The sequence below is a fragment of the Cavia porcellus genome, unplaced genomic scaffold, assembly GCF_034190915.1.
Source record: "Cavia porcellus strain 051 isolate PalLab524CR breed Dunkin Hartley unplaced genomic scaffold, mCavPor4.1 scaffold_17, whole genome shotgun sequence".
Lineage (NCBI taxonomy): Eukaryota > Metazoa > Chordata > Mammalia > Rodentia > Caviidae > Cavia > Cavia porcellus.
In genome coordinates, this window is record NW_026947500.1 from 3,109,896 (window position 1) to 3,398,253 (window position 288,358).

The 288,358-nt window shown below is 40.3% G+C and overlaps 3 protein-coding genes across 6 annotated transcripts; 2 read left to right on the top strand and 1 right to left on the bottom strand.

The window, feature by feature from the left end:
• The first annotated feature begins 2,713 nt into the window (after positions 1–2,713).
• Positions 2,714–29,664, top strand: Skil (SKI like proto-oncogene). 2 transcript variants are annotated; one of them, XM_063227151.1, is made up of 7 exons: positions 2,714–2,849; positions 5,407–7,150; positions 18,682–18,779; positions 20,561–20,793; positions 23,805–24,034; positions 24,328–24,552; positions 25,324–29,664. In XM_063227151.1, exons 2-7 carry the CDS (start codon positions 6,053–6,055, stop codon positions 25,480–25,482), a joined length of 2,043 nt encoding a protein of 680 aa, XP_063083221.1. In that variant the 5' UTR covers positions 2,714–2,849; positions 5,407–6,052; the 3' UTR covers positions 25,483–29,664. The 2 variants fall into 2 exon arrangements, with proteins under 2 accessions (XP_063083221.1, XP_063083220.1); XM_063227150.1 differs by lacking the exon at positions 2,714–2,849 and adding an exon at positions 3,666–3,804.
• Positions 29,665–44,108: 14,444 nt separating this feature from the next.
• On the top strand, positions 44,109–58,209 carry Cldn11 (claudin 11). Its single transcript, XM_003463530.5, has 3 exons — positions 44,109–44,528; positions 47,883–48,047; positions 56,987–58,209. The coding sequence occupies exons 1-3, from the start codon at positions 44,303–44,305 to the stop codon at positions 57,217–57,219; spliced, it is 624 nt and encodes a 207-aa protein (XP_003463578.1). The 5' UTR covers positions 44,109–44,302; the 3' UTR covers positions 57,220–58,209.
• A 23,033-nt stretch (positions 58,210–81,242) lies between these two features.
• Slc7a14 (solute carrier family 7 member 14) lies at positions 81,243–205,096 on the bottom strand. Of its 3 annotated transcripts, none has more exons than XM_063227154.1 (9): positions 204,936–205,042; positions 142,971–143,122; positions 140,634–141,086; positions 114,727–114,963; positions 113,500–113,717; positions 104,864–105,010; positions 102,197–102,405; positions 99,598–100,475; positions 81,243–88,314 (listed from the first exon to the last, which is right to left on the bottom strand). In XM_063227154.1, exons 3-9 carry the CDS (start codon positions 140,935–140,937, stop codon positions 87,992–87,994), a joined length of 2,316 nt encoding a protein of 771 aa, XP_063083224.1. In that variant the 5' UTR covers positions 140,938–141,086; positions 142,971–143,122; positions 204,936–205,042; the 3' UTR covers positions 81,243–87,991. The 3 variants fall into 3 exon arrangements, with proteins under 3 accessions (XP_063083224.1, XP_063083225.1, XP_063083223.1); XM_063227155.1 differs by lacking the exon at positions 142,971–143,122 and adding an exon at positions 183,504–183,702 and having other exon boundaries at positions 204,936–205,010; XM_063227153.1 differs by lacking the exon at positions 142,971–143,122 and having other exon boundaries at positions 204,936–205,096.
• Between the last annotated feature and the right edge of the window lie 83,262 nt (positions 205,097–288,358).

Below are 288,358 nucleotides of genomic sequence, written 5' to 3' on the forward strand. Positions count from 1 at the left end.
GCCTGGTAATTGTAAGGCTAATTATGACTTTTTTCCCTTAGACATAGACTCAAAAAGTCTGGTATGTGATAAATCAAATTTTGCCAAACTTCTAAACACACATGAAAATCCTAGAATTGGCAATGAAATAAGGGACTGGCCACAGTCACTTATTGTGACTGTTACATGACTTTACTCTTTCTTTCTCTTTTTTCAATTTACATTTCTTATACAATGTTATTCTTCCTTTCTAATTTCATAAAGCCTAAGATAAAACTGAAAAAAAGTGTTGGCACACTTCAGAGAGAGAGAGAGAGATTAGGTTTTTAAACATCTGGTTTTCATCTTTTTTAAGGTATGAAAAAATGAGACAAGGAACCTTGACGAGATTCACCACTGACTGGGCAGGACTGGGCAGGTAAGAGGAAATACTTCAGGGGAGAAAGCCTAGTCAATGAAGGGAGGCACTTTCCCTGGCAAGGACTATACTACTAAACAAATATGGGAGAGTGAAATGGAGGAGGAAAAGGGCAGGAAGGAGAAAGAGCAAAGTGCTGTGCAGAAGTTAAAGAGCATCCCATCATCATCATCATCTTATCTAACAAGTTCATAAAAAAATGAGATGGAAAGGAAATGGCTGAGAATCTTTGGTGAAGTTCAAGGACCTTTCAGCATTTGACTTGCTGCTAAAAAAAAGTCTTTCATGCAAATTCATTGGTCATTGTTGTGGAGGATGAAGGAAGAGGCTGGGACCACCAGGCTACAAGGGCTCTATTCTTCAGAAAAGAGCAGAAGTAAACAAAAACACAAACCAGTGTTTGTGTGTCAGTGAACACTTCTTCCCCATTCTTAATAACATAATTTATGTCACATTTTTCACATTTTCGTACACTTTTTCGGTTTCATATTCCTTATTTATTCTTCATATTGTTTTTAATTAAACATTGAAAGCATTTGCCTCCAAACTATCAGGTGACAGGACAGAGGTGAGCTTCACCACCTTTGTGATCTCTCAGTTCTCGGTTTCTATTATTACCAGGCAGCCATAACTACTGAAGAAAGACTTCTAAACTGAGTACCTACTAGCACCAGTTACTTCAGATTTTTCAGGAATGGGCTTACTACACCTTGCACGTAATGGAAGATCAAACGATGGGTAAACCCACTCCTCTAGTTATGTATGTGGAGATGTGCACCCTCTCACAGCCGTCTAATTCAGCTCTTACTAGTGGGCTAGTAGGCCATGTGAACTCCATTTAGTAGCTATGTACTGATCCCAATACTTAAACTGACTTTTCACCGTCAACAACATGAACTGGTATGTGTAAAACTACAACATTCATTACTTTCTAGTGCTTATTTTTCTCAGGTCTGTATTTTCCAAGACTGTTTAACTCTGTTTCGGAGATAGAAATCTATTATCATTTGCTTTTAGTATTTTTAACTTTACATTATACAATAAATTTTACTGATAGTTTCTGAAAATCCTTAAACAGCCCTAGAAAACTGGGGCGGAAGGGGCCCCTCATTTGCATTGGATATATGTAAATGCACTCTGTTCAGTTTCATTTGCGTTCAAACGTGTACCTTTGAGGCCAAGACCTCGGGAATTCAAGGGCAAAGTGAATTTTAATGTGTTGCACTTTGAACTTTGAGAATAGCTAGAAAAAAATGCCCTTAAAGCTTGAATTGTTCTAGCTAAATTTGCACGTCACTATTTCTCAAACCATTACACAGCACATACAATCACAGGCACCAAAATCTTTGCCTCAGATTCCTGCAAAAAGCAAAATCAAAAGAACAAGGAGGATAACGCATTTGATTTCTCAAAAACCTACTCTGCATCCAATTTATTTTGGTTCTTATATCCTCTGGACATGCTACCAAGTCATTTTATGGCCAATTAAATGACTACTAGACATTTATCACTGAATAGTTTTGCAATCACTCCCCAGCCCCCTTAGATCAGTCCTCTTGGTTTCTAAAAATTGTTTCTTTTTGCTAGTCATAAGAGCCAGGTGCCAAGTTTCGGTACTGTCCAGTCTTCTTCCTCAGCCTTGCAGTCCAGGCCTTGTAAATATCGTCGAGGTCAGAAGATCTAACCCCCCCAGACTCGCAGATGCTGTCTCCCTCAGCGGCCCTCCACAGAACATCATTATCTGTGCCAAGCTTCTGTCTCTATGGCAATAACAGATGGGAAGTACTGTGGAATTATTCATGTTCAGAAAAGGAGGCAGTCAAGGAGAAGGTGGGGGGCGGGAGAGGAGCGCGACCTGGGAGCATCGCGCTGGGGCGCGGGAGGAGGGGGGCACGGGATAGGGAGGCTCCTGGTGAGAAGACCGGAGAAAGCTGGGAGCACAGGATTTTTCCCAGTGGGCTGACTCTAAATGTGGACCCCCATTTGAGCAGCCCCGAGTAAAAAAAGGAGAAATTGGACAAAAAAAAAAAAAAAAAAAAAAAAAAAGGACAAAGCTCGATTCTCCTGAAGTCTGTGCAAAGCTACAGGGTGGACTATTTCAGTTCCTGATCTTGCGGTGGGGTGAAGAAAAGGGGATTTCTTGGGGTTTCGAAAGCCGACGCGGCAGCGCGGCGGAGTTCGGGGCCCTGAGCCGAGCGGCCTCCGCGCCCAGCAGCCCGAGGGAGGGTCACGGCTGCCCTCCCCGCGTCCCTCTCCGCCCTGCACCCCCGAACGCCCGGGAAGCACTGTGGAAATATGTCGTTTTCTCCGGGTCCTCGCGGAGCCGGGAGAATGGTCTGCACGCAGGCCGGGAGGCTGGGAGGCAGGCGGCGAAGCGTCCTCCCGGTCCTGCCGGAACTTCGGGCGCCTCGCCCGCGCGCCCGCTCCCGCCCGCAGCGCATGGCGGATGGAGGTCAGGCGGGGAAGGCGGCGGGCGGGGCGCCGACAGCTGGCAGCGCAGCCGCGGGCGGAGGCCCCGCGGGGGCGCGGGTGGCCGGGGCGGGAGGCCGGCGGGCGGGGACGTCTCGCGGCGGCCGCGGCTCAGGGCCAGCCCCGGGCGCGCAGAGGGCGGCCGCCGCCCAGTTACCTCCGGGGCGGGGCGCCCGGCTGCGGCCGGGGGGATCGCCCGCGCCTGACCTCGGGCGGCGGCCTGGGCGGGCGGCCCTCGCCGGCTGCTAGGGTCGCGCACAGTGCACCACGCGGCCGCCCCGCCCCCGCCCCCGCCCTGTTTCCCCTTCTCCCCGGAGCGCTGCGACCGAGCCGCCGGGGCGCCCCCGGGTCTGGCCTGTGCCCCAGAGCCGCGGGTGGGGCGAGGGCGGGGCGCGGCGGCCCCAGACAGCCGGCTGGGCGACTCGAGGAAGGAAGGAGGGAGGGAGCGAGGAGGGAGGGAAGGAGCGAGGAGGGAGGCGGCGGTGGGGGTGGGGCGGCAGGGAACATCCTGTCTGCGCCGTGCACCGCAGACAGCGTCGCGCGCCAGCCGCCCAGACGGCGCGCGGGGCCCGGCGCGCGCCTGGGGGGAGGGGCGCGTGCGTGAGGCGACAGGTCGGGGCAGCCCTGAAGAGCCACAATAGGCCAGACGGCGCGCGCTCCCGCGGGCTGGAGCGGCGAGGCGGCGGTGGCGGCGCGCGCGCGCTGCCGGGGCTGCTGGCTCGGGTCCCCTCCCCTCCTCCTCCCGCCGCCCTCGCTCTCCCCCGGCGGCCGGAGACGGCGGCGGCGTCTGCGGGAAGCCGTGTGTCTCCGCAGTGACGTGGGCGGGCCAAGGGCTCGGTGACGTCAGAGGGCTGTGTGTAGCGATGTGTGTGGGGCTGGGAGCGGCGCCGGCACAGCCGAAGGGAGCGGGCGAGCGGCGGCGGCGACGGCGGGCACAGGTGCGGCCCCAGCTCGCGGGGGGACGCGGCGGGAGGCGAGGGGACGCGGCTTCTGGGGCGCCCGGCTTCTCAGCAGGCAGTGGGGAGTTCACCAGCCGGTGGAGCTTCCCTGGGGTGCGGAGGCCGGAGCAGGGGTCCGGATGCGCCGGTCCCGGGTGGGCTTGCGGCCGGGGCGGCTTGCGGGGCGGGGGTTCCAGGGCGGCTCGCACCTCGCTGACCCCGCGCTGCGCGCGCCGGCTCGAGCGCCGCTGCACTTGACCGGAGCCGCCGGACCCCGAGACCTGGACGCCCGTCACCGCCCCCGCCCGTCTGCGCTCGGCGGGGATGACCTGGGTTGGACCTGGGCGGCCGGCGGCGCGGGGTCCGTAGTGGCGCCCGTTTGCCTGCGGTCCCCAATGGGGTCAGGCTCGGGGCTCTGGCGGGAGGAGGTGTAGACTCGGAGGGGGAGGTGTAAACTCGGGGCGCGGAGGTAGCAGCTGAGAACTTCGTGGGGAGAGGGCGCGCGGGGTTTTCCACGGCCCTCCCCGCAGCCCCCGCAGTGGGGCGGTGCTGGAGGGCGCGCTTGGTTATCCCAGGCTCCCGGGTGGTGGCTGGGGGGACTCCTCCGCCTACTTCCTTCCACCCTCTTCGCACCCCCCGGATGTCCCGGGTCCCCGGTTCGCGGTCTTCACCCTGTAGGTTAAAGATGGGTGGGTGGCTTTGCGTGGGCGGAGCGCATCGAGGTTTGGGGCTCCCCCATTCTAGGTCGTGCCTCCTGCCCTCTTCTTGCCCTGCCTAGGTTGAGGTGTCCCTGAGGTGGCGAAAGTCTGCCTCGGCTGGTGGCCTTCGCTCTTAATCCTTTAGATTTGTTTTAAGGTAAATTGTTGGGAGTTTGGAAAGCTCAAAATTATGTTTATTGTATTTTATCTGGATTTTCTCTGAAGAAGGAAGTGGAAGAAGTATCTTTTCTTTTTCTCTTCCTCCATTTGCATTCTTTGTGAGAGGGCTGTCTGCCTTGTGCTTTTTGTCCCGGATTAATCTTGTTCAAGGATGGAGATTCCCAGACATGGAGTCTTCAGCTTTTGGTTTCCTTTAAGCAAATTCGCTACCCCTTTTAAAAGGAAAGTTAATTTTTACCTACAGTCATTCCAAAAAATAGGATACATTGGCTAGACGAATTAATGCTCTTCAGATTGTAACTTAGTTACATATGATGGCTATATTAACACATTTTGGGTGGGATGGTGGTGAAACCAGACTTTCCCTTTTTTAAAATTAGGAAATGAAAAATACAGTAATGGATTACTTTTTAGTTTAAATGACACAACGTAAATCTTGTACAAATTTTGTTTAAGGAGTTCAGTGTAAGGTTCTTCATACTCTGAATTTGAGTAACCTTCTACCTTTTGAGGGATATTTTTGCTCTGTTTACCCACCTTCTGAATTGCTTTCCTATTTAAATGAAGGTTCTTGTGGTTAACTGGGGCTAGTTTTAAAGAAATCACTCAAGTGTCACCTTTGGTAAAGTGAACTCAGTGTAAGATTAAGAAATTGGTTTGAAACTGACCCTTTGGCCTCTGGAACAAATTCAAATATAATTCTCCCATCCCCCTTCTCTTCCAGATTCATTAAAAGAAGGATGAACCATAATCCTTGAAGATAACTCAGCAACTTTTCCTTAAGTATAATTTTTGATAATAAAAGTCCAAGTGGAGTCAGAGGTGCTTCTTACCGGTGTGGAGATTTGGGCACCAAGACCAACAGACCACTTTTAGAAGACATATCCCTCCCCCACCCCTTCGTAACTGTCTTTGGTGGTAGAAATTTAATTTGGCTGCATCTTTTTGACTTGTGTTTGAATCTAGGTTTTATGGCACAGTAATGGCATGAACTTTACACATGCTTTATTTTAAGAAGTCTAAACCACCATACAAAAACGTTACATAGAACTTGGACACGTTGAATTGAGAACTTAACAGCTTTATTTTACATACACCTGAAGAACTCAAGAAATAAAAGCTTCCTTAGAAGCGTGCCTCTTAAGATTATATTCTTAGTTATTAGAAGCAAAACAAGAAATTTTATCGCATTTGCAGAAAATTATACTAGGATATAAGCGCCAAAATAAAGTTGCAAAATCTGTTGAGTAAGATTTCTCTTTGGAGATTAAAATTTTCTATGTGTAACTTAGAAGTATAGTAAACATTCTTCAAAGAAGCAACTAAATAAAAATGCAAATATCATACATAATTGTTTAAGTAGTGTAGCAATGGAAAACCTTCAGACAAATCTCTCCTTGGCTCAGGGCTCCAATAAAAAACTGAATGTGATGGGAGATGATGGCAGCCCACCAGTGAAAAAAAAGATGACAGATATTCATGCACACGGAAAAACCGTTAATAAGGTGCCGACTGTAAAGAAGGAACATTTGGATGATTATGGAGAAGCACTGATGGAAACTGATGGAGAACATGTCAAAGGAACATGTACTTCCCTGCCTGAACCTTTAAATTTAAATCCCAGTTTGAAACACACGTTGGCACAATTCCATTTAAGTAGTCAGAGCTCTTTGGGTGGACCAGCAGCATTTTCCGCACGATATTCCCAGGAAAGCATGTCACCCACTGTGTTTCTGCCTCTTCCATCTCCTCAGGTTCTTCCTGGCCCACTGCTCATCCCTTCAGATAGCTCCACAGAGCTCACCCAGACTGTTTTGGAAGGGGAGGCTGTTTCTTGTTTTCAAGTTGGAGGAGAAAAGAGACTGTGTTTGCCCCAAGTCTTAAATTCTGTTCTCCGAGAATTTTCACTTCAGCAGATAAACACAGTGTGTGATGAATTATATATATATTGTTCAAGGTGTACCTCAGACCAGCTTCATATCTTGAAGGTCCTGGGAATACTTCCATTCAATGCTCCATCCTGTGGGTTGATCACATTAACTGACGCACAAAGACTGTGTAATGCTTTATTGCGGCCACGAACTTTTCTGCAAAATGGTAGCATACTTCCTGCTAAAAACTCTTTGGCCCAGTTAAAGGAAACTGGCAGTGCCTTTGAAGTGGAACATGAATGCTTGGGCAAATGTCAGGGTCTGTTTGCACCTCAGTTTTATGTGCAGCCTGATGCTCCATGTATTCAGTGTTTGGAGTGCTGTGGAATGTTTGCACCCCAGACGTTTGTGATGCATTCTCACAGATCACCCGACAAAAGAACTTGCCACTGGGGCTTTGAATCAGCCAAATGGCATTGTTATCTTCATGTGAACCAAAAATACTTAGGGACACCTGAAGAAAAGAAATTGAAGATAATTCTAGAGGAAATGAAGGAAAAGTTTAACATGAGAAATGGAAAGAGAACTCAATCCAAGGCAAGTTTTTTTTAAGTGGCAATATATAATGATAGTGGTTTACTTTGAAATCAAAATTCTGTATATGACTTACATGTTTTTAAGAAACTTCTTTTAACCAAAAGCACTGTTTAAAAGTCATGTTTGCATTTGAAGTTTAGTATTTTCCTTAATATTTCACTCATTTGTCCAAACAGCCTATGCGAGAATAATAATTCCCATTTTACAGATAAAGCAAATGAGGCCCAGAGGTAAATGGCTTTCCCAAAATTATATAGCCAAAATTGGAGGAGTTTGGACTTTAAGTTTTGATCTGTTGTCTCTTTCACACATCCTGTTTCTGTTCTTTTAGTAGAACTCAAGATAATTTACACTTTGGTGTTATAGTGCCATCTCATTGGCAAATGATACGACAGCCAAGCCATTCTTGTGGCTCTTAAGACAGCATTTTTTTAAAGGGTACATCTATGTCTTGTCATGTTTCTATACTTGATGTTTAGCTTTGATTAGTGTTGGAAACCAGTAGAAAAGATGTTTGAAGAATTGGTGATTCTAGAAACAAATTTTTTGAAGAGGCTTTTAAAAATTACGGCAGCTAGAATGAAAGTAATGTGTTAACATAACCTACCAGCAAAGAGATATTAAACTTAACTTTTTCCCACTGCATTACTGTAGGCTAAGCTAAAATTTTTCCAGTTAATATTTTGAATGATTGGTAATAGATGAGATTTGGATTTTTAAATAATCAGTTTGAACGTTAGATGCTTTTTCACTTGATTTAATTCATATATAACATCAATAGCTAATGGTAAGTGCTGAAAATGTGTCAAGCATTCCTTTTGAGCAGTTTTACATAATTTTATTTTTACAACAAAAAGTTGGCCATGTTTTAATAACTTCAACATTTTTCCTACTAATTTTGATTTCTTGAAATATCTCTGTTCTGTTTCACAGAAGAAATGACTTGAGGCCTATTAAATGACCTACCGCAGGTTGTTCCCAGCTAAGTTGGGGCTTGGATTGGAATTTAAGATTAAATGTTCTGGGCTTTAGATGTCATGGTGCTTCCAAGGTTTTGAGGGAAATGTAGTCAAGTGTAGTTTTAGGACAGAGGTTTGTTTCTGAAACTCAATGAAGACACCTTTAAACTCTCATTTAAGATAATTTGTTGTTTTCTGTTCTCCAAGAAAGAGTTTCTTAAATTTCTTGCCATTGGGAACTGTGTTCTTCAGCTTCACTTATTAATTGATTTTAAAACAATTTCAGGCCATCATGCAAAAAATATAAAACTAGGCATACAGCTGTATTTAATGTACAGGGCTGATTTTTTTGCTCAGAAGTGATCTATATTTCCACAAGGTGGAATACCCCTTTAGATACTTAGAATATCTTGGTACCAACCCCAAGCTAATAATTAGGGGCCTGAGGCTTACATGTCTGTCAGTAGCCACACTATTTACCAGATATATTGCTTGGGTCTTTGTTACTCTTGACAATAAGCACTTTTGCGATAAACTACCTTGTTAGTGTCCCTCCACTGTGGGGAAAATAAAATCCGAAAACTGGTGTGTGTGTGGGGTTGCCTAACTGAAACTGAATGTACTAAGATTTAGCTAAAATTCAAACCATCCCTAATGTAGGCTGTAGTCTCTTACTGTTCCAGAATATGCTAATTTGAATGTACTTTTGGGTTTGGGAAGGAGTGAGGTTTTTTCTTTCTTTTTGCTATGCTTTTTAATTTTTAATTTTTTAGTATTTTCTTTAGTTTTATGGTGGTGTTTTGATATTGCTCCCAATTTCATGTGAATTGAAGATAATTTAAGAACATTTCCAACAATTTAACGTTTAAGAACTATCTTTTTGGCTCATTTTGTATGTACATACTTGAGATTTTATCTTTGTACGTGCCACAGCACATCTTACCGTTTATTCCTCAAAACACCGTGAGGTAGCCCCTGCCCACACAGTACTGAGAATTGAACCCAGAATGCTAGAGTTATAGCAGTGTGCAGCCCAGCCCATAGGTAGATTTTTGAAGGTCTGTGATGAAAGTGGGTTAGAATATATATATATATTTTTTTGTCTTTTTCCTTTTTATCGGTACCGGGGATCGAACTCACAACTGCCTGCTTTCAAGGAAGGCGCTTATGCCGCTGAGCTAAATACCCAGCCCCCTGGTTTAGAGTATTTCCGTCTAATGAAAAATTTGTCCCAGATGGGTAACATGTTTGTGGTGGTATAATTGATAGATTGTGAATTGTGGGTTTAATGCAGGTCTTCTGATGTGAAGTCTAAAAATTTTCCATACTTTGCCTAGAAGCAGAAACTTCTTGATTCCACATAAACCTGCATATTTATGTATATAATATATACTCACACATATAACTATGTATCGTATATAATATGTAACATGTATATTGAGGCATTTAACTGGGAAAGGGAAAGGGAAAGGGAGGTAGTCCTTGGTTGGGGAACATTTTTCATTATCATCGGTGAATCAGTGAGTTATTTGCCACACAAACCAAATTGACCAGAGGAAGGTCATTTCAAAAAGTCAAACCAGACTTTTCCTTTTTTAAAGAAGACTATGCCAAGTCTATTAAACTGTTATGGAAAAGACGTACGTTTAGTGTGAATGTAATTTAATAAGCTTATATAGTTTGTATAGTCAGAGTACTGAAATTCAATAGGCAGTTGTTTGAAATGTGGCAACTTAATTATTTTAAAGGATGGACTTATTTACATACTTACTTGCATAGCTAATAGCTATGTTAATTTGCTTAAATAAGTGTTATATTTGGATGGGAGAAATGAGTTGTATAGGGTCAGTGTTCTGAGTGCAGAACTGAATTTATTCTTTATGGAAATTAAAGTTGTATTTTGAACTCTGACTCAGGTCATACAAAAGATACTTGGTAATAGACATGCTTTGCAGTATAGCATTATGAGATTATCCCATTTGAGTTTTTTGTGTGTTTAATTAGAGAAAAGGCTGTTTCATTTTATAGGATACAAATGTATGCAAAACTATCATATTATTGGTTCTTTTTCATGTCTGCAGTGGGTATTTCATCAAGTATTAGATAAGGTTTCTATCTGGGAAAACATTGCTAAGCAATTGATCATTTATAAGTAAAATTTGAAGGGTAATGTTTACTTAAGATTATTTTCAAGCACTTTAGTAGAGAAGCCATGTATAGTAAGTTGATAACAAAATTATAGGTGATTCTTCACTATGACATGACTGACCATCTCTATTTAAAGTTGATAAATAGTATATGCCATTAAAGTATATCAAAATTAGATTCCTAAAATTCAAATGGGACTACTCATGGGAAAATAAACTATTGTGCTTCTCATGCAAGATTTAGAGTAAATGCTGTATTTCATAGATGTCCTAGTGATAATTAGTTTAAAAAGTCTCCTGGTTGAGGGTATAGCTCAGTAGTAGATCACATTCTAAGTAGAGATGTACTCTGGGTGTAGTCTCTCAGACACAAAACAAATGAACAAAAAAATTTCCCTGAAAGCATATGAGCCATTTATTATCTTTAGGTTTGCATTTTCATTTTAATTAATGTCTTTTTTTTTTTTTTTTACTGGTACTGGGGATTGAATTTATGACCGCTTGCTTGCAAGGCAGGTGCTTGTGCCGCTGAGATAGATCTCCAGCCCTTCAATTAATTTCTTTAGAGGTCATTGGAATAATAGTACAAAAAAGACTCCCCTTTTGCAAGCTGATGTAAATTTCAGGAATGTACTTCTCAGTATTAACCTGAAGGAGACAAGAAAACACATGAGAGAATGAGTAGCTACAAAAAGAGTGGTGATGGAACAGAACTTTTATTTGTGGATTACATGGTAGCTTGTTACCTCTGGGGTATAGTTTGGTATTTTGTGATTAGCAAAAATTTTGATCAAGTGAATATAAAATCAGAGGGAAGTATCTGTACAAATATGAGGGACCAGTCAATATTGTCTAATTTTCTGAAATTAGTAACTGTTTTCCTAAGTTTAGAGACTGATGTGATCCCGTGCTCCCTTAGAACCTGGCATGTCAAAGGTGCTTGGTGAACTTTTTTTTTTTCAATCTTTTTAAAGTAATTTTTTTTCACAACTTTAAATCATGTTTTAGAGTATTTGGGTTTTTAAAACAAAATGATTAACTTTTCTTTTTGGTACCGGGGATTGAACTCATGACATCATGCTTGCCAGGTAGGCGCTTAAGCCACTAAGCTAAATCTCTGGCCCCAAAATGATTAACTTTTAAACAAATGTAGTTTGCATAAAAATTTTTACTACAACTCATAGAATCAGAATGAATGGGAAAGCATTTTGGAAGTTACTAATTTTTATACTCTAGAAATGTAGGATAGTATTTCAAATCACTACTGAAAATTTTATTAATATGTATTTGGAGATTTTTCCTTTCTCTAAACATTTTCTTAATTTCCCTAGAATTATGTGAAGATATGCCTAAAGCAAATAAGAATTGAATATTAGATTGAGATGCATTTCATGCCTAGTTGTTGGCATACAATTTGGTAGTCGGATATTAATTGTTTAAAGTATGCAAGAAAAAAGCATGAAGCAGATAGATGTATTGTAAAAAGTAACATTTCTGAGTCATTCTATTTTAGCCTTGCAATCCAAAACTTTTGATATGTTGATTTGTTCTGTTGGAAATAAGTGCCATTTCCATGTTTGAGACCACTTTTGAGATTTTAAATGATCAACCCAGACATGTTTGGATTGGGTTAGAGTTTATTTAGAGTATTTTGTAAAGATACTCTAAATAAAGTTCAGAGTAATTAAGTTTTTGGAACTTACTCTGTTAATAGTAGGATTTGTGGACTCTTTTTGTCCCTGGTTTATAACTGGAAATCTTTAGGATTTTGGTTTCTTTAAACTTGGGAAATAGTTGCATGCAACTAAGAAATACAAAATCTATTTTCATTTTTACCACTAAAAAATGGAAAAAAAATAGAAATTAATCTGTTGGTTTGATTCCTTTTTAAACTGCAATTTTTCATTCATGGAGCTTTTCTCATGCAGAGAGGTATGCCCTACATAAAATGATACAAATGATGATTTTTTTTTCAGTTTTCCCAAGAGTGGTATATAGATATACCGTTGGGGAGCTGTTAATTCATTACAAATAACAAATGCCTTGAGACATTTTTTAATTCTCTTGAGAAACCAATTGAGAAGAATCAGGACGGTCTTGAAATTAGTTTAGTGGTAGGGGCTGGGGATTTAGCTCAGCAGCATAAGCGCCTGCTTTGCAAGTAGGCAGTCATGAGTTCAATCCCCGGTACTGATAAAAAGAAATTAGTTTAGTGGGTCATTGGCATTTTTTTTTTTTTAAAACATGAAATAGAATAAAATGTAGAGTATATTATACAAATTTAAGGTGAATCTTCATTTTGATATTGCCAGTTTGCATATATTATTTGAAGGCCAAAATAATCTGGGACCATAATTTTTAAAAAATAAAAATTCACTAGGTTTCAGTATGTATTGAAATGAGATAGAAAAGTAAAGCCTGAGATTTAAGCAGGTTCAAAATTGTAACAAATATTTCCGGGAAAATCTGACTGGCATTTCCATATCATTGCAATAGTAAGTGGACTGAACATCGTAGAACTGCAGCATACATTTTTTTTAAGTCCTAGAAATTAGCAGGATTTTTATCCATTTGTTTCTTTTCCTTCAAGTAGTAGATAAGAGTGTTACATGATAGTTACACATTTATAATAAGATCTTAACCCTTTGCTTTGCCTGTGAGCATTTTTAAGCACTTCAAACCTAAAATTGGCTCTGTAAGACAGGTGGTGTGATCTTTCAGTCTGGAGGAGCAGAAGATCCCTTGATAAGTTAGTACAGATGCTTAGATCATATTGTCCCAGTTTTACATTAGATTGATTAATAGTAATGATTACAGTGAAGTAAGCTCTTTGCTGCTGTGTAACAGTATTCCATTTCAATTGAGATGCTCATTCACAACATGTTAGAAGTATGGAGGAAAGCTGATACTATGCTGAAGGATTTGGTTTTTTTCGGTAAGAGCGGCAGAGCTGTTGGCAGCTGTCTTGTAGGGTTTCTTTTGTATATATCTGAAACCATTTATTGACCCCTTGAATGTCTTAATATTGTATGTAGTAAACAGATCCTGACAGGTATATTCAGTTTAAGGACCTACTTAAGTGCCCAGTTATGTGTTTGGTAAACTTGCTAATGATTTATAGGATGAGCCCATCATATAAAGTACAAAGTAATGTACTTTCAGAATGCATTGTATTTTACTTCTTTTATAATCAAGCCATTAGGAAGATGGACTTAAATTTACCAGGCTAATTGTCTTATGAACACAAAAATTTAAAAATTAATCTTCGTAGTAGTTTTAAACTTTTTTTGTCTTTTTTATTGGTACCGGGGATTGAACTCACGACTGCCTGCTTGCAAGGCAGGCGCTTATGCCGCTGAGCTAAATCCCCAGCCCCTTTTAAACTTTTTAAAAGTAATTTTTCCATACATTTTTAAAAACCTTTACCTATGATTTTTATTGAGATTTTGGAATTTTGAGGCATTTTCTTAATTTTAGTTAATCAGTGGTATAATATTAAGACATAAAGATTATATGAATCTGATCATGTAATTAAAAACTAGGGTATCACCTAAAAGCAAAGTTTATTGTTGGCCATTAGTCTAGGATTTCTCAAAGTCTTTTTTTCCCCTTTTTTGGAGTACAAATAGGAGTATTTGTATATGGGTAGTGCTGAGTGGTTGGAATTATTGTATAAATGAAATACAGCTCTAAATTATTTGTCCTTGTGAAATTAATAAGCATTGTATTTTTAATACAATAGTTCTTTATTAGGAAGTCTTATGCAGAAATTAAAGAGAAATTTTGGGAAAATTTTTTCTAATTTTATTTACAAAAATCACCATACATTTAGAATTGTTTAAAATTTTATTTTAGGTATTACTTGAAATTTTATATCTTAGAGATTAGAATGTTTGGGATGAAATAATGTGTCTGAAATTTCACTTATGTATGTGAAATGGAGATGCCATCTGTTCATTTTGAGGCAGATAATGGTGGGGAAAATGGGAGATAAAAGCATTTAAATATGTTAAGGCTCCCTATTTAAGCTACTAAAAGATCTCTCCTTTGCCAACTTATATAATGTATTTATTTCAGTGTTTAAATACACAAGGAATGAATTATTCCCATGTTGAAAGATAAGGTAAAAGGCACTCGTATCTTGCTAATTTTTATTCCTGATCAGTAGCATTAGTGCTATACCATTTAATTGTATTGTTTCTTTTTTTTGAAAATTTAATTTGTATGGTGACACAAATGCAGAATAGATGAGAAAATCTGGCATGTCTGTGAATGTTCTGTTGTGTAATATGTGCTTTTCTTAATTGTTTTTAACATGTAGTTAGGATAATTTGTTATAAATATGTTTATGGCTCACCACAGTGTATTAGGTAAAATTAACTCACAGCATTTTATCATGGTTAGTATTATGCATTTCCCTACCATTTGGCTTGTTTAATTTGTATATCTGATAAAATACAGCCTAAGGACTGTTGAGTTTTGCTGCTTCCTGGGGTATAAGGATATCAAATATAAAAGCAATTCATCTTAAATTTCATGGTATCCAGTGACCTTGTATCCCTCCCATCCCTTTGGTGATGCTGGGGTTTAAATTCAGGGACACAAGCATGCTGGGCAGGTGCTGTACCACTGAGCTGTCCCCTAGAACCCTTGCCCACACCCTTACAAAAGGGTTCCCTGGGAATTAATGAGCTACACTGGCATTCAAAATGTACTCAATAGGGGCTGGGGATTTAGCTCAGCGGCATAAGCGCCTGCCTTGCAAGCGCGTGGTCATGAGTTCAATCCCTGGTACCGGTAAAAAAAAAAAAAAAATGTGCTCAGTAAATACTAAGTATTTATTGCATGATAGGCATGGTACTAGGTACTAAAAATACAAAAGTACTAATGTTTGTGAACTCAATCTGCTGTTGTGTCAGAGGCTAGATAACACTTATTGGCTAAGGAATAAGCCTTAGGGAATAGGGAATTCAGACATTAGACAATCCTAAGGGAGATTTCCTTAGGATCCTTGGTTTGTAATTCTATTAGTGGATTGGTGGGAGAACAGGAAATAGCAATTAAGAGGGATGAATGTTTAAAAATATGATAGTAGTTATGTAAGATGGTGTTTGAAGTTAGAGACATAGAAAGAGGTTTGAATTGTGAAGAAAAATACAACTCAAACTAGAGTTTTCAACTTAACGATTAAAATTTTTCAGACTTCAAATCATAATCTTTGACTGAAAAACCTTAGAATTTGCTTGCTGTTCTGAAGATTCAATATTCCAGTAGCATAGTAGGAAAAACTTGTAAATGCATAGAATAGTTTTAATAAACTTAATAGACAGTGAGTACATCTAGAATTGTTCTGAATTTAAGACTGGTTTATGGAGGAGTCTTGTTTTCCAAATGAATTTAGCAGGTGAATTCTAGAAAACACATTCTTGTTTAATTAAAAATGACCTTACATTTCATTTGGTTTATTAGATTGTCTTATTCATGCATATTGACACCTCTTTTATCATACAGGCTTGGAATTTAAAATATTTTGTTTAGTAAGCTACCATTTTGTAAGCACTATGGTTTTCAATAAATATTTTTAATGAATTCTAAATATTTAAAAAAATTTTGAGTCTAAGTGGTGTGCATAACATACTTTAACTATGTTGACTAATGACTTCTTCAGTACCAGTTACTACATACATTATATTCTTGGGTAGGGAGTGTAGGCCTTTAAGATAATTAAATTGTTTGCCCTGGCCTATGTCTAAGCTCTCAAATTGTCTTCCTTTTTGATGAAGTTTTTATATTCTTTTTTTTTCTTTACAGTGTCTATCGTCAGAGAACATTTATCATTTAGTATTTGTTGCTAGAGGTCAGTTCCTTTACTCATTTACGGCTAGAACTAAGTTGTAGGCTGAGACACTATGTAAAAAGTGTTTGATTTATTTTATAAATAGTTGAATTTGCCCAGTTTCTGAACATTGTATCCGAATTGCAATGCATATCTGAACATACATATACATATATATATATATACATTTTTTTTTTTGGTACCAAGAATTGAACTCAGGACCCTGTGTTTGCCAGGCAGCCACTTATGCTGTTGAGCTATATCCCTGGCCCATTTTTAAAATATTTGATCAGGAATGTGAGTTTAAAAAACAAAACAAACCTCTAAGCCAGGCATGGCAGCGCACCCTCTGATTAGCACCCTGGAGGCTGTGGTAGGAGGCTTGCTTGGAGTTCAAGGCCAGCCTAGATTTGTAGTACTATGCCCTGTTTCAAAAACAAAACAAACAACCCCCCCAAAACAACAACAAAAAACGCCAAAAAAGTAAAAACAAAAACAAAAGCCCCTCTACTCATATATAGTGAATGGGCCTTCACTGAACTCTAGTACCTCTAAAATCCTTTTCAAATACTCTCCCATGTAATTTTGTTATTAGTCTTTCAGAGTTCTTGCCTAGTAATTCTTTATAGAAATGTACATATCATATCAATACAAGTTAAGCCTACTTTTGATTTTGACTTTTGTCGTCTCCTGATTGATCAAACTGTGTGATGTGTGTTGCAAAGCTGCTTTCTTTTGTTTTCAGCCTGTTTTGTTGGTTTCTTCTCCCATGTTGGTCCTCTTGTTAATGGGATGTCTCTGATCACATCGTGGCCATTTGTGCTTTCATCGGAACTGTTTAACGTTCTTTCCTTTCCTTTTTCCTTTCTTGTCTCTAGAACCCAGACAGCTGGCAAACAGCACTCCTGTTCTGAGTGTTTGGCGACTATCACCTCTAGGTTTTTCTTTTGAGGTGCTGGGAATTGAGCTCAGAGCCTCACTCTTGCTTGGCAAGTACTCTACCACTGAACTAGACGCTTAATTCCTGGTTATTTATAGCTTAATGAAGTTGTCATTTCCCACACATCTTGCCTAGTTGCAAATGGGATTGGAGCTTCTTGGGAATAGTAGAGCCTCTTGAGAGGAAGCGTTTCAAAACCTACTGAGCTGTCCATTTGGCGTTAGCCTAGTGCCTTCTCTTACTTACTGGAGGGCATTTGTCAGTTAACTTGTTATCTTTGTTCTTCACCATAACTGTGCCATCTTTCAGTTTCTCCTTTGTTCTTCTGCTAGTAAGTCTTGCCCTTTTAAATTTATTCTTTCCCCAAAAGAGCAAGGTCATTATTATTATTATTTATTATTATTATGTTTGTTTGGACTTTTTGAGACAAGGTCACAGTTTAGACTGGCCTTGAGATCACTTTGTAGCGCAGGCTGGTCTCAACTTTGCAACAATCCTCCTGCCTCAGACTCCTAAGTGCTGGGATTATAGGCATGAGCCACCATGCCCAGTGGTCATTATCATAATGTAAAAAATGAGAAAGGAGAAAAAGAGGGCAGAACAGACTAGAAAGCAAACCAAAATAAAGAAAAAGTTGGTAACTTTACTCACTTTTAATTTCTGAATATCATTTTTTTACAAATCTGTAAATGGAGGTAATTGTTAACCTCAGTGGAGAGGTATTTGTTTTTTTTTATTATTATTATTTAAAGAGAAAAAAAAGAAAGGAAATAAAATTAAAAAAAACCAAAGCAGTAAAAGGGTACAAATAATACAGAATTTCAAGGAAAAAAATACAGTAAGATATCACTGAGAGGTATTTGTTGAATGAAACAGGATATATGAAATTTCTAGTAGGCACATGCTCACTAAGTTGCCAGCTTTTGTTTACTGGTATAGCTCCTCCTTTAGCACTAAAAGAATCCCAGCTATACAAAACTTCACATTTATGAGGAAATAAATTGTTTACTGATACTGTTAACAAACAGTAGTTTTGGGTTTAGCTTCCTAGAGTACTTAGTACTGTAGAATTTTTGTTTTGTACTGGAAATTGAACTTACGATCTTTTGCATGCTAGGCAGTCACTTAGGCCTGCTGAGCTATATCCCCTGTCCTGCTCTATAATATTATGTAGTTAATATTTACTGCTAAGTGTAGGATATAGTCTAGTTCGTCATAAGAGGAAAAATAAGACTCAGAGGTTCCCAGTGTTGTACCTTTACAGAATACAATTCTTTAAGTGTGAAACTTGATGAGGTAATTTCTGGTAATCATGATAACATACATACTGAAACTTCCTGTGATGGGATAGTTCATGTAGCAGTCCTTTGAGTTTCAAGTGACATCACATGGTACTTGAAGAAAAAACTGCCTTACTTGGAAGATGGCTCTTAAAAATGTAACTGTTCTTTACCTGGTGGTCCTATTCAGCCCTAATAAAATTAACCTTTTGGGCTGAGGGTATAGCTCAGTGGTAGAGCATTTACCTGATGTTGGTGTGGTCCTGGGTTTGATCTCTAACACTGCCAAAACAAAGCAAATCCCCAACCAAATAAACAAAATCTGTCCATTTTTTGCTTGATAAACTTATCTTCCATGTTCTTCTATAGACTGATCCACCGTCAGGACTGGAATTGCAGTCATGGTACCCTGTTATAAAGCAGGAAGGTGAACATGTTGCTCAAACACATTCGTTTTTACACCCCAGGTAAGCATTATTTATTCATTCATTCACTCATTCATTTACTAGCTGTCTGCTAAATACTACTTTTGGTACTGGGAATTTATTGTTTAGTTTTATGCCATCTTGTTAATAGATTACCTTTAAAAAATGTAAACTTTTAACACAGTAACTTCAGGATTTAGTAGCTTTTGCTTGTATTTGTCATTATGGGGAGATTGTTGGAGAATCATATGTTGCTTAATTAACTAGAAAAAAATGGGAAGAATCTAAAATGAAGTATAAATTGTATTCAATATTTGATAAAATCTTTAGTTGGTATTTCTGTGGTTTTTCTGGAAGTAAATAATTTCCTTTGTTACCCAGAAGTAACAAGTGAAAGTTTTCCTTTTATTTCCTTACTTCTGTTCAAGAGGTAAATCAGTTCTTCAAGAGTTTGGTGTGGAAAAAAAAAAAAGTTTGGTGTGTAACTTTGATAGTTAAAAAATTCTTTGAGTTTTATAATAACTACACTTTTCAAAAGCAAGTTTTCATATTTTCAATAAAAGAATATTATCGATTATAACTTTGTATTTAGATTTTTATTTGGTGCTATAAATCTAATCTCCCTCAAGCATGATGAACAATCAGTATTTACAGCTTTACAAAAATCACTGTCATACATATTAAATTGGAAATGTCTTTTGGGCATTATTAAACCTGTCAAGTTTTTTTTTAAGCTGAGTACTGAGTTTTCAGATCCAGAATTTATGAAATTGATAAAGAGGAGCAACATAGATGTCCTATACAAAGAAAAGAAGATAGGAGATCAATTATCTGATGTTAGGGGATGAAGTGTATCTTTTCACTAATGGTTACTTAGATTATAGTTAAAATGTTACTTGACTGTCTAGTTCACATTTTTTCTGTGAGCCTTGCTGATAATTTGTTGAATAATCTTTTCTCTTTTTTTTGCTACTGGGGGTCATGATCCCGTGCTTGCAAGGCAGGCGCTTATGCTACTGAGCTAAATCCTCGGTCCTGTTGAATAATCTTATGTGTGTTTTAAGCAAAGTTGGTAGTTATCCTTTCAATTTTAATTTTGCATAATTTTCTGTTGCTGTTTTGTTGAACAAGTAGAAAGTATTAAAGTATTACACTGTAATAGGATTGCTACCAGGAAAGCTGCCTGGTAGCTGCTCTGTGTTCAGAGACTGTGATCTGTGAGTTGTCTAAGGCGACCTTGGGAGCTCCTCATGGGCCTGTCACGAATCAGCCTGGAGCCAAGCAGTGGGTGACTAAAGCAGCCTCACCTAGCAAAGAGGAAGTGTTCCTTGCTCTGGAGGGTTGAAAACAGTCCTTCAAAGTAACCTCGGGCCTCTTGTGCCCCTGGAATAAGCCTTCCTGCTCAGAGCTATTACATGGTCTTACTGAGTGCTTCCTGCCTTTCCACTCACCACCATGTGGTTTTGAGGGAAGAAGAGACTCAGTTTTCTTCACAGTGTCTTTAGAAATTACTTGCAAAATAACAAAAGCTCTCATAACTTTGTGCTTAATGCCTAAAATACCGATTTTTCTAAGAAATCTGTTTTGTGACCTTATTTTCTGAGCTGTTACCTTGTCTGGTTAAAAAAAACTGAGTTCAGGGCTGAGGATTTAGCTCAGCGGCGTAAGCACCTGCCTTGCAAGCAGGCAGTTTTGAGTTCGATCCCTGATACTGATTAAAAAAAAAACCCCTTGAGTTCAACTGCAGAAATAAGTTCCATATTTTGATTTTTACTTAACATTATATGTAATATGTATCTTTCTTTGCCTTTCTTTGTTTTCAGCTATTACTTATACATGTGTGATAAAGTGGTTGCCCCAAATGTGTCACTCACTTCTGCTGTATCCCAGTCAAAAGAGATCACAAAGACAGAGGCAAGTAAGTCAGCATCAAGACACTCAGAGAAGCCTCAGAGTAGTAGTAAACATCAAAAAACAGTGTCTTATCCAGATGTCTCACTTGAAGAACAAGAGAAAATGGATTTAAAAACAAGTAGAGTATTATATAGCCGTTTAGGTAAGTATCAGAAATTACATTTTAAAAATTAAGATACTAACACATTCATTTAGTATTTTGAATGTTTTTTTATTTAAGCTAATTTTTGCATAATTGAAGTTTTTACCTTAAGAAAGTGACCTTTTAAAATTCTGGATGATTCTGTTCTTTTTTTTTTTTGGTGATGGGAATTGAACTCAGGACCTTGTGCTTGCCAGGCGGGTACTTATTACTTCACAATGCAAGTGATTTTTTTTTTTTTTTTTTTTTTGTCTTTTTCATTTTTATTGGTACCAGGGATCGAACTCACGACTGCCTGCTTGCAATGCAGGCGCTTATGCCGCTGAGCTAAATCCCCAGCCCCTACTCTCTCTCTTTTTTTTTTTTTTTGGCAAGTGATTTTTGATACTTCTTCTCTTTCCTATCTTTTGTTGCTATCACATTTCTTCGCATAGGTCCCTACTTTCCTGATTTTTCTGTGAGGTAACAAACCCATGTAACTAATAGTAAAGTATTTAAGGGGAATAGTTAAGTATAAAACTCGGGGAACTAGGGCTGGGGATTTAGCTCGGTGGCATAAGCACCTGCCTTGCAGGCAGGCAGTCTTGAGTTCGATCCCTGGTACCGATAAAAAAAACAACAGCAACAACAACAACAACAAAAAACACTCGGGGAACTGTAAATCATGGAATAAAGCAATGATTGAAAGCTTGGAGAGCCAAGCAGATGGCTTAAACGTAGAATGGTGCCTTCTCATTTGAAAGAAAAAAAGCTCCCTGTCTGCTATGTCTTTAAAAAAAATACTGATCATACAAGACACGTACAGTATACTCAGACACAGCCTGTGTTACAGACTATGCAGAAGTCCAGGTTTGTTTAATGCTTAGGCAGTGTGACAGTTATTTTTAGCTGTCCTGAAACAGTTGGAGAATAGAATCCTCTAGTTCAACTGTTTTTGTAAATAATTGAGATTCTTGAATATTTTCTGTACTTTGGAGGTTTTTAAATTCAGGTTCATCTGTATTTAAATATGGTAAGTTAAAGTAATAGTATGACACCATTGTGTCATTTGCATTGCATTTTTTCCTAAATTCTAGTGAGTTTTTGAAAATAGTTGATAAAATTCACATATAATAGTTTACCCCTTTATAAAGTGTACAGTTCAGTGGTTATTAGTGTAATCACAAAGTTGTGCAGCCGTCACAACTTTTTAATTCCAGGACACTTTCATCACTCACAAAGAAATTTGGTGATCCTTTCAGCAGTCACTCATCTTCTTTTCTCCTAACCTCTCACAACCACTAACTTGTTTTCTGTCCACATATTTACCTGTTATCTGTATTTGCCTATTTTGGACATTTAATGTAAAGAGTTAATGTGATTTTTGTGTCTCATTTCTTTCACTAATATTTTCTCAGTCTGTGTTCCTATATCAGTATTTTCTTATAGCTTAATACTCCTTTTTGTGAATATATCTCATTTTCTTTATCTGTTCATCAGTTGATTGGTATTTATACTGTGCCCACATTTTGGCTTCTCGGAATAATGCTACCATGAACACTTGTATACAAATGTAGTTTAGGCATATGTTTTCATTTCTTTAGAGTATATATTCAGGAGTGCAATTTCTGGGTCATACGGTAAGTCTGTTAATTTGAGAGACTAGCAAACCATTTTCCAAAGCAACGGTATTCGTTTTATATTCCCACTGGTAGCTTAGGAGGGTTTCGGTTTGTGTGCATGTTTGTTAACACTTGCTATTAATCTGTCTCTTGAATATTGTTATGTATTGATTGTAAAGTTCTGTCTCATTGTGTTTTTGATTTGTTGCTCCCTGATGATACTGAATATTTTTTTATGCTTTTCTGTGTGTTGCATGTTTTCTTTGGAGAACGTTGTTCATATCTTTGCCTATTTTAAATTGGATTATCTCTTTACTCTTGAGTTGTAAGAGTTATATTCAGGATACCATATTTTATCATATATGTAATATACCATTGTTAGTTGTTTACTTCTAGTGACTCTTGGAAAATACAAATTTCAATTTAAAAAAATTTTTTATTTATTTTTATTTTTTTGGTATTAGGGATCAAACTCATGACCTCATGCTTACTAGGCAAGCACTTGAGCTGCTGAGCTAAATCCCCGGCCCATAAATGTCAATTTTTTGTGAAGTCTAGTATGTCTGTTTTCTTTGGTTATTGGTTTTGGATACATTGTGTAATCCAAGATCAAGAACATTTGTATTTAAGGAGTTTAGCTCTTGCATTTAGGCTTACTGTCTTTTGTCTTTTTAAGACAGGGTCTTGCTGTGCAGTTCAGGCTAGTCTTGAGCTCACTTTGTAGCCCAGATTGGTCTCCAACTTAAAACGATCCTCCTTTCTCAGCCACGTGAGTGCTGGGATTATGCATTTGTGTTTTTGATTCATCTTGAATTTTTTTAATAAGATGTGAAGTCTAGTCTTCTTTTGCATGTGAATACAGTTGTACATTTGTTAAAAAGACTGTTCTTTCCTGATTGCATTATCTTCCCCTCCTAGTCAAAAAACGATTGACTGTAAAAGTATGGGTTTACTTATTTCTGTACTGAAAGTTCTTTTCCATTGATTTATAGCTTTGTAGTCAGTTTGGAAATTGGGAATATGAGTCCTCCAACTTCATTCTTTTATTGCTATTTTGGATTCCTTGTATTTCTGTATGAATTCTAGAATATGCTTGTTAATTTTGGAAAAAATTTGAGATGGAATTTTGATAGGAGTTGCATTGAAGAAGTTGGTCAGATAAATACTGCTTGTTTTAATATCAAGTCTTCAGTCTATGAATGGTGGGATATCTTTCCATGTATTCAGATTTTTTATTTCTTTCAGCAGTGTTTTGCAATTGTTGTATACATCTTTCACTACCGTGTTAGATTTATTTCTAAACATTTTTTATTTGATCTGTGAGTAGAATTGTCTTCTTAGTTTTATTTATGAGTTGATCTAGTGACTTTTAAGTTACATTCATATCGTGTTACTTTTTTTCCCTCAAAGATCCGTCATTCTCAAGTAATTCTACAAGTAAAAAGAAATCGGATTCTACTGCCTGTGATTCAGTAAGAGACACAAACAAGCATGCTGCTGCCCCTTCGTCTCCACTTCTTGTCAAGGATGTTGTTTGTGAGGATGACAAGGGAAAGATCATGGAAGAAGTAATGAGAACTTACATAAAACAGCAGGAAAAGCTGAACTCAATTTTGCAGAAGAAACAACAACTACAGATGGTAAAATTGTTCTCTAAACAGTAGTACTTTATAAAGAGACACTTTAGCCTATGCTGAGTAAGAAAAGATAAGCAGAAAGTGTACTTCAGGTTGTTGAGAGTTTTATACTTACAGACAATTTTAAATATTTCATATTTTTTAGAGAAAATTATTTTTCATGAAATTTGCTTTTTATAGGACTCATAGGCAAATTTCAGATATTTTCTGACCCATGTTTTCCTGAACTTAAATGTTCAGTGTGGTAGAACTAAAGTAGAAATTGTATTGTGATTTTTTTTTTTTTAATGTTACAGGAAGTGGAAATGTTGAGTAGTTCAAAAGCTATGAAGGAACTCACTGAAGAGCAACAGAATTTACAGAAGGAGCTTGAATCTTTGCAGAATGAACATGCTCAAAGAATGGAAGAATTCTATATTGAACAGAAAGACTTAGAGAAAAAATTGGAGCAGGTAATGAAGCAAAAGTGTACCTGTGACTCAAATTTAGAAAGAGACAAAGAAGCGGAATATACTGCACAGGTAAGAATCACTCAGTTTGTATAATGCTGCCCGCATGGAAAGGCAAACTGTTATCTTTTTATTAAAAGAATTAAGATTTGTCAAGCTAGATTTGAAACTAGATAATTATGTTAGGCACAAGTCTTTGCTGTATTCTCCATGATGATATTTTGACCTTTGTTCCTTTAACTTTTATTGAGTTTCTATAATTTAATTACTTAAATTGCTTTTTTTTGTTTGTTTGTCTTTTTGAGACAGGGTCTCACTATGCAGTTCAGGCTGGCCTTGAGCTCACTTTGTAGCCCAGGCTGGTCTCGAATTTGCAACAATCCTCCTGCCTCAGCCTCCCGAGTACTGGGATTACAGGTGTACGCCACCATGCCTGGCTCTCACATTGCTTTTTGAAAAATTTTTATGTTATTTTGGGCTAGGAATATAGCTGCTGGTAGATGCTTGCTTAGCATGACTGAGGTCCTGAGCTTGGTTCTCCATATCACAAAATAAATGGATACTGTTTTGATACTGTTTTAATTTAGTGTATAGTCTTCGTGCCCCAAAATTAAAACACATGAGCTGTTGTCCACAATATTCAGAAGTATGGAGGCCAAACAAGGAACTTTTGTTAGTGTAGCTCACAATTCAGAGGTGAACAAATAACTTGCATGAGCAGACTGCAGGCTATAATGAGAGGTATAGTTTGCCATAATGAAAGTGCTATAGGTTCATTTCTCTGTATCTTTCACATTAAAGAATATTCAATGAAAAACTGACATAGCCTTTTAAATCACACAGTTGGCAGAACTGAGACAGAGATTGGACCATGCTGAGGCGGATAGACAAGAACTCCAAGACGAACTGAGACAGGAACGAGAGGCAAGACAGAAGTTAGAGATGATGATAAAAGAGCTAAAGCTGCAAATTTTGAAATCATCAAAGACTACTAAAGAATAGACACTGTTAAAAGAGATTCATCTGAGTATTACAGGGTTCTTCTGTTTGTTGCTTGCTTTGGTAATTGAATCCTGAATATCTTACTTGCATGAAGATAACTACATATTCTATCTGTTTGTAGATCAGAGAAAGTGAAGAGATTATATATTAGTACATAAATTTTTACATTTTCCAAATGAATGAAACGTATGTTTCTGTGTACGTTTTCCCCTCAGTCAGCTTGGTAACAGTAATATATGGTTTCAATTAGTAGATAATTACCTATATTTCTAATGCCAATTTAATAATTGTATACCTTTTAAAAGTGCATTATGTGATAGATAATAGCTGTGGTCACTTTTGTTATCTATATTTCATATTCAATTTTAGATACAATGGTGGCATCATAATTCAAATACATAGTACAATGCTACCCAAGGAGTTAAATCTTCATTTTTCTCAACAGTCTACTTATCAATTAATATAGTATATTTATTATTATACAGAAAGTTTGCTTTTAATTTGTCCAAATGGTATAATAAATTCCCACCAGCTTTTTCCTTTTAGTGTCTCTTAAGAGAGATTTTGTTAATGAAGCTATAGCATACCCATGGACACAAAGAGGAAGTATGACATGCTTTGTTTGTTGCTGCTAGACATGAAAAGCAGTTGTAATTTGTCTTTTATTTTAAATGTGATTGTATTTAGAATATTTTGCAGTGAATTGAGAAAATTAATTTCTGAACCTTTGTTAGTGGTATTAATAGTGGTGTGAAAATATTAATGAAAATATTAAGAAAAACTGATTCCATTGATGTACATTACTTTCCATATGATTCATAATCTTCCTGTATAGTTTTTATATGTAGTTATGGGTCTTAATGAAATTTATATAATGAATTTGTTTTCCTTTAAATTATAAAATATTAAACAGCTGAAAAGGTTATTTTGGACTTTTGTATGTTATCGTACCAAATTTGCACAAATGGACCATTTTCAATTACACTTTAATGCCAAAATCAGGAATTTACAATCAATAGATGCAGTTTGATAGATTAATACAAGGCAGTTTAATTATTTGCTTCTCAACGTTTGTAGATCATTTTTAGATGGCAGAATTTCACAGTTTGGGAAAGGGCATCATCTGTACTTTTTTTTTTGCACAGAAAAGTCGTTTTAAATAGAAAATTTCACGTTAGTTAATTCTTAGCTTAAAAGTTATTAGGTAAAATTCCCAGTATGTGTTTTTTTAAAGGAAGTTTCCTGAAACCACCATTAATACTATCCTATGAATTTTGTTCTTTAGGTTCTTTCACTAGGTACTAATGAAATTCCTTAAGCTATTTTATTTTTTAAAAATTTATTAGTTTTACACTGTTTTGCAGCACAGAAGATAGATACTTTAATGATATAAATAGAACTTCAAAGCTCTCTTAGGTTATTGTGTGATTATTTTCATATTTTGTTTAATGGTACTGACATATTTAAAAAGAATTTCCCAAAATGCAATTTCTTTAAATATAGTGTAATCTAATGTGTATTTTGCATTTAAACCTTATTAACGCTAACCTAATTTGTTGATTCTTGGAGTCTCTTGAAGAATGAACAAATGTTAAAACAATGCGCTAAAGTAAATGTTTAAAATGCCATATTCTCCCACTGCCATTTATTTAGATTGGGATGAAGAAAAATCACAGATTTTTATGGTATAGTTTTATTTTGGTTGTAAGGTAATTATGTTACAAATCAACTTTTTGGGGAGACAAACTCAATCACCTATAATTTCTTTTATTTTTCTAATTTCTGCTGGTTTTATCTAGTATGGTAGGCTTACCTGGGTTTCAACTGAAAATGTCTGAAATAAATTGTTTATCTTTAAAATACTGTATTTTAGAATTCTTAACTGTTTCTTAACCACCGTTAAATTCTTTATAAACACTTGATTTAGAATTGAGTAATTTTGTTTTCTAATCCTTAGTGAAAACTTGCCATATGACATTGTGATAGTCTTCATTTTACAGAAGATACATTGACGTGCCATAGGTTTCTAATTTTCTCAAAAATAGTTTTTAGTCAGTTGTAAATATTACTGTTAAAAGTAACTGAATTAAATTGCACCGCATAGCTTGAAAACTATACTAGAGAGATTTTGTAATGCTTATAAAGTGACCTCTCCTAAAAATCTTACCCATGGGGCTGGGGATTTAGCTCAGCGGCATAAGCGCCTGCCTTGCAAGCAGGCAGTCGTGGATTTGATCCCCGGTACTGATAAAAAGGAAAAAGACCAAAAAAAAAAAAAATCTTACCCATGTAGAACTTATTCTTCTGTTCCTTGCATGCTCGATTTATGTGCTGGTGGCTAATTTAAAGTTTGTTTTGGTGCCAAGTTCACTAGATTTTTCCTCAGATTTTATAATAATTCTTTTTAGGAAAAATAAAAACATTTGCTCTAAAAAGCTGCACTAAAGGGGCAGCGTATAAAAGTTATGCTAGAGCATCTTTAAAAAAAAGAAAGAACTTTAGCTTACAAGTGATGAGTGGGTGGTCATAGTTTCAATAGTTTAAACCTTACGAGAAAAATAAACCAGATCTTTAAAGGTAGTAAATATAAAATCTGCTGTCAGTGAGGAAAGTCTTAACTACACAAATTTTACAAACGCAACCTTTAATGCTATAGGATTTTGCCAACAACCTAAGTTTGGCTTGTACTTTAATTTTGTAAAATGTGTTCTTTTGCTTGCATTTCTGAGTCTGGGAGAATTAGGATGTTTTATGCTTCTTGAATGAATTTTATAACATATTTAATATATTGCCAGTTTAGATATAAAATCATTTGTAAATATTGAATTATAAAACAGTTGTTAAAGTAGGTGAAATAAACCAAGTGCTATATTTGCAGGTTGCCCATATCTTTTAGAAGTCACAACAGAACAGCCAGTTTTTTTGCACATCTGTGGTCTGTTTCAAGGAAAATAAAGTGAAAAGGAAACTGTAATGTAAAACATGCCTATGATATTTCCCTAGAATTAATTGCAGAGTTAGCACTGAAGGTTTTTAATCAGCTTCTTAAGTTTTCTTCTCAATAAGACATGTTTTGATTATTTAGGAAAGAGTACTCATTTTTTATTTGCTCATTATGCATTTAATCCACATAACATTGAAAATTAATATAACAAAAATTGTGCTTATACTGTACATCTGTTCCTGTGCGTGGAACTACTTGTTAATAGTTTTTATTGATGCTGGCAGCAATAAAGGACATATGTATTATATGTTGTGAAATTAAATAAGCAGTTTAAAAATGTTTTCTAGTATAGGATATTAAGCATTTCCACTGTTGGGAGAAAAGCATATGGTTATTTTATATTGCATCTTATCTAAAGGACAGTTTTTTTTAATGTCTGCATTTAAATAGCTTCTAAACTATATAATGCAATTTGGAGCCTGTTTAGAAATAGACTTAAATGTCTTATGTAGTGCTACTGTTTTTTAATTAGGAGGTGATCAATTGTAATAACAAATTTAAAAATTAAGCCCAGAAAAGAAATTAGTGTTTAAAGTTAGTTTAATGTAACAAAAATTTATAAGATTTTTTTTTCTCCAATAGATACCTCACTTGAAAATAAAGCACAGCATACTTAAAGTAGTTCTAGTAGAAACATCCTATTAAAACAATTGTGAAATCTAGGACATCTTTTGGGAAATTCAAGTTTGTGAGAAGTAAAATGTACTTAGCTTTTAACTATTCTGTTAAAAGTACTTGTTTATCCTAATAATTTTAAGCCAACATAGCAGTCTTAAAAGTTTATTTCTGAATTTCTAACCTGGGAAGACAGTAATTGAATTAACTTGTTTGGTAACTGTTGAAACAAAGTGATTATATTGACCATAATTTGATTTGTAATTTTGCCAATGATGTACAGTTTTATGATTAAAATTGCTGTGGTTGGTTGCATTACATGACATACAAAACTGTCCTACCTCACGTGAAATAAATATTTTATATGGTTTTACTAAAAAATAAGACTCATCTATCTGGTCACTTAGTTTACAAATTTGAATTATATTTATTGAAACATGACATACTGTGCTCTTAGCTTATACCTCAATTGTATTTTGTGCTGTTTTCCATTTTCATGCCTTGTAAATAACTTGTATAGATTGTGGATCAAATTCCAAATAAAACTTTTAATGCCAATGAGATTTGATTGAAGCCATCTCAGTATCTTTTGTTAGTTTAATCTTTTCTCCCTTTAAAATGTTATTCATTACATATTGACTCACGTAAAAGGCCTGTTATAAAATGTGGAATCATATGTAATATTTCAGGTGATGAAAATACCAGCATTTTGTGACCATTCTCTTTCATCATACTTGAACTCTAGTTTTAACATCTTTGCCCCAGCCATGTTATAAATTACATATGAGTACGTAACAGATCATCCCCCAAATTTAGCATCTTAAGGCAAAAAAGTGTCTGAGGGTCAGAAATCTAGGAGCAGATCTATTTGGTTATTTTGGCTCAAGAGCTTTCATGAGGCTGCAGTCAGGATGTTACCTGGACCTGAAAGTCATTGGGAATTTGACTAAGCTGAAAGATCTGCTTCTGAACTGACTCTTACTTGGCTCTTGTTGGGCGTTTATTTCCTCATTGTGTGGATAAGCCCAGGAAGCTGTGGGCTTATCCACAAAGTGGCTGATTTACCCACACAAGTGATCCAAAAGAAGGAGTGATACCATAGTTTCTTTGAGGCTGAGTGATACTCACCACTTGCCTTATCCTAGTTGTTAGTTGTCACAAGTCCAACTTATCCTCAACAGACAGGGATTACTCAGGGATGGATACCATGAGGTGGGGCTCATCGGGAGCCAATGAGAAGGGCTAAAATATCCTGTACATTTTCATATTTAAATTTTCTTATAATAGTTTATACAAAATACAGAGCTGGGGATGTAGTTGAGTACCAGGGCCCTAGGTTCAATCTCCAAAATAAATTTTACCCTTTAGCCATTTTTAAGTGTATAACTTAGTTGCATTAAATGTACAACAGTGTTGCACAATTATCACGGCCATTGCCAGACCTTTTCATCATTCTTAATGCATTACTTAATGCATTCAGCTTGAGTCAGCTGGAATCACCAGTGTGCATGGGTTTCAGTCCTGTCATGAAAGTGTTAAACAGTAGTAACTCCTTTTTCCAGCTTCTAGTTTCTATTTTAGTAGTAAATACTTAATGGAATAAAAGTATTTGCCCTTTGTCTGATTTCATTTAGCATAATGTTTTCAAGTTACATCCATGTTGTCCAATATATCTGAATGTGTTGTTTCCACCTATTAGCTGTTGTAATAATGCCACTAAGGAACATCAGTTTGCAAGTATATGTAGTGTTTAAATTCCTGCTTTTGGGGGTGTATACTTAGGAGTGGAATTGGTGGATCTAACAGTAATTCTATATTTAAATTTTCTGAGGAGCTTCCACATTTTTTCCACAGGGCTACATCACTGATCTTTCCACTAAGAAGGAGGGCCCTGGTTTTTCTACATTCCTGCCAACACGTTATTTTCCATGTTACCAAACAAATCATCCCGAGGGGTGATTAGCATTATTTCATTGATTTGACTTGCATTGCCATATTGACCAATGTCAGTCATCATCTTTTCATGTGCTTATCAGTTACTTATTTTCTTTGGAGAACTATCTGTTGAAGTACTTTCTCCAGTTTTTCCCAAGTTTGTCATTGCAAATTTTTATTAGTACATATTATACAGAATAATGGATTTTGTTGTGACATTTTCAGATATGCATAGAATGTGCTTGAATTATATTCTTCCAGTTACCTCCTCCCTTTTCTCTAATAGACTCTTTAGTTTCCTGTCATCTTTCTTATCTCTACCCTTTACACCCCACATATGAGAGAAAACATGATACTTGTCTGAGTCTGGCTTATATTATTTAACACAATCTCTAGTTTGACCAATTTTTCTGCAAATGACAGTTTTGTTCTTTATGGCTGAGTAATACTTTGCTGTGTATATGCTTTTTCTTTATTCATTTGTCTATTGATGTAGGCTGATTCCCTAACCTGGCTATTATGAATGGTACTGTGATAAATGTGGTCATGCAGGTATCTTAACAGTATGTAGACTTTGATTCCTTCAGATAAATAATGGAGTGGTACAGCTGGGTCATATGACAGCTTTATTTTTAGATTGTTTAAAAGGAAACTTCATACTGATTTAATACTGGTTATACTAGTTTACATTCCTTTCCTTCCTCTTCCTTACTTATTAGTTTTTGCATTTTTGAGGTGCCATACTGAGTGAAATTTAAATGTAGCTTTGAGTTGCATTTCTCTGATGGCTAAATATGTTGAGTGTTTTGTGTTGGGGAGTACCAAGAATCAAACTCAGGACTTCAAACTTGCCAGACAGGCACAGTGCCTCTGAGTGCTGGGATTATAGGTGTATGCTACCATGCCCGGTCCATTTTGTTCTTTGTAAGGCATTGTAAATGGAATTGTTTTCTTAATGATCGTTTTGGAAAGTTTTATTTTTGGTTTTATAGAAATGCAACTGACTTTTGCATGTGGATTTGGTATCCACATTTCTGAATTCTTCATTAGCTCTGATTGTGTGTGTGTGTTGGATTTTCTACATATAAGATCATGTCATCTATGAATAGAGATTCCTTTATTCTTTCAAATTTAGATGCTTTTAATTTTTTTCTAACCTGGTCAGTCTTGCTAGAGCTTTCAATACCATGTTGAATAGAAGTGATGAGTGAGCATTCTTGTTTTGTTCCTGAGCTTGGAGTAAAAGCTTTTCAGTTTTTCACCAATGAGAATGCTGTTAGTTGTAGCTTTTCTTATATGTAACCTATTTATCCTGTTGAGGAAGTTCTTCTTATTTGTATTATGTTGAGTGTTTTTATGATGAAAAGGCGTTGAATTTGTCAGATATTTCTGCATTGAGATAATTGTGTGCCCCCCCCCCATTCTAAGGAAGAACATTTTTTTTTTTTTAGATTTTTAAAAAAAATTTTCTGTACCAGGGATCGAACTCACGACCATGCACTTGCAAGGCAGGCACTTATGCTGTGGAGCTAAATCCCCAGTCCAACCTCTCCCATTTTATTAATGTGTTACATTACTTGGTATCCATCTTTGCATTTTGGGAATACATCCTCTTTGTCAAAGTGCATAACCTTTTAAAATGATGCTGAGTTTGGTTTGCTAGGATTTTGTTAAGGATTTTTGTATTAATATTTGTAAAGGATATTTGTAATTTTTTTGTAGAGTTTTTGCTTTGGTATCAGGGTAATAATAGCTTCATAGAAAGTATTGTTTTTGATTTTTTGAAAGTTTATGAAGGATTAATATTCTTTTTAAAATGTTTGGTAGAATTTGTGAATAAAACCACCTGGTTTGGGGCTTTTCTTTGCTGGGAGCTGTTTATTTATTTATTTATAAGAACAAAGGCTTGATCTCTGGCTCTTCAGTGTGCCACACAAGTGCTTTAGCACTGAACTATACCCACAGACCTCTTATTTTAAGACACGGTCTCATGGAGTTGCCAGGTTGTAGTTCTATTCCGGCCTCCCTATTAGGGATTACTAGTTTGTACCAACACATCTGGCTTTTAGGGAGGTTTTTGATTACTGATTTAATACCTGACTAGTTTGCCTTATTCAGATATTCCAGTTCTCCATAAATTAGTTTTGGTAGATTGTGTGTTTTAAAATAATCTGTCCATTTCACCTAGGTGGTCAAATTTTGTGACTTATAATTGCTCATAATATTGAAATTTTTTGATATAAAATAGATAATATACCCAGTTTAGAAAAAGCCCAGCTCTATTTAAGTGGACTAGTGAGTTGTAGAAAAAAAACCAAAAAACCAAAACCCAACTTTTAGTTTTGTATATCTTTTGTATTCTTTCTATTGTCTTACTCATTTCTCCTCTCATCTTTATTGTTTTGTTTTATCTACTAACTTTGGGCTTACTCTTTTTTTCCCTAGTTATTTGACATTTAGCATTAAGTAGTTGTTTTGTATCTTCTTTATATGTTGGCATTTATTGTTATAAACTTCTCAGTACTATTTTTGTTTCACACTATACATTTTGGCATGTTGTGTTTCTGTTTTCGTTTGTTCCAAGATACATAAAAGAATTTCCTTTTTGTTTCTTCTTTTGACTCTTTTTCTTGCATGTTGTTTAATTTCCAGAAATTGTTGAACTTTTTCTTGCCCTCTTACACTTTAATATAATAATTTACATCTTTATTTCTTCAAATAAGCTCTTATATCTGTTACAATGTGATGCTGGTTCACCTAATAGTGCCCATAAACCCATGAGCCTGTGTTCATTTTTTTTCTCCTCCTTTGTACTTGATAATTTGAATTTTCGAATTTGATGATTTTTTGGCGGGGGGGGGGCTGGTCAAATTTGTTGATCTGTGAATTTTCATTTAATGTATTATACTTTTTTTAGCTTCATAATTCTTTGCTTCCTTTGTTTGAACCATGGTAAGCAAGTGCCTGACCTCTGAGTTATATTCTCAGACTTTTTTTTTTCCTTTTTATAACATATCTTTATTGATATTCTCATTTTGTTTATACATTATTGTTTTCATTCCCTTTGGGTCTTTGTTATGCCTTTTTCTGTAGCTCTTTATTTTATTTTGTAGTTCTTGGGAAACAGGGCTTCACACTTTCTAAGCAAAGGGTTCTCCTGCTGGACTATTTACTCTAGCCCTTTGTGTTTGAAATAATCGTTCTGTAATATTTGCCCTATAGGTCACACATCTGGATTTCTTTAGGGATGGTTGTTGTCAATTCTTCTTTTGAATGGGTAGTGTTTTCTGATTTCTTTGTATGCCTCCTTGTGATTTTTTAAAAAATTGAGCACATGACATTTATCGTGGGGTTATTGGTGGAAATCAGATTCTACCTCTTCCTCAGGATCTGGTTTCATTTATTTGGTTTTTTGCTGTTTTAACACTTTACTATTTTTTTCAAGGACTTTTTATTGTGGGTTGTCAGATCTCTGTTCATTTAGCTTATGCTCAACTAATGTTTTGGTGGGTTTTCTTGAATGATACGAGCCAAGCAAACAGTCCAAAAAATAATCTGTGTGCAGTGATGCACCCGTGTAATCCAAGCACTTTGGGAGGCTGAGGCAAGAGGACAGCAAGCAAGTCCCACCTGGGTAACCTAGCAAAGCTCTGTCCCAAAATTAAAAAAATTTCAGATGAGTTAAAGATGTAGTTTAGTGAAAAGGTTTTGGATTCAACACCTAGTATGACAAAAAGTCTAAAAGATCAAAAAGAAAAGCTGAAAACAGGCTTTGCAGCTGAACTCTGCCTTGGCACGCCTATCTGCAATGGCAAGCAGAAACACTGAAATGACATCCAGGATTTGGAGACTTATTTGTCAATGGGCACTGTTATGGGTTGTGTCTAGGTGACCCTCCAAGCCTCATGCAGGCTTGGAGGCAGCTCAATCTAGCATTTGTGATTGGTTCATTGTCTAGTGCTGGGATTGGTGATTTGAGTGCCACATCCACCCAGTGGCCAAACTGGCATACAATATAAAGGAGGCAAAGAGGCATGTGTTCTTTTCTTTTGCCCTGTTTGCTCTTCCCATCTGAGGCTGCCATGAATGGCTGCCCCTCAGCCATGCCACCCTGCCTTGGAGCCAATGGAGTATGGAGTGAAACTTCTAAAAAACTGTAAGATAAATAAACCTTTCTTTCCCTAATTTTGGGTATCAGGTGTTTTTTCCCAGCAGTGAGAGAAAAGTAACCAAGACAGGCACAGATCAGGATAATTCCCAGAATATCAGGCTCTGATCTCTGGTGTTCTAGGGCTTATATGAGACAAGCAAGCAGGAAGTATAGGGACAGGATGGCTTGTCAATTGGGGATTGGTTTATATATGGGCATCATGGTGACCAACCATTTCTAAGAGATACAAGCAACCAGAACTGGGGCAGGAATTATTACCTGAGCATCTAACCAACTGCAGTATATTGGCTGGGGCCAGGGTGGTTTCTACTATACTTCAACACTGTTTGGGCTTGGTCTGATGGTAGGAAACAGCATGAGGTTAATTTAGTCCCAGGAATCAGCCCAACAAGAATGCTTAAGGCTTTCTCAAGTTTTTTCTAAGCATGCGTTTTGTGTGTGGCTTTCTAAATTCTGCCACCTGCAAGCTTCTTCTGAATGTCCTGTTGGCCAAATGAATCTCACCCAACTTGTCTTCTAGGCTTTAGGCCATCTATTAATTGCCTCCTCCTATACTGATTTGCCTCAGGCATCTGTGAGTCTGTCCCTGTCTTGACTATTTCCTGAAGTGTCCAATACTTTTTTTAGCTTAACCTGAGGCTCAAATTAGGCAAAAGTGGAGATTAGATTTTTTTTTTTTTTGGGGTCTTTTTCCTTTTTTTTATCGGTACCGGGGATCGAACTCACAACCGCCTGCTTGCAAGGCAGGTGCTTATGCTGCTAAGCTAAATCCCCAGCCCTGGAGATTAGATTTTTGAATTGGGATCTTGAAGTGTTTCCACAGAGAGGTTACAGCAGGTGTGTGTAGTAATTTCAGTTTTGGGGAGGAGGTTATTTATTTATATGAACGAGGTCTCTGTATTGTAGGTTGGTCTTGAATTCACTATGTAGCACATGTTCAAACTCATGGGAATCCTCTTGCCTCAGCCTCCCAAGGGCTGGATTATAGATGTGTGCCAGCTTAAATGCAGTAATTTTAAAATAAAGTCTGCTCTTTTCTCTCTAGAGGTTAGAAAATGGTAACTTGAGTGCTCTTGCTCTATGCTCAAGACTGCTGGCATGTGGGGGAGAGGATTAGGCTACGACAAGTACAAACTCCACATAACTTTCCTATAAGTTGGAAGATGACTTTTAAAAAAACTTCTTGATTGCCTTTGCTTGGTTGCTTGATTGTTGTTTACATGGCACCGAAAATTGAATCGAGAGCCTCATGTTTGCTAGATAAGTGTTCTATAGCTGAGCTGTATCCAAGTTCTGCTATAAATGTTTCACTATTTTATATAGTACCAAATTTTTTCGTCTTTCTTTTCACTATGTCTGTGCAACAACCAGGGCTTAGAGCATCTTAATTCACCACTACATTCCTACTTAGCTACAGACTTTTAAAAAACAGTTATCACAAGTGTTACAATACTTTTGTCAAATGCTATTGGTTTAACCCTGGGACAGTGTGGGAGGGCACTGGACTGTAGTGTGAGTAACAGCAGATAGCACATCACTAGAGGGTCATTTTAGAAGTTGCACAAGGATATACCTGAAATCCTCTTTCCCCAGATCTTTGTAGGCACCAAAGAATTTTATCCATGCAAGTTAGAGCTTTCAGTTGGAAAGACTTAAGGGCAGTTTAGCTCAGATAACAGTAATTGCTGTTTGCACTGGCTTGACAGTGAAACTGGACTACACGCTGGACTTCCAAAAATGAATCAGACATGGCTTCTGCCTCTGAGGCATTTTTATACATTGGAATAGATGGGATGGACAAATGGCTAAGTTCAACAGTAGAGTTCTATACAGTAGCTAACATGAGGGGTACACTTAGCTCAACCTGGAGGATGATTACCCGACTAGCACTTTGAAATATGTGAGTTGAGGAGGAGGAGAGGACGCTGAGAGTGTTGGGGAGCATTCAAAGCAGGAGCCACATGAGGACAGAATGGAGGCTGTTAACAGTCACAGTGTGATCTTACTGAGGAAACAATTGACAGTCACATCTCAAACTAAAAGTTCTGTTATGAAGAATTTATATTTGATAAAACCTGCACAAGGTGCTTTTGGGCCCCTTTGGGACTCCACAGGAAGACGCAGGGAAAGTCCTGTTGCAGCAGGTTCTTGGGCTAATGAAAGCTTTTGCATGAACAGAAAGTACTGAGTGGAGGACGAGTGTAGAAGACGGGAGAGCACGGGGCTGCAGAGTTCAGCGTGAGCGCAGTAGACGTTGGTAGGAGGAGGGGCTGCGCCACGGAAGGGTGCTCCGGGGCTGTGCCACTAAGAGCTGTGTGGGTTTATCCACTGAACTGTGTGAACCATATCGTAACGCCGGGGAGGACTGCGAATGAGGTAGTGACAGCCTCCAGGAGGCTGCAGAGTGGAGGGGCACGAGCGCTCTGCAGACTCACATACACAGCATAGAGCTAAAAACCACATGTCTCAACGTTTAAAAAACTTTCTTAACGAAACAAGCCATATTTGTAATGGAAAACTGGAAATGTATAAACAAATTAGAGAATAAAATCTCCCAATTTCATTACCACCAAGAAATTGTTAATATTTCAACGTATGTTTTACATATTTTTAAAAATATCCAACTATTCACATATTTTGAAATGGAATTTAGTAATTTCTACTTTGAAAACCATATTTCATGATGTGTCATCTATTTAATTAAACACTTAGTTGAGTTGTAGATCACTTAATTGAACAATTTCATAGTTTCTTATATATTTTAGAAGCTGGATCAAAAAATATATATATTTTAAGTTGTTTTGCTGTGCATTGTGAAATTCTTTGGCCAAGGGGTGTATTTTGTAATGTTCATTGTCTGGTTATTTTTATTAAAACACATTTATCTGGTATTAAAGAGAGACTTTGAGTGCCCTCCAGTGGTCAAGCCAATTTTGGCAAAAATCTATGGAATTGAAATGAAATCATATCTAGTTGTTAAATCTTCATGGTGAAGACACAAGTGGCTAGAATAAGCTCTAAAAAGGTTTTACCTTGTAGTTGGGAGCACAGAGACATCATTTGTTTTTCTTTCAAGTTGTTGCTGTTATGCTACTAGCTCATGAAATGTTTTGAATTTCAGTGCTGTTATATGAAGAGTGATTTGTTTACAAGCAGCTTTTCAGCCAACCAATTAACTATTTTTGGCATAGAAGCTATTATTTATTGAATACTTACTATCTGCTAGGAACAGATCCAAGAATTTTACATATAGCAACACCCTTTATTCTCACGTTGCTATGAAATATTTACTATTGCAAATGCTATTTTACAGGCGGGGCATAAAATATTAGCTGCCTCGGTAGCTAAATGAAAATTCTTGTTCTTAGTCAACTAGAGAATTTAACAATGTAGTTTTCTAGTTAGATAATTTTTCATTTTTCCATTCAGTATTCACGTTCTTTATTAGTATTATTCAATTTTTAGAAAATGTGATTTCCAATTTGGGCTTGAAATAAGGACTTTTAGTGTCCCTCAGGAAATATAATCTCATAGACTGAATTAGACATGGTATCATAAAATGGGTTTTGAGACTTCCAGTAGGGAAGTAAATAGACAGAATTGGCCGTTTGAGACAGAAGACAGGACTCAAACCTAAGACTCCAGGTGTTTCATTATTTGGGTTACCAATAAGCTGAAGGAAGGCAAATCTGAGATAAAATGGTTTCTGGCAGAATAGTACAATTGGGGTGATCAAGGCTAGGAAATGACACTCTGAAAAGGCAATTCTTTTTCTATTGTAGCTGATTTTTTTTTTTTTTCTTTTGAGATGGGATTTCACTATGCTATCCATGCTGCTCTTGAACTCCTGGGCTTAAGGGATCCTCCTGTCTCAGCTTTCTGAGTAGCTTAGATGATAGGGATGTGTTGCCACACCTATCATAATATTTAAGCTTGATGTTCTAGATGGAAGTAATGCACAAATGTGTCGCTCTTCCCTGACAGAGACATACTGCTTCATTGTGGTATCTCTAGGCAGAAACATTTTTGATTGAGAGATGGGCAGTAAATATCTCTCCTATTGGAGAAGGCTCCGTTTCCCTGGGGACAGCAGGGAGCTAACTGAGCTTGACAAAAGCTGTACTCTGTCTCTCGCTCCTTCCTGGACCAGTCTACTTCTGCCTGATTCCTTCTGCATTGTCTTTAGATTATTGTCCTAGAACAACTTGGAGGACTTCAGCTCTTTTCCTCTCCTTCTCTCTCCCTCCTTCCCTTTCTCCCTCCGCAACCTCCCTTCAATTCAGCTCCATTCAGTTGGTAAGTACTTGTAGTCAGGGGCTGTGCAGAGAACAATTAGAATCAGGACATGGGATTTATAATATTATTTTTATAATGACCACCAGGAATTAACACAAGAAAATGCAGGAAATCTATCTGCAACACCAAAAACGGACTATTTAGTCAAGGCCTAAATCCCACAGCAATGTCCCACATGAGTCCAAATGAAGACCCAGAACTCATGACAACACCTCCCACGAGTCCAACTGGAGGTCCAGAGCCCACAGGCAGGACTCACACCAATCTCTTTTACAGATCCAAGCTGGGAAGGCCCAAAGGTCAGCGGTGGAAACCAGAGAGTCTATGCCAGCAGGATGAAGGAGCTGTGCTGGTGGGATGAGGGCTCTACGCTGCAGCCAAGAAGCCACACTCACAACAAAGACCAGGGCTGTCCTGAAAGGAACCACAGCCATCCTCAGAGACACAGAGGCCCCGAGCTCCTTCAATGACAAGCACCGTCGGATACATGCCAGGAAGCCAGCGTGACGAGTTCATCCTGGAGACCAAGCGGCACACATCTTCCTCTCCGGAGCCAGGAAGCAATGCTCGATGTGAGGACCAGAGCTTCTCCAGGAGAACCAGCAGCTCAGACAGCAACTCATAGGAGAACCCACAATGCCTCAATGCAACAGTTTCTCTTCCACTTCTCTATTTATGCTGGCAACTTTCCTCAGGTGGGACATCTACGCTCAGTGCCATGCTGATGTAATCCAGCTGGCGTTAAGTTGACCACCAGTTCTTAATCCATAACAGTACTGAATGCTTCCATATGTGCCAGGCACTATACTGCATCCTTGGGTTTCAATGACTAAAAACTAAACAAATCCCTGAAATTCACAGGGCATTTTACTTCTTGAAAACCTGTTTGTGGCCAGGAGTGAAGGCTCCTGCTTGTAATTCTGGCACTCTGGCAGCCTGAGATAATAGGATTGCCCAGGAAGCCCTGGGTAACTTTGTAACATAGTGACACATTCCCAGCATCCTCCACTGTCCACAAAGCCTGTTTGACACACTTGTTTACACTATAAATTTGTACTATAGTATTTCTAAAAATAGATATATGTGTATTTTCTATGAGAGGAATTTATCTTTTTTTTTGAATTTATCTTTTAAAAGGAGGTCCTATTAAAAGTACTTGATTTTAAAATCAATAATCTTATATAAATACTTTCATATACATTCCAGGTTTTCAAATCCTGAAGAGTTACATCTGCTTCAATATATGAAGAAGGCCGTCACAGAGAAATACACCTTCTATTTAAGTCTAGTTATCCTTCAGTTGGCATGGTGAAGTTGAGGGGAATCACATTTGTCCGCAAATCAGCTCCCTTCACAAAGCAAATGTTCTTTACCAGCCATGCAGAGAAACAAGGTGACCACTAGTAGTCGCTGAGGGTCCACTGCTATGCCCTGGGCTTCGCTCTCCCTGTGTGCCTTTGATGCTTGTTTGCACATGTGCGCTGCCATGCAGGCAAGCACTCTATCCGCATTTAGTGCCAGCTTGATTGACTGTTTTTAGGTGTAAATGGAAGGAGAACCATTAACTCAGCTGCTTGCTGTGTGCGTCTGGGCTTTAGGGCATTGACTGGTCCTCAGATTCTCCTTTCCAATATTTTAGAATAAGATCAATCTTTTGCTCCAAGTCCCAGGAAAGACTCTTGTTACGTTTTTCATAATGAGTTGGAAGGTTTTTCTAGTGCTGCTGTGTCAAGGGATGACACCATGGAGTTCTGAGGGAAAATTAATTGAGAAGGTATTGGGTGGTCTGGAAGTTGACATCTAGGATTGGACAATGAAGACACTCTCTCAACGGCAAAGATACTTACCAGCGTACAGGACTTGGAGAGCTAGCTTCTTAACTTGTGCTGTGTGGGAGTCTGATCCTAATTTCAAGGAGAGTTTGAGGAGTAGTCACAGCACAGGGAGGGTGGACGATTTTCGCAGAAGACCCTCAGCTAAGACAGCTTGAAGGACCGACTGCATTCTCAGTGTCTGGGCCACGGGACTCTCCTGAAGATAGTAAAGGCTTTTTGCTGCCTTTGCTACCTTCTGCTCCCAATTCTCTGTGCTTTCCATGGCTGGCAACTTCCTTTCAAATGAGCATGCCTTCTTCTTTCCTAATATGGCTAATTAATTCAAATACAGTATAATCTGGCCTCCTGCATGTGGCTTTTTGTAAATCTAGGCTGGATCATTTACACACTAATCTTAAGATTTTTCTCATTAAATAACAGTAATGATCTATTTAGATTTCATCTTTACCACAGGCAACTCATGTTTCTGATTTTATATGCCTATAGATAACTACAAACAACTAATGTTAATGTGCGTGCGTTAGTGCTGGGCGCCGGGTTAGCACTTTGTGTCAGCGCCTCTAGACTGTACACTGCTGTTTTTGTTGTACAGTGCAGGGCCTGAGATCACATGGCTTCATTTGCCCAAGTGCTGAAGACAGAATGTGAACCCAGCAGGTTCTCTCCAACAGTTTCTCAACTCTTTTTATCACTTGGCATCTGAGTTTTGAAATCTGTCTTTATGAACACCTTTGTGTGTGACCCGAGGCTGGTATGGGCATCACTGAAATTTGATAGGTTGAATTTTTTTTTTGTCTTTTTCTTTTTTATTGGTACCGGGGATCAAACTCACAACTGCCTGCTTGCAAGGCAGGCGCTTATGCCGATGAGCTAAATCCCCAGCCCCGATAGGTTGAATTTTCATGGGTAACTTGTCAACTATTAGTGGAGTAACAAGAGTTCAGATTTTGGGGCTGGGGATTTAGCTCAGCGGCATAAGCACCTGCCTTGCAAGCAGCTGGTGGTGAGTTTGATCCCTGGTAGTGATTAAAAAAAAGTTCAAATTTCATAATGACTTCTACAATGAATTCATGTTGCTTGTCCTTTATATTTATTTATTTTGTAATCAGTTGAAAAGTTGTATTTGATGGGTATAAGGAAATACCTTAAAAACATTCAAATTCATAGATCCTAGCAATGAAATACTCCCTGAACACAACAGTTCTTTTAAAAAGCAGACATATTCGTATAATTCCCATGAATCAAACTCACATGAAGGCATGGGAAATACACACAAGTGCAGAAACAAGGGTTCTGAAGCATGATATTGTAATACTAGTGGCCCAGGCTTATGCAGACTTATTTTATATCGGACATTAAGCTCTACATGGATATTAACTTACGTAATCACCAAGAAACCTTCAAAGTAGGCAAGATTTTAATCTTTGTTTTACAAATGAGAAAAGAAAAGCAAGAAAGGAAAGCAGTTTGGTGCCACAGCTATTGGAAGCAGCAGTCAGGATTTGAACTCAGCACCCTGACCTGTGTTTGCAATACCTGTGCTTCACAGGGAATCACTGTGGCTCTTGCTCTCAGTGTTGATTACAGAGCCATTTTTCTTTTTTCTTTCTTTCTTTCTTTTTTTTTTTTTTTTTTTTTTTGTCTTTTTCCTTTTCATCGGTACCAGGGATCGAACTCAGGACTGCCTGCTTGCAAGGCAGACGCTTATGCCGCTGAGCTAAATCCCCAGCCCCTTGACACTGCAGTAGAAAAGGATATGGAGTGCTCAATACCTACAGGTTATGACTTGTATCTGAGATTTTACAGTGCTGAGTAGAAAGTCCTTTACACCTCAGAGGTCCTTTAAAATTGCATGATTGGAGAGGAGGCGGGTCCAAATGAATAGATCAAGAGATGTAATAATCAAATATTTCAGAGAGAGTTTAAATTGTTTAAGGTAAACAGTCTCAGGAGGACTTTGTTACAGGAGAAGGGATGCAGAGATGGTGGCACGTTTGAATGCATGGACAGAATGTGGCTGAATGGTGTTGCTGGTGGTGATGATGATGATAATTTAAACTTACCCCTCACTGCTGGCTAAGCAGTTTTCTCAGTGTAATGCAGATTTATCAACGTCATAGTCAGCTAACAGTTGATCTAGTTTTTAATGTATCCAAAATGGGACACTTGAGCCCGTTAGAAATTTCCAGAAACCGGCAACCAGGACATCATCTCAGGAATGGTTATTGAGGAGGGTGAGGTGGGCCCATGGAAATTTCCCCGTACTCTGTCGCCTTTTCTTGCCTATTACTGTATAATCAGCAAGTGTTCCTACCCCAAAGGTTGTGAGAATTAAATGTAACGCACGCATACACAGTAAGGAAGAGGCATGAATGGCTATCGCCGCTGCCACCTCTCTTGCGGCCATGGCTGCCTGTGGTGGTTTCCAACCACGGGAAAAAGATCATTTTTTCCACCAGTGACCACTGTTACTAGCGGAAGGCTTTGCCTCTGTCCATTAGGGCGGTTAAGCCTCAGAAGCCTGACCGCTGGAGAAGCGCTCAAGGCGGGAAGAAGGGCCAGCGGGGGACGCTGAGGAGGAGGGGGCGCAGGGGACCCGGCGGGGGCCGACGGCAGAACAGCGCAGCGCTCTGCTGACTCCTGAGGTCCCCCCAACTCCCTTTCCACACCCCGCTCCGGGCCCGGCCGGCGATTGGCCCGCCGTCCTCGCGGCTGTCGCCGATTGGTGCCGGCCCGCCGGGGCCACCCGGTTTAAAGGGGGGCGGGGGCGGGGGCGCCCAGCAGCCCGGTCCCGGCCGCGCCGTCCTGCCCCGCCGAGCTCCCGCCGCCCGCCGTCCCATCTGGGCTCGCAGCCCCTCGCGGCCTCCAGTGTCCGGCCCCGCGAGGTCCAGGGCAGGCGCTGTCCAGCCCGCGGCTCGGGCACAGCGGCGAGGGGCGAAGCGCGTGGACGTCGGGGTGGCCACCATGGTGGCCACGTGTCTGCAGGTGGTGGGCTTCGTTACGAGCTTCGTGGGCTGGATCGGCATCATCGTCACCACGTCCACCAATGACTGGGTGGTGACCTGCGGCTACACCATCCCCACCTGCCGCAAGCTGGACGAGCTGGGCTCCAAGGGGCTGTGGGCCGACTGCGTCATGGCCACCGGGCTGTACCACTGCAAGCCGCTGGTGGACATCCTCATCCTGCCGGGTAAGACCCCGCTCCCGAGCCGCACTCTCCGCCGAGACCGGGGAGGCGGGATGTTCACGTTCACGGAAACGTTTGGGGCTCTTATTTTACATCTCCAGCCCTGCCGCGTTGTGAACAGTTAGGCAGCCCCAAACTTCTCCCTTTTGGCCTCAGTTTTCTTATTCGGAATTTGGAATAATAATAGCAATTCGTCCAGCGCTGCCGCAGGCGCTGTGAGGATTTAACGAACCGAGACGCAGGCAGCTGTAGGAACTCCTCTCCTGTGCATTCCCACCGTCCCACCTGCCGCCTGCACCGAGGTCCGGGACCAGAACCTCCTCCACCGCCCTGGCCCAGCCCCTCTCGTGGGCGCCCCGCTTCCCCTGAGTGGGCAGATGGAGGGGCATCGGAGAGCCGCACCGGAGCGGTCCACGCGGGCACAGCCGTCCTCGTGGACGCGGGGCCCGGCGGGGTCAGCGCGCTCCCAGCCACCCCAGGTTGCCTCGGGCTGCTCCGCTGAGCAGACTCCAGGCTGGCCTCGCAGTCCCCAGCCTGTCCGGTCTCCTGCATCCCCACCCGTCCCTGCTGTGGGGCCGCGGAGGCGTCCTGCCCTGCTCGGCTTGCTCCAGTGGGGATGAGAAAAGCGGGGCTCCTGGGGCGCAAGGTTGCTGAAATCCTGGGCTCCAGCCGAGTCCCCCGCTGCGGGGAGGGGCCTGGAGGGCAGGACTGACAGCCCCCCAGCGCCGGCCTGGGCTCCATCTTCCTTTGCCTGTGGGAAAATTCTGGGCAACAGTTTCCATTCTGATGTAAACCCCAGCCAGCTGGATGAAGAGGAAGGCTCAGGATTTCTGCTGGGAATCTGCCCTGCCTGGTTGGCTTATGCTCCCTCCAGCCCATGCCCGGTGGCCTTCTGTCCCTCTAGGTTTTCACGATGAAGAGGCCCACCAGCTTCCTTCAGATGGGAAGAAGCCGGCCCCTGAAGCCGCCAGCGTGGGAGGCATTCACTTGGTGCCTTCTGGAAGAGTCTCTTCCAGAGGCTCTGCACCCCTGTTAAGTGCTTCCAAATGCTTCCCAGTTCTATGCCTGGCAATTGGAATCACTCTTCCTTGCTGCGCACAAAACTTGATCTCATCCCTATGACAACTTATTTTTCTTTTTTTAAAAGAATTGTTTCTGGGTTAAATTCTACACCATTTAAAATACCTTGAAGACACAGATGGCGTCCTCTCCTGGTGCCCACACTGCCTCAGGTGCACAGTGGGCACACACAGTACGTCCATCAGGCTGCCTTCTGTTATCCTCTTCTCTGTTTTGAACTCTCACAAGGATGGAAACTGGGCCCCTACATCTGGATCCTACATCTGGATCCAGTTTCAGCTGAAGCTGCCCTTGGGGAGTCTACACCAGACCCCTGAGATGCAGCACTTACAATCCAGGTGACTTAGGATACATTGTTGGCTTCAGTGAACCTCAGCTGTCCTCTTTTAAAAAGTGAAACTGAGCTGAGTGCTGTCTTTCAGGACTGTCCTGGAGATGAAATGAGACAAGAAATGCAAACCTCCTTTCGTGCAGTAGATGCTCCATAAATGGTTTAAAATTAAAGCTGGGCCTGAAATTGGTGGGGAGTTTGAAAGAGACAGACATTTGCTGTCCATTTCTACTGGAGTTAATTTTACTAAGCATTTAGTGCCATGTCATTTGTTTTCAGAGAATATTCCCACAGGACATTTTTGGGGGGAGGAGGCTAATCCTTTCTGCTGACCCTCCCTTAGGCTTTGAGTGGGGGCAGAGTCTGTCCTCCCTGTCCATCTTTCTACTTCCTGATATGACCTTGGCCTCCTAGCATGTGAACAGCCTGTGCCATGAACTTCAGAGCTGAAGGTGCTGGTTGACTGCATCCTTTGTGTCAGCTCTGGCTCTCCTACAAGTTGCCGGAGCAGGGAGGGGTGCGGTCTGAGTCTTCTCCCGTTTCTCTGGTGGGGGTGTCTCCAATACTTGCTTGATTGTCTTTAATTCTGAAGAAACTGATATGAGATATGCAGTGTTAGCAAAAGAGCTTTGTGGAATCTGGATGTTGGCAAAACATACCTTGCTAAGAGACTGTTCAAGTTGGGTCTTGGTGCCCAGCAAAATCTGGCTGGATTTAAAATGAGAGTCCTAGTATGTGAGGCAGAACTAGGGCTACTTTTTTGGCTTCGCTGTTAACTCTGCCTCCCTGAGACCACTGGCTCTAACTCTGCCTGAGCAAAAAAAGGGAGGATAATAAAATACAATTTTTCTTGATAAAGGAGAGTGTTCTGATGAGAAACAATAAATTTAAAAGTGAAACACCAAGTTAAATATATAAAATTCTTCTAGTACTTTGTCAGATGTATTCTGCATGAATATAGTACATAATATAATCTGCTTTTTAATAAAGTAACAGCATTTTATTTAACAGCGTAAACTTTGGATGGCTTTGCTCTACTCTTTTATTATCCAATTCACCTGTTCTTTCATTTGTAATTGCTTGTTTGTATCATCTTTTGTGGGCAAATGAAAACCTAGCAGGTATCTACCTTCCCAGATCTTCAGGGCTGGTGAAGTAACTTTTAGACCATGATGGACAGGAGGAGAAACATGCTGGGCACAGCAGGTGAGGCAGGAGATGGAGCCTTGAGCATCTTTGGGGGCAAGTTTCACGAGAACAGCAGTCTCTGCGGACAACAGAGAGAGGAAGCTAGAGTTTTAATGTACATTTTAGCTGATTTCAAGGCTATGCTTTGCTCATCTCCATGTGAATTAAGCGTACATGGTTCGAGAGAGAAGTCGCAGCTTCGGCAGATACATCTGCAGATAAAAGCACTGTATTGATGCAGTAGTAACACCAACCATGTCAGCTAACCTTGTTCCAATACTCAGCATAGTAACTGTTCTAGGAACTGTGAGAAAGAATGACTTTGCTCTTCAGTAGAATTCTGTCAGACAGATGTGGGTATTATTATTTTTACACCATGGTTGAGTCAAATAAAGTCATGTATAGAGCAAATCAACAGCAGACTGGAACCAGCATACATCATCACCGTTCATTTTCTTTATAGATTTGAATTTTCATTGGAATCTTTTATGAGGTAATATAATGCTATAGGCTCCTAGCTCCTTTAGTCTCGAAGCTCACCAAGTAGCATAAATGTGGGATTGCCATTCCAATTCTCTAGCTCCCCTTTTTGTTGCTGACTTGCTCTGGAGGTGTGCGGTGATTTTGGATGACGTTAAGCACATTTGAGAAGTCTTGGGAAGGAGTGAGAAGAAAAGGCAGTGCTGAATTCCTGGGACAGCACTCAGGACCTGAGAGGGCCCAGGGTCTAACCTGCCCTCTTCTCTTTCTCCTCCCAGGCTATGTGCAGGCTTGCAGGGCCCTAATGATTGCGGCTTCTGTTCTGGGCCTGCCGGCCATCTTGCTGCTGCTGACCGTCCTCCCCTGCATCCGGATGGGCCATGAGCCTGGTGTGGCCAAGTACAGGCGGGCCCAGCTGGCTGGCGTTATGCTCATTCTACTGGGTAAGCATTCTCTGGGGCACCTCCACTCTGAGGGAATCCGATCAGTCTCAAAGCCTAGGGTTGCTGCTTCCTCCAGTTCAAGAGAAACGTGACGGGAAGCCAAGAGAATCCACTGAGCGACACCTGAATCCTCAGGGTTTGTTTATATTTTATGAGAAATTTAAACAAAAGGGTAAGGGATGTCTTGGGGCACACTGAATATGAAAATGAGTTAAGAAAAATAAAGAGAAATTTTTGATGGTAGGAAATATCAGAGAGAGAGAGAGACCAGAAGACAGGAGAATGTTACATGGTGGTCCTCTACCCAGCTCACAGAAGGGATTCCCTTTTTGAACACTTACATCTGGTTTCTACAGAGGAATTTTCTGGGGACTGGGTCTGGGAAATACGTTTCTTTCAAAGCTCCTGAGATGATCCTCAGCACAACCAAGACTGAGAGCCTCTGTTAATCTATAAAGACTAGAGAAAGGGGAGGGCGAGTCAAGGGGTTGAGGCTGGTAGACCAGTAGATGATGACTCACTACTTTTGTCAGGAAGTGTTCATTAAGCATGTGTCCCAGGGACTAGGGATGATAGAGAGAAGCAGCTTCTGCTCTGAGTGGATACAGACATCTTGATAGCTTGTGGCAGGTACATACCTAAAAAGGCTCATAGGCTATGCAGGAAGGCTCCTGATATGACTGGAGGAGTTTCCCAAAATCAAGGAACCTAGTGTCGCATTTTGAGAGTGAAGATGGTCTGGCCATGGATTGGTAAGGGCCAGGCCAAGGAAATGGCATGTGCTTACTCAGTTTTGCTGCTTACACTTGCACACAAAAGCTTGACACAACCAGTGGAGGGTCCTCTTAGCTCTGTTCTCTTTGATGATTTAAGTTCTATTTTTTTCCTTGGATGCTCATTCCATTAACATGTCTAAATTCCTACAGAGGAAATGAATTTTAAGAATAGAAGTTCCTGTTAAAATGCACATATGAGTAAATGAGAAACTGGTTTGGCTGTAGTTTACTTAGAGTTATTTTCTGTTGGGACAAGGAAGTCCCAGCTCTAAACTGGCATACTAGCGCAGGTCCTTGAGGGATGGGGGAAGGTGTCAGGATTCTGTATGTGTGGGTGCCACTTAGTGATGGTCACCTCCCACCGGAGGCTTCTTGCCCTCAGTGATGCCAATGAGGTGAGGAGAGGAAAGAGGGGGGTCTCATTGCTCGTGATTGCAAAGTGTGAGGGTTTGTGAAACTGTGGAGAACTCAGTAGAAGTGTAAATGTGTGTGTGTTCTAACAGAAGTGAAAAAGAAAAACACCGTTATAATTTCCTACAAGAATCTGAGCGTGGAAATTTTGATTCTTGTCACAGTCTGTGTGTGAGTGCATGAGGAGCACGGATCAGCCACTGTGCTCTGCTTTGTAGCGATCCCTTCTCGTTGTGCTTCCCGAGGTTCAGAGATCCAATTCTCTTTCCAGTGGGAAGCTTAGTGCCTCACAGGCAGACTATGCTGTGGGATCCAGATGATTGCTCCTTCTCCTAGGCACTTGCTGCTTGCTCCTTTCCTCACAGTGAGAGAATGTATTCAAACAATGTGAGCAAACCCTGTGGAAAATGGAGGGAGGAAAGCACAGTATACAGAGACAAATTGGCTTTCAAAAGTCTATATAAGGGGCTGGGGATTTAGCTCAGCGGCATAAGCGCCTGCCTTGCAAGCAGGCAGTTGTGAGTTTGATCCCTGGTACCGATACAAACAAACAAACAAAAAACTCTATATAAACTAATTTTCTAGCTTGAATAACCAGAGTTCTGGGGAGTGGGGAGCAACCAGAGGCTTGTTAACTGCATTAATTTTTTTTATCTTTCAAAGATTAGTGCAGAGAGGGCAGTGGGACAAGGGAAGCAAAGGGATGCCAGCTGTCCTTCAGTTCCTATTCGCCTGTCTGGAGATGGCACCGTGGGGAGTTGGGGGACTGAGTGATCCAACCTCCAAGGAGGCTGTACCTTTCCAGCTGCTTAGCACTCGAATGGGCTGAGGGCCACTCACCCACCATTTCCAGCACTGTGTATTGGGGATTGTCCACCTTTTCTGCCCTCCAGCCCAGATTTATTTCTCAGCGGGTCCCTGCTTTCCAGGCGGATGCTGTTCTGATCCAACGAGCTAGCTCTGGAAATGTAAAGCTCATTGTCTCAAGAGTGGCACCTGCTGATCTCCTCTAGGTCTGCTCACCCGGAGCCTTGTTTTCCACCCTTGGCTGAGCAGAGGGAGGAGCAGGAAAGAGTGAAGGGCCTCTTTGTGTAGCTTTGGACTGGTTTCTGTCACACTCTTGGAGAAGCTGGGGCTGGACCTGTGCTGGGTGCTAGGGGTCACCAGATGGTACTCCGGCTGAGGTCTGGTTCCGGACCAAAGGGAATGGAGGGGCCACACTGGGGATCATGCTAGGAAACTGTTAACACAACTAAACTCAGTTCTTCTTCTTTTTTTTTTTTTGTCTTTTTCCTTTTTATCGGTACCGGGGATCGAACTCATGACTGCCTGCCTGCAAGGCAGGTGCTTATGCCACTGAGCTAAATCCCCAGCCCCCTGAACTCAGTTCTTTCTGGTGTTGGGTATCTGCAACTATCTTTCTGAAAGCTTAAAAATCTTGTACCTGTCTTACAACTCTTTCTTCTCAGCAGGCTTAGTTTGAGGATGTGGCGATTTGGTTCCTGCTGTGGGCAGGAGCAGGAGCCTGGTGCCACTGGCTTCTTAACTGGTTGAGCAGTTCCAGGAGCAGCAGACACCTCACATCTGAGCTGGATCTGAGGCAAATTTTATTTATTTGCAGCTTTTCTAGAGGCCCTGTCAAGGCTGGGTTTTATCAGTTGGAATCAGATGCAATTGTACTGAATCTGGAATCTACTGTTTTCTAGCTGTGTGAACTGGGACAGTTATTTAATGTATCTGAGTCTTCCTTTAAAATGGGAAAAACAATGCCCACTTCTCAGGTTGGTAAGAAGTGTGAAATGATATACAAATTACTTAGTGTGGTATCTAGCACATGGTAACTGCTCAGTAAACGATTACTGTTGTTGTCTTAGAGGAAATAGAGAGTTAACCCAGAAGGTAATTGAATCTTCTTCCAATCAAGTCTAATTTTTCGCAGTCATCTCCACACTTGGAAGTGGTGAAGAGAAATAATCTGTTTCTAGAAATACTACCTGTATTCTGGTCTCATGGAAATATTTCCTTTATTGACTGTAAAAACCAGAATATGAGATTAATAATTGGAGATTTTTGCTTATTCTGTTGTGAAAAATCACAGTAACCCACCTTACTGAAAACTGTGAACCTGAGTTCTGTTGTAGTCTAATTGTTACATTGCTGTGAGTTTCATTTGAGTTTTTTTAGGGAACAGGGTAAGGAATAGAAGAAATGCAAATATACTTTGCTTTTTATATGGAATCTTTTTATTGTCTCTTTTTCTTTTTAAAAAATCTGGTACCAATAGCCTTATTTATAGTGGAAAAGTTGTTTAAATTTGGAAATTTCAGGAGAAATTATGGTAGGATAGATTGTGGCAAGCGTGAGACAAATCTTGTCAGACATGCAGGAAAACAGAATCCTTGGGTATGGAATATGTAACGATACTCTTAATCCAAGATGGTTAGGAGAATGGTTAGAAAAACCTTCCTCCAATCTCAGTGACTTTACACCAACAAATTCCTGATCTAAATAATATTTCATGTGGGTAGTGGAAAGGATGTGGCCCTTGAGTATGACTGTGGTTTACAGTGACCTTATCAGTAAATTTAGAGGCACTAACTGCTTCATGTACTCTCCCTAGGTTTAAATTTTGTGCCTAAAAAAAAATAAACAAAGGACTATGACAGTGGCTCCGTAGTATTTTCCTAACATAAGCAAAGCCTTAAGTTTAATCTCTAGTATTGCAACAAACAAACCCAAAAGCTGGAAACTTAAAACCAAAAAACTACTTAAAAAACTATAGGGGGAAAAAAAAGATTCATGGAAAAAATATAAAGGGAAAAATTTTGAAAGTAAGCCAGGAAAATAATGAACCCAAATATTCCACTGCTTTGCTAGTATTATAAATATTAATTTTTCCTAAAAGTTACTAGTATAGGAGGTGCACGTCCCCTGGCAGCCATGTCAGTGTTTACTGAGAAGGACAGATGGGAAGAACAAGAATGGTTACTAACTGTGTCTCCAGCCTTTGGCTTATATTAGACATTTCATTTATTGTCTCCTAAACTTATTTCTTTGTGAGAAGCTAAAATAAATTGCTACGTAGTTCATATGCTATAATAGTACTGGTTGTAGAATATAATGTTCAGTGTCTTGTGAAATGTTAGATGGAGGTGGATTTTAAAAAAGTTTTTATTGTGAAAAGTTTCAAATGTACACAGAAATAGACAGAATGGTTTAATGAATCCCTTTGAACCCAACCTCTCTCTATAATGAGGAACTCATGGATTATTTGTTTACTTCTCCACTTCTTCATTTCTTTCAGGACACAGATCTCAGCATATTAAGGAAAAATTTCCCTTCATTATCACAGAATAGTCACAGTGATTTAAGTAATTTTAATGAAAATATTACCTTGCACTACAGTCACTGCTTTCAAAAGTCCTTTCAGTGCCTAACACTGAACGTGACAAAGGCTGGAAAAGAAGTGTTCACTAGGAGAGGGAAGAGATGTCAGTATCTGAGCTGGGTTTGCCGTGCCTCTTTGTCCTTGGCTATGCCTTATTACCTCTAGAATCAGACACATCCATATCAGTTTTACTCCTAATCACATTTGCTTTTCCTTTCTACAAGTAAAATTTTAATTGCACCTAATTACCACACATATTTATGAAGAAGTATGCATCACATTTATTTAACTCCCTAATATTACCGTGTGTTATTTAATCTCTTAAAAGATTGAAAGCTACATTAAAATTTTATTGCTTTAAAATTGCCATGCCAAGTAATTTCTGCTTGGTTAAGTCAAATCATCATTAATTTTTAACAAGGTGATGTTCTATCAATTAAAGAATACATTATGTTAACATTATTTGAAATTGGTTCCCAAAAGAAGTAATCAATTTTATTCTTTGATGAGCAAGATTCTACTTCTGAAAGGATCAAGCTCAGATGAATCTATTTTTGCCTAGTGACACTATTTTGTTCTTCTCTATTCTTTTATATTCTTACATTCTTTAAGAATATCTATGATTTTGCCTTCTATTTATTTCCTGGAACCAACAGCAGTTTGCTCCCTCCAACTTTGTATCTTTGGAAAGCAAAAGAGACTGAAAAGTCAGCATTAACATTCTTGCCTTGTTTTTAGAGACTTAATTTAAAAGTAAAACCTGATGAAATGAAATGAAAAAGTGAAAAGTCCTTCTGTATTTCTTCAGTTTTCTTTAGCTTGATGGTAACTGACATTTTAGCAAAGCATCTTCTCTATATATCAGAACATTGTAAGATTATTTTTGGTCAACAATTAGAAATAAATCTACCAAGCCCTAAGAAAACCAGACTAGGTGTGGTGGTGCATGCCTTTAACACTGGTGCTCTGGGATTATAAACTGGAGCCAACCTGAATAAGCTGGTGATTTAGCAAACACTTTCTAAAAAACACAAACAGAAGCAGAAAAGAGCTCTATGAATGCAGTTGAGTGCAAATGTCCTGCCTAGGTTTAATTCCTAATACTGTACACACACATGGGCGTGCACACACATATATACACGTGCGCGAGCACCAAATTAATGACAGTTTTATTAATATTTCATAGTCTTTTAGTTAAGCAGTTATTTCATTTACATTTTTAGCTTTATTTACCAAAACATATCCATTTTTCCCCCAAGCCACTGCTGCAATTTAATAAATTCTCTTTTTTTAAAATTCTAACCATTTTCATTTGGAGTTCAATTGAAGGTCGTTGTTTCTAGTGTGCCTCTCATTTCCCTTCATTTCATGTGGTGGCCTGTCATTTCTCAGTGGTTTTGATGTGGTTCATCTCTGAGAGCCACAGGAATTCCACCCAGAGCTCATTTACCTACCAGGAAATGAAGAGCCTGCTGGTACTCATTTGCCGTGTTTTGGGTGGATTATGGGGAGAAGGAGGCGTTTAGTGAGGTAAATTATGAGCTTGTGAGTCAGTTTTGGTATGTATAAAAGGCAAAGTAGAATCAAAATGGAATTATCTCTCGCCTACTTACCCATTCATCTGTCTAGCCTCTGTTGACCCACTTATTTACCCAACCCGAAGAGGTTCATTTTATAATATTTAGATCCCATTCTTGTTTTTCTTTTATTAATAAATTAGTTACAATAGAATCTAATGATATCTCTAAGATACTTAAAATCAACCGATGGTTACTTAAGGAATATCAAGCCTAATTCTTTACCTGTCTAAATAACACCGTATTTTGGTACTTTGCCTAAAAAGTGGGAAAGAATTAGATGAATTTATAGGTAACTTTTTGTTTTATTCTGTAAGATCTAAACCAAATCTTAGTACCAAGAAGCAAAACAAAACAAAACAAAACAAAAAATTACTTATGGGGAAAGACTTATTGGATTGAACCAAATGAGTTGCTTAGGAATTAAATCTTTTTCCTATATAATTTTCATTGCCCTCTGTACACAAACCTGAGGTTTGGAAGCCCTTGCTAGACTGGGGTCTCTGGGTGTGTGGGGATTGTGTATTGCTCTGGGGAATCTACAGCAGTTCTCTCAGGCTGAAACACTCAGGAAGAGAATTTCTGTCTCCTGGTCTCATAGAGAAAAAACTTTTCTCTATACTTGGCTAGATGAAATTCTCCAAGAGTGTTTAATTTGAAATCTGTAGCTAGAGGAAGAGAAAGAAAAGGACTTTCCTATGCGGAGGTTTTCAAAGCCTTGAGGCAGAAAGGGAAAACTCAAACACTGGTCTTCTTGAATGTTCTTCGCAGAAAAAACACATCTTATCATCTAAAAAGCATTATGGAAGTGGATGTGATTTTATCTACTGTGATTTTATGCTAAAGGAGGCTATTAGCATGTATCATTTTAGCCTCTTAGATAATCTGTATAAATTCAATGCAAACTTAATTGTGTAGATTAGTTCACAATTAATGGGGTGAATTTAGGCTGGCAGAAAACCCACCTGGACTGGCCCGGTGGCACATGCGTGTAATCCTAGCATTCTGGAGATAAGCTAGTAAGAGTCCCATGAGTTTGAGGTCAGCTTGTCAGTTTAAGGTCAGTTCAGGTTTACAAACCAAGACACTGTCTCAAAAAAACCAAAAACCAAAAACCAAGATCAGCTAAACTACAAACCAAAAAACCAAAAAAAAAAAAAATCAAAAAACAAAGTAAGTCAATCTGGGCAACTCAAACCTCCTCTCTTCCTTTTAACTTACACGTGGGGCTACGGATTTTTAGGAGAGGAATCCTGGTGATTTATGTGTATCTATACTTAGTTTGTGGGAGTGAGTTTATTCTGTTGCCACCAAAAACCTTGTCATAAACTACTTAAGTACAATGAGGAAACTTTATTTTCTTCAGTTTAGAATGAATGTACTGGCTGTTATATTTAAGTGATTACGTTGAAGAAAAATTATATTTCTTCTCTTTGGGCATAAAAGTTGAGTTAGAAAAATCACTCAGAATGAATGAAAATCAGGAAGAAAAGCTTGCTGGGTTGAAAGTAAAAAGGGTACTCACAGTAGCAAGTGTAGACCGAGAACAACACTCTGTGTTGAGTTTGTTGATGGCTTTTACAGTTAGCAAATGCAACCTCCTTATTGTTAGTTTCCCGTTTGCCAAATTTGATGTGTCACCTCAACTTGCAATTTTAACTAAAATCTCTGTCCTGCTTGTCATGAGAAATTAGATGACACCAAAGGAAGTCACTGAGTTGGCTTTGTTGGAAGCTGTGTTGTCTCAGTAGCCCTAGCCACCTGTGGCCATTAGGATGAAAATTAGCTAAAATTCCAAATTCAGTTTTCAGTCCCATGAGCCTCTTTGCAGCCGGTCAATGGCTCCATGTAGCTGTAGCTACCAGATTGGTAATTCTGGTCTAAATACTTCTAAACGGAATCTTTATAAGCTCTTGCTTGCTTTTATCATTTTTCTTAGGAGGAAAAGAACTGAGATAGAAGCTGTTTCTTAATCTATAAACTCTAAACCAAACCTGATTAGATTGATTGATGCGAGAGCATAAATAAAGCTCTAACATTATGACTTACTTTAACAAATAGCATGAAATCTGTGAATAAGTGAGTTCTTTTAGATTTCTTCATTTGTGTGTTGGGATTTTGTGTTCGTGGATAGCAAAACAATAACTCAAACCATTAGCTGATACTCCACTTATATCTGGCAGGCAATATTTACTACAGCAAGAGAATTACATAACTTCTTTAGGTCATTGTAACAGAATTGACCAAATGGACGAGGTGGAGTGGAGAGCTGTGATAGATGCCATCTTGCTTCCCATCTCTGGGTGGCTGAGTTATTTGAGTGTATGCTACACACACGATATGACTGATACTGAGCTAAACACGAATGCTGAGGTATAAATAAGACATGACCCCCATCTTCAAGGAACTCAGAGCCTTGCTACATAAAGAGATAATTATAATGTGACCAAGACAATGAAAGAAACATAGAATTGTAACTCTACATGTAAAGGCACGATATATAAGTAAAAACAAACTTTTTGGTCTTAAATGATTTACTTCTTGGTTTTTACATGACAGTTCTTTCCTTAGCCACCTGTTGTAAGAAGTCAGTTGGGCACAGGCTGTTAGTTTATTCTGTGGCTGCAAACTTTCAGGTTTCAGTTGCCGTGTTGCTGATGAAATTCTCTAGTTCTCTGGGAGCTGGCTGGAAGTGTGGGTCTGGGAACTGGGCGCCCATTGCACCGGGCGTGGGGTGTGGGCCGTGGGACGGGCATGCCGCTGTCACACCTCTCTCTGTCTCCCCAGCTCTCTGCGCCATGGTGGCCACCATCTGGTTCCCCGTGTGCGCTCACCGCGAGACCACCATTGTGAGCTTTGGCTACTCCCTGTACGCGGGCTGGATCGGCGCTGTGCTGTGCCTGGTGGGCGGCTGTGTCATTGTCTGCTGTGCTGGAGACGCCCAGGCCTTTGGTGAAAACCGTTTCTACTACTCTTCGGGCTCCAGCTCGCCAACTCATGCCAAGAGTGCCCACGTATAAGCCAGCTGCCAGGCTGCCCGTGGGGTGCTGCAGGTGCTGGGCCCCGGGCCCCAGGTTTGCTTGACGCAGTGGGAGCGGGGAGCCCACTTCTCTGCCAGGCACCAAAGCCAAAGTCTAGAAAGCAGCCCACCTGGCGTTTAGTAGTTTTAACACCTCTCTGCCCCACTGCCTTCTGGTTCCCTTAAAAGATAATGCCCATGTAGTTTTCTCATGGCAATACCCACTATTAGCTTTTTTTCTTGGGATTCCTTTGCTGTTTGTTTAAAAAATGCAATTTTGTTTCTCTCTACATCTTAAATGTTTCACAAACATTGCTGAGTTGGGTTTGGGTGGGGCAGAGAAATAAAAGACACTTTTCAAACTGTTACAGATGACAATAGCAGTGTCATACAGATGCCTCTGTGTCCGCCTCCCCTCAGTTCCAAGGCCGCTTACTCAGAGGAGATACTGGAAGACAGATTGGGGATGTGGGTGGGGAGGGGAGCTGCGGGACTTCTCCTCGCCGGAGAGTTTCCCTTTTCTAAGTTGAGGGCAAGGGGCAGGGTATTTTTCAGTTTATGATTTTACATTTATCTGTACATAATTTTTCAAGATTGATCATTTTTATAACCATGGTTTTCCTGAAATTTTCCATTCATTGGTATGAAGGAAATGAACCAAACAGACTTTAATTATGCAATAAATAACAGTAAAAGTGAGTGTAACTTTAACTGATGTCCACAAAACAGTTTTGATTTCCCGATCTGTATGATGTAGTCCTGCATATGCTTTGAATTAACACGGTTTTAGCCCCCCCTTCTCTCTCCATTTTTATTCTGGCACCCATCTTGCAGTGATGTGGGTTAACATAAACTGTACTGTTGGATCTGGCTTTACGGGTGTGAACACTGATGGTATATCAGTATCTGAGACCCCAGACTCTCCAAACATTGATGGTGCATTTTGTTCATTAAGAGAAATCTGTGCAATAAATAACAAACTGTCTGCAAACCTGGTTTTCAATTTTTTGTTGTATGCAGAGGGATCATCCACTGATCTAAAAACATCTCAGTCATCTCTACTGGTAATTTTAAGGGAACGCAATCAGTGAGGTAGGAGCAGGCATTCTGCGTTGTCTTGAGTAATTGAAAGCTTTTATTTTAGTCACTGTATTTGTTGGTAATGTATGGTCATGAAAATGTACAATAAATGTTCTGTAGGTTAATCAAGTGAAGTGATTTGATGGCCTCAAGTCACAGGTAAGTGCAGCAGAGTCCAAGTTCCAAACATTACACAAACTCATTTAGTTATACTGAATATTTAGTAAAGAAATTAGCTGAGTATAAAGAGATAAATAAACCCATTACTGAATCTTTAGTTGCAGTGGTTAGACGTACAGTATTTTGTTCAGACAGAAACAGATAGATATTTACAAATTTAGTACAAAGACACACCCAGTTGACTTTTATTTGTTTTCTAGTCCAGATATTGTCATGTTATGGGCCCGCTCAGAGAAAACAGATCACAGTCTATTTTGGCAGGCTTTTTCCAAATAAAATACTAATTTCATCTGTTGATTGTACAATGACTGGCTAACATTCCTCTTGGGAAATATCTACTTGGGAGTTATCCTTTATTGATTTATTTTTGTACAGAAATTTGTGTACATTAGGATATTATTACCAGGTAGAAAGTATTTTTAAATGAGCTATCAGAAAGGACAATGCTTGTGTTGACAAAAGTATTTGCTTAGTTATGACACAATTTGCGTAAGAGTCTGAGTCATGTAATTCCAGTGGAAGACCCTCCCCACCTCGTTCAGACTTGTTAGTGTAAGATGATTATGGACATGGAGGGGGCCGAGGGCACATCAAGGGAACAGACAGGCAAGGCTTTGGGTCTTCTGATTCCTACTTTCAGGACTGACTAGAAGCATCACCAGGTCCTGTACCATAGTTCCCTGAAGGACTTGCTGTTTTTGCTCACTCCAGTCCTTGCCTGAGGCTTCTGCTTGCTTCCTCAGAAAGGGAGAAGACTGCCTGAGCCTCACTGTCCCCTGTGCGGGAGCAGGGGCCCACAAAGCTCTTCTGGCTGATTGCCCGACTCCTTAGGGAATCCCATTTTGTAGGTTGTAACTGCAGGGTTAGGGTTTATTTTCAGCTTGAGGGAGGAGGGCAGATATTTTTCTAGGATGGCACTGTGCAATAGGAATGTGCGAGCCCATCTGCAATTTAAAATTTTCTAGTTGACCAAAAAAAGAGCGAAGTTAACTTTAATATATTTTATTTGACGAGTGTATCCAATTTATGCCATTTCAATATGAAATTGATTGATGTGACGTTTTACACCTTTTTGGGGCACAGTACTAGAGACTGAACAAAAGGAGAAAGCACCAAGTTACACCCTAGCCCGACTCATTTTTAAGTATTTTGAGACAGGATCTTGCTAAGTTTCCCAGGCTAGTTTTGAATTTGCAGTCCTTCTGCCTTAGCTTCTCAGATAATTGGGATTATAGGTAGATGACCCCACTCCTGGCCTTACATTCTTGATTTTGTATTAAGCTTTTGGAGTCTAAATTATGCTTATAACATGTCTCAGTTTGTACTAGCCATAAATGGCCTCAGGATTTTGGATTGGACAGCAAGCTGTAGAATGATAGACTCTGTTTCATTCAGTAAGGGATTCAATCTCATTTTATCTGCTGTCTTTAGAGTTCCATTAGAACTTGGAAATTATGATTTATTGAGCGGTTACAATAAATCCTCATTCTGGTGCAGTGACCCTGACTGTGTGTGAAAATGGCAGACCTAACGTATTCTACCCAAACAACAGGGTGAGGGGAATTCATGCTGTGACTGTCAGGAACTTCACGCATCCAATCCACCCCCTTGATCCCCATTGGAAGGATAAGGAAAAGAAATGCAGACTCTGGGTTTTGTCAAGGTCCCAAGAGCCACTATATGTAAGTGGAAGGGGCTTGAGTTTATTTAAACCAAAGCTCCCCGCCCCCATTCTCCAATTTAATAGTTACTCCAGGGAGTTAGGTAAAATGCAGATTCATTTTCCTTTTTCACCCCTCAAGACGGACTCAGTAGATCTCAGACTAGACAAAAGAAACTGCAGATCGAAGTGACACCACATTTTGAGAAACGGTAAACAGAAAGGTTTCTTCCTTAGGCGTTTCTGCAGCTGAAGTCATCATCTCTTGTTCTCTTTTTGGTGATCACTAGGGGTTAGATGATTTTGAGAGTTGGGCCAACCTTTCTTGCTCTCTGCGGCCTGTTCTGAAGAGACTGCAGGCTGGGGTCTTTCAGTTAAGAATGACCCAGTACTGTGCCTGCTTTCCAAGAATATGATGGAAACCAAAGTAGAGAAAAAACATTTCAAGAGAATTTCTAAATCTAGGGATGTTAGTTACAATGACAGCAATAAAAAGAGAAGATTGTACAGTTACAGAATACAAGTTACATATTTGTGCTGAACTGGTGGTTTGATGTAACAATAGAACAAGGTTTGGCTGTATCTTGCTCTGTGCTTTTTTTTTTAATTAAAAAAATCTGCGTGTTACTGTTTCTCTATACAATGTACACAATGTGAACTGCAACATCTTAAATGTTTGGCAGGACATTCATGCTCATGACATCACATGCTGGGAGGACAGGGAGGCCACTGTGGGGCTGGCCCCCGGGAGAGGCTGCATCAGTGCTGCCATTGAGATGGACCCACAAAAGAGTGTGTGACGGCCAGATGTGCAGCTTAATGAGGACTGAACCAGGATTGTGGGAGGAACATTGGCACATGCTGCTGATGGCTTGAATAGCAGCTCTTGAGGAATCTATATTTCTCTACCTCATGAAGAACCTCAGAGCTTGGGCTTTGTGGCCCTGTGAGTGGGGAAGGGAGTGGAGACAGGAGGAGTTGTCACTGCTCCATGCCCTATTGTTGAGATGAAAAATGTGGAAATGTAAGCTTTGCTTAGAGACTTGTGAAAGGCAGGAATTGCTTGTCCTTAATTACATCCAAATTACCTTTCAAATAGCAAAGAGAGCTTGGTTTTCACAGTTGGGGCTTCCTTTAATTAAGATAGCTATTCTCTTTCTCATATGTTGGGTTACACACAGGCATGACTTTCAAGCATGAATATACACACAGATTGCTTGAGGATCTTGTTATAAAGGAGATTGTGATTCAGCAGATAGGTGGCCCCGAGGTTCTGCATCTCTAGCAAGCTCTTGTAGGATGCTAATGCTGCTGATCCTGGACTCCTACCTTGAGTAACCAAAGTCTGGAGTCTGCATCCTGCTGAAACATAAGCTGTCACCATATAGATACATAGTATCTATGTGAAAGATATTGAGAGATCTTTGCCTTTCAAGACAATTCTGGAGTTTTGCTAGCATTACAATGATTCTGGCAGAGTCATTCATTTGGCTGCAGGTTTTGTGTCTCCTTAGAATATGAACGCCCATTGTAATGCTGGAGCCAGCTACACTAGTGAGCCAACTAGGAAGGCTTGTGAAAGCCAATTATCAAATATTCAGGAATTTTGTGAGCCAAGTGATGTCATGTTGTTAATTTGATAACAACTATGGTGGGGTATTTATATCATAGAAGTCACCAAGCACTATGAATTAGGTGTTGTTCTCTGCTGGCTCCCAACCTCCAGCTGGCTAGTCTTTAAACCTTTCCTAGTCAGCTGCTCAGCTCTCGGGGAACCATACGTGATGCTCTGTCAGCCTTTGTGACAGACTGAATCCCTCTTCCCCTGCGAAATAAAGATGATGGGGAAAGGGGGGGAGAACTGCGACTGTCTGGGGTAAGTGAGGGAAGGGTGATATGCTGGCCACAGACTCTTGCAATCGTGTGTCCCTGGTTTTTGTGTCCTGAGTCTAAGGACCTTGGTGGCCTGGGCAGAGGAGGGGCTGCTGCCACACATACCTGGATCCTACAGGTTTAGAGAGCAGGTGGTAAACTTACTTATACATCCACTACCATGCTACCAGGTTGGCTCCCAGGCATAATTCTGATCTTTTTTGAGCTCATCAAAGGTATTTATTGGCCTCACTAGTCTGGCTTCTGAAAGTTTCCTGGTAGATATTGCTTTTTGATGACTTATTCTTGCAATTTTAGCACTCTGGGAAGCTGCATGTTTAAGCCAGGCTGGGCAATGTAGTGACTTAGCAAAGAAAAAAAGTTATATTTCCCCGCTTCATGTAAAAGTAATAATAGTAAAAACATCCTTCATTTAACAACCAACTGAGGTAACTTCCTGGGACTAAACCGTTTAAGTGAATTAGTTGCTAAATGAGGAAATGTATATAGTATGTACATTACAATATTGGGAACAAACAAATGGTCAAAGGAATTTCAGCTTGGTTGAAATTTTTATTTGCATACCTCTTACATGCAGTACTATAAAATATAACAGAACAAAACCTGCAGTACTGTATTGAACAGTAAAATCAGAAAAAATGACCACACTGTACAAACAAGATGAAGTGCAAGCACACGATAAAAGACATTGAGCTCTATTAACAAGATGTACAGAACCATATACACACAAAAAGATGAGTTCTAACCCTGAGCAGCAAGTCATAAGCCTGAAGGGTCAATCGGTCGGTCGTTAATATCTGCAAAGTATTAACTTGCTTGGATGCACCATAATTTATTCAATGAAATCCCAAGAAAATGCTGGCTATTTTGCTTTTTTTTCCTAATGCCTTAATTTTCCATGAATGTCTGTATAAGTGAGTCTGCACACACACATGATGACCTTTTGAAGATTAATTTCTAGGAGGGAATTGCTGTGCCATCATGTATTCCAGATAGTGTTTTAAGATAGATTTTTTTAGTAGAAAGTTGTTGAATTTCCCTTAGTACTTATCATACAACATAGCATATCAATTTACTATGCTGTTCTTTTAAAATTACTTGAATTCTTTAGTTTTTTTCAGTCATGTTGGTATGGAGTTACCTAAGAAACATTTGCAATACATGGGGCTGTAAAAACTTCAGAAGTATTTACAGTAGCAGAAAAGGCAGAACCTACAGCTCTGCCTTCCCTGTGTCACAGTTCTGCTTCAGTGGATTTAAGTCCACAGAAAAAGGAGCCTGTAGCCTCCTGAGACTCCGTGTGCGTGTGTGTGTGTGTGTGTGTGTGTGTGTGTGTGTGTGTGTGGTGAGGGGACAGACTCCCATAGCCTGAGGGGGGGAGGGGAAGCACTGGGAGTATTGTTAGCCACTATTTTATTTTACTGCTCTGACCATAATGTACTAAGCATAATATTTTGAGACAAAAACCAAAGCAGGTCAAATGAATCACTTGCCCTTTTCCCAGGCCTTCTAGACATTTAATCCTGTATGATGCTAGAACTTGGGACCTTTACCACCTGGGTTTGTTTATTATTTTAACAAAAAGTCAGAAAAAAATGCACATCTAGTCTTGACAAGGCCTGGGACTATTGGGGATGTGAGTGAGTGGGCAGCCGAGTGCCTCTTGGCTCTGCTTTGGTCTCTGAATACAGCAGAGCCTCCCACCACTTAGTTAAAAATCTCTTTCATCGCAGCCCACCTTGCTCTGTCTCTTCACTTCCAGATTTTGCCCTCCTTGGCCTTTCTCCAAATACAAAAGATCTCAGGTTACCTCAGTCATGGAGCGTCTAAGCAAGGATATCAAACCATTCTACCATTGTTTCTAAAGGATGGTGAGGGGATTGTCAGTGTATAACTCATTCAGTAAAATGGAGACTGACTCTGTGATCCCATGCTAAATCTATGGAGACAGCATCTGGGAACAGAGCCTGAAAATCTGCATTCTAAACAATGTGCAGGGTTATTCTGATGTATCCAAACATTTGGGAACCATGGAAAAAAGTCCAATGAATGCAGGCAGAAGTGGTTTGCTCAAGGCCATGTTGCCAAGGAATCATTTTCCATGGCCATAGGATCACGGACTGAGGAAATCACTCCTTTTTTGAATGAGCCATTCCCTAGAGCTAGAGCTGTCCTTGTTCTATTTGCTCTTTCTTCCTGGTCTTGAGGCAAGCACCTAGTTGAAGCTGGACCATCCTGGTACTTCACTTCCCTTCGATGGCCAAGATTGGCCAAGGAGGCAAGCATTCATCTAAATAGGACCAGCCGGAGCCCATTCTTTAGTGGAGTGTGTACCAGAACACATTCTTTCCTGATAGCAAAACTGGTACGATATGAGCCTGGAAGCTCTCAGCCTCTGTCATTCTAGACATATGAAAAAACTGAATTTTGGAAAATGAGGTCAAAGTGCAGGAGGAAGTAGAAACCTAAGAACAGAGCAGTGTGTAGCACATGGAGCTGATTCTATGGTTTCTAAACCAGCTTCACAAATGCCCATTGGTTATAGAGACCAGTGACTCCCTTAACCTGTTTGATTTCCCTACTCATGTTTGGGTCAGTTGCAATCCAGAGCATTCTGATGCAACCGACTCTCGGTATAGATGGTCATATAATGACCATATCGGTTTTTCTGCTCTGCCTTTGGAGCATCACATTTTTCCTTTCACCCACCGTGTGGTCTGAATGTGGCCCCAACCCTTCTCTATTCCCGTGTGAGGTTCACACAGTGATGTTTGGCCTGAGTTAGGTGAATCAAGTTCTGTCCTGGAATTTCTCATACTGAGGTTGAAGAGACCTGTCTTGTCCAGTTAGGAGGGCACCCAGTATTCATGGCATCCATCATCTGACTGAAGAAGCCTGATTATGGGGAAGGAAGGAAGCAGGAATGAGACCTGAAGAATAGAGAGCCCAACAACGTCAAGTTTCTAGTGCTAGGTGATGCTGGAACCAGCACATCACTTTTTTGGTCAAAACTAGCATAAGATGAGTCATTGTCACTTTCAACCGAAACGTGCTCCCTGGCAGAGGACTTCCTGGACTGAACCACTGGGGTTGGACCTCAGCATGAGGAGGATTCATATTTGAAGAGAACAGGGAGAGGCCTCACTACCGATGTTCATCCTCCCTGAAACCCACAGACATCCTCCCCACTCTGCCCCTCAGTCTTGGGTCATATGCTCCATAACATTTCTTTCCCTGAGAGGAATGGTTTAAAAACTCACTCTCAAGGTATCAGAGCTCAGCTTTTATTGTGACAGGTGTGAAGAAAACATAGCTAAGTCGGCTAGCGTTAGCATGCACATAAAAGGCATGGCCAGGTGCACTTAGCAGAGAAGAGTGAGGACTGGAGACAATGTTCACCGTGTCACCCTGGGTACTGCAGACGATGTAGGCATGATGAACTGTCCCAAAGAAGCAATATGAGGAACAGTTGCTTTTCACAGTGGATTTAAAAACCAACCAAACCACAAACAGTACCAATATACATGTGGGTAATTATTGATGAATAAAGGATCACAGCATTGCCTGAATCATTCCATGAAGTCTATTTTACAAATTGGGAAAGTCTATCAATCCACCATCCAGGCCTAGTCTGGTGGTGTTCCTCAGGGTCTCTAATTCCCTCCCTCCAGCTCACTGCTTTGCTAACTCTGAGAGGCAGTTTTTGAACTTGTAGTCCAAGATGCAGTTCAAGACACACTGCAATGGAAAAGGTCAAAGAAAAGCACCAATATTTCCTGAACGGTCCCTGACACTATAGTAGGTAAGTCACATGACCACAGTTGGCTGTGAGAAAGGCACAGGAGCTGCATAATTTGAGGTGTTCGTGCAAAATAAAAATGTGTGGTTCTTTTTATAAAAGGTAAAATAGGGGCTGGAGATTTAGCTCAGTGGCATAAGTGCCTGCCTTGCAAGCAGGCAGTCGTGAGTTCGATCCCCGGTACCGATAAAAACGAAAAACACACAAAAAAGATAAATATATACATACATACATGGAGATGTTAAAATACTAAAATATAAAGCCTTTTAAGATGAAGAAGCAAGGTGCAATCTCAGACCTCCAGCCTACCCAGAAAAGTCCAAAAGACATACGCACAAGATAAATTAGAAGTCACATGCCTGAAATTTCTGAAACGATAACAACTTAAGTAAAGACAACTTAGTGCTTAAAAAATCTTTTTTTTTTCTGTACTCTTTCTTGACATAGAATTGTGCTTTCACTATTTAATATTGAAAAACTAAGAATTTAAATCACTAGCATGAATTTTGGCACCCAATTTTTATATTGTGCAGTGTCAATTTTAATTCAAACATAAGATCATTTGACTTTTATGCACAAATACCAGAATCCCCCAGTGTGCATCTGCTAATGCAGATGCATGCTTGTAATTTGCTCTTACTAGAACAGTGAGAAAGTGGACACAACTAACTCAGTTGTTCTTTTTCACTACTGATGTGCACACATTCTGCCAACTCTCTCAACTTTCAGTTTCCTGATGAACAAGGAAGGACTGATTGAAAAGGAGTTGTGGATTGCCCCATGTTTTCCTTCCCTCCAATGTCATCTTTTCTCAATGGAAAGGATTTTGACTGATACAACGAATTAACAGAAGTGAAGAGGACACGATAGGGTTCCTTAATCATTTGTCTTTCTTAGAGCTCCATTGCTTCCTTTCTGTTTTTGAAGCAAGCTCTGGTTTCAGTGGTAAGGGTGGCCCCTCGGCACCATCAGTGTCCCCGTTTGGTTATAGTGTAACACACGCTTCGCTTTGAATTTGTTTTGAAACTTGCTGCCCTTCCACATTTCATGGTTTCCCCAGATTCTGTGCTTATAGGACACTGTGAGTGCTCCATGCAAGTAGAGTGACAAGAAGGAATGAATGTTAAGGATTACGTTTTTTCTGCTCCCGCTCATATGCCACTGTCCCGTTAGGCTTCACTTACAAAGCACAAGTTCAACGATCAGATTTTTGGCAATTTCCAAGATGCTGACAGCAGGGTTTTAAACCAAGTGCAGGCCCCTTTTGCCCCTGGGACCTGTGAAGCTGCTCTGGCCTTTTCCTGCTTGGCTAGATGCCCAGCTAAATTTTTGACCAAGTCTGAAAGAGGAAGAGAATATATTTTGCAGGAAGTTGTGGTCTATACCATACCATCTGACAGTTCTCTGATGAAGGACTGTCTCTCTTCCAAGTGAGGAAACTGAGACTCTTGGAGATGAAATAAGGAGTCAGGGTTACAGAGCCACGGCCAAGATTGGAACCCTGTATTCTAACATTCAGGCCAGTTCTCATGCTGCTGTAGTGTCCTTGGAGTTTACAAAATAAATCTAAATTATGTTTAGCAAAATACATGAAATGAGAGTATAAAGATATGGCTCTCTCTCTTAAGATATTAAAGGGAAATAATTTCATTTACAAATGATAAGGCAGAGAGCCAGGTGTGGTGGCTCACGTCTGTAATTCCAGCTCTCGGGAGGCTGAGGCAGGAGGATTGTTTCGAGTGCAAGACTAGCCTGGGCTACAAAGTGAGCTCAAGGCCAGCCTGAACTGCATAGCGAGACCCTGTCTCAAAAAGACAAAAAAGAAAAAAAAAAAAAGGCAGAATGTACTATACATGTAGTTATTTATTTAGTATTTCCATTATTCCCAAAAGTTAAGAGTTATCAGCATAATTAAAATGCTAGCAATACAGACAGGTTAGGTGAATTGCCTACGGTTGCATAGCCAGGAATTGAACCCTTGTATTCTGACTGTAAAACCTCATGTTTACTTACTGCTGCTCTATGTTGCTCTAACTTTCAAGTGGAATTCATTTCTTAAGGAGATAGAGTGAATTAGATGAAAAGTTATTTAATGAAAAGTTAACACAAATATTGCTCCAATCAAAAATATTAGTTTGAAGGCATAGAATTAAATTCTGGACCTGTTCCTTTATCTGTAGTCAAATGGAGCTAAAGAGAACACAAGCTTTCCCATAGCATGAGACTACGAGATGCTGTGTCCCTGGGAAGAGGAGATAAACACTCATATTCTCCACCATACCACAAACAGTGTCAGGAAATAAGGGAAATTAGCTACCCTAAGGTGACTCTCTTATTGTCAGCAGGGTCCTAATTAATGACAGGGATCATAATCTGTATGAAAAGGTAGAATCATAAGGGAACACCTTTTGCTAGACACGGTCCACTGTGCCCACCAGTTCCTGATAATTCCCAGCGTTGTTAGGCAAGGGACATACAAGGTGGATGTGATTTGCAAACAAAATGCCAAAGTGAGCAAGCACACTTTTTCAGCAAAGAAATCACTGAGCTGGAAAACCCTGTGCATATCAATCACTTTAGGAAAACAATGTTATGATTTTTGCACAGAGCCCTTTTGAAGTTAACCCATGTGGCCTTAAAACTTGAAGAGAACACACTAGGTCAGGAGGTCTTTCTAAGTTCTCAGTCCTGGAAAACCTGTAGAGGGGAAAGAAGGCCTTGGTTTTGTTTTAAGAAACTGGCTTTGGGACAGGAAGGATGAAAGCCAGGTTCGGATGGCTTAGTCATGTACTCTCCCTCCGGGCCACGGAGAGTGGGTTGCGCCAAGTCTTTGATAGCCTCCTTCTGGGAATTAGGGTTCCAAATTTGTTTCTGATGTCGTTTTAAGAACAAAAGGATCTCAGGCTGTGTCAGGCCAAGGTAGCTGCAGCGGGGCTCCTGGTGGGCAGAAAGATGGGTAAATGTCCTTCCTGAGAGCCTTCTCCAAAGCCTGCAGGGTCCCTGGAGCAAATGCAGCTTTCGCTTCATAGCCCATTAGAGAGTTAGTGTCTAACTCTCTAATGAATCCATCTGAACCCTCCTTGAACCCTGGAAGCTGCAGCCAGCACTGCCACTGAAGCTAACAAGTTCCACATGTTTACCACCCACGGAGAAAGTGCTCTTTCCTGTGTCTGTTCTCACATTGTCTCCTGTAGGGTGGTTACTTTATCCTGTCGGTGGCTCTTTTGGTTGCTGGCAAGTTTCCTCATCTCATTTCCTTAGGTCATTATGCTGATCCCAGTACCTGAGAAGAGCAGTTTATGACATGCAAATTTTGCAGAGCAAGGTTTGGAAAACATGTTGCAGGCTGTATCAGAGATCTGGCCACTGCAACAAGTGAATTAACTTCAAATACATCCATTTTCTAATCTATTAAGTGGAAACAAAAGCACCACAGAATTTGAAAGGAAAACAAAACAAAGTATGTTTCACTCTCACTTCCAAAGCATTAAATTGCTATATAATGATAAGTGATAAAAATGCCTCTAATTTCCTCTCTATCTTTTTCCCTAAATGACAGAACTTTTTTTTTTTTTTGGTCAAAGAATTTCATCATGCTCAATAAATTCAAATTAATGTATTCTTAGGATAGATGTTAGAATGTGCTTTTGTTTGGTCAAGTGAATTTATTTTACAATCAAATCTTTGGGGTTTGCTGGAAAATGTCCCTTAACATCAAGATAAAATTTTATTATATTTTCTTATATAGATTGGTTCAATTTAACATTAGTATTTTATTCTATGGTGCATTTTAAGTTCCAGGCTGCCAAAACGGCAGAGGAAGTTTACCTTTGATTATTATGAAGTAAACAGACCCTGGAAAACCTAGGGCTGTTTTTTCTCCTCGCCCATCTTCTGGGTCTTCTTTCACATCCTATTTAAAGAAATCATGGCACTTCTTAAAAATATATGTAAAACTTGTAAGGAGATTTTCATCGTCTTCACAGGATAAAACTATATTATTATAACTATTCTCTCTAGTTATAAATGTACATATGCATATTTATTTAATTATTTATAGAGGTACAACTGTATGAATGTAATATGTGTGGTACAAATATGCACCGATGGGAAAAGATAGAATAACGGTGTCACTTTATTTCATATTTTTTAATGATAAAAATTTTTCTTTTAATAATAATAAGATTTGAGAGCAACAAGTTTGAATATAATATTTGGCATAAAACAGTCAAACTGTTATTACTTGGTTTTTAAACCACTTTGGATTGATTCTGGAGTCCTGCATGTGCTAAGCACATGGTCCACCACTGAGCTTCAGCCATGCGCCTTGACCGTGTCTTTACTGAAAACCAATCTACATCACATGAATACCTAAGGATCATATTGAAGAGATACATTATGAAATCCTTTTAATCTTATATCAACTTCTTCCATCGGTTTTACAAAGGTATTAAAAAATAAAGATTTGTTAAAATTTTAACTGTTAAAATCCTGGGACACACAACTTGAAGAAGAACATTTAATTTAGGTCATGATTTCAAGAGATTCAAGCTGAGGCTGGAGGACCCACAAGTTCAAGGGCAGCCTGGGCAACGCAGTGAGTTCAAGGCTGCTCTGAATTGTATGGTGACACTGACACAAAGAAACCAGCAGCAGCAACAGCAGCAGCAACAACAACAACAACAACAGAGCTGAGGACGTAGCTCAGGGGCCAGCGAGCTCCAAGGCAGAAGCCTCACGGTGGAAGGGGAGGGCTGGTGAACAAAGTGGCTTAGTTCATGCAGTTGGAGAGGAGAGAGCAGCCAGAGAGGAATGGACAAGGGACCGAATAAAGTTTCCAAAGTTGCACCCCACGACCCACCCAGGAACATGCAGTACTCATCTGCAAAGCATCCCTAACTCATCCAAGTTTGCGAATCAGGATTGATAGTCATCAGATAATGTAATCTATGCATCCCTTCAAATAGATGTTTGTAATCTACAAAGTATCCTATATTGAATCATCCCATTGTATCCCATAAATTTGTACAATGATTGTGTCAATTTAAATGGCTTAAACATTGTTTTTGGAATGAAACAGTGAGAATGGTGTTACACATCCCTCCTCAATGATGAGGATCCTGTGCTCTCTAGACCTCTTGTTACTGAACCCATGAAAGGCTGGTCTGATGAGCATATGCCTCCGTGTAGAATCCATAACAAGCTCCACAGTATAATACAATGCAATGCAGCACAAATTAAGCCTTAAAGACTGAATATGAGGCTTAATTAAAAATTAGATTAAAAGAATTTTAGAAAAACAGAAGCTCTGATCTATGTACTTTTCATATTTTCTAGAAGCTTCTGGTCTAAAGGAGAGCCATATAAACAAGCAACTGTATTGATTATGTAAAATGTTATACACATAAAAAATGCTGTGAGAGCACATGATTGGAGAGGGAGAAGGAGGGACAGAGAGTAAATTCCAGAAACTCAAAGAGAGAAAGTAAACTTGAGAAGAACTTGAAGGATAAATGGGAGTTTGCTAAATGGATAAAGAGGACATTCAATTCACAGGGAAGAGACAACACTTACTGCAGTCTGTGGGGTCACAATATAGGACACCAAGGGGAAGGTCAGCTGGGAGACTGAAGAAATGGGATAGATGCAGACTGTGAAGGGCTTTGCACTATTCGGGACTCACTGAAGATTTTAAGTAAAGAAATGCCTTAGTGATAATATAATTCTAAATATATAATTTCTAGAGCATATGATATGCATCTTTTGAAAATAATTGCTTTTTTTTTTTTTTGGTACCAAGGATCGAACTCATGAGTGTGTGCTTGCAAAGCAGGTGCTTATGCCACTAAGCTAAATCCCTGGCCCCAATAATTACGTTTTTGGCAGGCTGTTAGGAGGTGGGGTCTGATCATGAGAGGTGGGTCACTGAGGGATAATACAATAGTTTATGTCTAGATGTTCCCCCAAAGTCTCATGTGCTCATAAGGGGCTTTTGGGGGTGATTAAATCATGGGGGTAATTGTCCACTGATGAGTTTCCAGTTAAATGTGATCTTGGCAGAAAGTTGGTCACTGGACACATGGCCTGGAAGAGTGTACATCCCTTTTTCTTCCTTTAATCACCCACCGTCTGCCTCCTCTTTCCCATGAGCTGTTCCTCCTCTGCAGTGTTCCTCTTTACCCTGTCCTTGCTTGGCACTGGCTGACTATGGACCGAAACCTCTACGAACTATGAGTCAAATTAAGTCTTTCCACTTAGAGTGGTGGACATCATGTTTGTCTCAGTGAGGAGAAAGTAACTACGACAGGGCATGGCCTGGAAGAACATATCTTCTTTCCTGGCTCCCCTCTCCTCTCTCTGATCTTCTGGACACAAGCAGCTTTCCTCCAGCAGACCCTCCCATCAGGCTCTGCCTGCCTTGGAGCCAGCTGACTGTGGACTGAACCCTCCGAAAACTATGAGCCAAAAACGGTCTCCTTTTAAACTTGTGGGTGTCAAGTATGTGTCTTAGCAATGAGGGAAGAGACCAAGAACCCCAACGCCTTTTTCTATTAGGGAACACACACAGACACAGACACACACAGACACACACACACACACACACACACACACATATAATTAAATGATATATATATGAGCCAAGCATCGAAGCCAGTTAACTCTACAGGAGCATGGATTCCTTCAGCCAGAGGAGTAGAAAAAAACTAAACTGTCATGCGCCAAAGCGGAGAGCAGCCTGAGGAAGGTGTGACCTGGACAGCACAGCTTTGGGTCCTTGTGTCACTGCCTGGGGAAAGGTGTCAGGATGCCCTGGTTGGCCATCTAGCACATGGCAAATATTTGGAAATAAAGATTAACTTCTAATCTTTTATTAACTTCTATAATCAGAAGTAAAATATACTTTGAGGAAGATCAAGACAAAAGAGAAAAATAAAGAAGAAAATGCAAAACCACTCCAAACTTCCCAGTGGTAGCCATTGTTTGATATCTTACATAATTTTTGTGTTTTTCATGCTTTATAAAGTACTCAATATAAGACATTATATATAACTGTTGCATCCTACTTTTAGAATTTACTTTAGAGTTGAAGATTTCTCTGTTATCAAACATTCCTAGGACATGAGTTTTTATTTTTTATTTTTTAAAATTTTATTTAAGGAGAAAAAGAAAAAATACGGAAAAAGGGTACAAGTACTACAAAATTTAAAAAATAAACAGTAAGAAATCATTAGTTAATAGATTACATATTCTCATCTTAGAAATAGTTGTTCAAGTTACAAAATTAAAGTATATAAAGTGGACTTTCAAACAGTGAGACTGCAAACTGTTTTGTTCAATGATCCAACAAAACTCAGTAATATGGTTATCTATCTTATACACTTAAACATATATGCAGTTATAACCTTTAGACCACTTTCTTTTCTTTTGTTTTGTACAATGACAATTGTACATTTTGGGTTTTATTACTCCCACAGTTCTTATTACTTTTTTTGAAGAGAGTAAAACCAAATAAGACATATCAGAACAGAGTCAGTCAAATCAAAAGGGTGGACATAATAGATAATGTAAAAACAAAATACTAGGTGATCAACAATAGTTACCATAATGCCTCTTGCTATGTTAAGAAGAATTGCCTATATCATCAGTTATAATAAAATTGAACAAAACAGTAAAGAATAAAACCAAAACATTGGAGACATTACAGGGCTTTAAAAGAAGATAATAGTCAACCAGAATGGACATCATAATGAATCTTATTTTCTTCACAGTTGTTGCCTATACTTTTGAACTTGGTACTATCAAGCTAAGCAAAATAGAGGAAAATCAGTCAAAACAAGATGGTGAGGGCAATACAGGGTTTCAAATTAAGTTAATAGGAAATCAAAGTGGGTTACTATAATGTATCCTGCTATTTTTTATTTATTTTTCCCTTAATTAAAAAGATAAAAATAAAAAAGTAAATAATTAAAAAAGGAGATTGAGATAAAAGAGGGCATAACAACAAAACAGCACAGGTCAAAACATAACCATTTAAGGAAAATAGTGTTTCACCACAAGATATCCTGACATAAAAGTAGTTACCATAGTGTCTCTTCCCTTGAAATCTTTGAGTATAACTTCGTATACTGTAGCACCAAACATATCCAGACAGTGTAAAACCATTCAAGAGAATGACATTATTACAGGGTATTTAGAGCCAACTAACAGAAAATGAACAATGGTTTCTGTATGCCTTGTCTATAAAAGTTTTTGCTTATGTTATCACATATAATAAAATCCAATAAGATACAACCTGTTAAGACTGATGGAGACAGAAGAATAAAAGCTTGATGGGACTTCAAAACAAGATGATACTAAATCAGCACTAGCTATTATGATGTCTTGTTTTCTCCAAAATAGCTGTTCCTACCATCCAATCTTCTCTGCCTCATTTCTGTTGAGCTCTTTTTCTGTCATTTGTTGTCCATTTGTCTTCTTCATTTCTCTTTCTGCTCCATTCATTGTGGCCTCTCTGCCACTGTTTCTGGAATCTTGGTATTTTCCTTTTTTAGAATATACTGCAGTATTCTCTGTAGAGTTGAATTGGTGGTTGCAAATTCCCCTAGTTCCTCTTTATCCTGGAAGCACCTTGTTTTTCCAGGCTTTTCTAGGGACAGTTGTGCAGGATATATCAATCTTGGCTGGAGGTTATTATCTTTCAAAGCTTGATTTCTCCCCACACTCTTCGTGATTTGATGGTTTGTGCCGAGAAGTCTGCTGTAATTCTGATGGGTGTTCCCTTATAAGTGATCTGTTTCTTGTCTCTGATGGCTTTTAATATTCTGTTCTTATATTGGATTTCTGGAATTTTGATTATTATATGCCTGGGTGTAGGTCTGTTTGAGTTGTAGGTGGCTGGGGTCCTGTATGCCTCATACATCTGAGTATCTTTACCTTTTGCTAAATTAGGGAAATTCTCTTGGATTATTTCTGTGAATAGCTTTTGTAGTCCATTTGTTTGTGTCCCTACTTCTTCTTTTATGTTCTTAATTCTTAAGTTATAGATCTTCTTATCATCTTCTAGTCTTTGTATTATTGCTTTTTGTTTTCTTGTTATTTTTAAGAAGTTTTTCATTTCATACTCCCACATTACAAATCTGCTCTCCAGTTCAGATAATCTATCCTTAGTTTCTTTCAAGCTGTTATGCTAGCTTTGAATAGAATTTTTAGTTTCCTGGTAATCTCTTTGAACCTGCTTCATGTATTCTATGTTTTCTCTATTTTTTCCATCAAACAATTCTCCCCTTTTTTCCTGTTCTTCCATCCCACCATCTGTTTTTTCTTGGGTGGTGCTTAGCATTTCTCTAACTATTCTACTTATATCTTGCTTTAGGTCATTAATAAGTTCATTTTTGAATTGGTCTATGAGGCTCTGGAGATACCACTTTATGTCTATTGGTGCCATTTTGATATTGCATGTTCTCAGGATTGGGGGCCGAGGACTCTTTCTTGTTGCTCCCTCTTCCCATATTTTTTGTTCCTGCTATACAAGCGTATATAGGAGGCCCAGTTTCTTTCTTTGTTGGTTACAGTTTGTTTGAATTGCGCCGGCTAGGTGTTCCCACCCACTGCAGTGTACTAGGTAGCCTCTGCTGAGCCTGCCCTTCCAGGTCAACCTATGGAAGGCTTCACTGCTAGGGTGTACCTCCAGGCACCGGGACCTGGTTTGGGCTAGCCTACTGGGTCTTAAGTCAGTGGCAACACTCAGGCCAGGCACTCCCCACCAATCCTGCTTGAGAGGGGAATATGCGACTAAGGACACTGCAGCGTCCTGTTCGGGCTAGTCTGCCTGGTCCCAGTAGGACATGTGTTTTTAGATAGCTGTTTGGTACAATTGGCTCTCTGTATCTGCAGGTTATGTTCCTGATTTCAATTAACTGTGGATCAAAAGCATTGGGGACAAATTCACCTGTACTGAACATACTGAGACTTATTTTCTTGTTACTTTCCTCAAAAAATAGAGCATAACAACTCTTTACACAGCATTTACATTTTATTAAGAGTCACACTTAATCTAGAGATGATTTAAAGTACACAGAAGGGTGTATGTGGTTGTACGCAAGTACCAAACCTCTTTACAGAAGTGATTTGAACCTCTGACTTTTGGTGTCATTAGGAGGAGACTTGTAGACAGTCTTCTGTAGTTCTCAAGAGATGATTACATTGAGGCTTTTAAAATAATGTACTGTTATTGATTGAAACAGCTTCCACTTTGAGGCATTAGGTTAATTTCAAGATTTTCAGTAATTTTTTTCTGTAATTATAAATGTATCACTTGGCATAAACCTTTGACCACATATCTGATTCTTTCTTCTTCTTCTTTTTTTTTTTTGTGGTACTGGGGATTAAACTCATGACCTCATGCTTGCCAGGCAGGCGCTTATGCCACTGAGCTAAATCCCCAGCCCCTGACTCTTTATTTTCTTAGGATCAACTTCTAAAAGTGAGTCAGAGGATCTGCCATCTGACAGAGAAGTGAACTGTTGAGTGTTAAAGTAGTGATTGAAATTGTTCTTAATTTAGCAAAGACACAGTAAAGGCCTCCAGATGATGAAGGAAAACTTCTATTCATTTGTCCCTTCAAGAAATATTTACTGAATACCTTTTGCATGCTAAATTATGGCCCAGATTCTGCGATTCAGGGGTAACCTAGAGGCATATGTACACTGTCCGTCTCGTAGTGACCTGGGAAGTTAGAAACCGTGGGCCAACTTCTTCCCTAGGGCTGGGGAAACAGGAGAATGGTCTTGCTTTTGTTTAGCCAAGAATGGAGGTCCGAGTCCAGTCTTCCACAGTGCAAGGTTCTATGCATCCACCAGCTACTTCTCCCCTGAGAAGGGCCCTTGGGGACTTCATGTCCAAGCAGGTATACGGTGTCCTCCAGTCCTTAATCTGTTTAGATCTAGATCCGGCCAAGGGTAGAAAGCAAATGAATCCAAGAGTGTGACAGTACTCCGGCCTCTGCTTTTCACACCCTTCCTCTCTCTGGATTCATTCCCCTACCGCTGAGGTACCCAGGGACCTCATAATCTTTTTCTTTCTTGTTCTTTTCAACTTGTATTTTTTATTCATACATGTTTACAGTACCTGATGATTACATTCCTTGTGGAGAGTCGGTACAGGTATGTAACATGTCTTTACTTTTTTTTTTAAATCCCATTCTCCTCTCCACCCTCTTTTCCCTCTCCTATCTTTCAGTCTCTTTCCTATTTGCCAAAGATCTAGCTCCCTATTTCTTGTTTCTCATCTTCTATTTTGCTCTTTATTTATATTTATGGTTTGTCAAAAAGAGATGTTTAAGCTTGTGTGTTTGATTTACTTCACTTAACATGGTGGTCTGAAGGTGCTTATGGCTTAGGAGGCATATGTTCTCAGACGAGCTATGGCATCCCTTGTTCACATCCTGCTAGAGGTGAGTTTAGACTCTGGGTTTGTTCCTCCAAGGGGAGTTCGCTGTTAAGGCATTTGAAGGTTTTCTTATTGAGGAGCTCCAAACTTTGTTTGCAATAGAGTAAGCACTCAGAGGCGAGAGACCAGGTAAGGCAAAGGCACTTTGCTCTGCTGGGCCTCAGGCTCTCGGCTTGCTGTGTAATGATCCCTTTCCAAAGCTGGTTAGCGCCACTTCCATCTTCTTATAGACAAGGTTTGGCGAGGAAGTAGGAAACACGGTTGAATCCCAGTCCACTAGAGGCGATATTTTGGAAACAAAGTTTCGTATAACAGGGAAACCCCGCTGCCAGGAAACCCTCTGCGTTCCCCCCACCCCATCCTGGGAGGAGTGTCCGTGATTGAAGGAAACGCAATCACAGTCTCCCAGCCACCAGAATTGAATTTGGAAGGGCTGTTTCCTTTGTGGATTCTGTTCCAAATTGCATTCCTGTTTCTGTGTTTGAAGTTAATTAGAGTCACAAATCATTTGTACTTCCCTTCTCTGAAAGAAAGCCTACCACAGAACTTATTGAATTAATTGACCAACAGAAGGTTCATTTCTTCCTGAAATTACTCAAAATGGCTGTGATGGATAAGTAGTGGGCTTGCACTTTAGGGATAGTGTCTCAGGCCATAACTCAAAATTATTTTAAAATTGAAATATTCCATGAGAAATGTAAAGGATTCTTATATCCCAAATGTTAAATTGGCAACTTTGCCACGCAGACATATATAAATCATATACAAATCATATATAATATATATACATATATATATGTTTAGAGAGTGTGAATTTTCAGGTCTTAGAAATGGGGCCATGAAGCTTCTTCCTCTGAGCTGCTCCGTCCAGTGCTGTGCTGCCTTGGACTGACCGGGAATGGAAGGACCGGTCCACTGGAGTGGGAAGCAGGGCGTGTGGCCAGGGAAAACGGGAGTTTGGTACAGGAATGAGTGTTTGCTAGCCGGTGAGCTGTTGGTAGTTGGGAAGAAATGTGGAAAAGTTGCCAATTTAATGTTTGGGATGTAGGAATCCTTTAAATTGCTGGCAGAATATTTAATTTTTAAAGTAATTTTGGGTTATGGCCTGAGAAGATGCCTGTAAAGCAAGTTGATATGCTAAACAAACTTTTAGTTTTTTCTCCATTTTTAGAAACTGTGTAAAGTGCACATAGCCTTACCATCTTGCCATTTTTAGATGCAGAGGTCAGCGGTGTAAAATACACTGCCACTATTTTGTGACTGTTGCTACCATTGTCTTATGAGCTCTTCATCTTGCAAAAGTGAAACTCTGTGCCACTTATACAATAAACCCTCAGTTCCCCTCCCATAATCTTTGACAACCACATTCTATTTATTTGTCTCCAGATTTTTGACTAAGTACCACCCATTCGTAGAATCACATGGCATTGTCTTTAGTCACTGGTTTATTTTACACAGTGTAATGCCCTGAAAGGTTACTGTGCTGCCCAAGCCTCCTTCCTTTTTAATTTGGAATATTCCATTATATGTGTTTAACACTGTTTGCCTGCCCATTTGTCTAGTGATGAGCACTTGGCCTGTGTCCATGTTTAGCTATTATAGATAATGCTGCTGCGGCATGGGTGTGCAAATATGTCTCTGAGACCCTGCTTTTAATTCTTTTGGATATATACAAAGAATGCTTTGATGATATGGTAATTCTATTTTGAATTTTTTAGTTACTATTATATTATTTTCCATGACATCTGTATCATTTTATAGTCTCATCACACAGTGGAGAAAGGATTCAGTTTCTTCATATACTCTCTTAATACTTAGTTCTGAATAATCTTAATTGTAAAACCCATGGAATCAGGTAATATTTTGAAACATTAATACAATTATTATTATTTTTTGTGGATTTGCACCAGGACCTAGTGCACACCAGGTAAGTACTCTATCACTAAGCTACATTCTCAGCATTTTTTTTTTTTAATTGAGATGGTTTGGTAAATTGCCCAGTCTGGTCTCTGACTTTTGATCCTCCTGCCTCAGCTTCCCAAGAAGCTGAACTTACAGAGTTTTGGCACTGTATCTAACTAATTCAATGAATTTTGATATTGGTATACCTAGTGTCAGGTCATTCTGTGACTCATATTGAATACTATTTGTAGTTTCTTCATTGATAAAAAATGGGCAGCCCTTCTACCACTTATGAAGCTCATCATCCCCAAAGAGGACAACATGTAGAGGGGAGCCTTTGTACTGGAAAAAGAGTAAAAACCTAGTACCTGCTGGTTTTACTGCATGGTGGATGGTGGGAGAGTGGTGGTTAGAGCACGGGGAAACACTTGTTCACGTTCCCTTCTTTGTGGGTAGAGTGAAAAGCCTGAACACATTGGATGGGTTAATGATGACTGAGTTGGAAACAGTGGTGTGCTGCAAAATGTTATAGCTAGGAGTTTGTAGAAAAGAAAATTTAAATCATGGTAAAATGCACATAAGATTTACCAGCTTAGCCATTTTAAGTGTACAGGTCAGGGGCATTGAGTACATTAGCTTGTTTTGTGACCATTACTACTATCTTCTTCCTAAATCTTCACCCTTCTGTCTTTACCGAGTTCCCTGTTGTAGATACTCCCGCCATGGCTAATTTACGGCTACCTGTATGAAGCCCCTGCACATGGAGATGGGAAGAGATTCGCAATAGCTTCTCAGTACTGAATGTTTCCTCTGTGTAGGTCAAATAGTTATGGAAACCCTCAGGAATTTAAATAACAAGATATAATAGAATGCTTAGAGTATTTATTATCTCTCCGATATAATTAACTTAATTGTAAGTTTCAATAATAGTTGTATTTACTAATTGAAAAGTCCTGAAAATATTACAACTATTTGCACGAGCAGGCTATAGGACACTAGTGGCTCTCAGCTTCCATGAACAGAGAGAAGGCAATGGCTGGATATTTGAACCACAGGTGCTCCTGGCTCCTCAAATCTCAGGACAACCTGTGATGGACACTGAAGGACATCTGCAGACCTACAGTCTGAAGGCAGAGGCACCCATATGCAGAACTTTATGACTGAGGTCAGTGCCAGACCTGGGGACACTGATGTGGCATATGATCGTGAAGGTCACAGAACTAGAGGAGCCAGTCCTCCTGCTTGGGTCTGCTTTCCAGGGAGCAATCTAAGGAGCATTTGGTAAGGATCCAGAGCTTCTGGTTCTCATCTGCACTCCAAGTTTCCTCCCCTCCTGTGAGATCAGATAAGCTCCATTACAGACGCCATTTTGTCATGAAGCAGGAGTGGGGGAAGGGAACCCAAGGGATTGCACGTTTATCCTGAAAGTCTCGATCATCTCAGACGCTAAACTGGAAATTAGCTGTGATTCTGTAAATTAAGGGGTTTAAGCTTGTTTTCTCTCCCCGGTTACTGAGGCAGGTGGATCTTTACAAGAGCGACCAGTGAGTTGTAGGAAATCAAGATGTGGCAAATTCTTTGCATCTTCTGTAGAATAGGAAAAACACGTGACCCTGATACCCCACCTGTGCTGTCAAAGTATCAAATAAATCAGGCCTCCACTAATCCTGTGGTAACTGGAGTTGGGGCTGTAGTCTAGTAATGTTTTCTAATTTGTCATTAAAATAAATGGGAGCAAAAAATTGAATATTCCACACTAAATGTAAGAATTAAATGTTCTGCATTAACTATAAGAAGGTGCCAAAGGTGGAGCGGGCCTGGGGCTTGCACAGAAGTGGGCACTGAAGATGGGTAATTAGGGAGGTCATGTAAAGATTAGAGGCCAACAAGAGCTGCTCCTGTACCCTTGTTAGAAAAAACTGGCCAGAGGGAGAGGAAGCCACTTCTGGCTCTCCTGAGAGTCCGCTAAAGTAGAATGTCTGTGCTCTCCTCTCAGAAGTAAAGTAAATTTAAAAAGGTTGAATGGCACTTTTTCAAATGTAAGTATTATTAGTCGATTAGCTGTAATTTAAAAAATATTTTTATTTTGAAAATGCGATTACTTTCAAAATGAACTCATTTATCTAACTTCTAAAAAGGACAATTTAAACACTTAAGCAAAATTCACTTATTCATCTCCATTTTAAAATGGAAGAAAAGTAACAGACTTCAGGTACGAGTCAAGGTTAATATACTATGGGAAACACCTTGATCTTTTTTCTTCTCTTTTCTGTAGTCTCCTGTGTAAAAGCTTTACATTACTGTGGATATTTTATAGTAAGACATTTTTGTTTCTGACCTTTATAAACTCATCTTTAAATTTAAAGGCACACAATAAAGCTTTATGCATTTATTAAAATATACAGATTCTGGTAAATTTAGAATTTTTCCTTAGTACTTTTGATAAATCAATATATTGTTAACACCACAGTCATTTGAAAATAAAATACACTTCATAATACATCTGAATATTATTTCTTTCTTCATAATACATTACAATACCCCATTGTACAGTGCACCAATGGGAATTAAAAACCACAAAGCAGACAAACTTTAACAAATACAGCAAGTTCATACAAAACAAAATAGCAGAACAACACCAGCAATTACCATCTGCAAAATGCAAGTTGTACTTCTCAAGGACCAAAACAAAAGGGAAACAAGTTAGTGAAAGTTATGAGCTGTTATTTATAACTTTGGATGTGAATGCAACAGTAACATTTCTTTTCCACAGTGAGAAAAACTAGAGCGTTGGTTGAGTCCTGTTGTCAGATGGTATGACTCCATGGGATGAGGACTGTCACTGCTCTCTGAAAAGTCTTTCAGCCCCTTCTCTCAGCCCGACACTTGAGGTATTTAGGCGCCGTGTAACATAGACAGTGTCTCTGCTTTGGAAAGTGGGGGTTCATGAATTCCAGGGTAATTCTCAACTTCAGAACTGTGAGAAAGGTATATCAGCAACTGCCAAGGTCAATCAGTAAGTGTGCACAGAATAGTTTCCTCATCCCAATATCAGAATGAACAATCCTTGGAAATCTGCGCTTCTCAAGAAATTCACATGAACCACAATTTCTTTTAGCCAGTGTCATCAGTGTCAGTGCCAGGAAAGCTTAATAGAAAAAAAGAACTAACCAACCAACAAAAAGTGCAAAGGAAGTCCTCAATAGAAAAAACAAGGCGGCCCTTGTTTTCCAGTTCTAATATAAAGCCATTTAAGTCTTTCCTGGTGTATACCAACATGCACTAAATGTTCTCAAAGAGTAAGAAATTAGAGCTACCTGCTATCTGGAAAATTCAAGCCCCAGCCAACTTTATGCAAGTCCTGTGTGGGTTGTGTAATTCCATGCATGTGGTACGCTGTTTTATGATTTCTGATGCTATTTTAGTTGATACTGCAAAATACATATTCACTTTTGATGGGTTTCAAAACTTCCACTGATCCATTTTGGGCTTTAAGTCCTTAAAAAAAGAAGACATTCTGTATTTTGTAGAGAAGTAATTTTGGCAAAAGGCAACTGCCTCAGTGTTTCAGAAGGGCGCATGTGTTAAGAAGAACAAGACAAGATGAGAAAAGCATTTCCAAAAGGAAGCTTTCCTGAGGAGGGGGAACACCAATTCAACAGCTTCTCCTCTAAAATCTTAGAGAAAAGCAAAGTGGACACAGAACTAACAACTCTGTCCACAAAAGGGACTTTGTACCACCTGTCACATTCCAACTGAGGAACGCAAAGATGACCCTCGGGAGGCAGCATCTGGCCCCTGCTCCTGCGGGGGACTGTGGTTTGGGATGCTATGCCCGTGCTCATGGGTTGCGTAAGTACAAATCCTTGCTCTTTCATGGCCAGGCCACCACTGGTTACCTGCTGGGGCTTCACTCTTAAGGTCTCCAAACGGTCTCAGCAAACAAATCCTCAAAGCTAGAGCAGTACATCTGAGGTGGGGGAGCCGAAGTACCATGAAACCATGCTTCCCCTGACCCCCATCAAGCCTTGTCGCGAACATCATGTTGCATGGCCCAAGTAGTGAAGTTTGGGATGCATTTGCTCTGCTTTCTTCCCTTCTCCCTTCCTATAGAAAATTAAGGGTCTCTGGACTGCCCAGTAACCTGAGGCTTTAATCCAAGAGTGGACCATTCGCTTCCCCCAGATGAGCAGACTCAAGCTCTGGCCTCAGACACAGTTCCTCATGCCTGACTTCTGTACACAGTCTGAGACACAAAAGTATGCACTCCTGTGGCTAACTTACAGACTTTGCAGGGACATCTCAGCTCTCTTGGTAAAACCTGATGGCAGGGGGAATGGTGATTTCCTCCAGCCTTCTATGTGATTCTCAACCTGGTGTAGGTTCTGTTTACCATGTAGAGAAGAGGCAGGCTCTCCAAAGCACGGTTTCAAGGATGTCCAATTGTCAGCTCTTTTCAGCAGAACAGAGGAAAGACCTTTGCATTTTGTTCTCTAATAATTAGTGAATTTGTATCTGGACTGATTCATACATTCTAGGGGACAGATTGTTAAATTCAGCAGCTCCCTTCCCTCCTCACAATCCCTCCTTTTATTTAAATTTTAAACCGTGAGTCATCCTGACTATGATTCAGACATTTGATTTGAAGCAGAACTGAATTTTTCACCTAGCTGTGTTTTTCAGTTTCTGTCACTACTTTAAAGTGGTCTAGCAGTGAAGCCTAGTAAAGCTGGAAACTGAGGTTTTACTGTTTAGAGAGATACAAGCAATTTTGTTGTTGAAACTTTCTATTAAACTTTTAAAAGTAGCTGTAAATGACTCTGTGATGTGTGTCCATATATTAAGACTGTTTTTCCTTGGTTAGTGATGAAATCAGATATAGGATTCAAAAAGAATCACATATTTGCTTTTACGTATGAATACTTTTTCCTTTGCTATGTTAAATCAACTTGGAGTGTGCATGTGAGCTGTTAGTACCATGTACAGACAATGAAAGCCACCTTTTTTCAAGTCCAGCCTTCTCTAATCCACTTCCATCAGGTCCCTAGTGTCTTCCCACCCAAGCAAAGCGAGCCAGTTTGATGTGCAACTAGCCATCATCCTAGCACGATTTCCTACTGTTCCATGCATACATCGGGTATAAACTATCTCCTTGTTTCCCCTCCAAGCAAGCACAGTACAGATTAGTCAGAGAACAGCTGCCACCCACAGTTCGCACCTGACGCATCCTTTGGTCGGTATACCTTTCTCTCATTTCTGCTTAGTAAGGATCTGCTCGTTCCACAGACTCACGCAGATGAACAGAACTCTGTCCTTTGCAGGCTTTACAGCCGAAGGAAGTCTTCTCCATATTTGCGCCTCTGTAGTACGCCATCTCTTATCTCACCCACACTATTTGCATTTTGTTTATATATCCTACTTCCCTTTATTTCTTAAGAGCTGGAGTTCTATTTTACTTATTGTTATATAAAAATATGCCATAGCACGTAGTAGGCACTCTGAATAACTGGTGAACAAATGCTTCATTTTCTTCCCAATTCATTCATTCATCCATTCATCCATCCAATCATTAGATAGTCATTGAATACCCACTATATATGAGGCGCATGTAGCTACTAAAATATAGATTTGAGGCTTATCTTCAATATCTGTGCTATTTCAGTCTTCTGCTCTTATGGGAAAAGGTTCATTTGCATCATGCAGCAGTATTTTTTTGTCACTACTGCTGATTTCATTATTTTTAAGGTGCCCCCTCATTGACAGATTTAGCAAAGCATATTAAACTTTTGCATTTCTGCACTAACCAGACTTCCAGCTTTGCCTTATCCTATTTCTATTTTTATTGAAATTTTCATTTAATTTTTTTGGATCATATATAACTTAATGGTTACCTCAGATCTTTTTAAATTGATGCAGAGAATCAATAAGTAAATAGAATAAAAATTTAAAAACTCAGTTGGTTCTAAGCCACCAATTTCACACACTGAAATTTTAAGAAAAGTTATTGCCCTACAGAAGAATTCAATAAAATGTAGATCTTTCTTGGGCTTCATTAAGGGGGTTAAATTTCTAAGACATGTGTAGAAACTTAAGAATTAAGTTCACAAACTTAATTATTTCCAAGATTCTGGTCACAAACCAAACTGGGTGAGAACCAAATCAAATTCAATGGGTAGATTCAATGCTGACCTTATGGGGAAACTTGATTTGATTTTCATCCAATTCGGTTTGTGACCAGAATTGTGGCACGAATTAAGTTTCTGAATTGAGGCACCACTGTAATTACTTATGTACAGATCTATTTTTAATGCAGTCCCGCAAACATAATATTTAGAAATCTGTTCGAATCACTCTAATATAATTATCCCAATTATTGACAGTATTTGAAAACTCCATGGTGAAATCTGTAACTATTTTTCAAAATGAGAAATATGAGAAAAAATATGTCAATGTGTTGTGAAAAACTTGGCCTGCAATGTTGACTTTTTTAAAACCCAAGGTTGCTAGGGAGATGACCCATCACCTTTAAAAAATAAAGAGGAAAGCTTAAAAATACATAAAGATACTGTTTGGGACAAAATGGTTTTCAAAATGAGAGTGGCTCATAGGACCCACACAAGAACAACACCAGTGGTGTTAGCTAAAGCATGTGTTCTTCCTCCTATAGAAACACACAACCTGCCATCAGACTAGCAACTTTAAGACCAAAACCTCATAGTTAAAAGGAAACTCCTTTACCCATGTTGTTTTTGTTATTTTGCATTCATGTTTTTCTTCAACATGTTTAATGTTTAATATAATTCCACCCCATCTATCTAGATTGTGTGGTAAGCTTAGCAGATTGTATTGGGTCAGATTTCTTCAGTCTTAAAAACAGTTTAAAACTTTGTTTCCCAAAGATTACTAATAATTATCTTAGAGTTAATCCTCAAGGACACATGTCACAGACCAGGCCCTGTATCTGTACGGTTACATTTAGGGAAGAGAAATCACAGCATCATCAAACATAACACAAAAATGACAAAATGTACTCACAAAGCCAGTTAATAAACAGTTAATATGGAGGGATACAAAATATCTTTAAAATGATAGTTGTTTGAATTTAATGGTAGACATTGGTTGTGGGCATGATACACAATTTATTTAAAGGCATATTTTTAAAAAACCTACTTTCAATTGATTTTTACGTGCTGTGTTGAAGCCCAGTCATGAGGACGTGTCAAGTTTGGTTGTTTTAGGTTTGTTTCACAGGCTCTGGGGTTTTTCCTCCTGGAATAGTGGACTAGAAAGGCAGACATATTTCTTCTCATGCCCTTCCGTTACTAGGCCTGCTTACTAGTAATTGAATGAAAAAATGAACTTTATTTCTTCTGCCAAGGCCTCAGCCCCAAGTTTTAAGAAAAAATAGGTTCAGAGGTGATATATTTTGGACAAGTTTTGGCAGGACGATAAATTGAGGAGAGGGAAGGCAAGAAATTTGCTGTTTGTCCCCTTCCAGAATATTTTCCCAAAGATCTTAGCTTGATTAAAATCACTGTTTTCACATGCATGCCAGTGGGAATCCTTGAAATCCAACAGTAGAATTTATAGCCCATGTGTTTTTCCCTGTTTATCCTATTTCAGAGAAAATTCTTTTAAGAATCCTTCTTATGGCCCCAATTTAGACCTTATCAGGCAGATATTTCTCTAGGCTTCAGTGAAACTGCTTTGGGAAATAACAGAGGAAAAGATTCTTAAAAACGTAAGCTATGCTAAAGGCATAAGGTTCAGAGGTGAAATGTGATCTCATGGAATGTAATTACCTAAGTAGCAGGGCTTCAACATTTTTTTTTTTCAAGGTAGGACCCGCCAATCAAGTGGTTGCATGTCTTTAAAAAAAAAAAAAGCCTGCAGAATTTATAATTTTAGAAATATGAAGTAGAATTTGCAATGTGATCTGAGTGACTGGGTCACTTTTCCTTGCAAAGATTTTTATCTGATTATAAAAACAAATGACTGACTTCTTCAAGGCATATTAGTGTCATGAAATCATGCTCCACCTCTGCCCTCTGTCATCCTATCAGCAGGAGCTCAGAGTCTGGTATAAGGGAAGATCTGACAGGTAGTTAATTTCTGCCAATGCCCTTCCAGCCTTCGTGGTAAGAGATGGCTATTTAATTTTTTCTGAGCAGTTAAGTAGAGCCTTGATGGTGTTCTTACCGTGTTATTGGGTTTGGATTTGAAACTTTTGGGGAAGTAGTCGGAGGGTCCTTGCTTTTGCTGGACCCTAAAACACTGGAAACTGAGAGAACATGGGTGAAAAAAGGAAGCATGTCCACTCTATGGTGTTTTGGGGGTGAGTGAGTCTGTTTACGGAGCAGGCACTGACCCCTGCCTGCTCACTCTGACCTGGGAGGGGCGCTCACCTGACGCGCCTCTGTGCTCTCAGGTGACTGAAACACTGCCCACACCCACCTGCTCTGTTGCACTCCAAAGGAGCTGCAGCCTCTGTGGGGCGGAGAAGCTTGCCCCTTGCTTCTTGGGGTCACAGTAAGAAGCAAGAGAATTCAACTAACAAAGCAAATTTGCTACCTTCAGCCTCACTGGTTGCCCCTTAGATGGAATTCGTGTATCCTGTTTATTCTTTTCATAAAGGGACCAGTTAGGAGCCCTGGATTAACCCTTCTTTACAACCATTCTGACAAGCAAAAATAGCAAGTGATAGGCTATGACTGAGGATTGACTTTGGGGAAATGAGTGAAAAAATGTGTCCACCTTCTAGCCCACAAGTGAAGTTGCTGAAAACCAATCACCATTTCTGCGATTTTATGATTACTCTGGAGAATAATCTAACTCATCATTTGCAATCAGGGCCTCTGAATTCTGTTTGTGTTTGCTTTTGCTCTTCGCTTTGCTACTTGTCCGGCTGTTTGCCTTCGCATCTGACATCTGCTGGTAATAGAAGCCTTTGTCTTCAGCTGGCCCGCCCCAGTTCTCCTGGCTCTCACCCTCCGTGGCGTAGGAGAAACCCTCCTCCACCGAGAAGGGGTCGTCCACGTCGTAGCGCTGGTACGTGCTCTGGTGCAGGGCCTCCTCCCGGGCGCTGATCTCCAGGGTGCTGTTCCAGATGCCGTACCCAAAGTAAATGAGCACACCTGTGGGGGAAGGCACGGTGAACACGCAGCTCTGAGCACACCTGTGGGGGAAGGCACGGTGAACACGCAGCTCTGCGGGACCTGGGGACTGCGCGAGGTCACCTTGGACGGTCAGACTACAGTGGGTGCCACGTGTATTCCGTGACCCACATAGTGTTCGGAAAAGGCTTGAATTAGATGGCATTTTAAAAATTTCTATCTATTGTGAAATAGATAAAAAATGTTCAAATGGGAAAAGGAAATAGGGGTGGGGGAGGGGGAAGGAAGGAAGAGGAAAGAAAAAAATCATGAGAAAAAAAGGGAAAAATGGAAACAAAAGGAAAGAACAACTTGGAATGGGGAAAGGAGAAAAGAAAGGAGGGAAAAGATTGTATATACATACGTCTACATATGTGTGTATGCAAATATATATAAAATAGATACTATACTACTAAACTCTGTTCATCAAAAAGAATAGTGTTTTCATTGTCTGACTGCTGATCATTTTTTCATGCCTAAGTCTTGTAATCTGAACGATAGTTTCAAGATAGCAATATACAATATATTAACTAGTGTTAATTTCCTATTTTTTGTTTTTCAAATTTTGTATTATTTTTATCCTTTTTTGTTTGTTTTTAAAATAAAAAATCTAAAAAAAAATCACAAAATGAAATTTAAAGAAAGAAAAAATAAATTAGAAGGAGAAGTAGGGTTGAAGGGGGGATAGGTGAATGGAAAAAAAAAAAGAATCAAGTTGTATCAATATCAGGCACAAATTTCCTAAGATGAATGTGACCATTATGTATGCCTAAGATGTACCAATAAATGCAATTAATTTAAAAAAGGAAACTGCAAAGAAGAAGAAGGAGGAGAAGGAGGAGGATGAGCAAGAGGAACAGGAGGAGAAGGAGAAGGAGAAGAAAAATGCCCTACAAGGAGAGATCTTGCATTAAGCAACCTGTATTTATAGCTTCCCCTAAAGCTGAAGAGCCTAACAACCTTGTACCCGCATTGCTGTGTGGGAATTTCTCACCAGATGTGAGAATCTGCTGCTTCTTTAGACAGGACTCAGGCCTTCTGGGTCATGAGAGCCCCTACCTTCCCTGCTGACATGTAATTCATGACTCTTCTATAGCTGCCAGCCAGGAATTTGGATTTTCTGCCTTGGGTTAAATATTTATGGATCAGCAACTGTATATTTCTACTTTCTCATAACACTTTATTGTCACCTGCCTCCACTGAGGCTCATTGTGTTCCATTTTTTGTACTGTGGAAAACTAGTGCTTAGTGTCTGTTAAATGAACTGTTGATGAGCCTGAAATTTCCAGGGCAAATTCTTTTTTGTTTTCTGGAACCAGTAATCAAACTCAGGGTCTCGAGCTCGCCAGGCAGGTATTAGACCACTGAGCTACGTCCCCAGCCCACAAGGGCAAATTCTTTCCGCTGCTGTCATTCCATCTAAAGGAAAGACATCCTCCCAGTAATGTGTAGCATTCATAGGGGCTAGTGTCTCATCTCCACAATTTTTTTTTTTGGAATAATGTACAAAAATCATATAAGGCCTTCATTCTCACTTTGAAAAAACCCATGAAATTCAGGCCCTGGAAAGCCGAGAAGCAAAGACTTGGTGACCACAGGGCACAATGAATGAGTGCGGGCTCTGGGTTCCAATCTCACCTCTAGCTGTGGTACTCTGGCCCCATTAGCCTCCCAGATTTTTATTCTGTAAACCTAGGACAGTTAGCTCAACCCTATAATGTTGGGCTGCTTGAGGTTGAAATGAAATAAGTGGTGATTCTAAATCTTGGCTGTCATACCCGTGCCTCACCCACGGCTGGAGATTCTGATTTGATTGGTTTTCTGTGCAGCCCAAGGACAGGTGTGTTTATAAGGCTTTTCAGGTTATTCAGTCGAGACTGAGAAGCCTAGATAAACTAAGCCTGCTGCATATTCTGCATTGTACACTCGGGCCGTGCTGTGCCCTGGATGCTGGGGTCCACTCGATTATGGAACCTCCTTCAGGCCTGAACAGCCTCTTCTGATTGGCACTGGCTCCTCTGACTTTGGTGCACTGTGACATCCACTTGGCTGTTTGCTTAGAACCACACATCAAGCCTGCTTCCTAACTCTGGCACTCGAGATACTTGCTCTTTTCGATTCTGAAGTATGTAGCCTGGATTTCGTCCTCTTTGTCTCAAATGACTTTTTCCCAATTTCTTCCTGACCCCCCAATGAAATCAACTTTCCAGGAGCCAAAGTAAGCAAGATTTGTAGTTCTAATTGGTAATAAATCCTAGAGTTAAGCATTAGCAGTTGTAGCTGTTACTGCTTAAATAGCGACTTCATGTTTTTGAACGTGAGTCTTTACTCCTTCTTTTCTGGGGGTGGGGTAGTCATGGAGGATAGCTGTTATCCTGGCGTAAAGCACAAGTCACATCAGGGCTCTTCTTGGATAAAGTCGTGTTTGAAGCATGCCTGGGATGACCTGAGAATGGATTCAAGTGACCGCCTTTACCCGATTTTGCTCTTTTGCCTTTCTTCTAGACATCTTGGCAGGTGCCAAATCTTGCTTCTGACTGCTGCTTAGATCTATCATGTCAGTCCTTTTACTTTGGATCCCCTTCCCTGACCCTATTTACATTTCCCGGCTGAATTTAATGCCCCTTTTTTCCTTTCCCCCCAACTACTCTGCTCTGCTACGACACAGGCCACAACATACCTTAATCACTGACTTGACCTCTATTCTACAGATCTTCTCTTGCTCCCCCTGAGTATTTGAGCATTGGGTAGATTCACTGGAGAATTCTTTAAGGCATGGTATGTTTTACTATAGGTATTTGAGATGGCAAAGCTCTAATGAAAATCCATGTATTCTAATGATTTCCCTTTCCTGAAGAAGAGACAGATGCTCATAGCACTAGGCAGCTTGCCCAGGTCACAGAGGGCAGAACTAGCCTTGCATATGGATCAAGTTCCTCACGTATCTCAGCCTCACACTTTCCTTGCTCAGCAGGTTTATAGACCATGCTCAGTGCAGCAAATGGGACTTTGAGAGTGGCCAAGCCTAGAAGGAACATGTGTGTGTATGCACATACGCTTGTATGCATGCACGTGTGTGTCTGTGCTGTTTCTTCAGAGAAGGCAACCCGTGCAGACCAGGAATGCAGCATATGTATGGATATTTCAATGTTTGCACCAATTCCCTACATGTTGTCTTCAAATACACATCCGAAGTGGACACCACCACGTGCAGGCAGCCAGCTATGGCAAACCCAGTCTCGTCAGTGTTGGTTTGCTGTCTGTTTTCATCCTTTTTGCTGGCTCTTGAGTCAGTTCAGAAAAGTGGTAGGAGGCAGAGGAGGATGAGAGAAAAGGAGAATTGGAGAGGAACAAAGAAACAGAGGGGAACAAATGAAGGGAAAGAGGGAGGAGGGAGATGAGAAGCGTGTAGGATCATCTGTCACACACAAACAAGGGCTTTGTGTGAGGACTCAGTGGCACTGCTAAAAGCCTCCCATGTGGCAGGCAGCGGGGTGTTTGTTTTCAGCTGGTGTGGAGAACTATGAGTGAGGTAGTTTCTGAAAGTACAGCGGGGACTCTTGGACTCCTGAGCCATCTGAACTGAACGTCACACAACACTCTGTGCAAGCTCTGTGACAACAGCAGCGATGTCGCACCTTTCTTCCCAGGACCTCACAGTGTTACAACAACATGCTGTTATGTTTAGACACTGTCTAGCTTGTTTGGGAAGGGGTGTGTGTGTGTGTGTGTGTGTGTGTGTGTGTGTGTGTGTGTGTACGTGCTGAGGGAGCTGCTGATTATGTACAACTCAGGCAGAAAACAAAGCAGAAGTAAGGGACCGTCCACAGCAACCTCTTAGACTGTGAATCCTTCTAGGTCTGCTCATGCCCTAACCTAAGAAGCTCTCAGATTTCTTGCATTTACTAGGGGAGGCCAGGAGGTATAGATTGATGGGAAACAAGTTTGCACTTTCTACATTAAAGACTTTCAAATATTTGCAGAGATCAGTGAATACAGCCGTTAGTCCTATCACCAGTCCCCAGCTCCCTTTTCCTCTTCTCTTTAGATTGTTTTTGAAACAAATAAATCATAAGTTTCATCTGTAAATCTCTCAGGGTTTATCTCTAAAATGAGCTCCTTCACAGCATAACTTAGAATCATATCACATCTAAAAATTAATAAACATTTATGTTATCAGCAGTATTGAAATTTCCCTGAATTTTTATACACATAGGGGAAAACATTCCACCTCCCTTGTGATATACACTTATCACAATGATGCCATTGTTACTTGAAATCATTTTTGAGTTGGGGATACAGCTCAGTGGCATAAGTACCTGCCTGGCAAATGCAGGGTCCTGAGTTTGATTTCTGGTACAAAAATAAATTTATATGAAATCATTTTTGGGAACTGTTGTTTAAAACTGCCATTGGAACTGGCACCATATTTTTTCTAAACCCTTAGAGACAGCAAAGTTTTATCCTTTGGGGGTAGATTTGATGATTGGTGTAGGCCAAAGTGCTACGGAGCTTCAAGAATAAGGTAATTAATTAATAAACGATTAATTATTCTGCTTGAATACTTAATCCATCCTTTTCCTAAAAGGCAGAGCTGCTTTGCAGTTGTGCATCTTTATAATGTGTTATTCAAAGGCAGGTGTGATGGTAAACATCAGAAGGAAGCCATTCTTTTCCTTGCAGTGGTGTCTGGAGACTTCCTGCTGGGTAGGAATTATTTTCTTAGTTGATGGGTCATGCAGGGCTGCTGGGTGTGTCAGGTGGTTAGCTGCAGGCACAAAAGTGTATCTACATTTTAACACAAATGTGGCTGTACCAGGGCAGATGGTGAATGCCAGCCCTGCTCAAAGTAATGACAATGAATTCTGTGAAAGGCCGAAGCTTTGGTTTCTTTTCTGGACAGAACTCTTGATGGAGAATGTGTCCATGAGAGGATCAAGCTGAACAGAATCAGGAATCATGCCTGCAGCGGTTTAATGGGCTTTTTTTTTATGCAGTAAAATACGTTGTGATCTTAAAGCTGTTTGTAAGTAAGAACTGTATCAGCTGTTATCCCAGAGAAGTTGAGAACTCCACAACAATCAGCCACTAAAATATCCTTAGAACTCGTATCCTTCTAGGTAGAGGGCTGTTCCTGTTCCATTCAGGCACCTCTAGGGAAGGTTTAGGGAAGGTTAGGATCATCATGCCTGTCTTCAGATGCCAGGGCACCTGGTTGTCACCTACTTGTGCTGATTCCCTCTTTGCAAGTTAAGCAAATGACCCCAACCCTATAAGCTTAGGGTGGGGGAAGCTTGATCATATGAGAGAAAGTCTAGAAAAAAAACTCATCTCTGAAAACAGACTGAGTGACATAAGTAATATGAGCAGATTTCTAACTCTGCAGGTACAAACTAAGGTGTAAGAGTAGGTCCCTGATCTCTGGAACATTTGGGACCTTCTTGCCCTCTACATGCAGCTCTGTGCTTAGGGCCAAGGTAGGAGGTGGCCTGACCCCAGGCTGGGTGGGGCTGTCTCTTCCTTGGGTGCACTTTCCAGCAGGAAGCTCTGCCTGCTGCAGATGGCTGAAGCCCTCTGTTATGCCCAGGCCTTTTTATTTTGACTACTTTCCAAAACAGACATTTGCCAATGCTGAAATGGAGACTGGATGGTAATGAGAAGGTATCCTCCCCATCCGCTGCAATCCCCATCAACTCCTACTCTTGTTTATTATTTTTAAAAAATACCACCCTGAGTCCTATTGATTACAATAACAGCCAGGTTTGTTTAATGTGGTGCGGCCAGGAAGAGCAGGCTTTGGATGCAGGGAAGGGAGGAGGACATTCTGTCCCTGGCCAGGCAACTGATCTAATATAAAGTCATGTGACTGGATACTCAGTTTTGCATCTGAAAAATGGAATTAAGGATCCTTATTTTATTTGAGACATATAAGGGCCATGGCAAGTAATACAACTTTCTTAAAAGAATGCAAAAAAGGGGCTGGGGATTTAGCTCAGCGGCATAAGTGCCTGCCTTGCAAGCAGGCAGTCGTGAGTTCGATCCTCGGTACCGATAAAAAGGAAAAAGACAAAAAAAAAAAAAAAAAAAAAAAAAAAATGCAAAAAAAATCCAGTTATATGAGCCAGCAACCCACTTCTAACTCAATAGATATTCAAGAGAAATGTATCCATGTGTCTCCCAACAACAGGTACAAGAATGTTCACAGCAGCGCTGTTCTTTACAGTCCAAATTGGAAATAGTTTAAGTCATTTAGAGAATGGAGAGATGCACTCCCTCCTTGGACTCCACCCTCAGTCTGGCCGTCCTTGTTATTCTTGTTCTTCTGATCATGATTTTGATGCTGAAAGTGCCAACCATTTTACCTTCTGCCACCAAGAAGAATTTCAGACTTACGTATGAGAAATATTGTCATGACTTTGGCGCTCTTTCAAGTCCCAATTCGTGGACTTTCTCCTTCCTTCTTCTTGTATTCCTCACGGTGGCTATTTCTGGTCATTTCCAGAAGGATTTCAGATGATAGATCAAAAAGGTCATAAGGACTTGTATTCTCTTTAAGATATTTATGTTTTGGTGTAGGCTTCTGAATCACACACAAGTCTGGAGTGCGCTCCATATCTATAGACAAGAATTTGCTTTCCTCAGAGAGACTGGAAAACCTCCAGCTGGAAACGTGGCAGCTCTCAGGGCAAGGGTGCCCACGAGCTAGGCCACTAGATGGTTATTTCATGATGAAGGCCCACAGGGAGGGTTGGTCTGAGAGAAGGGTACAGTTCTCTCTGGGTCCCTGCTAGCTTCTATTCGCCGAGACTCTGCCCAGCGCCTTGAGGAGTCCTTTGCAAATCCTCACTAGCTAAGAAAAAAGGAAAACGAAGGCTGCTTTGTGCTCACTTTGTTGGGATTAATAACGTTCACTGTGTATTATTTAAATTGTCTCAAGGAAAAGAAACATGTGTTGGGCGAGCTTGTCGGAGATCATGATTCACTCCAAGTTATGTTCTTCTGAAGGTCAAAAGCTTAGCAATATATTGTTATAAAATGCTGTAATTAAGACTCATTTAGATGACACTGGATAAAAATGTGTCTAAGATGATTATCAAGTTATGGCTCAGCCTAACCAAGGAAATCTTTTAAATCTTGTTTCATAAGAAGCTCCATTTAAAATTATCTTTACTGTTCTTCCCAAGAAAGTTCTACCATGCATAGAAAGATTAAAAAGAAAGATCTGATGTTATGCAAGCTTAGAAGTTTAAAAGTGGGATATTTATTCTAAAAGATCATTAAAGATTTTATAAGCCAATTTGAAGTGTCTAATGGATATATTTTTACATGCAAAAATTTGATTTTATAAAATAGTTATTGTGATTAAATTATCTGCCCTGCTTGATTTCTTCTTCTGATCTCTAAAGCAGTGACTCTCATCTTTTGGCATGCATTAGAATCATTTGGAAAGCTTGTTATGCCTTAAGTCAGTGATGGTGAATCCTAAGTGCCAAACTGCAACCCAAAATCTACTTATCACAAAATGCCAGTACTGTAATTAAACCTGAATACTGAAGTTTTCGTTTAGAAAAACACAGTTTACATATTAACATCTTTTGTCCTAAAAGAAAAACACAATAATACACATGCTGTGGGTTTGTCACCATTGCCTTAAATTGTCCTCAGAGATTCTGAGTTTGCATGTCTGGGAGGGAGTCCAAAATTGCACTTCTTAACTAACTCTCCAGGGATATTGATGCCACTGGCCTGGGACAACACTTTGAGAACTGTTGTAAACCTGGCTGAATTACTTGGAGGGTCTCTAAAAGTACCCAACATTTGACCACACAAGGCCAATTGAAGCAGAAAAATCTCTGTATGTCTGGGGTGGGAAGGACAGTTTGGGCTTAGAATGTTTCAGAAGAAACCCAGAGTATTAGTGATGTGCGGCCAGATCGATAATCTCTATTCTGGGTTGAGTTTTGTCATATGGATGCCTTCAAAAATCATGTTATCAAAGCAGTTTGCAGCAGTTGTCCAGAAATACTAGAAATCTTTTCCAAATGTGGCTGGTGGGCTGCCCATCATGATCAGCTGGGCATGCATTGAACTACAGGTGCCTGTCCCAGTGTCTAGCCAGCCAACTCTGCAGGGTGACATCCGCCTGCGTCAGTGGAGAGCAGCTTCTGGGAGAGGTTGGAGTCTGTGCTATCTGCAAGATTACGAAAGGCACGCAGGGAGTTTTTTCCTGCCTGATAGAAGGTCAGTGGGAGTCTGCACGGGTCCACATTGTGTTCTAACATGTGACAGCTAGTCTGATCACATTGGTGAACAATGAAACATTTGAGATTTTAAAAGAAAGTGAGGGAACGTTTCTGTTGCTTTCCTAACATTTTCTCATTGGAGCGCCTCCAAAAGTCAGTTCTAGGATGATAGAACAATCTGCAGTTTTACAGATAAGTAAATAGAGGCTCCAAGAAGTTAGATGTATTTCCCAAAGTCACAAGACAAGGTATAGCAGAGCTGTGATTTGAACTTGGTGATCGCAGGCCTACTGGATTCTAGTAACAGCCCTTCAGATGAAGTCTTGTGACCATCACATATCATCTTTTTGGAGCTTCCATTTATGCCTCTGTGAAATCAAGAGGCGGACGGGTGGGGAGCTGGCTGAGCACATTCATGTCCCCCCAATTCTCCTTATTTTTATGCTATCTTTTTAATGTATTGGCCATTGACTCTGCCCCCCTCTGCATCCCAAGTTCTAATCTTGACTGCTAGATTCTGGCCGCCTGTCCTTGGGCAAGTACCTCAGTTTCTTTATCATTAAAGTGGAGATTGTTGTGAGGATTAAATAAATGAAATAAACCCCTCAGAATGATGGCTGGTATAGGTGCTACTTTAGTGTTAGCTGTTATTATGAATCATGTGGCACCTGTAGAGATATTTTAAAAAACTACTCACTTTGTAAATGAAAAAAAATTTATAGTTTCTTCCTGAGCACAAATTTTTGTGAAATCACCAGATTCATATGTGTATATATAAAAATACATGAATACATACAATTTTTCTACTACATTTGAAAATGTATGACTGTAAAGTATTCTAGAAAGTTCATTCAAATTTTCTTTAAATCCATCTGGAATATTACTAGTGGAATGGACACCATGCCAGGAGAGACACTGTAATAGATGTGAAAGCCCCTCCAGCTTTAATCCTTTGAATAACCAATCAGTCCATGTGTATTGGTGTTTATAGCTTCATTCTCTTCACAAGCTCATGACTAAAATATTTCTACCTGCTCCAGCCACTTCTGCCCAGAATAGAATCTTTCCAATGGTGTCAACCATGGAAAAGTGTTTCAATTGGCATGAGAGACCGTGAATAAATTGTATAAATGGTGAAAATCTCAGAGTTAATGAAGTCCTCCCAAAAAACCTCCCTAAAGTCTAACAAAAGATGACACAATGGTGGAGGATTGGGACATGATGTTGACAGAAAGGCAAGAGTGACCCACAGAGGCAAGAAATCTGCTGGGAACACTGTGTTTCCTAGACTGTGATGTATTTTTCTGCTTTCCTCCATCTAGATCTTACCTTAAAGGCCCCATCCAGATTCTACATCCTTGGAGGTCTTTCTGGTTGTTTGACTGCATTTCTTTTTTCTCCTTTTAAAAATATTTCATCACATTTAAGAAGTGATTCTTGAGCGCATAGCATAGGCATAGAGAACACACCCTGAACACCCACTTCTCTGGTCTCAAGTGGTGGATAGACTGCTCATCAAGTCTCTGTCCTCTTGCTCAGGCCAGTTGAGTCATGAGTAGTTGTCTTTCCTCTCCTTTAGGCAGGGGATACTTAATCCATTACTAGCCTACTTCTCAAATTACTTAGGGGTCCTCCTTAGCTAAGTAATTCTTATCAGAGATCCTGGGATTACCAAATTGTGTAAGGGACATAAAACTAATGGTCTAGGCCTGGGGACGGTGGTGCATGCCTGTAATCTCAGCATTTAGGAGGCTGAGGCAGGAGGATGGCTGCAAGCTTGAGGCCAGCCTGGGCTACACAGTGAGTTCAAGGCCAGTTTGAACTGCATAGTGAGACCTTATCTCAAAAACAAACAAACAAACAAACAAACAAACAAGCAAACGAAAAATAGTGACTTGGGAACTTTAAAGTTAGTTGTGGCTTAGACATTGATTTCAAGTTATCACTGTGTCAATGCCCAGCCATCTCATAAACATCAGTGATGGTCAGAGATGGTAAACGAGTGATGCAAATATAATATAAATTGATCACAAAGTTAAATTATAAATCTTGGAAAAGATACAGGGCTTCTTGAAATCAACACGAGCGAGTTCAGACAACAATCTGGATCCCACACAGAAAATTATAAACCACTGAGGATCAGGAAGCCACACAGTTAATACGAGCAGAGTAGAGAAAATTAGCAGGAGTGATAGTATGATGGGATTTTCCAAGAGGAAGATTGGATACCAGAGAGCGAAGAGAGGACCTGGGGAAAAAGTGCAAAACCCTTGGATGCTTTATAAAAGTCAGTATGCGCTAAGGGGAAACTGAACAAGGCTGTGATACAGTTGTCAGAAAAACCCACAATTCATACCCTGCTCATCTAAAAATTAGAGCATGATGACCTTTGAAGTTTTATCATTTATATGAGATAAATGAATTGTTTCACAGTTTTTAGTTTCCAGGACAGAATTCCACTCTTTATCTGAACAATATATTTATGTTTCTTTTTAATATGTGCATACACTTTAGATGGGCTTTTCTAAGAAGAAGAAATTTCAATAATGTAGTATTCAGTAAAATGATGGATTTTATCAACATCACTCTATCAGAATCAATGGCCAAGGACATAACAAGCAGAAAGGGGACAACTGACTTCATTGATTCTAATGCAAAGAAAGGTCCATAGAGCCAGTAATTTTCTTAAGAATGGAGATGTATAGGGTAATTAGAAGTAAATGTTTGGATAATTTTGTTCAGCTGAATACAGTGGTATACACCTATATCCCAGCTACCTGGAGCTAAGGCAGAAGGATTGCAAATTTGGGCCCAACCTAGCAACTTAGTGAGACTTTGTTTCAAAATAAAAACAAAAAGGACCAGGGATGTATCTCAGTGGCAAAATGCCCAGGGTTCCATTCCCAGGCCCGGGGGGAGGGGGGACAAGGGAGGGAGAGGTGGATGGGGAGGAGACAGGAAGAGGGAGAGGAGAGAGGGAGAGACACAGAGGCTTTTAAGGGCCCAAAAGGAAGTTGCTTACCCACAAAGCACCAGACTGCAAACCGGATCCATGTGATGGTGGAGAGCTTTAGCATGAGATAGATATTCACCAGCATGGCAAAGGCAGGCACAAAGGGGAGGCAGGGGGCCATGTAGGGCAGCTTCTTGGGGTTCTCTGGTTGCTGCAGAATCACAAACACCAGGATGCTAATCAGCAGCACCATTAGAACAACCAAAAGGATGGCCCACCAGCTCTGCCCTGAGATGTAGTCAGAACCGAAGATGATGAAGGAGCAGAAGATGAACATGAGGATGAAGAGCAGCATCACGCAGATGGTCACTGTGTGCCCTGTTGCTGCTGTGGGCCGGTCCATTTTGCTTGGAAGGCCTAGCCGGATTCTCATGGTGTAGTAACGGGGCCCAATCAGCTTCTTCAACTTGATGAGATAAATGTTCTCAGATTCATCCGCTTCTATGCCCGTGGTCATGTCCACCGTGCCGTAGTTGGGGTGGTTGACATTGTAGGTCGACTTGTCAGATTTCCCGATGAGCATCTCATTGTCCCCCAAGGATGGCAGGTTCTTGGCCCCACAAGTGTTGGTGGCGGGGCCAGAAAACTCTTCCCCTTCACTCACAGGAGAACAAGCTTCCTTCTCACAGTCAGCTAGAATGCCTTCCTTCTTCTTGGTGTGCTCCTGAGACAGGAACTTGACAAAACCATCAATGTCACTCTCAGGTTGGTATCGAAGAAGCAGGACGCAGACAGAGACCAAGGTGTAGGCCAGGAGTGTGCCGATGGACATCATCTCTATCAGGTCTCTCAGGCTAACCAACAGTGAGAGGAGAGAAGCCAGGAAGCCTGACACGATGCAGGCCACCACGGGAGTCTCTGTGTAGGAGCTTACGTGAGCCAGGAACCTGGAGGGCGGTGTAAGTAGAGAGTTAGTGGAGTGTCATGGATGGTGACCGATTCTAAGATGGCCCAGGTAGGTGACCAAGTGTCGATAGGTTGGTGTATTTAGCGCTTTCTGTTCCTGTCCCTCCAATTTATCTTGGCACACTGCTTTAACTGGCTGCTATTCCTACCCCAGAGTTTGGCTCCTAGAATATAATTTATGATTCACTTACATTCCCTGCTTTAGGGCAAGCTTCCTTATTAAAATTCCTACTCATTATGTGATAGGAGGAGTGGCGTGGCTCGAGGAGATCTATTAGAGATCTAAGTTGGGGTCCAACCCTCGCTGTGAAAAGGGATGATGGGAGGAAGTCATGGTCTGCTCGGGACCCTTTGAACCTGTGAATCTGGGATCTACTACATCAGGACCTCTGGGAGTGGTGCCCAGCATTAAAATGTCTCCAGAGCTTCCAAAAACTGCCATGCTACAGTGCATATCAAGTTAAAAGTATAAGTTTAAAGTCATCTCTTTACCATCTGAGGAAGAAAAGATGAACAAATGTGATTAAGTTGCAGACATTTAGCTATTCCTGACGCCTCCGTCCTTCCTTCCTCTCCTGCTCCACCGCCATCCTCTTTCATCCCTCCTTCCTGCATTTCTGTGACTCACAAAGAACTGTAAATTTGCTTGAAGCCTCAGCATCTTTCCTCTTTGTGTTTTTTTTTTTTTGACAGCAGAGAAACCTTTGGATGTGTGAAGCTGTCACACTTCTGACACTGTACCGCTTTCTGGATGTGTTCAGCAGCACAGATGCGGCAGCTTGGACCTGGTGAAGACTGCAAGGGCTGTGCAAAGGAAACGAAGGAGATGCTGGCAGCTGATGCCAGGGTTATGTCTCTGCTCCAGCTCCCTCTGTACCCTTGCGAGTTCCTTTGTTTTCCAGGGAACGTACTGGGAACCAAGAGGTGGGGCCACATCCCACTTATGGGCAAGCGACCAGGTGAGGTGATCAAGAAAGGTCTGCGGTGGTGGAGATGTAACAGCTGTTCACCCTGATACTGGCGTGGCCAATGGTAGGGTGTTAGAACTGTCCATATACTGGGATGGTTAAAAGTCTGTTTTGAAGTTAGATAGCTTTGGTTTCAAACCCTGGCCTGTCATTCAGCAGTTGAAGAACATAGGGCAAGATATTTTTACCACTCTAATTTCTGATATACTCATTGCAAAATAGAGTTATTGTGAGGACTAAATGGGATACTGTACACAAAGCATCCAGGATACACAAATGTTCAATAAATGGTAGCCATTGTTGCTATAATTACTTCATTCCATTCAAAGGGTCTTTTCTCTTTCTGACTATTATTTTCTTTTCAACTTCAGAGGTGCTGTGGAGAGTCGGGCAGGTACCAGGGCTCATGGGATTGGAGGCATAAAATACCCCTGCAACAGATTTTTTCTTCTTCCCCTGTGCAAAAATTTGGCACCCACCATTTTCAAGCAAAACATAATGCTACAGGAGGAAGAAGGGCAATGGAAGGAACACATCAGTTGGTATTGGATTGTGGGACCCAGAGGCAAGACGAGGGGCTATTTCAGGGCGTGGCTCTTTTCGCTCAAACTTTCCTAGGATGTATGACAAGCTCTGCAATTGATGTGAAAGGCACTCATCAAAATTAGTACTAGACTGAAGGGGGAGACAATCATCCTTGATAGGTGCAGTAGAGTGGAACTCACTTCTCTTACCTGAAAAGCAGCCCATCACCGGCCATGGCATAAATGACCCTTGGCATTGGGAAGAGGGAGCCAAGCAAGCTGACTGTCAATCCTGCAACTGACCCAATGGCCACTACGAATTTTGCAGCATAGAAGCCATGAGCAACAAACATCTCCATAAGTGGGGATTCAGTGTCAATGGCATAATATGGTACCATCAGAGTTAGGATCACGCTCACCTGTTAAAACAAGAGAAGACACAACTGCAGGTAGAGGAGAAGAGCAGACATGAGTACAGGCGAAGGGGACAGATTACATGCACAGATGGCTGCAGGAGAGGTAAGTGCTCTGCCCTTGGTGGCATGTGGCCTTATTAGACTAGCCATCTGGCTTTGGAACTCTTGACCTCCATGTTTTCTCTTCACATTGGACTTTAGTGGACTACTCAAGGTGGTCTCTAAAGACTGCATATGGTCATTTCGGGGCTGAAGAATAAATAAGCCTGCAGGTACTTCAGTCCCGTGGAAACAGAGCTGCCCTGGCAGTGCAGTGGGAGCTGACATTAACAGATGGGGAGAGCTGCTGCCCAGAAGTGACCACGGACATCCTGTCCATAAAGACAAGATTCTCATTTCTTTTATTCCTTCAGGGTCAGGGACTTATCTGTACTGTCTCTTACTCCAAACACCAGACATTAGAACTTGCAAGGTAGATATTTAGGAGGTCCACAGTTGGTCAGCTGATGGGGCCCCAATCGGGGTTCACATTTTTACTTCTCTCTAGCTTAATCCTGAGGGTCATACAGGCTGACAAACACATTATGGCATCAGGGTGGAACCCACTCCCACTCTAAGGCTGTAAGATCACCAACGCTTTGCTGAACCAGGGAACTCTTGACTTGGGCCCTTCAGGACCTGTCTTGCTTCATAGACCTTTAACATTCACCTCTCCAGAGTTAGCTCAGAAAGTGGAGCAACCAGTGATGTGAACTTTCCCAGGCCTGTGAAGACCAATCCTGGCATAAAGGAGAGAGTTAAAACTCTGACAAGAAAAGGGAGGTCATATGTAAACCACTTCTTTGCCTGTGCTTTGGGAGCTAAGGTTCCCCCAGGGAAACCCTAGGCCCCTAGGGAAGATAGCAGTGTTTACCATAGCAACCCAGCAATTTGGTTCTTTTCACTGGGTTACGGTGATTTACTGATGAGCAGGACAAGACCAAACAGTTCCTGAGGCACAGTTAAGGTTCATGTAGTCCAAAAGAGACCATTTCCCAGGTACAAAGCACCTGTGACATCTCCTCTAGGGGTGGGATGGGCTAGCCTGGAGGAGAGTGTGACTGATGACTCCAGTAAACCACAGTGAGTCTGCTGCCAGCCAGACCAGGTCGCATAAAAAGTTGGTAGACAAGAGTTCACTGTAGTCTCAAAAGTACTCCTCTAAGGAAGGCCTTAGATGATGATGAGGACAGCCTTCATTTCTTTTGTGTGTGTACACGCGCTTGCACATGCATGCACGCGCTGCAAAGCCCTCCTCTGTGGGAAGGGGAGGAGAGAGAAATGCAGAGCCCTGCCGCTGCTGCTCCTCCTGCCCTGCCATCCTTCCCTCCACACTCCACCGGCAGGGGAATCAGGACAGAGACAGGATATGAAGCCCGTGCATGTGTGCGCACATAGAGGTGATAATTGGCCCCACCATAAAATGTGTGGGTGTGCAACTGAGTTTCTATCAATCACTGCTGAGGTTATTCTCTGGTGTTTTTGTTTTGTTTCCAGAACAATTCTGCTTTGCAGCTTCCCTGAATGATAGTTGGTCTGACTTCCATAGTTAACTGCTGAGGAAGATTGTTTGGGGAAGAGGAATGGCAGGGCGGCATGCTGTTAGCTCTTTCTAATTGTGGCGACCCAAGTGGGTAGGGCCTTTCAGACCTATGTGTGTGTGTGCACGCACGCGTGTACTCGTCATCTGGTTCTCTGTATTGCCAGGGGCTGATTTGGTGTTGGATGTGGCTGAGCTATTTCTACCGTAGAAATTCTGGCATGGGAGCTGAGCAACGAAGCATCAAAGGTGTGTGGAGCAGCATCTCAGGGGATCCTGAGGAGAAAAAGCTGAAGGCTTCATTCTGAGGGCTGCCTGAGGCAGGGAAACCCCAGTGATGAGTTTGTGCTGGTGTGAAAAGTCAGAGCAACGTGGAAAGAAAGTGCATTTGCCCCGAGATTTTAAGGGAAAAGAGAGTCTCCGGATGACAATGTATTCCCTCTGTGCACTCTGGGAGCCTCGCCTCTTCACTGCTGGGAAGCTCCCCGAAGACAGAGGAGCATTGAGGGCTGTGTGCAGAGGCCACAATGCCTCTGCTTGCAGGCCACCCGTTACTGCCAGCCTATGACCTGAGCTCCTTGGACCAGAGCCCATCCCTGTTCACCATCCCCTGAGGCAGCAGCCCACAGCCAGAGTCTGGGCACAGGGAGAGGCAAGGATGGAGATTCAGAACTTGAGATTGAATTTCCAGTTCGGAGTTATGTGTTTCTCTTATCATTGATGGGTGGGGCTACTGGGGACCAGATGCAATCGTACAGAAACTAAAAAGGCACAAGAAAAGTCCTGCTTCCCCTCCGAGGAGGAGACACAGTCCTAGAACCATATTTTAAGATCAGATATAGAAAGAATATGGGAAGAGCCCCTTCAACATATGGTACTTACAGATACATATGCTGTCAGGCAGATGACCAGCGAGGCGGTGATAGCATATGGTATGGACGTGTTAGGATTCTTGGCTTCTTCCCCGGTGGTGGCAATGATATCAAAGCCAATGAAAGCGTAGAAACATGTAGCTGCTCCTTGCAGCACCTGCATGGATGATGGCACTTATCAGGCTCAGAAGGCCAGAGCAGCACAGGGCCTTCGGTGTGACACCATGACTGCTCATTGCCCGTGGACATTGAGTGGCAGAAGGGATAGAGCGGCAGAATTAGTGCTCAACACCCAAGGGCTCATCACTACTTTCCAGCTGTGTGAGCCTGGGCAATTGCCTCTTGTGTGAAATGGAGATAAGAAATTTTATGACCAAATAAAAACTGGGTCATTCAACACATTCATCTCTCTCTCTCTTGAAATAGTTGGAGTATAAACAAACCAATAGTTGGCCATCTCTGTCTTAGGGAACTCATGAACCTTCTTGCACTTTGTTTTCACCCAACACAACCTCAAGCTTTCTCAAACACAACCACAGACTTTATGACTTGCTTAAGGGAAACTTGGAAAAGTGTGGAGATACTTTTGACTGCCATGGAGACACAGCCTGGAGCTCCTGGTATTTAGATGCATCTGCTTAAAGAAGAATAGTTCTGCCAAAGTTTATGTTAGTGCCTCTGAGAGATCACCTCTGTGGTACCTTCCAGATCTGAAATGAGAGAAAATATTTCAGATCTTTAGATACGTTATTTCCTTTGGAAGACAGACAGAGTAGAGACAGAGTTAGGGGCTTTGCTCCTTTTAAGGTTTGGAATGACCCCGTGGAGCATGAGGCAGACATCGAGAGTAAAGCTGGAGAGGTGGCACCCAGTAACATCTGCTGAATGTGTGTCTGCCGGGAGCCTGTGTGGCTCCTAGGGGGTTGGGTCTTCATGTCCAGATGACAGTGAAAATCTCTCACTGTGTAGTGTGGGGATTTCTTCTGAAGAATCTATTGAAGTTCAACTGAGTCTTCACTTTGGTATTGTCATGAACTGAAAGCAAAATGTGTCTCTTTAAATGCGTGGGGATGTCTTTGTAAGAAAGGACACTGTGTACTGGGTAGAGGACTATAAGCTCTCTAGGAGCCCAGGACGTAAGGGCCATTGTAGGTATTTCCCCCCTTTACCCTATAGTCACTTTATAAGTAAGTGTGTTCAAAGCTTGTGCCAAGCAGATACTTGTCCAAAAATTTCAGTTGTACTTTCCCCACTGATTTCTCCACAAAGAAATCTCAAAATACTATACTCTAGAACCTACAAGATGTATCACAAACTGAAGATCTTACCAAATCTTCAAGCAGCAACATTTGCTCATCTGTAAAATGAATTGGTCGCCTGTAAGGTCCCTCCTGGCTGAGATTCTGATGTTTCAGTCCCCTAACCTGGGGTTTCTTATCCTGGGTCAATAGCATTGAGGGGGGCATGTCTGTGACTTTTTCTGGAAAATAATTACATTTTTATTTTCAGTAATGTCTAATGGAAAGTTAGCAGTTCTTTTCATTATTAATACCACTACTTCAAAATCATCACAGTTACTAGACATAGATAACGATAAAGTACTAATACAGAACTACATTATTATGTCACAGGGCCATGAGGGATCTGTAAGCTTCATCAGGTTGGAGAGGAGTCGGTGGCACAAACAGATTAAGCCTCAGGTGGAAAGAGCTTCTCTAACATGAGCAGCTCCACCTCCTAAGGGCTACTTTCTGGGGGAACAGTGGGGCCCCTACTTCCCTTCTGGGAAAGCCCTTTGTATCCAGCTGTGGAAAGTGTCTTTGGCATCCAGAGAAGGAAAGAAAACAGACCTCACTTTGTCATAGAAAGAGATTCATAGGCTTAGAAATGTGCTTGTTTTACTCGTCAGTGATCTTCAAAGAGGAGCAGATGCTGGGATTCCAAGATCACTGAGCTCCATTTAGGACCTGACATGTATGAATTACATGCTGCCTTGTGGCAGGCTGATCAAGGGCGGTCTGGCTCTAAGGCACTTCCAGAAAGCAAACCTGTGTTCTCAGCCTTTACTATTTCTCTTCTCTACCACACAGACACAGCCCCCCGCCTCACACCCATACCCCATATCATGGAGTGACCTGGTAAAACGAACAGGCAGATTGGGGGAAAATCTATTTTTGAAAAGGGTGAGATGTCTGTGATCCATATGATGTGAGGAATAATAGGTGACCCGAGGTAATCTAATCTGAAGAGCAGAAGACTCAGCTGAAGGTACCTTCAAATGTCTGAAGTACTGGGAGGGTCATGGGGCAGAGGTGATCCTGGCATCATCCATCCTTTGTAGACAGTCAAAAACTGGGGCTCGTTCTGCCATGTATTAGCTTGGTAAGCTAGAACAAGTTCCTAATCTCTTAGAGCTTAGGTTTCTTTATCACTAAGATGGAGATAATAATAGCACTTGGCTCATGGAGTTGTTAAAAGGATTAAGTGAGATGATATAGTAAACTGCAATCCCTGAATGCAATAGATGCTCGACAAATATTAGCTTTAACCTGTATTTTATAATGGCTATTAATACATTTTCTAGAGGAGATGAAACCCAAGGTACAAACTCCTTCTCCTCCCCATGCTCTACTTATTTTTCCTCTTCCTGTGCTCTTCTGCCTTTCATTTAGAGCTTGACACATAAATATTACTTTGCAGGCATTGTACTTTGTCATGGGGAGACAGTCATGAACAGCAAAGCACTCTGAGTTTGACCTTGTGGGGCTTAGAGTTTGGAAAAATACTACAAGACCCCAAGTGCAGCACTGACTATGGTAACAAACTGAACCAAATTTATAGGTAGAGTATCTACATCATTTGCAAGGCACAAGTGTTTCTGTTTTCCAAATAAATGAAACAAAGGATTGATAATTATTGATAATAAATAGATACCAGAAAATTAACTATGATCAAGCTGGCAAAAGGAGCACTAAGTTTGTAAAAAGGATTCATGCTAGCCTGAATTTGCATATGCAGAACCAGGAAGCAACTATCTTTGAAGGAAGACTGCATAGTCACAGATAGGACATCCAGAGGTCCTGTTGCACAGGCAATGAACAGCATTTAACTCAGATGATTCAAATGAAATGAGGTCCATGAGGGGTCTATAGACAGGTATCAGCCAGTGTATTAGCAGGGTGAGGGAGTCAACTGGGATGCTGAGACAGTGACAAATCGATGTCATCTTTCTGCCAAGGAGCTGGGGCAGAATGGTGATCTTGGGGTCCAGCAAGAGCTGCAGAGATGGAGCAGAGATGCCCTGTAGGAGCAATGACCAGTGTAGTGCCAGGACTGGCAGAGAGGAAGGGAGAAGTCGTCCAGCTTTGCTACTTCTCATCTTCTGACTGCCTGAGCAGGATTTCCATTGGCTACACCCAACCAGAAGCAACAGCAGCCCAGAGCATTGGAGCTGGATGGAGAAGACAGTGGGGACAGAAGACCACCTACCAACCGCAAGCACATCCCAGACTGACAAGAGAAGGCAAAGTTAGCAAGAGAGAGAACCTTTGTGCCTGGGTTAATTCGAATGAATTTTATTCCTTACTGTAACAAATAGTAAATGCAGAAGAATCATGGACAGGAACTGTATTTGTCCTACTCAAATAAGCGCTCACTGTCTTCCATCTTCCACGCCACTGTCTCCAGGTCTCAGATCTGTTACTAGTATTTAGGGTTAGGATTCTGTTACATGTATTAAAGGGTGTGTATAGTTCTTAGAGATGAGTATCTGTGAGTCAAATTGAAAGGTAAGATGTGTGTGCCTGTGTGTGTATGTATGCGTGCTTGTGTGTACCCATATGTGCTTATATGGAGATGTGTGCATGTTCTGGGTTTACTGGTAAGCTAGCCTAACTCTTTCTTTTGTCATTTTACATACTTAAAATAGTACTGAGTTTTAAATATGATAGCAATGCTAACATCATTCCCTAAAGTAAACATTGTGTTACAGAAAGGTCTGTCCCGCTAAAAGTTTTATGGAAGAACAGATCATGCCTCAGTTACTGGAGGGCTGCTGGATACTTACTTGTCAAAAGTAGTGCCATTAGTGGCCTGCTAATCAGTGTGTGTGGTCTCTAAATAGTGGCTCCAGGGCCTTGCTGATATTTGAGAAGCATTAGGGTGAGGCAGCCCTCCTGCATTCTCACTTGGCCAGCCTGCCAGATGCCTCGGAGATAATTAGGTACTTTTACATAATTCAATTCCAAGTTAAAAAGACAAATCTCCAACTTTAACAGCATTTGCAAACTACCCTGTTACTCCATCTCTATTAGCAGCCTGTCCACAGCGACAGTGGAATGTGCTAATCGGTTCCAACAAATGGAGTCAGATGCGAGGAACATGAAAAACAACTTTTCCTTTGCTTGGAGATTGTCAGAATTTTCAAAAATGCTTGTTTGGATTGTTTTCCTGGGAGCTATTTGCGCACTAGAGTGTCTTAATTTGGTTAAAGAAGAACCCTAAGATAGCATCAAGAACAAATAACATAAAGGGCACACACATCCAACAGTGCTCAGGGGCTGAGGAGTCACAGATGGAAGCAGGGGTTCAGCCGAGGGCCGCAGTTACTTGATATCGGGGGAAATGTTTGTTGTTCTTAAGCTCTTCAAGACTAAAGAAGCATTTGACCCAGAACCTGTAAGTGAGTAAACCATTCTTTAAGCTATTTTCTTTGGAAAGAAATGGCTGGAGCAGGGGAAAGAGTAGATTTGTGAGGGCTCCATTGCTGGAAGACTGTTCATTAACCATTTTGAAGTCCTGCAGTTGAGAATTATGCTTAGCATTATATAAAGGCATCCTTATAAACAATGCCCTACACTATGGCTTTCCATATCCTGTCCTATCTTAAGTGATTGGAAAACAGATTGGATTGGAACCTATCCTAGTCCCTTAGTCAGCAGTAGGGGTCAGAGTTTCCCTAAGGAGTGAAGAAGTCCATGCAGCTGCCAAGCAGGAGCATGCTTTTGTTGACATTTGTTAGGTAAAAGTGGGAAATGCGTTTATTGCCCCAGTAATGCTCATGAGACTTTAAAAAACAGGATTTAAATCCACAATGGCCTTGCTGGACTGGAAAAGTGACCTGGAACCAAAGCTGAGAAAGAAGAGGTCTTTCTCTGGAGGTGCTTTCTCTGGAGGAAATACGTTATGCAGAAATCCAAGGCCAGGCAGAGAGCAGGAGGATGAATCAGCATCACACGGGGCTGTCCTTGGTTCTCAGAGTATACTTTCCATCACAGCCACCAGGACACACAGTTGAGTTTCTTTCAGAATAATGGATTTTACTGGAAATCCAAAATCTTAGCCATGTTTGTTTCATAGGCAAGGACAAAAATCACTCATGATAGATGGGGTTTGGAGTGAGACCAGAGGCCAAAGGTGCAAAAACAAACAAATAAACAAGCAAGCAAACAAGCAGACAAACAATTGATAACTGGTCCCTCGGGTTCAAATGTGAGGGGTAAAGGGGGTAAACACAAATTCTGGGTCATCAGGGTCAGGATCAAATTTTAGTTGTTGCTTTCCATCTAGAGCTGTGATCTTAAATTTTTTTAAACATCAATAACAAGGGGTGATAAAACTATATAGTGAATGCTAAAATTTCAAAAAATTTATTACAGTAAAAGACACATTGTCATCAATCTCCCTCAAAAACACTCTCTTTCTTCAAATAACCCATCATTCATAAGGGTGTGACTTAAAAAAATATATTGATACAGTGATATACACCGTGTGCTATTCAATAAGAAATCAAGCCCATAAAAATATTACAGTGTGCTTTTATCCACCTTATTGACCAGATCTGGCATGATGCAACTTCTGCATCTTCCCCAAAGTCAGAATGACGCAAAAGTTGAACTTGTATTTCAGTGTAAAAGTAAAGATCTTTGTACTTACTTTGCAGGGTTCTTGTGTAGATGAATAAAAATGTATATGAAAGAGTCTATCACAAGAAAATGTTAAAATGTTTTCTTTTTTATGGTTGAATTCTAATCTTTCATTCCAAAGTTAGTGGGAATCCAGCATGCATAAATGGCCAGCCGCTAAGGCTGGCTTGGCTACTCTTTCCTTGCTGGTTGAGAAAGGAGGAGCAAACTTCCTGAGAAAATAAAGACCCCCAAAACACACCAGGTGAAAGACAAGCCCAATGGCTTGTTCATCCTCTTCAGACTTTGGGAAAGGCATTTATCCAGAAGATGCTAACTTTTTCTAGTCCTTTTGGGAACTAAATTATAGGCGGAGCCATTAGGAGGATTTTGAAGGTTAAATATGAACAGGATAAATTCACAAATAATTAAATAATTGCTCTGACAAGATGTCTCCATAAGCAGCTCAGCCTGGGTTGGTTTAATCAGAAGATGAGAAAAGACCTATATTATCTTTTAATGTTCTTCCTAGCTTTACAGTCTAAGATTTTGTGAAAGTTTAAAGGAAACATAACATGTTAAATGAACTACGTATGTTTAAGAAGGCTTAAAAGGAAGGGGTCATCAGATCGTACAAGAAATGCTGAATAAAGGAGCAAGGGTATTGGTGTCCCAAGATCTTCAGTCACAGCATTGACTGGCTATGCGAGGTCTGGAGGTTACCCAGCCTCTCTGACCCCTGCAGTCTCTATTTTTACGCCAGGGACAACATCATCTACTTTAAAGGTCTGCTTTAAAAGTGGGATAATATGCAGAGAGACCTACTAGCCCCTTCTTGACGTTGTAACTATGCTAACTCCAACAATGTGCACATAAAACAGCCAAGGTTTTGTGGGTTTTTTGGGCAAACATTTTGTGCAGTTTGCTTCCCCACTTAATAGATGGAAAAGCCTGAAAGATGGAAATCAACTGATGCCCAAAGTCTTACAGTAAGTCCATGACCCAATAATTTCTTACACTGTTGAGAAAACACTGAGAATATTTTCATGTGCTACAATAAAAATGCAGTTGAGTTCCAAGGAAACATTCTTTCTTCTCACTCCTATAATTTGTTGCTTCTCTTATGTGATAGGGAAGGAACAATTTGTATCCTAAGAGGATGTAGATATGGGGATCCAGAATGGGACCAACAGTGCTTCTTTGTCTCTTCTGCCTCTAACCAGTTTCAGTACATACTCATTTTGGAGGACAGGAATGAACTTTGTGGGTCTTTGGAATTCTTTTGGGTGAGCAAAAAAGGCGAGAATTTTAGCTTCTTTGCTTATTTCTTTACATTGACATGGCTCAGAATAAGCATGTTATTTTGAGTGTTCTCCAAGAGAGATTTCTGATCTGTGGATATCTTGGAGGAAAATCAGTCTAAGCAAAAACCACAAAAGCAAAACAAGCAGAGTCCTTTGTTTCCCTTCCGCCCCAGTGTTAGGCCTCTGGCGATTCACTCATTTGTTGAAGGAGAGGACAGGACCAGGGACCTCTCAGATCCCTGCCAGCTGAAAATTCTCTAAGTTATGCAGTACTGTCACAAAAAAGGGCTGGTGATTTTTACTGATAAACCCATAAAGTAAGCATTTTTACTCATAGCAGAGAAATAAACCAGGCACGACTTTGAGCCACTTGTAAATATGAAGAATTTGCCTCTCTGACCTGCCCCTTCTTCTTGCTCTCTGTGGTGCCGAGGACTGAACCCAGGGCTCGTTTGTGCTGGGTCTGTGCTTCTACCGTGAACTGTGTATGCCCCTGGCTCTCTCACCCCACTCCAACTTTATCTTGAGACAAGTCTCCGTTGGTTAGGATGACCTCAAACATGTGATCCTCCTGCCTCTGCCTCTGCCTCTGCCTCTGCCTCTGCCTCCTAGCTTTACAGGCCTGTACCTTCATGCCTGGCACCCTTTTGCATTAGCATAATCCATAATCCATACCACCAGATGACAGGGATAAGATCTGAAAACGTTCTTTAGCTCCAGGACACTCTCTTGCCAAGTGCCAGACTGAATTAAGCAGCCTTGTGTGCTGTGAAAGAGGCCTGGAATAGATAACCATCACTCAGTCAGTCTGCTCAGCTGCCCTCAGACCCCTGCTAGATTCTCCTCCTAAGGTTAAATGCACCGATTTAAAAACCGCTTCTCCTCTGGTTTCATACCCCTCCTCTCGCTGGCTCCTCCCTCCTCCCTCCTGCACTGCTTTGTCTATTTATGTACATGCCAGATTCTCCATAGAGTACAAAGAAATTCCGTGAAATCGAGCTGTTCTTGTATGGGTTTTGGAATGCAACAGATTTGGCTTTGGATCCCTATCCTGCCACTTACAGTTCGTGCTTAATGGTAACTCATTTGACCTTTCCGAATTTGAGTTTTTTCATCTTTAAGAAATAAATGTAAATATTTTTCTCCTAAGATAATTCATATTGAGTTATTTAGATTTTATGTGTAAAGTGCGAGATACTGCAAGGGGTTACAACATGGAATCAATTACTATTTCAGATAAAATAAGATTTCAACAAATGCTTGGGAAACAAGTAAATTAAAAAAATGAGAACCTTTTCTTCAGTTAAATCCAGATTCAAATGGTCAAGAGGGGCCATGAAGATTATGAAACAGAGCAGGCACCTAAAACTTGGTGTCCAGTGGTGGCAGGGTGGAAGACACAGTGGTGACAGGTATACCAGGCTTTAAGAGGCACTCACCCCGGACCAGCCATGGGGCAAGAACTGGCCTTCAGCCCAGTATTTCCCATTGATGAAGAAGAGGCCTGCAATCATGATGAACACCCACACTGCCAGGTTCAGCACGTTGAGGACGTTGTTGAAACCCACAGAGTTCTTCACCCCCAGAGCAACGATGACAGTTACAATGATCGCAATCAGCAGAGCCAGAAGGTCTGGGTATGATTCTTCACCTTTCCCTAGAGGAAGAGGACACGGTTTAGTACTGTTCAGTGGGAAGAGAGGGCAGGCAAACTCCTGATTCTATCTCAGTATATCTGCTCTCAGTCTCAGATCGACCCTTAGAGCAGTGGTCAATCTGTCAGACAGGTCACAAAACTCTGTGCATGCGTGCGTGCCTGTGTGTGTGTCTGTACATGCCTATGCATACACACATTTGCAAACAGGTGGTTTGGTCAATAAGTAAAAGGATTTGGTATTCTGGGCCAAACACTGAGATATATAATGTGACAGTTACAACAGCATCTATGGGAACTCGGTACACAGCATTTGAAGACTGGACTATTCTGGGCTCTTCAGGGTATATACATAGGTCCAACATGTTCTGGTTTTACCTTCAATATTGTTAATTTCATGGTTTGTAAAACTTCCATTAAATTCCAAAAAGTTTCATTTTTACCGATTGTAAAATGTATGTCTTTGAAAACCGTTGTAAGAGGGATTTTCTCTTCATTTTTGTGCATGTGGATGCCCTTAGTAAATGACTGGTGAGCAGGTCCTGCTTGCTTGGTCTTGCCCCTTGGTCAGTGGAATCCTGCCCTCTATAGGGTGGAAAAGGCATTGCCACATCCGTCAAGGGAAACTGAATTTCTGCTGTACTTTTCCCCATAGCCAGCAGGGTGGCTTTCGATATGTTTCCTCGTGGCTTTGGATTTTATCTGTAAAGTTAAGGTGATGGACACCTAATTGGGGGCCATTTTATGAAATCGGTATACTGAATAGGGGTGGTTTTCATACTTTTCATACTGTCCCAGGATTTGGGTTAAATAAGGTTGTGTTGAGTGTGTGGTGAATAACATTTGTGTGATGCTTCTGTGGAAATTAGAATAATTTCCTCAGGATGAAAAATTACATTGCAAAGACCAAAAAGCATCACTCAAGGTTCTTGGCATTTTGGAGTTTTTCAGGTGAGCCCATTTATTTGGCTCAGTGAGTTTGCATGGAGAGGAGAGGGTGTAGCAGTCTCACCCAGGCCATTGAGGGTCCCCACGCTGTCCACCATCCAGCGGCTGATGGTGTGGTTTGCCAGTGAGTCAAACATGCTGCTCAGAGCACTGGCCCCAGCTGCAGTGCCAATCAGGTACTCCAGGATCAGGTTCCAGCCGATGAAAAATGCCACAAATTCCCCAACAGTGACATAGCTGTAGGTGTAGGCAGATCCTGTGGTCTTGGGGACTCGGACTCCAAACTCTGCATAGCACACTCCTGCAGGGGACAAACACACATAAATGGTGGATTATAAGAGATTCTTGGTAAGTAACAGTCTTAGGAAGAAAATATTGGATATTTCTGAGCTCTTAGAGTAAATACACAAAGATTATTATTTTTTATCTTTTGGTGTCAGAAATCAAACTCAGGACCTTGTGCTTGCCAGGCAGATGGTTGTGCCATTGGGCTGTATCCTTGGCACTAAGCATGCAGAGTTTTACATACAGTCACATGTCATTTAACGATGGAATTGCACTCTGAGAAACATGTTGAACATTTTTGTCACTGTGTGAGCATTAAAGAGTGTACTGCACACACCTAGAAGGAATAGCCGCTACACAGCTGAGCTGTATTTGACACAGCCTCTTGCTCCCAGGCTCATGATGAACAAAACAAACACAAGGGAAAGTGACTTAAGCAAGAAATGCAGCCAGACATAAACCTGAGGTGGACGTGGCTGGTGCCAACCCAACTATTTCACAGCAGCCTTTTTTTTTAATAAGCAGAAGGAGCGCATTCTAAAATACCTACAACTGGTATAGCATGATAAATACATAAGCTGGTGACACAATTTGTTATCCCTATAGATGATTATGTACTGTGTATAATCCTTTGTGCTGTGTATTTATACTAATGGGAGTGCAGCTGGTGTATTTATATCAGCATTGCTGCAAACGTCCGAGTAACATGCTATACTCTAAACACAACCACATTAGGCACTGGTATGTTGGAATATTTAGCTCCATTATAGTATTAAGGAACCGTGGTCACATATTTGTCATCTCACTGAACAAAAACATCATTATGTGGCATGTGACTATACATGAATCAACTCAAACCTAACTCCAATCACTTCCAACTGTATTTCCCCAAAGCCTTTTAATCTTAATGCTGGGAAGGCAATCAGAGCTAGTTTTCCTGAACTACAAGAACTTGAGCTTTATTTAGAAAAGTTCTCATTTGTTGTGTGGAATCTGTTGGGTGGTTGTGGATATCCTGAGCACACATGGGCCTGATTCTGTGTGACCTCCGCTGTGGCCCAGGGTCATACTGTGAAGCAACATTCTTCTATTTCTGTTTTTACAGGTTATAGAAGATGCTCTTCAATTTGAGAGTGATGGTTGTAGCAAGCTGTGAAGATTCTTTCTTGTTTCAAGTAGGTAGGTAAAGATGCAGACATAAGTTATTAATAAGTAAACTTAGCATATGCAAAAGATAATTTAATAAGCACTTTTGGAGTGTGTGACAGAGCGCTAAATGCTGGGAACAGGATAAGACACGTGACGCATGTCTCTACCTTTAAGAGAGCTATGCCAGGGGATCCGCACACGTGGGAGGCCTGATAAGCTTAACCCTGCAAGAGCTATGGGAATAATGAGAAAGAGATGTGAGACATGCCCCCAGCTGGTTTTGAGGGACACAGAAGAATTAATTGGATAAAGAAGGTAGAGCATGAAGCAAAGACATGGAGGGAAGACAGGATGAAATATTGGGGTGGAGGAGATATGTTCATGGGGTCTCAGGAGGAGACCAGGTTGAACAGTTAAGAAAAAAGTGTTTTTGAAGATAGGGCTTGGGGTCCATTTCTGCTAGAATCATCCGCTGAATTCTAATTTCTGGGGAAACGTATTTTAACAAGCTCTCCAGGTAATGCTTGTGCTTGCTTATATTAAAAAAAAAAACCATGAGAATATTGCTTCATTATTTGATAGGATTAGAGATCAAATTAGAAAGCTTGAGATTACACCAAAATTCTGGGAGTTGGCAGTTTTTTATTATGGCTGGGATCTCTGCGGTGGGGCCAGTGGTTGGGGCAGCCTGCTGGAGACCGACATAAGCGCCTGCAGGAAATACACCAGGAGTGGGTGCAGGAGGATTAGGAGGAACTCACAGTAAACTTTACCTTCGGTCACAGTTTTGTTAAGGGCCAACTCTGAGGTTCTCTCATCACAAACCAGGAAACAATAGTTCACTCTTTAGTGAATAAAGAGAACAGATTTCTTTTCCTTTAGAAAGGAGTGATATCAATGCAAACAAGCAAAAACAGAGACATCAAAAGCAGTGGCCCAGTAAGTGTGGTGGTTCCTCACAGTTGCTCCAGTTGTGAAGATGTCTCTGTAAGGAGCCCTGCACCTGTTAGGCTGCGCTCCTGTCTCAGAACACCGCTTCATATTCAGTTTCCTTAGTCGTAAATATAAGTGCTCCCTTAAGGATCTCCTAACTCTTGTGCTCCTAGGATTCTGTTAGATTGAATCACACTTTTGTATGATTCAACTCTTCTTTCATATCATTCACTACGTTGTCTGGTGTTATGGAGATGCTCTTGGAGATAATGAAAGCCTTTATCCACATTAAATGGCCCAGGCTGCTATTTTAATTTTCATTTCAGCCCTCCTTCCCAAATTTTGTAAAATATTTTTCTGTCCTGTCCTTGATGTTAGGCAGGCAGTTGCTACTTGTTTTCATGGTCCTTACCTTGAATGGTCAGACCATCTCTTTTCTAAATTGCTGCTTCCAACACTGGATGTTTATACCATCAGAGTGAGTCTAAAATTAAGAGGAAACGGTCTCTGCAGGAAGACCGGGAGAAGTCGCCCACGAGGAGAGTACAGAGCGGGCACACATTAAAGTTTGAGGACCTGGTGATATTTTTATGGAGGGCTTTCATGTTTGCTTTGGAGTTCTTGAGAGTTTAATCTGCATTTAGTTAGCTACTGAGAGGAAGGGATTAGGAAATAACTAATTGCTCTTGGCTGTAGGATCCACAGGTTTATCCAATAATTCCTGAATCTCATAAGCTTATTTTATACACAAATTTGTATACCTTGATAATATGCAAGGATTATAAATAGAATTTTCCCAAGCAGTGCATTTGAAACAGGCATCAATTTGACTCCAAATTTAATTTGGAGAGCTTGTGAGTGTTGTGGAGTTTGTACAATCAAACGTTCTTTACAGAATATCTGATCTTCCCAATTAAATGCAAAACTAACTAATTCACTACTAGAACCTGCTTGCCAGGTGTAATTAGTGACAAGTCAAGTCTTTATTAGGGCTGTGAAGCAACCAGCCCCTGCTGTTTTGAGCCAAAGGAAGAGGCCCTGGCTAATCATGGCCTCAGGAGTCTTTGGAATTTCAGTCATTCATTTCCTAAGGTCCTGCTGGTATCCTGATGACTGTAGTTTGTGGAAAACAGTGAGAAAATCAATCAGCCAGTAACCATTTAAGAGAAATTTCTGTTCTGCTAAACCATTCTTTTGGATACACTGCAAGAGATCTTCTAGTATTTTTAAAAAAATCTTTCTGATTTATTCAAATTCAGGAATCCAGGCATTTTGTGAACATTAGAGATTATCTAACTTGGCAATCACACAGTGGTGAAAAGTAAGTGTTTACAAGCCAGAATATTCTGGAAAAAAACTGAAATATTTTGTCAATTATTCTAGTATTTCAAATTATCTAATATTTCAATCATCCAAGTATTTCAAAATATCTGGTATGCAAGAGAGGTACATTTCCTCATTTTCAGTAAGAAAAGCTATGGGAAGGGCAACCTTGGTTTTTATCTTAGTAACTGAATACCCATGGTTAGGTATTTACCCTCACATGGGTCAACTGAAGTGGTCAACTAGATAAGCTTTAAGTTCCTCTATTGTATCTTTGGTTTCACAACAAGAATCAACTCTTAATTATCTCAGTCAATGAGGGAAGCCCTCTAAAAAGCATTGCAAACTGGTGGTGCTCAGCAAAGGCAGTACTTCCACCTAAGAAAAGGTTGGAAATTTGTGGGAACATCTGTGATTCTGTGCCTGATGAATGCAGGCACCTATGGCATTATAGGCAGGGACCTGGTCTCTTAGACCGTCTGTCATGTGTGGAACCATGCCTTCAAATGGAACACTGTCTTGCATTCCACTTGATTCTGAAGGTTCCAATGGATCATTGTATCAGCACAAATCTGTTTATAACTTCTGAAGTGAATGTATCTCCATTTTACATATAAATACATTTGCTTTGCATGGTTTTAAAAGTACAATTTCTAGGGATACAATAACTGGGTATATTGAGGGAGAGATGTAATTGTTTTGTTTAGAGCTTACTAAGAGTTGGTTGTCATCTTGGAAAACCACGTCAATAACAGCTACATTATTCAGGGTCTTTGAGCATCACACACAACACACCTATGTGGGTGTGCACTTGGGACGATTCCATTCTGAGTGGTTCCACAAATGACTGAAAACCTCCAGCAACTTCATTATGTCTCCTAAGATATACTCCAGCATTCACGCAGAGAAATCAATATTATTTTCATTAAACATTCCTTTAGTTTATCTTTTATACTCAGGGCATATCAATTTTTGTTTTGGAAAAAGTTAAAAGTGTAAGAAGGTAGCATTATCTGTAGTTTTCATTCCAGAATAGTAAAGGAAGCACTACAAAGTATTTATTACCAGAAATTGTTTTGCATATACTAGGGTAGAGAATTACTCTTCTAAATGAGAGATTAATGTATAGCTAATCTTTACTTAACTTGATAATTCACCAAACAGTTCTTGCCCTGAGTTACCACCTTAATAGTTGCCTTACGCTATTACCAAAGTGATTTTAGATTTCTTAGTTACCCATTAAGTGACTGGGAAGGGAGAGACATTTATTCCCAGAGTATCACCATGTACTGAGAGATCAGTATAGTATACAATGGTGGCGTGCAAGGGGGCCAACATGCCAACCACATGATGGTAATGTTTCCATTAAAGTTGTTCTGAGATAGGACATCCACATCCTTGAGAGACAGGAAGGATTCATTTCTGCAGGCTCTTGGAATTAGGAGTGGTTCCTCACAGCCTGCATCTCTGTACCCTTCTCAATCACCCCTGTTTTTAATATATTGTAAACATTATCACATTTTACATTTTTAAAAAGTCCATACTGTTTTGTTTTATTTCTGTACGCAAAATTATTTATGATTAACTTGAGAAATCACGAGCCTAAAAGAAGTCAAACATAGAGAGGACTTACACACTGAAAAGAGAGGTAGAACAGAGTACCAGGAGAGTTCCGTTTCAGTAGTCTCTATGAACCCCTTTTTCTGTATCCCTGATGATGTGTGCTTTGGGGTTCAGAAAAAATATGGTGTTTTCAATGTGAATTTCTTTCCAAGTCAGTCTTTGGCTCTATTGTATATAGGAAGAGAGGACCTGCATATGATACTGAACTTCCAGACTGTGCCTCAGTATGGTGCTGACCATTGGTGGAGATAATCACCCTGTGTTTCTCCCCTCTAACATCATCATGTCGTTCACAGCCAGGCTTGACTTTCTAGGACCCTCTTAGAACCAAGGGAAAAGCATCTCTCATCCTCAGAGAGGTTGAAAGAGAAAGACCCAGCAGGGAATAGACAAAGGAGAGAAGGCTTCTCCACTTAGGAAATCTATTTCCCTCCACATTCCACAAAAGAAAGTTGTTAGAAAAGTAAGTACTTCTAAGTAGGTGCACATTCTTCTGGAAGGGGTAAATCTTGTGCTTATTCACACTTGAATGCCAGTTATTCCACACTATTCCATTAGCATATAGTTAGCTTGTTTTGACTAGTCCCCTAACTGACCTACTCACTTAGCCTTTTCCTAAATAACTTCTGACTTACAAATTTTCTTTCTTTATGAGACATGGATGGTTAAGTATCTACTCAATCAGACACTGAAGTGAATCCCCAAGTCACAAACTGGAAGTATGGCAGATTTCCAGACATTGAAGCTTGTATATTCTAATTTAATTTAATAAATAGTTGACTCCATACAGCTAGTGTTTAACATCATAGAGTATCTGGGAAGTGCTCCTGTGGTCAAGTTGGGTGAGCATGGCTCTTTCAGGCATATGTTCTTTGGTTGCAAGAGAAGAGAGGAGCTGTAAGGTAGAGTTGGGCTTCTGAGATGCATCTTAAAGAGTGAGCTGGGGGGCTGGTGATTTAACTCAGCGGCATAAGCACCTGCCTTGCAAGCAGGCGGTCGTGAGTTCGATTCCCAGTACTGATAAAAAGTTAAAAAAAAAAAAAAAAAGAATGAGCTGGGATTTGCCTCAGTCAGAAAAAAAAGTAGAGGCAAGGGTCCACTGGAATGCAACAGATAGATGATTCTGGGAACTGCAGAAGGTCAGCTGCAGAGGTGAACCAAGTGAGTGGGAGGCAAGATCTTTTTAACAGAGTGGTAGAATATAGTGGCAAGAAGGCCATACAGTTCACTTACTTATATAGTTTAAAACAATTCTGTCACTCAAAGTCTTATTTGGGGGCCTAACACAAAAATAAGCAAAAGCAAAGGACCTGCCCAGAGCCCAGCCACACTAGGGTGCGCTTGGCAGGTTTCACGCCTGCCCAGGACATGCCCAGTGACCTTCTCCCAAATCAGGAAACTGAGTGGCAGTGGAGGTAAATTTGCATGACCCAGAGCCCCGAGAGACTTTAAGATCATCTCTTCTGGAGCTTAAGGACCAGTCCAGAGCCCAGGCACACTAGACTAGCCTTGGGAGGTTTTGTGGACCAACTATATTATGCTCAGTGACCTTCTTCAATTGCAGGATTTGAGAGTAGGTGAAATGAGTTCCAGGGTATTGGTCTTCGCCTGGGGAGAGCTTCAACCCACCATCCACAGTGGGTAGGTGCCTGCCCAGCTACCTGAAACACTAAAGGTTGCACGGGAGGGCCTGAGGGCCTAACTGGACCAGGCTCAGCAACTTCCATTCAGTCTCAGGAGCTTAGGGCATGGGAGATGATTTCCAACACATCCAGGGGAAGCCTTGGAACAACACTTGAAGCATAGAAATATAGGAAAATGACAAAGCAAAAGACCAAAATGCAATCTCAAACCTCCAGCCCATCCCAAGAAACCTTAGGAGCTATGTACATAGAAGAAAATATATGCCATACACCTGAAATATTTGAGATGATAGCAACTGAAATAAAGAAGCAACTCCAGGAAGCTTTAAAGGAATTCAAACTACAAATAATCTCCCAGGTAAAAGAAGAAATGACAAAAGTAATGAAAGAGATCCTGAACATATCTAAAGAAGTCACAGTTAAAAAATTGGAGGAACTAAACAAAAAGGTACAATCCCTGGATGAACAATATAAGAAACAAACAGAATACATAAAGCAGATGCAAAGAGATATGCAGGAAATCAAAAATTCTATTGAAAGTTGTAAAAAACTGCCTCAAGGAAAGTGAAGATACAATTTCAGACCTTAAGGACAGGATTACAGCTAGTGAACAGGAAAGGCAAGATCTTTTAAATATAACAAGGAATCAGGAAATAACAATTCAACAGCTGCAAGGTGATGCAAAGAAAAACAACATACTATTGATACAGATAAATGAAAAAGAAGGGGACAACATAAAAGATGTCAAGAGGCTATTTAGAGAAATAATAGCTGAAAATTTCCCAAACATGAGAATGGAAACTGACATCAGGATCAATGAAGCATATAGAACTCCAAATAGTCATAACCAAAATAAAACTACAACCAGACATATAATAATCACCATCCCAGAAATCCAACATAATAATAGAATATTAAAAGCTGTTAGAGAGAAAAGATAGATCACCTATAAAGGAAAACCTATCAGAATCACAGCAGACTTCTCAGCACAAACAATAAAGTCAAGAAGAGCATGGAGTGTAGTATTTCAGATCCTAAAGGAAAATGATTTCCAACCTAGACTGATGTGCCCTGAAAAACTGTCCTTCAAAATGGATGGAGAAATAAGATACTTCCATGACAAAGAACAGCTGAAGAAGTTCATGATTACCAAGCCAATCCTGCAAAGAATACTGAAAGACAGTTTAGATACACTTAGGAAAAAACCACTAAACAAAGCAGTCAATTAAAGAGAACGGAAAGATAAAGATTCAACAGCAGAAAGATAATGAGTCAATGATAAACCAACATATAACAGTTATAACCATTAATGTAAATGGTCTCAATGCACCAATTAAAAGAAACAGACTGGCAGAATGGATCAAGAAACAACATCCAACCATATGCTGTCTACAAGAAACCCATCTAACCCAAAAGGATACTCACAGACTGAAAGTCAAAGGATGGAAAACAATGCTTCGTGCAACAGGAACCCCCCCAAAAAAGTGGGGGTAGCTATTCTGTTTGCAGAGAATGTGAACTTCAAGCCAATAATGACCAGAAGAGATAAAGAAGGTCAATATATACTGGTTAGGGGAAAACTTCAAGAGGAAGAGATAACAATCTTAAATATATATGCACCAAATTCCAGAGCACCCAGTTATATAAAGCAAGTATTAACAGAAATGAAAAACCAAATTAGCAGTAACACAATTATAACAGGAGACCTTAACACACCATTGACACCAAGGGATAGATCAACCAGACAGAAAATCAGCAAAGAAATAACAGAACTGAATCACACATGTGAACAAATGGACTTGATAGATATATACAGAGTGTTCCACTCAACAACATCAGAATACACATTCTTCTCCGCAGTACATGGGACATTCTCTAAAATAGATCATCTATTAGCCCACAACATATTTAAATAAGTGTAAAAGAGTTGAAATTATCTCATGTATGTTATCGGATCACAGCGCCATGAAATTAGAAATTAATAAAAGAAGATACGGCAAAAATCACACAAACACATGGAAACTGAATAAGACACTCTTGAATAATCAGTGGGTTACAGGGCAAATTAAAGAAGGAATTAAGCAATACCTACAAGCAAACAAAAATACAAATATAACTTACCGGAATCTGTGGGATGCAATGAAAGCTGTCCTGAGAGGGAAATTTATTGCACTGAGTTCCCACATCAGGAAAACAGAACAAATACAAATAAATAACCTGATGCTACACCTCAAAATCTAGAAAAAGAAGAGCAAGTCAAGCCCAAAGCCAAAAGAAGGGAACAAATTATAAAAAGCAGAGCAGAAATTAATGCAATAGAGACTCAGAAAACAATCCAAAGAATCAATGAATCAAAGAGTTGGTTCTTTGAAAGAATAAATAAAATTGATAAGTCCTAAGCCAACCTTATTTAAAAAAAAGGAAGAAAAAGCTCAAATTCATACAATAAGAAATGAAAAAGGCAAAATCACTACAAAATCTGTAGAAATACAGAAGATCATCAGCACTTATTTTGAAAACCTCTACTCTCATAGGTTTGATAACACAGAAGAAATAGACCCCTAGAAACATATGAAGTACCAAAGCTAGGTCAAGAAGATGTAAAACTGCTGAACAACCCAATATCTATTAATGCAATTGATAATGTAATTAAGTCATTACCTATAAAGAAGAGCCCAGGCCCAGAGGGATTCACTGCGGAATTCTACAAGAAATACAAAGAAGACCTAATGCCGACATTCCTCAACCTCTTCAGTGAAATCGAAAGGGAAGCAATCCTTCCTAAGTCATTCCTGGAAGCAAATATTACTCTAGTACCAAAACCTGAAAAAGATTCAACTAAAAAAGAGAACTACAGGCCAGTCTCCCTAATGAACACAGATGCAAAAATCCTCAATAAAATACTGGCAAATAGGATGCAGCAAATCATCAAGAAGATTATACACCATGACCAAGTGGGATTCATCCCAGGCATGCAGGGATGGTTCAACATATGCAAATCAATAAAGGTAATCCACCATATCAATAAAGCCAAAAGTAAGAATCACATGATCATTTCTATAGATGCAGAAAAAGCTTTTGATAAAGTCCAACACTCATTTATGATAAGAACCTTACAGAAAATTAGAATAGATGGTCTTTACCTCAATATAATAAAGGCCATGTATGACAACAGCCAGTATCATACTAAATGGCCAAAAGTTGAAGGCCTTTACCTTAAAATCAGGCACAGGACAAGGATGTCCCTTATCACCACTCCTATTTAATATAGTACTGGAAATACTAGCCAGAGCAATTAGACAAGAGAGAGAAATAAAAGGGGTAAAGATAGGAAGAGAAGAAGTTAAATTATCATTATTTGTGGATGACATGATACTTTACATAGAAGACCCCCAAATCTCCATTGAAAGACTCCTAGATACAATAAATAAATTCAGCAATGTAGCTGGATACAAAATCAGTACTCAAAAATCAATAACATTTCTATATACTGACAACAAAATCAAAGAGAGAGAAATAAGAGAAGCCACACCTTTCACGCTAGCATCCAAAAAAATGAAATATTTAGGAATTATTCTCATGAAAGAAGTGAAAGACCTATATAGGGAAAATTATAATACACTGAAAAAAGAAATTGAAGAGGATCTCAGAAAATGGAAAGACATCCCTTGCTCATGGATAGGAAGTATAAATATTGTGAAAATGGCCATTCTCCCAAAACTCCTATACAATTCAATGCAATCCCAATAAAAATACCACCAACATACCTTATGGATCTAGAGAAATCACTCCTCAAATTCATCTGGAACCAGAAGAGACCTAGAATAGCAAAGACTGTTCTAAACAGCAAAGGCAAGGCAGGAGGCATCACAATCCCTGACTTGAAGTTATACTACAAAGCAACTGTAGTAAAATCAAGATAGTATTGGAATAAAAACAGAGCCAAAGATGAATGGAATAGATTAGAAGATACAACTACAACTACAAACACACTCAACCACCTTATCTTCGATAAAGGGGCCAAACATGTGCACTGGAAGAACAACAGCATCTTTAATAAATGGTGTTGGAAAACCTGGCTTTCCACATGCTGAAAACTAAAACTAGACCCATGCCTGTCACCATATACTAAATTAAAATCTAAATGGATCAAAGATCTGAATATTAAAACAGAAACACTAAATCTATTGGAAGACAAATTGGGTAAAAACCTTGAAGACATAGGAGTAGGTAGAGAATTCATGAACAGGACTCAAACCGCACAGGAAATCCCAGAATCAATAACCGGGATCACCTCTTAATAAAAAGTTTCTGCACGTCAAAAGAAATCTCCAGCATAGTGAAAAGAAAACCCACAAACTGGGAAAAAATCTTAGTGAACTCTCCCTCAGACAAAGGACTTCTGTCTAAAACATATAAAGAATTAAAAAAAATCAGACCCCCAAAATTCAAAGATCCAATTCAAAAATGGGCATCCGAGATGAATACGCACTTCTCAGATGAAGAAATACAAATGGCAAATAAATCCTTGAAAAATTGTTCATCATCGTTACTCATTAGAGAAATGCAAATTAAAACCACACTGAGATTCCATCTCACTCCTGAAAGAATGGCCAGGATCAAGAAAACTACCAAGAACAAATGCTGGAGAGGCTGTGGGGAAAAAGGAACTCTCCTGCACTATTGGTGGGAGTGTAGATTGGTGCAACCATTGTGGAGGTCAGTCTGGAGATTTCTCAAAAAGGTAGGATTGGAAGTCCCATTTGTTCCAGCTATTCCACTTATAGTCATATTCCCAGAAAAACTGAAAGCATCATACCACAGTGATATATGTGCACCCATGTTTATAGCATCACAATTTGTAATAGCCAGATCTTGGAAACAACCTAAGTGCCCATCAACTGAGGAATAGATAAAAAAGTTGTATTTTTATACAATGGAGTACTACTCAGCTATAAAGAATGATCAATTGAGATATTTATAAATAAATGGGCGCAGCTTGAGACCATACTCATAAGCAAATAAATCAAACTCACATGTATACATGCCAAATAGTTTTCCCTAGTGTAAGAAATGGTAAGAATATATAAAAGTATGTGGTAAACATGATTCCCCATTATATTGCTTTGAATCCTCATAGTGTTTTCATTAATTGGAATGGTTCTATTCTGGGTTGTTTGATTTTACTGTCTGTGATGGTATGAATAGTTATTTTGAAGAAAAGACAATATAATAACTAGTGCTGATTTAATATCACCTTGTTTTGAAGTCCCATGAAGCTTTTGTTTTTCTGTCCCTATTGGTTTATCATGCTGTATCTTATTGGATTTTATTATATGTGTTAGTATAAACAAAATTTTTTATAGACAAATAGATAATATAGAAACCATTGTTCGTTTTCTGTTAGTTGGCTTTAAATACCCTGTAATACTTTCATCCTCTTGAATGGTTTTACACTGTCATGTTGTGTTTGATGGTATAATATATGAAGTTATACTCAAATATTTCAAGGAAAGAGACATTATGGTAGCTACCGTTATGTTGGGTTATTTTGTGGTGAAACACTATGTTGCTTAAATTGTTCTGTTCTGACCTGTGTTATTATGTTGTTATGTTCTCTTTTTTCTTAATCTCCTTCTTTCTTTTAATTTTTTTAATAAATGTGCTCCTTGCATAGTAAACAAACAAACAAAAAAAAGGAAGCAAAAGCAGTGTGGTGTGTTTGAGGGCACAGGAGGCCGGAGACGGTTTGTCAGGATCTATTTCATCCGCACCTTCCTAGGGCCCTGGAGCCCTCTCTGTGGACCCATGAGCTGGCTGAGCTTGGGCAAGAGTGGTGTCAATTGACCTTCAGGACGGTTTCTTTATTTTATAAACAGTGCGACTGAGCCACAAGCTTGAAGTCGCATATTCATTCAGGGACAGGGCTGCAGCTAGAACGTAGGGGTCAGAAGTGACATGCAGTTCTAGTATTTTTCTAATTAATTAGTTAATTAACTCACATATGCATGCATTTGTCAGGCATTTGTTAGATTTGAGGGACTGGAAGGTGAGCAGGAAGAATGCAGTTCCTTTTTGTGAGTCTTCCAGTGTACTTGAAAAAACAGACCAGAAAACCAGACAATCAGAGGACTATCCCAAGGGAAATAGACAGGACAGGAGAGCAAGTGGAGGGGGTTACTCAAGAAAACAATTTGTCAACTCTGGGTTTTGTTCAGGCTTCTGGGAAGTGGGCTAGTCTGACTGCTTTTGAGTGATGGTCTGGAAGACACAGCTGTTAGACCTGACTGATTATTTTGAACTTTGTGTATTGAGAATACTTCATATTGGGGAGGAAGGAAGGTTGGGTGGGCTGATCTGGCAAATGGATGAGGTCAGCAGTTCCTGGTTTTTGAGATTACTTCTTCTCAAGTGCCAAATATCAGCCATCTGCCAGATGCAAAATGGAGTCCACCACTAGACTACACTGGTGAGAGTCACCCGAACATCTCTTTAGGAACACCTCTGTGAGAACTTGTACCAAGCAAGCAAGCAAACAGACAAATACAAAAAAAGAACTTGAGGATGTCGGGATATAGCTCAGCACACACACACACACACACACACACACACACACACACACTCCTCACCAGTATAGAGTTTTGCTGAGATGATCATTAGCCATTTTCTTAATTTTCATGACAACTTTGTTTGTTTTACAAATTCACAGCAGAGCCAAGGCGTCACACACATTGGTTTAGTTGCTAGTCCTGCCAACTGGGAATGGGACATGAGGAGAAATCACGGGACCTCAGAGAGAGACGAGGTGTGAATTCTTTTGGAAATGCTTTCCTTAGTGACACTGAATTCCAGGTGGCAGGTAGTGAAGTGTCTCTGCCACTGCTGTCTCCCTCGAGAAGCAAGTTGCTGTATTCTGAGAAACACCTGTCAGTCCCCGAGTCATGCGGGCTGGACGCAGACAGCCTGCCCTGTGTCCTCTCCCAGACACTCCGGGGTTCTTTTTCAGGAAGTGATCAGCCAGGCTGTCCCTTCTCCTCCGTCGCTGCCTCTGTATCTTCTACCTGAGCAAACTCTGCTGCTCTCTTGCTGCCAAGAAGGCTGAGGCGATTTTTACAAATGTGTCTGGAAGAAAAGCAATTTGTCTGGGAATGCTTGTGTTTCTTTGTGTCCAAGAAAAGGCTTATGATTTCGCTGCCAAATCAAGACTCAGGTAGACAGAAGAGTCTGTACTCAGGGAAGTGTCATCGATCAGCAAGGGTGCGATGCTGTTAGTTATGGAGCCTGATGGGGCTTCAATTAAAGTTTGGCAGGGAATGGAGAGCGCCTGGGTCCCCCAAATCACAGCACCAATGTGTCAAAATAAAACAAGAAGGACAGAAGCTGTCCTTATAGTTAGAAAAATGACCCCTAAAGCAGATTAATAATTTGCTGATTAAATGTGTGACTAGTCAGTCTGTTTATTCTCTTTTCTAGATCTCCTTCTATGAAAATATTTCAGAGATTATTGGGGATAGTTTCCACAAACTAACAAATTCAAGTTTTTTTTCCCCTGGTCATATTATTCTGAGTAATTATCATTGATGTAGTGGTCTTGTCATTGCATCCAACAAAAGGACCCGTAAGTAAGCTGTTCTCCGAACTAACCTTCAAGCCCAGATTGCTCCAGCATCTAGCCTTAGTTTCCTATGGAAAACCATGATGGTGATACCCGCTCAGAGGTTGTTTTGTGTCTTCAAAGCATGCATAGACAGGTCCTGGTGTAAGGAAGGCATTCCTTCTGTGGGAGCTGTGGTTACTGTTTGCAGATGAGGAGCATTTGCTTTGTAAGTGGGATAAACGAAATCAGAAAAACAAGTACTGTTGGTTGATGGAGTTTTAGCCTTGGCTATGGCTGGATTTCTGTATATCTGTTATTACTTTTTTTTCCTTAGTACTGTGAATTGAACTCACAACCTCGCACTTACCAGGCAAGCACTTGAGCCACTGAGCTCAATCCCCAGCCTTGGATTTCTGTATATCATCTAGAGTAGCGATGGCAAGTCTTTTAGAGACGAAGTGCCCAAAGTGTAGCTGAAAACTCACTTATTTATTGCAAAGTGTCAACATTACAATGAATCCTGAATCCTGAGGCTTTGGTTTAGAAAGAGCAGCTGTTATCTGATGTGTGGCTCGAGTGCTGATAGAGGGCACTTTGGTACCATAGGGGCCACCACTGATCTAGAGTCTAGACCAGGCCTTATGTATCTGCACTTCTGAAACAGAATGTAGAAAAATCTCTTCATATGCTTTAAACATTTAATCTAGAAACTTCTCATTCTGCTCCGTGATTTCAATTAGAAATCGTGAGAGTGAAGAGAAATTTTCCCGTGTGTGTGTGTGTGTTTGTGTGTGTGTGTGTGTGTGTGTGTGTGTGTGTTTGTGTGTGTGGCTCTTGCTATGTAGTCCAGCCTGGCCTCCAGCTTTTCTTACCAACCTCTCTTTATGAGACCTGCTGCCTCTTGTCCAGGTGACTCTGATAACTGAACTGAAAAGGCTTTGTGCAGAAAGGACAAGGAGAGTAGGCGCCGAGGTGACAACTAGCAATTCTCTCTCATCTAGGTATTTTCCAGCTCCTCCCTCTCACTGAGCAGGCAGTACTGATTTCTAAAGCAGATGAAGGTGGCACTACAGTGATGGCAGACCTCAGAAGCTCTGGTACAGAGACAGCACCATCACCTCTGCTCTGAGATGTGCACAGGGTTAAAGGTAAATGCCTGAAATCAACATGTTCATTTTAACATTAAATTCATGTATACATTATTGTGTTCATTTATGGATGATGAATCCAACATCTAGACAAGCCATCAGGACTGCCTAATGTTTCCCAGGGTACTGTTTCCCAGTTCATGTAGGAAAGGGTAACATTTATGTGGATATGAGAAGGAAGTGATGTGTGAAAGGGTAAGGCTGCTCACAGGTGGTGACCACCTTGGCCCTCTGCTGCACCCTTGTTGCCCTGAGGGCTGAGGGGACAATACCTTGGCATGTCTGTAACTTTCAACCAGTTTGTGAAGCTTTAGGCTAAGTACATTTGGCAGGTCATGAGAAGAGTAAGTGGCAGAGCAGGTCTTGGCATGAGGCAGTTAGGCTACAGGTACGAATCGCAGCCAGCTTCCAGATGATGGGTGGGAGTGAGCGTGCACGAGGTGAGATGATAGATCTTTCTTTACAAATCTTTTCCCTCCTTGAGCTCTATTTTAATTAACTCATGCTATGCACACATAACTCAAGCTCTTCATTTTGTGGAGGAGGGAGCAGAGCTGCAAGATGTAGATGAATAGCTGGGGGCCCAAGCTGCGGAGTAGCAGGGCTGGGAAAAGGGCTTGGTCTTCTAGCTTTGGATCCATGCCTGATTCTCTCAGCAGGGCTCACAGGTGTCTCATGGCTGCTTGACTTGTTTCTTTGCAAGGATGTTAAGTTCTTTGTTTCACAGTTCTTTTTTTTTTTTTTTTTGGTACCAGGGTTCGAACTCATGACCTTGCACTTGCCAGGCAGACACTTATGCCGCTGAGCTAAATCCCTAGCCTGCCTCAGAGTTCTTGTGTTTGGTAGCAACTCCTGCCTTGCTGAGCCCAGAGCAGGTGGTCATCTCTTCCCACAGCCACAGTAGGTGCTTTTGGTATGCAGTGTCCTCTCTACCAGGTACTGCAGAAGACGGAAAAGGAGCCAAGCTTTCCTGGGTGGGATGGAGGGAACTTATTCTCACCGTTAGCAATCTGAGAAATTTGCAAATTTCTATTGCAGTGTACTTGCCCTCTTTGAACTGATAACTGACATCCTTCCTACAGGGCTGTCAATCAAACCTTATGCATAAGAGATCTGTGAACTTCACAGCTCCTTCTTCCTCGTGGCTGGCGGGTGAAAAGAAGACACAGAGCTTGGAAGACACTTTTGTGACCTCGCTTATAGAAATTTTGATCTAGAAAACTTCTGTAATCAATAGCACAGAGTGAAATATGGGCTCTTTTGACATTCCTCCCACCAAACACTGAAGGTCTCTTCAATTCTTAGATTGTCATTGTTGAGTTCTTCAGTTTGGGGGTGTGGGTCTTCACAAAGTGCTTTGTGGGTTACTGTCTGGAGTCAGGCAAAATGGAAATTTAGGCTCACTTTTCGCTGGTGACCACCCTGTGCTCCTGGCCCTGAAGTGTCTGTGCTTCAGTTTTATGTCTTGCAAAATTAGTATCATAATGGTCTTTATTTTGTAGGATTTGTTGGAAGAATTAAGCAATCGATGCCCAACTAGCATCACGCACTACTCCTAGGGAGTTCAGCTGTTATGATGAGACATAAAACGAGGACAGTAGTATCTACCTGGCAGCTAGGCTGAAAGGATTAAATGAAGTAATGTGAGCACAGTGTCTGTTACATAACATTTGTCTAATAATAAAAATCACAGGCCTAACATTTATAAGTGTTTGCTAAGTTATATCTTTTACTTTATAAGCATCAGACATAGCTGCTATTCTTAGTAAGAGTTCAATAAATCGCTGTGCATTTGGGTAATATTTTGGGGAGCTGGTCATCCCTAGGTTTGAATCTTCTCTCCACCCTCTTAATATTTCTACCCCTACTCCATGAAGAATAGTTTTCAGAAGTGTGGGGGGGGCGGGGGTGCAAAGAAAAGCAAATTTGTGAAATGAGTGAGCGACCTTTAGATCACTGAGAAGGCTTGCAAAGCTCCACCCCCTCATTCTCCCAGAGTCTGACTTCAATTTCAGGAGGGAAACTGATTTGTTATTGTGAGAACTATACGGGGATGCATCAGACTATCTATGTAATCTGTATAGACTCTGACTCTTTAGCCATCTTACCTGGGTCATGAAAACCCAAGCTGAGATGAACCAGAATGGACACGATGAGCTTTGGGAGGATTCAGAAGCGGCCAGGGCAGGAGCTGGCAGCCTCACCTGTGCAGAGGCAACCACTCAGCAAGCTCCACTCCCCTTATCCGGACCAGGGTCCCGCACCACTGCTTCACCCAGTGATGGGTCCCAAGTTGCTGAAGGGCAAATGAGGATGGAGGAAGCACAGATTACAAACCCTGGCACTGAACCGTAAACTGAGTCCAAGGAAAGCATTGCTTGGTCTGATGGCCCTTCGCTGACTTTCAGATATAATCAATGAGAACTGGCCACAGTTTATCTGTCCACATTAAAAGAGAAAGACTTTCCGGCTTTAGGAGTCTCATAAACAATCTCCTGGGATACAAGGATGTAGGTCTGGGGTTCTACTGTCTTAGCCCTGAGTTCTGCCTCTGCTAAAAACAGTTGTGAGATTTCTAAGAAGTTCCTCTAAACTCTGGCTGGGATTCCCTTGGGTGGGCTGAAACTGAGGCCCCCTCCCTCCCTCCTTGGGTGGGAGAGGACAGCAGAGGGGCCCTGTGCAGGGCCGCTGCCGCGGGCTGCACACACAGATGTGCCCCGTCTCTCCAGCTATGGTCTGCGGGGCCCCTTGGCTAGAGTTTCCTGTTTCTGCTTTCACTTCCTGTTACCAGAGCTGCATCATAAAATCCATTATTCTGATGTGATGGTTTCAAACAGATTCTTATTCACTATGTGCCTTTTTGTGGACAGAAAAAATATTTCCTCCTTTTCCTCATTATATCCATATCCAAATCTATTCCATACGAAGCTTCATTTTGACCCCCACTGTGGGTGCCCCTAATCGTGTGCCTATTTTGTATAAAATGAGCAACCCCATTTTCCACCTGTATTCTTTCTCCATTTATGTTACTAAAACATCTGGCTGTGCCACTGAGTTTCTCAATGCCTGTAGCACGATGTTTTACCTTCCAGGTTTGACAAATTTAGGGCTAGGAAGTGGAGGGCGCGGTTGGAGGAGGAAGGCTTCTCTTAGTGTGGCAGGGGTGAGAGCCAAGAAGAGAGGGTTGGCAGTGAGGGAGACCTGGAGGGTCCCAGATCCAGGTGTAAACCGCTGTCTGCTGTGGTATTGTGTCTTTGACTTGTGGCTCAGCCTTTGCAGAGGTCCACTGAGCACACAGCATTGTGTCACTTGTACTTGGGAGAGTGGGTCAGGAGGCGTCCACTTCGATGGTAAAGAAAAGAGGAAGTAGGGGCGAGGTGACCTAGGGGTTCAGGCCTGTAGAACTCAGAGAAGGGTGAGCCTCACAGCTCCGTAGGGTTATTTAGCTTTTCCAGTTTATACTGGGAACTAGAGCCAATTTTATTGGAATTTATTAGAACCAATCAACCTCAAAAAGCTGGAGGTCTTAGGGGTTATGGGTCCGTTATACATCCTGCGGTGACAGCCGTTTTCCCTTTCTGTCCCATCAAGAGAACCTCAGTGTCCTGGCTGGGCAGCACACCAAGCTGGAAGGTGGCATTTCCCACACTCTTGGCTGTTGCCAGGGTCCAGTGTAAGTAGAAGTAATGGGGAGAATTATGAGCAGATCGGGGCGAAGGCAGCGGACACAGGGGCAGAATGCTTGTGATGTGGGCCGCAATGGCTGTCTCTTCCCAGATTTCTTTCATAAGAGAGCAATGAAATTTTCTCACTTTTTATTTTCCTATTATGTGGAGTTGAACTTAACCTCAATTTGCTAATGCAACAGCACAACTGCAAAGTGATTAAGAAATGAGTTCTGGAGTCAGAGTGCTTTTACTTCATTTTTTTCTGTGTCATTTTTTCTTTTTTTCTTTGTGGTATTAGGGACTGAACTACATCTCCGGCTCTTTATATTTTAAGACAAGCTCTCACTTCATCACAGAATTGCTAAGACTATATTCAAATTTGGCAACCCTCCTGTCTCAGCCTCCCCGTGTGATGGGATCACGGACATGGACCAGCAGGCCTTAGTGCTCTTTCACCGTAAGCAGGAGCCTCAAGCAAGTCAAACTAAGCATTCCACAAGCCTCAGCTTTCTGGTCTGTGAGGTGTGATAAGTGTAAGGCCACTTATCATGTAGGATTTGCTGTGCAGATAAGTGAAATAGTGTTTTAGGGATTTAGAATTCTTGGCACAAAAGCAGATGGGCAATGAATGGTGGCTGCCGCTGAAGCTGCTGTTAGCATTAGGCCTGCCACAGTTACTTCGCGGGTTTGGTGTTCATTTCCATGAATAAGCAGTGGGTCTTTTGTGATACAGAAAATTTCTTTTCTGTTGTTGGTGCTGCCCCCAGACTGGTATGGGGTAGGAACCCAGTAGATTTCCACTGAATCATGTTTTATTAGGTGTTTGCCAACCACTTCTACAGGTAGATGGTAGAAATTACTGTTACTGTGTACCTGGCAGGGGACGGATGCTGTGTCTGCAGGCTGTTGTTTAATTCCTTCCAAAATAATTCGAGACATGTGTTGAAGGGTAATTATAGAACGTATACAAGTTTGGGAGTCAATTTATGTTTTTGGTTCAGTTTTAATAATATTAAAGGAGAACTGGATGTAAAACTAGGAGGGGAAAAATCAAACCCACTTCTCTTCCATCATTCGAGTTCATAGGGGCCCCTTGGGGCTACGCATGGCCAGATGTTGCCGGCACGATGGCTTTGTTTTGTTTCATCCTCTGCCAACTAAATTAGAGAAACTCTGCAAACCATCCTCCCTCCACCCTTCAGTCTCCCCACAAAGCTTTAGGTGTGAACCAGGAAGAAGAAATGATTTCCTTTTTCCAGTTTACACAATATATACTATATACAAATGGGGTTTGCAGCTTGGTATGGGCTCAGGTCTGGCCATGGTCTATTGAAGTGCCAAAGAGTAAATATGCCCATTTGGGCAGAGGGGAAGAGGTGCAGGCCGGCTGCGTCCTCTGATAAGCGCCCTCCGCCTGTGGTCAGCCTCTGGTGGAGCAGAGTGGGAAGAGGAAGAGCCAGGAGGTTGCTGAAACTTGGGGCACTGTGACATTGTAAAGAAAGTAACTTCTCTCTCAGAGGCAGGTTTGCTTCATGTTAGGCTCACTTGCAAAGCACTAGGGTGAGGTCCCGTGGCCAAGAAAATCTCCTACGATTTTATGGGCCAAATAGATTCCCACATCTGTGTCCTGTCTGTGTGGGTCATGCTGCAGCAGAGGGTAGGTGCCAGGGCCTGTCACACAGTAGGTCTCATCTCTAGCTCTATTGGACATCCCCGGAGTCCTGAGGAAAATTTCAGGTCCTCGTGCATACCTTCACCCGAGCAATTAGAAATTCAGGCAGTGGAGTGTGTGCATTCATATTCTTAAAAAGAAATGAACGCAAATGAAGAGAAAAGCCACAAAATAAGAAGAAGCATTTGCACCAATGTGAGGTCTAATGGAATAGTATGGTGAATGTTTAAAGTAAAAACTTTAATTGCCCCCAATCCCTCCGGAGCACTCCTCCTTGTTTTGAACACACTCGGTCTGTCATTCTCGCCCCTTGCTGAGCAGTTCTGGAGGTCCCGTCGGGAGTTTCTTTAGTTGTGTTACTGCCTTGATATCTCCAGTCAACTCAAAACTTTCCCCTTTCATGCCTGCTTTGGCTTTGGGGAGGAGCTGACGTTGTGCAGGACAGATCTGGTGAGTGAAGGGGAGGCGGACTCATCACAGTGTTTCTGAGTCTGCCTTTTTGTTGGGTGACACTCAGCAGCCACATCGACCATGTTTCTGATTCTGACTCTGAAATACATTCACAAAAAGGACTCCCAGAACTGCTTCAGTAAGCGGCTGTGCTCAAAGGAAAGAGAAGTATGTAGCGGGGGATTAATGGCCATGTGCCTTTTACTGCATGCATTTAAAAAATTTAAATGTGCAGTATGTTTGTTAGCCTTTGTATATGCCTGATAAATAACTGTTATGCAGAATATATGAAGAAGTTTTAAAAGTTAATAATGTCTTATGTACATATAACAACTGCCCACAATAAATATAATCTTTATACATTGTAAAGATGTATTAATAAAAAATGAAATTCCCTATGATGAATGTGATCATTATGTATACCTCCAATGTACTAATAAACATAATTTTTAAAAAATGTCTTATGTTCTAATAAAAATGGCAATGAAAGTTAATAAGAAAACAAAAAACCCAATTTGGAAATGGGCAAAAGATTTATGTAGAAACTCCATCCAGAATCCATTATTCTAGAGAAAAAAGCTCTTGGGTGTCTAAAATTCATAGCCAGGCTGTACGTATTGCTGGCGCAGCAGACTTGCATCCAGGGTCCATCATTAACACTTCACTCGCCTCATACATACATTTGGAGACAGCGAAACCTACTGCTGTGGTGTGGATATGGTTTGCCCCAGGTACGTGTGTTAATGACTTAGTCCTCAGCGCGGTGCTGTCAGAGGCGGTGGACTTGAGGAGTCAGGGCCCGGTGGGGAGTGGTTAGGTCTTCAGAGGAGCTTCTTTCCCACAGAACTAAGGTGGGGCCCTGCCTTTGAGAGTGAGCTGCTACAAAAAGAAAGACTGGCCCCTCCTACTGTTGGCTTTTGGTCACTATGTGATCTTTCTCTACCACAGTGCACACCATGATGCCACTGGCCACGTGTGATGCAGCAAGGAGAGGGTGCACACGAGAGCTGGCACTTGCCCTCGAACCACAGCATCTATGAGCTAAATAAATCTCTTTTCTTTATACATTACCAGACCTGAGTATTTTGTTGTAGCAGTGGAAAACACACTAAGAAACAACCTTGATGCGATAGTATGAGTTTTAAATATTATACTGTATAGCCAACACTTCACATTTGGCACAAATAATCACCACTTCTTTAGTGCTATGTGCTAGACCTCGCACTTTATTATATCCCATTTAGTCTTCACTAAAACTCTATGAAGTAGATATTTTAACTTTCAAAGTAGAGAAACTCAGGCATAGAGAAGTTTAGAAACTTGCTTAAGGTCTCACAGAGGTCAGTGGCTGAGCCAGATTCCAAGTCTAACTAAAATTTATTACTTACTGTGTCACTTCAGAGCCTGGATTCAAACATATTGCTCTCTGACACTACTTCCTAATCTTGTATCTTACTTTCAAAGTATTTGTATTCCGATGATTTCTTGACCTCATTGAACATTCCAGTTTTTCCTAATCCTACAACTTTTCATGAATCCTTAACACTCCAGTGTTTTCACTTCTGTCCTTACTCAGCCCACATTATACGGCTCAGCACAGTTTACTTTGTTTTGCCGATACCTTAACCTCATTGCTCTTTTGTCCCTCTACTTGGAAAAGGCTGAATCTAGCTATTCTAACCTTTCCTTACTTTTTCCTGCAACCAAGCAGCAATGATTGCCAAATGTAATTGCACGGCTATGGAGACTGGACCACCTTTCAGGTTTTCATTAATGCCAGGGGGAGAAAAGGACCATGCATCAACAAGGGTGAAAGTGTAGGGAAATTTGATTGTTGTGCTATGGAGAAGCAGCAGGAAGTTTGGTCATGGGGAGGCAGTCTGCGGATGTGACACAACAGTGGGAGGAAGACACTAGGTGAAGAGGGAACTTTAGTGTCCAAGGATCACAGGACGGAGAGACCTGCTCTCAACATGCCAACTTGGCCCAGGTTATTTATGAATCCTGGCCTTGGCTGGGGGCTCAAAGAGGATTCTGGCTGTCCTCAGCACATAGATGGGTCAGTCATGAAGCATAGAACAGGGTTATGGATGGGGCCATATGTACAGAGGGTGGATCCTGTTTGGAGAGAGGCACAGCCTTTTTCTCCTGGTGGCTGGTGCAGTGGTGGAGGCACCAGCTACTTGGCAGCTCCAGGGACTGTGGTAGAGCGGGGCTAGTGATGTGCTGGTGAACAGCCAGCTTCCTGAGAAACAGTTTCAACAGTGAGCGTTTAGTCCTGTCATAGCTGACTTGAGGGACAGCACTGATTGTAGAGCAGGAAAGAGCTCCTGTACCACACTGGGTTGGCCAACCTCATGTGAGCGGAGGGAAGTGGAAAATTACACCTGCAGTGCCTGTGAGCACTGAGGCAGAGAGCAGGTTCCCGGGGTGCAACAAGACCTTAATTCTCCTTTCTCGATGTTTCATAGCCCTGTGGGATTGAGACCCTGGTAGCTCATTCACAGGAATCATCATGGTCTGGGCACTGAGTAAAAATGGGATAGGGTCTAGAGAAAATTGTACAGTCTTCATTTAGTGAGCAAGACATTTGTCCTGAGTCCCCTAGTTACATGTCTTTGTCTTTTTATTCTACCATGTCTAATCTGTTCTATATGATAACAATTTTTCTTTTCGCAGTAATGTGGATTGAACTCTGAGGTTCATGCACGCTATGCAAGTGTTCTACCACTAAATTATTCTCCTAGCTCTTTAACTGCTTTTCTTTGGGGGAACAAGGCCTCACTGAGTTGCCAGGCTAGCCTCAAATTGCAATTCTCCTGCCTCAGGGTTCAAAGTAGCTGAAACTATGTATAGGCATGTGCTGCTGTGTTTGGTTATGATAATACTTTCAGATGTATGAATCCATGTCAAGAAAGCTTGGAAATCTAATCGCATTAATAGAATTTCAAATATATACAAAGTTCATTCATTGTGAATCATTTATTTTCATCTATAAAGGAGAAAGATCTTTTATTCTGCAGAAACCTCAATTATTAGACTATTCATGCATATGAAAGGTTGACTTCTGGGAGAAAGGTTAGTGGTAAAACTAATACAGAAGACTAGACATCATAGATCTTTTCTTTGTCAAATTAAAATGATATCATCTGGGGATGGTGGCACACATGTGTAATCTCAGCATTCTGGGAGGCTGAGACAGGAGGATTGTAAGTTTGAGTCCAACCTGGGCAACTTAACAATTTAGTAACACTTTGTCTCAAAAAAAACAAAAAACAAAACAAAAAAACCAATCAAGCAAACAAAAAAATCAGTTGGAGATGTAGCTCAGTGGAAGGCTTTGGGTTCAGTTCCCAATACCACGCACTTACACACACACACACACACACACACACACACACACACACACACACACATAGACGCACACATATGCATACATGCACACACGAAGATGTCAACTATGGACCAGCATACTTTTCGGTTGCATGTTTGTAGACTGTCTTGGCATCATGTATGAATGAAGACTACGTACTACAGATGAATGGAATTAGAGTAGTGGTTTGCTTGGGATGGTACCTACAGTGTTCATATTCAGAGTTCCTGATAAAATAGAATTTGCCTGAAACATTTCTAGGAACCAAACCCACTGCCAGAGCACAAGTGGATCATCGTGATCTGCCAGCCTCACACTCAGCAAGACCTCGTGCTTTTGCACCATAACCATCAAGGAACAGAGTGTTCTCTTCCTACATGTTAAAGTCGTCCGTTTACCTCCTCCTCCTCCTCCTCCTCCAGGCAAGTGCTGAGGACTCAGCTCAAGGGAAAAGCAGGAAGAGGTTCAATCCATGGGAAAGCCACTTTGCAGGTTGTCAGTGTGTAAGTCCTAGCACCTTATTTTTAAAAAGTGAGTTTCATGACACTCTTTAAAGGGGAGAGAAGGCGCTAACGATCTACCCCTGTGGATGATCAGCCTGCTGAGATAGTCGTGGCAGATGGCAATTTGTGATTCTCACAATGTCTTTAAATCTCCTGGCTTGGCATCCATCTCCTTGTGAGGCACAGTGCCAGTCTGAAGCTTATCAAATCCTGATGTCATCAGCATTACTGACTTGTCATTTTGTCACTCTGCCTATTCTTCTTTACTATTTGTATCCTCACCATATCATCTATCCTTCCCCCTGAGGGTTTGACCTTCTTTCAATGAAGTCATTAAAATTTAACAGGCAGTGAGAAGTTGGGAGACATCTGGGGCACCAAATAAATATTTGTATTGAAAAAAATGAAAGAAAAGGAAGCTACTACAATCGAGTAAAAAATCTGTCCTTGATCTTCCTGGAAGCAAAGGCACAAGGAGAGGACAGGAAGCCACTTCTCTGCTGCTTCACACATCCCATCACTAAAGAGTCTAGGAAAGTTGGACAGGCAGCAACCAGGCCCGTGGGCCCCCTTCCCCAGGACTTCGCTTCCCTGAGACACTCACCTGATAAAATAGATGCAACTGCAGCGATGATGAAGGACACGATGACACCAGGCCCCGCCATTTCCTTGGCTACCAGGCCAGACACCACATACATGCCAGTGCCCACACAGCTGCCAACTCCAAGAGATATGAGGTCTACAGTGGTGAGCACCTGGGCCAGTTTGGTGCCATGTGCCGTGGTGGCCCCAGTGCCCTCCAGCATGGACTCCACTGGTTTGGTGCGTAGGATCCTGGAGTGCATGGCATACCAGGCGGCCCCCCACTGTACCCGTCGGGGATCCAGTGAGGCCAGGAAGCCACTCATCTTGAGTGGTGGCTTGTGTGAAGCTCAGCTGATGGAAGAGGGCTCCGGAAGCCTTAGTGGGTAGTTCTGGAAGTCATCTAGTGAATGGGGGTCTCCTGTTAGGAAAGGTCCGGAGGGACCCACAGCGGCCTTCTCCTGGGCATGAATATCTGCAGGAAAAGCACAAGAAAAGAGAAGATGAGACCAAATGGGAAACAAAACATGACTTGAAGGTTAACATCCTGAGCTGGTAGAAACAGCTCCATCTTTTCTGCTCATGATATGAGAAGGTTCCTTTTCCAATTGGTGTTTCTCCTCCAGTCTGAAATGGCAGTGTGAAGCCTGCACCATGCTGCATAGTCATTCTCAAGAGGCAGGTCCACCACTTAGTGTTCTATGATCCAGGCTAAGCTATTTCATTGCTTACATTCCAGGATGGAAGTACCCAGTGTGTCCAAATGAAGTTATCAGACACTTGCACTGTACAAAAAATCACTGCAAATACACAGTTTCCAAATGACATCCTGGACTATGTTGGACATGAGTAAGTTAACTATGAATTTCATTTCAGGATACTGAAGAGTGGCTTGACAAAATAGTCACTATAAAAAAGTTTGTTGGGTTGGATACAGTTGAGAACTATGGTGTTAGTTAAGTGATCTCTCAAGGTTTGTAAAATTAGAAAATGAAAATATTTTGAGACTACTTTCTTGGGAAGCCAGAAGCTTTGTTAGGTCTAAAAAGAAGTTTTGAAATATAGCCAAACATTTTTTTCAAGTACTGTCCTCATAAGCCTATGACATTCATGTGTATAATAGGTACCCCTACATAATTTACATTAGTAAATTATTAATTAATACTACTTAGCACTTAATATGGCACTTGTCTCTTTCTGAAGGCTTTGCAAGCACTAACTAGTTAGGAGAATCAGATGGAATCTGACAGTTTGGTTCGCGGGGATTGGGTGACAAGTATTCTGGTTTTATTTCCTCCTGGAGCCTAGAGTATCTGCATTCCTCTCCCTTCTCTTCGTTCTCTTCCCCTCCTGTCTCCCTCTTGCTCCACCTCTTCTGTTTCCCTCTGTATCTCCTTCTTATTCTTTTCAAAGCTTGAGACTATGACATTTTTGGGCGGAGGCTGCTGGAGCAGTTGCGTGGCTGCATCCCATAGGGGAATGAGCGCACCTATCTCTTGGGTTCCCTCCAGCCATCTACTGAGCATCTGTTGTGTGCCAAGCAGAGAACAGGCCCAGAACTACACCGATGAGGGCTGGCGGGAACCTGGATCATGTCACAAGGGAAAGGATTTATTCTGAAAAGTTTGTCTCTTAGTATTTTAGCTTAGCATGTCTGTTTCAGAAAATTAGACAATATAAATAATAAAAAACCACGTGAATAAATAGAATATTACTACCTAGCAACAACCCATTTCATTTGTATTCTTTCAGACTCTTTTCTAAAAATCATGTACACATGTCTATTAGAATGTATATATGTATATTTTTTAACCAGAGGAGATTTACCATTTATGTAATTTGAAATTTCCTTGTTTTACTTAACAATATATTTGAGTTTCCCTATATAATAGTTATGGGAATATTGTTTTTAATCATTGAAGGGTCACTTCACTTTTATAACTTCAATATTTTTTCTTTTTATATGGAAAGTTGGCTTGTTGATTTAGTTTTGATTCGTTCATTCAAGAAAATATTCCCAAAATCTTTTCTGTAACAGCCCAGCTTTCAGGGCTGCTGTGGTAAAGGTGACATCCAAGGTCCTGCTCTCCTGGTGCTGATGTCCGGCAACGAGAGACAACACAGCACACAAGTCACTCAGGAGGGGTGAGGATTATGTTAGGGCTGAGCTGTGTGCCTCCAAATTCACATGTGGAAGTCCTGACCCCTAGTAACCTCAGAAGATAACCTTGTTTGGAAATAGCATCACTGCAGACGTAACTAGTTAAGTTGCATCTTTGGAAGTGAGTGTGACAGGCACAGGCTGAAGGGGAGGCTTTGTGTGTCTTGGCCACTCATCTAATCTTCACAACAAATTCACCTTTTCAGAGGAGGTGGTGGAGGTGAGAAGAAGTCTAGCCACTTGCTCAAGGTCTTCAGGGGCAGAGCCAGAAGTTGGCTTTGTGCATCTACTTGCAGAGCGCTGGATGTCCAGGAGTCTTCTGTTAAGGGGCTGGAACGCCGAGATGAGAACTAAGAGCAGAAAATCAGATACGACCATTTCCACTGGGGACCACGAGTTTAACAGGTGCGTCCTGCTTCCTGTTGCTTTCTGGGCTGGTGGCAGGGTCTGTTGTTCCCTCTATTCTCCAGGCAGTGTCTATAGAGCCTGCTGTGTCTGGAGACAACCCTCTAGGACACTTGCCCTGGCCAGCCCTCCCTCATAAAGTGTCACACGAAGAAACACCCAGGCTTACTAGGGAGGCAACAGCTTCTGTTTACATTTCATATCCCTAGAATTGGAAACTGTGGTGAAAATGTGGGTAATTCACTAGAACAAAGGTTAGAATTCCTTTCTGGCTTAATGCCCCTTATACAGTTCCTCTGAGTTCTTGCTTTATTGATGCAAACAGGGACTTTAGGCATTTCCTTTCTTGATAGGAAATTTACTGGTGACAACAAAATGCACAAAAGAAAACATGCTTCTAGGTGACTATTGACAATATCCATATTCATGACACCCAGATTATGTTAATCAAAGACTGTTTTGGAAGCGCATTGCTGTTATCTTTCCAAGATGAGCAATAAATGTGTGTTGTGCTTTCTCTAGCACTTTAATTCAAGTTTCTTTACTTCACAGTGATAAGTAAGGAAGGCTTACAGGGCCTCCAGGAGGAGAGAGAGCCACCTTGGTGGTGTTGCTGGCATGCTTGAGGCTCCTCAGTGTAAGGATCGTGAAAGCAGGTTTATTTCAGGATGGAAATGATTATGGTTCAGAGTTTACTAAATAGGTGGGATCATAGAATTAGGTCAGAGCCTACCTTTGGAGGTGAGGAGAGGAAAGAAATGAAGGGTAACAAAACAGTGAACAGCTAAAACTCGTCCCTGCCTGATTTTGCAAATACGCTAAGGGATTATATAAATCCCTTCGCGACTTTTCCCGGTGAATAGTAGTACAGCCTTTGCTGGACTCTCTGGGGCACAGGGAACATGGACAGCCCCTTCACATGGTTGTGCAGTTATGATTTCTACAAACTGATCAACATCCCCAGGCAAAATGAGGTTACAATTTAGAGTGAAAGTTTCCTGGTTTGAAAACTCCACCAGCTGACTGCAGGGTCTGAAATTCTCTGCAGAGGCCCCTCTCACTCCTGTAGGGGGCAGGTCTTTGGATAAAGCCCTGCGGGGGTCAGTGGGCAACACAAGGGCTGGATTCCCAATGTTTACACTCTGGCTCTGCCCTGAGTGACCTTGGAATGAGCCTCCCTACACTTCAGTGGAGAGGGGTGAAGAAGCCAATGCTTCTTCTGTGAGGTTTTCAGTGAAGTGGCTGGCATAGGATAGCCGGGAAGTGTTGCCCAGAATCACCCTGCTCTGATCCCCAATTTTGTCCTCTGCTGCTGACCTTTCTCCACCTCCACCTGCCCAAGCAGTGCTCTGAGAGAACTTCAGCCTGCTATTAAGTCCCTATCCTGAAAGTTTTCTGCTGAAACCTTTCAGGGTTTTTCCTGGATATATAACCTGGAAGGATGAAAGGATTCATAGTTCCTTCTTTAAAGTTTGTAGAGACTGGTTTTCTTCTCTCTCCTGTTTCCTTTACTAAAGGGGCTCCTCTCCAAATTTTCTTGGGCCTTTGGGTACTACATCTTTCATTCTTCTCTGTGCCTGACTCATTTCTCCATATTACACACACACACACACACACACACACACACACACACACACACACACGCACCCTGTGGACATGGCGGTCCACCTGCAGACACTACGCTATCCCTGAAATCATGATCCCCTTCTGAGCTTATGCCTGGGGCTATGTAGCCCACTCAACACTAAGCATCTTTGATGGTGGATTCTTTTCTTTTCTTTTTGAGACAGTTTCACCATGCAGTTCAGGCTGTCTTCGAGCTCACTTTGTAGTCCAGGATGGCTTTTTATTCACAGCAATCCTCCTGAGTGCTGGGAATACAGGTGAGCACCACCACCAGGCCTTGGTGGTGGATACTCTTGTGAGATCCTTCTGTCTGCAGCTGTGCGCTTCCTTCCCAGCTTGCCAGATTGTGGTCTGGAACCTAATTGCAAATGTGCTTGCCTGTCTGCTACTGTAATGGCTGATACATTGTGTTAACTTGAAAAGTTTAGAAGTTTAATTAAAGGACTCAGCAGGGGCCAAGGTCCTTATTTTGTAAACATCCTGTGCAAGAAGACTTGGAGATGGAAGGCAGCACCTACCCTGGGATGGTGGGGGTGGGTAGGCTGTTAGTCTGCATACCATGTAAGAGAGAAAAGAGGATTGTCTCCCTTCCCCTTTTGCTCTTTCTGCTTTTGCTGTCTTCTGCTGCTTGGAAGTTTTACCCCTGTGCCATGCCATCCTGCCTTTGGATCTAGCTGATTATGTACTGAAACCTCCACAAACTGTGAGCTAAATAAACCTTTCCTTCCTTAATTTTGATTATTGAGTATTTTGTCTCAGCAATGAGTGATAAGTAACCAATACAGTGATGACACAGGCCAGCTGCATATAAATCTCAGAGTTTGCTCAGCCCTAACAGAACACCCTAGTAAACTGGATTGAGTTGTGTATCCTAGTAGCACTTCTGTTGTTTGCAGTTTTGTTCTCAGTAACTATACAAATTAGTCTAATCTACTTATGGAATAAATCTTCAAGTTTTTAAAAGCAACTAGCATTTTTCTCAGAGTCTTATCTTCTCTAAGGCTAAACATCTTTAATTTCTTCTGTTGTAAACAGGGCTGCCCTTGTTACAACTTGTAGATTAACCGTATTCTGATTTGTACCCTTGGGCAGGCTGCAGTTTATTATGGGTAAATAAGAGAGGTGTTTTTGACCTGTCTGGCTGTATGTGTGCACATAACTGCACACATGTGTGTTCACATGCTTAGTGTGAGCACATTGCTCCTAAGTCAGTGATGGCACCTGACAGATTCACTCAGATGTGTAATTGGCTTTAAAACTAGCATTCTTGATTTGCTGATTGCTAGTGTTCCTAATTCCATCTTTGCTAAGTGTTTGACTGATCAAATTCACTTCAAATATTTTTTGACTATTTACCATATTACTTAACAATGCATATGAATTGTATTTGGATTGTATATGAAAGACAGACATGGTTTTCTTTTGCTTGAAATGTTTTGAAGGGGAGTTGGAGTCTGTACTGATTATATATGGTAGTGATGCAGAAGAGGCACTGGTTCAGCTTCCTTTTCAAAGCTTTGTTTCATTTTGTGTTTCTAAATCGATTACTGAGTACACGAAACAGCTTTGCAGCAGTAACAAACAACTCGGCAACAGCAGTGTCTGCTCCAGGCTTTGTATTGGTTTTAGATCTTTTTCTAAATCTGGTCTGTATGTCTCATCCACATGTCTGCTCAATCTGAGATTCGGGCTGAAGGAGGAATCCCTATCTGGCACCCACAGCTCTCTCTTGGGACTGAGCTGTATTGAAGGACCAGGAGAACTGTGAAGTGCTCTTCTGCTTCTAGTGGGAGCTGGCATTTCCACCGACTGTGATTGCTGAAGTAAGTCAGATGACCAAACAGGAAGTTAGTGGGATCGAGGCAGATGAGTCACGTGGCAAAGGGTGAGGTTGCGTATTATTCTCATAAAGGAAGATTTGAATAATTGTGATGCTCATATCGCACTGAGTCTCTCCTGTATATTAGGTAAAGCAACTGTGTATTTCTTTTGAGGCTTTTTATTTTTTCTGAATGAGCAAAAGCCTGTAAATCTGAGTTAAAAGCTTAAAGAGATGCTTATGTGTTCATCTCTGCATGTCCAATACTAATTCTTAAAGATATGAATATTCTTTAATGACCAATTTCAATTAAAAAATTCATCTGCTCCTGACTACAAGTAGAACAAAACAAAGATATCACTTTAGCTTTGCTTGAAATAAACAATTTTTTTAAAAAAATTAAAGCTTATGAGGATAATAGATCTTTATCGGGTCTAGGATAATATTGCTACTTAAAAATATTCTTTCTTCTGCTCCTCTGTTTATCAATACCGAAGGGGTTGAGCATATTACCTGCATGTACATTTGGTGGGAGCTATTGTGAAAATGCTCTCGAAAACGTCTGGCATCGACTTAGAGAAGCAATGGGAACCTTATTTAGAGTTCAGGATCTCCAGCACTGAGATGATACCACGGTTCTCCTGCAAATCTCCAGGCAGGCAAGGACCACAATCGGACATCACCTCCTACTCTTCTCTCCCATGGACCCCAGGCCCAGGTCCTTAGGTCTCTGCTGGGATCATGCATCCCTGTGTGTTTGACCATAGAATGACACCGCCTTCCGCTCTCATTGATTCTTGGTCCAGGGTATCAGGACTTGTTTGAATTGTGTTTCACGTATTGCACATCTAGAACATTAACATGGTTTTCTCATGGTTTTTGTCCCTTCTAAAAGACAGGATTCCCAGTGAATTCTGATTAATGGAGACTTTTTTTTTTTTTTTTTAAATTTCCAGGCTTTGGCACTGTCCATGTTGCATCCCATAGATGTTCTGGGTATAGACCTGATTTGGCATCTGCAGGTGGAGGCTGGGATTGGTCTTTTGTATACAGAGTTCTCCAGAATCCAACTGATGTCTCCTTGCTGATGCTTCAGACACTTGTATGTTACTGGTCTCACTGATTTCTTCACCTTCCAGAGGTGTGTATGTGTGTGTGTGTGTGTGTGTGTGTGTGTCTGTGCATTGGGCTGTTGTTCTGGGCCTTGAGATTTCCATCAGTCTTATACTCTTCCAGCTGGCCCACCCTCTGGGATGCAGTGGATGAGGCCTTGATCCCTGTCTGGGATGTGATGGGGGACACAGAGCATGGACTTACTCCCTTCCAGCTGGCTTACTCTCTGTGATGTAATTGAAGGGCACAGAGCACAGATTCGCTGTCCTCCCAGGGCCTAACTTTAAATATAAAATTCATTTCTGTTTTATATACCTTTTACACATAGGTTGAAGGTCATTTTGTACAATCTTTTAAATGCACCTGTGTACTGACTGTGACATGAAGTCATGTGGAACTTTCACTTGTGGTGAAAATTTTCTCAGCTAAATTAGTCCTTGGGTAGAGAACAACTAGACTACATAAACAGTGAAAAAAAAAATAGGTCCCCTCCAAATAAATGATCCAATCAAAAATAGGCAACTGATTATCTTGCACACTTAAACATACATACAATTATATCCTTTATGCTTTGATTTTGTAACTTAAACAACTACTTCTAACATAACAATATGTAATTTATTAACTAGTGATTTCTTACTGTTATTTTTTGAAACTCTGCATCATTTTTATCCTTTTTTTGTTTTGCTTTTTTTCTCTAAATAAAAAGATAGGCAACTGAAATGAATAGACATTTCTTATAAGAAGATATACAAATGACCAATAAATACATGAAAAAATTAAACATCTCTGGGCATTAGAAAAATGCAAATTAAAACAACACTGAGATTCTGTGTTACTCCAGAAATAGTGGGGATTATCAACAAATCAAATAATAAATGCTGGTGGGGCTGTGAGGTAGAAAGGAATCCTTCTCTATTGTTTAATATAAAATGGTACAACTACTATGGAAATAAATATGGAGACTCCTCAAAGAGATAAAACTAGAAATTCCATTTGATCCAGTTATTCTTTTCGTAGGTGTCTTCCTGAAAGAGTTAAAAATGTCTTATTACAATGATACATGCATACCTATGTTGACAGCACAATTTATAATCTTGGAAATGGCCTACATATCCATCAACAGATAAATGAGTAAAAGAAATATGGTATTTATGCACAATGGAATACTATGCTATTACAAAGAAGGATAAAATTTAAGTCATTTGTGGAAAAATGGATGGACCTTGACACCATAATTTTAAGTCAAATAGTATGTTTTCTCTTACACTAAACATACATTGCATTACAAACAAACATACATTACATCTCTTACATTTCTCTTACATGAGAAACTCATTGTGTAAATAAATTAAACAGCAGATTAGGGGTGTTGAACCTATAAGAATCCTTGCAGGACTGTCATGTCATTTAATAAGATACCAGTTGCTAGTGTGATTCAGACTATAATGCAACCTATAATTGAAGGCATTTAAAAGGTGACCAGTGTCCCAAAAGATAGCTTAAAAACAGGAAGAGATTTGGTAATTCAAAAAGCAAACCAAAATCATTTGCAAGACTCCTCTTACTAAAGTAAGTGTGCAAATCACTGAAATTTAGAAAACTTCTGAATAGAAGATTATATAACAATAGTTTTTCTAGCTCATGTTTGTTAGAAAGGTTAAGTGGCTAGAACGTACTTCCCAGCAATCCAGTTATTAGGGGTTTTAACTGCTTGGGAACAGTACTGTGGGGTCCCACCACCCCACACTTCTCTGCCACCCTGAGAACCTTGGATTAGAGGAATGTGGGTGCCTAGCCCAATCCCCTAGCAGGATGGACAGCCAATGCAGGAATTACTTGGGACTCATCATATGGCTGATTTGCAGGAGCACAGGAAAATGTCAAGATGAAGGAGCAAAATGCAATCTCAGACTTTCAGCTCCCCAGAACAAGTCCAGGAGACATAGACACAGAAGAAATTAGAAGTCACATAACTGAAATTCTGAAATGATAGCAACTGAAGTAAAGGAACTACTTAGTGTCTATATTGTTTGATTAATTTTGCATGCCTGTGTCTCACCCAGGACAAGTCCAGGAGACATAGATACAAAATAAAGTAGAAGTCACATACCTGAAATTTCTGAAACAATAGGATATGATGTAAAGAAACTACTTAGTGCTTATATTGTTTGACTAACTTTGCATGTCTATCTCTGGAAGTCTGATCAACTATTTCGAGGATAATAATGTGCAATATTGTAACTATTTTTGGTTTCCTACTGTCTTGTTTTGAAATTCAATATCATTCTCATTATTTTGTTTTTATGGTTTTGCTTTACTCTCTTCAAGACAAAAAAAAAGTTACTGGGAAAGACGATAAGTTCATCCATGTATCATTTCTAGAATACATGCCAATTATTGAAGTTAACTAGGAGAGGTGAAAATGTCTTATTAAATAACGAGCACAAAACTGTGGAATGAGACACCTGAGGTTTCTCCCAGGCCTGGGGGACAAACTGTGGAGGAGACCTTGAACAGGCTATAGCTTGCATTCTTCTGTTTTTTCATTTAAAAATCATTATAATGACTTTTCTTTTTACTGCAACCCTATAAGTTGCAAGTTATTTTAATATGTTTTATCTAAGTTGGATTTTTGCAAAAAAAATTCTGATCTCATCCTAAATGTGATTTTAGAAGTGATTTTGAAATGATGCTTGTGTTAAGGATCGTCCAGCTTGACACTTTCATGCCATGTGTCATCTCAGTGTTCCTGAGTCTCCGAAAGCGCACATGGGCTACATTCCCATCTCAGCGTGTCCTCACAGCCAGGACAGAAACACCAGCAGGACTCCTAACACACTGAAAGGAAAGCATATTTTACTGAAAGCTTCCAGATGAACTAGAGAAATACTATCTCATAAAACTCTCTCCTGAGTTAGATCCTGATGGCTGCTGGAACAAATAGCCACACACCTAATGGCTTAAAAAACATAAATTTGTCATTTTTACTGTTCTGAGTCTTCAAGACTATTTACTTTTTGAAAGCTCTAGAGGCCTACATTTTCTTGGCTTTGCAACCATCTGGTATTTAGAGGCCACCTATTTTCCTTGGCTAACGGTCCCTTCTCCCATTTTCAAAGCCAATAGCATATCAATTTCTCTCCTCTTCAACTTCCTGTCTCTTTCTTATAAGGGCCTTATGACTGATTATATTAGACAGTCATTTGATCAGCCATCTCAAAGACTGTGGTTCTAGGTTAGATCTAAAATGTCCTTCCAATTTCTTACATGTGTGGAAGGTGATGGACTCACAGGGATCAGCGCCATGCTCATCAGTGGACCCATCCATTGTGAGCTCAGTAGCAAAGCGCGCTGCCAGGAGGTGAGGCGGGCTGGTGCTGAGTCACTGAAGGAGTGACCTGCAGGAGTATACTCTTGTCCCAGAGTCCTTTCTTCTCTCTGTGCTTCCTAGCTGCCCTGAACTGAGCACCCACTCTCCATTTCCTTAACTATGCTATGTCTGCCCTGGAGCCAGCTGTCCAGGGATTGAAACTCTGAGTCAAAAGTAAACCTCTTTTTCAAATCATGGGTAGGTATCGTGTGTCACCAAGGAGAAAATGAAAAGAATGATTGCTAAGTTAATCACCCCTGCAAAGTCCCCTTTAGAATGTAAGGTAACACAGTCACAAGTTCCTAAAATTAAGATGTGGACATCACTGAGAAGACACTATACAACCTATACACCTAAGGACCATTTTTACCTTAGCCATATCCATCTTCATGTTTCCATAGTAAAGGGAAAAATGTCATGTCTCTTCTGTTTTCTTGAAAAGCAGAAATTTCCCCATATTTCTCTCTAAAGCTCTGTATCTAATTAAAACAGCACTTAACTGAAACCACATTTACTCGGCTACTTTGGGAGGGGCAGGTCTGGAGCTAAGCTCCAAAGAGACTCATCCAAAGCCAGGCACCAGGTCATAGCAGGTCTTCTGGTGTCCAAGTCAGTACTTTCCCCTCTGCTCCATATTTAAGAAGGTGAGTGAAGCCACCTATATTTTCTTGTATACTTATCTCCAGATGAGATCAGCAATTTGCCAGTTTGTTCCTTTTACATACATTTTTTTTCCTTGTAGGAGCTGAAGAAAGACAGAAAGGTGGTCTAATATTCCTCGACACTCTTTGTAGGGATTTGGCTTCTATGAAATTTTCCTCATCCCAATGTAGAGAAGTTCAGCTCTAATAGAAGTCTTCTAAATGTGTTTGCTTGTGTTAGTAACCAACCTCCTTCCAGAGTGTTGCTCAGGATAACCCTCAAGTAGATGTAACCTTGCAGCTTCTCCCCCTGGATGTGCTAACCCATGAGTTGCCCATGAGAGAAGATTCCAACCCATAACTGCAATTTGGGTAACTGGCTTTGTGCTTCTGAGTTTGGAGCTCATACTAGAAACTACTTTTGTTTTCTCTTTTCTCTATTAACCCAACCCCTGCCTCTTTTGTACTTTAGCTTCAGTGAGATTCCTTCTCTTGCTCTCAAAAAGTCTTAATATTCTAGAAATATTCTTTAAGCTAGATAATTTCAGTAAGACAGATCCTTCAAGATTTGAGAATGGCTATTTTACATGATATAACAATGAACAGGCAAATGGAACCTTGAATTGCTGATGTAGATATTACCTATGCTCCATGAACTTTCGGTTCTCAGTGAAGGCTGGTCCAGCATATCTACCCTCATTCTGCTCTTGTCTCTTCCTGTTCTCCATACACGCCATTTATCTTACTGATTTCAGTAGATTTCCTTGAATATTTTTGGAGTACCTTGTAGTTATCTGGGACTGTGTATGAAAGACACAGAGACAGAATGAGGAAACAGGTGGCTGCTGTCCGCCAGGTTCTTCCAGGCTGGCTGGGGAGGACTGCAAAGTGACCATCTAGTGTGACACTAGCAGGTCTCCTCACAGACTCTGGTGCTTTCTTTGCCTTTTCAGCTTTCTCTTCCTGTCCCCCTGAAACTATCCACACTTCCACATTCTTTTGAGACTCAGCTCATATCCCATTTGTCACTAAATGTTAAACACTTGAATCTCTGAATTCCTATGGAAACTTCAACTCAATATGTATTCTTAAATTGCTTTGTGACAAAGTGCATTTGTGTGAGACTGTTAACCACGTGAGGGCTAAAATTTCTTCTTAAAATCCTCCATTGTTTTTGCATTGCAGACCGAATGAAACCTGAAGTCCTTGTCATGGGCTCCAGGGCCCTGCAGAGTTTGGTGTCTGTTTTATCTGAGTTTATTTCCTGCAATCATTTTCCCTTTTGGTTCTGCCACACTGACTTCCTTTCTGTTTCGGAAATATACTGCGTTCTTGGTCATCTCAGACGCTTTGGACTTGTTTATTTTCTCTTGAAATCTCTTGCCCAGATCATTGTATGGTGCCCTCTTCAGGGTTCCATTTTGCACTGAAATGTCACATTGCAGACATTTGCCATCTCCTTGAGCTAAAAGTGGCCCTGGCTTCTCAGTCTCTCATATTTACCCTCCTTCTATAGTTCATCTATCTATATCTATCTATCTATCTATCTATCTATCTATCTATCTATCTATCTATCTGTGTCTGTCTGTCTCTTTCTCTCTATCTATCTACCCATTGTTGTCTGTCCATCCATCCATTATCCATCCATCACATCTTTGAGTTATTTATCTGCTTTGACACGTTTAAGTGACAGTGTCTTTGTATCTGTCTCTTCCCTCTGTAAATTCCTTCAGGATAAGGTTTTGTCCATATTATTCTTTGCTCAGTCTCTTAGAACAGGTATTGACACAAAGCAGATAATCACTAAATATTTGTAGAATATTCTTTCATGCTACTTAAAAATTGTTGAGCACAAAGTATTTCTTTCTAATAAGATATCATTTTTAATCCACAATATTTTGAGACATCTATTGCAATGTAAGATGGCTTTTTTTTCACTACTCTATGCATAAAATTACAGAAAATAAAACCTTAGAAAACACCTGTTCCATGCTCCAGATTTTATAAATGAGAAAATTCTCTTTTCACTGAATATTACCACAAATTCTTTCAGGTAACCAAATTACATAGAAATAATTGCATTTAATGAGTAGTAAATTATTTCTATATGATTTTGATTTTTTATATTTATTAAAGAGAAGTCTGGATTAAAAATCTACATTCTTACATTATTAAAATCTTTTAATATTAAAACTTAACTTTAGAGTTATACTTTTTGATATAGAATTCCCATGTAATTCTTGGGGTTTTCAGACTTCTACCTGATCAGTGCAGTAAAAACTTTGTAAATCGTAGAATTTACATGATAGAAGAGTAAGTATATTCTTTAATTTTTAGTATGCTTCATTTTTTTTTTTTATTCAGGAGGAAAATAGGCTTGGAATTTAAAGTATTTTTGAAATTTGGAGATTTGCATTGCCCTGGAGATGCAAGCTCATTTCCAGCTTCTGGACACTACTCTGAGGAGGGCTTTTTACCTGTACAAGACCCTCAGGGTTCACATTGGATCTAGAGCCTGAAATTTCTCTCTGGAGACAGTTTCTTTTCTCGGTTATGATTCGGTCTTCCCTCTAGGAAAACTAAAGCTAAGAGGCCATCTTTCACTGTTGACTGCGCTATCTCACAGGCAAATGCCAGACTTTATTTGGCGATTTGTAAATAAATTTCCAACACAACGAGCTATTCAACTGTGAAATACTTGCTTGCAGGCTGTTGAGTTAAAATTTTTATAGACTAGTTCCTGTGGGTCCAGTAAGTCCAGCGGAGGCGTGGAACTCTCTTCTTCCCCTGGGGGCCAAGCTCCGACTCCCTGTTAGTCCAGTAAGACCAGCAGAGGCAGGGAACCCCGCCCTAGGCTGTGAACTGTTTTCTTTGCCTGGGGCCCAGGATCCGGCTTCCTGTCAAAATCAGTCAGTAAGGAGGGGGCAGGGAATTCTGTCCCAGCCTGGCTGACCTCTCTACCTCACTTGGAGCAAAACTTGAAGCTCAAAAATATAGGAAAATGACAAAACAAAAGACCAAAATGCAGTCTCAAACATCCAGCCCATCCCAAGAAAGCCTAGGAGCCATGTGCATAGAAGAAAATATATGCCACATACCTGAAATGATAGTAACTGAAATAAAGAAGCAACTCTGGGAAGCCTTAAAGGAAATCAAACTAGAAATAATCTCTCAGGTAAAAGAAGAAATGATAAAAGAAATGAAAGAGATGCTGAATCTATCTAAAGAAGACACAGTTAAAAAATTTGAGGAGATAAACAAAAAGATAGAATCCCTGGATGAACAATATAAGAAACAAACAGAATATATAAAGCAGATGCAAAGAGATACACAGGAAATCAAAAACTCCATCGAAAGTTGTAAAAACCGCCTGAATGAATGTGAAGATAGAATTTCAGACCTTGAAGACAAGATTACAGCCAGTGAACAGGAGAGGAAAGATCTTTTAAAAATAACAAGAAATCAGGAAATAACAATTCAACACCTGCAAGATGACGCAAAGAGGAACAACATAAGGTTAATAGGGATAAATGAAAAAGAAGGGAACAACATAAAGGATGCCAACAGGATATTTAGAGAAGTAATAGCTGAAAATTTCCCAAACATTAGATTGGAAACCGATATCAAGATAAATGAAGCATATAGAACTCCAAATAGCCATAAGCAAAATAAAACTACACCCAGACACATAGTAATGGCCATCCCAGAAACTGAACAAAAGAATAGAATATTAAAAGCTGTAAGAGAGAAAAGACAGATCACCTATAAAGGAAAACCTATCAGAATCACAGCAGTCTTCTCAGCACAAACAATAAAGTCAAGAAGAGCATGGAGCGAAGTATTTCAGACTCTAAAGAAAAATGATTTCCAACCTAGGCTGACGTATCCTGCAAAACTGTCCTTCAAAATGGATGGAGAAATAAGACACTTCCATGACAAAGAACAGCTGAAAAACTACATGATCACCAAGCCAACCCTGCAAAGAATACTGAAAGACAGCCTAGATGCATCTAGGAAAAAAACCACTAAACAAAGCAGACAATTAAACAGAACTGAAAGACAAAGATGCAACAGCAGAAAGATAACATGTCAACAATAAACCAATATATAACAGTTATAACCATTAATGTAAATGGTCTCAATGCACCAATTAAAAGAAACAGACTGGCAGAATGGATCAAGAAACAAAATCCAACCATATGTTGTCTACAAGAAACCCATCTAACCCAAAAGGATATCCACAGACTGAAAGTCAAAGGATGGAAAACAATACTTCATGCAACAGGAACCCAAAAAAAAGCAGGGGTGGCAATTCTGTTTGCAGACAATGTGAACTTCAAGCCAATAATGATCAGAAGGGATAAAGAAGGTCACTACATACTGGTCAGGGGAAAACTCCAAGAGGAAGAGGTAACTATCTTAAATATATATGCACCATATTCCAGAGCACCCAGTTATATAAAGTACTAACAGAAACGAAAAACCAAGTTAACAGTGACACAATTCTAACAGGAGATCTTAACACACCATTGACACCAATGGACAGATCAACCAGACAGAAAATCAGCAAAGAAATAAAAGAACTGAATCACACCTGTGAACAAATGGACTTAATAGACATATACAGAGTATTCCACCTGAACAACAACAGAATACACATTCTTCTCAGCAGTGCATGGGTCATTTTCTAAAATAGACCATATATTAATTCACAAAACATATCTAAATAAACGCAAAAGGATTGAAATTATCCCTTGCATGCTATCGGACCATAGCACTATTAAATTAGAAATTAATGATAAAAGATACTATAAAATTCCCACAAACACATGGAAACTGAATAAGACACTCTTGAGTAATCAGTGGGTCACAGAGGAAATCAAAGAAGAAATTAAACAATACCTACAAGAAAGTGAAAACACAAATACAACTTACCGGAATCTGTGGGATGCAATGAAAGCTGTCCTCAGAGGAAAATTTATTGCACTGAGTTCCCACGTCAGGAAAACAGAACAAATACAAATAAATAACCTGATGTTACACCTCAAACATCTAGAAAAAGAAGAGCAAGTCAAGCCCAAAGCTAAAAGAAGAGAAGAAATTATAAAAATCAGAGCAGAAATCAATGCAATAGAGACTAAAAAAAAAAAAATCAATGAATCAAAGAGTTGCTTCTTTGAAAGAATAAATAAAATTGATAAGCCCCTAGCCAACTTTATTAAAAAAAGGGAAGAAAAAGCTCAAATTCATGCAATAAGGAATGAAAGAGGAGAAATCACTATGGACCCTATAGAAATACAGAAAATCATCAACACCTATTTTGAAAACCTTTACTCTCAAAGGTTTGATAACACAGAGGAAATGGACAGATTCCTAGAAGCATATGAAGTACCAAAGCTAGGTCATGAAGATGTAAAACTACTGAATAACCCAATTTCTATTAATTAAATAAAAAACGTAATTAAATCCTTACATACAAAGAAGAGCCCAGGCCCAGACGGATTCACTGCAGAGTTCTACAAGAAATACAAAGAAGACCTAATGCAAACACTCCTCAAACTCTAAAATGAAATTGAAAGGGAAGCAATCCTTCCTAAGTCATTCCTGGAAGCAAATATTACTCTAGTACCAAAACCTGAGAGAGACCCAACTAAAAAAGAGAACTACAGGCCAATCTCCCTAATGAACACAGATGCAAAAATCCTCAATAAAATATTGGCAAATAGGATGCAGGAAATCATCAAGAAGATCATATACCATGACCAAGTGGGATTCATCCCAGGCATGCAGGGATGGTTCAATATACATAAATCAATAAATGTAATACACCATATCAATAGAGCCAAAAGTAAAAACCACATGATCATTTCTATAGATGCAGAAAAAGCTTTTGATAAGATCCAACATTCATTCATGATAAGAACCTTGCAGAAAATTGGAATAGATGGTCTTTACCTCAATATAATAAAGGCCATCTATGACAAACCAACAGCCAATATCATACTAAATGGCCAAAAATTGAAGGCCTTTACTTTAAAATCAGGCACAAGACAAGGATGTCCCTTATCACTGCTCCTATTTAATATAGTACTGGAAATATTAGCCAGACCAATTAGACAAGAGAGAGAAATAAAAGGCATAAAGATAGGAAAAGAAGAAGTTAAGCTATCATTATTTGCAGATGACATGATACTCTATATAGAAGATCCCCAAAACTCCATTGAAAGACTGCTAGATATAACAAATAAATTTAGTAATGTAGCTGGTATAAAATCAATACTCAACAATCAATAGCATTCCTATACACTAAGAACAAAGTCACAGAAAGAGAAATAGAGAAGCCACACCCTTCACACTAGCAACCAAAAAAAAAAAAAAAAAAAAAAAGAAATATCTAGGAATTACTCTCATGAAAGAAGTGAAAGACCTGTACAGGGAAAATTATAATACACTGAAAAATGAAATTGAAGATGATCTCAGAAAATGGAAAGACATCCCTTGCTCATGGATAGGAAGTATAAATATTGTGAAAATGGCCATTCTCCCAAAGGTTTTATACAGATTCAATGCAATCCGGATAAAAATACCATCAACATACCTCATAGAACTCGAGAAATCACTCCTAAACTTTATCTAGAGTGAGAAGAGACCTAGAATAGCAAGGACAGTTCTAAGCAGCAAAGGCAAGGCAGGAGGTATCACAATCCGTGATTTGAAATTATACTACAAAGCAACCGTAGTAAAATCAACATGGTACTGGAACCAAAACAGAGCTGAAGATCAGTGGAATCGATTAGAAGATACAACCACAAGTACAAACACACTCAACCACCTTATCTTCAATAATGGGGCCAAACATGTTCACTGAGAGAATGACAGTCTCTTTAATAAATGGTGCTGGAAAAACTGGCTCTCCATATGTCGAAAACTAAAACCAGACCCATGCCTATCACCATGTACTAAAATAAAATCTAAATGGATCAAAGATCTAAATATTAAAACAGAAACACTAAATCTATTGGAAGGCAAATTGGGTAAAAACCTTGAAGATATAGGAGTAGGTAGAGAATTCATGAACAGGACTCAAACTGCACGGGAAATACTTCCCAGAATCAATAACTGGGATCACCTTTATTATATTGAGGTAAAGACCATCTATTCCAATTTTCTGCAGGGTTCTTATCATGAATGAATGTTGGACCTTATCAAAAGCTTTTTCTGCATCTATAGAAATGATCATGTGGTTTTTACTTTTGGCTCTATTGATATGGTGTATTACATTTATTGATTTACGAAAATTGAACCATCCCTTCATGCCTGGACTGAATCCCACTTGGTCATGGTGTATTATCTTCTTGATGATTATTTTTGATGTGTTTCTGCACGTCAAAAGAAGTCTCTAGCATGGTGAGAAGAAAACCCATAAACTGGGAAAAAATCTTAGTAAACTCTCCCTCAGACAAAGGACTTCTGTCTAAAACATATAAAGAATTAAAAAAAATCAGACCCCCCAAATTCAAAGACCCAATCCAAAAATGGGCATCTGAGGTGAATAAACAATTCTCAGATGAAGAAATACAAATGGCAAATAAATATATGAAAAAATGTTAATCATCATTGGTCATTAGAGAAATGCAAATCAAACCACACTGAGATTTCATCTCACTCCTGAAAGAATGGCCAGGATCTAGAAAACCAACAACAACAAATGCTGGAGAGGCTGTGGGGAAAAAGGAACTCTCCTGCACTGTTGGTGGGAGTGTAGACTGGTACAACCATTGTGGAGGTCAGTCTGGAGATTTCTCAGAAAACTAGGACTGGAAGCCCCATATGACCCAGCTATACCACTTCTAGGCATATTCCCAGAAGAACTGAAAGCATTATACCACAGTGATATATGTGCACCCATGTGTATAGCAGCACAATTTGTAATAGCAGATCTTGGAAACAACCTAAATATCCATCGACTGAAGAATGGATAAAAAAGTTGTGGTATTTTTATACAATGAAGTACTACTCAGCTATAAAGAATGACTGCATTGAGACATTTATAAATAAATGGATGCAGCTTGAGACCATACTCATAAGTGAAATAAATCAAATTCACATGTATAAATACTGAATAGTTCCCCTAGTATAAGAAATTATAAGAATACATAGAAGTATGTGGTAATCATGATTCCCAATTATGTTGGTTTGAAGCCATATAATGTTTTCACTCATTAACCGCAATGTTGTTCGATTTTAGTACATATGATAGTACGAATAGCTATTTTGAAGAAAGCAACACAACATAAAAGCTAGTGCTGATTTAATATCATCTTGTTTTGAAGTCCCATCAAGCTGTAGTACATCTGTTTCCACTGTTTTTAACATGTTGTATCTTACTATATTTCACTATATGCTGTAGTATAAACAAAATTCTTTATAGGCAAAGAGATAATATAGAAACCATTGTTCGTTTTCTATTAGCAGGTTCTAAATACCCTGTAATTCTTGCATTCTCTTGAAAGGCTTCACACTGTCTAGATATGCTTGATATTATAGAATGTGAAGTTACACTCAAATAATTTAAGGAAAGAGGCACTATGGCGACTACTATTATGTTAGATTATCTGGTGGTGAAACACAGTGATGCTTGAATTGCTCGGTTCTGCCCTGCATTGTTCTATTACAATGTCCTCTCTTATCTCAATCTCCCCCCCCCTTTTTTAAAATTAATCTATTTTCTCTCATTTTTTTAATTAAGGGAAAACTAAATTAAAAATAACGGGACGTATTATAGTAACTTTTTTGTTGTCCTATTAACCTGACTTGAACCCCAGTATTGCTCTCCCCATCTTGTTCAGTCTGATTATTATATATTGTATTTTGTTTGATAGTATCAAGTTTGAGGGTATAGGCAATCACTTTGAAGGCAATAAGATATACTATGATGCCCAATATGGATTGGCTATTATCCTTTTTTTGAAGTCCTGTAAGGTCCTCAGTGTAGGTTTTATTGGTTTTGTTCTGTACTCTTTTGATCAATTCTATTATACCTGATGATATAGACAACTCAATTTAAAAATAGCAAGAGGCACAATGGTAACCACTTTTATTTTTGCATCATGTGCTATGCCCACCCTTCTGTTCTGACTCTGTTTTGCTTAGTCACATTTGGTTTTATTCTCTTCAAAAAAGTAATAAGAACTGTGAGAGTAATAAATCCTAAAAGTCTGACTGTTACTGTAAAAAAGAGAGGAAAGTAAGGTGGACTAAGGGATATAACCACAGGTATGTTTGAGTGTGTAGGATGGAAAACCATATAACTGAATGTCATGGTTTATGTTTGTGTCCCCCAGGCCTCATGAGTTTGCATTGTTCATTTGTGATGGTTCATTGTATAGTGCTTGGATTGATGGTGTCAGTGCTCTACCCACATAGGGGTGGAGCCAGGATGTGATGTAATGGCAGGAAGAAGGTGTGTTTTTCTCTTTGCTGGTTTGAGTTTGCTGCTGGCAGCCGCCATGAACTGCAGCCCAGCCATGCCTGCCTGTCTTGGAGACAACTGAGTGTGGACTGAAACCTCCAAAAACTGTAAGAAATAAACCTTTCCTTTCCCAACTTTGGGCTTCAGGTATTTTGTCTCAGCGACGAGTCAAAAGTAACTAAGACAGAATTTGGTACCGAGGAGTGGGGTCGTTTGCTGTGACTATACCTGGCCATGTTTTTCAAGAGGCTTTGGAAATGGCTTTTAGGTGGAGTTTGGAAAGGTTTGGACATGTCACCTGGATGCATAGAGCTGGAGCAGCTTAGGCTGTTCTGTAGAGGAGATTCTGGGCAGAGCTCAAGAGACCAGAAAGCTGATAGCCTGATGGTAAAGACCAGGCTTGGGAGGTTTCTGCTGGAAAGGACTGCATTGGTTGTTGGACTCCACATGATGTGTGTTATGGCTTGGCAGAAAGTTTGTCTGCATTTTGCTCCTGCCCAGAGACTTTGCCTGAGACTGACACAAAGGGCAATGGACTGATTAATCTTGAAAAAGAAATTAAAAAGCAATCGAACATTGAGGCTGTGGCATGGCTATTGTTGGGGGCTTTTAGCCAGCTTTATGTTTCAAGTCAGGAGCAAAGAGCCCAGCAGGATAATTTCCAATACTGTGAGTTTGGCCTGAAGGAAGATTCCAGAAGGGGTGTGGATTGTAAAGACAGAGTTGAGATTTTGATTCCTGAGGAGAAACAGAGCCATAAGAAAGACGGCCCCGGGGCATCCCAGGAAGCAGGTCCCCACCCTGTGCAGCCTCATAGCAAAGATGAAGAGTGCCATGCTCCGGAATGGCGACAGAGGCCACGTGAGTTTCCAGAATGGCGACAACACAGAAGCTTTTCATCACAATCAGGTAAACTGACCCCTACAGCCAAGAGAGAGAAAAGCCTGGCTACTGCTTCAGCTAACAGCAAACCTTGGCGGCATCCACAAGGTGCTAATTTTAGGTGCAAGGAAAATGCACGAATTCTGAGGGTAAGACGGCTTCCACCTAGATTGCAAAGGGTCTGGGAGGCCAAGCAGTGTGCCCCTGAGAGGGCAATTTGTGAAGATGTAAGGGTGAAGCCGAAGGTGCAGTGGAGACCCCAGAAGTTTGGAAGAGCCAGGAATGTGGATGATCCAAGGGAAGCTGCAAAAGCAAGCAGAGAGGATTTAAGAAAAAAGCTGTGGGAGTTAAAATCACTGGAAGTGCCATGGGGGTGGAATCACCAAGCCTTTTGGAGCTTGCAACCAGATTGCTTAAGATGCTGAGCATGGAACTCTAGGACTTAATGTTTGTCCTACTGAATGTTGGAATTGCTTTGTTTCCAATGCTTTATATTACCCTGTTTGTAACTTTTGGAATGGTAATGTTTACCTTGTGCCTTTGCATTTCAGGAATGTTTAACCTTGTTTCATTTGTACAGGGGTTACAGTTAAGAATTTGCCATAGATCTTGGAGGAGACTTGGGACTTGGACTTTTCAGCAATGTTGAAGCTGTTAGGACTTTGGCAACTCTTGGAGGTGGACTAAATGTCTTTTGTATAAAGGATGTACATGAGTCCTGGGGGCCAGGGGTGGAATGTCATGGTTTATGTTTGTGTCCCCCAGGCCTCATGAGTTTGCATTGTTCATTTGTGATGGTTCATTGTATAGTGCTTGGATTGATGGTGTCAGTGCTCTACCCACATAGGGGTGGAGCCAGGATGTGATGTAATGGCAGGAAGAAGATGTGTTTCTCTCTTTGCTGGTTTGAGTTTGCTGCTGTCGGCCGCCATGAACTGCAGCCCAGCCATGCCTGCCTGTCTTGGAGACAACTGAGTGTGGACTGAAACCTCCAAAAACTGTAAGAAATAAACCTTTCCTTTCCCAACTTTGGGCTTCAGGTATTTTGTCTCAGCGACGAGTAAAAAGTAACTAAGACACTGAGCTTTTGTTGGATCACTGAACGGAACTGTCTCCAATTTCACTGTATGAATGTCCACTTTATATGCTTTAATTTAGTGATATGAACAACTGTTTCTGGAAAGATAATATGTAACCTATTAACTGGTGATTTCGTGATTTTTTTCTTGAAATACTGTATTATTTGTACCCTTTTACTGCATTGTTTTTTATGTCCTTTTTTTTCTTCTCTCTTTAAATAAAAAAAAATTTTTATAGACTACAATTTCTTAAATTTGAGTGTATTCCACAAAGAGCACAGTAAAGAGTAACTGTTAATATGTAAATATTCAGTAATATGTAAAAAATATGCTATCACTAATATTAAAAGAAATACCAAATAAAAAGATATTTTCAACTTATAACTATAATTATAATACTTTCAAATATAATAATTTCAATGTATAATATTTAAAAAATAAAGATACTCATTGCTGCCAAAGAGTCAAAATATTTTTTTATATGTTGATGGTGGGAATATAAACTGATATAAATGTTTTTGGAAAATACCTGTATCTTACAGATGTAATTAGATGCAGGAAAAAGATTCTTTTCCAAGGTCATCCATTGCATTATTATTTTGGTAAAAGTTGGAGACAACCCAAATGTCCAAAAATAGCAGCACAGTTAAATGAATATGAAGCATTAAGAGAATGAAACATTAAGTAACTATTAGAATATTATTTTAAAGTACTGTTTAGTGGCACTGTAAGCAGGATGGCAAAATGATTTTTAAAAGTTAGAATTTTTCCTTTTAGAGATAAACTGATTCTGTAAGCTTCCTCGTGCTTACAGGTGGGGGGTGTAAACCGCCCTACCTCCTTTCTTCAGCACAGAAAAAACAAAAACAAAATATGCAGAAGATGGCCCCAGGAGGGGCCATCTACAGGGGAGGAAGAGTCAGGAGGAAGAAACCCAGAATGGCGGTGTGTGAATGTGTGCGCTTGTGCGTGCGTGCGTGTGTGTGTGTTTGTGAAACAGCATGAAAATTTCGTGGCCTGTTGTCTCATCATATCCACCTTCTCCTCTTACTATAAAAGCACTTGCACACCTGAACATGATAAGAGGTCAATTTGGGGTCATAAGAGGACCTTCCATCTCCTCCAAGTAATCTCCTCTGATTACAGGCTTTTCCCTTTCTCAGCAGTCTCTTGTGTTTTTGGAAAATGGCCTTTGGTGGGGACCAACTGACTGGCAGCAATAGGGAAAGTCAGGATGTATGGCATGAAAATAACTTCAACAATGGCCACAGAACTGGGTGTAGAGGATGGTTGACGTTCACTCTCTATGAAGGTAAAACACTGAAACTTTACAGGTAGAGCCCTCTGAGTGGAGGGCTTAGGAGTGATTTCTGTCTCCATCTTTTTGTTGCTAGCATGTATTCTTTTAAAGACAAAAATTGCACTCTCACCACTGGTGGTTTGACTGAAAACATGAGAAGAACTCAGTTGAAACTGTACTTTGCACTTTGGAACTTGATTATTTCCCAGGCTTGTGGGAGGCAGGATGCTCCTACTTGGGTTTCTGGGCAGTGGCAGAAGCAGTGAGCCACAGCTGCCAGTCCGTCTGCCAGCAGCCACATGGTCACATGGTAAGCGACCGGTAACTACAGGTGCCGTGTTGGTGCCCGACACTGCTCAGCAGGTGAGGTGCACTACGTGTGCTGTTGACTTCGGATATTTCCAACTTTCGGGGTGTTTACTGTATGTAACTCGATAGTAAGCTGAGGATTAGTTAAATAACGAAGCGCAGCAGCTCTTAGAATAATGAGCTTTCTCTTAGTGCTGGCCATGAAGAAACACCCTCTGGTTTGTAGTTATGTTTCTATGATTCTCCATTATGGAAAACACTTAGGATCTGTTTTCCCCACTGAGTTAGATACAGCAACATTATTTTTATTGTTCTTTTACACATTGGAGATATAACTTTTAGGCCTAGAGGGCTCTCTGAGTTGGTTACAGAATCACCAGACGCTTGAAGGTAGCATTCTCCTGTTTCTTCACGACACACAGACCAACATCTTTACAAGAAAGAATTTTCCTTTGAAGGAAATGCACTAGTTCTATGACTTTGGTTTCTCAAAGCTGCTTTTCTCTCTCTCTCTCTCTCTCTCTCTGTTGACTCTTCCAAAGGTAATTAATTCTGGTATTTTCACGGACTGTTTGTTCTAACAGTTCTAATTATACTCAGCAGGTCCACCTTACAAAGCAAAGACGTAAGACTGCATCCCATGAATGCAGTAACGCTGCACTAGCTACTGTCCCCCCTCTGGCTGGTCTCTTCTCACGTTATTGGCCAGCCCTGTCCGCCTGACCTTCCCAAACTCCCCTATCCCAAGTCCTTTCGCTGAGGGCAAAGTGGCTTCCATTTTTGCTAAAGGCGATGAATATGTTTCTAGGCATCATCTCTCTTCCTTGACCTCTCAGAGCATTCAACCCAGTTATTCAAATCCTCTTCTCAAATGTTTTCATTTCTTGACTAAGAGATTTGAATTTTGTCTTAGGGCTGAGAGTGCTGTGGGTTATGTGTGCATGGAAGCTTGATGTTGGCCTCAAACCATTCTTTCAGGAATCACTTATTGTGATCCCTTTTTTTTCAGTATAATAGGATTTTAAATTATCTTAGGGAGACTACCTCCCCCAGAAAATCCTTACTGTTGGGCATTTCAGGCCTTAAGGTAGTGTTTGCTACTAGACAGAATACATGAGTAAGCATCGGATGCTGTGATCTGACATTAAGAAACCATTTTGCCATGATTCCTGGTATATCTTTGCTGAAAGAGTAACCTAGAAGGGGGAAAAAGAATATTTAAATGGGTATAATTTAAATAACCACACATGACCAGTGACTATTATACTGCTATTATATTAAGTACAGCTATAACCTGTGCTTAATAACTTCAGCAATAGCATCAGACACATAGATGTATCCCTAACAAGGGGATGCTGAGCATCAGGGCAGCTGAGGATTGGTCCAAGGCTCTGAAGCTTGACTGCAGAAAAGCCAGGACGCCAGCCTCTACTGCCACATACTTGGCCACCAGTCATTCCTGTCTGGTGCAGTCTTTCTGTCTGAAATGTACTCTCTCAGATCTTCATCTATTCCCAAAGAGGGTCTGAAAGCATATCTTCCCCCCTTTGCCTTTTTCCACAGTCTCCTTTTCCCTTTCTCTATTATTAATGTAGTAACAATAGAACAGCGCCTTGTGATAGAAACTTGTGCTGTGTGGGCCCAAGGGATGGTGCTGTTGGATGGGTAAACTGAAGCAGCCCACTTAGTGTTAAATGATGAACTCATCTTAACATTTGAAGCACTTATCCCAAAGTATTATTTTGTGTCTCTTTTTTCTTAATTATTATTTCCTCCATTCTACTCCAATTCTACCTTCACTGGTAATAAATATGCAGGATGTAAACAAAATAGCCATCTTGAACAAACTAACTTCACATTAATCCACAGTGATGAAGGTGAATGTCTTGTACCCAATAGCCTCACCACGACTGTTAACATTTAATTAACTTGCCTTTCTCTGTCTGTAGTGACTTAGGACTTACCTCGGTAGGAAAGCTTACTTCAACCACTGGAAATAAACAGAGAAACTAGAACTCTGTTAAATCAAGGAAAAATAAGTTCAAATGCTTGGTACACCCAGGTCTAAAGCATATAGACAATCCTTTTGGCAACGGAAAAGAAGAAATTCTGTTACTTTGTTAGCTGCTAGCTGGGCCATCTAATCACAGTGTTATCTTGGTCTTAGCCGGAGACAAAGACGCACGGGGCTCCCAAACAGGCCAAGCAGAATCTCATGTTACTTGGTGGCCAGGATTTCCAGTGACCTGGAAAGTGGAGCCTGTTGGAAAGTAGTTGGAGAAAGTGACTGAAGAGGATTCCCTTTTAGGAGTGCAAACACATGGGGAAGAAAGGGTTCCTTGATGCTTCCCAGTCCTGGGTGCCATATCTTGGGCTTAGTGGGTCTCAGAGGAAGAGTGATCTGTATCTGTGCAGCCAACCTGCTAGTGCTTCAAACATCTAGACTAGTGGTGAAACTATAGCACCAACAGAAGATGTTAGTGTATGAGTTGTTTTTCTAAGCTAAAACCTCAGTGTTCAGGTTGAATTGCAGTGTCGGCACTTCATAGTAAATAAGTGTGCTTTGGGTTGCAGTTTGAGCACTTGCCTCTGAAAGGTTCATCGCCGCTGATCTAGATTCTTAATATCAATTAGTGCTCCAATTTCTACTGACTTATTTAAAGGGGACCAGTTCATTGAACAGCACGAACAAAAAGAAGAAAGAGATGACATCATAGCATCTCAAAATGTAACATTCCCTCTGCCTTTCCCTCTCTTTCTCTCTCCCTCTCCCTCCATCTCCCTCCTTCTCTCTGAGACAGTTCTCATGATGTCACCCAGGCTATCCTCACTTTTGCAACCATTCTGCCTTAGCCTCTTAGTTTGCTAAGATTACAAGTGTGTGCTACCTCCAAGCAAAAATTTCTTTACGCAAAATTTCTTTCTGGTTCCCAAACAATCAGACTTCAAGTCACTTCCTGGAGCTATCTGAACAAACCACGGTAATTCTTGCCAGGTGCTCCCACAATACAAGGGGAGGTCCCCTTACATGGATGGACAGTTGGCTGTAGGTTATTTGGGTGGCTGTCATCCCAGTCACTGTATCCTCCCTGATGGCTGAACTTGACCTGCTAACGTTAGTGGGAGCTGGAGCACTAAGAGCAAGGTCACAGGCAGATAGATGACGGACATTTCTCCTTAGCTTGTCAAGCCAACTCGCTAGGGTTCACAGCCCTGCACACGTTAGGATCACCTGGGAGCTTTTAGAATAACAGTAGCTAGAGTGACTACTCGGAGATTTGTATTTAATTGTTCTGAGCTGGAATTTGGAGTGAGTGATGTCAGTGATTGCAGTGTGAATCCGGGGTTGAGACCACCTGGACAGAGGTACAAGATCAGCAGGACCTAGTCTCTCACCTGGTCTTCATCTCCTCTCTATTTCTGTCTTTGTTTTCCTCCTCTGTCCCCAATCCTGCTGTCTTCTGCAGACACCAAGAGCCAAATACAATATGTTCTGAAGTGGAAGGGTTTTTAAAAAAATGAACATAAAGATAATTTCCATCTCTTGTAAATAAAACAATATATATCAATTGTAAATAATTTTGAGAGATCTAAAAAAGAAAGTAGTAGAGTTACTGGTGCATGCCTATAATCCCAGCACTGTGGGAGACCGAGGCAGGAGGATTGCAAGTTAGAGTCAGGCGGGGCACCTCATGACTTAGTGGACCTTTATCAGAAGAAAAGTAACAAAGACTGGGAATGTATTAGTGGAAAGACCTTCAGTGCTCAGTGCCATGAAAGAAAGAAAGAAAGAAAGAGTTAAAATTATTCAGAACCTTCTAGAAGAATAAAGAACTGTTAATATTTTGGCATTTGGCTTTTTAAATAACATCTTGTAGAGTATCTATTTATCTATGTATGTATCACAAAGTCTATATTTGATAATTTTCCAACTTAATATATCAGAAATGTTGTATATTCAAGACAGTTTATGTACACCATCATCACTTTAAAGAGCTGCAGGGTTGCCAATTTTAAGTAAATTCAATAATGTTTTAAATCTCTTCTTACTGGAAATTATTCTCATTATTTTTCTCTTCTAAATAAGATTACAGTGGACATGTACTGTACTTGAAGGCCTGTCCATAGAATTCCCTGGGCTAAGTTTCCAGTAATGAAGTGACCAGGTGAGTGGGTATGTGTCTTTCATGTTCCTGTGTCTTTTGTTAGATTACCCTTACAAAAATTGTACAATTTTACATTCTATTGTGCCTTTGTCCATTTCTCTAGGAAAAGGGATCAACTTTTCATCAATCTTGGAAGGCGCTGAATTTAACGTAAAAAATTTGCATTTGTGCAGTTTGATTCAAGCTGTATTTGTGAAATGCCAAAGCAGGTACTGGAAGCTAAGGAAATCATGACCTGTAAACCAGGGATGTCCCTTCAAGGAGGTTTTAATTCTCCTACCCAGTGCTTTTCAGTATTTGAATATGCATAAAAAAATAATCTGAAGATTTTGTTAAAATTTAGTTTCTATCTCCTTAGGTCTAGGATGAGCCTGAGATTCTGCATTTCTACAAAGCTTCCAGAGATGCTTCTGCTGGGCAGTTGATTTACATCTAGCAGGAAGGACATGTTCCTCCTCTGGGCCTTCAGAGCAGCTATTCCTGTCACTGTTTTGCTCTCCCCCAACTCTTTGCCATGCTCAATTATTCCTACGTCTGGTGGCATCTGAGAGTCATCTGGGAACCTTAAAAAAACAAAAGCATACACATAGCTCCTGAGATTCTTTCATGGGACTTTTGAATCTGCATCTTTGGGACTTGGATTCAAAAATCAGTATTTGAAAGAAAAACCACTCAACCTGCATCTTGCAGTAGGTGTTTAGTCAGCTCACGTGAACCCTTGGAGCCTCACTTAAAATACCACTTCTGACTGACAAGTGAGTTCTTATTGTACTATTATTAAACTCTTCAGCATCTCATATTTTTCCTTTGCAACACTTCATGTGATGTTAATTAATTGCATCGTTATTAGTGTTTGTGTCTCCTTTTGTCTCTGGATTCCATGAGAGCCAAACTGTGTCCCGGGGCCAAGCCAGGGTCTTCTAGAAAATAAGTAGCATACAGGACACAGGGATGAGTAAGTGAATAGATGAACAGACATAGCTGATAACAAATACCATAAAGATTTTCACATTCAGTGATTGTAAACCTATCAAACAGAAAGCGTAGACATCAATATCTCCACCTTACAGATACAGAACAGAGAGGTTTGAACAGAGTGACTCATTCAGGGATGGCATGGCATGAGTCCAGACTTAAACACACTCTGTGAACACAGATTTGTGTTCTCTGTCATTCCAGGATGCCCTTCTATGGCTCTTACGTTGAACCCAAGTAGTGGAAATTTGCTTAATTGCCCCAGTGTGACACTTGTTATGACCTCAAAAATTAAAAATGCTAATAACTATCCCCACCTGTTGTTCTGGGGAGAAGCACTTAGCTTGAGCAGTGACAAGAAGATTGCATCCTTTGACAATAAACAGTGGTTATCCTGGTCACCTCCACTTTTGACCTTTTTTTTTTAACATGAGCAAAGTGAACTTAGTCTATGAGCTAATAACCAGTTTCCCTCAGACACAGGGAGGTATGGGCTGAACGAGAGCAAGGACCAGAAAACACCTGAAGCTCTTCGCAAGGAGTCTGTGTCATTTAAGGGGCACAGACTGGATCGGCAGTTCAGTCAGGGGAATTCAAAATCTGAGACTGCTGTGGTTTTACTGACCTGTGATTTATGTGCAGCAGAGAAGAGAGGAACACTTTGGGCTATAATTAAAAGATGCCTGTGAATGGGCATATGTATATAGTGAAGACTGATCTGCAAACTAGTCAATTGTCAGCCCTATTAGCCTGGATGCTTCCCTTTGGTCATACACACTATATCACAAACGTGTGGGCCATCACATCCATTTCAGTTCTGAAGTCTAATTCATAGATAACAGAACCAATCCACAAGCGTTATTTAAGGAGAATCAGTAGAGTGGACTCACTGTAGTATGATGAACTAGAAGGCAATCAATCAATTTATAATAAAATCATCCTTTGAGGTGTAGATGCTCATGCACAGTGCAATGAGGCAGTTAAACTTGCATCTGTGTAAGGGTCATTGAGCTCTCAATAGCCACAAATGATTAAGTGGTGGCATGCTGGTGTTAAACACTGCTGGCAAAGGCTGTGGGTGAAGCTATTTTTCTGAAATGGTGGACAACGGTGAGACTTCCAAACTAACCCTAATACTATCTTTCCTTCATGTATATGTTAATTATCTTTCTGAAAAATTTATCACATGTAAAATTTTCCAGTTCAGGCATAATTGGCACATTATAAAAGCCACCTTTTAAGAGTGTTCAATTCATATTTTTTTCAGTATATTCACAGTTATGTGACTATCACAGTGATCTAATTTCAGAGCATTTGTATTCCCTCAACAGAAAACTACACTCATGATCAGGTACTCCTCACTGCTCTCCCCCAACTCCTGGAAACCACTGATCTTCTTTCTGGCTGTGTGTGTGTGTGTGTGTGTGTGTGTGTGTGTGTGTGTGTGTGTGACATATAAAATGCATATGTTTATTTTGAACATTTCATTATAAATGCAATAATACAATATGTACTTCAGATCTGACTTCTTTCATTTACCATAATGTCAAAGTCATCTACACTGAATTATGTATTAAAATCTCATTTATTTTCATGGCTGAATTCCCTTCTATAGAGATAGCATATTTTGTTCATTCATTCAGCAGTTCATACCACTTGTGTCATTTTTACTTTTTGAATGTTATCAATAATGTTGCTGTGAACATTTGGTGCAGATCTTTCTGTGGATAATATTTTAAGGTTGCTTGCATATATCCTAGGAGTGGCATAGTGGGTCACATGGCAACTCTGTGTTTAACATTTTGAAGAATTGTTAAACTGTGTTCCGAGACAACAATATCATTTTACATTCCTGTCAGTAATACATGAAGGCCCCGATTTTTCTACATCTTCCTCCATATTTTGTGTTGTCTTTTAAAAATTAGAACCACTGCAGTGAATGTGAAGTGCTGTCTTACTGTGGTTTTGATTTTCATTTCCCTAGTGACTAAGGATCCTGAGTATTTTTTCATGTGCTTGCCAGGCATTTGTACATCTCTTTGGGAAAACATCTATTCAAATCCATTTTAAAGTTAGGTCATCTTTCTGTTGTAGACTTGTAGGAGTTTATTATACATTCTGGATACCAGATTCTTCTTAGATACATGATTTGCAAATATCTACTTTCATTCTGTGGTTTATCTTTTTATTTTCTTGATGGTTTCACTTACAATGCAAACTTTTTATTTTGAGGTACTTTAATTTGTCTATTTTCTTTTATTGTTTAATAAACTTGCTTTCCTAATGCTAGGTCAAGATTTATAGTTATGCTTATTTCTAAGAGTTTTTAAGAGTTAGGGCTTATATTTAAGTCTTTGATCTATTTTGAATTAATTTGTGTGTATATGTGTGTGTGTGTGTGTGTAACACATGAAATGCCTATGTCTTTGAGGTGATAGGCATTCTGTATGTGTAATTTCAAGGAATAAGGGAAAGATTTTCCAGGTCAAGACATCCTCACAGCAACAACAGAAAGTCTTCCAACCAGCAGAAATTGTCTAGTGGGGCAAATCCTTTTGTTCCATAATAAAAGAGGCAACTTAAAAGTTCAAATGAGATACTTAAGATACCCACGAGATACTTAAGAATAGTAGTATTGTTCAGAGGAAGATAAGCAGAGACTACAGAGACACAAGCTCTAAGAGTTTAAAGAAAAAAAAAAAAAAAAAAAAAACCATGATGCAGGGGCCTTTGAAATGAGACCAGGAAGGAGAATAAAGTTATTGAGTGGCAGCTGCTGTGTTTGAGTACTGTAATCAACCATGGTTATCAATCCTGCTGTCATGGCTCTGGGGCCCAAGACACTGTTAATGTTTTTGCATGGTTTGATATCTTAAAGCTACTGTTTTTTTCTTTAGAAAGTTGATAGATGGTAACTGGGAAATATTAAATATGGCTAAATGAAGAGAAGCCCTATTCATCAGCATGAATTCCATTGCCTACAGATGGCACTGTGAATATCTTCTTGTTTATGCTTCTAGCAAGTTTTTCTCTCCAGTATTTTTAACCCCTCCTTGGTGTGACTCTGACAGTAGGCTGTTAGGAAAACTGCAAATTGCAGAGCTATAAAAGAAAACAACAGGCAAGAGCAGGAAGAGAGGAAAACAAGAAATACTGAAAAGTTTGCCAGCTTGCTTTTACTAACCAGGGATGGTGTTGGGCATATCTAGGAGTGATTATACAGTTGATTTGATCATGTCTTGCATTGCACAGTTATGACGTCAGTAATACAATTCCAAATGGCCAAATGAAATAAACCATGAGTCGATGGCAGCTCCTGGCTTCTTTAGCCAAGGATAAAGTTTTTGTAGGGAGCTTGTTAATTCAACATTTCCTTTTCCTTCTTGGAGGCTTCTTCAGCGCCACAAACAGCTCACACTAGGACTTTGCAATGTTGCCATGTAACTCTCCTACTTGCTTCCCAGAGTATTCGCCCGTTTCAGCCTTCACGAGCCACCAGCTGCCCTGATCACTGCAGTCACAACCTACTCTCAGTCTTATTCCCCTAATTCCCTGCACCATGGCTTCTCCTGCAGCATAGACCCAGTTACCCTTTGCTCAGGAATCTTTACCAATGCCATCATGCAAAAAGAACGAAGTGTATACCCTTATCAGGACTTTGTCCCAGTCTACCTTTCCAATGTTATTCCTTTACTTGAAGATGACTAAAGTGGAAAGTAATCGCTGAAGAGGTTGCCAAGAAATTTGCAAAAAAAAAATTCCTTGTTTAGCTAATTAGAAAATGTGTTCATGCTCATCATAGGAAGTTTGGAAAATATAAATCACATAAAGAAGAAAATAAGACTTATCCATAGCTCAGTGCTCAGAATTAGCCATTGTTAATATATTGGTACCAAATGATTCAAAATTATGTCAGATTGTACATAAAATATAGTATTCTTCTGTTTTTACTTCTTATAGATGTTCATTTATGTCATTAACAAATCCTTATGAAATATGATTCAAATTGACAATAAATGTTCAATTACATAATTAGGTAATAATTGATCTTATGGGCATTGTTAGACATTTGGGTCTATATCACATTTTTGTTATTATAAATGTTACAAGGAATTTACTTGCATATAAATCTTTGATAATGTTTTTGATGTTGCTTAGGAGAGTTTTCAGAAATGGCTCCTTACAGTTCTCCTGCCTTTATTTTAATAATTGATCTGCTCATTTTATTTACCCTACTCAGTGTGTATCTACCTTGTTTAGACTGGCACAAGCTTCTACCACAGTGGGTGTTGGCTGGACTAAGACAGCTTGCTCGGTTTCTTCATATGTAAGAGAAGGGTTTGAACTATGTCAACTTTTAGAAGTGATATTCTCTGTTTTTATAACTTCAGACCTTGTATAATGAAGATGTTATTCACAAATAGTTTTGATAAAAGCCCACGTATTAAATGTAAAGCTAATTTTCTATGGGGCTCAGGATGACCCGGAGTTTGTACAAGCAATGATGTCAGAGGCAACATGGTGAGGTGAGAAGCCTTAGGTTTGGAAGTCTCTTACCCCTGGCTTCAGTTTCCACTCTGTGAATTTGAGCAAGTTCCGCAGCTGTTCTGAATTTCGGATCTTACTCTGTAAACAGTATTAACCTGGTGTGTGCTCAGAATTGGTGGATGACTAAATACAATGCAATGTATGTATGTAGGGCTCCTTGTAAGAGGAGGGTTGCAAAGGTCAGCGCTATAATAGTAATGTAAACCACACAGGGATCAGGTGCCTTGAGTGAACACAAAATAGGTGGCTATGTCACAGTTATTGGGCATTCATCCTCTTTCTCAATATCAGCACAGCAAATGTGGTGAGCCATCATATAAGCCTAGTTTCTGCATGTGTGTTTGAATAGCAAAATTTAGATAGATACAGAGTCTAACAGGCACCCTTAAGAAATCTGCAGGAATTAGGGACTGATTTTCTCTCCTTTTGAGAGACAGATAGACAGAGTGAAGGAAGCCAAGTCACTGATTTTTCAGGTGAATTATTTCAAGATCAATATTATCCCACTGAAATACAGTATACTGGGCTCTTTCCATTCCTATCACAATCTTTGTACTAAAAGGAGTAATAAATGAATAAATAGGAGATGCATTTAAAAAATAATTTTCATGACATCATTTAGTTCTCTTTAGAATTCTTCTCCCGCACCTATTTTTGAATTCTGGTCAGTTAGAGGGCTGTCCAGGCTTTGTATGAGTCTTCCTTGTTGTCTAATCTTTCCTGTAGTTTCCCCAGGTGGATTGTGGAGCACCATTCTCTGTGGTAATTTCCTAAATTTTTGGGGGGGGCGGGGGGAGATGAAGTGCCTGGTCCTTTTCTTGGGTATGGGCCATTCTGATCTTTCTAATGAGATGTACTGTGGAGATCATGTGAGGTCATCCTTCGCAATTAAAGGTCATTTTTTCCAGAAGCTGCTTACCCAGTTGAGCCTGGGTCTTCAGGGAGCCAGATGAAGGGGTATAGATAGCAGAAGCAGAGCTGAGCTCAGTGGAGGATAGTTGGGGGAGGAAAGTTCCTCAGTGGAGGAGAGGCTGAGGGGGAGTAAGTAAGGTGTGTGTGTGCCTCTCGGGTGTTGCCTAGATCCTTGCTGGGACTGCATCTCAGAGGAAAGGGTAGACCATGTTCTGCCCAACACCGAGATTTAGTCCCTGCTAACATTTTGGTGTAGAACGGCCCCAAATTATGATCCAACTGTATATATAATATTATATTCTGTTGTTTTTGCTCATCATTTTATAGACATTTGCTTATATCATTAACAAATCCTTACAAAATGTGATTTGAAAGAATGTTAAATGTTCCATTATATAGTTGTGCCACAATTGATGTAATCATTCATTTATTGTGCATGTTGTTAGATATTTAGGTTTCTATCACATTTCAGTTATTCTAAATAACGTGGGCAGCTATAAGAAACAATGTATGTGAAATGCTTTTACTATTCATGCAGATTTGAAGTGCTAAAACACAGACCAACACAAAACACCAAACCAAGTTTCTAAAAATCATGACTTCTAGGAAATCCTGGCTTCAGGAAGTTATCAGTTGGTCTCATTTGTAATGAGGACTGAGTCATGTAATTTCACAGCGATCCTAAGAAAAAAGAGTAGTGTCACCGGGATTGTCCAACCGTGTTATGTAGAGGAGTTCATTGCCATCACCGAACTCTTAGAAGATGCTGATTCTCTGTCAAGCATTCTCTGGCTGCTGGGACAGGACAGGAAAGGGATGAGGTCTTTGCCTTTAGATATCTCATAGTCAGTTGCTTGGGGTCTCAGCAGTGAAAATGTCATTAAGTTGGGAAGCACGGGCTGGAAATAATAGTAGTAGATAAGGGTGGAGACCTGGCACCTGACTATCTCTCTTCAACTCTCAGTTCTGTTACCAACCAGTTTTGTGGCCTTCTCCATGAACTCACCACATCTCAGATTTTTTCTCTTTTATAAAATTGGGATAATAGGATCTTCCCCTCAAGTATTATTGTAAGAATTAAATGAGGTGATCCTTAAAATGTGCTTAGAAATTGAGGGCACACAGTAAGTTATTATTATTGAGAGACAAGGGCCTATGGCCTTCTAGTCTTATGTTCACCACTGAATCATTTTGAAATCTTGAGAAAGACTCTGAAGGAGGTGGCTGTATTGCTAGGCTGCCTGGTCCTGGTTATTGGGAGTGGAGGGAATTGAGTTACACATCCTGGGGCGAGGAGGCTTCCCGAGTGTGTCTCAGTGCCACCACTTCCGGTGGTTGAACTCAATGGAAGACTACACTAGTAGTCTACTTTAGTTTAGAACTAGTTTAGTTTAATTAGAACTAGTTTAGTTCACGAGGACTGCTCTGAACCTTACAGGCTCAACTTAGAAAATTAAAGGGAAAGGAAGGAAGGGTTGACTACTCATACTCCCTTCAGAGTCACAATTGTTAAGTTCTAAATCCCTTTCTACTTCTACTTGTTGTGTTTTGTTTACTAAGGTGTCTAGGAAAATAACCAGGTTTATTTTCAGATCATCACAGTAGATGATCTGAAGTAGTGAGTAATTCAGTAATAAGACAGTGTGGCTGAAATTCAAATAGGCAACACACCCACTTCATATGCAAAATGTCAAATGACAGAGTTAAACATGATGTTTTTCCTACAATGTCATTCTGAATGGAGAATTACAAAGTTTGCTTTCAATGACTGGGCTTTTTTATGGCTATAAATATAAGGTTACAGTATGAAAATGGCTTGTTTAAGCTTTGCTTACACCTAAGCAGAAAGGGTGGTAATTCCTTCTTGTTATAACAGTGCTTGGTCCTGGTATAAATAGTTCTCCCTGTGTGTGGCCCTGCTCCCTTGAAAGATGTGAACCGCAGATTTCCACGTTAATAACTGCCTGGCCTAGTGACGATCTTGGGATGTTTACATAGCAAACCAACTGCATGAAAGTTCACTTCATAAAACCCACAAGTGACAGCACTTTTAAAATTTGTATCCTACAGAATTAACAGTTTCTATGTTTCTAATAATTGCCAATATTTATACTGACAAAAGACTTATTTGAATAGTACCTTAACGGCCTCGAAAGGTTGTTTCAGTTGTTAGATTAATGCATTGCAGGAGAAAATACAGAATGTAATTCTTTTCTGTTTCAGAAAGGTAGATCGTTACTGAATTAAAACCAGTTTCTTAAGTGAGAGTAAGATTGCCTTCTAAGTACCAGAAAACATGTGTTTTTAGCATCTAATAGAACTAATTGGTTTCAAAAATACAGTTCCCCCTTTCCCTAAACTTTTGTTACCATAAAGGTAATAGCTGTCATTGTAAAAAAAATTACTAAATGGGAAAAAGAATTATAATCTTTCACTTTATTTATTTATTTATTTTTGGTACTGGGGATCGAAATCATGACTATGCGTTTACAAGGCAGGTGCTTATGCTGCTGGGCTAAAACCCAAGCTTTTAACTTTTTTTTTGATCTTTCAGTTTAATGTCATTACAGCCACTTTAAAATTATTTGTATGTAACAGATGTAGCATTCACAGAATAATTTTTAATTCATTTCTTTTCCTGTGACAAATTTATTGTCACCCTGAGTACTCATTAGTTTGCATTATTCAAGAAAAGTATGATGATTCATCCATGTTCTAATTAAAGGCTATAGTTTTTTTAAACATTACTAATCTCAGTGTGGGTACTTGGGTTTAAAAACAAGTGAATAAATTCAGCTCTCATTTTTCTTGAGGTGGGTTGTGTTTATTAAGTACGAGTTTTTGTCTCACCCAATGTGTAGTTAGCAACCAAACTGACCAAACACTTTCAGCTCACTGGCGTTTCTGAGGCAGGAAAGACTGGTCCAGCCTTTCCCTCCTCCCTGGGTCAGATGAAGTAATCTCCAGTCAAGTGAGTTCTTCTCATGTAAAAGTATTACAATTATTTTGGAAGGGATATCAATATTGAATAAAGAAAATATCTGTCTCTCTGTCTCTCCCTTCTGTTAAACTTTTTATCATCATTAGTGCCATTTGCAATGAATAGTTTAAAGCATTACTCCAACTAAATTTCCTTTTGGAACAAAGTTTAGCTATCGTGGATGAAAATAAATAGCACAAGAGATCTACATTTGCCTCTATAATTTTAGCATCTTTAATGTAATATTCTGTAAAACCTGTCTTCATGGGAAAGACAGATTGTTTTCTAAGGACTCTGTTATGGGTTACATGTAGATGTCTCCCCAAAGTCTCCTATGGTCATAGGTGGGGCATTTTGGCGGTGGCTGGATCTAGGGTGCACGCTGCTGGGATTGAGGATGCGATGCTGGGATTGATTCATGCTACTGTGCTAGGACTAAGGCTGCCCCTTGTGTAAGAGTGTTACTCAGTCTAAGGGAAGGCAGCCTGGATAGGAGATAATGGATAGGAAGAGAGTTGATGCTTGTCACTTGCCTTTTGCCTTCTGCCTGCCATGAACCATTTCTTTCCTGTGATGCCCCGGTGCCATGCCACCCTGCCTGGGAGTCAGTCAACTATGCACTGAAACCTCTATAAACTGTGAGCCTTTCCACCTTCAACTTTGGGTTAAAGGTACTTGAACAAGAAAAGTAACTATGACAGATTCATTCTTTTCAAGATTTTCTCTGGGAGGCTGCTGAGACAGGAAGATTGAAAGTTCAAGCTCAATCTGGGCAATTTAAGTGGCTTAGCAAAACAAAGCAAAGCAAAACAAAACAAAACAATAAAAAATGATTAGGGATTGTAGCTCAGTGCAAAGTCCCTGTTTAAAAAGAAATTAGAGGGTCCGGGGATTTAGCTCAGTGGCATAAGTGCCTGCCTTGCAAGCACGTGGTCATGAGTTTGATTCCCGCTTCCAACAAAAAGACAAAGAAATTAGAATTATCTCAGCAGGATGGTAAGTGCAAATAATTGTAAATCTTCTTGGTACCATCATAAACTAAACTGAAAAACGTGACAGTGGGGCTGAGAATTTAGCTTAGTGGCTCAACCATTTGCCTGGCAAGTGTAAGGTCTTGAGTTCGGTCCCGCAGTACCCAAAAATAAAATAAAATAGAATAAAATAAAATAAAATAGAATAAAATAAAATAAAATAAAATAAAATGTTAAAAACTGCGATAAAGGGGAAATATAGAAAGAAAATCTATGGACCTAAAGAAGGTACATTTAATACATGTAACTAAAATGGGTTATTATAAATCACATGCATTTTAAAATTTCTACAGGCATAGAAGGAGAAAAAGTTAAACAACATAATGAAAAATGGCAACTGGTAGAAGAAGCAATTCACAGGGAAGAAAATCCGTGTGCTCAAAAACCATGAGAAAACCACATGACGAGACTTTATGAGTAATGAGACAAAAATTAACACTACCTGAAACTCTTCTAAACACACTACTTAACGACTCTTAAATCTTCTAGGGTGGGGTGCTGGTGGGGAGCTGCAGGAGGCACAGCCTCTGCAGGGGTCCTGGTGTTCCATTCACAATGGTCCAGGAGCAGAAAGCGCCCTGTACCTGCAACTCCCTTCAACAACAGTGGAAAATTCTAAGAATAACAGGCAGTGGTTTTCACTTTTAACAAAGCATTGTACTCAATCTGTTTGATTTACATTCAGGCTGTAAACTGAAATTTTTTCATATATAATCACTTTTACCAAGAGTCTGGAACTTAAAACAGTATTTAACAACAACAACAAAAAGATGCATCCCATACACACCCAGAGACCTTTTCCTGGTCTCAATCCCCATCTTCCCTCATCCTCTTCTCAGTAACAATTGCTCATTTCTTTCTTGTTTTACTTCATCCTCTGGGCTTCATGGCCTGAGGCCGGACAATCCAGGTCCCACAGCTGTCAGCACTGTCTTTTTCAGGGCTAGTGTAGAACCTATTAATCTTCTTTCAACTAGTATTTGCTCAATGATTCTCAGACTCAGCAGTCTGGGAAACTTCTGTGATATATCTTCACAGATAATGTGTAAGCTGTTTTCTGCTCAAACCACTTTGATTGGCACACCTCAAACCCTGATTCACTGAGATATCAAGGTGACCACTGGACTGAGTCAGAAGTCCAAACCAGGTGTGGTGGCACACTCTGGTAATCCCAGCACTCAGGAGACTGAGGTAGGAGGATCACTGTGAGTTTGAAGCTAGCCTGGGCTACACACTGAGTTCAAGGTCAGCTTGAACTGGATAGTGAGATGCTGTCTCTAAACAACAACAAAAGTTCAACATTTTAGGTTAATAGCATAAAGAAAAATTTCAGTCTTTAAAGTCTTTGACAAATTGTTTTAACTTCTGAACCTCAGTTTCTTTGTTTATAAAATGAAGATGGTATATCAGCGCTGATTAGGGATCATGACAAGGATTTAATGAGAAATACCATGTGGAAAAGTGGTCAAAATTTTAAAAGACGCCCAGTGTTGTGCTATATGCCTGTAATTTCAGCACTCTGAGAAGCTAATGTAAAAGGACTGAGTTTGAGCCCAATGTGGGCCATTTAGCAACTCCTTGAGACACTGTCTTAAAATAAAAAATTAAGAAAAAGGCTTGAGATTTAGCTTAATGTGAAGGTTCTCAATTCAATTCCCAGTCCTACAATAACAAAATCAACCAACCAGCCAAACAAACAAAACCCCCAAATGAACACAAAATAAAACAAAAAAATGAAACAAAAACAAATTTTAAAAGCATATCCATGGGGTACTATTGATAATATGCTCTTTATGGACGGAACATGGCAAGCCAGGGGCAGTGACAAGATTTCCAGTTCTTCCTAGGAAGCATTCTTCATTCTGACAATGTCTGTCTTTATTATAAGAAGTAATTTCCATTGATCAAACTCCCTTCAGTGGTTAGCATGCTGATCAAAAGAGTTCTATTAATTTTCTCTTTACAATTCATTTTTCAACTGATATAGAACATTGAAAAATTGTACTTGGTTGTTGGGCACTGTTATGATTTATATCTAGATATGCTCCCAAAGCCTCAAGCACTCAGAGGCAGGAATTTTGGGAGGTGACTGGGTCATGGGATGCTACACTTAGGGGTGGATTAGTCCACTAATGAATTCATAGCTGAATGTGCTGTTCGGAGCTGGGACCTGGTCAGAAGCAGTGAGTCACTGGAGATGTGATCTGAAGGGTGCATTTCCTTCCTTGGCTCCTTCCTTCCCTCTCTGCTTCCTGGTGGCCATGAGCTGAGCAGCTTTCCTCTGCCCAGGGCTTCCGTCATGCCTTACAGCCTTGGAGCAGTCAATGCAGACACCAAAACCTCTAAAACATTAGGCACAGTAAACCTCGCTTCTTTTAAGGGTTGGTTATTGGCTGTTTTGCCCCAGTGATACAGAAAATGACCAAGACACACACTGTGCTACATTTCAGTACATGTATACATGTGTATCACGTTTACATCACAATGAATGTGTAAATATTTATAATTTCTTTACAGTGAAAACGTTCAAGATCCTTTCTTCTAGTTTTTTGAGACACACAGTATCGATAGCTACCTTCTGGTGGTACAATAGCTCGCCAGAACTTCTTACTGCTTCTAACTCCATCTTGGCATGTGTTTATCAATCTCGCCTCACCTTCTCCTCAATATGCTCAGACTCTGGTGATCATCCTTGGAGTCTCAACTTCTTTGAGATCAGCTTTTTCAGGTTTCACATGACATATATTACATGGTATTTGTCTTTCTGTGCCTGGCTTGTTTCACTTAACATAACAACCTCTACTCCCATGCTTCCTCGAACAACAGAATTTAATTCTTTTTTAATGGCTGAGTCATATTCCACTGTGTGTGTATGTAAGCCGTATTTTCTTTCGAAAGGTAATGGAGTTTGATCCATATTGTGGCTTTTGTGACTAGTGCCACAGGGAACATGGGAGTGCAGATGTCTTCTTAACATACAATTTCATGTTCTGCTGATATTCTAGATGGTTTGGCAGAAGCTCTTTTATTTTGGTTATGTAACTTGAAGAATTACGTCAAATGGCATCCTTTCATCTATTAGCACCTAGTAACAAGTCAGTAGAGTATTTTTACCATGCCTCTTTTCTAAGCTTATCCTCACATCTTCCCTCCACCTCTCCCTCTTTGACTAATACACACTTTGCTCCACTGTAAAGATTCATTTCCATGGGTGTTATGCCATAAAAAATATGTGCTCACACATCTTTTTTTCTTTTTGTCTTTTTCATTTTTATCGGTATCAGGGATCGAACTCACGACTGCCTGCTTGCAAGGCAGGCGTTTATGTCGCTGAGCTAAATCCCCAGCCCCTGCTCACACATCTTTGTTTCAATAAAAAGTGATCCCAAAGATTATGTCCAAAGCAAATCTGCAAACAGAGTATTATGTTAACATATTAAATAGCACATACTCCTGTAGTTTTGAACTGCATCTGTCAGCATTTATTCCAATTACATTAGATTTGGCATTTATCCATCATATTAGCCTTTGATGGATTGTAAACACGTGATTGGTAGGAATCTTGGTGATTCCTTTTATTAAATGAAGAATCCTTACCACTGAGTCATTCTAGTCCCATCTATCATTAGCATGTTCTCTTTTAAAATTTATTTTAAAGAAAAAAATTTCAAAATGAGATAGAGAATAACAATGGTTAATACATTGAAAATTGTTATCTTTAAATTAGTTACTCAGAGTACAATATATCTGCATTTAATTGTCCAAACAACATTAGCACAAATATTTTGCTTTCAATGAACTAACAGAAATTAGTAGTATAACCATCTTAACTATTATATATTATATTAAGAAATTATGTATATAATTTATATATAATATTACATATTATATATAAATTATATATATAATTATAAGAAATTATATATATATATATATTTTCAGTTCTTACACTAGGGAGACAATATGATCATTAACATGTTCTTGAAATGGGTTTTTATAAAGGACATGTGTGGGTGTATAATATTTTTCTCCCCCCATTTCACTTTTGAGTCACTACCCCTTTAAACACACAAGTGATAAGCAGTGAACACTCGTCCCACCTCTAACGTCATCAGAGGGGTCTCTGGAGCGGAAGGAGGATGAAGAGCAGCGGGTTATCTAAGTCAGACCCAGCCAGTGGGCCATCACAGTCATATGAGTTACGGTTTCTCTCTGGAGAGCAGAATTATTCTGTGAGTCATTTCCAGAGCTTCTGAAGTGGCACTTCCTGTTAGAATCTATTGTGCTGAGGTTAAGCCCCTGTGGAGGAGACATGCGGGGATTAGAGAGCACGCTTCCAGGTGTGGGAGCCGGAAGGAATAATTGATCTGACATTCTTATTTCATAGACAGGAAATTGAACTCAGAAAGATGTGCCCGGGGTCAGATCCAACACTCCTACTTCATGGACAAGGAAAGTGAAACCTGAAAGATGTACTTAGGGTCATACTCCTAGTTAGAGGCAGCACTCTTAGGGTGCAGAAGTCTCTTATTCACTGATTAGATCTTGTTTAATGAATTTTTAGTCTGTGTAGTCTGTGAAATCAGTCAGATCTTTGTCCCACCTGTTTATGAGTTTATAGTTTTTCTTATCTAAAAATGGGATAATCTTTACTTTCACAGCATTATTGAAGTAATTCATGTTAATGTATAAAAGTGCCTACCAGTAGATGAAAACATTATTGGTATTATTCTAAGTGATTAGAGTGGAAAAAGTGCCAACTCTAATTTTAATGTAACTTGCACTTTCTAAAGCACTGATTTGACAATTAAATTTGTGTGTGTGTGTGTGTGTGCCTGTGTGTTTGAGACAGAGTCTTGCTATCAAGTTCAGGTTGATTTTCAATTCACCTTGTAGCCCAGGCTGGCCTCGAACTCACAGCCTCAGCCTCCTGCGTGCTAGGATTACAGGCATGCACCACCATGTCTGGCTGGCAAATCTTTCCTCATCTGGTTGGCTTTGGGCTATTTGTAGATTCAGGCCTACCGTGGTAGTTAAGTGGAATATTATTTTAAAGCTTTTCTAGTTATCCAATAATAAGGTTGTGCTTGGGAGTTCTGAATCACTCTAATCTCCTTCGGGTATGAGGACTAGAAGAAATAGATTCTATGCTCTTAACTTAGTAGTTCAAGAGCAACTTCAGCTGTCTGCCTAGAGAGAGCCAGGCTGGCACGGGAGAGGACTGAGGGGTCTAAGCACTGGGGGAAGGTGAAGCAGGACAGAAGGTGGAGGAGAGCCTGCCTCAGCGCCCTTCCAATGGAGATGAGTCAGGAGATGATGATTCGCAAATACAATAATCACTCAGGGGAATTAAAGATCAGTGGCTCCTCGGGGTCTGGTCCTTTGTTTGAGAGAGAAGCTGCCATGGTCCTGCTGATCTGCTGGACCTCAGTAGCAGAGGATGAATAGGGTCATTACAGACAGGAGGCTGGGCACTGCGTGTGTGTGCACACACATGTACACATGGTGGTTAGCTTCAAACTAAGAGCAAGACTTGTTCAAATCATCTCTCTCTTTAATATTTTTCCTGGGAAAGGAGTGACAAGTGTCACCTTGCTGGTTTGTAGGCAGTGAGGAAGAAGTATGTGTGGAACACCCGAAAGCCTGCAGCTTGGCAGAGAAAGGAGTAATAAAAAGTAAGTCAGAAGAGAGACTGAGTTCAGCTTCCTTTCCCTGCTGGTGCAGGGTTGAAGGTCACCAGCTGAAGAGCGTGGAAAAGGGCTGGCTGGCTGGGCCTTGGCTCCTGCTCAGCTCATCGACAAACAGATGACCTCAGCTTCCTGACTTACTGAAGTAGCCCTTTCCCTGCTATTGGTAGAAGACGAGAAAAAACAAAGAAGACAGGAAAAACACTGCATGAGAAAATGAAATGAAGCAAAACAAAACAAAACAGATAAAGAGTAGAAAACAAAAATGAGGAAAGCAAGCGCTTAAGAGTTCTAGCATTTTGTTCAGTGGTCCATCCTGTTGAGTATGATCCACATGCGGCCCAATGTATCTTTACATTAATATATTATAGAACCATGACAATCATCCAAGGTTGCCTGTTTATGGATGAGGAATCTCAGGTCCAAAGAGGCAGACATCTGCACGAGGTGAGGCTTACTCAGCTGGAGGAGGGCTGAGCTGAAGCCACCACCCCGTCTACCCCTTCGAGGCTCTCCTTGGCATGCAGAAGTCACATGGTGCTTGTCCTTCTCTGCCCGTCTGTTCACTCCCTTACAAGTGGAGTGGCTCATGCCAGCCAGAGAGAAGGAAGACTACAGAAGGCAGAAGTGAAACCGAGGATAGGAGGGATGCTCGCTCTTCTCAGTCTTGGAATTGGGCTCTCAAACAAGGTTTGAGTGACATGGTCCAACACAACCAGCCTAGCAACAGTGGCCCCTGACTCTAGGAGCTGTGATTTGCTTTTCCTAACAGTTTCCAGTTTGTCTTTTGAATTGACTGTCTCCAGTTTCTCTGTATGTTTCTCTCTCTCCCTCTCCACTTCCTTTTCCTTCTCATCCTATTTACTATATTCAGAACCTTCTGTTCCTCTTTCGGTCACAACCAGCTTGGTGGTTCCTATGTCTACAGTTGAAAGCCCATTCTCCTTACTGTGCATCCAACGTCCAGGAGAGGTGAGATTATTCATTTTATAGCCATTAGGATTGCATTGAAATGCTTCTCTAAAACACTGCAAGCAGCTGAACTCAAAACAGCTCTGCTGATGATTATGGTACACTTTATTTAAAAAGAACCCTGAATCTTTTTCTTTTCTTTCTTTCTTTCTTTCTTTCTTTCTTTCTTTCTTTCTTTCTTTCTTTCTTTCTTTTTTTTTTTTTTTTTGAGACTGAGTCTTGCTGTGTAGCCCAGGCTGGCTTCAACTCACAGCAGTCTGCTTGCTTCAGCCTCCCTAGTAATGTTGGGATCACAGATGTGTACTGTTAAGGCCAGCTGTCTTAACTATTTAAGCAGAGTTGAAATGCAGCATCCTCAGAGATGTGGTGTAGGTATGTCATGAGTTACACTTTGAACACTCCACTTACAGTAGTGATTAGCCTATTTTTTTTTTTTTTTTTTGTCTTTTTCGTTTTTATCGGTACCAGGGATCGAACTCACGACTGCCTGCTTACAAGGCAGGCGCTTATGCCACTGAGCTAAATCCCCAGCCCCGATTAGCCTACTTTTTGACTAAAGTCCTGTATATAAGCTGGGCTTTGATAAGTATTTTACTTCTTTTTTTTTTTTTTTTTAGTATTTTACTTCTTAATTTATTCATTTCCATTTACTCTCCCACCCCATCCCCGATTGTACTAGGAAAGACTTGATATCCCTGCTGTGAAGAGGGGAAAATCACCTTAAAGTTCAAATGTGACCCCCTGGATACAAATTAGGCCTGTGGGATTGGTGCAGGTATGATCTATTGGTTAATGACTTTGTGATTATGCCTCTTGCAACCAGTTTCTGGAAACTGGGCACAAATCAAACAACTTAGAACTGAGAAATAGTCAGCTACTTATGTGTATTTTTCTTTGTTTCTTTGGTGGCACTGGAAATTTTACCCAGGGCTTTGCACCGAGCTACATTGCTGCCTCCACCCCCTTTTTATTATGAGACAGGATATCACTGAGCTGCTGAGGATATCACTGAGCTGCTGGACCTAAATTGCAGCCCTGCCTTAACCTTCGAGAGTGCTGGAACTAGAAGCATGTGCCAGCACGCCCAGCTTTATGTGCACTTTTTAGTCCCAGATCCTGGACTCCAGTGACTAGACTCTCAACTGGGGAAATGAGCTGTGCCTTAACTTCTCATTTCCCAGCATACACCCCAGCACCGTGAACTCTTTGTCTTTAAGAGAATTATTTTTAAGAGAACAGTTCTCTCTCTCTCTCTCTCTCTCTCTCTCTCTCTCTCTCTCTCAGCTGTTGATGTGATTTTCTTCGCTCTCTCACTCAACAGTTCCTTAATGCACTCCAGTCCATCAGCAAGATTAACTTTAGAAATCTGAACAAAATGGGCTTTCAAATTATTTGCCTTTCTTCCAAATCCCCACTCTGTTTTGTTTCCTAAATATCGCTTCTGCCATCAGTTTTTGCATTAAGCTCATTGGTCTTCCTGCACTTTTTGCTTTGGGGCAATAAACAATCCTAGCCTTCACTGAAAGAAATAAATTCCTGGCACATGGAAATGTATCTTGAGTTTCTAGAATATTAATTTTGTTTTGAGTCTAGAGATGCATTGTGCATTGCTGACACTTTAGGGAAGAAGTTTTCTGTACCACTCACAGGAACCCTGAAGGTCCAGGTTTCTGTGTATCTAAGTAGTACTACATTACATTGGGTGGTTGAGCCTGTAATTCTGTTTTCTTGACAGTTACATGAAAAAAAAATTCAAGCTGTTTTAAGAAAATGAATGCAAACTACCAATCTTGACTATAATCCTCTAGGCAATTGGAATTTTTTATTGCTTTTATTTTAGGACTGGGGCTCCTATTTTTTTTTTTTTTTTTTGAGAGTGCCAGTTTTCTTTTCCTCCATGGCAGCATCAAGCTTTAGACTACTTGTTGAATGAATGAATAAAGAACCATTATTTCTCTCTTTCATGGACAGAATTACTGAATGCTAGAAAAGGTATGACTTACTCCAAGCCCCACACCAAATCTGTGTACCCGCGGGTCTGAATATGTGTTATAACAATGATGGGCCTGCGAGGTGTCTCACTGTTCTCACACTCACATGGCACATGCTAAGGTTTTCTATTGCAGAGGATTTAAAAATTGTGACTGGGCAGCATAGACAGGGAGAACAGTCATGTCATAAGTCATGTCATTTCTGACCTTAACCCTCATTGGCTATGAACTTGGGTAAGTTGCTTGAATTCTCTAATCTTCTCTGAAATGAAAACAAAAATACTGACTTCATGTGATTAACATGAGTATTAATGAATAAATGTGGACAACTGCTGATATCAGAAATATGATAGCACTGCTACCTAATTATTCTTGACTTTAAGAATTCTTGACTCAATAACTTGCCATATTGGAGTCACAGGTGTAAAGAGATGACGTTTACTGCTCCAGTGACCAGTGACCCCCTAGATTCCCAGTATACTGTGATGGTGCCATAGTATTTATCTATAACTGAAGGTTTGCAGATGAGAGGACAAGCACAGGCTGTTTGCTAAGATAGTACTGAAGCAAGAAAGTCTTGCTCCTGTTTTGACAGTTAAACCCTATAGTGGCATATTTTAGTTGTCTATATTAGGAATTTATTTCTGGCATGACAGCTTATACTCATTCAGATATTTTCTTCCCTTGCTCTCTGATGTTGGAGTAAAAACTGTGTCAAAATCTTTGTGACTAGGACAGCATTTAAAATCAATCTCGAAGTGTCTGTGTAGTTTGTTCCTGCTTCGAATAAGGATCACCAGTCAGCTCAAGGGGAAAATAAAAATAGCGAAATCATAGTTTGATCTTTTAGCAGTAACAATGCTGTCAGATTAAAAAAAATCCTTCTGATGTATAATTCCTTCTACGTGCTGAAGATGAGTCACAGGCATCCCATGACTGTTTTCTCTATGAGTGATGCACAGATATAGTTTCAAGTGTCAGGGTCTACACAGAGATTACTGACAAGGATAAATCAGACCCAGGTGCACTTAGAGCAAGACCAGACTGTAGCATTCCATGGTATGGAATAAACAGAATCAGCACAAAGCACAAGGATTTGTCCCTTGCAGAAATAACTCAGCCGCTTGGTTGGCTTACTTGTGATTGGAAGAGAAGCTGCAAGATCTACCCAATTCCCCTAAAGTGGACTCTCATGTAACTAATTAACATGGCCTGTGAGTTAAGTAGTTATAACGTGTTCAGAGTAATATCCTAACAGATGTTAGGGACTGCACAGACTAGATAATGCTATTTTTTTAACAAAAAGAATTTGTCTTTTCCTTTATCAGTAGAGAAACAGAATGAACAAAACCCTTTATTTGGAGGGCACAATTATTCTAATAACATGATGGGAGTTCTTGCATGGAATCCAAGTGAATTCTGTTATCTTTCTGATTGGTATATTTCATGAGATTTTCTGTTGAACTCCATTAATCTTAATGTACCCGCAGGTTATCTCTGATCAGTCATTTTGTTTGCTTACTCTCCTAATATTAGAGAAAGAATAAACTGGGTAGCATTCCTGACGGCCTCCCATTGCATGTGGGTATCCTGGCATCTGATACACAAATAAGTCATTTGGGATTTGCAGAGTTGGCTTGGTTCTGCAGACCGAGGTCACTCTTGACAGAACTGGCAAAATAAGTTTCTGTATTTCATAAGCTCAGTCAGCCTGTGAGACAATCATGACCCTAAAAACCCTTCCCAGAGAAGCTAGTTCTTAGGTTTCTCTTCCTGTTCCTTTCTCTCCTCTTTTTAATATAATCTTTATTGAAACAACCTATTTTTGACTTAATGTAATTTCTCAGTAATAATTTAAGTGGAAAATTTGAGCACTACTGACTTAAAAAAATCCTGTCTGATTGTAAACTTAATACTAAATGAAATGCATTGTGCTAATGAGTTCAGACAAAGCAGCTTGCCCTGAAGCAGAAATGGTTTGGGAATTTTCTTTCTTGGCCATTATCAATTTTTCTTAAATCAACCCAATAACCCAGTTTTTGATATCTAGGATTATAAGTCTAATAACCTAACATTCTCAGCGAGCTTTGGGTAGACTTTATGCTATTCTCAAGTAACGGGGGCCACAGATCCTGTCTTCTTTCTTTTGGGCACACTGCTTTTTGTGGAGATCATTACTTGCATGATGGCCATGATATATAAGTGTCCTCCAGACCAGAAATATATTAAATGGCTCCCTGACCAGCTTCTTAATGTGATGGATGGACAGCTACAGCATAGGGATAATGAAGTATTATTCTAAACAAAGCCCTGGAATGATCCTCTGAATTCAGCACATGGTCATTTCCATCCAGCTTCATAGGGTTGTGAGATGTGAGTGCAGGAATTTGAGAGTAAGAAAATGCTATTATTTTCCTTAGGCAACAGTAGTTTGTTGTGAAGGGAAATGCACTGGACTGAGGCTCTGGGAATCTGTTCATAATACTGCCTTTAGCTGTACAAACTTGGGCAAATGGCTTTGCCTCTCTGGATCTTGGTTTCTGCTCTCTTAAATTGAGTGAATGTATTTGATGTATTTGTATTTGACATAGGCTGGAGGAGAGACAGCCAGAGAGAAAGAGAAGTAAGAAACAATCATTCTCAGAAACTTGAATATGACAGACTAACCTCATTATGTGATGAAATTAAAGACCACTAGCTTAAAATATTAGAAGCATGCAGATGAGTAAAAAATTTAGCCCTGTGACAAACAAGGCCAGAGCTCTGGAGTCTGGAATCCTGTCTCTGATGTGTTTTATGCACAGGCTGCTTCATCTTTCTGAAGGCTCCCTCATGTAGAAAATGGAGAGGCTGTGATCATTTATACGCAAGCATGAGCAGCATATTATTTACAGAACCACCAGAGATTAAGATGCCTTCTGTTCGGCCTGTGCTCCTATAATCTCTGGCAGTTTGAAATGAGGAGGAAAGGGAGGAGGTGTGAGGTGGGGGAAGAATGCCGTGCCCATGTTAGGTATCGTGTTTGCATTTCTGAAGAGAATACTGCCATGTACAGGCAGCCCAGGTTATTATCTATCACTTGATTGTAATGAAGGAACTGTGCTTTAACAGTAACAAAAATAGCAATGAAAAACTTAAACTTCATACAAAATCACATTGTGTGTTTCACTGGATTACACTCAAATGATGAATAAAATCTCTCAGGGCAGCACAGGCTGGGACAGAATGCTATGAACTGAGAGGATGGACTAGGTTCCAGTCCTTATATTGCTGCTACTACGTGGTGAGAGTATCTGTGTAACTCGGTTAATCCTGATGCTGTGCCCACAGGTCATTTGTGATCATTCATTTGCTTTGCTACTATCCTAATACTAGAAAAAGAATAAACTGGGCCACAATCTTGGGCAAGTTATTTAAGGTTTCTGAATTTTAATTAGTTTAGTTTTAAAACACAAAGAGAGGCTAAGATGATTTTTTTCCCACCAATTGTTTGATTAGATTCCTTGGTCATGGTGTCATCAATGAAGTAATCTCAGATGCAATAGTCTTCCTAAAATACTCATAAAACTCTGTTCAAAGGCTAAACGCCAGGGTAAATGAATGTACTCACCTAGTTGCCTTGAAGTCTCTTCAGAGTCCTTCCAATATGACCTATAGGTCAAAGCCAGCTAAACACATCAGCCTGTATCTCTGTCACTGCTGTTCACATCACCATTACTTGCCTATGCTGTTCCTATCCCTCAACAGCCTTCTCTCTCATTTACCATCTGAGAAAATATTACATAGCCCCAGAGTTCAGCTGTAATTTTCACTGTGAGGATGAACTTTTCTCCAGTATCTCCTTGGAGACTCCTTCAGGTCGTAGCATGTGTCCTGTTGTATACATAATTAATGGAGTGTCTTTCTTCTGCCACGTGACTTATGGGTGGAGACCATATGTCCAGTGCTAAGCTAGACCTATGTGTATGATAAGGAAATGGCATAATTCAGTGTGTCTTCAAAGAACTGCAAAGAAGGTGGTTTTGGATGCATAACGGAGTGATTTTGGGTCCCCAGTCAAAACCTCACATGATAGGCACATTGATCTACTGGGATTCCATGCCCCTGCTGAAGTTAGAGTGGACTTCTTATAGAAGCTTCCAAGAGCTGATTTTAAGATCACTAATGTCCAATTTCATTTTTTCCCCTCTCAAAACACTTGGAAGCTGGGAAATTCCTCTGATCTCTTTTAAACTTCATATGGATGGATTTCATCTGGAGGAGGAGACAAAAAGTAAATTCTCTTTGTCTGCATCAATTGGAGAATTGGGTATCTTGCTCATTACTTTGAGAAATATGTCTCAGTTCAAGGGGGATGCTATTGGTGTTTGGAGTGTAACATTTTCTTAATTTTGTAGGATTGTCCAATTTAGTGCAGTGTATTTCATATTCCTTGTCCCAATCCACAAAACTCCAGTAGTCACCCCTTCTATGGCAGTGAAAATATTCCTTAGTGGCAGGGTGTCGTACTACATTGAGACTCATTATTTTGAGAAGCTAAGAGGCTATACATATTTTAAGTACCACTTTTCTGGACTTAAAGATTTAGATTCAAGACTTTCTTAATCCTAGAGATAAAAATTTTTCTGTCATCTATAGTTCAGGGTTGTATGTCAGCAACTTGAGAGCTGTTTTTGACTAAGAAGGGCTGAAAATTTATCCTTTACTTTGGTACAGACTTCACAGTTTACAGGTAACTGTAATGCCATCTCACTGGTCTTTCTGTGATGAGAGGAAGATTCTTTTCTCCCTATTTTAAGATAAGGAAACTAAATCTTGAAGAAGTTGGATGGTGCTAGCTCATATTTCACAGTCAGTACATTTCAAAGCTGAGATTAGAGAACAAGTCTTCTGAATTCTAGACCATTTCACTGCTCAACAAATGTCTAGTATACCACAAAGATGGAAGTTGAGTTATGTACTCTATAATTGTCTCTGGAGTAGGATATGTGACTAGGACATGTGACTAGCTTCCTGAGCTGGAAACTAGAGCTAAGGATGTATATATGTATATATATATATATGCTACTGTCACCCTTTTCTGCTAATAATAAATGCCCATTAGCAAATTTAGCACACAATAAAATCCACAGTGACAAAGATAAGTCCTGTGGCATATTGAATTTGTGACTGATTTGGCAACATAGGTTTAATGAGAAGGAAAAGTGTTTCACAACATGATTTTGAAAGCTTTAGTCTTACTCTTCCTTCAACCCAGCTCCAGGAACTGGCCTTCTAGGATTTCTCTCTCTCTCTGTCTGACTTAACAGCTCTTTATATTATTAGATTATTTCTCTCTGCTTTAAACACTACATCAAAACCCTGCAGGCAGAAACCAGAAGACTCCAGTGAACAAGGAAGATGTGGTGGGATGACTTCTTTAGTTTTTCAGGGTGCTGGATCCTGCATCAACATTCATACATTTCTGGTGAAATTTTCTAGGAAAAGATAGCATAGTGGCCCACATTGCGTACAGCATCCTACAGACCACCAGTATCCAATGCTGAATTGCTGGAACAAATGGTCAATGGCATTCAACAACTAGAATAATTGACTGACCTTTTTGTAAGTCAACTCCAAGGACAGGAACCATCTGGCTGAAAAACATATCCTTATATAGCATAATTAGAACCATGAATCCAAGTTCTAGTCACCTTCTTCATTGCTCTCGCAGACATAAAAGGGAAGTAAAATAGGAATTCCATAGAAATAGGACTTGTGTGTATGTGGCCTGTAAGTGACACATTGTTAGAGAGACTCCTGGACTCATAGAGGCAGTGTAGCATGGGGGTTAGAAGCACAAAATTATTAGCTATATGAATTTGGACAGGTTATTTAACTACATTTGAATATAGGTTTCTTATTTGTAAAATTGGGATAATAATCTTACACTGGTCATTTTAAATGTAAATAAGTATGAGCTATCACTGGGATTATTTTTGTTGTTACCAGATGACATATTAGCATGAATATCAGAGCTTCCAATAAGTAACTATATAGAAATAGGAACTTTGTTTTTGTTTTGATTATATAATCTCATTGAGGCAAGAGTACAGACTATTCAAGCCCCTGATCATATTTCATATAATTATAGAGTATTACAGCTTCTATGACCTAGAACCCCATTCAATTTGAATGTCCTGTTTTAGAGGTAAAGATGCAGAGGGTAAGAGGAGATAAAATCTTGCCCAGATTCTTGTAGTATTCTGATGTTCTATACTTTTATTTTTTCTGATTCATGTTCCTCCCATGAAATTTCTACCTGTTACTTTTTCTTGATCACTAGTTCTTTCATCTGAATGTGCAAAGAGAAATGATCTAAAATCTAAATACTTCCACTTTTTACTCACAAGAACTCATAGGAATTGTTACTAAACATTTTTACTAATGTTTGGCTGAAGAAGCTAAAGCAACAGCTGAACACATTTTCATGACTAATGAAAAGACAATGATGTGAAAAAATGCACAAGAGCAGGGATGAGAGGGGACACTGCAGCTTTCCTTCTGCTTCTGTCACTAACTTGTGTGATGTTCTTGCTCTCAGTTTATCTGGTTGAAATGTGAGTGTTGACTTATATGGTCATTACAAAATATCAACCTAATAATATAGATGTATTTTGTATAGACATAGTCTCTAGTGAACAATTAATGAAGACAAATGATAAAGACTATTTTGTCAGCAGAATGTTCAAACACTTGGGTGCAACTGGTTTTTACTTACTGATTATTTTAAGAACAATTCAAAGAGTGAAGAGGCTATAGAAACTAGTTTGCTTATTTGTAAGTCAGTTTATTGGGTTGGAATATTTTGCACTGGGCAAATAAGAATCATTAATTCTGAGCATTTGTTTTTGCATGGTAGAATAGAATGATTATTTTTTAATTTTTGCCAGTAATCACAAGATGGAACTTCTGAAAAAGGGGCTTATTTATTCCTAGAAAAGGGTAATATTCTGTGACCTATCAGATTTTCTTTAGCCCTGTATGTGTTTTCAACCTAATGTATACCTTTTTTCCCCGTGAATTAGGAACAATAGCAATTCCTGCCACTAACATAAAAGCTGATCAAATATCCAACCAAGGAAATGCCAAGTATGTTTTTAAAGTAATAGCAAAGGAGAAGACACAAAGACCTTTAATCTCTGAGTTTGTAAGGCTGCCTCATCACAGTAAAATTTGAGATCTTGGGACTGAATGGTCTCTTCTTGTCTGAAGGAAATAGCAAGACATAATTATCAGGAGCAATCTGTCTTGGACATCACGACTTATGTCTCAAGAGAGGCTAAGGGTGTGGAATGGAGAGAAAAAGATGGTGGATAGATAACAGCAGCTAAAGAGGCTCTCTGAGATAGCCACTTAGATTCCAAAAATAATACAGTGTGGGGAGTCACAAACAGAGGGAGATACACCCTGCCGACCCAGGAACAAACTAAGCTGAGAGAAACCAATTAAAAATACAGTCCTGGTGCTACAATTGGAACAGCTACAGTCTCGGTGCTGCTGCTTGAACTTGAGGATTGAACTCGCTGCCTCTGTCGCCCTGAATTGGCTCAGCCAGGAGAGCCCGCTAATTTTAAACTCACTGGAGACACGAACACTTTGAGAGCAGGAGTTGGCAAACCAAATTGAGAGCAGAGTTAGTGGGGAACCCTGCATCGACCTGTGGTGAGTGAGGGGAATAAAACCCTTCCATAGACAAAGAGGCTCCAACAGATGACATTCTGGGACCAGGCAGAGTGGCTGGAGCAGGGCACTGCAGTGACTTCAGTCAGCTGCTCCCTTCTCAAGTGGGATTGGTGGAGAGTACTTGATCTGGGTGATGCCCGGACTGAGGCCCAATAGGTTAGCCCAAACCAAGTTCCTACACCTGACAGTGCACCCTAAAGCATGAAACCTTCAGTAGGTTGACTTGGAGGGGCGGGCCCAACATAGGCCTGGGTCTGTACCTCCTAGTACACTGCAGTGGGCAGGAGCACCTAGTCAGTGTGCTTCAGACAAACTGAAACCAATAAAGAAAGAAACTGGGCCTCCTATATACGCCTCTATAGAAGGAACAAAAAATATGAGAAGAGGAGGCAACAAGAAAGGGTCCTCAGTCCTCAATCCTGAGAACACTGATCCAGGAAAGGTAAATGCAAAGGAGACTGAGGGCAGTAAACATGCAATATCAGGCACGGCACCAATAGACTTAAAGTGATATTTTTGGACCCTCATAGACGAGTTCAAAAGTGAAGTATTTAACCAAGTAAAGCAAGATATAAATAAAATAATTAAAGAAATGCTAAGCACCTCCCAAGAAAAAACAGATGGTAGAATGGAAGAACAAAAAAAGAGGAAAATTGTTTGATGGAAAAAATAGAGAAAACATAGAATACATGAAGCAGGTTCAAAGAGATTACCAGGAAATTAAAAACTCCATTTAAAGCTGGCAAAACTGCTTCAAAGAAACTAAGGATAGATTATCTGAACTGGAGGACAGGTTTGCAATGTGGGAACATGAAAGGAAAAATTTCTTAAAAATAACAAGGAAACAAGTAGTAACAATTCAAAGGCTACAAGATGACAAAAGGATCTATAACTTAAGAATAAAGAATATGAATGAAGAAGCAGGGGTACAAACAAAGGAACTGCAAAGGATATTCACAGAAATAATTAAGAAAAACTTCCCAAACATAGGAAAAGGAAAAGATACTCAGATGTATGAGGCACACAGAACTCCAGCCACCTACAACCAAAACAGAACTACACCCAGGCATATAATAATCAAGATTTTAGAAATCCAATATAAGAACAGAATATTAAAAGCTGTCAGAGACAAGAAGCAGATCACTTACAAGGGAAAATCCATCAGAATTATGGCAGACTTTTCAACACACACCATCAAATCTAGAAGAGCATGGGCAAAATAATCTAAGCCTTGAAAGAAAATAATCTTCAGCCAACATTTATGTATCCTGAACAATTGTCCCTAGAAATTAATGGAGAAACAATATGCTTCCAAGATAAAGAGGAACTGGAGGAATTCGCAGCCACCAATCCAACTCTACAGAGAGTACTACAGGACATTCTAAAGAGAGAGAAAAGCGCCAGGATTTCAGGAACAGTGGCAGAGAGACCCCAATGAATGGAACAAAAAGCGAAATGAAGAAGACAAACAGACAACTAATGATGGAAAAAGAGAACAACAGAAATGAAGCAGAGAAGGTTGGGTATAATTTCTAATATAGATGGCCTAGATACACTAACTTAAGGGAAAAAAGAGAGAATCATAGGCAGGGTGGATCAAGAGGTAGGGTCCACCAAGATGCTCTTTATAGGGAATATAATTAACCTGAAGAAGAGTATATGGACCAAAATCAAATATGAGAAAACAGAACTCGATGTGATAGGGAACTAGAGAGTAACGGTCAAACAGACCAGTACTTATGGATAGGTTGAAAAGACAGGCTTTAATAAGTGAAGAAATACAACTAGAGATCAAGTCCAGGAGTGAGAAAGTTCAGAAACACTTAGGTAAATAGCAGGTTGCCCCCTAATATAAAACTGAGAGTGTTGGGGAGACCCAAAAATACAAGTACATCCTGGGGGAGTGAAAGGGGGGAGGAATAGTCTTTAGAAAAAGACAGCAGAACATATTGTTAATAGTGTATCAGGAATTAAAACCCATATTACTCACACTACTCTGCTTGGATTTAACTTGTTCTGTCCCAGTTTGTATTTAAAGCACTGGATCTGAGGGCACAGACAGCTGTCCTGAAGATATCAGGATAGAGCACAGTGGTCATCTTTAAATTTCCTATTAACTCAATCCAGATCCCTGTATGACTTATACTGTTGTACCATGACTGATCTTAGTTAAATCTAACCTGTTTGATTGCTTCTTATTATTGACAGATTTTATTCAAAACTGTTAGGTTGCTGGTATCAAGTTGAGGACTATAGACAACTATATTGAAAATGACAATGATTCACTATGATATCCATTCTGATTTGATTACTACCTGTTTTTGTAGCTCTAAACTATCTACAAAGTTGTATTTCTATTAATTCTGTTATGTACTGATATATTTAATTGTACTTTATCTGATGATATAGCCAATTCTGTTGATGATAACAAGAGACAGCCCAGTGACCATGGTAGAACTCCTTATACAGCAGTTTTATGTCTTTTTAGTTTTATGTGTCTATAGGAATATGTTTAGTTCTGTCCTGCTTTGTTCTGTTTCTCCCTCTAAAATAGAAAGGATAGAAATATATGTTAAGACTCATGCTTGCGTAAAACTTATAAACAGTTTATGAGAACTGATCTTATGACACATGATGAAATGAACAAATACTTTGAAGGAAAAAAAAGGGGCACTGCAGTACCAAGTGCTGATTCCAGAATGTTATGATGTGAAATCCAGCAATATTATTAATCTTTGTTCAGAATGATTTTAATCTACTAAGTTTTGTTAGGTCTCAACATAAATGAAGATATGGATAAATGCATATATGTCTAAGTGTATAGGATTGATAGCCATATTACTTAGTTTTGGTTGGATAATTGAACAGAACTGTTTGCAGTCTCCCTGGTTGACTTCCCATTTATATGTTCCACTTTTGTATCTTGAAAAACTATTTGTGGGGGAACAATATGTATAGATCAACTGGTGATTTACTACTGTTTATTTCTTTTCTTTGAAAGTATGTACTATTTCTGTCCATTTTCTGTTTTGTTTTGTCTTTCTTTAAATAAAATTAAAAAAATAAATAAGTACTAATAAAAAAAGAGAGGCCTAAGAATGTGCTTGTCAGCAAAAGATTTAATGCTATGTGTTTGTCTACTATTGTATTTGTTACTGGAAAGCATCATGAGAAACACTCATTCCTTGGGAGAGTTGGCTAGATGAGTGTATGACATGAACTGATCTGGACCAATGATCTGAATTCAATAAATATTTATTGAACACCCACATGGCGGGCTATCAGAGTACCAATAAAAGACAAGTTCTGTACCAATAAAAGACAAGTTGCAATGACATTATTGATTAAATGGATGATTGCATGCTACAACGATGGGTGTCAAAGCTACATTAGCAATTCTTTTTGTTTCCTGGGATATAAAATCAGACAAATATTTTAAGCCACAAGACAGAGATACCGAACTCTTTAACTCTCTGAAGCAATGGCTTTTCCCTTTTTCCAAAATCCATGTCTTTCTGTGAAATAAAAAAGTTACAAGTGAATGAACCATGATTCCCAACAAAAGATGTTTATTATTAAAGCTAGCTTGACCTACTAGAGGCCATAGTTGACAGTCTCACTAGTTTTTCCTTCAGGAATATAATATGTAACATAATATAATATGTAACATAGGACTGAGAATGGCATACTGGACCTGAATCAGAATGAAGTGCAATTTCGGCTAAAGAGTTATCATCAATGTCTTTGTGGAGACTTAAACTCTTAAGAATGAATATGACTTTCTAGTGATTCTGGAGCCAGAGAGAATCTCTGGTCATACTCAGATGCTTTGCCAATGAATATCAATAGATGTACACACATACATGCATGCATGACACTTGGGTTTTTAAGATGAATAACTGCAATAAATAACAATTGAGAGTCATATGATGGAATAGGTTCATTTCTAAACATTTTCTACAGTGTTTCTATATTGTTTGCTTTTATTCTATCAGAAAAAAAATCCACGTGTCAAGTGGTGAGCCACTGAGTAAGCTATGACTGCATTTGAAAAGCCCGCCTACTTGAGGCATAACAGCATGGAGTAAGATGTAGGAGTAGGCACCAGGCACCAGGTTTGGGAGCAAATGTTAGCAAGGCACACAATTATTCCTGACTCTAGAGTTTACTTAGCAAGCAGATGATATAAAAACTCCTGTGTATAGCCAGAATTCTTAATGCAACATTGATAACTCAGTTGAATTATAAATTTCACTTTTATTTTGGTTTAATCAATACATTAAATAAAATATTTTATTTACATTAATTTATTAGGTGGATAGAAGCTCATTTCACTTAGTAATTAGTAGAAATTTTTCTTTGAAATCACACCTTTTACCCACCCTTACTGAGAAATATCCATAATACATTTTTCTATTTTTTCTGAACTTCTGCTATCATGAAAGGATAATTATTGCAAATTAAAACTATTTGTTAAAAGGTACAAACTATTTCTACTCATAAGATGTCATAGCCTTTTGAGAAGGAATTGTTCAAGGTTAAATAACTGAAACCACAAATTATGCAGTATTTTTAATTAATAGAACTTAACTAAATAGAAATCTCAACAATAAAAAATTTTAATTCAACGTTCCACTTTTCTTTTGGGTATGGTGGTATACACCTATAATTCCAGCAATCAGGGAGACTAGGAAGGAGAATTGCAAGTTGGGGCCCAGTCTGGATAATTTTGGAATTTAGTGAAAGCCTGTCTCAAAATTAAAAGTAAAAAGGGCTGGGGATGTAACTCAGGGTAAAGCCTCTTGGTTCAATGGCCAATATCTTCCTCTCCAAAAATTCACTTTTTAATGAAATAAAGATAAAACACATTCATATCAAAGATCAAAAACAATCAGAAAGACATTTGATTGAAATTACCTTACTTTTAGTTAGATTATAAGAAATAACCAATAACTGCAGGTTTCATCATGCCTCTTATGATGTGCTATATGCCTAAACTTTGAGTCTCACAATAGCTTTTCAAGATAGTTATAATAATTCTCTTATCTTATCTAGTATCTTACAGGTACAGGAATGGGAGCTCTAAGGACTTTTTAATGTGATTGTTATAAGCAGTAAACTTACTACTGACCACGATTCTTGTATTGTCTTTATATTATCATACTCTGTTTACTCATGATACACACACATGGGTGCACACACACACGGATGCATACACAGGTACAAGCAAACACATATATTACTATGTGATATATGAACTTTAATTCTGGGCAAGAACTTTCAGATCATTCCCAAGTTGAAATTTGGGAAACCAGCACACCCCATTTAGGAAACATTGTACTATATGGTAAAGTGGAATCCATACACAACCCAGGCTACCAGCTCATTGAGCAAGATATGTGTTTTTCTTGCTATCTAAATCAACGTTGGCATATTTAGTTGTTGGCATTACCAGGTACAAGCGACCTTTTCTTCTTTCTTTGTAGAAGTTTCAAAGCAAGGTCTCAGGTCCTTAAATTTTTCTCAATACTTGGTTCTTGGTTGATGTACAAATGTTTTTAGTATGTCCAATAGAACTTTCTGTGATGGTGGAAATAGGTCTGAAATAACCAATAAGTAGCCACTAGCCCATATGGTTGTTGAGCACTTGAAATATAGTATGTCAAAGGTATTAAAATTTTAAAATCTTAACTAATCTAAGTTTTTAAATTTTCAACTAATTTGAATTTAAACAGCTATATGTGACTAGTAGTTACTATATTGGATAGAGTAGTTCTAGCTAGTTTAAAATTCTGGTGCACATGGGGCTGGGGATTTAGCTCAGTAGCATAAGTGCCTGCCTTGCAAGCACGCAGTCATGAATTCGATCCCCAGTACTGATAAAAAAAAATTCTGGTGCATAGGGCACAGAGCACCCCAGCAACAGTATCTTTGTAGATCACCTAGTGAGGATACTATAGAAGTTATATAATTAATAATAAGCTTTAATTTATTTGGTTCCAGAGAAGGGTTGAAGTAGAATATTGGTATTATTAATAAGAAGGCATATGGAAATTATTGAGGAAGAACAAATGGAAAAATTATGTCGTGGCAAATACTAAGACAAAGAGCTAGACAGTGACATCTGAATTTTTAAGCCTCATGTATTGGAGCAGTATAGAACTATCAATTCAATATAAAACATCACCTTTACCAATGCAATTACTAAGGCTACAGAAATCCAATTAATGCAGATGAAATTTTGCCATAAGCTGGAAATAAAACTAAATGCATAGTACATCAGATTCTACTGTATGTTAGAGTGGCCATCTCCAATTAAGTTACCAACTTGAAAGAATCAGGAAGATTCCATGAACTGAAGGAAGGATATTAATATAGTGTCTAACATCAATAAGCATTTTATCAATATTAGCACTTAGAATGATCCTTATTTCTGGCTACATCTTTTAGTCACTATGAGTGTATGGGAAGACACTTAATCAATGTTTGGAAAGTTATTTTTAGAAATAATTCATAGAAGAGAAATGATAGACAACATAAGGATAAGTTGAGAAATGTCACAATAGTGTCCTTATTTGTGAATTGTTGTCATTGAGAAACTTATTGAGGAAGATGGTCATATCTATCAGATATGTTGAATCAGACAACACTAGAATGATGGAACCAGAGACAAAGGATCAGAAAGAAAAAGTGCCTAGGAGCACTGCTCATGTGTTTGTTTGTGGTATGTGACAAATATAGGTAATTGATTCTGACATTTTTGTCAAAGATAATGACAGAAGGCATCCCAGAAGAGTATTTCAGCCATGGTGGAGTAGTGATAGGAGCACTGGCTCTGGAGTCAAGTTAACAGGGTTAAATACTGCCTTTTCTTTCACTCATGTGGCTTAGACCAATGATCATCTTTGGGTTTCCAAGTTCTCTTTTTTGTTACATAATGGAGAGGAACAGGACTTTAATGTTATTAGAACAGCTAGAGCTCAAAACTCAATAATATAATTCTAGATAGGAAAGCATATATAAACTCGCCTTCTGGACTAACTAAAACCATTTTTTTTTCTTTCATGAAAGCATGTTGGTTTAGTCCCCTAACTTGTTTCTGTAATCCCAGAGCTCAAGTTGTCTGAATGGTAGTATTACAAACAGCATCCCTCAAAATATTTAGAAGGATGGCAGTGAATGATGGTGGATGAAGAGATTAAAGAGGAAAGGGTTGGAAGAGAGAGTAGTGTTTGTGAAAGAAAAAGCAGAGTTCTTTATTCTTTTGTTATATTCTCTTGTAAGCTATTTAAAGATAAATACCAAAATGATGGGATGAAAATGGCTTGGGCTTGGAGGAAAGCAGACTTGAGTTTGAATTCAGCCTTTGGATCCAAGATTCCTAATTTCCTTATATGTGTGATACATATGTATGCAATATTGTGAAATTTAAAAGAGACAATAATTCCTAACAGCTAGTACTTGTTTAATAAATATTCTCTTAACTTGGTCTCCCCAAATTGGCTTACTCGTTTTCCCATCTTAGAGACTGGTTAAAAAGACAAATGCACAGAGCTGCTTAAAAATCTGTGTCTAGAGGATGTAAACAACGTGTGGTGGGGAGAGAAGAGAAAAAAAGCCACAACCTGTGACAGAAAATCCTGGTAATCTGAAGCATCTCCCCCACCCCACCCCCTTTTTTGTTACCTTACAATTCTCCAGTTTCTGGAACCCACAGAAATGTTTATCAAAACAGCATCCTTAACTGCGTTTACAGCACTTTGCCGACAGGCAGACTCAGACACAGGCAGAAAAACAAAACAAAACAAAACAAAACAAAACAAAACAAAACACCCCCCAAAACAACGAGACAACACCGAAGTTAGCAAGCCAAGATCCTCCTTGCTTTTGCACCCTTCTGGCCTCCCAAGCAGAGTACAGGGGAAGGCACAAAACCCGAAAATCAGAGAACCTGTACGTTGTTTTCTAGTTAAACACCAATCTGTCTGTCCGTGATTGTAACAGTTTTCCCTTGCGGAGAATGCTGGCGGTTGACGGGCCATCAATTCTCCGGAGGTATTAGCTCTTAACCTTAGACAACTTTCAGCACCACGGACAGCGCCCGCCACTGGGTTTTGCCTGGACTCCCCCGGGGTCCCTCGGATTCCGGGTCCCCAGGGAGCCAGGTCATCCGGTGGCGCTCGGCCAACTCCAGTCGCAGCCTGCGCTCGCCGCTTTGGCGAGAAGTCGTTCCCCAAAACTGGTTCAAGAACTCAATGAACCGAGCTTCGCACAGGTAGGGGGGTGAGGAGTGCAGCTGAGAAAACCCTGCTATGCCAGCTTCGGTCTCCCTCTTCCATCGCAATATAAAATGCGATGGGGTGACTCAGAAAAGAGAAAGGGGTTGGGACCAGGCTGCGCCATCCCAACCTTTCGTATTCGGGGCAACTGATGTGCTTTGGGGCGCGGGGGGGGGGGCGGCAAGAACCTGGAGGGGCGAAGTAGTACGGGAGAAAGTCGTCGCCGCAGGCTGCCCTCTGGGCTCTGGGCGGGCAGCCTCCCGGATCCTCCTCCCGTCACGTCCTCCTCGCCGCCCCCGGCTTCTCACGCTCTCGGGGGACAGATGCCCACGCGGCGCACCGCCTCGCCCGGGCGCCAGGCCGGCAGAAGTCAGTCCTTCCGCAGAGTTTGCTCTCAGGTGAAAGAGCGGAGGTTGCATGCATCCCCTCTCTTGGGCTGCGGCCGGAAAAGCGTCCCTACAGTCTCGGGTCCGGGCCGGGAACCGAGCGGCCGAGCAGGCTGCGCGCCCGGGCAGGAAGGAAAGGACGGGCCCGGCCTCTCCAAGCCCCGGGCGGCCCAGACGCTGCCCCAGCTCGCCCCGCTCCGCTGCCCCAGCTGCACTCGCCCCCACCCCTCGGGCAGCTCCCGCGCACGGATCCGGCGTCCGCACCCCACTAACGCTAACCGGCCCAGCTCACGGCCAGCAGGAGACCCCCCCCCCCCAGCTCCATCCTCCTCCCGGGAACCCCCTTCCCTGAGGGCGCCCTCAGCCTCCGCGCCATGTTCCCGCTCCCCCCTCCCTCTGGCTCCAGCTCTCTGGTTCATCCCAGTCTCGGGGACCCAGCAGAGGCGCGGGGTCCTGCAGGGGGACCGACAGTGACATGGGGCCGTCACTCACCAGAGCGCCGGAGCAGATGCACGAGCTGCCAGAGCTGGTGGCCGGCGGCCCGCTGTCGGAGCAGGGCTGTCTCTCCGGCGGTGATGCGGGGGGGGGGGGGGGGGGAGGCAGGTGGGTGACGGCGAGGAGAGCAGGAGGCAGCCGCTGCTGCTGAACAGCTCCTCAATTATTCAGACCGACCCCCCCCCCGTGCCCCTCCCGCGCCTGCCTGCCAGTCCTCCCTCCAGCCCGCCTGTCTCCGCCTTCTTGGAGTCACGTGACTGATCCGGTCCCTTACGTTACCAAGTCCAAGCCTTGCACCAGACCGCACTTTCCTACTCCACCGTCTGTCACGCTTAGCTCCCTGGCCTTCTGAGATTCCAGTCGGGCCCTGGGAGTGTGCAGAGCCAAAGAGGCCAGGAAAGAGGGCAAGTCTCCGCCCTGAAAAGCAGGGCCGGGCAGGACTGTGCAGTCGGTATGTGAGGGAGACATCTGTCAGCAGCTCCATCTCTGCTGGACTCTGTCACCAAGCCCCCGGTCTGCCCTCTCCTGTAACTGCTCTTGAACTTCTTTCACCTGCACTAAGGCAAAGAAAAGATGGGAAGGTTGATTTCTTCTCTACTCCCAAAGAAAAGACCCAAGGCTCAAGTAGGCCAGGTTTATCTTGGGTTCACATCATTTAATGGGTTTAAAGACCATGGGTTTAGGGTTTGAAGATCCACCAGCAATTTCAGTCTGGATGACTTTTCCTCTCTCATTTGTGAACTAATCACCTCAAAGAACTGTTATGAGAAATAGATATCGTTGTACTTTTGAAATCGCTGAGCCTACTTCTAGACACATATTTGGAGATTAGTAAATGAGGGTCCTTCTTCCCTTGCTTCTCTTAAAATAAATGTCAGAAAACAAAAATAATCTGCTGTGTCAGTAGAATGAAGGTATCTTTTTAGACTTGGAAGGAGTTCTGTGTGAGGACAGAGTAGAGGAATAATAAGCCTAAATGGGGAGAAGAGAGGCACAGGCCTAAGTTTTACACTGGTTTCTTATGGTGAATGTCATAGAGGCATCCTGTGTCTCAAAAGGTATGGTCTGGATACGACCAATTCAAGCATGATTGGCTTCATCATTGACTAGATTATTTAACAAGCATTGAATCTACTAGTTTGGATGGGACTTATCTATATGAATTCTTGCACTTTTGCCCAAGCCCTCAAAATATATAGGACTAATGAAATAGAACTCCTTGCTTTTAAAGACTATTTCAATGAACTTGCATTTGGGAAGAATACTGAATGATAGCTGCTCTTTAAGGTGGAACAGTACAAATTTAATTCTAGATTATTGGCCTTCTCCGGACCTCATGGATCTTGGGTTTTTCTCAGAAAGATGACAAATCATGGCCTGGACAATCTTGCTAAATCCACTTAGTTCAAGCTCATTAGTACTTTGAACCAGCATCCAGGCCTGAAGTCCTGAGACATCTCCCTGAGTCAAACTTTTGAGCTGTCCTGTATAGTGTATCACATCTCCTGAGATCCTTACAAAGTTCTGAAACAATGTAGAAAAAAGACAAAGTTAAATAAGCAGGAATTTGGTACTAGCGCAGGCTCTGTCAGTTACTTTTATAACCTTTGGTAAATCATTTAAACAGAGTCTTATCTTTAAAGACCGAAAAATTGTGCCCATCTTCCTTCTGTATAAAAGAACTGAGATGCTCAGATGGGGTAATGCATGAGAAGCTACTGTAAAAGGTATTCAGAAAACAAATGCAAGTTATTAATATTATGTACTGAGGAAAACCTCGAGTCTATTCTAGTTCAGATGCATTAAAAGGTCAAGGAGATGGGAAGATGGGATTTGTTCCAAAACAGCCAGCCACTAAAAACTGTGGCTCTGAGAGTTTGCAAATGTATAATACCTGGAAGTCAAGGACTATAGCGCTTTAAGACAGTTTCATCAGAAAATTCTCTAGGACTCTGAATAATTGTTTCAAACCAGTTTTAAATGCCCCCAAGTCAACTTTACCCAGTAAAGGGCAGAACGAGGAGTAGAGCACAGATCTTGCATAGGTTGCAATACAATGTTACACCTTAACAAGATTTCTTGATTTCTTGATAAGCTTTCTCTTGGGTCCTTTCTCGCTTACAACCTTTTATCTTTTGTGTGCTGACAGTCGATTTTATCATAAGCCACTGAAAACAATTTCTTGCTATAGGTAGCACATTAATGAACTAATAAATAGAAATGCAGTGAACAAAAAACAAAAATATAGTCAAGAATTAAAGCCAGATAGAGCAGCAACAATTGGCCACAAATCTCAGTTCCAAAGTTAAATAATGATATTATAGAATGACTGCTAATTAACTCTTGAAAGGTACATTCTGGTTTTCTTTTCTAAAAAGTGGAATACGAAAGCATTGATTGATTTATTAAACATATCCAAGACACTGAAAATACGTATTTGAACAATTTAGAAGCCCCTGGAAAAGGCAGTGAGCTTGCAGTCTGGGGGAGGGAGTCAGACCATAGAGAAGTAAACAAAGCAGTGACATAACTACCACAATAGAAAATGAAACAGCAATCTTATATGTAAAAGAGCATCCCCTTGTTAAGTGACGGAGAACCAACATAAGCATATGTGGGGTCCTAGGCACAAAACTGTTACTCTCCAAAGAAGGACAGTGCTTTTACTCAGAACCTTTTGGAAAAACTGTTCACTATGAAGGAAATCACTAAACTCTCTCATGGTTAGTCTCCTTAGGTAGAGGTGATTAGACCATGAGCAAATTTGCCGGATGCTTTAATAACAATTGCCCATTTCTATCCAATGATTTACAATGATGATTACATGATGCTTTCTTCCAGAAGGACTCCAGGCTCATCAGTGCCCTTGACTCCCTTGCCTCTGCACAGATTCAAAATCTGAGAACTGAAGACACTGCCTGACCAGATAAAGGTGGTCTGGATCCCTCCAAAGACAGTAGTAATTTTAGGCCACATGAAGACAAAAAGAAAGGATATAGCCAGAACTTAGCATACCATAGACACACATTAACGATATATTAAACAAATAATCTGCTGCTAGGACTCTACCAATTGGACCGGAAGTTTAATATTTATTCTTGAGTAAAATTTCTTCTAGGTGTCTAAATTCAAAAAAGAAGAAAGCGTTGCTGACCCAAGTGTGCCCATTTCATTCCTCAGTTTTCAAACAGATGTGGCTCCCTCTCCATGCCTACCCCAAGCGGAGTGAATAAAGTTGCTTACTGAGCACTGCTGTGTGAGAAATTAAGGTCAGAAATGTCAGATTCTGAAAGAAGATGTTAAAATGAACATTTCTTCCCATTTGTTATGTGTTTTAACACGTTCACTTTTCTAAATTAATTTATTCTATAGAGATTTCTATTATAACTTGGATATAAAACTGGCATCACTTGCCATAAATACAAGACAACCATTTAAACACAATGAGATAAAACAGTGTTATTGTAATCAGGCTAAATACTTTTGTCTTCCCAACAAGTCGGAGTTTGCTTTTCCTTGTTAAAAGGGAAACTAACAGCTATTAATAAGGTGTTAAAGACAGTGGTATCAAACTGAGATTTTATTTACAAAGTAGTCAGCAAGATTGAAAGACACATAGAAAAAGACCAACTTCTCACTCTTAATTATGGGTCATTTACTGTCAAGTGTAACTACCTTCAAAATCAATATTTCTCTACTTTTTAAATAATTTTATTTTAAAGAGAAAAACAGATAAATAATGAAAACTAGTTTCAAAATAGAGTAGTAGAACATTTACAACACCTGATACACTGCACATAGGTATCTTGTAGAAGTTATTCAGAGTGCAGGACACAGGCATGCTGTCGTGAGTGTCTAGGGCACTCTGAACTCCGGGAAAGGTAAACACGCAAACATGCCTGATCGGGACATGGGGGGTACAATGCTCGGAAAAGAAGACAGGAGAGACATGGCACCTTTACTGCCTGCACCGCGTTACACTGCACTGCACGCACAATCTTTATTTTAAGATTCATATATAGTAAACCGGATCAGTTCACAGAGCCCAGATAATTAAGTAGTGAAAAGGCATTCTTTGTGGCAAGCTACAACATGACAGACTACAATGTTTATTTTAAACTATTTAAGTGAAGTAAATAACCACAACCAGTTTTCCTAACTTCTCTAGCCCAGGAAGAAATTCATTAGCTCAACAATGTTGTTAATTTGTCTGCTGTTAGTGTCACAAAGGGTGGCCAGCCACTTCCTCAAGACTTCTGCAAAACAAAGCCAGCTCACAGTATGGATTCCAGAGGGTGAGAGATCTCACTGAGAACAGGCATTCCTATTCTACCTCGGTCTCGCATACCAGGTGGGCTATTGTAAATTGCAAGTTAGAGGGGGTTGGGCCTGCAAAGTGACACCTCATCCCCCACAGCATGCTATCTGTGCAATATTGGTACAAAACATTCTTTTCAAGGAGCAAACAGAAGTTAGTTGTATAACTACCTTACCAATCTTGTATATGCATACATTTTTCTCTTTTACCCGTTCTTCCTTTCCACTATCACAGTTTGTCTTTTCTTTTGAACAGTTTCTTCCCAATTCACAATATCTATTTTTTTTTTAAACCAGGGATCAAACTCAGGACTTTGTGCTTGCCAAGCAGGCGCTTATGCCACTGAGCTAAACCTCCAGCCCCACAATATCTATTGTACATTTTTTATTTTAAACAGAAAAATAAAGATCCAAACAAACCAAAAAAGCAACAACAAAAGCAAAATGACAACAACTACAACAAAAACAACAATAACTATATGGGTTTTCAAAACAAGATGATAGGAATTCAGCAGTGGTTGTTACACTGCCTATTGTTATCTTCAAAATAGTTTTTCAGGTTACTAGGTACAGGAATAAAACAGAACAGTAAAATGAACCAAACATTGGATTTCCAAAACAAGGCAGAAGGAAATCCCCCACAGTTGCCACAATGTACACTGTCATCCTGGGAACAGATGTCCAGACCACCAGCCCCAGGCCTGCAAAGTCAGTGGAACAACACAAGCTTTTCCTTTCACCTCAGTTGCTATTGTCTCACCCTGAGTCCTCTGAATCAGTCAGTTTCTTGGAAGGTTAAGGCTCACTCTTCTGCTCTCCCAGTCTGCACACCGGCTGGCTCAGGGGAAGACGTGCTTTGTCTTCTTGCTGAGTCTCCTCCTGATCCCCATGGTGGAACCTCTCTACTTTTCATGTACATAGAAATTATCTGGAGGACCTTGTTACCATGCAGAAATGGATTCAGTAGGTCTGGGTGAGACCCAAGGACCTACATTTCTCACAATATCTCCATGATGCTGTTACTACTGATTCTTGGACCATTCTTACTAGCAAGGATTTAATGTTTCAGTGAAGGTATATGTCTGACATTGGGGAAAATGCTCTTATTATATTGGTCAGAACAGTGAGGCTTCAGGGTGTGACTAACCTTAGATCCTATAGTTAGTTGATAGAAAATCTAGAACTAAATATCACATTTCAAAGGTCTCTTGTCTCATAGTCCAGTGCTCTATCTTGAAAGGTTTGTAAGGTTACAATTTGCTTATTTGCATAAAACAACACTGATGAACAACAAGCGTGAGGAAAAAATACCTTTTCATAAGATTTGTAACATTAAAGTCAAGATTTGTAATGCCGTACTCTATAGGCTATTCTGTGGTAACAACATACCTAAACTCTCTGTAGCTTGAGAAACCACATTTCACATAGTGTATGTACTGGGTTCTATGTATTCTATCTCTTCTAAAATCTAACGTGGTGATTCTATGATGCTCTAACAGGACACTTCAGAACTATCATAGTGATCAAGACCCAGGCAGAGAATCTTGCACCAAAAAGTAAATTCTCTGTCCTGGAAGTGATACTTATCTCTGCTGCCTGCTGATAGCCAGGAACTGCTCATAGGGCCCCATTCAACGGCAGTCAGAGGAGAAGAGGAATAATACTTTTATCTGCCTGGGGTGGGAATAGAGTCAGAGACAGTGACTAGAAAAGTGTTCTATCATATAGATAATTTCTCTATAGCTATCCAGCCTGGACTCTATCTCCTTGATCTTATTCTTCTCCTCAAATCCTTCTCTTGCCAAGTTCTTTAGACCAGCAAGGTTGCCATTTGTCTAAATACTTTTCTCTTTGTTGAGACAAAAATACCTGACATCCAAAGGTAAAGTGGGAAAGACATTTAGATCACAGTTTGTAGAGGTTTCAGTCCATAATCAACTGGCTCCAATGGAGGGTGCTTGGCAGAGGGGCACTGCAGAGGAGAAACAGTTCATGGCAGGCAGGAGGCAGCAAAAGCAAGCAAGCAAGGGATTTTAACAGCATCTTTCTACCTGTTTTACATATTGTAGCAAGGCTAATGGGATCAGGATGGTGCAAAACCAGTCAGTGAACCAATTTAGTAATCACACACTCCCACCCCAGCATCACACACTCTGGATCCAGCCACCTCTGAAAAAGTTCTATCTATGACCTCATTGAGGCTTTGTGGGCACAGCTAGACACCAGCCATGTACTTTTCCCCTTGGCCTTCTTGTCACTTAGGGGAAAGCAGTATGATGCCAAAGGAAATATAGGACCACAGGAAACTTTGATGACAGCAGGAACTTCAAAAGAGAGAGACTGATGAGGAAATGTGATCAAGATGACTGAGAAGGGGAAGCAGTCAGAGAAAAAGCAAAGGCAGGCAAAGGAAGAGGAACTGTCATTTTGTCAGTCATTGTGTTTGGTGTTTGGCTCTATATTAGAACATTTAAATAATTTTGTCCTCAGACTGTTCTTTTCAGGTTTTTAGCATCCTGATTTGCACACAAAGAAACAGAAGTTCAAAGGTCTTATCTAACTTGTCTAGGTCAACATAGAAAGTAAACCAGGATCAATGCCAGATTGTAAATCTAGTCTCTCCAAGGAGACACACAGTCCTGATGAATGGACCCTTGTTCAAACCAACTTTAGAATTCCTGAGACTCGGTTTTGCCATATGAGGCATGTGAAGACAAACAGCTGAAACATCCTGATCTCACAGAGGCTCCTGCATGGGTTGCTGTTATCTTCTAGGAAGCCATGCTTTCCTGGAGCCACTGAATGAAGATGCATTTTTGAGTCCCCATTACCCCAAAGGCTAATCTTCCTTGTCATTCTCTTCTGTCACTTGAAAGCATATCTCTCTCTACAATACTATGCAATGCAATAAGAGCAATAGATGAAATACAAAGTCTAAGGATATGCTAGAACACAATTTCTGAGTTCATATGAAAAATTTATAATACACATTATTTATAATAAAGATCAGTAATAAAATTTATAATAACCAATTTGCAAAATATTAAGGGCCATTTTTCACAGTTTAGAAGGAGACAAATGCCGGGTTGTAGAGGATATGATAAGCAAGATTGGTGGGTATTGGATGGGTCTTTCTCAGAAGCCTGACCGTGAACAGTCAAGAATTGCCCCATGTGCTGCTAAGGTCCTCAAGTACATCCTAATGATGTGGTGCTTGGTAACTTATTTTCTAGGACTTAGTATTCTAATTTGTGAAAAGGGATAATAATTCCTTACTTCGGAACTGTGGTGGAGATTCGGATAATATTCACAAAGTTTCTGGTATATATTATTGCCCAGTACTGATGATCATTCTTAATGTTATTATAATAATAAAATGGACACAAAGGTAGTTAACAAGGCTCAGCCTCTGTCTACTTAAGTGAACTCTGCCATGGTAGTTCCTTGTTCTGAGCCTCCATTCATTCTTCAGAAAAATGAAGGAATGAGGAGAGTTTCTTCTAAGAGCAATTCCTTAGGTTCAAGTCTCTGAGCTGGGAGCTATGTGACTGTCCTAAGGTGGGCTAGGGAACAGCTAAACCCACTGTATGAGAAGGATAACAGCCCATGTTGAAAGAGGGATATCTGGGTCCATAGGCAGTTCCTGAGCCTCAGGAAATATCAGACTTCATTTTCCAGCCATTGTTACCAGTCATGGACCTGCTACAATCATAGGCAAAGAGGAATGACCACAGGGCAAGGGACAATTTTTAAAGTCACCTTTGCCTGTAAGAAGGGTCATGTTGACAAGGAAGCAGTTTCAGCACCAGGTTTGAATACAAACAAGAATGTCAGTAAGCACAGAAGAGAACTAGAAAGAGAGAAATGACCATCACTCTAATTATGGCCACAGCAGATTCCCTTCATGAGATGGACAGGCAAATCACTACCCTCTGAGTAAGCATCCGTCACAGTAAACGGTGATTATTTTATTGTTAGCCCTTTAAAGAGATATATTCACCTGCTGGGTATAAGCTTTCTCCTGCTTAATTCAATGACTTTTAGAAAATGAGAGTTTTTCATTCCATTTACTCATTTCTTAAAGCTCTTAAGAAGGCCAAAATCTGTGTAAAGAGTTCCAGCACATTAAATGAAAGTGATGAGACAATTTAGAAAAGGGGATGAAATTCTAATCTTCAGGTCCCAGCTCTAGAAGGCCTAAGTCATCCACCAAGATGTCTGTTTTCAGAATCCCCAGGGAGACAGAGTTTGCAACCTGGCTGCTCTCTTCCGCCTCCTTCCAAAAGACGTTGTAGTGTTTAATCATCCTTGCCTGAAGGTTTGCTGTGTCTCACTGCCTCATGTACCAGGAATACCTTTAAATGATTGAAGGCAAAACCCACTGTGTTCTGCTGAAATGATTCATTTGATCTGACTCTGTTCAGTCTCTGTGAGTGCTGGTCTTTGGCTCTGTAGCTGGTCCTCAGCTTGAGTTGGGACATTTTCCTTAGGTGACCTGAGGCTGCTTCTAGCAAATTTTCAGATTTAGATACATGATTTGGCCTCTGGGTTCAAGTCCTGAGCCAGATACCAGACCACTGTTTTTCAGGTGTAAGCTTGCGGTTCTCATTTTTAATTTTTTTTTTGTAAAGGAGACATATTGAATTTTTTCATGTTTTGATCTATGTTTACATATCAGTATTCAGAAAAGGCTTGATCTTCTGTTAAAACAGTGCTCAATTTGGAGGGCCCCTGTTTCATGGATGAGTCTATTCTAAGAAATAAGAATGGCTCTCCTTACCTTTAGTTTCTTTTAATAAACAATTGCTTGCTTCACTCATGAGGTCTGTTTCCAGGCTTGTGCTTCTCCACGTTTACTCTGGGACTTCTGCCTTCTGATATGATGCCATGATGATGAAGACAGTGATGACAACACATGACGCTCCCTCCACCCCCAGCCCCTTACCCTAGCTGAATCAGCTGCTTCTCTAGGATTTGTCTTGGAAATATTTGCACCAATTAATGTATCATCAGAAGCACTTTAAGCTGTAATGGGAAATGAGGCAAATTTAATCCCAACTCACAATAAAGACTATAATTGTTTTGTCCAGAACAGATGTTGACAACAGCTGGTTTAACAAGCAAGTACCCATCTCCTTTAAATTCTGCAAACAGCTTTAACATTTTTTATTCTTTACTGAATGAACTCTCCATAAAACTTGGGCCATCTCACTCATGCTAATGTGGGTAGCTAGTTAGGAATCCTCTTAAAGGAGAAACGATGACAACATGAAAGAGAGCAACAGGAGAGCACTGGCCCTCCGAGGAAAGATGATGCGACCTCTGGCTTTGAGAGGTATTGGATCTAGTTGGAGGAGCAGCAGTGAATATTTTGAGAATTATGCTTTTTTCTCATATCTGATGAGCGAATTCAAGATAAAGGAATCCTAGATTGCATGTGCCATGTTTATGTGGGGGTCAGTCGGAGGGATGATTGTAAAAGAGCTTACAGTGACATGAGGTAATGGGAATAGTTGCTCTGGTCTGAGGTTTCTCCTAATGGTGATGGCTTTTGTTGTTGTTTTTTGACCAGGAATCAAACTCACAACCTTGCACTAGCCAGGCATAGTGCCACTGAGCTATATCCTTGGCCCCAGATGAGGACTTTTGAAGGAGGAGAAGTGTACCTCAATGAACTAGAGAAGATGGAAATAGAAATTTTCTTCTGTGTGTGTGACTTCAGTTTGATGTGGAAGGCCAGAAGACTTTTTCTTTACATTTTTTTCAGGTGAAATACACATAAAGTTTACTCTTCATCACTGTCATCTGATGGCATTAAATACATTCACACTGTCGCACAACCATCATCACTATCCATCCTCAGAGCTCCATCCCAGACTGACACTCTGTGTCCATCAAACAGCAACTTTCTATTTTCTCCACCCTTTGTCCCAGGTAACTACTGTTTTATTTCCTTTTTTTGTCTTTTATGAATAGCTTATTTCACCCATCATAATGCTTTAAGGTTCGTGCATGTTTGTAATGTGTGTTAGAATGCCCTTCTTTTTAAAGCAGACTAACAGCCTAATATTCATATATTCCACATTTTGCCCATCCATTTATTCAACAGTGGATATTTAGGATGTTTCCATATTTTGGCTATTGTCAATAATATGTATTAGAATATTGATGTACAAATATATATTTGCTTTCAATTTTTAGACATATATATAGGATATGTCTAAAACTTTTAGGCATTTATGTAGGATATGTAGGGTATATCATATAGTAATTCTATGGCTAATATTTTGGGAAACTATGACACTGTTTTCTGTAATGGTTCCACCAATTTTTATTCTGCCTGTAATGCCTAAGAGTTTCAATTTCTGTGCATTTTTACCAACACTTGTTTTTTTAGTTGTTGTTCAGAATTAAAAAAAATAAGAGTCATTCAAACAAGTATGAACCCAAAGGACTTTTAAAAATAAAACGATAATGGCTAACACTTATGGGGTGCTGACTAGGCGACAGATACTATGTAGGTCATAGACAGATTTCAGTCAGTTGTTAACTTAGTCAACATGTACTCTGAGTGCTCAAATTAAAGACAGGATCTGATGAACTTCTCTGAGTTCTTAGGGGAGAAATTCTGAACATTAGTCCAGTGGAAAATTTTTCCAATGAATATCAAACAAATATTTCCAGAAAGCCCATGTGATCATGTTGAGGTTGGGTCTTTGAGGGAAAAGAAAGTAGAGGAAGAACAGAATTACCTAAAACTCCAAGTTGCTGACTAGAACTGAGAGATTATCCTGTGGTGTGTGCCTGGCACGGAGCGTAGGAATGACAGTTTTGTAAAGCTCTAAGAGGCAGCTTGCGTGCTATAGTTTGCCAGTCTTGCCACACTCCCTAATTGAGTGGGTAGTGTGGTGTGATTGTTACCTGACCTCTTTGGTCTTCTTTGTGAATGGACTTCTAAATAGAAGTCACATGTAACTGAATATCCAAGGCCTTCAGACACTTCTAGGTCAAGGCGCTAAAAGAGCCCCATTAAATGTTTAATTTTTTTCTGAATTATCTTCATTTTTAGCCAAACTCACTCATCACTGGCTCTAGGTTTAATTACAAACAAGCAAATCCCAGACTAACAAACGTGATGACAGGAGAGTACTTTTTCCCCCAACAGTTACAGCCCAAGTTCTAGGGTTCATTGTATTGGTTGGTATAATTTCCTGATTCCTTTACCAGTCACTAGGTTCAGGGAAATGGAATGACTGGCTGGCTTATACTCTGTGCTCTTCATAGTTCTGAGAGGTGGGGTTGGCGCCACATAAATCACATAGGTTAGGAGTGGGGTTGGGATATTGTCACTTGAAGAAAAAGAAAGTTTCATGCATGGGAAAAAATGGAACACTTTCTAAACTTAATTGAACATAGCATTCTTTGCCTTGAGATTACTATGTAGAAAAATGTATTTTTAGGTGATCTAATCCCAAAATGATTTCCTAGAATGATCTTGGTCTTGTGCTTAGATTTTTATTTGACTTTTAAAAAATTTGTTTGCAAATAAGAATGAAAGATGCATTGCCTGATTTTTTTACACTCCTAGGAACTACCATATTAACAAAATAGTGAATAAATATCTTCCTAATAGACCATTTTACATCTGCTAGTACTTTATACTCTATCATTTTCTTCCTTATGCCATTTCTTTAGCTCTTAATGCCACCATTTGACATAAATTATACAATGATCATAGGAACCAAAAATCAGTCTTCTTTTCATTAGTGTCAAAATATCTTACCTGATTTTCACCTCCTCTTAGCTCAAAAGCTAGATTCAAATACTCTTAATAAAGATGTTAAATGTGCTAATTAACTTTGTCTTGATAGAAATGTTTTATTTTAGTACCATAAAGGAGTAGTACAGGAAAGGCTTGCTTGAAAAAATAAGACTAGAAGTATTTCTGAGTTGTCAATCTAAAGTGACAGAAAGAGATGGATCAGATCTGAACGTTTTTATATTGAAGAGCAATGGGGATCAGATAGCTGAGTGGGAGCTACCACTAAGCCATGGAAAATTGACTTTTACCCCCAAACTTATAAATGTATGCTTGCATGTATCAATGAAATTAAGTTTACTTAAAAGTAAAAGAAAACTCACTAACCTGTCTTAAAAGCAGAGATTAACTGATTTTTATAATCCTATATCTGTCTTACATCGAATTTACACAAATATATGTGTGTGTGTATATATATATATATATATATATATACATATAAACTTTGAATGTATATATCTTTGGATACACACACACACATATATATATATATATATATATATATATATATTCAAAAAGAGCTACTTTGCTACTTTTCATGGAGTCAGAATGATCATCAAAAGAGTTACTTGTCATGGTGTCAGGATGATCATCAGAAAGAGCTACTTTCCATAGTGTCAGAATGGTTACACTGGATACAGGCTTCCCATCTGTATACCACCTAGTATTTTTTTTTCTCCTGAGCACCCAGCAAGCATTTTCTCCAGTCTCATCTACCTGGATTTAGTCACATCCCCTTTCCTGATCAAAAGCTTCAACTAGATTTTTGGGTTGTGCTGAATAATAGTCTACTCTTGAAGCTAGGCTTGTTATTTGTTTCTCCTCAAATTATGGGGACTCAGTGAAATGGGTGATTATCAAGCAATGGGAATTGGATATGCATGTGGCAATGAATTGATGTCAGTGGGCTTCTATCATTACATTCTTCCTATTTCTCTCATACGATGCATATCATAAAATAGTAAGTATTATTTTCTCTACTTCAAAATTTTATATAGACATGGGCAGTTTACAGGAGAAGTCTAGGGATAACAGAAAGAGCATCGGATTTGGAATTCCATGCTGAAAGTATGACTGTGCCATATCCCATCTGTATGACCTTGAAGCAGTCTTTTATTTCAGATAGAGAGCTCAGTCTCTGTCTAAATGAAAGGGGATAGTATTTACCCTATGTAATTTGCAAAATTGTTAGGATAAAAAATGACAACTTTAGTAGCATTTTCTAGTTTACAATAAATCACTACTCTCATTTTTTTCACATCTGGCATCGTTTAATGAGGAATAACAATTTCAGAATAATCACCTAGGGCAGAAGATTTGCTTTGGAAAATGTTTCATCCAAAATCTCCAGTTGCAGAAAAAAAAGCAGCACCAGTAGTTTTTAGAGATACGGGGTTGAGAACAGGAAATAATGACTTTAGAAGAGCTGGAGAAGGACCAGATGGACGCCTCCATGACCAAAGGAGTTATTTTTAGAAACATTTTCAGTATCCCAGGACAATGTCATGTGGGGACAAATTATGCTCTGCAGTATGAAGTATTGTACCGGTTATTCCTTTTGTAACATTCAGAGGTAAAAAGCACAGATTTGGAGCAGGCAGTCACAACTTGCCACGTAAGTTTCGGGCAATTATTAACCTCTTTAAGCTTCAGGTTTCTCATATGACACAAACATAATAACACAGATTTCATAACACTTGGGGAATGGTTATATAAGTTGATGTCTATACAGTGCCAAATGATGCCTGACAGACAGCATCTGCTTACTAAGTGGTGACTTCACGGGCTGTCTTCAGTAACTCCAAAATTTATAAGTGGCCAAATAATGGAAAGACTTTATCTCAGAAACTTTTTTCTCTAAACCTCAGATATCCATAAACATTTTGAATAGAATCTGTTATATTCTTAATCCTAAGGAATATAGTTGACACTAAGATACTTAAAATCATACAGTGATTTCTGAACCTCTTCAAGTATCTTTGTGTGTTTGGGTCTGTTTTCAAATTGACTTCTATTATTAGAATGATTTGGATATAAAATACACACAAATATTCATTTGTGTGTATGCTGTTGCAATAAATGTTAATCATCTGACTAAAATTCATGAATAATCCTCTCATCAATATTTGCACATTTGTTGACATAAATTCTTAAGTCCTCTATAATGGTCTGTTATTTAATGTAAATATTAATCATAAAAATATCTAGAACATCAAAAGAGCTTTAAAGTGTTCTATTATGATAAGCATTGGGATCAACAAACATTGTGGATGTGTAAACAGCCATCAGTAAAGATGGCATGTGTACTGTTCTAAAAAGCCTGTCACTGATAGCTGTTAACCTGCTGGTGGACTTTGGTCACGGAATGCTCACTCAAGTTATAATACTATGTGTGATGGAAACTCCCCTAGGAGAAAATGTAGCAGCATGCATTTTAACTGACTAGATTGCTACTTTAAATATGTACCATAAAGTAACAATTTGAGGAGACAGCTGACATGCTGCTGGATCCAGAGATTAGAAACAGTGAGGAATATATTCAGACTGAGGCAAGGGGAAGTCAAGGGATGCCTGATCGTGTCAAGCAGCAAAGTTGACATGATCGCCGAGGTAGATAAGACATGGTGTAACCCTTTCCATCATATCACTTTGGTAGAGAAAGAAAGTATGACTTTCTGTAAAAGCACAAAGCACAAAGGTAGCTTAAATTATAGTTTCTGTGCTGAATAGCCATACATGGAAATATTCTTCAGACTAACCCAAATTCAAATAAGCAATTGTTACTACTATATGGTATTTATGTGTTATTTTCTAAGCGCTATCAAGTCCTAGGATGCTAATAGCGTGGTTTATATTATAGTAAGGAATTTTCAGGATGGGAGAGGTGAACAAACAGGGTGTTTGACAAATTAGAAATATCAAGGATCACCAAAGTTAAATCAGCTTAAGGAACAGGGAGATCTACCTGGAATCCAGAGGCAGAGAAACTCACTATGTTAGGCAATCCATTTACTCCATCTTTGCTTTCAGTAATTTCTTGGATCTTTTCTTCTGGTTTCATGCTAGTATTGAGAGGTGGCTTTAGAATTAGAAGTCATCTTTGCTAAGATTAAGTATTGATTCTGGTGGCTACTTCCAACAACATGAAGGAATAACTCTTTTAGAAGCCATGGAAAAGCTTCCTCCAATATCCAGTTACCTCAGTTGTCATAGTGTGACTGGTCTGGAACCAAATACATTAGAGTACAAGATGGGAAAGATGCCTTTAAATGAGTCAGCCTACCTTGGGAGCTAGATGCATGGATATCTTCTGATTGTACAAGAACTCTGTGTGTGGAGGAGTGAATGCCTGAAAAATTAGAAATTCAGTTAGGAGGACAGTAAAGACAAGGAAATAGGTGCTCACAACAGTGGGCTGGAACCCATCTTAACCAGTTGCAGGAGGCTGGACAGCCAATTTACCAGTTTGAGCTTTGTTTATCCAAATAATGGAGTCTATTCACAAGCTTGATATCTATTTTTCTCTAACAACATCTTTTTGTTTTGGAAAAGTGTCATCTGAAATCTATACATATTAGTCTTCAGGGATTTTGGAAAATATCCTTAAGAATGAACTGACAACTATGTTCCTTTTTGTCTTTGTTTTATTTTCTATCTTGAATTTGGATGTGGTCATTAGAACTGTCATCTACCTTAGAGGAGAATGTGATCTTGAGGATGGAGGCCTTGTTCCACTGACAATAGAGCAGAAGGATAGAAAGAATTTGAGTGTCTCGTGACTGCTGAGTTTTTAATCTAGCCCTAGACTTCCCCTTGGAGGCCTTATTTTATGTGAGAGAAAAATTAACTAATTACTCCTGTAAGCTACTCTTATTTTAATGTTTTACTAGCAGTAGAACATGTTACTCGAATGGTTATTTCCACTCATCGCTGTCTGATAATTTTTTAGGAAAGATAATAAGACTATGGCAAGCCATGGTCACTCAAAATAATTACCTCTCTGAGCTTCTGTTTGTTCATGCAATAAAATTTTCTTTTTCAATGGGGACTTCTAATGAAATAAGTTCCTCACCCAAAAACACTATCACATTTTTTATTCATTTACTGATAAGTAGTTGAAAAGTAAGAGCATGCAGGAGAGATTGTGAATTTGAAAAAGAGGAAAGGGAGGGGCTCTTTCTCTCCATTTAGTTTCACTCTGCTACAGCGCATCAAAGTTTAAGAATTATTTTCTAGTTCGGCACCAAATTTTTCATGAAATAGTGCATCACTTTGGAGTAAAACACCTACATCTTTTAAAACTAAGCAAAGTGTTCTTAAATTATCTTGAGCCCCTTTGCATTTGAAACATTGTTACAGTATGTCTGCCACTATCAGTGAGGGCAAATGAGCCAGTGCTTTGACTAGAAATTGCTGATGTGTATACCATCAATTCCCTATGAAAATATTTTCTGGAAAAGTTACAAGATATTTGTATTTTGTTTCTCTTAGATTATCTTGATAGATGGCATTTACAAATGGGGTCCAATTTGTACCCTCCCTTGTGACTCTGTGTTTTAAAAAATGACATTCACTTATGCTAGCCCTGGCTGTCTTCTTGCTAAGCTTGAATCTCTAATCTACACCCTGACTTCAACACACACCTGTGGCCCCCTAGGCTTTGGGCCATCTCCTGGCATTTTTCACCTAGCAAACTTACACACTCACACTTTTCTTTTGCTTTCTGTGATTTCTTTCTGGGCTCCAGTAGTTACTATTGCCTGGTGTGATGTCATCTACTTTTAACTCTGGCTGATAAAGTTTCCTTTTTTCCATCTCTTCAGATATGCTTAACTCCTAGATCATATTTTAGGACACATAGAAAGGATTATTTTATGATTCTTTCACTTTAAAAAATGATGGTTTTCAAGTGGAATGGGGCAGAGAAGGGTCAGAGTTGGGGAGGAAGTCAACAAAAGACTGGGTAAGTAATACCAGGATTTAGCTTTTAATTTAATTTTGAGACTTTGTGTGTCCTCTAAGTTTTTATTTAGACTCATCATCAAGCTCCAGTTGTCATTCACTTATACAGCCATTTATAGACTCTTTATATGTCCAGGGCCATGCTAGTTACCAGGAATGAACAGCTACAAATGCAACTTCTGCCTTTCAGGAAGTTATTATCTAGTGGAGGAGGCAGAAAAATAAACCTAAAATTGTAGCTTACTATGGTAGGTGGTATTGGAACAGACATTAGTGCTCATGGGTTTCATTTCATGAGCTGGGCTGGAAACAGAACAAGAGTTGGTCAGTTTGGCAGGAATAATCAGAAAGTATCCAGAAAATATTTACGATCTTCTTTTACCTGCTGAAGACATGTTCTTTACACATGATGTGCTGTTGGAGTGGTAAGAGTCCTTCACGCATACACGTAGGCATCATGGGGCTCTGTCCTGGGTGCTGAAACTCATTTCCTGGCAGAAGACTAGATCCAGTAGAGCACTAGCTTCTAACATTTTATGGGGATGGAAGATGACATTTATCTAGCAATTAGGCAAGAAGAAGGGTGGGCAGCTGCCGCTTTGACAAACAGAGATGGAAATGTTGGTGAGCAGTCAGCACAGACAGACAGAGAACAGGTCTTCCATGACTTAATTCCTGCTATGATTCACTGGCTCCAGGGAGGCTCTGCGTACTAGTGTGGAGGCAGCACAATGAGTGGAGGTGCTCTCTGCCCCCATGTCCTGATGTGGCAAATGCCATGGCTATGTGTAGGCGGCTGAGGGTGGGTGTCTGGAAACACGCAGTACAGCAGCTGCTCTTGGTCCCTTTCCCCAGTAGCTTCAGTCAGGGTTGTGGCCACAATCATCTTTATAAATGCACCAGTTCGAGGAACATGATTTTAAAATAATCTTTATGCCTAGAATGCTTTCCATTCCCTATCCACATGATGTCAAGATTTTTCTCTCCCCAAGGTGTCATATCTACTTCTTTTCCTAAGACAGTGTGAAGGCTGCAAAGTGTAGTAGAAAGATAGACATAGCTGGAACTCACTTCCAGACAGACTTGGAGATTCAGTTTGTTTGTCAAATAGAAGATTTGGGGAAATTACATGAGCAATGGTTTATTAATGTAGTATATAAAATTAGATGAGAAGTTTAACTTGAATAATTGCAGTAAGGATTTACTGGCAAACACTAGGTACACCATCAATCAAAGTTAATAAATTTATATAATACTATTGCCAGCAATTCTTGTTTTCCTTTTAGGGCTGGGTGTGTGGGCAGAGAAACAGAAGGCATTAAACTTTGGAGGAGCCATATGATCTTATGGGAGAAGCAAAACACATTTATTTTTCTTTTATTCTTGCTGGTAAAGCAGCTGGCTGCCAGGTATATGGTTTGGGTCAGGCACTGAGCTGGGGATTTAGCTCAGTGGTGTAAGTGCCTACCTGGGTCAGGCATTGAGCCTTCAAGAATTTTGAAGGCTTTTTATATTAAAGGCACTCTACAAATGGACTTCCATTCTTCTTAAATTTCCTTCCCTTTTTTTTCACTCTGAGATGCGTGGTCTAATATATCATACCTACTTCTACTCTGTGCCTCACTCTCATCATTGGTTTGTTGAAACTGATTCCTTTTGTCAATATGATATTTCATTATTTGCTTCCTTCTAATCCAAACTGGCTCTCTTTCATCACCTTAAGTCACCTATTCTCATTTATTTTATGGTTGTGTTTGTGTTTCATGTTTATCTGTTTACTTACACACTTGCATAACAGTGAAAACCCATAACATTATTGTGCAATTGTTTCAAATGTCAGAAATGGTATTTTGTCAGAAATCTCACTTTGTTTTATTTATTTTAAAGCTCAGATTGTTATTATTATTTGCAATTATTATTATCATTTATTGCAATGTGTAAATCTAGTTCATCCTACCAGATGTCTATATCAGCTTCCCTCTTATACACTGCATTCTACTTATGAAACATCTTGGTGGTTATTTTTTTACTGTTTCAAACTGCACTAAATTATTACTCATGTAATGTTTCCTTGCGTACTTATATGAAGTTTCCCTATCTGATTCGTGTATCTAAGGTGGATATAGAGTTTTGGGGTACAAGCTCTGAAGGTGTGCTTGCTTCCAAAACAACTGTTTTGCACTTCCTCCAGCAATGCAAAAGGGTCCCCGTTTCCATACATCCTTATCAACACTTGGTTTTATCTGCTTTCCTGTGTTTTACCAATTGGATGTGAGTAAGTGATACATTTCCATTGTTTATGTGAATTTTTATGGTTAGAGGTAGAGCTGGCATTTCTTTATGTAGTTATTAACTAATTATGTTTCCTTTACTGTGAACTGCTATTATTTTTGACCACTCTTATGCTTCCTTACATTTTTTGTATCATGTATAATATCTGCACATTTCAGATATTAGTTTATCATTAGTCATGGATACTATAAATATCTCTTAGATAATTTGCCAATCTGTTAATTTTGTCTCTGATGTCTTTCCAATGAGCAAAAATCTTTTGAATTACAAAACTGATTTTAGCACAATTTTCAGGCTGATTTCTTATGAAATATACCATGGATATGAATTTTACACAAATCACTGAAGATTTATCATGATGTGAATGATCATTATGTGTTAACCCTGCAGGAAAAGAAACAGAACATTATGAGTACCTGTCTCCCTTGTGTTTACCTTTATTTGTGAAATTCCCTTTTATTAAAATTAAGAATTATCTGTTATCTATTTCTCCTTAACAAAGTACCGTATCTCAAACTTAGTAGCTTAAAATAACAAACATCTCAGTTTCTGAGTGGCAGGGAGCACACACCTGGGTAGTCTGGGTTCAAAGTCTCTCATAAGACTGCAGTCGGAATGGTGGCTCAGGCTACTGTCACCTGAAAGTTTGACTACAGCTAGAGGATTTGCTTTCAAGAAGGTTCTCTCATGGGGCTGTTGGCTGGGATCCTCTGGAATCCTCAGTTCCACTCCCCTCAGTCTCTCACCATGAGGGTCTTTTCCTGGGGCTGCTCACAAAGGGTAACTAACCTTTCTGGATTGAGGGAACAGAGGGCTAGATGGACAGATAGACAGGTGATAGATAGTGCTACAGTGACTTTTTTGTATCTAAGGGTCTAAATTTGCACAGTGTTCTCTTCTTTTTATTCTATTTATTGATTTATTTATTCTAGTAATGTGTCTAAGTCTAGACCAAAGGGAGTAGAATTAGACTCTACATTTGTCTCATTCGTACATATTAGTTGTGACATTTTCATACATACATATAAAATACTTTGCTCATATTACTCTCTTTTGGCTACTTTTACTTTTCTCTTGTTGCGGTGACAAAATACTTGACACCCAAAATGAAGAAAGGAAAGGTTTATTTATCGTACAGTTTTTGGAGGCTTCAGTCCATAATCAGCTGGTTCCAAGGCAGGGTGGTGGCATGGTACTGGGGCAACACTTCAAGGCAGCAGCCAGAGCAAAAAAGAGGAGAAAACAAGGATTTTATCCTCCATATAGTGCATTCAGGCCACTCCCCACATCCAGGTTCAGTGTAGCATTCACAAAATCTCCTTGCCTTCCTTTGCACAGGATGAGGATATTTACAAAGTAAGAACCCTGGATCCCTGCTGAGTCTTTTGTAAACTTCTCACGGTGACACAATGTATATCAACTATAACACCCCCACTGCCCTCTGTTACCCTTTGTGCCCCTCTCTCTTTGCTCCCCTTTTCTTCTCTAATGACACTGAACCTCTTGAACGTCAAGGAGTTTGTGGATGTGTTTTTAAAAACTACCAACCATCTCTTAGTTTTGCTTTGTGAACCTAATATAAATAAAATTATAATGTTTATTCTTTTGGTTTTTAAAAAATATGAAAAGAGATTATTATAGTCAGTGATTACAAGGGAACATATGTAACACAGGACACACAAATTATAGGATTAGTTTATAATAGTCACCCAAAACATCAAATGCAGACGAGTGCAAGTGATCTGTCCATGCACTAGAGACCCAAAGAATACAGCTGAGGGCCTGGGACCCCATGGCAGTGTCCTCCATGAGTCCAGCTGGAGGCCTAGAGCCCATGACAATGTCTCATGCAAGTCTGTATCAAGGATCTGAATGGCAAGGCCCAAAGGCCAGTGGTGGGAACTAGAAAGTCTGCACCAGCAGGATGAAGGACCTACGCCAGCAGGCTGAGGGGTCTGCACTGAAGCCAGGAAGCAATGCTCAAAGTATGGACCAGAGCTCCTCCAAAAAGAACTACAGCCATCCTCAGTGACAGTGAGGACCCAAGCTTCTCCTCCTCTGATGAGAACAGTGGAATTCCCCGGAAAACCCGCAAGACAGGCTTCACCAGGAGATCCAATAGCATGCCATCTTCTGACAGTTCTTTTTATTCTGTTGGCAGCAATACTCAGACAGGCCTTCCACACCCAGCATCATGCTGATTCAGTTCAGCAGGGTGTTACAAGTTGACCATTGGTTAATCTACCACAGAGGTTGAGAGCCCACTGAGATTTTCCTGCATGTTGATTTCCTTCAGTATTATTGTCTAGATAGTACACTTGTATACTATTGATTTGGCTTGTCACTGATTATCTACCAAATGAGAAATAATTACTCACATCACTGTGGGGATGATAACTCTGGCAGGGAATGGCCAGATGTTTGGTGTTTTTGAAAGTTCTTTATGGCTTAATTCTCAACACAATCTTATTAATCAGATACAGAAAAGCATGCACACGCTCTAGACATCGCACAGGACAATGAGAGTTCCTAGCTGCTTTTCTTGGCCTAGGAGTACGTCATTCTCATCACAGATGTCCTTTATGAGGAAGGAAAGCAGTTCTGTGCAAGTTTTCTTGACGCTAAGGGTGAAGATAATGACAGATGGCCTCTCGGCAATTTCATATGAAGCTGCTCAAATAGCATCTGGCCTGTTGGCAAAGGCAGCAGGGAAGTGTGTACCTGTGCTCTCAGATTCCTCCAAAAGGAAGTTAAGTTCTCTTCTGGTACTGAAAACTTTCTTAAAAATCATAAATAAATGTTGAGCTTTATTAAGTATTTTTTATCCATCTACTGAGAAAATTGTGTGGGTTTTCTCACGTGGTAAAATAATGTGATACACAATATATAATTTTAATATTTATTATATCCCTGTTTAAGCCCTATTCATGCCTGATGCTATATACAAGGTGTGATAAAATACAATGAATATTTAAATTTTAAAAATTATTACAGCAAAAGACACATTGCTATTAGTCTCCTTCAAAACATTCTTCCTTGCTTACAACACAGTTATTCCATCTTCTTGACACTTTCTGGAGCATTTCTAGACTTCTGTTCCATGAATGTCCTTAGTCTTTAGTGATGTCATAGCACCTTCAGAGAAAAGAAAGAGAAAGAAAGAAAGGGTCTCCATCTGGAATATTGTTTCTCAGAAAAACCACACAGCATTCTCCCTCACTTCACTCCAATATATTTATATATATTTCCATTGTTTATTCTCTCTCTCTCTCTCTCCCCCACTAAACTGAGCTGAGCAGTTTTTCTGTTTCTTCCCTGAGATATTTCAACAGTGAAGCAGAATGCTGCCTGACACACTATGGTGCTTGGCTCCTGCTGACTGGCTGAATTAGTGAAGAAATGCCTTTGCCCCTCGAGTTAGGGTCAGGGCTGTCTCTGCAGGGCAGTCTGAGGGTCTGGGTCCTGCTGGTCCCCGGTGCTGCAGTGTACCTTCTGAGATTTGGTCCTTTGCTCTCCTGCCCTGGAAGGCAGAGCCACACTGGGAAATCGGAGGTAGTTTGAGCTACTCTGCTGACTCTTCCTCTTCTGGAAAATCCTGCTTGGAGTAAGAAGAAACTGTTATTTTGGCTGTGAGACACATATTCTTTGGGGCTACTTTTGGCACAAGAGAGATTGGAAGGCAGAATTATAATTGGGTAGTTTTACTAATGTTTACCAGCTCATATTTCCTGAATTAATGCTCACCAGTTAAACGAAACAGAGCCTGATTTTAACTCCACCCTTGAAATTACAAAACTGGCCTCAATCAGGCAAATGCAAACAGGTGATGACTCAGAAACAGGTCTAACAATATACTGAGGAGATTTAACTCGGTGGAGTAGAACGGTCTTATTTTTTCCCAATTACCACTTTGAACTATGCTTTGATAAATCCTCCATTTCCTGTTTCTTAACAGCATATTCAGCAGATAACGTCCCTGTCGCTTTTGCTAATTAAGACTCAGTTCAATTTCAGAGTCTATTAAAGCTCATTCTCTCCCTCCCTGCAGCACAGGCCCAGACAGTAACCTTTGCATTCTGGAAGCTGAGGAGAGGAGATGCACACATCTGCCCTATTCTCCTCTCATAGGTCTCTAAGGTGGGATTAAAGAAACAGGAAGTGGAGATGGGGCAGGAGGCGTCTTACACAACCATATGTGTGTGGTAGGGAACCCTCCCAGGCCAAGCTCAGTTTGGATTGGCTCTGGTTGATGCTGCTGGCCTTTGCTGATTGGGTGGCATTGCATAGATACACTGATGGTTTCCTGGAGGAGGGTGCCAGATCTTACCTGCTACCCACTTAGCCTTGGTGCAGAGGACCCCTAAGAGAGAAACCATTGGTTTTCTGTTTTGGTTTCATCTGGTTTATGGTTACTCAGGTGTCCTTACATCTCCTCCCTCTCCAGGGCTTCTATCTTCTTTGCATTGTTCTATCAGGTCCCCTGGGGCATGCTGCATAACTTCTGAGAGCCGTGGGGGGCTTGGGATGAGTATATCTCAAGACATATTTTCATATATGACTTAACGCATTATAGTTATTTTTTGTTCTTCCAGCTTTTCTTTAGAATATAGGTGAGAATCAAGTGTTAGTCTCTAGATTATCTTTTCTACCCATCAGTGGATCCACATTAAGAAGGTCTAAGATCTCTGTCACTGCAGTCTGTCCCTCCCTAAGAGGCAGTATCAAAGTGAGACAGTGTAGGAAGGTATTGACCTTTAGTTCCTGCTATATTTTCAGTTTTTAATGCATATTTTATTTAATCATCTTATTATATCTTAGAATTCACACTACTATCCTCACAGTAATTTGTCAAAGGACAGAGCTAGTAAGTGGTTATGGCGAGTTGCGTTATTGTTAAATATATTGTTCAATTTTCTGTTCTGTCTTCTTTGGTGGCATCAGTGTTTTGGTCAATAAAACATGATTGGGGTGATGTGAGAGAAAACTTTATACCCAACACATGCCTCCACTCTTTTCTCCCTTCCACAGAATTAGTTGCCTTGGCAGAGATTTGGCTGGGTCCCAAGTCAAAGTCTCTATGAGACAGAGCTGTGGCTGACCTACAATCAGTATGTAACCTGAGTGACAAGTAAACTTAGCTATTGCATGCGGTGAGATTTGAGGCTATTTGTTATTGCAGCACACATCAGCTCAAGCTGATTAATACAGAGAGAGAGAGAGACAGGTTCTGACTCCAAACTCCATGGGATTTACCTCCCAATGCACTACCCAATAGGGACGCAAAGGCTTAACATACAGGTAGTACGTGGCACCTCTTCCTCCCTCCTTTTGTGTATGTGGAGGGAAAGCTTGGAAAGTTTTGCGAAACCATAGCCAGTGCCTGAGGAACCCTGCCTATCAAAGACTGCACCATAAACTGCTCAGTGTCAGTGTCAACCTCCTCGTCATGGGTGCGCTGAGGTAGGAGAGGAAGTGCAGAGGTGACAGTGAGGAGTCGCTGTGCTTTGCAGTTTCTCTCTCGGGCTCAGCTGCTGTGATTGGTAGACAGGTGTACAGACTTAGCAATGGGTTGGGCTTCTTATTCTAGCTCCTTCCCATTCTGGAGTCACTGGGAAGTCCCTCATCTCACACTGGAAATGGTCACTCCCTTATAGGAGGGGAAAAGTTACCAAGGACTCATTAAAAAATCTCAGTCACACATTTTATAAAAATCAGGGTAGGCCTCTAGATTAAAGAGAACCTTCATATTTAGCTTGACTGGATAAATTTGGATAAACAAACAAGCAAACAAGCAAACCAACAAAGGATCTTAATTTCTCTAAAAATGGGCTAATATGGTTTTGTTTGGTTGTTGTTAAAACACACACACACACACACACACACACACACACACACACATTTACAAACACACCACACACATGCACACGCATTAATGGCATTTTTTCCTCTATGGAGTTAAGCTAAGAATGTGGAATTAATAACCTCTTTGTTTGACTTACCCAACTCGCAGGATTCTGTGTTGCCTGGCCCAAAGACTTAAAGAGCTGTCCTTGAGACTCAAACCCCTGGCATTTGTGGCAGGGCTTAGTCAGTCCAACAGCAGTTGTAACTGCCTGGGGCAGAGAACAGAGCTGACGGTTCCACAGCTGTAACCTGACTATGGCTTTCATTCTCAGAAACAGGGACCTGGAGGTAAGTAGGTCCACCATTTGTTTGCTTTTAAACTAACTGAACCACGTATCATCTGCCCCAAGTGGACATGTCATATTCTTGGCTCTATTTTTGTGTTCCTGGAATTCAGAGCACTACCTTGTTCTGTTCTAGGATGTCTCCTTTTGAGAAGTCTTTAGGACAGTGAAAAACCTAAGAGTCAACACTAAGAATGGTCCATAAAAACAGGAAGAGAAGACTTCTGTTCCAGTGCATATATTTTCTCCTGATACATTTCTTTATAAGTTATATTTCTGTATTTTCCTGATATGTCTCCTCTTTTCACTTTTAGGGGGGAACAAAAGCATCTTCTTTATTTTAACAGGATAACTGAGGTTATAGTGGACTTGATCAACTGACCAGTTCCAATGGACCTGTTTTTCTCTCACCTCTCCATTTTGTTTAATTCTCCATGAAGTTATCGTAATAGCGAGTGTTTGAATAGAGATTCACTACTCCAAAATGCTTTGATGTGCACTGCAAAACAGTCCTCACAATTTCTGCAGAGTAAGTTGAAGAGAGTATTATTAGGAGTCTCTGTATATTGTAGGTTACTGAATGGTTCCACTGTGGATTTAGCAGATTAGGAACTGAGTCAGTGTAGTGTGGTTTTGTTTTTTTGAACTTTTTTTTTTCTTTTTTCCGGTACCAGGGATCGAACTCATGACCGCCTGCTTGCAAGGCAGGTGCTTATGCCGCTGAGCTAAATCCCCAGCCCCTGTAGTGTGGTTTTGGATCACACATTCTTGTTACTTGCAAAAATGGTACAAAAAATGGTACAAAAGTGAGGTAAGAAAAGAGGAACAACAGGAGAGAAGTAAGCTGGAAAGAAGACAGATCTCTATGTTAAAATAGCAGGTGAAACATTTAACTAACTGAGAGGCCCTGCTGCCTGAACCGAGTCCACAGAAGGGGGGAGCCTCTTTTTTGATGTACCTCGAGCCCCCAAATGGTCCAAGCACACCGTAGGTGCCTTCAATTCTATATCTGATGCATGAATGAATTAACAGGCATGATTAATATTGCCTCGCCCCTGAAGGAAGAATTTTTGTATTTTTATGTATCAAAGTCTCTCCCGCCTGACTTTATCATAAAATCAATGTGACAAAACATTCTAGCAATCCTTCTTTTGCCTAGACCATTTCAGGCATAGTAGTTTTCTACCAAATTGGTTAAATTAATGAGTTGCTTTGCCATCATGTCTAAAATACTGTAATTTGGTGAACTTTGTTCACCAGACCATTGTTCTTCCAGAAATTGTTCTTCCAGACCAAAAGCAGTCAGACTTTTGCCCGACTCATAGTGTCCATGAGAAGGACTGATCTGTAGTTTCATCCTTGTGTGCTTCTCATTTTTACTTTTTTATGGGAGACTTATCTAAGAAATTGCAACTGCCCTAAAATGTCTCAGTTTTTGTTTCTGTGTTGTTATTCTCTTTGACATTTGTTTGATGCCTTTAGCATTGCTTTTTCTTTTCTTTGTTTCCCCTGAAACACATGGCTTAGATATTCCACTAAACAAAAATTCAAGAACAGAGTTGTGGAATGCATTGTTTTCCTGGTATTCATATGTTGAAGACCTAGCCCCTAGAAGTGAGGATGTAACTAAATTTGGAGGTAGAGCCTTTAGCGAAACAATCAAGTTACAACAAGGCCATAAGAGTGGGTGCGAATTCAATCTACCTTTATAAGAAAAGTGGACACACAGAGAGCAATGGGGGCCAGGCCTGCACAGAGGAAAGACCACGTGAGGTCGTAGTGAAAGGAGGCCACGTGCAAGCTCAGCAGAGAGATCTCAGGAGAAATCAAACCTACCAGCTTCTTTGTCTTGAGTTTTCAGCCTCTAGAACTGTAAAACAATAAATTTCTGGGTCAAATGTGGTGGCACACTCTTGGAATCTCAGCATTTAGGTGGAGGCAGGAAGATCACTGTGAATTCAAAGTCAGCCTAAACGACATAGTGAGACCCTGTCCTAAAAACAAAATGACAACAACAATAAAAAATGTATTACTGGGTTTTGTTTGTTTGTTTGTTTTTGCTATTTAACTCATTCAGTTTCTGATAGTTTGTTTTGACAGCCATATATAGCAAACTCATACACAAATGCATCCTACGCTACTCTGATACATCTTTGCTCCTCATAAAGTGTGCCTCATAAAGTGCTGAGCACACAATGTACACAGCACTTGATAAGTTATATTTATTTTATTTGTACCTTCATGTTTTTAAAAAATCTATTCATGAAACACATTTAATGTAATCCACTTCATTATGCATTTATTTTGGTTTCCTGGTAACAAGTTCTATCTTTTTTTTATTTAAAGAGAAAAAAGAAAGGAAATAAAAAGACAAAGCAGTAACAGGGTACAAACAATACAGAATTTCAAGAAAAAAATATACAGTAAGAAATCACTAGTTAATAGGTTACATACTGCCATCTTAGAAACAGTTGTCCAAATTATAAAATTAAAGCATATAAAGTGGACATTCAATCAATGAGATTGCAGACAGTTCCATTCAGTGATCCAACAAAAGCTCAGTAATATGGTTTTCCATCCTACACACTCAAACATACATGCAGTTGTATCCCTTAGACCACCTTCCTTTCCTCTCTTTTTTACAGTAACAACCACACTTTTTGAGTTTTTTTACTCCCACAGTTCTCATTATTTTTTTTGAAGAGAATAAAACCTAACATGACTAAACAAAACAGAGTCGGTTAGAACAGAAGGATGAGCACAGTACATGATGCAAAAACAGAATATCAGGTGATCAAAAATGGGTAGGGGCTGGGGATTTAGCTCAGCGGCATAAGTGCCTGCCTTGCAAGCAGGCAGTCTTGAGTTCGATCCCCGGTACCAATAAAAAGGAAAAAAGAAAAAAAAAAAAAAGACTACCATTGTGCCTCTTGCTATTTTTAAAAAGAGTTGCCTATATCATCAGGTATAATAGAATTGATCAAAACAGTACAGAACAAGACCAACAAAACCTACACTGGAGACATTACAGGACTTCAAAAGAAGACAATAGTCAAACCATAATGGGCATCACAGTAAATCCCATTGCCTCCAAAGTGGTTGTCTATATCCTCAAACTTGACACCATCAAACAAAATAGAACATAGCAAAATCAGACAGAACAAAATGGAGAGAGCAACACTGGGGTTCAAATCAGGTCAATAGGAAAACAAAAAAGTTACTACAATATATCCCACTATTCCCCAATTTCCCTTAATTGAAAAAAATTAATTTAAAAAAATTAATTTAAAAAAGGGTAGAGATTGAGATAAAAGAGGACATTGTAACAGAACAACACAAGTCAGAGCTGAACAATTTAAGCATCATCATGTGTCACCTCCAGATAATCTAACATAATAGTAGTCACCATAGTGCCTCTTTCCTTGAATTATTTGAGTATAACTTCGAATACTATAGCATCAAGCATATCAAGACAGTGTGAAGCCATGCAAGAGAATTAAAGAATTACAGGATATTTAGAACCAGTTAACAGAAAATGAACAACGATTTCTATATTATCTCTTGCCTATAAAAAATTTTGTTTCTACTATCGCATATAGTAAAATATAGTAAGATACGACATGTTAAAACTAGCGGAAACAGATGTACAACAGCTTGATGGGACTTCAAAACAAGATGATATGAAATCAGCACTAGCTTTTATGATGTGTTGTTTTCTTCAAAATAGCTATTTGTCCTATCACCGATACTAAAATCGAACAACCTAGGTTAAAACCTTTGCAATTAATAAGTGAAAACATTATATGGCTTCAAACCAATATGATTGGGAATCATGATTACCACATACTTTTATGTATTCTTATCATTTCTTACACTAGGGGAAACTATTCGGTATTTATACATGTGAGTTTGATTTATTTCACTTATGAGTATGGTCTCAAGCTGCGTCCATTTATTTATAAATATCTCAATGTGATCATTATTTATAGCTGAGTAGTACTCCATGGTATAAAAATAACACAACTTTTTATCCATTCCTCAGTTGATGGACATGTAGGTTGTTTCCAGGATCTGGCTATTACAAATTGTGCTGCTATAAACATGGGTGCACATATATCACTGTGGTATGATACTTTCATTTCTTCTGGAAATATACCTAGAAGTGGGATAGCTGGGTCAAATGGGGCTTCCAGTCCCAGCTTTCTGAGAAATCTCCAGACTGACCTCCATAATGGTTGTACCAGTCTACACTCCCACCAACGGTGCAGGAGAGTTCCTTTTTCCCCACAGCCTCTCCAGCAATTTTGGTGGTGGTTTTATGTTTATCTTTTTTTATTTAAGGAGAAAAAGAAAAAAACAGAAAAAGGGTACAAGTAATACAAAATTTAAAAAATAAACAGTAAGAAATCACTAGTTAATAGATTATATATTCTCATCTTAGAAATAGTTGTTCAGGGGCTGGGGATTTAGCTCAGCGGCATAAGTGCCTGCCTTATAAGCAGGCAGTTGTGAGTTCGATCCCTGGTACCAATAAAAACGAAAAAGACAAAAAAAAAAAAAAAAAGAAATAGTTGTTCAAGTTACAAAATTGAAGCATATAAAGTGGACTTTCAAACAGTGAGAGTACAAACGGTTTTGTTCAATGATCCAAAAAAACTCAGTAATACTGTTATCCATCTTACACCCTTAAACATATATGCAGTTATAGCCTTTAGAGTATTTTCTTTTCTTTTCTTTTGTACAATGACAATTACACATTTTGGGTTTTATTACTCCCACAGTTCTTATTACTTTTTTTTGAAGAGAGTAAAACCAAATGCGACATATCAGAACAGAGTCAGTCAAATCAAAAGGATGGACATAATAGATAATGTAAAAACAAAATACAAGGTGATCAACAATGGTTACCATACTGCCTCTTGCTATTTTAAGAAGAATTGCCAGTTATAATAAAATTGAACAAAACAGTAAAGAATAAAACCAAAGCATTGGAGACATTACAGGACTTTAAAAGAAGATAATAGTCAACCGGAATGGGCGTCATAATGAATCTCATTGTCTTCACAGTTTTGCCTATACTTTCAAACTTGATACTATCAAGCAAAGCAGAATAGGGGAAAATCAGTCAAAACAAAATGGTGAGGGCAATACAGGGTTTCAAATCAAGTTAATAAGAAATCAAAGTAGGTTACTATAATGTATCCTGCTATTTTTTATTTATTTCCCCTTAATTAAAAAGATAAAAATAAAAAAGTAAATAATTAAAAAAAGGGAGGATTGAGATAAAAGAGGGCATAACAACAGAACAGTGCAGGTCAAAACATAACCATTTAAGCAAAACAGTGTTTCACCACAAGATATCCTGACATAAAAATAGTTACCATAGTGTCTCTTTCCTTGAAATCTTTGAGTATAACTTCATATACTGTAGCACCAAACATATCAAGACAATATAAAATCATTCAAGAGAATGACATTATTACAGGGTATTTAGAACCAATTAGCAAAAAATGAACAACGGTTTCTGTATAATCTCCTTGTCTATAAAAGCTTTTACTTATATTATCATATATAACAAAATCCAATAAGATACAACCTTTTAAGACTGATGGAGACAGAAGAATACAAGTTTGATGGGACTAAAAACAAGATGATACTAAGTCAGCACTAGCTATTATGATGTCTTGTTTTCTCCAAAATAGCTGTTCCTACCATCCAATCTTCTCTGCCTCATTTCTGTTGAGCTCTTTTTCTGTCGTTTGTTGTCAGTTTGTCTTCTTCATTTTGCTTTCTGCTCCATTCATTGTGGCATCCCTGCCACTATTTCTGGAATCTTGGTATTTTCTTTTTTTAGAATATCCTGCAATATTCTCTGTAAAGCTGAATTGGTGGTTGCAAATTCCCCTACTTCCTCTTTATCCTGGAAGCACCTTGTTTTTCCATCAATTTCTAGGGACAGTTGTGCAGGATAGATCAATCTTGGCTGGAGGTTATTATCTTTCAAAGCTTGAATTATTTCCCCCCACGTTCTTCTTGATTTGGTGGTTTGTGCCGAGAAGTCTGCTGTAAATCTGATGGGTGTTCCCTTGTAAGTGATCTGTTTCTTGTCTCTGACGGCTTTTAATATTCTGTTCTTATATTGGACTTCTGGAATTTTGATTATTATATGCCAGGGGGTAGCTCTGTTTGGGTTATAGGTGGCTGGGGTCCTGTATGCCTCATACATCTGAGTATCTTTACCTTTTGCTAAATTAGGGAAATTCACTTGGATTATTTCTGTGAATAGCTTTTGTAGTCCATTTGTTTGTGTCCCTACTTCTTCTTTTATGTTCTTAATTCTTAAGTTATAGATCCTCTTATCATCTTCTAGCCTTTGTATTGTTGCTGTTTGTTTTTTTGTTATTTTTAAGAAGTTTTTCATTTCATGCTCCCATATTACAAATCTGCCCTCCAGTTCAGATAATCTATCCTTAGTTTCTTTCAAGCTGTTATGCCAGCTTTCAATGAGTTTTTAGTTTCCTGGTAATCTCTTTGAACCTGTTTCATGTATTCTATATTTTCTCTATTTTCTCCATCAAACAATTTCCCCCCTTTTTTTCTGTTCTTCAATTCCACCATCTGTTTCTTCTTGGGCAGTGCTTAGCATTTATCTAACTATTCTACTTATATCTTGCTTCAGGTCATTAATAACTTCATTCCTGAACTCGTATATGAGGCTCTGGAGATATCGCTTTATGTCTATTGGTGCCGTGTCTTGATATTGCATGTTTCTCAGGATTGGGGGCCGAGGACCCTTTCTTGTTGCTCCCTCTTCCCATATTTTTTTGTTCCTTTTATACAAGCGAATATAGGAGGCCCAGTTTCTTTCTTTCTTGGGTACACTTTCTTTGAATCATGCTGGCTAGGTGTTCCCACCCACTGCAGTGTACTAGGGAGACAGAGACCTGGGCAGCCTATGCTGGGCCCACCCCTCCAGGTCAACCTACTGAAGGCTTCACTGCTAGGGTGCACCTCCAGGTGCTGGGACCTGGTTTGGGCTAGCTTACTGGGTCTTAGTCAGTAGCGTCATGCAGGCCAGGCACTGCCCACCAATCCTGCTTGAGAGGGGAATATGTGACTGAAGTCACTGCAACAACCTGTCCTGGCCAGTCTGCCCAGTTCCAGTATGTCCTTTGCTGAAGCCTCCTACTCTATGGAAGGGTCCTCGATATGCTCATTCACCGCAGGTTGATGCAGGGCTCCTGTCCAGTCCTGCTCTCAACTCCATTCACTGCTTCCTACTCTCAGGGTTTTTGTGCCTCACTCCTTGCCGTGCCAACTGGGATGCAGCAGTGGCTGCAGGGAATTGAAATTGCAGCTTCCAGTGGCACGGGGTCCAGCTTCCGCGCTGAGACCTTTTCTGTTCCTGTTATATCACCGGGATTGTGTTTCCAGTTGGTTTCTCTTATTTTAATTTGTTCCTGCATCGGCTAAGTGTATCTCCCCTTGCTTAGGATTTCTCACCCGGCACCACTCCTGGATTTTAAGTGCAGTTTCTCAGAGAGCCTCCAAAGCTGCTGCTATCTATCGGCCATGTTTTCCTGGAAATCCCTTGGTGGTTTTCTTGATCTTGGCCATTCTTTCAGGAGTGAGATGAAATCTCAGTGTGGTTTTAATTTGCATTTCTCTAATGACCAGTGATGGTGAACATTTTTTCATGTATTTATTTGCCGTTTGTATTTCTTCATCTGAAAATTGATTATTCATCTCAGATGCCCATTTTTGGATTGGTCTTTGAATTTTGGGGGTCTGATTTTTTTTAATTCTTTATATGTTTTAGACAGAAGTCCTTTGTCTGAAGGGCAGTTCACTAAGATTTTTTTCCCAGTTTGTGGGTTTTCTTTTCACTATGCTGGAGATTTCTTTTGACGTGTAGAAATTTTTTAATAAGAGGTGATCCCAGTTATTGATTCTGGGAAGTATTTCCCGTGCAGTTTGAGTCCTGTTCATGAATTCTCTACCTACCCCTATGTCTTCAAGGTTTTTACCCAATTTGTCTTCCAATAGATTTAGTGTTTCTGTTTTAATATTTAGATCTTTGATCCATTTAGATTTTATTTTAGTACATGATGATAGGCATGGGTCTAGTTTTAGTTTTTGGCATGTGGCGAGCCAGTTTTTCCAACACCATTTATTAAAGAGACTGTTGTTCTTCCAGTGAAAATGTTTGGCCCCTTTATCAAAGATAAGGTAGTTGAGTGTGTTTGTAGTTGTGGTTGTATCTTCTAATCTATTTCACTGATCTTCGGCTCTGTTTTGGTTCCAGTACCATGTTGATCTTACCACAGTTGCTTTGTAGTATAACTTCAAGTCTGGGATTGTGATGCGTCCTGCCTTGCCTTTGCTGCTTAGAACTGTCCTTGCTATTCTCGGTCTCTTCTCACTCTAGATGAATTTTAAGAGTGATTTCTCTGTTTCGTTGTTCTGCCCTCTTTTATCTCAATCTCCACTCCATTATTTACTTTTTTATCTTTATCCTTTTAATTAAAGGAAAAAAAAATAGCAGGATATATTATAGTAACCCACTTTGACTTTTCATTACCTTGATTTAAAGCCCTGTATTACTCTTACCATCTGGTTTTTAACTGATGTTCCCCTATTCTGTTTTGCTGGATAGTATCAGGTTCGAAAGTTTAGGCATCAGCTGAGAAGATAATGAGATTCATTATAACGCCCATTCTCATTGACTTTTATCTACTTTTGAAAACCTACAATGTCTCCAATGTTTTGGTTTTGTCAGTTTTATTCTTTACTGTTTCGTTCAATTGTATTATAACTAACGATATAGGCAATTCTATTAGAGATAGCGGGAGGCATTATGGTAACCATTGTTGATCACCTTGTATTATGTTTTTACATTATCTATTATGTCCACCCTTTTGACTTGACCGATTCTGTTCTGTTATGTCACATTTGGTTTTACTCTCTTCCAAAAAAATAATAAGAACCATGGGAGCAATGAAACCCAAAATGTGTAATAGTCATGGTACAAAAGAGAGGAAAAGAAAGTGCTCCAAACTATATAACTGCATGTATATTTAAGTGTATAAGATAGAAAATGATATCACAGAGTTTTATTGGATCAATGAACAGAACTGCTTACAGTATCATTGATGGGATGTCCACTTTACAAGCTTTAATTTTGTGACTTGAACAATTATTTCTAAGATGACAATATGTAGTGATTTCCTACTGTTCATTTTTTTCTGTAAATCTGTATAACTTGTACCCTTTCCCTGCTTTTTTTTCTTTTCTCCTTAAATAAAATTAAAAAGAAAATAAAAAAAAAGAGTGATTTCTCAAGTTCTATGAGGTATGTGGATGGTATTTTTATCGGGATTGCTTTGAATCTGTATAAAAGTTTTGGGAGAATGGCCATTTTCACAATATTTATTCTTCCTATCCATGAGCAAGGGATGTCTTTCCATTTTCTGAGATCTTCTTTAATTTCATTTTTAAGTGTATTATAATTTTCCCTGTATAGGTCTTTCACTTCTGTTGTGAGAGTAATACCTAAATATCTCATTTTTTTGGTTGCTAGTGTGAAGGGTGTGGCCTCTCTTACTTCTCTCTCTGTGACTTTGTTGTTAGTGAATACAAATGCTATTGATTTTTGAGTATTGATTCTGTATCCAGCTGCATTACTGAATTTATTTATTATGTCTAGCAGTCTTTCAATGGAGTTTTGGGGATCTTCTGTATAGAGTATCATGTCATCTGCAAATAATGATAATTTAACTTCTTTTTTTCCTATCTTTACACCTTTTATTTCTCTCTCTTGTCTAATTGTTCTAGCCAGTATTTCCAGGACAATATTAAATAGGAGAAGTGGTAAGGGACATCCTTGTCTTGTGTCTGATTTTAAAGTAAAGGCCTTCAATTTTTGGCCATTTAGTATGATATTGGCTGTTGTTTTGTCATAGATGGCCTTAATTATATTGAGGTAAAGATCATCTATTCCAATTTTCTGCAAGGTTCTTAATCATAAATGAATGTTGGACCTTATCAAAAGCTTTTTCTGCATCTATAGAAATGATATGTGATTCTTATATTTGGCTCTATTGATACGGTGTATTACATTTATTGATTGACATATATTGAACCATCCCTGCATGTCTGGGATGAATCCTACTTGGTCATGGTGTATGATCTTCTTCATGATTTGCTGCATCCTATTTGCCAATATTTTATTGAGGATTTTTGCATCTGTGTTCATTAGGGAGATTGGTCTGTAGTTCTCTTTTCCAGTTGGGTCCTTCTCTGGTTTTGGTACTAGAATAATATTTGCTTCTAGGAATGATTTAGGAAGGATTATTTCCCTTTCAATTTCATTGAAGATTTTGAGGAGTGTTGGCATTAGGTCTTCTTTGTATTTCTTGTAGAATTCTGCAGTGAATCTGTCTGGGCCTGGACTCTTTTTTGTAGGTAAAGATTTAATTACATTTTCAATTTCATTAATAGAAATTGTGTTATTCAGTAGTTTTACATCTTATGACCTAGCTTTGGTACTTCGTATGCTTCTAGGAATCTCTCTATTTCCTCTGTGTTATCAAACATTTGAGAGTAGAGGTTTTCAAAATAGGTGTTGATGATCTTCTGTATTTCTATAGGGTCTGTAGTAATTTCTCCTCTTTCATTCCTTATTGCATGAATTTGAGCTTTTTCTTCCCTTTTTAAAATAAGGTTGGCTAGGGGCTTGTCGATTTTATTTATTTTGTCAAAGAATCAACTCTTTGATTCGTTGATTTTTTGGATTTTTTAAAGTCCCTATTGCATTGATTTCTGCTCTGATTTTTATAATTTCTTCTCTGCCTTTGGCTTTGGTCTTGATTTGATCTTCTTTTTCTAGATGTTTGAGGTTATTTATTTGTATTCATTCTGTTTTCCTGATGTGGGAATTCAGTGCCATAAATTTTCCTCTGAGGGCAGCTTTCATTGCATCCCACAGATTCCGGTAAGTTGTATTTGTGTTTTCATTTGTTTGCAGGTATTGTTTAATTTCTTCTTTAATTTCCTCTGTGACCCACTGATTACTCAAGAGTGTGTTATTCAGTTTCCATGTGTTTGTGGGATTTTTGCAGTATCTTTTATCATTAATTTCTAATTTCATAGTGCTATAGCCCGATAGCATGCAAGGGATAATTTCAACTCTTTTGCATGTATTTAAATATATTCTGTGAATTAATATATGGTCTATTTTAGAGAATGACCCATGTACTGCTGAGAAGAATGTGTATTCTGTTGTTGTTGGGTGGAATACTCTGTATATGTCTATTAAGTCCATTTGTTCACAGGTGTGATTCAGTTCTGTTATTTCTTTGCTGATTTTCTGTCTGGTTGATCTGTCCATTGGTGTCAATGGTGTGTTAACATCTCCTGTTATAATTGTGTTACTGCTAACTTGGTTTTTCATTTCTGTTAGTACTTGTCTTATATAACTGGGTGCTCTGGAGTTTGGTGCATATATATTTAAGATTGTTATCTCTTCCTCTTTGAGTTTTCCCCCAACCAGTGTGTAGTGACCTTCTTTATCCCTTCTGATAATTATTGGCTTGAAGTTCACATTGTGTGCAAACAGAATAGCTACCCTTGCTTTTTTTTGGGTTCCTGTTGCATGAAGTATTGTTTTCCATCCTTTGACTTTCAGTCTGTGAGCAACCTTTTGGGTTAGATGGGTTTCTTGTAGACAGCCTATGGTTGGATTTTGTTTCTTGATCCATTCTGCCAGTCTGTTTCTTTTAATTGGTGCATTGAGACCATTTACATTAATGGTTATAACTGTTATATGTTGGTTTATCATTGACATGTTATCTTTCTGCTGCTGTATCTTTATATTTCTGCTCTGTTTAATTGTCTGCTTTGTTTAGTGGTTTTTTCCTAAATGTATCTAGGCTGTCTTTCAGTATTCTTTGCAGGGTTGGCTTAGTGATCATGAAGTTTTTCAGCTGTTCTTTGTCGTGGAAGTATCTTATTTCTTAATCGATTTTGAAGGACAGTTTTTCAGGATACATCAGCCTAGGTTGGAAATCATTTTCCTTTAGGATCTGAAATACATCGTTCCATGCTCTTCTAGACTTTATTGTTTGTGCTGAGAAGACTGCTGTGATTCTGATAGGTTTTCCTTTATAGGTGATCTGTCTTTTCTCTCTGACAGCTTTTAATATTCTATTCTTTTGTTTAATTTCTGGAATCATCATTATTATATGTCTGGGTGTAGTTTTATTTTGGTTGTGGCTATTTGGAGTTATATATGCTTCATTGATCTTGATATCAGTTTCCAATCTCGTGTTTGGGAAATTTTTAGCTATTACTTCTCTAAATATCCTCTTGACATCCTTTATGTTGTCCCTTTCTTTTTTATTTATCCCTATCAACCTTATGTTGTTCCTCTTTGTGTTGTCTTGCATGTGTTGAATTGTTATTTCCTCATTTCTTGTTATTTTTAAAAGGTCTTTCCTTTCCTGTTCACTGGCTGCAATCTTGTCTTTGAGATCTGGGATTCTATCTTCACATTCATTGAGGTGGTTTTTACAACTTTCAATGGAGTTTTTGATTTCCTGTATATCTCTTTGCATCTGCTTTATATATTCTGTTTGTTTCTTATAGTGTTCATTCAGGGATTCTATCTTTTTGTTTAGTTCCTCCAATTTTTTAACTGTGTCTTCTTTAGATATGTTCAGGATCTCCATTTCTTTTATCATTTCTTATTTTACCTGAGAGATTATTTCTAGTTTGAATTCCTTTAAGGCTTCCCAGAGTTGCTTCTTTATTTCAGTTACTATTATTTCAGGTATTTCAGGTACGTGGCATGTATTTTCTTCTATGCACATGGCTCCTAGGCTTTCCTTGGATGGGCTGGATATTTGACATTGCATTTTGGTCTTTCATTTTGTCATTTTCCTATATTTTCGAGCTTCAAGTGTTGTTCCAAGTGAGAGAGAGAGGACCACCTGGCTGGGATGGGGTTCTGCACGGGGTTCCGTGGCTCAGCCGGACTCACTGTTCCTGGCAGGAAGCCGAGGCCTGGCCCCCAGGCAAGGGAGATAGTTCCGCCAGGCTGGTACAGGATTCTGCATCTTGTCCCCACTCACTGGTCCTGGCAGGGAACCGTGGCCTGGCTTCCAAGTGAGGAAGAAAGTTCCACCACACTGGGATGGGATTCTGCCCATAGTTCCCACTCACTGGTCCTGGCAGAAAACTGCGGGCTGGTCCCCAGGCAACTAGTTCTATCTTTAATAGCAATGATTTAATCATTTCATGGAATAGATAATACATGCCTAAATATTTTAAACAGTATAAAAGATTGCATGGTGAAAAGTAAATCTCACTCACTCCTCTATCCCCAAGCCCTGAGTTTTCTTCCCTGGAAGCAACTATTATTACCAGCGCATTTTCTAATTTTCAAGGTGTCTCCTCTCTTAAAACCAAATATGCATGTGTGTGTGCATGTGTATTACTAGTGTGTTGCATATATTTACTATATGCAAATCTTTTCTATATAGATATAAACATGTATATAAATATATATCAGTATCTGATTTTCTTGTTTAATTTTATTTTTTAAAAAGTATGATATGCACATTTTGATTTATTAGAGATTTAATAGAATAATGTATTAAACGTAGGACATGCAAATCCACCTTAATCTCTGTATTTTATTTTAAGTGCACTGTCCTCCCTGCTTTCTCTACCCTAACCCACACACCTTTGTATAGATACTCATGTGGAGAACAAATAGGAAATATAATATTTAAAATGATTATACCTCTGGGCTGTTTCTGGGTGGAAATAGTTGAGTGACAGGTATAATCAGGGGATGAAGCCAGAGACAGTAAACACAGGGCTGTTTCTAGACCATCCACACAACGAGGATCTTACAGTGAGACTCCCGAGACTGACCCTGCATGCTTCCAGTCACTGTCACAGCTGCAGGTTCACACAGCAGTCAGGGTGACGTCCCTAGCCCTCTTCAAGCATATTGTACAATTAACACTGTATACAGAAAGGAAAACAACTTTAAAAAGAATCAAAATAAACTCAACATACTAAAAAGTCAAAGTTTTTCTTGCTCTGTGTTGTTACTGCTCAATTGTGTACACATTCAGTTTTAGTTGCAAATCAGTAATTTCATATTTTGCTTCTGTCTTTTACAGTAAATCATAAACATTTCTGTTTGTTACTGTTCACATAACAATGTTTTTATGGCTGCATTATAACTCATCTGTGTGACACACTGTTGCCTCTCATTATGGAAAAGGACCACTGTACTCCCTGAGATATAGTTTGAAAAAAAAAGTACAAGAGAATCAGTGGCACATATTTAATGATATACACAAATATTACTGAGCTACAAGGTAATTGACCATAAAACAGAGAGTAGCTCACATAAATGACTGTAATGAGTATTCTCTTATTCTAAGATAAAGTCCTCCAGAAGAGATAGCATAGAAGAAGAAATTGCCCAGTTTCCTCCTGAAAAGGGAGTAGAGATTCCTACTCCTTTAAGAACTGGCTTTAGTTCTTTTTCCCTTTCCTGCAGCTGGAACTCTATAGACGCGGAAAAGCAAAATAGTATACCTGAATCAGATTAGGCTAATCAGACTGATCTCCTCACAACTACTTTTTAAATTAATTTATTATATAGACAAATATTTATTAAGTATATATTACTTGCAGGTGGTGAATAGGGAGGAAATGAGAAGGACTTCTTTGGAGTTTAATATCAGGACCAGAGATGGGAAGTACTCAAATCAACACTAAATAAAACAATTACATGTTTTAGTAAGTGCAAGGAGGAAGCAAATAGACATCAGTACATACGGAAATCAAGTCAGTAATTCTCTACATACATGAAGAGAGGCTATTTCTCTAAGTCAGTTGGCGTGAAAGTCAAAGGAGGATTTTCAGGCACACAGAGATCAGGGGATAGCAGAGGAAAAGCTCTGAGGTGTCCTGGAAACCAGCACGTTGAGATGACACTGGGATTGCAGCACATGGCAAGGGGAAAGTGGCCCTGAAGGGGGTGCCTAGGAAATCATGAGCCCCATGGCCTCACACAGCATGCTAGGAGCCTGGGTTTCTTTTAAAGTACAACACTAAGTCAGACAGAAGCAGATGAATGACAGAATTCAAGTCAGATTTAAGAATTTGGGTAGCTGTGTGGAAAACAGACTGGAGGAGGTAAGCGGAGAAGCCAAGGGTAGACAGGAAGTCACCAGTGCGACCCATGAGGGGGACAAGGCTGGAACCTCAGTGGTGGCAGTAGAGATGGAGTCCAATGGACAGGGATCATCTCAGTGAGAAGGTAGAGTGACCAGCTGCAGTGACCGGGAAGGATAAGGGAAAGGAAGATGTTAACCACAACTCCTGTATTTTGGGGGGTACCAAATTTAGAATTGGGAGGAAGGAAGCCATGAGGTCCCTTGTGGGTGTTTAAGTCGACCATCCTGTACGAGGCTTACACATGGCTGGCAGCCTGACATTATGAAGCATCAGCCTGTGATGTTGCTGGTACTCCCGGTGACACCCTCCCTCAGGGCAGGAGGAGACTGTGTTTGGGGAGGAGAACAGTGCCCAGCCCTTGAGCTGTCCCTTCCCAGAGATTCTCAGTTGTGACCAGAAGCAAATGCTTAACTAGTGCATCACAGCTCTGTGGATGTACAGTGTACATTTCCACTAGTGCCAACCCCATAGTGACCAGGGAAGTTAAACAGAGAATGTTTTCTCATTCAGATCTCACAGTCCTCCTGCCTACCTCTCCTAACTCTGCTATCCCCTCAGTTCTAGCAACCCTCCTACAGAAAGAAGAAAGGGAAATGCCGTGGGTGGTCCCCTTAAGCAGGCTACGTAGGAGCTCTGCACAGCTGCCGGTGTGTTTGCCACTGCGACTGTCTTTTCAGCAACTCTTGCGGGTCTCACCTGAGGGCAGCTTTTGCCTCTGCATCTTCCAGTGGCTGGTGGGTCAGTGTAAGATACTGTATAGAGCTGGAAGGAGCCTTTAAACCTCAGGTATTACTATTTATAAAGCCAAGTCTCTTGGTTTGTTGGTTTGCTTGTTTGAGACAGGGTCTCACTATGTAGTTCAGGCTGGCCTTGAAGTCACTATATAGCTTACAGCAGTTCTCCTGCCTCAGCCTCCTGAGTGCTGGGTTCACAGACGTGGCACCACACGCAATTCCAAGTCTCCTGTTTGACAAATGAGGGAAGTGACTCTTTCATAGCTACCCATGGAACAAAATGGATTTCAGTTTCATTTCACCAACCCCTCCCTCATGTTCAAGGGAAACCCACCAGGCCTCATTTAATCCATTTATTTTACATGTTTGCTTTGAGCCTTATAAAAAAAGACTGGTCTAATGTATAAATCATATTTAATTGGGAAAAGAAATTGAAAATAATTCTAGGCCCTAGCATGCATATGCCAAGAAATGCCTCACTAATTTGGCATTTTCTTCCAGCCCATGGAAATTAGGTAGAGTCTGTTTTCCAGGGTCATGTTTAGTGTGAAACCTTGTCATCTGTAAAGCTCAGACCAGTTACATCGTGAGCAAGTGTGGAAAAGGCAGAAGGGGTATAAATTAGAGACACAGGTCTTTTATTGGCTCAGGAACTTCAGATTCTACATGTAAGATACCATGTTCCTGAATACCAATAGGTTGACATACATGGTGTATAATTGATAAAGCTTCTTCTCCCATAAAGATTGCTTTGAAAAACAAGAACCAGAAGATGTTACAAATTCAGGATGGAAAGACACTGTTTAATCTTTTCTGAGAAATGCCTGATGAGACAAGTTGTCTTATTTTCTGAGTGTGTCTCTTCCAGCCTGACATTTTGCACCTGATTTATGTGAAGGGTCTCGATGCCCGTTTATGATTTCAGTGAATTGAGACGTGTGCTTTTCTTCAGGATTCACAGATCTTGGAGCCAGAAAGAGCTTTAGAAAACATCTAGAGCATCTGTCTTATTTTCTTAAAATGAAACTAGAGAAATAAAGGGCTTGGCTGAAATTGCAGCATGGTAAGAGGTAAGCCAACCATCCAGGCCTTAGTGCCAACACGGCTGATTTTCCTGATGTTTTAGTTCAAGCCCGTGGAAAACTGCTAATAATATGCCACGGGTAGGATTTTGTTTAACTTTCCACTTTATACAAGTTTCACTTTTCATTCTAAAAAAAAAATCAATCACTGAAAAATTTGGAAACCTAAGAAGAAAAATACTACCCATGTGATCACATCTAACATTTTAATTAGTTCCCCCTCAGGGTTTCATGTGCATTTATAAAATAATAGCTATTTATTGTATATAGAATTTTCATTTTCAGTTAATATATCAGAAGCACTTCAAATGGATGCAGAATATTCAGGCAAAAAATATGCTGTAATTCACTGAACCTTCCTATGGTTGTTGAACATTTAGGATTAGAATCCAATCTTTTTCTATTATAGCTAATATATGCCATATAAACATTTTATGGCATATAAGCTTTCCAGAATATTATACCCTTGATATGGAACTTCATGAGATTAGAGAACCATGGTTATTATTGCTTGAATTGCCAGTCCAATTCATTATTGTTTATAACATTAGAAATTATTTAAAATGCTTGCTAATTGCCTCGTTGGAAATGGCACTTGTTAGGCTTCTCAACTTCTTGGTTGTTGCGGAGTCTCTTGTGGCCGTTTCTAACCTTCCTCACCCCAGCACCTAACCTTCCTCAGTCCCTCATTGCCCCTGAGCAGAACATCTTCTTCCATGTATCTCATTTGCAGGTCTCTCTTGCTAAAAGGGAAACCCATGAAAACGAGGTCTGTGCTTTATTCATCAGTATACTGTGCAGCACCAGGCACACAGTGGGTGCTCAATAAATGTTTAACAGCTACACGAATGGATAAGTTGGGGAATGAGAAAATGAGGTCGAACACTGCCCCCCCCCCCGTGTCTGCTCTGTAAATGTGATTCTAGATACAATTGTCTGGTTTATTTCCTTTGTCCATTTACTTACTTGTGTCAGAACTTTATTGCTTGGTATTTATTTTTGAATATGAGAGGATGTTACACTTAACCTGTCACACTGGGCTAACTGCTCTTCTAAGCTGTAGGTTTAATACTAAAGAGGAAGAATGGAGGGTAGAATTGCGCCACAGATGTGTCATCTCTCGGTGTATTTTTTTTATCTAAAAAGTGCTCGAAAGGTAGAGTGGGAGTGGGCAAAAAAAGAGAAAGAGAGAGAGAGAGGAGAGATGAGTTCTATGCAAAGCTAGACAATCTGGTTACTCTATGTAAACAGGTTGCATGAGATCATTCATGTGAAAACAGAAAATGAACATTTCAGGCCCTCTGAAGCTAAAAGGTCAACCAGCCTCTGCGTGCAGTGGAAAACAAATTCAGCCCAGCCATACAGAGAAGTAGGTTTCAATTAAAAGCCACACAGAACAGCTGAGTAATCTCTTAATGTATTCCATTTGTAAATGAAGAGTGAAAACACTCATTAGTAATTCTTGAATCCTTGATGAATCAGCACCATCCACAGAAAACAAACATCTACTACCTTGCTTACATTGAAAAGAGGGAAAAGAAAGACTGGTGACCACTTAGCTTTTTTTTGTTTGCTTTTTTTCCAGATGTGCTTTTAAAATATATGTAAAATTGTATTCTGTATTGTCCCTCTGGGCCTGTTGCTATATTTATGAACATTAGTAATTTTCTGGTTAATTTTTTATAAAGCAGACGCTCATAAGATGCAAATTGTGCAGAGCCTTTGGGATAATATCAGCTCTCTTGTCACATAAGTGGAGGCATAAGCTACATGGCTGGAAATATCTCCTTTTGCAAGATTATTGGACCTCTTCTTTGGAAGAGGAGATTGCTGATTTATGGGAACCGATAAGCACCCCCAATTCAGGTTAGCCATCCAAAATGGGAGTGTCAATGCCTCCCCAGGATCTGGCCCATGTAGGTGGCAGCTCTAAACACTTTTGAAAGATGAATAAATAACCTGGGTTGACCCTCCTTGGGCAGGGAGCTGCACATTCCCCAGTGTGCCCCCAGATTCATGCTTCACCCTCGGCCTGATGCTCTCTGCCTCAGGAAGCTGAGCCCATAGCCTCTATTAAAGAGATCCCTGGACTCTGGGCTTTCTGAGTGATTTCAGTCAATTAAGAATCCCAGAAAGAACTTGAAGGAAAAGAAGGAAGTAAGGCTAGGGAATTTATTCCCTTGACCTTCTGAACCTATGCAGTTGCCTCTGGTTGACCATTTCCTAGTGGTTACAGCTTCTGTAAGATGACCCTCTGATGCTTTGTTCGCTCAACGCTTCAGCCTAGAGGAACTGTTTCATCCTAAACCATCCCATGGCTTGATAAATACCCCTCTTGATAAAGTTTCCTGAATATGCCATTGATTTCCTGCTTGAACATGACAGACAGAGACAATGACAGGAATGTGCAGGTTGGTATAGTGGCTGTACCCTAAAATTCAACCTGCTCACCAAGCTTTGCACGCTGAGGAAGGAGGTGCTTTTCCCTAGTGCATAGGTCAGCAGGAAGACTGATGCCAGTGCCACCTTGGACTAAATGTATTTAGTTATTTGATACCGGGGATTGAACCCAGGGCCTCACACTATGCTATATTCTCAGCTCTTTTTATTCATTCATTTTAAAATTTTGAGACAGGGTCTTACAAGTTGCCCAAGCTGGCTTCAAATTCATGATCCTCTGGCCTCTGCCTCCCAAGTAGTTGAGATTACAGATGGGCAGTGCTGCACCCAGCCTCAGCTTATTATTTTTTTAGTTTGTAGATTGGTTTATTTTCTTTGTTTTCCCCTCCTGCCTTATTTTGCGTGTGGTACCTCCGCTTGCAGCCTGAGCGAGGATCCTCTATCTGTAGTTGTGACCACAGAAGCAGCAGTGAGGGAGGCTCCAGCTGCTGTCTAGGGTTGCCCACTTTGGCTTTTCCTGTAGAAACAGAAAGACCACAAGCCAAAATCCCAGTCCCTCTCGTCATTTGGGGTTTTGAGGTCCAAACAGCCATGGAAGGGTGTTTTGATTGCTCCTTCTATTCTGTCTGTGTGCAGACTTCTCTCAACTCACAGGAGGCATTGTGGGATGCAGGATTCCAGCACATCAGCAGAACATGCCTTCATTGCTATCTTTAGCCTGGACAATAGAAACAAATCTAAAGGATGGGGGATTGCTTGGTGCAGGGCACTGTCTCATCCTCCTTCCTGAGGATATGAGACTGTACTGTGAGTGTGAGACTCCCAGCTCTTCTAGTGTTCAAGGTTTTTTTTTCCGATTATGGCTGATGATTTAATTGACTATCTTCTGCCTCAGATCTCAGATCTCTCCAAGGAGGATACTGTGAACTGCATGTCAAAAATGCAATGTGTCTTTCCTTTTCGATTCTTGTCTTCAGTGACTAAGAGTGTGCTGGGTCTGGTGAGAGTAGGGGGCATTTTTCTCCTTATTCACACAAAGGAACTGACAGTTGCCTGGATTACTAGACCAGGGTAAGGCTTGCAAGTCTGATTTGATTGTTTGGCTGAGTACTGCTCTCCATTTTTCTCTTCCCTGTCTATTTTCTCATCTGACTTGGTGACAATTCAGCTCATTGTGCAGCATGGACAATGCTAAACTTAAACTGATTTTAGATCAGAGACCAACAGATCTTTTCAGCACACTCCAAGACATGATATCTCTCTCTGCAGCTGTTCTTGCTGCTGAAAGAGACTGGCTAGATTTGAGCAGCAATAATTATTAAAAAATTTTTTTCTCTCCAGGGCTATGCATCCACTAATTATTTTCATGGCAAATTAAATTTGCTCTGCAGCATCTTTCAGCCCCACCTTGCACTAAGCAGTTTAACATGAAGTTGCTGACCCGTAATTGCTGCATCCAACCATAGAGTCCTAGTCCTTTTGCAATTTAGTTACATCATCTTTGAGGTGCAACCGAATTTTCCATCAGTGTAATCATAATTTTCTTTCTTTTTTACCTGTAACAAGCAGCAGTATTACTGTAGTGCACAGTAGAGCGTCAGCTACTCACTGAAAATTACAGAATATCAATTGCCAACTTCCAAGCTGTGGGTGGGTGGCAGCATAATAGAAAATGGAACTATAGGTCATTTGGGGAAAATATTGCAATGAAATCCATCAATCTACTTCATATGCTGAATCTTAAACCAGGAAGAAAGCCAAACCAAAGGAAAAGCAGGTTATTTTTCTCTTTAAAGAACCGTGTTAAATAACAACCCAGCACCCTAGAGGGTGCCCCGCAGGGACCACCGTCAGAACTGCTGATCAGGTCACTTGGTTTCCTGCCCTCAGTGAGGGGCTTCTTTCCTTTCCTGCTCTCATTCACGTGCTGCAGTGATGGGGCTGTTGGTCTTTTGTTTGTTCCTGTGTGTGAGGGAAACAAGGGAGCGTGCAGGAAAGGCTGTGTTCAGGAGCCCACAGTCCAGCAGGGAAGGAGATGCTCACATGGAGAGAATGTTCTTGATTCTCTGCCAGAACCTGCGACTTTTACGCAGAGTTTCTGTCCCAGGAAGGCTGCAGTTCCCAGAAAGGGCAGGGAAGAGCTTACTTCTGGCTAGACTCCAGTGTTCTGGGCCCAGGGGGAATCTTGTTCCCAGGAGGCATTTTTGCTTGCCACAAGTAGGGATGGGTGGGTGCCAGCATCAAAACTGAAGTCACACTATAGGAAAAAGAAGGCAACCAAGCATTTAATCCCCTCCCTAGTCACCTTTTCCTTGTCTCTCTCTCTGCAAATGATACCATCACTCAAGGTGCAGAACGAAGAGGGCCTCTCCTCACCCATCTCCTCTATGTCAGTATTCCCCAACTTGTCTGTAGTCCTCCATTTCTCAACTCACCACTGCTGATCCAAAAGCCTGGCCAGCTCTCTGTTGTGGGAAGTAGAAGGGAATCTTGCATGTTGTGGAGTTCTTGACATCCTCCTTGAGCCCTGAAAATCACTCACTCTCAACATTGCAACTTTGGTTTTCTCATCTACTGAATCAGTTCATTAGCCAGACAACAGCGATGTACTGAAATTACTATTTTTCGGGGAGCTGTTCTAGGCATTGAGGAAACCGCAGTCAGCAAGAAACCCTTTTTCCTGTATAGAGCTGATATGGGGATACAAACAAAGAGAGCAAATAGAAAATTGACACATTACCAAGCAGAGAAAAAGGACTCTGAATACCAATAAAGCCAGGAAGAGAAGGAGAGTGGCAGGAACTGCTCTGGGAGCAGGAGCACCAGTGAGGGCCACTCTGAGAGGGTGACATCTCAACATGCGTACATGAAGAAATCATGTGACAGATTTCTTCAGTTTTGAGGGTCATTGGCTTGCTCAGGCTGTGCCACTTACTCCTTCCCTTGTCTCCAGTTTTTACTAACTTTGGTTCCCTAATAAGAAAGGCACCTAGCTTTGATCCTCTGCTCTTTTTTGACCTCTGATCCCTCTTTCTTGGACCATCCTACTAATAAGCATCCCCAGCCTTTACAGAGATTTCCATATAGCTTCTTGTCCTGAATCCTTAGATCAGATTTGCAAGTGAGGGGTGCTTAAAAATCATTTGAGCTTAGTGGTTAATAGGCTGTTCATGATGAAGAGGGCTCTGTATAGTTTGTGGTCATCATGTGAGTCAATTCATCATTATGTGCACACGGACACAAAATGCACACATACACAGTTTGTGCATTTGTTAACAAACGAGTGGCAAATACTAGGAGCTGTTGCCATCATTCAGTTACTTTTCTCATACCTGTTGCAAGATAAGATATCCATAATTGATGATCACTATTGTCTTACCAGCCAATGGTAACTGCCATGTAAGAAGAAATGAAATGCTGGCTCAAGGTACCACGGATTACCTTAAAGAGCAGCTTGCAATAGGCACATGCTGGAAAAGTGGCCAAGTAGGAGTGGAGACACTCCCCAGCTGCAGTCAGAGAAGCAACCCCCAGCCTTCAGCTTGTCCCATTCATAGTTTCAAGTGAGTTGATTGCTCAGTCCATGGTGGTAATCACAAGTTTCTGACAAGCTATTAACAGGATGACAGCCATTCTTCAAGATTGATCTTGCAACTCTGGGACTGGATGTGGAGAAAGCATGTTGGGCAGGTGAGGGCATATGTGGTCTTGGAGGAGCCTCCAGGGCATGTCGGCCCAGACTTTCTGCTTTTGTGCCAGCTAAGCAGTGACACTGAGCAAAGAGGTGTCTTGTCCCAAAGGTTCTGAATCCTGCCATCTTAGCAAAAATTCAATCACCACAGACGTGGTAGGAGGAGCCAGTACTGTTTCTTCTCCTGGGCAAGGAGTATATAGCTGCCTTTATGAACAGCACCATCAAGCTCATGTGTCAATTATGGCTGGGAGTAGGGCACCCCAGACTACGGAAGCCAGGCCATGAAGACCTCAGACTCTGGACACAATCTAGGAGCTGACCTCTAGGAGGGAAGGGTTCTGAGTTTCTTGTGTTTGTAGAAACTCATCTAAACAGGCTCAAAGGGAAAGTAGTTTCTGTTCCTTACAAATGAGAAAAAGGAAGCCTGAAGGCGCATGGGACGGCCTTGGCAGTGTTGGGCCTGTGCGTTAGCTGCACAACTCCACTGTTCTACTGCTTAGCAGGTCACAGCTGATGAGAGAAAAATGCCTAAGATGGTGTCCTGGCCCAGAAGCCTCTTAACCAAGAGGGACACATTTAGAAGTGGAAAAGAGCCCACGACTGTCTTTGCCCTGCCCTGGGGCCAGACTGGCACAGTCTGGGCTGCCCCATCAGCACCCCAAGTTGTCATCAGATCTTGGCTGCAGGAACAAAGTGCCATATGACACGAGGGTGCTCCTTTCTCATCAGGCTGGAGAGATTGCTGCAGAGCTCCCTTGGGTAAAGCTGTGGAGCTGGAGGAGCTCATGCCGTGGTGAGGCACAGTCACCCTAGGAGGGCTCATTCTGTGGGTCTGAGCTGAGGCAGTGGATGTGGTGCACAGGAAGGATGCAATCTAGAGGGTCCATGGAGCAGAACCGAGCAGCCTCCGCCCTTTCCTGACACACTGCCTGTTGCCACTTAGCCAAAGAGCCTTGGCCACAGCACACATTGAATTGGGACCATCTCTGGTCTGTGAGGGACAGGGCTCCAAATCCGCCACCATCATTAAGGCCCTGTCTCCTGCCCTGTCAACCCTCTTCCCTTTTTGCCTCCCTTTCACTCTCCTCTGGTCCCCAGTTCCAGCCCATCTATGACTAGTATTGTAAAATCTTTCTTCTCTTCTGAACAAATTGCTTCTTTCTTTTTATATTCTTTAAGAAGTTTTTGGAAAATGAATGCACCTTGAGGTTATAATGTTAAGCATGATAAATCAGACACACAAGCTTAAATACCACATGTTTTCACTTGTATGAGAAACTGAAATTTTAGACAAAGAACAAAATAATCGATAGATAATAGGATATAGGGAGACAAGTCTTTCTTAAAAGCGAAGGAAATCAAGAAATGGAGGGAAGGATGTGGGAATGGAGGGAGAGGGAATGAAAAAAGGAATTACGATCTGTTACCTACATACACCAGCTCCTACAAGGAATATAAACATTATATACTGAAAACATGTACTAATGAAAGAGAAGGGCTTGGAAGACTGTTTTTGTGTGTGCTGTTGAGAACAAGGAGGTCTGTGGCTCTGTAATCTAGCAGTTTTATCACCTTGGACAAACTACCTGGTATCTGGTCTACCACATGGCTGTTCCACTTTGTTAAGCTTTTGAATAAATAATAATATTGTTCTAAATGTTCAGTGAAAACTCTACCTCTCACTGCAAGCTATGTGGTTCATCTTTACACAAGCAAACAAAGACTCAGTATGACCTCTCACACACATACATGCACATGAGGGTGGGATCTTTCTCTACATTCTTAAAACAGCAGCACAATAAATCCAGTACTTTGTTATTTAACCTAATGTGGCTTTGGAACTGTTCATGTCAGTGTGCCAAGGGTGGCCTCATTCTCTCTCACAGGCACTTACTGCCCATTAAACTCAGCTGATGGGTATTTAGACGGTTTCCCATCTTTGACTACACTGTAGTGCTGCCCTGAGCAACCCTGCTTATCCACTGTCACGTGTGTGTCAGCAGGTCTCTAGTGTAAAGTGCAGAGTGGAATTCTCAAGTCAGAGAGAATGGAAAGATGACATAGGCAAGCACATCTTGATTCAGTCTATGACCTTGGAGAAAACATTTGATATTTCTGAACCTCATTTTCTTATTTGTACAATGGAAGAGCTTCTCAGGGTGACCAGCATTCCTTTCTTCTTTGGGAGTCCATGGGATTGGGAACCTCTCAACTGCAAGGACTCTAACAGAGTCCTTGAGATCTGCCCACAAACACAGTGTCTCTGGGCTTAGGCTGCCACAGCCAGCTGGGAACCAAATTCATTCTGTGCCCAGCTAATGGAGCAGAACTGGAAGAGACAGGTCCAAGGGCTGGCCATGACCTCATTTCTTGTGCTGTGGCATCCTTCTGTTTTGACCTCTTTAAATGTAGCTACTTTTGCAGGCTCTGTGGAAATCAGAGGGACCGTGGAGGCATTTTGCCTCAATTTACAAAACTGGTAACAAAAGGGCTAAATATTCTTAATATGAACATAGGTGAAGCACCAGTCAGAATGCTGGGAGATACAAAGACATTAAATGGATACTTAGAAGATTAAATTGTTTTGGCAATACAGTTGACCAATAAGTACATGCTCTGTTGGTACACTGACTACACAACAAGCCTGTCTGATGGTTTTGCCCTCATTGAATGTTGAGATTATGTGGCTATTAGGTTAAGTCTTAGGGCAACTACTGCTACAGTAAGGACTTTCTGCCTCAGTCTTTATGCATGAGTACAACATCGATCGGATTTGAGAACCATATTTGACCTGAAAGATGATCCCAGGGACATTCCAGTGTCTTATTGCAAATTGAAATCAGCAACAGGAAAGAGCACTAATGCTACATAAAGCATAAGAGAAAGAGCCCTAGAAGCAGACCCAACCACTGGATGGTGCCTGTGAATTGATGGACAGTGGGGTGTGCCTTATGGCAGGTAAAGTATCTTAGAAGGCCCGGCAACAGGTCCACATATCCTGATGGCACAGCCAGTATATCTGAGGGGCTTAGCAACCCATAGGTGGATATTTAAGCCCAGGGTTATCAGAATTAGTAGGTACAGACATAAGGCTTCAGGAGTTGCTGGTGAAGGGAGAAAGCTAGAGAGAGTTCCAATCTCAGAAGGCCTGTTGTACCTCTCGGCAGTTTGCTAAGACATGGACAAGGATCTGCATTCCAGGTAAGGGTGTGCATCCCAGAACTGAGGCAACCCGTGAGGACAGAGAAGAGCGCAGCTGTCAGATAGGGACCATGTAAGGGCAACTTGATTTCAAGCAGCAGCTCCTTTGTCACACAATTGTGGTGCATGTTTGGATCTATTCGCTTGGACAGGAAGCTTATAGCTGGGAGTACGCTAGGTCAGGCTCCAATCCCCTGACAGTTCTGATTACCTCTGAGGTAGATTCCCCTCAGGTTCTTCCCTTTTCCCTCCCCAGCCCCACCACTGCCCTTGTTTAAAATGCCACATTCTTCTCTGGGACTAATGCAATAGTCTAAATTGGGTCATGGTCTCCATCATTTTCTCCTCAGCCTGTTCTCTACGTGGTAGTCAGATCTGACCATCCCACAACTTTCCAAGTGGTATACGAAGGTTAGTCACTTGGCTTCTCCTCCTTTTCCAGTCTGTCGCCTGCATCTTTGTGCTTCTAGAATGCTAGACACATCAGGCACTTTCCAGCCTCTACACTTACGTTCATGTTTTTGCCTCTGCTTGGAACTTTCCTCTTCATTTAACTACCCTAGGGCAATGTTTACATAATTTCAAAATTTGTTTTGACCTTTACCTCCTTCAGAAAGCTTTGTCTCCTTCCTAAGACAGCCTGGTCCCAATAGTTTCTCTTTCTCAAGGCTCTCAAGTTTGGCTGTGTGTTCAAATGGAGAATTTTAAAAATGACTCTTTCCAGGGCCATATTCCAAACCAATTAAATCAATAGGTCTTGTCCAGTTCATGCTGATGTATTTAGCTGAGGACATGATGTCCGCCTCTTATTTTCCAATGGTTCAGAAAAATGTCTGTGCATGCATATATATATATATATGTATAACTGATCTACTGATATGTTAATAATGTGTATATAAATATTTATTGTACACTCCTCTCACCTTTTCTGTATATTTGAAATTTTTCTAAATAAAAAATTGAGAAAATGTGATTAATACTTCCCAGATTAGCTAAACCATCTGTCATTTTTCAAAGCTCCCATGTGGACTTCTACCCAGAGCTGGGAGACAGTGAGTGATGCTTATCGTTTTCCAGACAATTCTGAGTCTCTTTGTTGTGACTCTGATTCTCCTCGGAGACTGCTGGATCATGAGGTCTGAGGCCTCATGTGTTCTATATCTTTGTGTCCCTCTTACTTCCAAGCCTCAGCATGTGTCTGGAATGAAGTGCACATTTGATTCAAGTGTGGTGAGCATAACCAAGACAAAGTTATATCCAAGATAGATAGATTATTTTGTATTTGTTAATCTTTTGTTCAATTAATCTCTCATCACTTATTGAGTACCTATTGTTTCATGCATGTGTTAAGTACAGTGGGTCACAGAATGATCTATAGCAGAGTTTTTCACTCCTAACATGATTGACATTTTGGACCTGTGTAGGGAGCAGTGTGACCGCCCCGCTGCTGTCTCCCTGCCTTTCCCTCATATGGGCACATAATGTGCCTACATTAACCATAATCCTCTCCTACTTATGTCATGTACATGGACGTGATGATGACCCATCAGAGATCACCCCATAGCCTCTTCCTGTCCCACCGGCCCACCCCTGCCCTATAAAAACAGCGACCACTTTCTCAATAAATGAGGCTTGATCGGATTTTCTCAACTTGTCTCCGTCTCTCTGTCTCTGGCTCTGTCTGTGTTAATCCCCATTCCTTCTCTAGAAAACTGCCCCACGGATCCGGATTGACCTGAGGGCTATGTCAGACCTGTGCATTGTAGGATGTTTAGCAGTATCCTTGATGTTATGCACTTGATGCTAGTAGCTTACCTTCTTCCTCCACCTGTTAAGACAGTCAAAAATACCTCTAGATACTGCCCAATATTTGGCAGGGAACCTGTCATCTTCCATCCAGGACTGTTGGTCTACAAGACAGTTTACCTTTAAGAATGAAAGAAATGAACGCACACTTGCAATGAATGACAAGTTTCATAGAATGGTATGGAAGCATAGAAAAGGAAAATTATTCCATCTAGGAAAAGTGATGGCAAAACTTTTCGAGCTTTCAAGGATACAAACAGCCTGCTGTGGCACACTTGCCCTAAGGTCACCACAACTGATTTGGGTATTTGAGAAGATACTATATGAAGGAATTGAGCTTGGATTTTAATGCTGGTACAGTTGGAAGTTCTTTCAATGCCATTTTCTTTCTTGAGCTTCTGCCACCTTGCATTTGAACCTTCTGTGGTCACCTACGTCACGGTTCACACATAGACCCTGGAACCAGGCTTCCTAGGTTTGAATCCTTGCTCTACCACTGTCCAATCCCGAGTCTGGGGTTGTTATTTAACTTCCCCACAGCTCTTGCCACACCCATATACTCCCTTGGAAAATGGAGGTAATTGTTGCATCTCATATGGTTGCTATGAGAAGTTTACATGGGTCTTCTGCCTAGAACAGAGCCTTGCCTATTAAAAATATGACAGAATCATTTGCTACTTACCTACTTCTTGCTACTTGACCGGGAAGAAATCAGCAATGGCTCAAGTAGCATCCTTGAAAAAAAGCAGTTCCCACGGTGCCCTCTATCTAAACTTTATTGACCGATACAAGTAGCATGTGTTATGGCTTGTATCTAAACATCCCCCCAAAGCCTCATGTGCTTTTAGGAAGCTCTTCCCATAGGTGGCTATTTTAGAGTATGCGAACAAGGATTAAGAGTGTGTAATAATTAAACTAGCACACTAATGAGTTTAGTATAGTTCTGAGTGCGGGGAATGGGAAGGCCCACCCTGATTGTGGGTGGCACCAACCAATAGGCTTGTAGCCTGGGTGGGATAAAGGAGAAAGGGAGATCCACTGCTTTCTACTTCCCGCTTCCTGACGGCCATGCCATGAATTGTGTCTCTGCTATGCCTCCTTGCCTTGGAGCTGGTCGACTATGGACTGAAACCTCTGCAAGCTGTGAGCTAAAATAAAATTTTCTTCCTTTAACTTGTGAGTGTCAGGTATTTTGTCCTAGCAATGAGGAAGTAACTAAGGCATTGCATAAGTTATGTTTGTAGTGATAGTCAAAATCAAAACAAAAGGTGGAATTAATTTTAATAATATATTTTATTTGGTTTAATATATCCCAAGTATTAGCAGGTAATATGTAATCAATAAAAATCACTAATGAGAAATTTATACATTTTTTCTAAGTGTAGGCAATCCAGGCTATCTCTATATAGCTCAACTTGACAAGCTCCATTTCAAGTAGTCAGTGGTCAAGTGTGCCTTGTGGACATTACAGATATTCTAAACCTTTCAAAGTGCTTTAAAACAATTTTGGGTGCTCATACTACTTCACTCTGTGCCCTAGGGATGGCGAATCAGAATTGTGAAGGCCTTCTTGAGTTTTATGCAGGGTGCTGAGTCCTCTCCTTGCTTGCTCCTATCCCAACTTCATTAAAGCAAGGCAACTATATGTGTTTTAAAACTATCAGTGTTCATCAATTCACCTTTTCAACCTCAACTTCAGTACAGCTTTTAATGAATCGCAATGTGGCAGCTCCAGCAAACCCAGAAGCCCCCAGATCCTCATTCACCTCCCCAAAAGAGGCTGAGTCCCCTCCACCACCAGTCTGCTTTGTCTTCCTTTTTTATGGTAAACATGGAGCCATCTGTCTGGACTCTGTTGGTGGTAACCTCACACTATACACCCGTGTCTCCTGCACAGATGACACCATCCATGTCTCTGCCATCCTCGGCAATGGGATAGAAGCTGAGAACAATTAGTGATTTGTCTGAGGCCAGACAGCAGTTTATTATTATTAATGAAACAAGCTGTCAGGCCATTGGTAGCGCCTTTAAAATGCCCTGCCAGAGCCAGCCTTGCCCTTGCTCAGCATTTTTATAAGTTCAGTCTCCAGGGTACAATACTGAAATTTTCAGTGCTTACTGTGAGTCAGACACTGTTTTGAATACCTTACTTAACTGATTTGATCTTTACAGCAGCTCTCTGAGGATATTAGTCTTATCATTCCCATTTTATAGGTGAGGAGACTGAGGCATAAAAAACTACATGGTTTGCATAAGGCCATAATGTTAAGAGGCACAGAGGAGTCAAACAGAGACAGCATCTGAGTTGTACCATAGTGTGACCTTCAAACTTGGAGTGTATCACCAGCATTTTCAGTGGGAAAAGGAGACCACTAAAGGTCAGAAACTTCTGTTCTTTTGTTCCCTTGCAGGTCCTTAGCACTTAGAAGAATGCTTGACAATCACAGGCTCCTCAGTAGTTCTCGTTGGCTGTCTTTGCTGTGACTGGTAGCCACTCAGCCGTAGCCTTAGTCGGAGGGTAGGCACATTTAGTGCTGCACCTAGACTGACTTTGGCTTTGTTCCTTGCTGTCTCAGTCACTTTTTCATTGCTGGAACAAATACCAGAACCCACAAGTTAAAGGAGGAAAGGTTTATTTTAGCTCACAGTTTGTAGAGGTTTAAGTCTGTAATTGGCTGTCTCCAAGGCAGGATGGCCTGGCAGAGGAGATACAGTCCATGGCAGGGCAGGCAGGAGAAAGCCAGCAGCAAATCTCACCCCTCCCTCCCACTTTATCACATTCAGAATGCAAGACTATTGGCTGGCCTGGCTCACGGCATGTTTTGTCTTCAGTAAATCCACTAAGCCACACCCAGAACCACGTTAAGCCAGCCAGTGGACTAACCCAGGTAGCATGCAGCCTTAATGCCGTATCACACATCCATGATCCTGCTGCCTCTGAAAGTCCCACCTCTGAGCGCAGAGGCTTTGAGGGAACATCTAGAAAGAAACCACAACACTTAGCACCTGGCTGCACTTGATTTGATTTATGTCCGGTCTGTAAACGATCTCAACACTGCCTCAAAGCCAGATGGGCTCAGTTGCTTGAAGACCCCAAACTCAAGGCAGGCCTGATGATGACACAACTGTGACTGAGTCTCGTTTTTCACATCTTCTGTGTGACAGGTCTGGACAAGGTATGACGAAGGATTACCAAGATTCCTACTTTTCCTTCCTTTCATGATGAGTTTGCAAGATAGAGGGGCTGGGAGGTGAAGATGAGAGAGATACTGATGGTGGAAGGATTTCTGTGTGAAGAAACTGCTGCGTGCTCGCCTTTCTGGTTGGGAGGAGAGGCTGGGACCCATCACCCATATACTTGCCTCCCCTGTCTCTGACTCTAACCTGACCTGCCTGGGTTAGAGTCCACATTGTCTCCACACTGGCTGATGATGACAGCTCCTCCCAGTGAGAAACCACACTGGGCTTCCTTTCGGTTCCCTCAACCTCATTTCCTAGATCTGAGAACCTCCAGATCTTCTGAATACTGGCACAAGACCACTATGGCTTCCACAGATGTCAGAGAGTGTTGAAGGGTGCAACCTCAAGGGGTGCTAGGAATGTGGGGCCTTTGTTGTCTGGGAACTCACTGCCCGATTGTCCCACATCTCCTCTGTGTAGGCTCAAGCTCCTGTCCCTGAAGGCACATGGTCCCTCAAGTGCTGCATCTGTGAATCTCATACTCTGTGTCTTGCTTTGGTGGGATTAAGGGCCGGGGGAGGAGTGGAACAGAGGCTCACTAAGCCCAGGTTGTCAGCCTGACATCCCTGAGTTTGACACATTTTTTCACACATAGTTTGTGTGTGCGTATTCATGGACACACACACACACACACACACACACACACACACACACCACACAGAGTCAAGCCCCAGATCTGATGTCCTCAGAAAGGACGTGGGGCAAATCTCTCAGAACATTTAATGTTATACTTCTGAATGTGATCAAACAGAGCCACCTGGAAATTCTTTCTCTCCCAGAGGCTGCTATTCTTTAACTCCCTCAAAGCCGCTGCCAGGGACTCTGAATGGAGAATGACATTTAGCCAGTTGAGTAACCCCAGCCCTAAGGTTTTAAAGGGCTTGGTGGAAAAGGCATCTTTTAACTTAAATGTAAGTGGGTCTACTTCTGGAGCTTTAAACAGTCAGATGCTGTCTAAAGCCATCCAGAGCCAGCTGAGCCGGTTAGAAGACAGATGCCTTCCTCACCTGGCCTAATAACTTCCCTTCCAGTGGACTTCCACACATTTGTTCTTTGCCAGCAGGCACAGCTGAAACCAGGAGTTTCCTGGTTTCCTGGAGGAGAAAGTCACAATCCAGGTCTCTCCAACAGGGGGAGGGAGTGGTGGGCTAGACACGGGTCCGGATGAGGAAGAGCCACCACAGCTCAGGGCGGTCCTGGAGAACGGAACCCCAGAGGAGGGCCTTGGAGGGTGCTAGGAGTCAGGGCATCCTGCAGGGCAGAGCACCAAGTGTGTGGACGTGGACAGCATTGCTGGAGGGTCAGATGCCCATGGCAAGGAACAAGAAGGACCCACTGGAAGGTGCCCATCATGGAAAGCCTTTGTGCTGTGATGGGAGCTCAAACTGCATCCATCAGAGCAATGTAAATGGCGCAGCAACACAGGCAAACAAGAGTTATAGCTTTAATGAATTACAGTTTCAGTGGGTAATTTTATGAGTCAGATACTGTTCTAAGTGTTTTGCAAGTATTTAACTTATTTAATCCTTTGTAAGAGACCTGTATGCTAATATTATTTCCACTTCAGGTCTGGAGAAGCTGAGGCACAGAATGTCTATACTCATTATCTAAATTGTGTAGCTGGGATTCAGACTTAGGCAATTTCATTTCTCAGTTCTTTCTTTTAGTCACTCTGCCATTATTTATAATTTGATGGCCACATTTTTCAAAAAGGATATATGTGATTTATAATAAAAATCATGTCATCTATCTATCCATCCATGACTAGTAGGAAAATTAATCTGAAAATGAAAGAGAACAAAAACACAGAAAAGGAAATGTTTATAGCAAGAAATCAAATTACTGAACCTGGGCTCTAATCTCCACCTGAGCTTTCTAACAAGAAAAGCACCAAACTTCCAGGCTATAAATCTTTTACTCCTTGCTGATAAAAAGGAGCATATATGATTGTCTGGAGAGAAATACTAGTTCCTTGTACTGAATTCTAGAAGAAAGTTTGTTGCCTAATTCCTGATATTAAGTGTGATATGAGATACATAGCATGTTAGTATCTTAGGGTTCCTATAATAAATTGTAATAAATTTTACTGTTTAAAACAACATAAATTAATTTTCTTACTATTCTGAAAGCCAGATGTGCAGAATCAAGAGGCCAGGAAGCTTGATGGAGAATCCATTCTATGCTCTATGCCTTCTGGTAGCCACAGAATGTGCTTAGGGTGGGCACCTTCTCTTGTTGACTCCTCAGGCCTAGCTTGGTCTGTCACCATGTGACTTTTCCCGATGGGCTCTGAATCTCCAAACTCCTCCTTTCTTTCTTTTTTTTTTTTTTAATTTTATTTAAGGAGAAAAAAAGAAAAAAAAAACCAGAAAAAAGGTACAAGTTATACAGAATTTCAGAAAAAATAAACAGTAGGAAATCACTAGTTAATTACATATTGTCATCTTAGAAATAGTTGTTGAAGTTACAAAATTAAAGCATACAGAGGGGACCTTCAAACAGTGAGACTGCAAACAATTTTGTTCAATGATCCAACAAAACTCAGTAATATGGTTTTCCATCCTACACACCCAAACATACATGCAGTTATATCCCCCAGAGATCTCTCCCCTCCCTTCTTCCGTACAATGACAATTACACATCTTGGGTTTCACTGCTCCCACAGTTCTTATTACTTTTTTTTTTGAAGAAAGTAAAACCAAATGTGACATACCAGGACAGAGTCAGTCAAATCAAAAGGATGGACATAATACATAATGTAAAAACAAAATACAAGGTGATCAACAATGGTTACCATAATGCCTCTTGTTATCTTAAAAAGAATTGCCTATATCATCAGTTATAATAAAATTGAACAAAACAGTAAAGAATAAGACCAATAAAACCAAAACATTGGAGACATTAGAGGACTTCAAAAGAAGATAATAGTCAACCAGAATGGGCGTCACAATGAATCTTATTGTCTTCATAGTTGTTGCCTATACTATCAAACTTGGTACTATCAAGCATAACAGAATAGAGGAAAATCAGTCAAAACAAGATGGTGAGAGCAATACAGAGTTTCAAATCAAGTTAATAGGAAATCAAAGTAGGTTACTATAATATATCCTGCTATCTTTTATTTATTTTCCCTTAATTAAAAGGATAAAAATGAAAAAGTAGATAATAAAAAGGAGATTGAGATAAAAAAGAGGGCATTACAACAAAACAGCGCAGGTCAAAACATAGCCATTTAAGCAAAATAGTGTTTCACCACAAGATAATGTCGACATAATAGTAGTTACCATAGTGTCTCTTAACTCCTCCTTTCTTATATAAGGATAGCAGTCATTGGATGAAGAACCCGCCCTAGTTCCAGGACTGTCTCATTTCAAGATTCCAAATTACGTTTGCAAAGACTCTGCATCCAAAGTAAGATATCAGGAGTGAGGATATGGGCTCATCATTTTGAGGGGTCACTATTCAACAGATTACACAAGATATTTAGTAGCAATTCTACAGAAATATTTAAAAGTTATTTTTTTTTATCAGTACCAGGGATCGAGCTCACGACCACGTGCTTGCAAGGCAGGCGCTTATGCCACTGAGCTAAATCCCCAGCCCCTAGAAATATTTTTAAATGACTGTTTCTCACAGTGACAAAGCCAATCTAACTGGGCCACCAGTAGCTAACTTATCCTCTTGAAAGAGCCTCAGAATAGAGTGACTTGAGAGAGGGATCTTTTTGCTGGTGAAAACTTCCTCATAGATGAATTCAGGTGGTATGTAAAACTCTCAATATGAAGAGTTATGGGCTCAGACCTATTGGTGAGAGGCTGCCTAATCTAGTAAAGAAGTTCCCAGTTGGAGAATATGTGAAGATCCTCAGAAAAGGGTTTGTAAAATACACACATTCCGCTTGTTTCCAAAGCAAAGTGAAGCTGTGTGTAGGACCACCAGGAAGACTCTCCTTGAAAGTCTACCCGCGCTGCTTCCACAGCTTTGATAGGCTTAGGCTCCCTTCAGCCTTCTCACAGACTGCACTGCCACTGCCCCGATAGACAGATAGCAGAGACCTTATGAATGAATGGGACACTTTCTTAGTTACTTCTGCCCCTCAGACATGTGTGTCACCAGCTAGCAGGGTGATGGCTAAGATGGGATATCAAGAAAACAAAAGTTTGGGTAAAAACTTGCAGGGAGGTCCTCTTCCAACTGTGTCTTTAATTATAATAAAGTAGTTCTCTGCCTATTTCTGCCCTGCCAATTCAGTGGAAACTGGAGAGCTGAGGTGGGTTCCCCAAGGGCCCCTATCTCAGGAGAAGTTAAGGATTTTATCAACAAGGAGGAAGGGCAACTGCAGTTGGGTCATCTCAAGCTGACTTTATTACAACTATTTTTAAAATGACTAAGAGCTATGTTCATTAGAACTGCTCCATTCTTTATTGATCATATGAGAGCCCATTCTAATCTCCCAGGGAATGCAGACACTCTTGTCAATCTGGTTTACATTTTTTAAAAAACTTTTTGTTGGTACCGGGGATCCAACTCATGACCGCCTGCTTGCAAGGCAGGTGCTTATGCCACTGAGCTAAATCCCCAGCCCCTGGTTTACATTTTTGATAAACTGAGATAATCCCACAAACGTTTTTCATCAAAATTCTAAATCTCTGCAAAAGGGATTTAAAATTCCTGTTCTTCAACAGAGTTGCAATCCCAGAGTTCTTAGAACTAACCAGTGAATAGTACCCTTATAACCAGCAAGTGGATATTACCCATATAACCTCTTGTAACAAACTTAAATATATTCATGCTTCTATAGATACCTTCTTGCATGTGATCCATGCTACCTGTCATTCAGGTAAACAAAGTTGACATGTAACGCAATATTGCATACTAGCCCTGCTTAGTAATGCCACAAATATTGGTCCTGCCTATGTTAGATTTTCAGAGTTTTCTTGATAACTGGTTTATAAAGCATGTTACAGTGACCCCCTATAATCCCCAAGATCAAACAATAATCAAACACACTCATTTTAAACTAAAAATAAATAGCTAAACAAAAGAAAGGGGGAATACAGGGTCAAAACTTTGCTTCATACGTTTCAACTGTTCTGAATCCTGCTTGGCATGATCACCAAACAGCTGTTTGGAATGGCCTAGCATCACTTTTAAATTGCGACAGACTATTTTTGAGGCTCACTACCTAGTTAACAGCCAGAGTTTGGTTCAGTCACCTGAAAGTCTTTTCCTGGCAATACTTGCTTTCCTAGTAGCTACAGTGTGCATTCCTGTGGTTCAGGGAGAAGAATATTGGGCCTACGTCCTAACCAGCCCTTACTTATACCCCCTACCTGAATGGATAAGCCCCCAGAGATCTTTCATTCTGTAGAGAGCAATAACACTATATGTACTATTTTGGCTCACAAATTTTAATGTATTTACAAGAACAAACTAAGCTTAGCATTGTTTCTCATTTTGCATATCCACCTTTCTGTGTAGCCTGTCTACAGCAAGATTCTAGCCCTTGTGTATTGGTGTGGCTCAGACTTGGGAAAGTACAAGTGTCTGAAGCACAATTGGCCTTACTAACCTCAAATTGTATCCCTCAAATGGTAACTTGTAAGAGATTTTAAACCTAATATTCCGAACGTGAAGTCTAGAAGCTCACACCTCTCTTTTCAAGAAAGGTGACTTGGGCCTTTGGCAGACTTGGAGGGATCCATTTCATGAGTGAGCTATATACAGATTTTATTATTCCTTTGTAGATTGCCCCCACCCAGAGGATTCCTTCTGGGAAAAGATCAAGAGTAGCATAGAATTTCCTTTTCAGGCTCTCCTAATTATACCATGACCTCAGAGGCCTTGTCCAGTGTTACATGGTCAGGTAGAGGCCTCAGTTCTCCCATCCCAGACTCATTATCAATGACAAAATTGGGCCCATGTAACATTCTTTATGGAAATTAGCTCTACCTTTTCATCTGGCCAGCTGCAGATGAGACATCTGCAACCGATAAATGGAAGACAAAAGTAGTATTACAAAGTCATAGATATCTAAAAGAAACAGATATGTCTACGATCCTCATGTACTGTTGGTAGGGAAAATAGAATGGCAACAAAATACGTTCTCGCATGCTAAGTGTAATATAACCCACTGTATCATGCCTGAACATCTTTCTAAAGACTCTACAATAGTGATCGTGAGCAGGCTGCCCAGAGTTTGGCTTCTAGTCAATCTGACAGCCAATTGCCTATTTCCCTCTTGATAGAAACCTTAATTAAGACACTTAGCAGCTAAACTAAGAGGATGCTTGGATTAATTACAATGGAGATAAACTCCCTAATTCTTTTGACAACCAGTGCAGTTGTTGGCTCTGTGGCATTAGCTCATTTAATACAGACTGCTTGTTTTGTAGACAATTGAACAAGAACTGCTAATGGGAGCTGAAAAATTAAGCAAGAAATTGATATAAAATTACAAACCCAAGTAAGCATTCTAGAAACTTCCATCCTTTGAATGGGAGAGATCAAATTGCAAGTTTACAATTACAACAAGGATTAAAATGTCACCATGATATGATTCACTTTTGTATCACCCCTATAATAAAATCCTGTACCCTTGTGGAATGATCAGAAAAAAACAAGCAATCCATCAAAATATTACTATGGATATAGATGCTCTTCAGAGAAAAATGCTGTCAAATATCACACAGCCACATTTAGTGCCCAAATTGAAGACTGGGTTAAGTTTGCTGATGTTCTAGAATAATTAAATATGTTTGCATGTCTCAAGGCTCACTTCTGGTTTTAAGTTGGAATTGATGTGCTCATTCTCTTGTTCATAATTCTCCTCATTAAATTGTATTGTAGAGGATTTACAACTTGACAATGACCAGAGGCCAAGCAGCCATGATGGATTCTACTCTTCTTCAAAACAAAGAAGAAACTGTGGAGGACCATAGGGATGACTCTCCTTAAAAGAACAATTGTCTCTTTTGGCTAAACTTGGCCCTATTTCCATGTATCCATATGTGTGGAGCTGGCTAAGTTTTGCTTTTATTCTTTTAATTGACTTTAAGCAATGCAAATGGGTCCAGGCAGGCGTTAACATGTAGTCTTTAAAGTAATGTGACAGGTCAGTGGTATTCTGCCTGCAGTGCCCAGCTAATATGTGTGAGCTAGGCCAAGTGACACAACGCTGTTGGCTGAGATTGACCTTCAAGAACGAAGCCGTGACATCTCAGGGCATGATGATTAAACATCAGAACTGAAGCACTGACCCCAGAACAGTAGATACCGCCCCAATCAGCAATATGCAGAACATCATATCTCTCTCTGCATATTGCAGAGTGGCTTTCCGGACTCCGACCTAGCCCAGCTCACAGCACTCACATACTTCCCACCACTCTCACAGTCACTCATTCCTGAGCCACTCACCTCTTCACAGATTAGGAAAACCCCAGTGTTCTGGTTAGCCATTGTTCTGACTGGACTTAGGACGCTGTTTGTTCCCCACAACTACAAACACACCTCAGTGTCTTTATTCTCACCATATAATGCAGAAACGATAGATTAGAATTAATTTATTAGAGTTCCAATAACTTTTCCATGGGATTGCAACCTCAATGAGGTTCAGAAGGGCTTTCTACAAAGCTGAAGCTCCACTCTACTATCCAGTCCGCTGCACTGACTTTGCAATGTGATGGAGGGGCTGGGACAAACTGTGCCAGGTTGCTCCTCGTTTCCCATCAGTTTAGTGGCATGGGGAAGGGAAACACAGTCTTGAAGAGTAAGGGAGCCTCGAGATTCTCTTTGAATTTGTTTTCCTGGCTCCTTTCCAAAAAAGGACACATTTATCTTGTGAATTTCAGTGCCTTCATCTATAAAATGTGTAAGCTGGTTTAAGTCATACAATTATCACGAAGATTAAAGGAAACATTGACAAAACACTCAGTGCAGCTTCTGGCAGATATGGGAAAAGAGAGAACTGTATTAAGGTTATTGTTGTATGTCCTAGAAACCACTGGTGTCCTAGGGACTTGTTATCATGTTCGCTCTGATGATGGACAATCAGTGAACATGAGCTCTGGTTCCAGAGCTTGTGAACAAAAGCTGCAACCACTTGATCACCTCCCTTCTGCATGGCTATGCTACTGATTTTACCTTTGTTCTTCAGCCATCATTGTTTCCTTGGGAAAAACCTCCACCATTTAATGAGATTCCTGTGTATTACAGGAACAATGGCAATTGAGAAAGAGGCATTGGTACAACCCTAGGACTCCCAATTAGGCTAGAAACCCTCTGCTCACCTGCACACTTAGCCAGGCCTTGGAATAAGTCACTGGAAGCCTGTATATCTCAGAGCTAGAATTTAATAGGACAGATGTCCTAGGAGTGTTTTGAAATCATCAGCTCATTTTCAAATAACAGTTTTCCCAGAAGTAACTGGCCTATTTTAGAGAGCCCTTTTTTGGTGGAGTTTGTCATAAAAACCGCATTGTTTTGGTGGTTGGGGGTGGTAGGGGAATTGAACCCAGGGCTTTGCACATGCTAAATCTGTGTTTTACCACTGAGCCACGGAGTCACACCCCAAACCTTCTTATAACATGTGAACTAAAAACATTGACATCGAAAGTCTTCAAGGATTTGCTTCCAACCTACCTGTCAGATTATCAACCAAACTGATGCTCTAGCCAACTGTATTAGTCAAAATATAGTCTCGATGGCGTAACCAACAGAAGCTTATTTTCTCACAGATCTGGAGGCTGGAAGCGCAGGAACAAAGTGGAAGCATGGCTGGATTTTAGTGACGGCTTCCTTTCTGGTTTGCTGGTGGCTGAGCCTAGCTGTGTTCTCACCTGACTTTTTCAGTCATTGAAACAGAGTAATCTCTGTGGTGTCTCTTCTTAAGAGGACGCTAATCCCACTGATCAGGGTCTTGTTTTTATGACCTCACTTAACCTTAGTTATTTCCATCTTCCCTCTGAATAGTGGGTTCGTGTTTCAACGAACAAATACACACAACATTTAGTCCATAACACTGGAGCTCTTCTGCCACTAGGTCTTGCCCACCTATTTTCTCTATCTGGAATGGTTTTTGCTCATATGCTTCTGAGGATGTCATCTCTTCCACACAACCTTCTCTAATTCTTTCCCCATTCTTTCTCCAGTTTGGAGTTGGCAGTTCCTCAGGTTTGTTTTGAGCTTGCATTATACTTCCCTCCCTCTTCTCATTTTTCTCTCCTAATTTGTTCCAATCCACTTTTTAGGCCTGTGGTTTCTCTTCGTGGCTGTGCAGAGCTACACGTAGAGATTTGAAAAGCTCAGGTACTTGGCCCTACCAGGGAAAAGTAATTGATGTTGAAGCCCAAGACTGTGTGTCGGAAGGTTGGGGCCACATTGATGTACACAAATGAGGGTAAAAGCCCTTGCCCTGAGCTCTAAACTCTTCGAGAATGTCATCACCACGGAGAGAACACAGTGCTCTTCTGGCTTGATGCTATTTATTAGCCTTTTGCTGACATTGCCTACCCTGCCAAGGCATCAGATTCCAGACACAAGTTTGCCTCTACATTGAGATGCACTGTGTGCTCATCTCCATCTAGGAGAAAGCAGACAAACCTAGGAAAAAATAGTGAGTCAAAGAGGGATAAGAAATGCTGCTTGCTGAATGCCATAAAGTGCTAGAAACTGTTGTGTGGTTTACATACTTCATTTTGTTGCAGTAAAATATACTTAAAATTCACCACTTTGACAATTTTAAGGTGCGTAATTCCACGGCATTAACCATTTACAATGCTGTGCACTCACCGTTATCTAGTTTTATAGCATTTTCACCTTCCCTAAAGGAAATCTAGCATTCATTAAGATGTCTGTCACACTGCCTTCTCCCCACAGTCTGTGGCCACCACTAACCTGTCTTCTACTTCATAGATTTACACATCCTGGTCATATTATATTAAAGGGATCATACAATGTGTCTCCTATCACAGCTGGCTTCTTTCACTTGGTCTCTTCAAGTTTCACCCACGTTGTAGCATATGTCAATGTTTCATTCCTTTCTTTTTTTCCCTCTTTGAGACACAGTCTCACTATGCAGTTCAAGCTGGATTTGAACTCACTTTGTAGCCCAGACTGGCCTTGAATTCGCCAAGATCCTCCTGACTCGGGCTTCCCAGTGCTGAGATTACAGGAGTGCTCCAACCACACCTGGATATTCATTCCTTTTTATTGCTGGATAATATTTTACTCATGAATACACCACATTTTCATTGATTTATTGATCGATGGACATTGGGTTGTTTTTACCTACTGGTCATTGTGAGTGGTGTTGTCATAGATATTCATGTTTAAGTTTTTGCTTGAACATATTATTAATTATTTTATATAGTGTTAAAAGTAAAGTTACTGATATTTTACTTTACTGATGAAGAAAAACTTAGGCCTTGGAGAGTCTATGTATTCAAGTTGCATAGCTGGTAAGTCACAAGGTGGGAGACAAATGCAGGTTTCTGTCTCGTTTCTCAGCAATCTGTTCCACCTATGAGTGGCTCTAAGGAGTCAGACATGGGTTGTCTGACAACCTTGAAATCATACTTTCACACTTTCTTTCTCAGCTTTGGAGAAATCCTTTCCCAGCACCAAAGACATGCTATGTCTGCCATGAGTGTGTTCATTCTATGACTTCCTCTCTGCTCCGGAGGAAGAGTGGACCTTGGCTTGATCAAATAAGACTTGTATGAACAGTTTCTTGAATACTTTTGTAAAAGGATTGCCCAAAACATGGTTGCTCTTCAACAATATGAATATATACCTTCAGTCACCATTGTGATAAATAGTCCCTCCTTTTTCAGAGTACAGGTAATTTCCCCCCCTCCCCAAGTCAACACTGTCATGTTTATCAGTTGCAGGATTTATAGGTACTCATTTTTGTAATCAGTCAAATGTTAATGACAAAAGAAGTTGCAATCAGTCACACTCAGATCTGAAGGAAATGAAAGTAAATGATGGGTGACACAAAGGAAATGACAAACTGCTCAATCAAAAGCCAGTGAAAAAAGTTCTTGAGGGATTAAACAGTTATTGGAAGCACAGATAGAAACAGAGTTCCCTGGCTGGGGATTTAGCTCAGTAGTACAAGTGCCTGCATGGCTTGCGCAAGGTCATGAGTTTGATCCCTGGTACAAAAAAAAGGTAGACAGAAAGAAAAAGAAAACAGAGTTCCCAGAGCCAGGTAGTCTGGGGGCCAAGCCTAGTGGCATCTCTGAGGTGCTGGTCTTGCAATAGGCCAGGGAGAATGCAGTGCTCTGCTGTAGAACTGGAGTCAAATTCCTCGGTGCTTTGGGGGCGGAGAGTCTGTTTGGCTACCTGGCAAAAAAAAAAAAAAAAAAAAAGCCCTGATATCTCCAAGAATCAAGTAGTCATTTGGGGCTTTTGAGAGGTGAGGCTGAATAAGCCAGGTGCATCGTTTACCTTTGCTGCATAAGAAGTCATCACCTAAAAGCGACTGAAAATAAGAAGACCAATTATTTCTCATAGTTTCTATGGGTCAGAAATTGGGAAACCACTCAGCTGGGTGGCCCCAGCTCAGGGTATCACATGAGTTATGGTCCGTCGGCTCCAGCTAGCTCTGAAGGGAGTTCATGGGTACAGGAGCAGCTGGGGGCTGGCTGACGTGTCTTTCTTTTTAGGGAGTCTCAAGGCTTATCCATGGGGTTCTTTGTGTAAAGCAGCCCAAGTTTCCTACAGCATGGCAGCCTCAAACTTCTTACATGGCAGCTCTGTGTCTAAAGACAAGTATCTCAAGAGGGACCCAAAGAGGTTATGTCATGTTTTATGACTTCGCCCTGGGATGTGATATGTTACATTGACTTTATTCTGTTAGTCAAGGCAATCAAAAGTCCTGCTCATGTTCAAGTGGAAGGAGCTTGGTCTCCATCTCTTGGTGGGGAAGTACTAAGGTCCTATAAATGTGCGTGTGACTGAAAATATTCTTGAGGCTCTTTTTTGGAAAATACAATCTGTCATGGTAAGTAGGGTGGCTGCGTGTGTGCGCCTGTGTTAATTTTCATGTCTTGTTCCTCTCCTTTACTTCTTCAAGATCCTCTACACTAAGGTAAGAATGATGATAGGAAACCTCAGTGAGGAGGGAAGGAGGACAGGAAAGTCTCTGGTGCAAACTACCACCAAGGAGCCACAGAATCAGAATGCCTTTCAGTCATTCATCGTCTCCGCAAATATTTAGCGAGTGTCTGTGTGCCGCATGCTGTTATCAGACAGTGATGATCAGCATGTCAGTGATCAGCACAGACATGGGTGACTGCTCTCATGTGGCTTCCATTGTAGTGGGACATTTATTAACCATTGCTTGTTTTAAGCACTTTACATAAGTGATTTCATCTTAATCTTCATCTTATTCTAGAACATAGGAAATAAATAATTTTCTCAAGGTCACATAGTTAGCAGGAGGCACTGCCTCTCGGAAGATCTGGAAGGAAATTTGTAGGTCACATAGTTCACCCCTTACTCCACATATGTGGACTCAGAGGTACCAGGTGGTGAGGTAATTAGCCCAAGGTCAAACAGCTGGTTAAACCAAGACTGGGATTACAATGTTACCTTCCAGGACATGACTGTTTTTACTATGCCCCTCGATGCTGTGGGCAAAGTTCTGCAAAGTCTGATGATTCAGCTATCCTTTTGTTTCCTTGTCTTGATTAATGGTTCTTTGGGTCAAAGGCAACTTCCGCTACTGTTTTGTCTTATCCTCTGGTTGATAGCCTTGTCCTGGCCTCCATAGATGGAAAGAAGTGCTTGCTCATATCCACAAGGCATGTTTTCCAGCTGTATATCCTTTTCTTCCTCTGAAGGTGCTCCCTCCTCCTGGTCATCTGTGGAATAAATCTGTAAGTTTCTGGGGCTACCGTCACCAATGTTGTCTCCTTCCTCCTCACATCAGTAAGCATGATTCCCTCAAGGAAGTGTCTCCCAACAGACATTGCAGAGATTAGCTGTCCCTTCTCAGCAGACAAGGGAGGGTAAGCACCTCAATGTGTGTGTTCTGTGCACCTCTGTATCCCAGCCAGCTGCCTTTAAAGTGGAAAGAACCCATGAGGCCAAGGAACAAAAAGGGCACAAAAGTCCCACAGGACTGCAGAGGGGACTGCAGAGCTGAGCTGTGGAATTTCAGATTGGAAGTTAGAGTTTGGCAGTCATCTCAGACTTTCTAGAACTGGTTTAATTTCATACAACATAATTATTTTTTAACAAATATGACTCATTAAATCAATCAATCAATCAATAAAATAAATGTAATTTAATTTGTAGACTATTATAGAATAGAATAGAATAGAATTCTATTTCAAAGAATCTACTAATTCAAACAAGAATAAGGAAAACCTTTCTCAGCACCAGAAGTACTCTTTTGAAATACATTCCCCCTCTATTTAAGCAACATCCTGATTGGGAGGAGACAAAGAATAAGTTGGCTGGGATCAATGAAAGAGTTGAGGGTGAGGGCTTATAATCACACGCTCTTCTTGTTGTCACATGTGATTGCACAGCTGTGTCCTGTGCAAGCTTGTTGTAACCTAGGAGTCTCTAATAGCAGAACAGACATTATTGGTTTGTATGCTGATTACAAAAATTTCATGACAGATGGGCAGAATCTATTCTGGGGTAAAAGTTTCAAACAGAATGAAGCAAGATATGAGGAGAAGGTGCCAACTAATATGATAGTGATGACAGGTGACCCAGATTGTGAATGCCCAGAACTATGCAAGTCATAGGCCTGGGATAAAGAAACTAAGATGAAAACCAATATGGAGAAACTGGCACAGTTAGTTTTAGGACCTTGGTTAATTGACAGGCACATAAGTAAACACATTACTTCAGGGATCCTCAAACCCTGACTGTGTTCTACAGTCTCTTATGGAGATAAGTGGGTTCTACCCCTGCAGATTCTGAATTAGGTAGCCTAGGATGCAGCCTGGGCATGGGAATATGTAAGGTTTTTCCATATAATTCTAATGAGCAGCCAAGTTTGAGGGTTACTGCACTATGTGTTGGACAGGTGACAGGTGGCTAGTTAGATACGTGGGTGGGTAGATAACTAGAGAAATGATATGCATGGATAAATGAAGAAATTAATGGACCAAGGAGTTGGTCATATTGGTCATGGACTAGCAAGGACTTTGTGATCTGGAATCTGTCCATCTTTACGCAATTTCCTCTTATTGTGCCCTAATTCTTTGCCCTTTGTGGTTATTAATCTTAATTTCCAACTCAATTGGATTGAGGGATGCTTAGGTTAGTAAAGCCTACTGCTGGGAATGTCTGTGTGATGTAGGGGACAAGTGACACATACGACAGCATATTGAAGGGACAGATCCACCCTGAATGTGGTGGGACCGTCCAATATGGCAGAGAGCCAGATGGGACAGAAGCAGAAAAGGAGCTGCCAGCATGGGCTTTCTGGCTATCTCACTCGGCTGCTTGCTGGCCAGTGTGAAATGAGCAATTTGCTCCATTGTGCCCTCCTGCCACGAATGCTCTCCTCACCTCGGACTCAAAATGGAGGAGCCAGCAGATCATGGCTGAAACTCTGAAACCATGAGCCAAAATAAAGTTTCCTCCTTCCAACTGTTTTCTCAGGCACTTTGTCATGGTGGCAGAAGGCTGACTGACACACCCTCAGTGCTCAAGCCATTCTGTATTTCAGTCAGTTCCTGTAATGCAGCGATCTGGGCCCTTCAGTTCCCTTTTCCCTTTAATTAGAGTGGGTTTCTTCTTTCTGGTTGTCGGGTCAACTCTTACTCAGGTTTCAGTGTAACCTTTAAGAAATCTACTTAAAGACTTCCAGGTTCCTCCAGAGCTTGGTCAGGATCTCACCCTCCATGTTTCCATAGCTTGTTCTTCCCCGTCAGAAGACCTACAACCTGGAACTGCACCCCAGGCTCAGAGGGGAGGAAAAAAGGGAAAACCCAATGGCTCATTTCTCCTGGCACCAAGGTGCATGACCTCACACTGATTCAATTAAGGACAAACAGCTGGACATAAAAATCTGTGCATGCATTGTCTCTCGGTGAGATCAACGAAGAATGTGATAGTCTTGGAGGATGTCCTCTGCCCTCAGCCTTCTCGGCAGTTATAATTTAAATCTTCAGTGTGTCAATTCATCAAATTCTTACTGAGAACAGCTTTCTCTGTGTTCACTCAGATTGTGGTCAGAGAATTCCCAAAAGGCCAGAGGGAACAGTGGGGATATTCCAATCAGTTCCCCATAGTAAAGATGTGCAATGGCTATTTAACTGGCAATATCTGGGCCCCAAGCCCTGTTGCCCCATTAAAATTTTCTCTGGAAAACTCTCCAAGTTCTAAAGTTTGACTCATTTTCCTTTCAAGGCTGAGGCTTTTCTATGTGGGTGAATTCCTGATTTGAAGTCCTCAGGAAGAAGGCGATTGGAGCAGTTGCCAGACAGCACTTTTGTGTTACCTCCTAGATGTTGATGTTATCATGGGCATAGTTACTACTGGGCACCTCTTAAAGACTAAGTCTACCTGTGGGCCACAAAAAAAGTTCATCAAGAAAATTTGCTCTGCGGCTTCAGTATTGAAAATTTCTCCACCAAGGCCCTCTGATGGGGGGATGGCAGGAATGGAAGAAATCAGTAGCTAAGCACAGCTACTGTGCTAGAAAATTACCAACCTCTGGGCTGAGTAAAGAAAGTGAAGGGCCTTTGTTTTTGAGCCAGAAACTGAGTCATCTGTTTCTCCATGAGGGATGGTAGGAAGCACATGATAATATCAGAATGGGGCCTTCAGATCGGTGACCTGTGTGCAGAGCTAACCCATCCACACTTTGTTTGAGATACTTGGTAGTTTTCACACACAGAAATCACCATATCAAGCTTATGAGAGCTCACTTTAAATAATAAGGTCAACACTGAGCTCTCTTTCCATGCGGCATCAATAGAAAAAGAGCGAACGGTGTCTGCCCCCTTGAGACAAGTCCACCCTCCGCGTGCCCATCGGCCTTGCCATCCACTGGCTGCTGTGCTGGGGTCCTGCTGACCTGTGAGGCATGGTAGGCTGCGGAGGGACAGTGGAGCCTGTGTCTCCCAGCCCCGCATTGTGGTTATCTTGGCATCGTGTTCTGCTTTGTATCACTGAATCTTGTGTGCCTGATATAACTTCCGGCACGCTACCAAGCTTTGTGAGGGCTGGGGTGTGTCCTACTCAGTTTTGTAATCTAAGAGCTTGGGACATAATACACCCTTAATAAATATTCTTGAATGAGTATTTCAGTGTCTAACTTAATCGTCTCATAATACTTTCTCATGTAAATTATTCAGGGACTTAGTGTGCTACAAAATATTAACAAGAAGCTTTGATAAAAATGCTATGATAATGTACTTACTGGGTTTCTTTGAAAAATCGGATTTTTTAAATCTAGGCAGGACATTTTCAGGCAAGGTTGAGAGAAGTACTCTGGGGATAAGAATTAGCCCCCCTCTCCTGGCTCCATTTCTGCTCTAGGATTTGCTTATCTGAGGCAATGGAGGAAATAAGAGGACAATGATCAGTGTGCCAGTGAACAGGGTGTGTGGACGCCAGGGCCAGGAGTATCCAGGTCACACTCCAGCTTCGACACTTTTGACCTTTCGTGACTTCGAGTTATGCCTTGAGTTTCATTTAAGGTGAGGGACTCATTTTAGATTGCAAAACAGATGTTTTAAAGTAAGCAATACATTCACATGGTAAAAAATTGAAAAGTACAAATTAAAAAGTTGATTTCCTACTGGTCCCTAATGCCACTCAGCTCCCTCATAGGAGGTGGCCTCTGTTATCAGGTTTATGAGTATCCTTCCAAAGGTATCCTATAAATACATAATGTTTGTGAATATAAATACATGTATAAATACGTATGATTGATACTTTTTACACAAGCATTTTCACTATTCTTCTATATCTTTTTTCACTGAATATATCTTGAAGATCCCTATAAATGAGAAAGAGTAGATTTACCTTTAAAAGCTACACAATATTTAAATGATGGATGTACCATAAGTTGATTTTACCAATCTACCATCAAGGAGCATTAAGTTTGCTTCCAGTGCTGCAGAGATGGAATGACACACATGCACATTTTGCAGCTGTGCATGGATCTGTAGCTTAAATCCTACTGCATGGGGCTGCTGCCTTATGGGATATATACTACCACATTTTGATAGACATTAGTCTTTTTTTCGTAGGAGTTACAGTTTGAACTACATTATTAGAGCTCTGTTGATACCCTAAGTCACTTATTTCTCTATGTCAGGAATGTTTGGTTTTCTCTTTGTATTTATTCACTGGACTGATGGGTCAATCTGTGACATGAAAATGTTGAAACTCTATAAAGTAAAATTTATAGGAGGCTACTGTTTTGGACTAAACCCCTGCATCAGGCACCACAGGCCAGACAAAATCAGAATAGAGATACATGTGCTTAGTGACACATAATCAAAGTGAACTTTAAAACAGACCAATTTTCCAAAACCAAAAAAATTCACAGAAACAAATTGAAGAGGCCTAGTCTACCTGAGCTATGTGATAGAGAAGTCCCCTCTGCTTTACCCCTGTAAGGAAAGTATCTTTGTAATGACCAATCTGCTTTTTGTTCCTTGTTGCAAATTTCTTCAGCCTTTGTCTCACTGCAAAGTTCTTTTCTGCTCAGTATCTCAGAGAACCTTTCTAAATCCTCGAGGGTACACTGCCCAATTCACGCTTTGCTAATATGATGCAACTTACTCTTTAAATTTGTTAAAATTTTGTTGCTTTGAAATCTTCCAGAGTTGTTTGGAAGATCTCTTTACAGTGTTTGGTACTACTCATCCTTCAGCCCTTCAGAAAGTTTCTGAATTTTCCTTCATGTCTGTAGCAAGTAGACACCAGACCCAGGGGAGCAGCAAAGCGCCTGTGCTCTAGGGTGGCTTTCAAGTTGGCGCAACATGCCTGAGACTACTGTGACTGCTGTTCTGAGCTGGATGAGAGATGCCCTTCTAACACTTCTGTGTGAATGTTAAAGACTAATCAAGAATTTCATTTAGGTAGTAGAAAAAGATGAAAGCAATCAGTCTTTGGAGTGAAAATATTGACTTATCACCAGTGAAGTAGAAAATGATTTTGTTTTGCAACCTCTAGTCAGTCAAAGAGCAAATGCTATCCGAAATTGAAAAATAGCTGGTTGGTTGCTTGCAATGATGCCTAATCTCTCTCTCATCATTGTGTCGTGCCACCCATCTCCTCTCTTAACTCTTCAGATTAATTTTGTTTTCTCATGCAGAAGTAGAGACTATTGTTACTGATCTTTCTTTCTTTCTTTCTTTCTTTCTTTCTTTCTTTCTTTCTTTCTTTCTTTATCTTTCTTTCTCTTTCCTTTTTTCCCCCAAATTCTCTTTTGGATTACTTCTCAATTTCTTTAGCAGAGAAGAGGTGCAGAGGACATGGGGCCAACACCAACCCAGTCTGCAATGCCTGGCTGTCAGCTCTCTGTGATGTCCTCAGCTCCCTCTAGGACTTTGCCACTGCTGACCAGAGGGCAGGTACTCTGTGATGAGGATGCCAGAGAGGAGTCCACACTTCATGAGTCCTTACATCCTTTCTGAAAAAAAGGAGCCTAGCACCCTCAGGTTTGATGCAAAAGATCTACATGCATTGAGGCCTCTCTGCCACTGCTCCTGGAATCCTAGTACTTTTCTCTCTAGAATGCCCTGCAGAATTCTCTGTAGAGTTGAATTGGTGGTTTCAAATTTCCCAAGTTCTTCTTTGTCTTGGAAGCATCTTGTTTCTCCATTAATTTCTAGAGACAGTTTAGCAGGGATGGAGGTTATTTTCTTTCAGGGCTTGGAATATTTCACTCCAGGCTCTTCTTGATTTGATGGTTTGTGTCGAGAAGTCTGCCATTATTCTGATGGGCTTTCCTTTATAGGTTATCTGTTTCTTGTCTCTAACAGCTTTTAATATCCTGTTCTTATATTGAATTTCTGGGATCTTGATTATTATATGCCTGGGTGTAGCTCTTTTTTGGTTGTAGGTGGCTGGAGTTCTGTATGCCTCATATATCAGAATATCATTTCCTTTTCCTATGTTTGGAAAGTTTTCCTTAATTATTTCTGTGAATAACCTTTGTAGTTCCTTTGTACCCCTGCTTCTTCATTTACATTCTTTATTCTCAAGTTATAGATCCTTTTGTCATTTTCTAGCCTTTGTATTGTTACTGCTTGTTTCCTTGTTATTTTTAAAAAGTTTTCCCTTTCATAATCCCACTTTGCAAAACTGTCCTCCAGTTTGGATAATTTATCCTTAGTTTCTTTCAAGCTGATTTGCCATCTTTCCATAGAGTTTTTAATTTTCTGGTGATTGCTTTGAATCTGCCTCATGTATTCTATATTTTTTTATATTCTTCATCAAATGGTTCTCTCCTTTATTTAAGTTCCTCCCTTCTTCCATCTGTGTCTGCTTGAGGGGTGCTTAGTATCGCTTTTATTAATCTTCTTATATCTTGCTTTACTTGGCTAAATATTTCACTTTTGAACTCATCTTTGAGGTCCTGAATGTATCTCTTTATGTCCACTGGTGCTGTGTCTGATATTGCATGCTTGCTGTTCTTATTCTCCTTTGTATTTACCTGACCTGGGTCAGTGTTCTCAGGGTTGGGACCTGGGGACTTTTGTTGTTGCTTCCTCTTCCCATCTTTTTTGCTTCTTCCAGGAGGCCCCAGTTTCTTTCTTTGTTGGTTACAATTCTTCTGAAGTGCACTGGTTAGATGACCCTTCCCACTGCCCTGTGCTAGTGATTTGCTGACAGGGACAGCGTATGTTGGCCCCTCCCCTCTGGATCAATCAAGCTGCTGTGGCCTGCACTGTATTACTTTGCACCACCTCCCTTCTGGGTCAGTCATGCTGCTGTGGCCTGCACTGTCAGTCAAACTTCTGAGGTCTCACTGGGTTAGTGTTGTTAGTGTGCACCACCGCTGCAGGGACTTGATTTCAGATAACCTATTGGGTCTCAGCCAGGTCATGTGACCCAGTCCTGGCTCACTCCATCAATCCCATTTGGGAATGGAACAATTGACTGAAGTCACTGCTGCCCTTGTACTTACCAATCCTGCCTGGTCCCAGAATATTGTTCGCCAGAGCCCCCTATTTATGGAATGGCTGCACTTCCACCACTCAACACAGGTCGATGTAGGTACCCTGCCGACTCAGCTCTCCTTTTGGCTCTCCAACCCCCGAACTCAATGTCAAAGAAGCGAGAACTCGAATGGCTCGGCAAGTCGTGGTGGGAGCTTGGCAAGTCACGGTGGGACTTTGGATGGTCAGCAAGTTGCCTTAATTTCTACTTGGGATGAGAGCATTCATCTCCCTCTGTTTGGGGCTTCCCACCCTGTATTATGTTGAATTCTAAGTTGACTATCTCAGGGAGCCTCTGTAGCCAGTTGTTATCTACCTGCCTTCTTTACTCCTCTGTTTCCTTTGTTTTCTAAAGAGAATGAGAGTCCATGAATGGAATGAAATACTTCCATTTTTCTTGGCATATCTCCTTGGTAGTACTTACAATCATCTCCATATTTCACTTGTTATACAGTTCTTTCCTTTAAATTCTTCTACTCTATGTTAAATTTGCTGTGTCCAGTGGGACTGGAGTCATCTGCCCACCGAAAAACTTTCTGAGCTTGTTTCTCTCTCTGAATAGAAAGAGAAAAAAGAGTCAGAAGTCACAGTGCAGAGCAAATGTAGATTTACTGCAGAGGTGATTCAATGCCACTCCAGAGAGTGGGGTCCAGAGCCTGGTGACTGGTGAGTATGGGGTCTCTTTTATGGGGCAGGGGACATCTCCACCCATTCAAAGAATCTGTACTTAATTGGTTAATGGTCTCTTTGATAAGGGTATAAGATCATACAATGTGTCAGGAGAGCTACAACTCACAGTTTAGGAAGCTTTCAGGTTATTCAAATCACAAAGGATGAGGGGAGCTATTTTGAGAGCTGACCCAAGTTTATCTCTTCATTGCCTGCTGTTAGTCGTAGAGACTGTAGTTTCCTGTCCTCTGAAAGGACCTATGCATCTCTCCCTACAAACTGAAGAATTTGCCATTTCTTTGATGGTATTTTTTTTACATATTCTGACCTGGTGTTATGTCGGGGAAATTGAGGACAAATTTAGCAGGTCTCAGAGCCTATCTCCTACTTCTGCCTACTGCCTATCTCCTCCAGCTTCTGCTAGCTCTATCTACAAAATATGTCCTAGATCTGTTGGGTCCTCATCATTTCTTCTGCTACCAACACAACCCCCCAAGTTACACCATCCCCCTCCTGGGCTCCAGCAAAAGCCTTCAAGTTGGTCCTCTCTTTTCCATTCCTCTTGTCTGCAGTTAGAAACCAGAGTGATCTTTTTTATAGAATAAGTTAGACAATACCATTTTTCTACTTAAGGATCCTAATAGCTTTTCATTGTCCTTAGAATAGAATCCAAATTCCTTACCCTGCCTTATGCAGTGTGGCTCCTAATATCTTTCTGGCCTTATCTGTATATCCATCACCTTGCTCAGTCTGACACATACACAGTGATCAATATTCTTATGTTCCTCAGATATTCCAAGTTCATGACTACTTCATGCTCTGTATTTTTTTGTTCTCAATCCCATAAACATTTACTTGAGATCAAGGCATGGCTAGGTCCTCCTCATCCTCTTGGTCTAATCTCAGATGTCATCTAATCAATCAGGCTTTGTAGAGAAAGGTTTCAGAAGATACCAAGTCTCCCTAGATTCTTCTGGCTTCTGATGATTTCTTAGGTCTTTTTGTTCTTCATGACTTTGGCAATCTTATGAAGTCCTGGCGAGGTTTCTTGTAGGATGTCTCCCAATCAGACTTTGTCTGATGTTTTTCTTATGATTAGACTGGTGTTAGGGTTTCTGGAAAGAATATCAAAGACTGAAGAGTCCTGTCTTTATCTATTTGGGTTTCTATGCTTTCTTTCTCAGGCACAGTTCTTTTTGCCAGGTCTGAATGCTTTTCAGAGGCCAGGCAAATAAAGTCAATGAAGTGAAGAAGTAGAAAAGATCAGGACACAAGTATAGAAATTAGCGGAGGGCAGTGACAAACCTGAGGGTGCCTGCTTAACCTAAAGGCATGCAAGTTCATTTTTGTTTTCTCTACAACAATCCGTTGGCCAAATCAAACACTCTGTAGTTGAATTTGGCTTAAACTGCTCTGCAGGGGAAATTCTGAGCCATACTCTCAAGGAGAATTTATGCAGACAACAGATTTTGCTGATGTCAGTTGTTTTAAATCTGAATGCAGCTCTTCTGTAAGTGTCTCCTTGGCAAGATTTGATGGATCTTGGAGAAGGACTAGCCTTCATTCAGCAGTGAGAATTCCAGCAGATTGCTTACTTGTTAGGACCAATGCTACTCATCTCACCTAGATGTTAGAACCACATTCTCATCTACCTTGGATGACTATAAAAAGGTTGCATAGTTTATCTGTTGGCTTTCCATAAATGGATTGTTACATATTTTTTTACAAATATGTGGACATAGTAATCAGGACGATGAAGTGATGCTGCAGTAAAACAAACAACAAGCAAAACTAACGCCAAATCTGTGATTGAACACAAATTTAGGTCTTACTAGGATGATCACATATTTTTGAATTGTACCTATTGTCCCTTTAACTTTTGTTTGTGTCTATTTTGGAGCCCTAATTCTTTCTTAGGGTACATGTTCAATGAAGATTTTTAAAAAGTCTTGGCACACTGCAAACCCTCCCAGAGGCAAGCTGGTAGAGGTATCTCTTAACACAGGTTTCCACCATCATTTCAGTAGTGGAAAGGGAATGTGGTAAACTGCATGCCAGCTTGTAAGGTATCCACTCACAAAATGGGCTGAAGCTAATCACGGAGCTGTATCTGACTTTCAAAAGACAGGTGAAGTGTGATGCCTAGAATGCAAGCCAGAAACATTCTGTGAATATCAGTAGTAACTATCTGACTTAAAATCAAATGTTTTATTTGAAAATCATCAAAACCACACTAGTATTTAGAAACCATCAACAAAGATGACATAGATAACTGTTTCAGATGGTTTTTCAGTATGGTGTTAATTTTCAGTACAATTTGACTGGATGAAGGGGTGCCTGTATAGCTGTTAAGAAAATATTTCTGGGTGTATTGGCTGAGAGTGTTTCAAGAAGATATTATCATTCGATTTAAAGCCAAAGATATTATCTTTGGCTGAGTAAAGGAGACCTACCTCTACCAATGTGGTCAGGCATCATCTTGTATTCTGAGCACCTAAACAGAAAAAAGTGTCAAAGAAAGAATGAGTAAACTCTCTGAGCAGGGATATATACATCTCCCTGCTTTTGTTCATCAGCACATTTTGTTCTGAAGCCTTGGGCTTGGATTGAATTATACCATTGACTTTCCTGGTTCCTCAGGAAACCAGATGAAAGATCACAGGACTTCCTTGCTTCCATAATCAAATGAACCAATACCCATAATTCTCTCATATATCTCTATCTATATAACATCTGTCTACCTCATCCATCCACATCTTATTGGTTCTGCTTCTCTGGAGGATCCTGATGAAATGTGAACATTTAATTAAATAAATCTCTAGACCTTAATAGGTCATGTTTCTTCCTCCCAACATACTCACTGAATGTTGTTAGATGGGATTCTCCATCTGTTTGTGATGTTAGTTTGGTTCCATTCTTCTTGTGCATACCTAAATTGTGCATTCAAACTTCTCCCCTATAGTTTCTGCTACTTCTTTTTTTAATTTTTAATTTTTAGTTTTAAAGAGAATAAAACCAAGCAAAACAAAACAGCATAAAGCCAATCAAAGCAAACCAGTATAAGTGACACAGGATTTCAATAGTCTAGGAAATCAACCATGACTATTATAATGCTTCTGTTGTCTTCCAAATAGCTGCAAATAACTTCAGACATAGTAAAAATCAAACAAAACAGAACAGAATAGAACCAATAAAAAGAAAACAATGGATGCTATAAAGGACTTCAAAAACAGGGTGACTACCATAATATGTTTTGTTATCTTTGAAATAGCTGCCCATGCTATTGGATATAATAAAATCAAACAAAACAAAACAGAACAAAACCCAACTCAACAAAACAATGAAAATGATACAGGACTTCAGAACAAGATAATAAGGAATTAACAATGGCTACCACCTTCAGAAGGAGATTTCCCCACAGATGCTACATTGCAAATTGTTATCCTCTGCATAGATAATCAGACTACCAGGTTTAGGACTGCAAAGTCAGTGAAACACTAAACACTACAAGCATTAAGTTGTATTTTATCTCAATAGCTATCATCACAGACTGTTTCTCTGGATCAACCAATTGCTTATGGTGTGTGAGGGTGGGGTGACTCTTGTTTCCCAGCCCATGTGCCAGAAGGGGCTGGCATCTACCTCTCTCCCCAGCGTCCTGCACATGGTGCCAATTCACAGGGAGGGCTTGCTTCTTGGTGACTTCTTGTTCTCTTCCTCTGCAGTCCATAAACCTATAGTTTCTACTACCTCTTAAGCCATTTTTGCCTTTCTCTATTCCTTAAAAGGAGTAAGCTATTTTGTTCCAGGTCCTCTCTTTGGCTATGACTTCTTATGCAAAACACTGAATTTTTAAAAATTTCTCTCAGTCCCTGAAACCCCTGCCCTTCAATTGTGAGATTAAACCATTCTATAAAATGTGTTTCAATTAACAAAGGGCAGGTTACTGATGAAGCCATTGCTACAACCTTTGTGCAGAAAACCTCTGCAGTAATCTGACCATAGAGAGTATGAGTTCCAGTGTTGTCGTCTGCTCCAGCACAAGGACATCTGGAGCATCCTGGTCTGTAGTGCCAAGTTTAAAACAACTCCATCTAATGGATCTAAAGGGGAATAAGATAAAGAAGAACGTGGGGAATGTGGTTTCTACAGGAATGGGAATATTCAGGAAACTGGAAGGGTGTATGAAGATAAGTCTAGAACCATGACGCTAGGAATTAACTTGGTAACTGTCACGAAGTATATGCAATACCCAATCAAGTATGGTCCTCATATTAACACTTCAGGGTGCTGTCACCATTATGTTACTTACTTACTTGTCATTGATCCTTTTAAGAACTTTTCTAATTTTATTATTTTTAATTCAAGAACCAAAAAAAGGAGAAAATTTTAGAGGTCACTGGAAACATTTTTATTGCTAATTTCTAAAATCAATGATGATAAATGGGTTTCCCAGAAAATTGGTTTGAGTTATTTATCCAAAATACATCATGGGACATCCACCTGCTCTAACAAAAAAATCACAGACTTTTGGTTCTGAAAGCCTTGGAGAAGACTTTGCATCATTAATAAGAGAGAATTTCTTTATCTCAGTTATTTATGACCTCCAGCAATGATGATAATTTAGTTATACTCTTTCATAGTTACTGTGAAAAGCCTACTTACACCTACTCTTAGAACCATGAAAGTTGTCCAAAGCAGTTAAACAATGAATGCTATCACAAACACACACATATTTTTCTCAGTAGGTTTCTCATTTTCTCTTATGATTTAAATGCCAAATATATAAATAAAAGTAAACCCGGATGACAAAAAAGGATATCCTACAGCAAAAAACTTTTTTGACATTGATAAAGTATCTTACATAAATTATTTGTTTTTTTGTGGGGGGGGGGAGGGTCTTACTATGTAGTTCAGGTTAACCTTGAACTCACTATGTAGCCAAGACTCACAGTGAACTCACAGCTATTCTCTTGAATCAGCCTCCCGACTACTGAGATTACAGGTGTGTACCTTTATGCCATGCTGTCTTACATTTATTTACATATCTTGGTCTCCTAAATTTGGAAGCTAGTTGCTTTGTTTCCTAGAATGCTAAGGAACTAGAAATGATGTAAAAATTAAATATATTGTTACATGAATGAATAAAAATCCTTAAACAGGAAAATAGACTCTTTACCATGTACTTTTCAATGTCATTTCCCTACCCAATCAATTCTTTTATCAAGTCTAGTGTTTAAGAGCAAATCGAAAAATGAGTAAAAGTCAGTGACTTTCAGTTTGGCTTCTGACGGTACAGAAGTAAGAGTTTCCTGCACAATGGCACAAGCTGATCATGTAAGTCCAGTCAAATCCCTGTCTTCTCTCCATGTTCTATCTTTTTCTAGCCTTGAAGGCCTCCCATCCTCTGTACATTCTCATATATAGGGTACTCCACATTCTATTTGACCCTCTTCTCCTGTACAATTTTCTTATTTATTTTATTTTATTTTTATTGGTACCAGGGATCAAACTCTCCACCGTGTACTTACAAGGCAGGCGCTTATGCTGTTGAGCTAAATCCCCAGCCCTAATTTTCTTCTTTATTAATCATTGACAGTTC

Bases quoted from the DNA above. Each gene is read 5' to 3' on its own strand.
- Cldn11 (XM_003463530.5), top strand. From the start codon at position 44,303: ATGGTGGCCACGTGTCTGCAGGTGGTGGGCTTCGTTACGAGCTTCGTG. The intron at 44,529-47,882 runs GTAAGACCCCGC...TTCTCCTCCCAG, and splicing joins GGACATCCTCATCCTGCCGG to GCTATGTGCAGGCTTGCAGG. The intron at 48,048-56,986 runs GTAAGCATTCTC...CTGTCTCCCCAG, and splicing joins CGTTATGCTCATTCTACTGG to CTCTCTGCGCCATGGTGGCC.
- Slc7a14 (XM_063227153.1), bottom strand. From the start codon at position 140,937: ATGAGTGGCTTCCTGGCCTCACTGGATCCCCGACGGGTACAGTGGGGG. The intron at 100,476-102,196 runs GTAAGAGAAGTG...ACCGCCCTCCAG, and splicing joins GGTGATGGGCTGCTTTTCAG to GTTCCTGGCTCACGTAAGCT. The intron at 88,315-99,597 runs GTAAGCAACTTC...CTTCCCCCACAG, and splicing joins TGCAGTCTGGTGCTTTGTGG to GTGTGCTCATTTACTTTGGG.
- Skil (XM_063227151.1), top strand. From the start codon at position 6,053: ATGGAAAACCTTCAGACAAATCTCTCCTTGGCTCAGGGCTCCAATAAA. The intron at 7,151-18,681 runs GCAAGTTTTTTT...GTTCTTCTATAG, and splicing joins GAAAGAGAACTCAATCCAAG to ACTGATCCACCGTCAGGACT. The intron at 18,780-20,560 runs GTAAGCATTATT...CTTTGTTTTCAG, and splicing joins CATTCGTTTTTACACCCCAG to CTATTACTTATACATGTGTG.